The sequence below is a fragment of the Diabrotica undecimpunctata genome, chromosome 1 (assembly GCF_040954645.1).
Source record: "Diabrotica undecimpunctata isolate CICGRU chromosome 1, icDiaUnde3, whole genome shotgun sequence".
NCBI classification, from domain to species: domain Eukaryota; kingdom Metazoa; phylum Arthropoda; class Insecta; order Coleoptera; family Chrysomelidae; genus Diabrotica; species Diabrotica undecimpunctata.
In genome coordinates, this window is record NC_092803.1 from 32,016,553 (window position 1) to 32,281,357 (window position 264,805).

Consider the following 264,805-nt stretch of genomic DNA (forward strand, 5'->3'; position numbering starts at 1 on the left):
GAAAGTGTTACGAAAAAAGAACAAACCAAACTTTAAGAGACAGACTAAGAAGTGAGGAAATATGAGCGAGATGTGGTATAGAGAAAATAAACGCGTGGACCAAAAAGAAAAGTGAAATGGAATCAACACATCGAAAGAATGACAGAAAATAGAATAGTACGAATAGCAAGAGACAAATCGCCAAATTGAAGAAGATCATTGGGACGACCGAGGAAAAGATAGTCAGACAACGTCAATTGAGGCTAAAAACCGAAGTAGAACAGGCATTAAGCCTATTTATAAAGTAGGAAGAAGAAAAAGAATCTAACCATATAGTGGCCAGTACCGCACTCGGGTCCTTTTAATACTTTTACTTCTTCTACTTGCATGTATGTTTCTAATTTTGTTATATTATAATTGTTTTATATCTCATATTTTTTTGTATTTGTTATACCTATCTATAATTGATTTGTTGTTTCTCGTTGGGTGGATCTACTTACATTTGTTTATTTATTTTATATTTGTTTAGGAAATATGTCGTTTTAATAATCTATTGTAATGTACTAGACATTCGCCAGAGGTAGAATATATACATCTATTATCTGCATTTAAATGTCTAATTTTACTTTTAAAATAGAACATATCCATAGCACATGGCATAGTACAGAAATAAATACCGATAAAGTTAGTATGTATCGTAAAATGATATATATTAACCCTGAAATTAAAATCCATAAATTTTAAAACATTAAATTAGTAGTTACCATGCCTGCCAAAAATAATATATTCTGTTAAAATATGTATAAGTTATTTCATTTAAAACACAATTGTCACTTTAATAATCTATCTATTTTAGTCGTTAAAATAATTTATTACGACAACTGATTATACATTATAATCAAAGACTTAATGAATTGGTCTGAGATTTTGGAAGATCATCTTTTTGGACCACTTTTTATTGATAAAATCAATGAATCATGGAAATTTTAGAAAACGACGACAACCAATTATAGGCTCAGGTTACGTTTTACCAATATAGTGCACCACTTCAATGTGTTGTTAAGATTCGAGAGTTTAAATGAGCGTTTTCCCTTACGAAGTATTGGTCGAAAAGATGCAATGCTCAGCTAGATCTCCAGGTTTCGGCCCTCAGATTTCTTCCTCTAAATTCATCTAAAATTATCCGTCTAAATGACTTCGAATGACGCCAAATGCCAAATAATAACTTATCGATTACCCGATTTATCCATTTCTTATGTATTTGGTCATTTGCTCCAGCGGTATAAATACCGCTGAGTGGTAAAATATTACATTTATCGTGCTATTTTAAAACAATATAATGCTATAAATGCTACATATTTGATACTTTTCTTCAAATATTTATTTCACTCCAACTTCTGTTGATTTTAGTCATTTGTTAACTTTGCGTTTTGTGGTAATATTTTTATTTTAAAACTAACTGGTACTTAAATTTTCTATCTACTAAGTATTCTGTCCAATTTTTGTGCTTTGATTTAACTTTTCATGTATTTAAGTTCCATACACGTTTACTTTTGGTATATATTTTGTATCGATCACCATATCTATTCCAAGTCGATACAAAGAATATTTGTCAAAAAAGTTCATTAATAAAATAAAAGAAACTATTAAACCTTTTACAGATTTTTTCTCTGAGTATTATGCCCCATATTATAAACTCCCCAGTAACCCACTGACACCCTGACTGTACGGTGTAGCTAAGACACGTCTTCTTCTTTATGTGTCGAGCTCGATTATCGAGCGTTGGCTATCAAATTGGCTATAGTAATTTTATTGGCGGCAGGTCGAAAAAGAGATGCAGAGGATCTGTTAAACCAATCTCTCAGGTTTCTAAGCCATGACGTTCTTCTTCGACCTGACCCTCTTCTTCCGTCTACCTTGCCTTGTATTATTAAATGGAGTATATTATATCTCTCTGGGTGGCGCATAACATGGCCAAAATATTCAAGTTTCCGATTTTTAACTGTTTTGACGACTTCCGTAACTTTTCCCATCTGATTCAAAACAACTTCGTTAAGAACTCTATACAACCAACTTATTCGTAGAATTCTCCGATACACCCAGATTTTAAAGGCTTCCAGTTTCGTGAGAAGTGTATCCGTCAAAGTCCAACCTTCGACACTATACAAAAGAGTAGAGAACACATAACATCTCACTAATCTAATTTTCAGACTTAAAGTAATATTGTTTCCACATAACAGTTTCTTCATCTTAGAATGCAGCTCTGGCCTTCCCTATCCGTATTCTAATTTCTTTGCTCATGTCCCAGTTCTCATTTAGATTACAACCAAGGTAAGTGATACTGTTAGTTATTTCCAGTTGTTCACCATAAGCTGTTACCACTTCCGGTTGTATTGGCGTTTTACTGACGACTATCACCTTTGTCTTTGCGGTGTTTAGCTTAAGGCCATATTCATCACACGTTGTGGTAATCCTATTAATTAGATGTTAAAGTTTTTCGTAATTGCTTGCAATTAACACTGTGTCATCCGCATATCTCAAATTATTAGTATTGACGCCATTCATTTTTATACCACATTGAACATTATCCACGGCTTTATTGAAAACGAACTCAGAATATATGTTAAATGGTAGCGGGGACAAAATGCAGCCCTGCCTTACTCCTTTTCGTATTTGAAGCTCTTCTGAAGTGTCCCGGCCAATCCTGATATTTGCACGTTGATACCAATAAAGATTTTTAATAATGCGTAGGTCTTTATCATCAATACCTACCTACTGAAGAATGGCTATCATTCCAGTATGTTTTACTCGATAAAAGGCCTTCTCCAAGTCGACAAAATACTTATCAACTGAATGTCCGACATCTCTTCATCTCTGTACCATAACCTGAATGATAAATAGTGCTTCTCTTGTTCCAAGGTTATTGCGGAATCCAAACTGTGTGTCACCAAGTTGTTGTTCTATTTTTTGGTACATCCTAGAATGCAAAATTCGTAGAATTATCTTTAAAACATGACTTATCAAGTTGATTGTTCAATAGTCACTACATCTTTTTACATTTGCTTTTTTAGGTATCGTCACAAAAGTTGACAGCCGCCAATACGTTGGTATATAGCCAGTTTTATAAATTTTACAGATGAAGGAGAGATATTTTACCTGAACTTTCGAAGAGCTTTATTATTTCACTCGGTATTTCATCTGGTCTCGTCGTTTTTTGGGTCTTTGCTAATCGTATTGCTTGTTCAATTTCGTCCATAGTTATGTCAGGTCCTGTAACTACTTTATTGATTTCAAGCTCGGGCCTTTCATCACTAAACAGTTCCTTAATATACTCTTTCCATCTGTCTATTTTATGCAGAAAAAATGTGTCTAAGACACATAAGAAGGTTATTCTTGTTCGTCCAGGTATTAATTTTATCGACACTCCAGTTTTCATTATATCAAAATTTATACTTAATCTCATTAACAACATGACGAACTTTATCCTTCGTTTTTCGTCAACAAAAACGAAAGGTAAAACGAAATCGTTTTCAAAAACACTAGTCACCTAGTCAATAACCTACAACAGATAAATCTTTGCCCCAACACTACTATGCTCTTATTTAATGTCAGCAATTTATTCACTTCTGTCCCTAAACAAGAAACAATTTATCTGGTTTACTCTATTCTAATAGCCAATTCCTTCATCTTGCCTGCTACTAACTTCATTGTTCAACTATGACAAGCTTGCTTAGATCAAGATTTCTTTGTTTTCAACAATAAATATTAGACAACACGATGTCTTAGTTATGGGTAGCTGGGGTGTAAAGCTAGTTGGCGTCTGTAGTAGAATACTACACGTGCACCCTGGGTAACGCTAAATGAACTAGCAACAATAGAACCAGACCTGTCTCTCGTAGATATTCTGGCGTAAAAATTTCAATGAAAAACAGCACACAACAAACAAATGATGGCTCTTGTCAGAGCCAGTTGATAATCGGACCAACAATTCGAGTATACCAAATAAAAAAATATTGAAGGCATCAGCCGAAGCAAGAACAAATATCTGAGCAAGCTACTGGCAAAAAAACAAAACTGACGTGGTTACTGTTTGAGAAACACATACTGCAGACGATCTACAATTAAAAAACCGTGGCCAAATCTCTGAATACACACTAATAGCTTTAATCAACCACGCTTAGTACGGTATCGCGACTTATTGTAGAGCAGACATCAAACATTACAGATTTACTCCTATCGATACAAAAGATTTTTATACTTGCTGTGAAAGTGGGCGAAATAACTATAGTCAATATATACAAACCACCGAATGCTAAATGGCTACAAAACGTACTTTCTACATTTTCTTACCCGATAATATACACTGGAGACTTTAACAGTCACCATACGACATGGGGATATAACCAATGTAACCAACAGGGAGAACAAATCGTCGAATGGGCTGAGTGTCACTATCTCAGACTTTTATATAATGCAAAACAGAAACCTACCTTCCATTCTACAAGATGGTAAAAAGGCTACAATTCCGATCTCACGTTTATATCTTCCAGCAAAAGGGGCTCAAAAAACGACTTTAAGAACGCCACAAGGGAAATTCTCGATAACTTTCCTAGATCCCAACATACACCCATAATTACAACATTGGGCACCATCACCACTATTATAAATTTAATCCGTTTGCCAAGATGGAATTTTCGGAAGGCAAGGTGGAAAGAGTTTAAATTCCAACTTGAAAGTGATATAAGACATATTAAACCAGAGGTTCAAAATTATGAAAGATTTGCATCATTAATGATTAGCTGTGCAAAAAAGAAAATCCTACGTGGAGTTATCAAATCCTACATCTCATGCTGGAACGACTAGTGTAAAGAACTACTTGATCAGTTTGAGACATCTGGAGATCCTGAAGTTGGTGAACAACTCTTAGAAACCCTAAATTCCGCGAGAACCACAAGGTGGAGGGAAACTTTAGAAAATCTCAATTTCACACACAGTAGCCGCACCGCATGGAACCTTCTAAGGAAACTAGTCTCTGGTACAAACAACGCTACAGCAAACTCTACGGCCCCCAAAACCGAAATACATAGGCAAATGCATAGCCAACCTTTCAAAACCAGTAATAGAAAAAAATCATAAACGAGAAGTTAGATTTCAGTTGAAAGAAGCCAAAATTGCTCAACAACAAAGCCTACCAATAATGAAGCCTATCGAGCCAGAAAAACTTGCAGAAGCTCTAAAATCAATTAAATGCCGCAAAGCCGTGGGAGTTGACAACATTTATCCTGAATTTGGAAAACACATTGGTCCAAATACCAGTAAGTGGCTTCGTGAATTTTACAATCAAATATTGACTAAGCATAAGTTTCCAAAATCGTTCTAAAAAAGGAAGATCATCGCAATATCTAAACCTGGGAAAGACCCTGCACTACCTGCGAGCTACAGACCAATCGCTCTTTTAATCGTCTGCTATAACATATTTAAGAGGATAATCCAAACGAGATTATTTTACCATGCAAAGCCAAATATTCCCCAAGAACAAGCTGGATTTATGCCAGGACGAAGCTGTGGCGATCAAGTCCTCTCCTTAACAACATTTATTGAGAACGGATTCCAGAAGAAACTTAAAACAGTAGCAGCTTTCATATACTTGACGTGTGCCTACGACACAGTGTGGAAGGAGGGTTTTTTATTTAAAATATACCAGATGGTACATTGCTGTTCATTCAACAGTTTGATAAACCAAAAAAAGTGACAGACTTTTCCAAGTACACCTTAATGGGAAAAACAGTAAGTTCAGAAACCTGTAAAACGGCTTACCAAAAGGGTCAGTTATGTCTCCTTTTCCTTTTAATAGGTATACGTCAGATTTACCAACTACCACCTCGCGCCAATTTGTTTATGCCGATGACATGGCTCTGGGTGCTCAAGAAGAAGACATAAAATCGCCGAAACTGTTTGGCTAAACAGTCATCACACAAACGTCATAGATACCCAGTTAAACCAAACAATGAGGCACATAACGGGAACTATAAAGCCCACACCATCCCGATGGCTTCCAGTCTTAAGCAACATAGCTCCACCAGCAACAAAACGACTAGCCGCACTCAACACCCTAGTTCAAAAATGCCAACAAAACCCAGCACTACCGATAAATACAGACATCGCTGAGCTAGACCAAAGAGAGTTAGGACTGAAATCCAGATATCCACCTACGAGAACTGCTACAAGATTGGCTGATTTCACTACTGAGGAGCACTGGATGGGCGAATGAAATCTAGATATCAGAAATTCTAATCTCATAGAAAACCCTACAATTAGGGTTAGGGTTAGGGTAGGGATTGGCGCGAGAGTTGGCTCGAACAATTCCGACAGTCGGATTTTAATTCGAGGATGGAGGGGGCGATATTTTCTTTATGAGAGGTCTCCATGTAGAAGGTAACATATGGCGTCATCTCTTTTATTAAGACAATTTGGCCTTTTTCCTATTTCTATGTCTTCTCGGATAATTCTTGGTTTATATAAGCGGAAGGGGGCTATGGTTCTGGAGTTTTTAAAATTAATTTTGTGACTTGTATGAAGATGGTGTTGACCGAAAGCTGAAATTGAATCAGAATTGCGAACAAAAATTAAATGTTCATAAATCCTATTTTGGATTCTACGATTTGTTTGGCCTATATAGATTTGATAGACTCTGTCTATCGAAAATCCGCACATACCAATCGTTACTTGCATGCCAACTCTCACCAACCACCTTCACAAATTAATTCAGTTATTATTACCCTTGTCTCCAGATCAATACGCCTTTCCGATGATGCAAGTAGACCCGCTGAGCTCTCTTGTTTAAAACAAGCCCTCATCCAAAAGGATTGATTGGTCTCCCTTCGTCTTTGTCTAAATACGGAAAAGTATTGATAATGTAGTTTGTGTCTTTGTCAACGGCGCTCAAGGATTTTTGACCGTATTTATCGGGTTTTGAGGAAAAAGCTGAGTAATCCTACACTGAGCGTTTATGTCGTTTAGACTATACCTAGAGTTGAGTGCTGAAGTTTTACAAAGTGCACATTTATCGATTTTGTTTTATCGAATTTTTTGTATTTCATGGTGTTGCAATATAGTTTTCTAGTTGCATTCGTAAAGTTACAGCATCTGTAAAGCTACGTGCAAACCATTTTGATTCATAGATACAATAAAAGCAAGTACGTAGGTGTATAAAACTGAGTTGTTTTCTTTTGCTGGACCATTTTTAGGTTACAAATCGTAGTTTATTTACACAAAATTTAAATTTCCGATATTGTACCACGCCGAGTTGCCTATATTGTACCGGTACAATTTTAGATACCACTGGGTGGTATCTAAAACTACTTATTTGAAAAAATAAATAAATAGACAAATAACACATAACGTTATTGTGTGTTTTATATGCCCTAAGGAAAATATGGGACTTGAAATGTGGACGACGATCCGGGCTCTCTTCAATTTCGTAATTAAAACGTGGGATTAAATGAATTCTACAGGCAGTATGGAGTCCCTAAGCCTACCCTAGAAAAAAAGAGCTAGTTTATCATATTTTTAAACTGGAGATGTTATTGTTTGGCCTCATGATCAATGATGTTCGAAAGCTTGCATTTCAACTCATCGAGAGAAATTAAATATCACAGAATTTTAATAAAAAATCCCAAATGGCAGGAAAGAAGTCGGTTTATGCTTTCAAAGCTTGTTATAAGGATATAATCTTACTGAAGCAACCTCAAGCAACGTCCATAATGCGCGCAAAAGGATTCAATAAAAGGAACGTTTTTCGACCTTCTGGAAAAAATTGTTGATGAGAGTAATATTGACGCAACATGCATCATTTAAAGTTGACGAAACGGATGTCAGCGCTGTGCAGATCAAATGCCAAAAGGTTCTCGCACAAAAAGGTAAAAGACAAGTTGGGTTAGTGTCCAGTAGAGAATGTGGCCCAGTTCCACTAAAGTGGAAGTGGAAAGTGGAACTGGGCAGGTCAAGTAGCAAGATCAGTTGATGACCGGTGAACAAAAAGAATTTTGGAATGGAGACCCCAAATACAAGCTAACAGAAGGTTGACCCCCAACGAGATGGACAGATGACATAAAAAGAGTGACAACAAATTGAATTCAGATGATGATGATGAAAAAACGTGGAGTCAACACGATAGTTGTTTGCAGTGAATTTACGTTCCCTTATATTTAAGCGTATGCGAATAAACAATGATTTGGGGTTGGTGCTTCACCAGAGAGTATGGTTGAGATATCAGAACCAGGCTACATGAGTAGTGATCTTTTTTTAATAAGGCTGCAGCATTTTATTGATTCTGTGAACCCAACAGTAGAAAGAAAGTTCTTTTGGTACTGGATGGGCATACAACGCACTCCAAGAATCTTAAAGCAATTTTACGTGCTAGAGAGCACGGTCTAATAATACTAATTGTCTGGGTGTATGGTGCATTGCGTGCAGCATTTGTATAGATCATTCTTTAAACCTTTTAAAGGCTACTACACTTAATCAGTTGAAAAATAACTTTATTCTAACCCAGATTTTGTGTTACACAACTTCAAGTAGTAGGTGTGATTTCTGAAGCTAATTGGAGAGCAGCAAGCATTGAAATTGCATTCAATGGTTTTCGAACTAGTAGAGTATGGCCTGTTCATCGCATGATCTTTAAAGATCATGACTTTTGTGCGGATAAAAATTTAAATGAGCATGAAGGCAGTGAAACTCGGAATAATGGTAAAAATGAAATGAGTCTAATGGGACAAACAAGGAACCACTTAGGTCTACAACATAAGCTAATTTAGAGTTCGAAATAATTTGGCCTAAACTACCTAGTCCTAAAAAGAGTTTAGTTGCGGCTAATACACCCACTAGGACTACTAAAAAAACTCTATACAGAAGGTTCATCCAAAATCCAAGAAGGGAACAGCACAAAAGACAATGGTTTTGACGGAAAGTCCCTATAAAAATCAATTAGAATTAGCTCAACAGCTACAGTTACCGCAGGAATAGATAAAACAAATAAAAATAAAATTGGGGAAGGTTAAATCGAAATCGTCCAAGAAATTTGTAAGTTCTCCAAAAATAAAAAAAGTAAAACTAGTCTAAAACAAACATAGAAGCTGTCAAAAAAAACTAGCAAAAACAGAATGTGAAAATCCTAGAGAGTCTATTCTTTTAAATGCCGGATCAAGCTCAAATCAACCTGACGTTATTATAGAGGAGACGTATATTGATGAGTGGTTCTGTTCAATCTGTGAGGAAAAAAGAATTGAAGACATGATACAATGCACCAAATGCAGTTGATGGAGCCACGAACTTTGTGCAGGAGTCCAACCTGAAATCGAAACTTTTTCTTGCTTTGAATATAAATAAAAATATTATGTACGTTTAAACTGAATATTTTTTGATAATGGAAAATAAATTGTATTAAACAAAAAATTATTAATGGTATTCACACTAAAATTTATTTTACACTGTATCTCTATACACTGTGTAGGTTTCTACTGACACAATTAAGGAAACCCATGGTACAACAAAGGCAACTAGTTTTTTAAATTGTACCACCTGTGCAGCTTACTAGGAAAATATACTTTTTTAACAGTAAAATCAATGATATCAAGTTACAAAAATTGTCATGTATGTGTAAATGTTTAATATTTATCCTAATACATCTTTCAATTATATATGTATATATACAGGTTGAACGAATTTAAAACGAAACATACGAAATCAATGTATTTCGGCTCAACTCCGCTCTAGGTGGTTGGCCAACAAAAGGTTGTCAAATAATTATATTATAAAAATCCAATACTTCAGAGGGCTGCTGGATTCTGAACTCATTCAAGAACAAGTCAAAACTCCACCCAAACAGGTTGCCTAGAATCACTGTGAAAAATAGACTACACAAGCAGTTATTATGCTGTCAAACCACCTATCGCTTAGTTATAGTCCAAGAGATAGAGCCGAAATTTTGAACTGATCAGTAATATGACATTTCTCTATTGGAATATATTCATTGTAACTGGGTTAAGACTTTGCCTTACAGGCGGACGCCGCTCGTGGTACAGGGGGTGGCTATTCAGGGATGAAGTTGTCATTTTTTTCGGAAAAATTAACGATCGGTAATATGGCTGAAAATTTGCCCGTATAACTAAACGAAATCCCAAAGGGCGGACGCGAAAGTGGACATAAGGGGTGGCGGACAGCTGGGTTGGTACAGAGAGCCATAAAACGGGGTCAAATGTACCACTTGCCTGCTCATTTTAGTTCTCGGTAACAATTTTCAAACTGATTTTATTATGATATTTTTATACCGATTGATTTAAAATTTGTATGCTCACTTCTGTTACTATTCTGAGAAGCGTCAAGTAGAGTTTTCCAAAAAAATTTCCGTAAATGAAAATTTTCGTAATTTTTTGAGGTAAAATCTAATTTGTAGAATCCTTTCGATTTTCTGTAAGTTATACCATGAATTTTTTCCAAAAATTTTCAAACGATTTTTCCAATAAGAAAAAAAAATTTAGAAAAACTTTTCTAAAACATTTGATAAAACTCTACGTCATCGTCTGAATCTTTTATAGAATATTTTGTAGTTTTAAAATGATATTATGATGTTTTTTTTTTTCAAACTAAAGTCATATTTACTTTACAAATCACATTTTTTTCTTAAATATAAATATTTTACGAATTAATTTTTAATTGAATAAATGTTTGATATTTAATATTTTATTAAATTAAAGTAATTTTTTAATGTTAACTATTAAATATATTTGGTATAACAAATAGTAATTTTACTTATTTTTTATTACAATAAAAAGGTATTTAAATTTATATTGCATAAATAATGGTTGTTCAGATATAAGAAAAATTTGATTTATTATTACATTAATAATCAAATACAAAATATATTATTTCTATTTATCAATAGGTAAAATTCAATTTGTAGAATTTCTTTAACATTTTACAAATAATTATTAATAAAAATCAATTTAATCAATTTTTTAAGTTTTAAAATTTACTTTGTAGATATTTTCAATAAATTTTTTTTTAACTTTCAAATTGATTGAATTTTTTTTTCATTAGTTAATTATAATTTTACAAATTCTGTTTGGACATTAATTTTTCATCATTATTATTTTAAAATATTAAAATAATAATGATGCGCGTTCCATTTAGATCAGTAATTCTAGACGCATGCGCTAAATGTAATAAGTATCAAGATGCTTTTATTCAACTTGGTGAAACTGACTTCGATTGTAATGAAGTTTTTGAAACCTTAGAAACTTTCATATGTCACTTATATGGAACAGGACTGACGAGAACAATTCCAAAAAGAAAAGTAAACGATGTCAGATTTTCACTATTTAACCGGCAGTATAAGTTGCATGATGTGAACGAGCCTAAAAAAAAAACTAAAAAATTTCGATGCTTCAAGCTTACCACCATGTCAAGATGAATTACACCAACATCTACTCCGAGCTCATTATATTTCAAATATTTGGACAAATGCTCATAAAAAAGTACCAACAGAATTGATTGTTGAAGAACATGGTTGGGAGTTTGAAGATGAAACATATAAATTCAAATGGTTTAGTGGACCTCAGATGCCAGAATCAGTTCGAGAAGTAGTGATTGAAAATGAAGCAGATAATGAATGTGATATTATTGAAAGTGAAAGTGACGAAGATGATGAATGTGATGACATCAATGAGAGTAAGAAAAATGAAGAAATTTTTAAAGTTTTTCTAATTCTTAACTTCTAATAAAGTATTTTTTTTTCTTATCTGAAAAATCGTTTGAAAATTTTTGGAAAAAATCATGGTATAACTGACAGAAAATCGAAAGAATTCTACAAATTAGATTTTACCTCAAAAAATTACGAAAAGTTTCATGTACGGAAATTTTTTTGGAAAATTTTGAGGAAAACTCTACTTGACGCTTTTCAAAATAGTAACAGAAGTGAGCATACAAATTTTCAAATCAATCGGTATAAAAATATTACATATATTAAAATCAGTTTGAAAATTGTTACCGAGACCTAAAATGCGCAGGCAAGTGGTACATTTGACCCCGTTTTATGGCTCTCTGTACCAACCCAGCTGTCCGCCCTTTTGGATTTAGAGTTTTTAGGGGCTAAATAATGAGCCATGAAAATGGTCGACATATTACTTATCGTTAATTTTTTCCCAATAATTTTTTCCCAAAAAATTGCAATTTCACCCCTGTCCGCCACCCCTTATGTATCCACTCTCGCGTCCGCCCTTTGGGATTTCGTCTAGTTATACCAAGATCTTACTCTGGGCAAATTTTCAGCCATATTATCGATCGTTAATTTTTCTTTTAAAAGCCACAATCTTAATCTGGAGATAAAAATAAGGCTCCTACGATGTTATATCTTCTCAATATTGTATTACGGAGTTGAATCCTGGACACTAACTGAAGCAATGGAGAAAAAACTTGAAGCCTTCGAGATGTGGCTATACAGGCGAATTCTAAGGATATCATGGACAGACAAGATAACCAACGAGACCGTATTACGAAGAGTGGGCAAAGAAAGAGAGGTGATGTATACCATTAAAAGGAGAAAGTTGGAATATCTCGGACATATAATGAGAAACAGCACTAAATACAGATTACTGAAGGTAATCCTACAGGGTAAAGTATTCGGAAAGCGAGGAATTGGGAGAAGGAGAATATCATGGTTGAAGAACCTGAGGAAATGGTTCTCCACAACAACAACGAATCTATTTAAAGCATCAGTCAATAAAATAATTATAGCCAGAATGATTGCCAATATTCGGAACGAATAGGCACTGAGAGAAGAAGAAGAAGAATTTTTCCGAAAAAAAATGACAACTTCATCCCTGTATAGCCACCCCCTGTACCACGAGCGGCGTCCGCCTGTAAGGCAAAGTCTTAACCCAGTTACAATGAATATATTCCAGTAGAGAAATGTCATATTACTGATCAGTTCAAAATTTCGGCTCTATCTCTCCGACTATTAGGCAAGCTCATCTTTCCTTTGAAGGAGACAGATAGTTGAACGATATTTTATACAATGTCTATCACCGGGTATGGATTTATTTTTGTCCAAGTTTTATATTGGTCCACTATTTCAAATGTAGTTCAAACAGACATATATTAATTTGTATGTTTCGTTTTAAATTCGTTCAATCTGTATATATATATATATATATATATATATATATATATATATATATATATATATATATATAAGGTTCTTGAACTCCTAAGTGGAGCATAGAGCTTCAGTGAAAACGCGCCATCGGGTTCTATTCTGCGCTAAGGCCTTCACCTCATTCCAAGACTTTCCTTGGCCTCTTATCTCGTCCATGATTTATCTCTTTTTCTTTTCCCTTGCGGATTCCACTCTATTGCAGTCTTTGCCATACTGGAACTATTTTTTCGGAGTGTGTGACCGATCCAACCCCACTTTCTGGACTTAATTTCATTTTGTACCCTCTTTTGTTCGGTCAGGTGTAGCAGATCTTCGTTTCTAATGGTGTTAGGCCAGAATATACGAACAATTCTTCGTAGACATTTGTTAACAAAGACCTGCAGTTTGTCTGTGAGGGTGTTTGTCACTTTCCAGGTTTCACATCCGTAGAATATCTTTCAATTAAATATGATGTATATTATTCAAATTAAAATTCGAAATATTTTAAGTGGTACAATATTGACAACTCTGCCCTAAGTCCGGTCCGCATTCGTATATAAACTGTTGCTTGATTGATTTAAATATAATTTGCATCTTTAGATAATAATGGTTATTAAACATTTTTAGTTTTAATATTATGCACAATTATTTTCCCATAAATTGTAACATATTGAGTTTTATTATTAATTACATCACAGCATGTTAATACTGTAAATTACCCTAAAAATCAAAACATATTTTTACTTTCATATTATCACCATAATTATACATTGCGAATGTGTAATTTTTTACTTGGATTGTGTATATAATAACTAAATTTGTGTTAGCACGATTCATGTGCTTCAGAATGTTTGTATCAACGGGTTTTCTATTTTGTATACACTGTTTTTTATATTTCAACATTGTCTTTGGGGATAATCAGGAATGTGGCGTTCGAGTAACCAAATGTGATGATAATGACAAATACAGAAGTATTGACGGAACTTGCAATAACAAGAAACATCCTAGCTGGGGAACTCCAGGTTCAACGTATATTAGATTCTTACCACCAAATTATGGAGATGGTAAGTATTCTTCTTCTTAAAGTAGGGGAAGATGTTCAACAGTGAACCACTTTTTTTTTGAAAGCTCAAAAAATAGGTAAAATTAAAATTTAAAATATATTTTTTGCGTTTAAACTACAAAATAGAGTTAATTATTGTATTAAAGTGTATTTTTAATTTTAACAATTTATGTAATAGATATTAGTCTTTGTTTGTGATATTGTAATCAAATGTCATTTGATTAACTGTGGACAATGAACCAGGGGTGGCCCACAATGAACCAAGTGGAACCTTGAAAAACAAGTGGGAGAAAGTGTATGATTTTTATTTAGTTAATGTTTTATTACAGAAATGGTGCTTATTAAACAAACAAACGTAGTTCTGCTAAGATAATTTAAAATAATACAGGCATTAAAAAAATAAAAAGATCGACCATCAAAATTTAAAAAACTTATATTAGACATAAGTAGCTTATCGATACCCTAATGCTGATAGGTCGTAACCCAATTTTAGAAAATTTTACAAGAGGCACAAAAAACTGTATAGCATAATTATAAAAGATTGCTTGTGTAATGTTTTCTTAAATAAATAATTATGTAATGGCTACTAAGTGAGTTTATAGTAAAAATATAAATTTGTTTAATTTTGATCAGGGTACTAAGGGATACGACATATTGTAACCAACGTTATGGCGGCTTACGAGTATATCGAACTCTTAGAAAATGTAGTAAGTTATTATAACTCAAGGCGTTCTCATAAAAGTGTGGTTTACGTCATTTTAAATCATAATCCTTATTTTTTTATTTTTATTAATTTCAAATAAACATATACAAATGTGTGTTTACTTTAAATAAAATGTAGCAAACTAAGAGAATACCATTTAAACAACGTTACAGTTAACATTTTTAGGAATAATTAAAATAAAATAACTAAATAATAAGTTTAAATCTTGGCTTTCTTTTTTTGATTTTTGTTATTGTCTTTGATAATTAAGTCTTCGTGAGGCAGCGTATCATAAAAGTAGTGCACATCTGTAGGTAATACAGACTTTAGATCTTGAAGGTCCTTCCATTTCTTTGTGGTAATTTTTAATCTATTCGAATAAAGTTTATCCTAAACCAAATCGTGATTGACGGTGTTCTTTCTCTGAGGAAGGAGTTCATATTTTTGATCATGGGCCACTTTGTATAATATATCCCCATTTGGTAGGTATTTTAAGCCTCTAAGATCTGCTACCTTCAAATATTCTTTTGATTTACCTGGACGAATTGAGCTGTAGCGAAAGTTTGTAGAGTCATTGTAGTTTAGAAAAAAAGTGTGGGTGAGATAGGATACTTCCAAAGGTGCAGGATTCTTCCTGGCTTTTGATATTACCGAAATATAGTCTGAGGGTAGGAATATTTGCCGATTTTTTAGTCTTCGTTCAATTAGACTGTGGGTAGAGTCACACTTCATCTGAGTGTGGCCTCTTTCTAGAAATTTTTGCTCAATCTCGACTTCATACTTGGAAGCTAAAACCGATAAACCATTCGCAAGGACGACATTCCTATTCTGATAACCACAGCCGTCTGAGAATATTATAACATTTTTCTTTTCAGAGGTCAAATATTGTTCTAGATGTTTTATTAAACACGTAGTGAATACAGATGAATCAAGGTCTGCCTCAGTCTCATTCCAAACGAAATTCGTGCTGCGATGGTTTTCCAAGTTATATACTGTAAAGTTAGGTACTTGTAGCTTTGTCTTATAGTACAAAGAACTAGCCTGTAACACTGGACACAATTTGATTGCCTGCACATCAACGACAAAACAGTAAATTTCTTTATGGATGGCTCTGGTTTTATCGGTTTCTTTTTCGACTCGTGCTAGGTCTTTTGCTCTAATGTGGGATGCGTATTGTTCATCTGTAACCTGTTTTATCTTGTAAGATGAACATATATCACATTGCTCCTTGCGTGGTTTAAGCAATGCTAAATTCATTACTTCAAATTCTGTAGAGAATTTACAATTTGATAATGGTCTGTCTTTACATTGTTCTTTATAAAGATTATATACCTACTTCAGTTTTCGATTTTAAATTATGTTCCAGGTATAACTTTCCAGTAGACTTGCGGCAATAGTGGCTCTCTATTTTAGGCAGCCTGTTCAGAAACTCTCGTAAATTCTGTACTCGCAAAATGTCCTGTTTTGCTTTTGGTGTAGACTCTCTTTTTTCTTTGATCCTTGTTTGCACCATGTCACAACTTTCTAGAAATTCATCTTTTCGTGCCGCACTTACCCAGTTCTGTACCATCTTTTCTCCTACTCCTAGTGTGTTAAGAAACATCAATTTGCAGATTTGTAATTTGTTGCCTTTTACTGCCAGAAAGTATTCGTAGGTACCACTTCGCCTTGAAGGTCCATCTACATAACATTTTTTTTTCTCCTTGTATGTAACCATATGAGCGAAGAACATCCTTTTTTGTTCCCAGGACATTTCCCAAAATTTAAAAAATATTTCTTTTCTTAAGTTTCAGGCTGGCTTCGTTTTACGTGCAGGGCGTAGAATATCATGTTTCACAATGTTTTGTAGCCTTTCTAACCAGTATATTCCCTTCCTAACATGCTTGACTGTTTTGTCTTGTTTTTATCCCAGTTCTCAGTATAAAAAAATATTAACGGTATTCTATTTTACGATATGCAGACAATACACTTATTTTAACGTTTGCGTAAAGAGAATCAATGACTTACCTATATTCTAGCTGATTTATAAACTAATTTTAAAGGTTAAACGAATTACTACCAACACGCTTTGTCATTCAAGCTACACTATGGGATAAGATGAGTTGGAAGTAAACAAACAACGCGAGCGGGTTAGGACTTGTTAGAAATCGCGGGAATGGCCACCTTACTATTTTATTTAGGTTACGAGAATTTAACAGCATATAGGGATGCACGGTTGGTTGCCTTTGACACAAAAATATGAATTTTCAATTTTTTGTGGGTTACGATCTGTCAGCATTAGGCTATCGTTATATTAGACATAAAGCATGGAGAGTTAAAAACTTAACGAATGTTCAGCAAGGACAAATCATCCTTGAACAAAAATGTTTCTTGTTTACTTTTAGATCCAAAAACTTTTGGATGTTTAAAAATATTCTTAATATCTAAGAATTTTACATTTGCTAGATTGGGTTAAATGGGAAATGTTAACTTTTTTTTTTATTTAAACACAAAACCACATCAAAAATGTAAATGTAAGCTTTTGTTTTTCTATTTTCTTTTAATTTTAAAAATGATACGAAGCAGTCATCATTCTTATCAATATCTTGTAAAATTTTTGCTACGTAATAAACAGACAGTTTTTTTGTAGTAAAGTGTACTAAGACAAAATCATCTTCTTTAGAATTTCGTGAAAGAGGAGCAAAGTTTTCATCCCAAATTTCTAAGTCATCATCACTTGGTTTTTCGTACCAGTCATCATTAGAAGAGCTATCAGAAATAAATTCTTTAGATTCGTTTGTGTCTGAATCAGATTTTATGTTACGCTTATTTGGTTTTGTCAATGCAGCTTTGGTTTTTGTATTAGGAGAATCTGCAAAAACCTGTCTTTTTGCAGTTACTTTTTTAGCTTTGGATCCTTTAGATATGGCATCCTTTCCGGTGTATCTGTTGCTATAACGCTTTTTTTAACATTTCTACGTTTTCTCTTTTCATTATGAGGACCTGCTTTTAAAGGTGGTCGAAATATTTCTGGTGTTATTAATACTTTGGGGGTGGACTGGGAAGGCTGGTTTTTTCGTTACGTTGTGGCGTTTCAGTTGTTTCAGAGGTTAGCTGATCTGTTGTATTGTTGGGTTCAGGACGGTCCGTAACACTGCTTGGCTAAAAATCTTTGTCGCTAAATATGTTTCTGTTAAATGAAAAAATTCCACACTTAAAAAGTCAATTAGTTTCATAGGGGTGAAATAATTATCAGCATATAGGCAATTAGGCATAACCCTATCGCATTGTATTTAAGGAATAAGTTACGCAAACGGCAATATTATTCCACCTCCAAGACCAAATTATTTTTTGTGTTCATTGGATTTTCCTTTGGTTCTTAATAAATAATAAAATTAATTAATTATTAATTATTAAATTAATAATTAAAATTAATTAAAATTAAAATTAATATATAATTAAAATTAATAATTAAAATTCAAAACCTCTCTATTGGAGCCAAGTAAGAAAGTACTTACCACAACCACATGTAAGAAAAAAGAGTGATGACCGAGGAAATTCTAGAGTTGATGAATGAAAGGAGAAAAAACAAAACCATCAATACGAACCGCTAACCTATCCACATACCTTGAAAATTCTGTTAAAAATTATTCACGCCAAAATTCACTATAAACTGGACCTGGATATTAGTGACACACAATATGGGTTCCGCAATGGTATGGGTACCAGAGAGGCACTATTCTCCTTCAACGTGCTGACGCAGAGATGTTTGGATGTTAACCGTTCTCTTTACGTCTGTTTTATAGACTACAATAAAGCGTTTGATAAAGTAAAACATGACGGACTCATGGAAATTCTAAAAAACAAAAACCTAGATGAAAGAGGTTTAGGGCTAATAAAAACCTTTATTACAATCAGCGAGCAATAGTACGAATTAAAAAAGAGACATCTGAAGAAATGGAAATAAAGAGAGGAGTCAGGCAAGGCTGCCTACTATCACCTCCATTATTTAATGCTTATTCTGAAGAGGTAATTCGAGAAACTCTGGAAGGTGAAACAGTCGGCATAAGAGTAAATGGAGTCTAGTTAACAACATCAGATATGCAGATGATACAGTAATAATAGCCGATAGTTTAAAAGATCTGGAAAGACTCGTAAGTAAAATAGTAATGTGTAGTAGGGAGTACGGACCCTCGCTCAATATCAAAAAGACAAAGTTTATGAAAATTTGTAAAAACAACCATAATACTAACAAATCTTGATAGTGGAGGGCCAGCAGATCGAAAGAGTAAAAAAGTACACTTACCTAGGACCACTTATAACAGAAAATAATTACTACACTGCAGAAATCAAAGTCAGAATAAAAAAAGCACGTTCTAATTTTATAAAAATGAAAAAGGTCCTATGTGGCAAAAATTTAACATTAGCTCTTAAAGTACGCCTAACAGAATGTTACGTATACAGTGTACTATACTACGGAGTGGAATCATGGACGTTAAATCTAGACACAATGAGACGACTTAACGCCTTTGAAATGTGGACCTATAGTAGAATTTTGAGGGTTTCTTGGGTAGATAGAGTTACGAGCAACGAAGTACTGAGAAGGATAGGTAAAGAGAAGGAACTTTAACTTACAATTAAAGAAAGAAAGCTACAGTATCTCGGACATGTGACGCGGGGCGAGAAGTATGGCATCCTGCGACTCATAATGCAAGGAAAGATAGATGCCAGAAGAAGCATCGGAAGAAGACGAATTTCATGGCTTAAGAACCTGAGAGAATGGTATATATATATATATATATATATATACAAGGATTTCCACAGTTTTCACTGTATTCCTTCAATCAACCGTTTTATTCAATTTTTCCTGTTTAGCCAGTCCCCTTTCTGTAGGTTTCTTCCACTCATTGCTTCGTCCACTTCATCTTTGAAAGATCTTCGGGGTCTGCCTCCCTTTCTTCTTCCTTTCGGGCTCCACTCTGTTATTCTATTTATCCACCGATTTTCGTCTGCTCTTCTGACATGTCCGTACCAGGTTAATATCTTCTGTTCGATGTAGTCTATTATGTCGGAGTTCATTCCCATTCTCCTCTTAGTCTCAAGATCAATCTTAATATTATTTATTCTATTTCTTCTTGTTACTCTGCAGCTTCTCCTTAGGAATTCCATCTCTGTTGCTCTCATTTTGTTTTTGGTTTTCTTATTTATTGTCCAATTTTCACACCCATAAGTAAGGATACTTCTTGTCATGGTATTATATATTTTTTTCTTTGTTTTTATGCTGATGTTCTTATCCCATAGTACTGGGTTCAATTTTCGTATGCAGTCTCTTGTTTGTCCTAGTCTATTTTTTATATCTTCCTTCGTTGTTCCTTTGTTTGATATTATGAAGCCTAAATACTTATACTTGTCTGTTCCTTTGATTTGTTTACCTTCGTCGATTTCCAGCTGTTTTATTTCTGTATTCTCCGTTGTTAGGTATTCAGTTTTCTTTAGATTTATTTCCATCCCATTCTTTGTATATTCCTGCTCCAGTTTTCTCATCATAAAACTAAGGTCATCCTCATCTTGTGCGATCACTATTTGGTCGTCGGCAAAACTTAGCGTATATAGATATTCGTTCCTTACTGGTATACCCATTCCTTCGCACTTTCTTTTCCATGGTTTCAGGGTTTTTTCTAGGAATATTTTAAACAGGGTGGGGGATGTGGAGCAAACCTGTAGTAGTCCCTTTGTCGTCTTAAATGGACTGCATATTCCATTGCCCGTTTTGATAGCTACTTCGTTATTCTTGTAGAGTGCTTTTACCGCGTTTATTAATCTTCGTGGAACTTCGATGTCTTCCATTGCTTCCCATAGCTTGGTTCTAGGTATTGAGTCATATGCCTTCTTAAAATCAACAAAAGTCAGATGGACGGATCTATTTTTGGCCATTCTTTTTTCTATTAGTTGTTCGACCGTGTAAATGTGATCTAAGCATGCTTTCCCCGCTGTGAAACCTGCCTGGTCTTCTCCGATTTTATCTTGTATATATATTTCTAATTTTTCCTTTATGGTCTTTCCATACAGTCTGCCTATAGACAATATAATGCTGATTCTCCGATAGTTTTCGCAGTTTTTTCTATTTCCTTTCTTATATATTGATGTCATATATGCTTGGGTCCATTCTGCCGGTAAGTCTTCTCCATTCAGTGCTCTCTCAAACATTTTATGCATCATACAGAATAACTTTTCCGGTCCGTTTTTAATCAATTCATTTGGTATTCCGCCGGGACCTTCTGCTTTTTTGATCTTTAGAGTTTTGATCGTTCTTTTTACCTCAGCTAGGCTTAATTCGATTTCGTCATGTGTGTAGATTTCTATTCCGTCTATTTCTGATTCTTTGAATTCGGGGCGGTCTTCGGTTAGCAATTTTTTATAGTATTCTTGCCATTCGTTTTCTTTGATTTGACCGATCTTGATTTTCCCTGTCTTATTTCTTTGGAGCGACTTTAAGATGCGCCATAACTCTGAATTTCTCGTTCCTCCTATGTGCTGTTCTATCTCTGTGCATGTTTTTTCCCATCTTTCATTTTTTTCATTTGCCACTTTTCTTTTCACTTCTTTATTTTTTTTCCTGTATAGTTCCAAGTCCTCATAGTTTTTTGTGTTAAGGTATTTTATATGGAGTTCTTTTTTCTCTTTTATGCATGTTAGTGTGTCTTTGGTGGGTGTATTTTTGGTCCACTTTTCCAAGAGCTTCTAGGGCTGCTGTCTTCATGCAGGTTTTTATGTGTTCGTATGTTTGTTCTAATGATTCATACCGAAACTCTTCTAGCTTTTGATCCAATCTTCGCTTATATAGGTCTTTTATTGAGTCTTCTTCTAATAAATTGATTTTGAATTTCTTTTCTTGTGTTGAGCACGTATTTACAGGTGTAGCCGGAGCCGTAAGTTGGTCAGACTCTCCCTGGGTCGGTTTCTGTTGGGTCCATATGAAGGGGAATTCAATCCAAGCGATTACTAGTTTGTGATCTGTGCCGCATTCTGCGCCTCACTTTACGAGAATGGTTTGGATGCAAAACAACTAATTAGAGCTACTGCCTCAAAAATTAAAATAGCTATGATGATTGAAACTCTCCGTATTGGAGATGGCACCTGAATAAGAAGATTGGTAATTTAGGTTTGCTTTTTCTGATCCTTACTATAATGAATTTGTTTGGTTTCTGCATCAATTATTTAACCAAAGAAATAATTGACGGAAACCAATTAACAATCGTCAAATAACGATTAGTTGTTCGATTATTATCAGTTACCTGTACGACCGGTAAAACACATTGGTTAAGAACCTTTCTTTTTAAACAAACTTAAATATTGGACTTGAAAATGTTGTTCAATGTATCAAAGGAAGCCCATGTGAGGCCTATCCTTCTTTGTCTTTATTTGTTTGATTTTCTTATTCTAAGCGAATCTCATGCCCCAGATATTTGTAAATTATTACTTTCTATCGAATTGTTAAATTGTTAATGAATTATTGAATTTTATCGCTGACTATAAGTTTGGTCATAACTTTTGTCTTTAAGGTATTTTTAATACCAATTATTGCTGATGCCTCATAGAGCGTAAAAATAACAAGTGTATATTTATTACTTTGTTCTAGGCGTACATTCGTTACCTCTAACTGCTGACAAACAACCCTTACCAAATGCCAGAAATATAACAGCAACTATATACACAGATGGCCTGTTGGAGACTTGTGTAGAAATAACATTAAATGCTATGATATTTGGGCAAGCTGTCTCACATGACCTTAGTTTTATAAAACCTGGTACGTTTCTTTAATATACTAGTTTGGTTATTCATTAATGGTCTTTTACTGTCCATTTTTATAATTTATAAAAATTCCATTATAATAAGAGCTACTTATTTGGAATGTAAAGTACGTACAAATTATTGATATTTTATCGAAATGAAATCTTCATTTCAATCGTTACCACCATTATCTTGGATGATAGCTACTAAATTTTAAATTTTACGAAAATAAACTACAATTATAATTGAACTTTGAAAAATAAAGACAGATATAGAGCACATTTTTTTTAATTAAATCTTGCCCAAGTACTTTCGCTCCCTAAAGCATCTTCAGGGGTATTTCGTCAATTTTGGGGTATCCAACAGTTGCAGAATGTCATACACTTAAAATTAAACATAAAGTTAAACATAACACTACATTACACAAGGACAAACAGTTTAAAATAATTTAAAAAGTCGAGTCTACATTCTGGTCGGCATCAGGAGAGGGAAACATATATAACTGATTGATTTCTGTGCCCAGATATGTGAAAGCATTCACACGTTTAATAGTAAAGTTGTCTATTGCTATATTATTTTCATTCTCAGGTGTTTTTTTGGTGGTCATGTACTTAGTTGTTATTTCTTTTACTTTAAGCCCACTTTTTTGTGCTTCAATAACGTTTCCATTAGTCGTGTCTTGCTTCTACTACTAATGGCGACATCGTCTGCACATGCAGTAATTTGTACTGTTTTGGTGTTTATATGGCCGGTTACATTAGTTTTTTTTGATAACTGCTTTAAGAACTGGGTTGAACAACATGGTTGAAAGTGCGTCTCTCTGTAACCTAGCTTGCCTTATTTCCTCTACTGCAGTTCTGAATTTATCATCATACCATTGTTTTTAATTGACTCCATTCTTTCACTTTAGTATCTTCCTCTCTAATTCCGTTGAGTTTTATTTAAAAAGAATTTTGATACTCTTGTGTCTTTGTTGAAATTTTAAATGATTTAACATTCCATTTTTTAATTTGGCTATTTTTCCCTTTTGCCACTGTCAGCGATACTAATGTCAGCGATACGTTCTGATATTAGTGATGTCTGTTGCCCATCTTTTTGAGATGAGGATGTGGTTAATTTAATTGGCTTCGTTGGTTTCTGGTATTTTCCTTGTTCCTCTATGGATATATTTTCTTTGAAAGTTACTGCTAACAACCACTTATTTATTTGCGGTTGCAAATTGTGCAACCCTAAGTCAATTTTGACTGGTTTCATTAAAAAGTTTGTTCTTTCCCCAGCTTAGCATTAAAGTCGCCTAATGTTATAACCGCATCGTTTCTGAAACATCACATACTTTCTGAAACTCTCCATAGAATCTTTTAACCTCGTATTCGTCGGTGCATAATACATTAACCATTGTCACGTTGTGTAGTTTACGTTTGAGTCTTATGGTGCAAATTCTGTCTGATATTAGTGTAAATGCTATAATGGCTTTTCGCAGTTTTTGGTTAATATAAACCCTACTCCTCTTTCAGCTTGTCTCATTTCATTTCCGAAGTAGTATAGTGAGAACTTGCTTTAAAATATATACAATTTATTTTTTCTTTGAGAGTTTTGCAGTCAAAGGAATTTTAAAAATCAGCCTGCACAATTGATCGTGCTTTCAGAGTCCAAGCTTCTACCCCATATAACATAACTTTTAGTTTAGTTACCTAAAATCTTTATAGAGAAGCGATAGTTATTTAACTTCTTCTTCTTCCTATGCCGTCCCCATTAACGGAGGTTGGCGACCACATTTTTAAAAGCTTCTCTGTCTTTTACAACGTGGAATAATTCGTTTACAGTCATGTTTGTCCAGTCTTGAATATTTCGCAGCCACGACTTTCTCTTTTTACCTATTCCCTTCTTGCCATCGACTCTACCCTGCGTGATGACCTGCAGAAGACTATATTTATTATTTCTCAGTATGTGTCCAAGGTATGCAGTCTTGCGTACTTTTATTGTTCTCAACAATTTTTTGTCTCGACCCATCCTTCTCAGCACTTCCTCATTGGTGACCCTGGCAGTCCATGGAATTCTAAACATTCTCCGGTATATCCAAAGTTCCAAGGCTTCAATCGTCTTTTAATTATTTGCGCTTTTAGTGTCCATGTTTCTACCCCGTGCAATAGTTGCGACCAGACGTAACATTCAACAAACCTCAGTGTTAGCGCAGTATTCAGATTTTTGTTACAGAACAATTGCTTGAATTTTAAGAACGCTGCCCTTGCCATTTCTATTCGTACCCGTATCTCTTGGTCTGGATCTAATGGTCTAGTTTTTTAACTACTGATAATAATTATATTTAAGATTTTGCTGTTTTGTGAAGAAACTAATATTACCTTAGTTATGCTATTTAAAAATGTATTAATTTAACTTTAACAGAAGAAACGCGCTCTCTAGAACCCGGAAATAAAATATCGATAAATATTAAAAAAAAAAAAAAACTTTATTATAAGCATAATCAACTATATTTTAGCAATTGATTCGGAACTAGAATGTTGCACAGCTTATTATAGAGATGTAGAGGATACACCAACGAAGTGTGCGAATATCGAAGTGTCGCCAGAAGATCCAGATTATTCTGACGTGAACATCACATGTATTCCACTTGTTAGAACTGCTACTAATCGAGACGATCACTGTGAAGAAGATTTGCAATATGCCGAACAAGTGAGTATAAAACATAATCATAAATATTATCATAAAAATAATAAATGCGGTTAATATTAATAATGACAACAAAAATTGTTTTTTTATAATTAATAATTTTTTAAGGCGTTAGGTAAAACTAATAAAATATTTTATGTGCATAACCAATTAAAATTTTCGTATTGTTCTTTATCATTCCTAAAAGGCAGTAAAATAACTGTTTAATATTCGCTGGCTTCTAAATAGTCAAACTCGACTTTTTTTAGTTTGTATGTGAATGTTTAGTACTTCCTTAACCTTTCGCTACCGAAGGGTCAAGTTGTTTTGTAGTTGACGGAGGGGGTACATTATGTACCCCATGCATTTTTATAGATTAAATATTAACATAATGCAATAATTTTAGTTAAAACATAATTAAAATAAATGCAAGTATTTTTTATTGAATATAAGTAACAATAAAAAAATATATGGTGTCTTGAAAAAATTAATTATCGTTTTTTTGATTAGCTTTACATTTTGTACATATTATTGTTTGAATTGTTGTGGTTGTTTGATGTTCAGCACAAACAAAGAATTTACAAGAATTGCACGTTTTTCTGCTTTTGCGGTCCTTCTTGCGTGGAAGAGGAAACATCGCCCTGAGGATTTCAAGATGGTGGCGTCGTTTTCGAGATTCTCCCTTGGTGGCGGTGGGCATAATTCGTACATCGCGTTTATAATTCGCTTATGGAATTTTTGTGGACTTTGTAGTCGCCTATCGACATGGGGCTTTATAAGTTCTTGACCCAGGTTTAGTAAAAATTCTCTGCGTCTGTGAGAAGCTTCATACGCACGAATGGAATTCTTTGTCGTCCACAGTACGTATGCATTCAGACCTGCAATGTCTAGAAGATTTTGAAACAAAACAAATGGCCATCTCTTAGAGGCTCTTTTACAAGAATATTCATTTACCATCTTATCCATAGTATCTACGGCACCTTTTGTAGAATTGTAATGCAAGATTATGTCTGGCTTATAGTCCGTCTCTTCTCCGCTAATTTTATCGTCGTTATGTTCTGTACTCAATAAAATTACTGCCTTATTCTTTTTAGGAACGTAAGACGCCAGTGTTATTTCCTCAGTGAAGGCAAAAACTGAGGACTTTTCTTGTCTAGAAATATTGGGTAGTAGGGCTGGAGGGATATCCTGCTTGTTTTTTCGAAGTGTTCCACATAATGTTATTTGTCGATCTAGGAGTTGTTTTGCCAAGGGAACACTGGTAAAGAAATTATCAGTAGTGATGCCATAACCAGTTTTTAGAAATGAGACCAAATCAAGTACTACTCTTTTGCCCTGGTCTTTTTCTGGTTTGTTATCATCTTTTCCAGTATAAATCTGAAGGTTAGCAGCATTGGTGATTGTTGCATCAACTAGAGCCCACATTTTGATGCCATACTTGGCTGGTTTTGATTTAATGTAGACTCTAAATGGACACTTACCTCTAAAACTTACAAGTTGTTCATCAACAGTTATATGAGAGTGGCACTTAAAACTTTTAGTGTTCTACAAACTTTGTAAACACTTCCCTAAAAGCTGCTAGTTTGTCAGAACTTCTACGTTCTTCTCTAGTGTTCAAATCATCGAATCGCATAAGTGAAATTAAATCTAGAAATCGGTCGCGTGACATGGCAGCCGGAAAAATAGATCGATTGTACAAAGGGTTTCGACACCACAAAAAGTGCACTGGTTCCCTATTGGCTTTTAGCGCACCCGCCGTAATCAAGAGTCCCAAGACCGCATAAATTTCCATTGAATCAGTGGGAAACCAGGTTGCCCCTTGTTTTATTAGGATTTTTCCCATTCCAATCCTGAAAGTATTTCTCCGCTTTCTGGTTTGTACATTTGACGATGATCTCTACAATTTTCTCATCTACAAATAATTTGAAGCAATCACTAATTTTAGCGACATTTTTAGATTTTTCTGTAAGCCCTGGTTTTTCGAGCAAGTTTTTTGTGCGACATCTAGTTTGTCGTAAATGACGATTTTTCCAAACTGTACCATTCTTGGAAATAAATGTGGAATCTACTGCCCCCAAAACTGGTTTATCAGAATCATTACTGTCGCTCTCAGATAGCTAAAATATAATAAACTCAAAATAGAAATATCGTACATAAAACAAAAATAAAAATTACCTGCAGAATTTGCAGCAATATTCCGCTACTTCTAAATTATCATCTAATTCTGAATCATCCGATAAACTATCTCTTTCAGAAAGGTAATCATCATCACTTTCCTCTTACCACTGCACTGCAGTTTCACGATCCTGTTTTTTCCAAAGGTCTAACTTTATTTTTTTCGACATATCGGTAAATCGTGTAATCACAAATGGATAAACTAAAACGGTATGTTAGCAGTGTTAGCACTAAGTCATCCACAGAACTGATTTGTGTGTTATTGCAAACAACAGGTTTGGTGCCGTGCGCAAAACGTCTGGTTTATTCAGTGGCGTCGACCGCAATGAACTGTACCGCGGTTGACGGAGGGGGTACAACTTGTACCCCAAGCACAGTGCTGCACTTTTCATAGGTAAAAATATGTCAAATTGAAAACAAATGGTTGGATATGCTTTTACACATCCCAATGAAGAAGTAACTAGAACAGTTAAACAAAATTCCAACATTTTTAAAAATTATTCATGAAAAATCGAATTTGGGGTACAATCTGTACCCCCCTCCGGTAGCGGAAGGTTATTCGGTTTTTTCTATTTATGTCAGGCAATCTTTCTGCAGTGAACGATATAAAAGGTTGTATTTTAGTCAGCGTATTTTAAAGGGCGTTTGTTTACTTTAAAAATTAAAATTATAATAGACAATAGTTTTTAGATGGTTAGGTGTAAAAGGTATATTTAAGTCTCCGAAATTAAAATTCTAAACGGTTTCAGTTCTATCGCACGGAAAGCTAGTAATTCCACCTAATTTGAAATAATTAAGTTAATTTGACTGTTAGAAAAAAAAAGTGTAATGACTGCTTATTTGACCTACTAGTTAAAAACAAAAATTACAAATAAAAGAAATAAAATTACAATTTTTGGTTTAAAAGAGAAACAATATTTTAGCTATAATGTAAAACTGTCAAGTCTGTTTTTGAACGAGTTGGTAGAGGAAGCAGAGACAATGTTATCGGTTAGGTTATTCCAGCACTCAAAAACTCTATTTGGTTCTAAGTTTTGCCTTGATCTTGTAGAAAAATTTTCTTTTTTTAGTTTGAACTGATGACCTCTGAGGCGTTTATCTTGATTAACGGTAAACATTTCATCGAGATTTCCAAAATTAAATTTTAGTATTTTAAAAGTTGTAATTAAGTCTCCACGTTGTCGGCGAAGTTTAAAAGAAGTTAGTTTAGCCATACTAAGTCTTTCTGCATAAGAAGGTCTTCTCAGTCCCAAAGAACAAGCCACCCTCGGTCTTCGGGTGGCTGTTCTTTGGACGTTTTCCAACATAGTCTTGTCTCGAACCAGATCAGGATACCACGTTGGTCCAGCGTATTCAAGTATGGGTCTTACGTACAGAGTGTAGAGTTTACAGAATGATTGCATTGAAACTCTCGAAAAACACCTCCAAATAAGATACAGTCTGAAGTTCGCACGTTTACAAATAGAGGTAATATGGTCGGACCAAGTTAGGCTGCTATTTATGATAACACCAAGATCGTTATACGAAAACACAGAATCTAATGGCTGCCCCTTAACAAAGTACGGCACAAGTGGGTTATTTTTACCAATTCGAAGCACTACACATTTTTCAGCGTTTAAGGGTAGTAACCACTGGGAATACCAAGTTAAAATAGAGTCCACGTCCATTTGGAGGGTTAACTGGTTTGTGATTTAATTGGCATATATTTTTGTGTCATCAGCGTGTAACGATATTTTACTTGAGACATAATAAGGAACATCGCTGGTGTAAACCGTAAACAGCAGAGGTCCAAGGACGAAACCCTGAGGCACTCCACTTTCCACTAACCTGTCCTGTGAGAAAGAATCGCCAACTCTAACTTTGTAATATCGATCTGTCAGAAAATCATCTATCCAACGAAGTAAAGTACCGCTAACTCCGAAATGTTCTAGCTTATGTAGAAGTCTGCGCTTAGGTACACGGTCAAAGGCTTTAGAGAAATCTAGATAAACAACGTCAACCGGCTGCGAACTGTTAAGTGATGATGTTCAGTCGTTAACACAACGTAAGAGATTGGTTAGAGTAGAGCGACCAGAGACAAATCCATGTTGTTGTGTTGGAATATATAACTTTAGAACTTCTAGTTTTTAGGATAAACGTAAAAACATGTTAATTCATATTTGAAGGGGGAGACATTGTATCATATTCAAGTTTGCTGAGAAATGCACCCCCGCATCATCTCTTTATTTTTTTTTAAATTACTTTCCTCTTTTTTTATTTTATATATGGATTCTCCTTTTTGTAGTGATTTCAAAAATGTATAATACACTTGGTTTAAAGTGATAAGTTTATGAGATAGACAATTTTTCTTTTAACAAGATAGTATCTCTCTCACCTTAATTGAGTGTAACAAAATAGGATGTAGCATATTTTAAAATTTTTAAATATTTAACCGTACTATTTGTAGTACCTTCAAAAACCAAGAAACAAAAACTACTTTTTATTGAAGTTTTATCAAAGGTTTTTGATATTATTTGGATATTAATTTTAATCGGTTAATAGCTAATGACAATTTGTTATAACTTGTAACAGATAGAAATGGTTTACTCTTTGCAAAAAAGAACCTAATTTGTAGGTTTATACTACAAAAATAATAATTGTGCAAGAGCTGCTGCTAGAATTTTTAATGAAACACACTACAATGGACATGCAACTCATGTAGTGATCACATATTTTGTGATTGAAGTGATGCAAAAATTTAAAACAACAGGGTCAGTTTACAATAAAAAACATAATCGGCAGGAACTTTTAAATACCGAAGCAATCCAAGTAGCCATTTCGAGCCAGTTAACTTAGGGCTGAGCAATCACAGCCACTGTCAACAATAAGCAGAGCAATAGGTGTTTCATCTTCTATCGCCTTCCGAGTCCTACATAACTTTAAGTTTCATCCATATAAAATTAATTTAATATAAGAGTTACATGAAGAAGATTTTGAACGTTGTCTCGAATTTTGCGAATTAATAACACAATGCATCATTAACAATCCACAATTGTTAAACAATATATGCTTTTCGGATGAATGCTCATTTTCATTAAATGATTTGTTGAACAGACATAATTGATGATACTGGACTGAGAGTGATCCACATAATGTACGTGAATTTCACACACAGCATCCTTAAAGGTTAAACGTACGGTATGATATCCTAAGTGATCACATTATCTAGACCTAGACCTTTTTTTATAACTGAAAACTTAAATGGTGCATTGTATCTTGAATTACTTAGGCAAGTGGTTAATCGTATAAGAACCATACTAGAAAATGATGATAACCTTTCTGAAGATTTGGTTGTATTTAAACATGATGGAGCTCCTCCTTTGCTCTACCTGTGCGACAATTTTTAAACGAATTGTTTCCCGCTCGTTGGATAAATAGACGAGGACAGAGGATGGATTAGCCACGTAGGTCACCGGATTTAACACCCCTAGACTTCTTCTTATGGGGTATATAATAAAAATTTATGCTATTTAACCAGAATCTCTAGATGATTTACGAGAAAGAATAGAGGATGAATGTCAACATTTTGGTAGTGAAATGTTCATAATAAATGTTTGTAGGAAAACTGTAAAAAAAATCATTTTTTTTTCAATCCACTTTTCTTACTTTTGTATTTATGTTTCGCATAAACTAATCACTTCAAGCATCATGTGTTATTCATTTCTGAAATCAGTACAAATAGAAGAATCCAAATATCAAATAAAAAAAGGGGGACGTAATTTAAAAAAAAATCGGTTGCCTGTAAAGTCGGTTTTACGGGCGAAGAGTTTACGTGACAACGTCTTTTTCTCGGTAGAATATTTATTGATATGAATATTATTAAATTGCACAATAGTTGTTTGCAGTTGAAATGCGCTGTTTCTTCTCAATCGACTGAATTACGATTGATTGCAGAGTGATTTAAACTAATAATTTACTTAACACTATCAACATTTGTCAATAGTATGACATAACCTATAAACTCAGTTTCTCAACTTTTGTTTCAATCTAACAATTAATCAATCAATCATAGTTTACGATAATGAAATATTAGTGTACAATTATTTACCTTTATTGTTGTAGTTGTTGTAAATGATGAATCTAAGCACTCCACATTTTCACTACAGACACAGCTGACGATACTTTAACCACACGTGTGAACTTGTATTATGACGCTTTCTCGGTTTTCAAACGCCAAGAACGCTCGAGGAAGACAGAGACACAAGCACGCACCGATTCAACGCGCCTAATTCTCTAGTGCTGCGCGCGCAGCGGACCGATCATGTTTGAGTGGGAGAGAGACGCAAGGCATTCGCCGGTCCGGCGGGCCTCACTCTCGTTCGGTGACTCATCGTAACAGACGTGAGCAGGCGTTACACTTTTTCATGAGTGACTCCGAGCCACAACCTAATTTAAGACGTTGTCACGTCAAAAAAATTAAGGGATGATACGGGGAGTAAGAGGGTGTATTTCCCAGCAACTGGTAATATAATATATAATGTCTCCTTCTTCAAATAATAATTGACGTTTTTTGGGTTTTTTATAAAAATTCAAAGTTCAAAAGTTATTTAAGGTGGATCGTTTTATCTGAAAAGCACTGTATTTTAAAAATATAAATAACAACACAGTAATCAACAGGATAATATTCAAAAAAAAAGAAAATATTATTTTATTACAAAATAACTGAAACTACCTGCTATGTACCGCTATAGGTTTGCATGAAATATTAGGAATCGTGGAGATACAGTCCGAGACCTTCAGGAAATTGGGAGCAATAAAGTAATTGGAATCTTTCCTGACTTTACCATTAGTCCAACATACCTGACATCGCCTTTTCATTTTCACCTTTGGGGCAATATTTTGGTAGATGGTAGGTATACTTTAAATCTTGGGATGGGTTCTGCAAGTGGTGGCCCAAGTAATTTTTCAATTAATTTTCAATACAAGCCGAAAATCTTAGTAATTTAATTTGTTTGAACTATTGCCGTTATATAGCAACCATGAATTTAAGAACATGATTTGACACATGTGGATAGCAAATTTCTTACACCAAATAAGAGTTTTATGCTCCCAACTATAGTAAGAAAACAATTGATCAGTATGGTCTATCCCGACATAAAATCATTATACTTATGAGTTGTGGTTTCTGCTGCACCTGACCTATGGTTTCTTTCAAGTCTTTATTAGATTCACTGGATATGTCTTTCTAAGGCTATAGGGCCTTATCATTACCTTTCTATGGTCCTTTCACTTTGTGATACATATCCTCGAGGATTATATTGGTTGAACACTTCACCTTTTTTAAATTGTTTTGCTAAAACTTCAGGCGGATTTATTTTTCGATTAACTCTTAGTGTGCCCGTAGCATATGTTTGTTTATTCAATAACTCCTAGCAAGTTTGACACTATTATAGAAGTTGTCCGTGAAGACCGCATGGCCAGCATCAAGTTTTTCTTCTAATAAACATAGAACCACCTTTTCAGTATGTTGTGAACCTCCTAACTAGACATCAGCTAAACCAGAGTAGATACCAGCCCATTCGGCTCACATAGTAAGTACAGCTTCACACCAAACTTGTGTCGTTTTCCCTTTATGTCTTGCCGATCCACAGGATCACGGATTCATTCAATGAGAGTTTCTTATTGGGGTATTTAATTTTTGCGTGTTCGAATTTTAAAGCTCTTAAAATGAGAAGAAATCAGTCAAGCTCTTAAATCTTAAAAATGCGGCCAAATTAAACACGTTAAATCTGTTGGAGCTTAGTGAATGATCGCTCAGTCGAATTTTGAATCTCTAAGACTGGTGTAAGAAAACTAAACAACATCTGCTAAAACCAAACAAAGAAACAAAGAAGAAATCTTGGATGGCTCAAGAAATCCTTCACTTAATGGAACGCAGAAGGTTAATTAAAGGAAATAAAGAAGAAAAATAAGAGAAGCTAAAGAAAACGAAGCTGTAGAGAAATGTAAAGAAATAGAAAGACTACAAGACAAGCATGACAATTTTAATGTTCACAAAAAGGTAAAAGAAATAACGGGTACTTTTAAAAAGAGAACACAAATGAAACTTATAGACACCAATGGAAAATTAATCATTGACACCCAAGAAATGAAAGACAAATGGAGAATATATTTGGAGACACTTTTTCAAGATCAAAGAACGGATTATAGGCATCCATTTTCAGAGAGGATGACGGGCCCGGACATACTTAAATCCGAGGTAGAAGAAGCAATAAAACGGATGAAAAGCAGGAAAGCTGTAGGGCCTGGTAATATCGAAGCTGAATTTTTAAAACTCTTGGAGGAAGAAGGAATAAATTGGATTACGGCTGTCTTCAATAAAATATACAATACAGGAATCATCCCTGATAAATGGCTAGAATCAGAATTCATAGCGATACCTAAAATACAGGGGCTAAAAAGTGCGAAGAATATCGAACAATCAGCCTAATGAGCCACATGTTGAAACTGTTTTTTAGAGTCATCCATGGAAGAATTTATAAGAAGTGCGAGGAACAAATATCGGACAGACAGTTCGGCTTCATTAACGCAGTGGGTACCAGAGGGGCACTTTTCGGAGTACAGGTACTAATTCAAAGATGCAGGGACGTTAACTGCGACGTATACGCGTGCTTGATCGACTATGAAAAGGCATTTGACAGAGTTCAACATCAAAAGATGATAAACATTTTAAAAGAAGCAGACCTGGATGACAAAGACCTCAGAATAATTTCAGAACTATACTGGAATCAGACCGCATACATGAAAATTAACGGAGAAGAAACAGATCACATAAAAATACTACGCGGAGTTAGACAGGGATGTATCCTATCGCCGTTGATATGTAATATGTACTCAGAGAAAATTTTTAACGAGGCTCTTTACGGAATAGACGAAGGCATCCTTCTAAATGGTATAAGAGTAAACAATGTTAGATATGCCGACGACACCATGGTGATATCAGATAGTTTAGAGGGACTTCAGAGGCTAATGGACAGAATAAACGAGTACAGTCAACAGTACGAACTAAACATTAATACCCACAAAACGAAACAAATGATTATCAGCAAGGAGAATATAAATGGGGCTCATCTTTACATTAATGGGACGCAGATAGAGCGAGTAAAACAGTATTGCTACCTGCTAACTATTATAAACGAACAGTGGAGCAATGTACAGGTAATAAAGTGCCGCATAGGAAAGGCAAGAACGGTCTTTAACAAAATGAGCGCCATCTTCAAAAGTCACAACATATCTCTAGATACAAAAATGAGACATTTGAGATGCTATGTTTTCTCTGTGTTGTTGTACGGGGCGGAGGCATGGACGCTTACAGACACCACTATTAAAAAAATTGAAGCATTTGAGATGTGGCTTTATAGAAGAATGCTGAGAATATCATGGACAGCAAGAATCACGAACAAGGAAGTTCTAGAAAAAATGAAAAAGGAACTAGAGATTGTGTTTACGATCAAACGCATAAAATTGCAATATCTGGGACACGTTATGAGAAATCAGCACCGCTACTCCCTGCTGCAGTCTATATTGCAAGGTAAAGTCAAAGGTAAGCGAGGACCCGGTAGAAGGAGAATATCATGGCTGCGGAATTTAAGAACATGGTTTAAGAAAACCTTAACGGAGCTGTTTCGAGCCGCAGCGAGCAAGGTCATGATTGCCAATATGATTTCCAACATCCAAAACGGATAGGAACCAGAAGAAGAAGAAGACTGGTGTTGTCGACGAAGATGGAGAAGGGTTAACTCAAGAAGGCGCTGAATTTTGATAGGTATACCTACCTGAAGATTTATGACTAGAACTAGCTTCGTTAATATAGTCTGGATCATCTTCAGCATCAGACTCGGCTAAAAGTTGCAGAAGTTCTTGATCAGACAATGGCTTTCTGTGCTAAGCTTGATTACGCTTTGCAATTTTCTTTTGTTGTTAGAGAAGTGCAAATAAATAACTACTTTTATACGAAAATAAATCCTCGCTAGGAGCTAAAGAACGCACCTGCCGCGTTTATATTGCATGAAGGTTATTACTTTATGTGATTTTAGCTCAAAATACTGTTAAAAAATGCTACTATATAGGAAAATAATAAAACAAGACCATAATAGTTATGTTTTCTAAAGGTTGAATAGATTTTGCAATAACCTTCCTTTAAACGGGTCACCTGAATAACGTAACAACACAAACACACTCGGAACGTAAACTAGCGGGATTGCAAAAATATTTATATCTCTTGTTATTAGTAATTATTTGTAACTTACTCTTCCTCCTTTAATAACCTTTCAGCAAATAAATAAAAGTTTTCGTTAAATGTTCTAATGAAATAGGTTGTTCATTTTAATTATTACTATTGGACTATTTCTAATAATAATAAAATTAATAATTTTAAAACATCCTTTTTCAATACACATTGTTTTTTTTTCACACTTTTCGTATATTCATCTTGCCTTTATATGACACACAGAACACTTTAACTGTTTTTCCAGTTTTTCCAGAAAATGAAAGCCTTTAGTGACTTCAATGCTGGAACCAGCTTTTCTTTTTCTTTGTGATATTGAAGTCACACCATCTTTGAAATAACTACGTACTATATGACAACAGAACCCTAACTGATGAATCACATTTTCAGCAGATATTTAATAAAGTTTCCAAATATTAGTCAGGATCATGTCAAGAAATTAAGTAAATAAAACCCACCATCACTTTTTACAGTGTATTTTTATTCGATATAATGATATGCACCTGATCGTGCGCATCTACTCCACTTATATCAGAATTGTAGGAAACAAACAATTTTGGCTATACTACATTTTCTTTTACTCTTAGACTCCATTACTGGACACTTTTGCATGCGATCCATTACAGTTCCTATCGCCTTAATGTTTTTTGGGATTATCGAATAGAATCTAATCGATTATCAAATAAAATCGAATCGATCATTCGATTCATTATCAATTGAATTGATTATCGAATCGAATAGAATCGATTCTATCAAATCAAAGCAATTATCGAATCGAATTAATTATTAAATCAAATTGAAATACAATAAAATAAAATAAAATAAAATACAATAAAATAAAATAGAATCGAATCGATTATCAAATCAAACCTAATCAATTTCCAAATCTGAATTGATTATTAAATCGATTGTCGAATCAAATTGATTATTAAATCGAATCGATTATAGAATCAAATAGAATCAATTATCAAATCGAATTAATTGTTGAATCGAAGTACAATAAAATAGAATAAAATTAAATAAAATACAATCATATCGATTATCCAATCGAATCAAATTAAATATCGAATCGATAATTAAAAGAAGTCGATTATCGAATTAAATACAAATAGCGTAAAATAAATTAAGGTAAATTAAAACGCTCCTTGCTTAGACGATAAGAAAGATATGCTTTCTCTCCTCGGTCACTCCCGGAGTGCCAGATCCCGTTTTTTTATTTCAGGTATATCATTACGTGATATATTCTAAAATAATTATATAAGTTACCTAACAAACATTTTTGAAAGCAGTCTTTTTTGTGTTTACAAAAAATGACGGCAAATTATTTAATTGTGTAACTAGAAAACGAACTAACTATGCTTGTATTAATACACGATTATAAATAAACAATAAATTTAATAAAAAATATTGTTTTCCATTTAATCTACCGTGCAATAAAAGTACTAGTTTAATGCCATAAATTTTATACCTGCAGATAAGTACGACCGTGGCATTTTTCAGATTCGTCAATAATTAATACATGAAATAATTCTTGAAACATCCAATACATTATATGACAAAAGAAGGCTCTGAGAAGCACCATAATAAATATCGGGTAATGTGGTAAATTTATTACTTTAACCAAGTAATTTGATAATAATTCTACCGTAATTACGAATTGTTTCTAATTTCAAATTAATCACAAATCGTTAATCACAATAAAGGTTACGGTAATACCAAAACTCGTCTTTTTTAGATCTCTCAAGTAACAGCTAGTTTGGATTTGTCGATTATTTATGGTAGCAACGATGAAACTCTTAAAACTTTACGGACATTTAAGAATGGATTGCTCCTAACAGAAACAAGGAAAGATCAGGAATGGCCCACAAGCGCCCCTCGTAGTGCCTGTCCCCTATTATTAAAGAATGAGAATACCTGTTATCGTTTAGGTAAGTTAAAAAAATTTCATCTGCTCATCTGAAATTGAATATCAGTATCTTTTTCTTCAAGTGCTTCTTCGCGAGGAAAGTTGACAATCATCATAGCTATTCGGATTTTAGGGATGGCTGAGGAAGAGCAGGCACACCCTTATATTCTACATTAGAGGTCTATTGCAGCGTAGTTAAAGTTGTTTAATTTAACATCTTTCGGTCTAGCCATTTTTAAGTCTTTTATGGCCTTTGATGATACTTTTCTACCGCTGTAGATCTAAAATTAATAATGCTCAAATGTACCGAGCCTTATTCTCTCCAACACACAGTAGTTTAACATAAAATATCCAGCTGTCTCGTCTTCAGCCTGACAAAAGCTGCAATCCGTACTTTCTGTTAGTTCGAATTTATTTATGTACTTCATAAGACGACAATGTCCTGTAAGGGACTTACGATAAGTCGCAGATGATTCCCTTCTTCTTCTTATGGTGCCGTGCACCTATAGTACGTTGGCGAATTATCTTAAGGTCAGACGTCTGTCTTTTGCGGCATGCAAAAGTTCGCCAGTGTTAGTTACGCCTGTCCAGTTCTTTATATTTCGCAGCCACGACATTTGTTTGCGACCTACTCCTCTCTTGCCCTCAATCTTTCCTTGGATAATTAATTATGATGATTCCCATTCATGTATAAAAACCTTCGAATGTTTAACATTCATTTGCACCCGTGCAGTAGTTACGTTTCATCTGTTCCACCCAGTTCGATATCGTTCTTTTGGCTATGCTTCTTGCATTGAAAAGAAGGTTCTGGGCATCTGAATATTTATTTTGTCCCCTCCAGGTAAGTAGGTACGCTTTTTCGTTTTCTTGAATACCAGAATGTTCAGAACACAACCTATAGCAAAGGGTGAAAACATTGAAAACATCGCCTAAGATCTACAATATGAGAACATGCACAGTAGTTAACTTAAGTAGTAGATTCTTTAAATTTTTAACATTTGTAAATGTATATACCGTTTTTTATTTGGTATTTTAATTTATTCGGTTGTTATGGATACCCTTCTTTTATGGCAGAAGAATTTTTCTTATTTAATTGCTAATTGAGCTAGCGAATTGAGCTAAAAAGAAATGGGTACTTATAAGCAATAGCATATTTATTATAAACCAGAATATTAGGTAGTATTATTCTTTTAGGGGATCCTAGAATCAATCAAAATCCTCAACTTACTGCCACAACCATTATCTGGATGCGGGAACACAACAGACTAGCTGACGAACTCCTAAAACTGAATCCTACTTGGGATGACGAAAGAATTTTTCAGGTAAGTGTTGTAAACAGATGAAAGTAGTAGATTTTTAAAAGTTGTTTTTGGGATCTCTCAGCCAAAATTCAAAGATGTTTTTAAAAACTAAAATTAAAATTGAAAATATAAATGCTATTCTCCAAGTTTCGACTTCCTGATGACAAGTAGTTTTAAAATAACCTATAATATTATAATAAATAAAGCATCTTTTTTATTTATTTACTTAATTAAAGTAACTTTTTGAATTTAAACTCTGCGCTTAGTTGATATCTTCTTCTTCTTCTTGTGGTGCATATACGTTACGGATGTTGACTACTAGCATGGCAATTCTAACTTTATTGATCTCAGCTCGAAATAGTCCTGAAGTGTTTCACATGTTTTATCCATCCGACGTAGGACCTCAATGTTTGATATTCGGTCAACCCAGGAAATCCTCAGTATCCGTCTATAACACCACATCTCAAACGCCTCGAGTTTTCCCATGGATGCCTCGGTTAGTGTCCATAATTCAACCCCATAGAGCAGCACTGTAAATACTCAGCATCTCAGGCAAAATATCAACAAAAATAGCCAAACACATAAAAAAGAAAGGAATAACACCAGCTTTCAGAACAAATAACAACCTAGGCAAATATATTAAAAACAACAAGAGCCAACATAAAAAACACTTACACAGTGGTGTGTACAAATTTAAATTTGGCGACTGCCCAAAAACTTACATTGGTCAAACGGGTAGAAATTTTGATAAACGAATAGCAGAATATAAAAGGGCTTTCAATAATAGAAAAACAGATTCTACATACGCACTTCAACTTCTAGATCATAATGATTCTTTTAATGACGAATTTAAAATTCTCCACATTCAAAAAAAAGGCCTTAAGCTATCTTTGTTAGAATCTATGGAAATCAACAAATTAAAAAACACAGATATAATTCTGAATGACCAGCTTGAGACAAACAGTTCTCCTCTCCTTAACCTATTTCATTAGAGACTAAGTGTAAACCCATGCCAAAAACAGATCACTTGAGAAAGGCAATCAGCCGAAACAGCTGTAGTGATAAGAATTTAAAATAAATTTTGTAGAAGTTTTGAAAACAAAGTTTTCAGTGTTTTATTGTTACATAAAATGAATTTCCATCAAGTAACGGTCGAATCCATCAATTACTCAGCATCTCAATAAACGGATTTTCGTTTTTAAGGGTAGGTCGTGGCCCTTAAATATCTTGCTCATTCTGACAAATGCTTTTTCAATTCTTTGTTTTATCTCCACTGAGTGGTCCCATTGGTCGTTTATGGTGGTTCCTAAATAGTAGTAACGGGGCACTTGGAGTATTTGTTGCTGATCTACCAGTAATTGACTAGGTGGAATATGCTTCTTACTGATGACTATGCACTTTATTTTTTTGATGTTAAAATCGAGCCCGTGTTCTCGACTGATTCTCCACAATTGCATTACTAGTGTCTGTAAACCTTATGAACTCTCTGCAAAGAGGATGGTGTCGTCTGCATATCTTACGTTATTCAGGCGCTCACCATTTATGAGAATACCCTCTTCGATATGCTCTAAGGCCTGGCTCATGACGTGTTCCGAATATACGTTAAATAATAGTGGAGAGAGTATGCACTGTCGTGCTCCTTTCTTTATTGCAACTTCTTCTGTTAGTTAGTCTTTTACCCGAATGGTTGCTGATTGGTTGTAGTATATGTTCTTGATTACTCGAAGGTCTTTGTTATCCAGATCAGTTGCCTTTAGTATATCCATGAGCTTATCGTGCTTGATTATGTCGAAATATTTCTGGTAGTCGATAAAGCATACATAAACCTTTAAAATAATACCTGAACCGCGAACAAGGCTTCTCTTAAGTACCTAACGCATCCCTGAATCCAAACTGCGTTCGTGAGATCTGTGACTCGCATTTCTGATAAATTCTTTTGTGTATTATCTTTAAGAAGGTCTTAAGAATGTGGCTGATTAGACTAATAATACGATGCTCTTCGTTTTTTTTTTTAAGGTTTTTTAGGTGCAGCAATAATTGTAGATTTTAACCAGCTCTCTGGGATTTTTTCCGAATCATAGATTTTATTGAACGTTGTCGTAAGCCATTTTACTCCTTCGTCTCCCATGATTTTTAGAAATTCTGAATGAAAGTTGTCGGGCCCTGGTGCTTTGCCTGCTTTGGTTGCTTTAATTGCGGCTTTGACTTCGTCTTGAGTGATTGGTGGTCCTGTGTCGTATTCCATAATTATCTGGTTGTTATCTTTGTCGTCATCGAATGTCTTCTCAACATATCTCTTCCATATATTCTTTGTTTGTTTAATGTCTATTACCGGGTCGCCATGGTCATCAGTCATATGTCCTGATCTCTTGGGTTTGTACATTCCTGCTGCCTCTTCTACCTTGTTGTGGAGATTAAACGAGTCGTGTCTACTTTTCAATGATTCTATTTCTCTGCATTGATCTTCCAACCATTTGTTTTTGGTTTCTCTAATAGTTTTTCTTATTTCTTTGTCAATTTGTTTATACTCCCACATGTCTCTGTTTTTAGCTCTTCTTCTATTCTCCATCATATTTAGGATTTTATCAGTAATCCACTCTTTTTTTTTAACCGTGGCGAAGATATTTATCTAGGATTGTCTGGTTAATTTGTTGTAGTTTTGCCATTTCGTTATCTGGTTCATTAGCTTTGTCTGTATTTTTTTAATTCTTTTTCTATATAGGTTTGTATCTGGTGCCTGGTGTCCTTATTTTTAATGGTCCTAAATCGTATTTTCTTGCTTTTGCACTCTCTATCTTCTTTAGCTTTAGTCTGATGTTAACTACCAGTGGGTTATGGTCCTACCCGATATCAGCACTAGAATATGTTTTGGCTAATGTTATTGCGTTTCTGAACCTTTTATTCACCATAATGTAATCAATTTTGTTTCTGATGATGTGATCTGGGGTGTCTTGAGGTGATCTCCACGTATATGATCTCCTAGCTAGTAGTTTAAAGAAAGTGTTGGTGATTACCAGTTGTTTTTCCACAGCAAAGGTGATTAGGCGATCCTTGCGTTCGTTTCGTTCCCCCAGTCCAAAGGATCCTACGGTTTCTTCACATCTACCCTTTCCCACTTTGGCATGTAAGTCTCCTAAAAGCATTTTTATTTCGTTTTTGTGAAGTTTTTTCAGGACACTTATTAGTTCAGAATAGAAAGTTTCGATCTCTTCGTCTGATTTGTCTGCAGTAGGTGCATATACCTGGATTAGTTCTTATTTACTATGATACCAACTCCATTAATATGTAGGTCTTCGCTATTTCTGGAGTAATAAATCTGGTGGTCATGTACTGTGCACTGTCCAGATCCAGTCCAGCGCATTTCACTTACACCTATTATATCGATAGCAAGTCTATCCATTTCCTTAATTGCATTGTGTGTCTTGCCCTTCTCGTACATTAATTATTAGTTGATATAGTACCGATTAAAATCTGCTCATAGTAAAACTAACTTTTCAGCTTTTTTTAATCAAGAAACGTAAAATATTGTTAGCTAAATAGTATATATAAATAAAACAGTTTCATTACATATAAAAAATAAACTGTGAGTACATTCAATTTAATACAAATTAAATAATATTAAATATATCCAAAACTTAAATACAACACATTGAATAATTCTGTTTCTGGTTTATCGACAACTTCGTGAGTTGAACTAATTAGGCGATACAGGACCGGAATAAAAAAATTCTACTTAGTTTCTGCCAATGTCCTTAATGTATGGAAGAGATACATATCTAATTGTAGTTTGTTTTGTTTTTTTTTTTTCATCAATTAATAATATCAAAATTGCACATAAAACGGTACTAACAGTTAACAAAGTTTTTTCTAAACTTAAAGACCAATCCGCACTCTTGTCTTTAACGGATGTTGTTTACTGTATACCGTGCGGATCATGTGAACAAGTATACTATGGTCAAACATCAAGATGCCTTAAAGACCGCATTACATCCCACAAATCAGATAATAGACTGCATCCTGAAAAAAGTGCATTGGGTGAACATGCATTTAAAAATGGGCATCAAATAGATTATAATAACATCAAAGTAGTAGAACAGGAAAGTAACATCACCAAAAGACTTTTTCTTGAAATGGCCTACATTTGCCAAAATAACAATGCAATGAATCATAGAACTGATATTGGTCATCTAAATGAAATGTTCTCCTATTTGTTACTACTAGATAAATGCAATAATAACACAAACAATAATTTATCAATTGACATTTAAAAGAATTTTGTCAGAATAATGTCATTTATGTATTTAGAATAATTAAGTGTTTTTGGATGTACAGTAATAATTTTTTAAATTTTTAAACATAAAAATAGGTTTTGTATATTAAAAAAAGATGAGAGACTGTGATAAATTTTATCAACATTATAATACATCTTCGTTGATACAACCTCATTAAGTTTGTAAGTAGTGAATTTTTTAATTAATTATACCAACGCCAACAATTTATTCATCACATTTGTAGCTCCCTGATGAAGGACATAACCAATGTCCGAAAGCTTGGAATAAAGATTTAAAAGAGTACACGTTTCATTTTTATTGCTGCAAACCCAATATTTAACGTTTACTTCCTTTCGTTGTCAGCAAATACTTCTGGTTCATTATATTTATATATATATATATATATATATATATATATATATATATATATATATATATATATATATATATATATATATATATATATATAGTCCATTGTCCAACTTTCACAGCCATACAGTAAGACAGAAAAAACGTAACATCTGATCATTCGGATTCTTAGCTGTAGACTAAGGTCTGATCTTGTAAAAAATATTTTCATGCTCATGAATATTTTCCTTGCGTGTTCTATTCTTGATAGGATTTCTTTTTTTGGATTACACTGACTATTGATATTTGTTCCCAAATATTTTATGGAATTTACCTGTTCTATTATTTGACCCTTGGCATACACCTGTACATTTATTGGTGTCTTTAAAAATACTAAAGTTTTAGTTTTGGAAAGGTTTAGATGTAAACCGAACAATTCGCTGTGGTGAACTACCGCATTTATTATATTTTGTAGTTCTTGTGCGTTGCTTGCTATTAAGACGGTATCATCAGCATATCTGATGTTGTCTATGCTGATTCCGTTAATCTTAATTCCGCCTTGGACCTCGTCTAATGCTTCTCTGAATATAGACTCCGAATACAAATTAAAGAGTAGCGGTTATAAGACGCAACCCTGTCTCACTCCTCGTCGGATTTGTATGTCTTCGGATGTTGTGTGCTCTAAAATTTTCTTTTCTTGGGGAAAATACTCCAGCCTAATAAGCTAACGTATACCAAACATGGTTATATCAGTTAATAATACTACACTATCATCTTTTAGCGACATAATTTTAGATGCAGCCAAAGATTCTATAGGAAAAACCAAAAATATCACAAAAGCTCTACTCACTTGGTTTGCACTGAAATTGCATCTGCTTTAAAACAAACAAAACATGCTTTCACTATGTACAAGAAGTACAACAATTCTAACAACTTAAACAGTTTTAGATCTTGCTAGGTATAAATTTTTAATAAAGCAAGCAAAAAGAGAGAGCTGGATTAATTAAGTATCATGAGTTGCCTTTAGCTTTTCCATCGCTTACATATTTTTTATATTTTTGTCTGTGTTGTTAAAGAATACTTATTAATTTTTTTTAACCATCGTATTATCAAATCTGATCTCTTTTTAGTTTAACCAATTAAATATCTTATATACTTTTTTCCACGCCAAAGTTGGTACTTTTTCAATTAACGAGAATGGTAACTGGCATTATCCATTACTCTGACAAAATTTTGTAGTATGTTACTAACCGTCTGAAATAAATATCCTTCAGTTACGTTTGAAGGAATTTCCTTATGATAATCTTCGGTCGTTGTTTAGAAGGATGAATAAAACTAACTGGTAGTACCTTTTGAGACATAATGTATTTTTATTTTTTAATGATTACAGACAGCTCGAGCCATCAATATAGCAGAATGGCAACACATTACCTATTATGAGTTATTACCATTGTACGCTGGATACGAAGCTCTGGTACAGAATGGAGTTATATATAAAGCATATTACAACGCATATATAGACGACTATGATGAAGATGTGAAACCAAATATTTATAACGAGGCCGCTCAAGGAGCACTTAGACAATTTCATTCACTTATTGCTGGTAAAATGGGGTAAGCAGATTGTTATTTCATTCCTTTTATCCAAAATGTTTTACAAAGTGTACAAAAATGGGAACCAATTGCGATTGGTATTCAAATATTCAAATAAAAGTAAGATGGATATAAACGCAATACAATTTTTTGAAAAATGATTTAAGCTCTTTTGGCTTTCATATTTACATTTGGTTAAGCATTTTTCTGTTTTTCTTTGGCGTTAAAGTTTTAAAACAAAATTTAAATATATTTGGTAAAAAATTATAAATAAGATTTACACAAGTAGTACAAGGTTTTTAAAAAAGTTTCACAAAGGTACTTGTGTGAGGAGTATCGGCCAATTGAAGTGAAAGAGAATAAGGATATTACTCTTTATACCTTTGTTAAAAAAGTTTTATGTATGAGTCCGTATTCATCATCGTTTCCTATCTACAAGTAAAATTAGATTATTAGTCAGACACCTTAAAATTTTACAATTGAACTGTATGGCAAATGTTATAAAAGTTACAAAAGATCTAAATAAGATCGTAATAAGCAGTACTAAAATATTCCATATGAAAAAGCAATAAAAAAAAATCGTCTGAGCTGACAGGGATTTTGCAAATAAAGGATCAAAACTTTTGATGGCCCTTGCTGATGAGCCTATGTAGTCGCTTAGTCAATAAAAGACGTGGCAGAAGTGTTTTCACAAGTCGATGGGAAAACAGGTAGCCTGGTTTTTCGAATAAATGAAGAAAAGACAAAATGCATAATGGTAACCAAAAATCTAAGAGCAAGATTTGCGCAGAACATACCAACAAATGACCACAACTTCGAAGTAGTAACAGAGTTTAAATATCTGGTCGCGGAAATCCTAGATAACAGCCACATAAAAAAAAGGGGCTCGTCAAGAATAGCAGCCAGAAATAGAAAAATATACTCCCTATTATCATTATTAAGATTCACTATAATTCCCTCGTATATTTAATATATTGAAATCCCCTTATGTATGCATTATAATAACGAAGAATTTTTTCAATGTTTCTTAGTTTGTATCTTTCAATTTAAAACCCAAATAATCTTTCGTTCTTTTCACGTCGCCGCCGTCGATAATAAATCATTTTATTGTTTGTTTATGTCACAGGCGCAAATTCTTCGATATTTCTTTGTTCAAACCGCCCGATATTGCGTTTTCAAATTAATAATCTACTAATAATAAGTCTTAATTTTCGTTGTGTTTTGTTTATTTCAGCGCTTTGTTTATTCTAACTTATGCGATCAATTTTTAAAGATGATTTCGTCACTTTCATTGGAGCCGCGGTGATCTCCAGCGTCATGTCCAAATTCATCCGTCGAATTTGTGGTTTTCTGTTTTTGGCCCCTTTTTATGGAAATATGTAGCAGTTAATGGTTCAGTTAATGTTTTGAGTGAGGATTGGAAGAATCGTCGTTTCCATCCTCGTTTTGTTTCTCCCTGGTTGTCATCCAAGGCTTTTTGGCAGTTTGGAGATGGATTTGTTCGTGTGTTCGTTACGCAGAGAGTGAGGCCCAGGTCTGCCCCCAGTTCCAGTAATGGTTCAAGAAAATTCAAAGTGTTAGTGAAAAATTAAGGTAACTTTTGTTTCAAATTTTAAAGTAAAGACAGACATTTTTTTTAATAAAGTAATAATTGCTTTCATTAAAGTTTAAAAGGATTTGTAATAATTAATAAAGTAGTAAATTTTATGGCTTGACTTTAGCTGTCATTTTATTTGTTCAGTTTTGTTTTAAATTTAATGTTAATATATGAGAGCTAGCTTTATTTTTGATATTTATTTGTTTTGTTTGTTAAAAAAAAAGGTTAATCTCTGTGCGGTAACATTTGCAAGTTTATGTAGTATCTCCAACTCCTGGAGTTTGTAAACAGATGACACATGTAAGTTTATTCGGTATTTTTTTTTGAATTGTGACTATCAATATAGTCACAATTTTTATATTGTCTATTTTGTAACTGTTTGTGGTGACACAAAAATAAATGTTAATTTTTTTTTAACATTTTGTTTATTTTTTTAACTAACCCTTTTTTGATTTTATTTGAGAAAGATATGTTTTGCATTTCTGATAATTATTTCCCTAGATACAACTAGTTGTTGTAATAGATATAATTAGGCACCTTGAAGTGGCGATCTTTATAAATTACTAGAGGTGTTTCCTGTTTCTTTTTATTTTGTCCCAAGAGATTCATGACCATTTGTTTCATATTTTTGTAGTTGCCCCAATCCAAACCCCATGATATTTTTTACTTATCCACGACCCCAGCTCTCCTAACAAACCCTGAGTGCCGTTCGCACAAGTAACGATTGTTTTGCTTGCCCTATCTTTGCTCCCATAGTTACTATCCCCAATCCTCTACCCCTTATAATAATACTCCATATGGTAGGCAAAATATATTCGTTACAACGTACATGTCAATTCTTTGCCCAGTTGTTACCTATAATAGTAAAACATGGACTCTACATCAGCGGGAAATAAATAAGCTGCTAGTATTTAAAAAAAAAGTTCTCACAATGATATTTGGGCCTCAAAGAAATACAGTTATAGGAGAGTGGAGAAAAAGCCACTATGCTGAATTGTTGACTCTCTATGGTACTGAAGACATCGTCATACATATAAAAGCAAACCGGATAAGATGTGCAGGTCTTGCGGTAAAATCAAAGGAATATAGAGTGCTAAAGACAGTATTTTTTGAGAGATCAGACGGTAGAAGATCAGTAGGCCGTCCCAGAAAAAGATGGAAGAATCATGTTAAAGCCGAATTGTCTCTAGGATTGGGGTAGGTACAACAATGGGAAACGAAAGCACAAGATCGTAGAAGATAAGGGGCTATGGTGGATGAGGCGAAAACCCCGAGCTGTAGCGCCAGTTAAGAAGAAAAAGATTTATAAAAACAAAAGGCAGCACTATACGCCTTAGTGTTCTTAGTAGATCTAGTAGATCTACAAGATCCACGCCATCAAATGCACAATTATGATTAAAATTTAAACAACATGTGCAAAAATTACAATGATTTTACATTTAAAGTTTGAAAACATATGGTTAATCAAAAAAATTGTTTAGGGAACCACTATCTCTAAGCTCTATAATTATTTTTAAACATCCTAGGATATTAAAATATCCTAGGATGGTCAATAATATATTCTCCCATTAACCACTATAGGGAATTGGGTATGTGCAGAGGCGGTATTATTAATTTATCTGATGATTGATATGAATTATCAAATATGAATTAACCGATGCAATAGTCCGAGCCATCGAAAAATACGAGGGTAAAAATTGAATAATATTAATAGGGTAATAATAATAGAAACTATTGCAAAGGCCTGGAAAAATTATTTCCCAGATAAAATATTTGATGTACAAAGATGATAATAAGAAATGTTAAAAGATGCATTGGTCTCAGAATACAAGAGGCAATAATTATTTTTATTGTTCTGATGCTATTTTCTTGTGGCATGTTAAAGTTATTACATACTATTCAAATGGGAATAAGCCACAATTAAAGTTTAAAGTACGTTAGTTGACGTTTCAGTTTCCACTTCGGAAATCGTTCTCAAAATACAAACATTTTTCCCGATCTAAATCCAGCTTGTTCTCTAGGTTTTTTTGATAATAACCCACAATACAACTAACGTTAAATAACTATTTTACTAATTATACCAAACACGTGGCTGTAAAGCACCGATTGCACATAAATAACAAAACCTACTGAATTTAATTCAATAACTGTATTATTTTTATACCTGTATATGGGCGGGCATGTTTTCGACGCTGAAGTACCTGAGGGTCTTAAAAGTACCCTTGTTTTGGACGCTGCCGGAAGGATTATCGCAGGTACCAGATATTAGATATAATTAGGGTTTAATGATGGTCATTGAAATTTACTTAGTTACTAGTTTGTCAGAGAATAGTGAAAAGTAAACATGGAAATTTCAACGTTAGTAAGTAATCGTGGTAAAATTTTGCTCAAAGTGAACAGTTTTACTTTTTCTCAAGATAAAGTACTAAAATCGGGAGAAACGTATTGGAGGTGCGTAAAACGGTAGTGTAAAGCGAAGATATTCACGAAAGGGCCAGAAAAGTTAGTGATCCGAAGTAATCTAAAACATAATCACGAGTGTGATATCAAGACGCTTAATAGACAGATTGTGCGTAGCAGTGCCAGAAATGAAGGCTAAGGATAATTTGACCGAAAGGCCGTCCAAAATCATACATAGTGCGTTGAAAGAAAATGTAGATTGCTTGAGCTACATGTCTGTTAAAGACGTTAATTTAATACGAAATCAAATATACAGTGAACGGCGAATGGCTCAACCGAAACTGCCCAAAAGTAAAGAAGAAACTATTGCTGCGGTAAATATTATGAATATCAAAACACTTAAAGACGAGACTTTTATATTCTAACAGTTCTAACATTATCATCTTCTCGTGTAACACTAACATGCGTTTTCTGTGCGGCAGTGAAACGATTTATATGGACGGTACATTTAGTTACTGTGCTCAATATTTCAAGCAATATTTTACCATACATGTATTTATCAATGGACATTATATACCATTGTGTTATTGTTTACTTCCCGACAAATCGGAACAAACCTATATAAAACTATTTAATGTTTTGAAATGCAAATGTGAAGTAATTGGTCTAAAATTCAATCCAAAAATCATTTTCTCCGATTTTGAAATTGCTATCCACAATGCTGCACGTTTTGAATTTCCAAATGTGCACATTAAAGGGTGCCGTTTTTATCTTATGCAAGCTTGGTATCGTAATATCGGTGGTTGTGGCTTAATTCGGGAATATAAATTGGCAGACAGTGAAATATCCAAATGGCTGAAATATATTTTTGGGCTGCCATTTTTACCTCCCTCAGAAGTCGAAGAATCTTTCATATATGATTTTATGGCTATTCAACCAAAGGATTCAAAAATTGAAAAGTTTTCCGACTACTTATTGGACAACTTCATTGGCGACCACGCAACATTTCCGTCGGAGATGTGGGCTGCGATGAGTGAGAGTTTACAATTAACAACTAATGCTTGTGAATCGTTCCACTCGCGTTTTAATGATAATTTTTACCATGCTCATCCAAATATTTTCCATTTTATTGATGTTTTAAAAAATTTTCAAACTGAAACTTACATTAAAATTAATAGTGTCTGTAATAGTGAAAGTAATAGACTTAAAGATCCAAAGAGTAGAAAAATAATTATGTTCGTTAGAAATAGGATACATGAGTATCAAACTAACTGTATCGATCGATTCCATTGCGTAAAATGTATGTCGTATTTATTTCAAAGTGACAAATAAACCTTATCAAGCTTAATCTCTAGAATTTTATTACCTGACTTTCCATTTACATTTCAATTACACCCAGCGTCCAAATCATGTATGCAGAAACAGGTAATTTTATTTTTCAGTATCGAATTTTAAATTTAGCGTCAAAATCATGCACGCCCCTGTATATACCTATTGATTTTTTACCTTTCATAATTACAAGGATTAACTTCAATTTCTTAAAAATAAGTTGTCTTGTCAGGTACCTACTTTTATACAGGTACCTTGGCGTTTTTTGAATTTTATTTAATCATTACAACATGAAATAGAGTAACAAACTATTAGATGATTAAATAGATTTACTCCACCCATGTACAGATTCTATTTGGCAGTACTTTGTGGATATAGAATCTGCTCTTTAGTGTCAGTTTTATCAGTTCTCGGTATCGTGCCATTACTACACATTTGTTTTTTGAATCTCGCCATTTTGTGACTGATATATGTGACTAAAATACATGTTTAGGAAAATACTTTCTGTTTAATATCATAGTTTCAAAAGCAAATAAATAAAAATTGAGCAGTTTACTCAATACAGGTATTGAAGTAAAAATGTGTCAAAAAACAAGCAGTACTCAAATTCCGGAAGCTTTAAACTTATCTAAATTATGTATATATCTAAAATCCTAAAAGAAATCCGGTAGCAGTACAAGCTATGGCCCACACTTTAAAGTCCCTTTTAATTGGTTTGAAAGGTACATATTGTCCTTTATATACCTTTGAAACCAATCATGCTTTTGTCAATTGACAAGTTACGACTTGGACACAAAAGTTCTTCATAACGTGTATTCAAATATTCTACAAGGCGAACTTTGTACAACTTAATAAAACCTTTGCCTTTAACTAGCATCTTTGTCTTACCATTCGGATGTAAATATCCTAGTATCTGGAGGAATCTTCTAAGAAACATAATTCTTGCAATTTTGGAGACTGAAATATTTTTAGAAGACCAATATAGTCATTGTGATGGTAAATGATGGAACCTCATTATAATCCCAAGTATCCCAAGAACGTTTTGAGTTCTTCAACGCTAATATTTTAGCTAAATGTTATTCTGATGTTCGTGTAAGATGTAACAAACTAAATTTTAGACTAATAATATTTGATAAGATCTGAATTGGCAAGTGGTAATATTAGTTTTTGAAAGTTATATGAAATACTAGGCGATCAATTTAAAATTACCGATACATTTTAACTTACCCTGTATTTGACTTATAAATATCATCAAAATTAATCCTTTTTATAAATCTTAAATATTATTAAAGGAAGTTGTAGTAGGCTCTAAATATCTTATATAAATTGGGCATATAAGAAATAAAAGTCCCCTATACTAATTTTTCAAATATTATTTATTTCAAGCTTCTCCAAAACGTCTAACTGGAACTACCAAATAATGGCTTTATGAAATACTATGAATATAAAAACATAAAGAATACACAGGCATATAATCTAATTTTAACTTCTAACTTTTTACTTTAAAATGACTTTATTATTTTAGCCTATTTAATGAAAAGGGTTGCAGATATGATGATCTTGTATTAAGGGATCACTTAAATAGACCTGTTGCATTGGAAAAATCTAACGTTTTTGACGGATTAGTTAGGGGGCTGTTCTTACAACCCAGCATGCCCTCAGATACTTACTATGACTCTGATGTAGGTATTAAATAATTGTATGGACACTAGGTAACAATTATTTTATGTATTACTTTTATAGTTTACAAGGCACATGTTCCTGCGTTACCTAATATTTGGACAAGATACAAAAAGTATAGATATTCAAAGATCCAGGGACCATGGATTGCCTACGTATAATGATATGAGAGTGTTGTGTGGTTTAAAAAGGGCTACAACATTTGAAGATTTCCTTGATGTCATGACAGAAGAGGTAAGCATAGTTTCAATATATATATATATATTGTAGCGTGATTAAATAAAACGAGCGGTTCGAATTTATATAAATATATTTATTTATAAGTTTACAGTTCGGTACTCTCTTATCAACTAAACTCACTCCTAACAACGTTACATATATATAATAAAGTTACTTTTCGAGAACATTCTGGCGTTGTCCCACCTCTAATTGTCTCCCGTCCGAAGGACGGGCGCTATTGACCTGCCGATTCTTACGTTTTCTAGATTCGTCCTTCTAAGAATTATGACGTATCGGAGATGGGCTATTTCGTTACACTGCTCCCCTCTTAAATCTGATCGTCCCGATCAGCAACTCTATATGTAGGCACAGGATGGCGGAATCTACAGGACTCTCCAGCTCTGCATGAACCCTTTAGAAAGAAATAACAGTCTACTGACTTTGAAGGATACGATCTCATCGGGTTAATGCAACACACAGTAATTCGTACGCCGGTTTCTCGGAAGATCACTTCAAGCATGCTTCTGACAATCTTCCAGTCCAGATTATCTAGTGCATGGCCTATCTTGGGTAAGGCCAAATTCTTGATGTCGTAATTGCACACAATTCTCTTCAAATTAGTTAGAGCACGCCATATATCCTCGTAGCTTGCCCTGTCTTTATACGACTTCCTGGTCACCATATACAGCAAAGATCGAGAACCATCTTCTAATCTCAGTACTCTTCCAACTTTAGGTTGCTGGTTATTTTAACTCGTCCAAACGACCGAATTTCTTATAAAATACGGATGAGATTCCGTTAGTCATCTCAAGATCTTGGGCAACACAGTGGGCTAGAGAGACGTTTTGCGGAACACTAAAAAGATCCTGCTGAACTTCTTTGGTCACGCCGAATCTAGCACTCTTTCTCTCTGCGTAATTTGACATAAATTCATTAAAGCTTGGTCGCCGGTCATCTTTGCTCTCATGTTGAAGGGTTCGTGCTTCTTCTGTTTCATTTGAGCCAGCATATGGTGCAAGACGATTTATGTGAACTACTTTTGGTTTACCTTTCGGCAACTTCTTAATTCGGTATATTACGTCATTTATTTTCTTTTTAATTTCATACGAACCTTCCCATTGTCTTTGCAGTTTGGGAGACAAGCCTCGACGACGTTGTGGATTATAAAGCCAAACAAGATCACCTACTTCATAGCTTTCACTCTTGCATCGAGAATCATATTTATTTCCATCATTCGTCTCTGGAAGTGGACCTGCAATGTCGATTGCTACTCTTTCCATCGGACTACCAACATTGTACTGTCTCATAGGTGCCCTCTTTTTACCAGCTGGACCATTACTGGTTGCACACAGTTCACATTTCCGGCACCATCTTCTTACATCATCTTTACAGTTCACCCAATAGAACCGTTCTCGAACCTTTTGCAGAGTCTTCGTTATACCAAAGTGTCCACCTGATGCACCGTCATGCAACTGACGCAAAACTTCTGACACTTTACTTTTAGGTACAATCAACTGAAGCTTAGTTTCTGTACCATCATCGTTCTCAAAGGTTCTATACAGAAGATCATCTTTCAGCACTAGACAATTCCATTGGCTCCAGTAACACTTGACTTCTGGACTACATGCACTAATGTCTTGCCAAGAAGGTCTTTCACTTCGACGCATCCAATCCAATACTCTTTTTATACATGGATCATCTGCTTGGGCATCTTGTAGCTGTTCAGGCTGCCATTGATCATTAATGACGGCGGTTCGTCTCACGGGGCAAAGTCGTTCTTCTAATTCAAGACAATAATTACGATTTGCACTGTATGCCCGTCTTGACGGAGCATCAGCATTTGAATGACTCTTTCCAGCCCTGTGTTCCATTTGTTCTAGCTTTCTGACTGTTGTATTATTTTCTTGCAATTTACGGCGAATGTGACCTACGTCGCCATCATTCAAACATCTGGTTTCGTGTCTCTTCGGCATCATGTTACGAACTACTTTCCGTACGATTTCCTCCAGACGTTTCTCGTTTTGTTCGTCGCTCTCTTCGGAGGTTCGTACTCGATAGCTCCGTGAAACTTGACTAGCTGTTTCATGTTCCAAGGCAATAGCGAGCGCTTCATCTAAAACTTTCGGTCTTGCTAGTCGTAAAGCTTTCTGTAGTTCACTGTCTCTTAACCCATTGACGAAGGCATCTACAGCAATTTCTTCCAAAATGTTGTCTAGTGCCTCTGGATATGCCAACAACGCTATACGAGCAATATCTGCTTCAAATTCTTGCAAACTCTCACTTGCTCGTTGGATTCTACTTCTTATTTGTACCTTGTAGACTGGTTGTAGATGGGCATCTCCGTAACGTTTATCTAGTCGAGTGAACAAGGTCTGGTAACATTTTTCTTGACCCTTAGGAATTGATCTTAGGATATCCGCAGCATCACCTCGTAAAGCGGCAGTCAAGGAAACAGCTTTTTCTTGTTCTGTCCAATGATTGGCTGTCGCAATAGCTTCAAATTGCCTAAGGTATATGGACCAAGAGGACTTTCCATCAAATGGTGGCAATTTGAATCTCATATGATTTGTCATTTCGTCTCTCGGTGATTCTTTTTTCACTACCGGATCTAAGGCTACTGTATTAACTGGTGGTAGCACTTTCGTGTTAGTTATCATGGTCTCTAATTTTTTGATCTTCTCTTCTACTTCTCCTATCTTGTCGTTTACATTTTTCTGTATCTTATCGAATTTTCTCGAGACTTCTTCAAATTTCTCATTGTTTTGAATACATATTTCTTCAATTATTTGTGAAGTCTCGTCGAATCTTCTAAATACATTTTCGAATGTTTCATCGAATCTTTTGGGAACATTCTCTAATTTATTATCATCTCTTTTAGAAGATTCTTCTATCATTTGAGAGACGTTTTCAAATTTCTTATCATTTTTTCTGAAACTCTCTTCGATCTTCATTAAAACTGCTTCTTCTGCTGACTGAAAATGGAATGTCACTGGGTCATCTCCATTCTCGTTAAGAACATTCTTCAGTCGTTCTTGGAGGATCTTCTTGGACCCGCTGCAATCTTCATCGCGTTCTTCTAGCTGCTCACGCAACTGTTTTACTGAGAGTTGTACTAGCAGCATCTTTGGTCAGGCACGCGTACTTTTTTAAAATGTACAAAAATCTTTTTCACAAGTCACTGCTGAATTTATATTTAAATAAATCAATTATCCTCACACCGTGACACCAATTGTAGCGTGATTAAATAAAACGAGCGGTTCGAATTTATATAAATATATTTATTTATAAGTTTACAGTTCGGTACTCTCTTATCAACTAAACTCACTCCTAACAACGTTACATATATATAATAAAGTTACTTTTCGAGAACATTCTGGCGTTGTCCCACCTCTAATTGTCTCCCGTCCGAAGGACGGGCGCTATTGACCTGCCGATTCTTACGTTTTCTAGATTCGTCCTTCTAAGAATTATGACGTATCGGAGATGGGCTATTTCGTTACAATATATATATATATATATATATATATATATATATATATATATATATATATATATATATATATATATATATATATTTAACTCTACATTGGATATATTTTCCTAAAATATTTTAAAAAACAACACGATTTAAGTTTAAAAATTAAAATTACAAGGTTGTATGTTTAAATTGTTGAATAAAATTGACTGGTGCTGGTTAATCGTGGTGGTAAATAGTTGGTCGATAGGGTGAAGAAATAACTTATAAAATGAAATCTCTTCACACGTTCTTTATTTTGTGCTCTTATGGCAACATATGGAAACATACTACCCTTATAAAATTGTAATGACTTTGCCTAGGGCTGACAGGGTTGCCGGCTAGGCAAATTAAAACTTAGGACTAAGAATTTACATATAGGTACATAGAATAGAAATATTTTAAAACAATAGAATAAAAATATTTTGAAACAATTTTAAACAAACTCCCCCGTTGAAGGGTACCTTCAAGATAGATTATAAATTTAAATAAAGTCTTATATATTAATATTCTCACTAACACTCTCTTGCTGCATTGGCAACGGACACAAATGACGAACAGAGCGAATAACTGTCTTATTGTTTGTTTTTACCTCTGCCACTCTTGAAAGTTTATCTTTACCGGAATGCAAGTTAATAATACGTCCCAAAGGCCATCTACATGGTGGTTGTTGATAACTGCGAATTAACACTAAAGTTCCAATCTTCAAATGGGACGAAGATTCTTTCCATTTGTATTGCTGTTGCAGTTGCGAAACGTATTCTTTCACATAACGATTCCAAAATTGTTGATATATAATATGACGAATCGTTTTGTAGTTGGAGAGCCTGCCTATCGGGATTGTGCTTAAGTCAGTATCGGGAATGGTTGTAATAGGACGGCCAATCAGGAAATGGGAAGGAGTAAGTGGCGTTAGGTCAGTTGGGTCATTAGAGAGTGCAAACATAGGTCTAGAATTTAAGACTCCCTCGATCTGAATTAGCAGAGAATTAAAATCTTCGTAGATAAGTTTTTTGTCGAGTAACACCCTTTTTAAATGGTGTTTCATACTTTTAACTGCCGCCTCCCAAAGACCGCCAAAATTAGGCGCATACGGTGGAATGAAATGCCAATTTATATTATGATCAATAGCGTAATTGTGAATATAAGTATTATTTTTTAAAAGAAATTGACCAAATTGTTTAAGTTCATTGCGAGCTCCAACGAAAGTGGATCCATTATCTGAATAAATGTCATTGGGGATACCTCGTCGAGCTATGAAACGCTTCAAGCAGGATAGGAAACAGTCTGTTGTGAGATTTGTAATGAGTTCAAGATGAATTGCTTTGGTACAAAAGCATACAAAAACACAAACGTAACCTTTTATTTCTTTGGCTCCCCTACCCGATTTATTGTTTAGTAAAAATGGTCCTGCAAAATCTATGCCACAGTGCTGAAATGGCAGTGATGGGGTTGTGCGAGATTCGGGCAAACTGGCCATTGGACAACTGGCAAATGGAGGTTTAAATTTAAAACAAGTAAGACAATTTCTTACTGTTTTTCTTGCAAGGTCTCTCCCCCGAATTGGCCAATAATATTGTCGAATTGATGAGAGAAGGAGTTGAGGACCTGCATGTAATAGGACTTTATGTTTATGCTCAAATAGCAACTTAGTGAAAGGATGATTAGATGAAATTAATATAGGGTGTTTAGAGTTAAAGTCTAATCCAGATAATCTAAGTCGACCCCCTACTCGTAATACATGATTTTCATCTAAAAATGGAGTAAGATTTGAAAGTTTATGTTTGATTGGTAATGGTTTATTGGAATTTAAAATAGATATTTCCTCCGCAAATGAATCCAATTGTGCAAGTTTTATTAACCGCAATGATGCTTCTTCTACTTCGGAAAGAGTTAAAGGGCCTATCGTTCTTTCTGACCTTTTTTTACACGCGTTATTACGAAATCGAAGACAATAACTAACGACATGTTTTAACGTTGAAATATTAGAAAATCGAGAGAATAGAAAGAGTGGTACCGAATGGGTAGCCAATAACATCGAACGTTTAACCTTTTGTTCAGGAAGTTCGATTTCAGACATTGCAGGAGGTGCGGGTTTGTCTATAGGACCACGTAGAAAAATTGGCCCCTTCCACCATAATTCACGGTTAGCTAGATCTTCTGGTAAAACTCCTCTGGAAGCCAGGTCTGAAGGATTTTCTTTAGTATTAACATAATACCAATCATCCTTGTTGGTTAACTGTTGAATTTTGGCGACGCGATTACCTACGAATTGTTGTAACTGATTAGCATCCTTTTTTATCCAACATACTACTATCTGAGAGTCGGACCAATAGTATATCGGTACTGACGGTGAACTGGCATTGACAACTTGGGCTGTTAATTGTGCTCCCAGTAGGGCAGCACATAACTCTAATCTGGGAATGGTGAGTCGCTTTAATGGTGCAACTTTACTCTTGGAGCAAATTAAATGACTTTGATAATTGCCACTTGCATCTATGCTTCGGAAATATATACAGCTTGCATAAGCATCTTGAGATGCATCACAGAAACAATGAATGTCTAGTATGGAATGATTGGATCCAAGAACATGTCTAGGAATCTCTAATTGATTGAGTTGGGACAATTGATTGTAAAATTGTGTCCATTTAATATAAATGTCATGTGGAACCTTTTCGTCCCAATTTAATTTGAAGGTCCATAATTTCTGAATTATGAGTTTAGAAAGTACAATTACTGGAGAGAGAAGACCAAGAGGATCCCAGATCTGTGAAATGATAGACAATATCTTTCTCTTAGTAATCGAATTATCATGTGGAATTGACAATATTTTAAAATTTAGAATGTCTTTGTTACTATTAAACTGTACACCTAAAGTTTTACAGCTTTCGTGTTCACCGAAATTTAAAATTTCATTAGGAATATCGCAACATGGAATGTTCAAGAGAACACTCGGATTATTTGTAACCCATTTTCTAAGTATGAATTGTGCTGATTTTAATATGTCTGAAATATCTTTACATCGGGTTTGTAATTCTGAAAGATCATTGGAACCCGTTACTAGGTCATCAACATAGAAATCATTAAGAATTGTCTGTGAAACTGTCGGTAATGTATTACAGTTATCAATTGCTAATTGATTTATGCATTTTATTGCTAAGTATGGCGAACTAGTACAACCATACGTAACGGTGTTTAATTGATAAATTGAGAATTCATCTGCTGGGTTGTCCCTCCACAGGATCTGTTGAAGGGGCTTGTGTGCATCATGTATAAGGATCTGCCTATACATTTTACTAACGTCAGCAGACACAACATACTTGTATAGTCGGAATCTAATTAAAATGTCAAATATGTTATTTTGCACCTTTGGTCCAACATATTGTAACTCATTGAGAGACCATCCAGAACTACTTGGACTTGATCCATCGAAGACCACTCTAAGTTGAGTAGTCAGACTACTAGGCTTGTATATGCCATGGTGAGGAAAAAAATAAGTTGGTTCAGTGACCATGTCACTTTCTACCCTGGTCATGTGACCTAAATCGATATATTCATGTATAAAATTTTTGTATAATTGATAAAATTGAGGATGAGTTTTGAATCGGTTTTCGAGTGATATGAATCGTTTTTTTGCTATTTCTTTTGAATCTCCCAATAAATCGGTAGAATATTTGAAGGGCAACTTCACTACAAACTGACCGTTTTCATTTCTTTGAGTGTGTTTGGTAAATAGTTCCTCACACTGGACGTCATCTTTTGATAACATCATAGGTTCATTTATCTCATTGAGTTCCCAGAATTTACGTAACTGATTGTCTTCTGGTATAAAGCATTGTGAAAAATTACATAACGACGTTGATATCGCATTCATTACAGTACCAGATATTACCCACCCAAGTTTGGTATTTTGAAGCACTGGTGCATGTTTTCCTAATTTAATATTACCATCTAATAGCAGTTCCCAGAACAAACTGGCACCTATGATCATGTCAACTTTCTGAGGAGTATTGAAAGTAGGATCAGACAATTCGATATTTTGAGGAATGGAAATTGTAGAGATATCAAATTGTTGTAACGGAATAGTTGAAATGAATGGTGTTACATAACAAGATAATTGAAATTGGAAATTATTTTTGTTTGAGAAAATTGTAATTGAAGTTTTCTTTTTTAAAGTAGAAACCACTTGGTTAATACCAATAATAGCTAATTCGGTATTGGTTAATGGTAACCCTAACCGTTTGACAAACTCTTCGGTAATCAAATGGGATTGAGCTCCTGAATCGAGCAGAGCTCTACATTGATGCAATTGATTGTTTTGGTCTTTAACTTTGAATGTTACTGTCGACAGAATTATATTAGATTGTGTATTTCTTTCTGTAACTAAGCATTGTTGATTTATGACTAAAATTGCTTGACTATTGTGAGAAATTGCTTGTGAATTGTGTGACACCTGGTCACTATTATTTGGATGATTCTGAGCACCTACTGATTGAATTGTGTCTCGTGAATTGTATTGATTGTTGTTGTTGTATGCATTTGACTGTGTGTTTTGACCTTGATATGAACGAGAATAATCTTGATGTAATAAAGTGTTGTGTTTACGTTTACACTTACGACATGATCCGCTACTGCACCTTTCCTTGGAGTGACCAAAACGTAAACAATTCGGACAAAGTTTTAAAGATTTAATCTTTTCCCATCTGTCATTAATTGTTAATCTTAAAAATTCGGGGCAAGAATATATTAAATGATCACTCTTGCAAAAATTGCACTGAACTTGATTTATTGATAAATGAAATTGTGATCGAGATTGTAGAGGTTTCTGAAACCCAGAATGTCTTTTGACGGTCATCATTGAGGAGGAATGAGGCTCTTCTTGAGATTGTAATATGTCTTGTCTCTGTTTAAGGAATTCAAGAAATTCATTTAAATGAGGCAATTCGGCAGAAGTGTGGTATTCTTTCCACTTATTTTGAGTTACTTTGTCTAATTTATTGTACACAACATGAATAATTGTCATATCCCATAGAGTATCTTTAGTGAGCTTCATTCCTTCTAAATATGATAAATGCTTTGAAACTTCATCGATTAACCCTCTGAATTGCATGAACGTGCCTTTATGTATCGAATTTAAATTGAAAATAGATTTTAAGTGGGTGTCGACTAGAAACTTTTTTCGATCGAATTTGTCACAAAGCATATTCCATGCAGCATGGTAGTCTTGGGAATCAGTAAAACCTTCTATTGTTCGTTTGGCATAACCTTCCAACGCAGCTTTTAAAAAGTTAAACTTTTGACCTGCACTTAATGATGAATTTGAATCGATAGTGTTTATAAAATTGGTTTTGAATTCGAGCCACTGCTCATATTCACCATTAAATGTAGGAAGCTTGATTTTCGGCAAAAGAAAATTTTGAAGTGGATCGTGATTAACTACATTTTGAGGTGTGACATTTATTACCGGAGAAGAATTGTTTATGTATTCCTCTAAATATGAAATTGCTGTATAAAATTGATTTTCAAATGGATCACGTTCATTAAAATGAATTTCTAATTGATCGTCCGAACATTTCTCCTCGATAGATTGCTGAATAATTTCAAATTGACTTAACCCATTAGCGCTCCGTGGCAACTTTAGTTGCCAGTGACTTTCAACACCAGTAAAATCTCTTGTGTATTGTGTGTGACCTATTTTTAAGTGGTATATAATTTTTAGCGTGTCCACATGTATTTATAACCTACAAATTTGGTTGTAAACTTGTTAGGTACTCGTTAGTATTTATTTCAATATTAGAGTTTTGCAGCAACCAAACTTAGTCCTAAAAAATGTAAGTATTTTTTAGTTAATTTATAATATTTTGTGTTCATACTCAATTCATTTTATACCAAAGGTTTATTATATATACTGATCTAAGAAAATTAACTGTTTATTAAATTATAACATAATTATGGTACCCTAAATTCACGTGGCAACTTTAGTTGCCACTGAGCACTAGAATGATTTATTTTTTTCTTTTAGGTCTGAAGATAATACGTTTAGCGTAGATGAAATTATGAAAGCTTGTGAAGAAAATTACGGATCAAGTTTTTTTAAAAGAATCAGGTCTGTGGGAATAGTTCCTCCTATAGAATCTGCTGAAGCTGATACACACGAAGATTCAGATTTATCAGATGACGAAACTGAAGGAAATCCAAATCATTTACCAGGTAGAATCCTCAGATCAGAAGCGATTGTTGAGTTGGATGAGGAAATTGTTGAGAATCATTCAAACAGTACAGTAAATATCTGTTTGGATGAGAAAAATATTGATTTGTCACAGCCAGGTACTTTAAAACCTATTGGAAATAAAAAGCGAAAAGTAATTGCATCTTCAAACAGTGTTTGGTCCCAAAATAAAGAAAACAGTTGGAATTTACCTGCCGTTACTATACCCTCTGGACCATCGACTATGGAATTTTTGAAAAACTCAGTAAATTCTCCACTTCGAGCTTTCAAATGCTTTTTTACTGATACTCTAATTGAACATATCATTACACAAACTAATCTTTATGCCGGACAAAAGGGAGTGCATAGTTTAAATGTAAGTTATGATGAAATTTCTGTCTTCTTGGGAATAATCTTATTATCTGGTTACCACCAACTGCCGAGTAAGCGGATGTATTGGCAAAATGAACCTGACTGCAAGGTAGCTATAGTTGCAGAAGCAATGCGAAGACGTCGATTTGAGGATATATTACGGTATCTCCATCTAAATGATAACTCGCAGATAAACACTGACAGGTTTTACAAGGTCCGCCCTCTGTTTGATTATCTAAATAATTCACTCAAGCAAGTACCAGTTGGAAATTCAGTTGCTATAGATGAGAGCATAGTCCCGTATTATGGACGTCATCCTACAAAACAATTTATACAGGGCAAACCTATTCGTTTTGGGTTTAAATTGTGGGTTTTGCAAGCCCTAATGGATTTGTGTCTCATGCTGAACCATACTGCGGTGCACATACAAAGCTTCCTGATACGGGACTCGGACAAGGAGGAAATGTAGTACTAGGACTTGCTGAATATGCCAACGTTCCTAGCGGGACTAAATTATATTTTGACAATTTATTCACTTCTGTGTCCTTACTTGAAGAACTGTCTAAACGAGACGTGGGTGGAACTGAAACATTGCGAGAAAATAGAATAGCAAAGTGGATGAATTTACCTCCGAAAGAATCTTTCAAGAAATGTGATAGAGGGACGACACATTTCACATCTAATGGAAAGCTAACAGCCATTAGATGGAATGACAATGCTGTTGTAACAGTATTATCAAACTGCCACACAGAAGTGCCGTTTAAAAATGTTCAGTGGTTTAGTAAACGTGAAAAAAAGAAGATGATGATTAAAATGCCTGATGCGATTTCCCACTATAATTCTAATATGGGAGGTGTTGACCTAAATGATCAGTTTACTGCTCAATATAGATGCAAAATTCGCAATAAAAAATGGTGGTGGCCACTCTATGCTTGGTGTGTGGATGAATGTTGTGTTCAAGGTTGGCTTCTATATAGGCTTCTAGGTCACGAATTACCATACTTGCAATTTAGAAGACAAGTAGTATAACAGCTTCTTACAAAATATGGTTGTTCTCCAACTAAACCCGGGCCGCATTCATCGTTTTCCACTTCCGCTATTTTGGAAGATCTAAGAACGGACAAGAAAAATCACATTATCGCGAAAGGAGACTCAAAGTACCGCAGATGTAAAATGTGTCAAAGAAGAATAACATACTTGTGTAATAAATGTAATGTACCCCTACATGTGACTTGCTTTGAAACTTTCCATAAATAATTTCCATAATATGTATCTCTAGTTTTGTTAAATCACGATTAGTTTTTAATACATTTCTATTACATAGAAAATTTTTGGTTATTACCAAACCGTAAGCGCTCAGTGGCAACTAAAGTTGCCACTCATTTTGACAACCTTATGACAGACCTTGATTTTTTTATGTATTTTTTAGTAAATATGTAACACTATTTGTAATAAAATCTATAAAAAAATTTACAACTTTCAAACTTTTTTAGTTCTGAGCACTAATGGGTTAATAATTCAAGATTATTTTTGTATCGCATATTTACATCGCCTAATGTCGGTTTAAGTGAACCATCAATTATTTTATTTACAAAATTTGTTAATGAAGTTAATTTACGTTTAAGAGAACCTCTATTTCTTATTAATTGTGCAATATCTGAGCTCGACATTATTTATTTTTTAATTGAAATGTTCGTATATATCTCTAAATCTGACAAGTTATAATACCATGCAAATTCAAAAAGATCAAAAAAGTCTGAAATACCAGAATCTATAAATAGCACTGCGATAAGGGTTAAGGGTAGGATTTATCTTAAGATGGTATATAAGTGGAACAGACTTACAGCTTTTCAGGGATGCGCGTCTGCAATCGCTCAGCAAATTGGCCACAGGAACACCGCTTCGTGTTTGTCAACGTTCTTTTGACTCGCTGTCCCGTTCTCTGATGGGTTGAAAGGCACAGATGCACTAATAGAAACTTTTGCTTTACTTTTAACAAATTGATGATTAAAAATTGAAATTGTTACAATTTACCACCGAATTCGGCTACGAATGACCAAAAAATTGTATGTTTAAATTGTTGAATAAAATTGACTGGTGCTGGTTAATCGTGGTGGTAAATAGTTGGTCGATAGGGTGAAGAAATAACTTATAAAATGAAATCTCTTCACACGTTCTTTATTTTGTGCTCTTATGGCAACATATGGAAACATACTACCCTTATAAAATTGTAATGACTTTGCCTAGGGCTGACAGGGTTGCCGGCTAGGCAAATTAAAACTTAGGACTAAGAATTTACATATAGGTACATAGAATAGAAATATTTTAAAACAATAGAATAAAAATATTTTGAAACAATTTTAAACAAAGGTAACTGATTTAAGTTTGGTTTTTTTGTGAGTCTGTCATAACTGTCACTATAATTATGTCATCATGACATGGTGATGAAGTCATACATTTGTTTTTTGAATAAAAAGCTATATTCCTTCTGTTAAAATTAAATCGATAATAAAATTCTGTGATGAACATTTCTAATAAAAACTTAGACATGATTCCAACTCACTAAGATATACAATTTTGGTATGCTTTTAAAAATCGTTGTCTCCAATTTTCTTTATGTTTTAGAGACTTCAAGAAATACAACTATTTTACAACAATGTTGATGACGTCGAATTCATCATAGGGCTGGCAGCTGAAACTAACGTGAAGGGAACACTAGCGGGACCAACTGCTCTTTGTGTAATATACAGACAGTTCAAAGCTATCAGACAAGCGGACCGTTTCTGGTACGAAAACAAGTCTGCTGGATTTACTCCAGCACAACTACGGCAAATACGGAAGTCCAATGTGGCAAGAATTTTATGTGATAATACGAAAGACATTTTACGGATACAGCCAAAGGCATTTGTAGAGCCTTCAATTGGGTAAGAAATATTGAAAAAAATTATAGAAGATATATATGTATATATATATATATATATATATATAGTTTGAGTTTAGTTCTTGAACCTTAATATATATTTTTTTAGTGGATTTTCTTGGGCTTAGGTTCATAAAAAAATTTGATTTGATACTAAGGCATTTTCATATATTTTTTCGACGTTTCGGCAGGAAATACATGCCTTTTTCAAGAAGTAATATTGACTAAAAAACATTTTATGATAGACATAATACGATTTAAAAGTTAAACTTTTGACTTTTTTTTTTTCTCTCGATGTGGTATCTTTATACACCAATATTCCAATAGCTTTAGCGAAAGACATTATTAAAAAAAAGTGGAACGAAATCAAAGCGTTCACAGACATCCCTCTAGAAGAATTTCTGCTAGCAGTGGAAACAACATTAAAGTCAACCTATTTCCTATATAAAAACAAAATCTTCCAACAAACAGATGGATGTGCTATGGGTGCTAGCATATCCAGTGCCATCGTTCAATTAGTTTTAGAGCATCTAGAGGAAATTGTTTTAAATAAAATAGAGTTTGATATACCTTTTTTCTATCGCTATATAGATGACTGCTTGAGCGCAGCACCAGAGGATAAAATGGATATTTTACTAAATGAATTCAATAACTTTCACCAAAAACTAAAATTTACATTAGAAATTGAAAAAAATCATCAAATTAATTTTCTGGACCTGACCTTACATAGAGAAAACAGCACTATAACTACTTCATGGTACACCAAAAAAACCTGGTCATCGAGATATCTGAATTTCAACTCTCATCATCCCCTGTCTCAGTAGTTATCGGACTCGCCGATAGAGCTATTAGATTATCCGATCCTATTAATAGACCTCAGGCCATTAAAAAAGCAAAAACAGCACTAACACTTAATTCATACCCACACCACCTTATCGACAACACTTTCAAATCGCGACTGCATAAATTTTACAATAACAATAATAACAATGAAACCAACACGGTAAAGAAAAACTATATGTCTCTTCCCTATATAAAAGGATTATCAGAACAAATTGCAAATCTTCTGTCCAAACATAATATTATGGTTGCTCATAAAGGGCACAATCTTTTGAAAAAGAATTTTACAAGATTAAAAACAAAAACCCCTCTATTAAAAAGATTGCTTGTTGTATATGAAATTCCCTGCTCGAATTGTGATGGAGTTTATATTGGACAAACCAGTCAGCTACTTAACTCTAGAATACGTTCCCACAAATATGACAAAAAAAACTCAACCGCCCTCACAAAACATGAAAACGAAAACAAACATAAATTTGATTTTGAGAAAACCAAGATCCTAAAAAGTGAACCCAACAGGAAAAAGAGAGAGCTTCTAGAGTCTATACAAATAAAAAAAAATAATAATGCAATAAATGATAAAAAAGATGTCAAAAATTTGAACAAAATATATTTTAACTTAATTTAAAAACACATAAAAAGACAATCTCAGAACGCCTATGATGTTAAAATAACTGGTTGTTTAAACGATAAACTAACTTCAATAAACAACACATTAGATCTAAAATATATTTTACATGTAGTGACTTAGTGGGTATGTCCTATGTTTTTAATATTATTTTAATTGTGACGTCTACTTGTTAGTAACAAATTTTTACATGCTTGGTAAGTCAAAAGTTTAACTTTTAAATCGTATTATGTCTATCATAAAATGTTTTTTAGTCAATATTACTTCTTGAAAAAGGCATGGATTTCCTGCCGAAACGTCGAAAAAATATATGAAAATGCCTTAGTATCAAATCAAATTTTTTTATGAACCTAAGCCCAAGAAAATCCACTAAAAATATATATATATATATATATATATATATATATATATATATATATATATATATATATATATATATATATATATATTGGAAATTTGAGTACATTTAGTAAACGAGCAATTATATAACAAATAATTTAAGAACAGTATTATAAAAAACAACAAAATAGTGAAAACAAAAAAAAATTTAAGTTCTAACAGAAAGGCAATAAAAACACCATTATATTTCTAAAAAGAAGACTTTGATGATTTGCTAAGGTCCAACCAGCCAAAGCAGGGAATTGATAATTAAATGAAAAAAATTTAGAGGCTAACTTTAACTGAAATTATTAACCTTAACTATAATTTATATAAAGACAGGCCTTAGTAAATACTCACTTTTCCAAGCTGTTTACAATACAGTTGTAAATATTTGCAATAATTTTCTCTATTTACATAAGAAAATTTAGAAAAAAATGTTTTACAATTAGCACTTTCGTGTAAAGTAAACAAATCAATTCGATGGTAAAATTTCGATATATGTTTTGATCAGAGTGTCATATCGAAAATAGATAAAAATCGTTTAAAGGTTAAGAGTGCAGATTTTTTATGCAATTTTTGCATATTGCTAAAATTAAAGTAAATTTCTATAAAAGTGTTAAATAAATAGACGTTGTTTATTAGTGGTTACAATCACGAAATATTAAATTTAGTGTTTTTTAGGCATATTTGTAATGTCTCACATTTTTGGCCAAAAATCAAAACCAAAAATTTGTGCCATAGGTTTTGAAGATTTTAGAACATAGTAATAAATTTTAATTATCTCATAAGAATCGTTAAAATTTGCAAAAACTGCGGAACGTTTATTTATTTAACACTCTTATAGAAATTGACTTTAATTTCGGCAAAATGAAAAAATTGCAAAAGAAAGTTACAATCTTCTCCTTTAAGACGCTTTTTAATTTTTGTCTAAAAATTTTTTCTTCTAATAAAACACTCTGATCAAAAGATATCGGATTTTTACTTTCTACGATGCACAGGTTCTTGGCGAATCAATTTTTTCTGTTTTTTCCACACAAATGGAGGTGGTTTTAAGCCGGGGGTAGGAACAACTAACTTTTGTTCATATCTTTTGGGGTCCCAAAATTAACATTGACAGAAATATTTAGCTTGTTTGTATGAATTTTAGAGAGGACGTGGCATTTTCGTCTCTGACTACTACCTTTCTAGCTAATTGGTCAGCAATGCGGTTACTTTTATTCTTAATGTTTCATTTTACGCACTTCAGGATGTTGTTATAACTATCCGTAAGTGACTCGTGACACTCCATTAATAACCCTGATATGACACGTAGCCTAACGTGTTAAGGTCAGTAGCACTGGTCTGTTATCTGTGCAGAATATTATAGTTTTTCTCGGTATACCTTTTTGGGTGCTTTATAGTTAACCATACCCCACTTTATTCTTAGGTTTAGTAATCTGGAATATCTTGCATCCTGAGTCTTCTTTCATTTTGGAGCTATTGGTTTATATGCAATAGGCATTTTGTAGGGTTTGTCCAAAACAAACTTTGGTTTAATTGAGTCGCAGCCTACCTATAGCAGGGATAGCACATCCAGCCCTTTCCGCCAGAAACGAGTCTTAAATTGTCTCATTTCTACATTAAGGTTTGCATACTCTGAGCGCAGCTGCATCGCTATCACCAGCCTCGTCTCTTTCTCATATATGTCTATAGGGGTGATACCAATGACCAACTCCATTGCAGCAGTTTTTGTTGTTTTCGTGGCACCATATTTCATAAGCAAGCCATCTGCTAAAAATGGTTTAGTTTATTAATCGCTGTTGCCTGTAGCACTTTTGGTAGTCTAGCAATTGACATCGAGCTGTTGATTGATGGTTAAGAATATGGTTTTATCAAACGCTTCCTCAATGTCTATGAATATATTTAAGGTGGATTCTTTATTACTCATCTATGTTATAATTTTTCCCACTACTTGATGCAGCGCGATCTTTACGAAGTATATGCATGCTGATTTAATTGAAGTCGAATATGAAACAGAACTTTATCCTTTATGTACCTCTCGCATAGCCTTTTCATCGTTTTTTAGAGAAGCGATGTTAGTCTAATTCGTCGCAAAGCCTTTGGGAAGGTGTAGTACATCCTACCTGTTTCCACATATGAAGACCACACTCACCTCTCTTCACTTCCTAGGAATATATCTCGGAGTCAATAAGACTTTGAGTATACGCACAAGGTACGAGAGAAGGATATCCAGTCTTTACTGTAGGAGGGCTAAACATATGCCGTCAGGCACTGGTGACTTAAAAGGGGCGAAAAAAAATAAAAACCATCTTAACTTTTCCCTACTTATTATTGTTCTGGTAAAATGAAAGTCGTTTAGTGAGGGTGTGATTGTTTCTTCCGTCCAGTTTGGTGGTTTTGAGGCGCTGGAACAAAAGAAGTGTATTTTTATCAGGTTCTTAGCACTTTCGTAAAGCTTGGACGTTTTGCATCCATCTTCCTTCATTGATTGCTGATATGCCGATGTGGTTCCTTTAAGAGCGTTTTTTGTAGCCTGGAAGCCTGCGATTAATCTTATATTTCCTCACATTAGGCTCTCTAAGCAGCTTTTGGATTTTGTCCGCAGACGTTCTTAAACTCTCTGAGGTTTTATTGGCAAGAATGCCAATTATCTTTGAGTTTGGTGAGTTTTGCTCTATTAATGCTATTCTTGCTGTCTTCCAAAGATGTTCCAGTTAGGTGCACCACCAAAAGTTAGTTTGACGACTTTCCTGGACCATCCTATTAGGCAGGATGTTTTATAACCATAGCTTTTTGGTTTTGAATAAATACCGTAAACCTTTACAATTCTGTATTAGTTCTCTTCTATATAGAGAATCTTCTAAGAGTCGGTTGTATAGTTCAACATCCGTCTTTCTAGAGTTATAAGGCTTCTCTCCAGACTAATAGAAAAGGTTAGCCAGCGGTGATCAAATATAGAGATGTCCTCCGATACCTGCCAGTTATACCTGCCGTAAATATTTTAATATAATATAATGTATTTAAAATATAAAAAACATAGTATAAAGCTTCTATGGCGATTATACTCATAATTATACCAAATAATAAGTATATATAAACATGTGTGTTAATATATTCGTCCAAATATTTTTAAATATTCAATAGTTTTTAACAAATTTTTTAAATATTGTTTTTGAAAACGATTTCCAGAGTGGAAATATAAATGTCAAATTTTAGCTAGTCAAAAAGAGTTTCATAGACATATTTAGAAATTTTTATTACCTCTTCTGTAGCACTTTTTTTTTATTTTTTTGGGCTGTTTAATATAAGCCGATTATTTTGTGTATAAGTATAAATACTTATGATAGGAAATAAATCAAGCTTTTAAATAAACAATATATTATTACTTTATATTTGTTTTTAAATAGTCTGCACTAGATAGAATAATGTTTTCATATAATATATAATATGTTTAACCAACTTTCTTTTACATTTTAGAAATCAGCGCATTCTTTGCGCGTTCATAAACGGACCTAATCTGAATCGTTGGAAGGAATAGTGAGACATTTGCATAATGTAAATAATTATGTATATTTCTAAAAGTAATAAATATTTATTGTTTTTGATGTATGTCTTTTAATTAACTTGATAAAGATATTGAATAGTGGAAAAGTGATTCCCAAATAAATTATTTATTGATAATTTTGTCCCTGTAAAGTTAAATGTCTACTATCAGACTCGTTCTCACGTAGTGGATAGGGGAATGCCCTAAGCTACGATAGTGCCAGCGGGTAGATAAAGAATAATGTACTAAACTTGAACCAAATTGAAATACTGTATTGTAATTATTCTTAGAAAAGTATCTGTGTCCTTCCAAGTTGGGTGTTGGATAGTATATTATTACGCTACTCTTTTAAAAATATTATTACTTTTACGAAAATTCAGAAGAAATTATAGACAAGCAAAGGACATAAAAATTATCATACGAGATTTAAACGCAGTGACGATTATTCAATTAAAAATCTATCGCCCAAGTATTGGAAAGCACAGTCTGCAAAGGATCAGCAACGAAAATGGTCTACATCTGATTAAACTCGCAGCTTTATTGGAAATGATTGCACTAGCGTGTCTTCCACACAAAACTATCCATAAAGCTACATAACAGTTATCAGACCGTTAAACAAAAAACCAAATTATATGTAAGATTGCACTAATAACCGGATTGAATTAAACTGCACTGGACTAAGTACTGAACTTATATATACCTAGAGATGCTAATATTGAATCTGACCACTATTTAAACTCTGACAACAAAATAATATATAATGAAAATTGATGTAAATCTACACATATAATAACACTGAAAAATAAAAAAAACAATTCAGAGAGTAGTTAAAGGTGTTTTAATATCTAATTAGGTTGGAAGAAGTAGAAAATGGGTTGAGCTATAAAAATGTAAGGCCATAAATTATTATAAAAACGAAGAAACAAGGCAACTAAGCAATATAAAAGGTGAATATTCACGGTAAAGTACAAAAATCTTGGGCAAACAATGAAACGAATTTTCAGTATAATAGCCAATAAGCCAAAGAGTCATACTAAAACACTCTAAACGAGATCCCATATGAGGATTCCAGATAAAAGATCCACGAGAGTTCTAGCACCAAATAAATAGTCTACGAAGTACAAAATAATATTTCAAGGCCATTTCTTTTTAAAAATAAACTAAGACAGGCAAATAAGTTTTCTCGGTCAATTTTTGATAGAAAAAGTTTCTTTTTCTGTCGGTAGCTGTAAATCATTATGGCCGTTCTAAATTTATTTACAGCTGTCCTGAAGACTTGAGAGAAAATTATATTAAACTTGTCTTTTACAATACCTCATAATGTTAATTAATACTTCGGTTTAAGACTAAACGGAAAAGACTTCAATATTTCAAAAACTCTAAAAATCTGATTGGCAAATTCTTTGATATTTGCAGTGCTAACATTTGGAAGCAAATCTTAAACAGTAAGACTATCAGAAAGAAGAAAGAAGAACGTGACTTAAATGTTCTGTTAAATAAGAATGCTACTTATTTGTTATAATACTATTATTTGTTATATGGGCCGACATATAACAAATAAATTTATTTTAAGAAAACTAAAGATCAGTAAAAAACTCTCCGACAAAATCTAACTGCAACAATTAAAATATTTTGGATATATGTTATGCGGTCAGACATAGACCATATAAAGAACCCATCAATTAAGGCCAAAAACAACGAGGAAGATCTCCTATAACATGAATTGACAACATCACAAAAAGTTGCAAGAGATCTATGCACGATCTAATAGAAATAACCAGAGATAAAAGGTTATGAAGACGGACCATATACGATATCAAGACAACTACTACACTTCCTTCAGACTATAAACGTACTCTAAAGAGTGAACAGAGAGAGATATGTATTTGACCACTATACCACGTATAAAACCATTAAGTTTAAAAGCCAAGATATTCTTTTTCTCGACGTTTTGAGCATTATTCAGATGTATGTTTTTTTTTTCTGAAATGGAACAAACATTGATACAGCCATTGTTTAAGAATTGTATCCGTCTAATGTATATGGTTGTAAAAATGGACTAATATGTCTAGAGATTCATAATCGACTACTTCTATAGTTTATTAGGCTCTACAACTATTCTTTCTTTATGTGGAAAGACATGAATGGTACAATCTTTATTTCGTCTATACAAGTAGTTGATATGCAAATGATCTTGACATCATCTCTAGGTTTAAAAAGGCAAAGACCACACCACATTGAATATACCGATTCTTGTCAGATCACCGGAACCAAAGTCAATGGGTTATCCACAAAAGGCTCTGATTAAAGCATTTCGGCCACTAAAAATAAAAATGCTTCTTCTTTTGCTTCTTCCTTTTTGTATGTAGGCTTTTAAGCCTGTTTCTTCTTCAATATTATGTTCGATATTTCTTCACAAAATAATAAATTATTTAAATTATCGCACCATCTTTTTCTTGGTTTGCGAATACTTCTTCGTTCATTTGGTGACTTATCTCGTGCTATTTGTACTATCCTATCCTCTGCCACTCTACTGATTTATTCGTTCCACTCCTGTTTCCGTTTTGTCATCCATCCATTTATGTCTTCTATATTGCATGGTCTTGCGTTTCGCTTCTCTCTTTATCTAACAGACTTTTCCCTGATATTCGTCGGAGTATTTCATCTCTCTTGTTCCTAGTAGTCGTCTCGTTTTAGATGTGTTAGGTCCTGTCTCCGCCGTGTATGTTAATATAGGTCTAATTGCTGCTTTATAGATTCTTGTTTTTGTGTCTTGTCTTAGGTGTTTGTTCTTCCAGATTGTGTTATTTAGAGATTCCGCAGCTTTACTTGCTTTTAAACTTTGTTGTCGTACTTTTTCATTAACATCTCCGTAACTAGTTATATCTACTCCCAGAAATCTAAACCTTGCTTCTTGCTTTATTATTTTCCCATCAATTTGGATTTTTCATCGTAGTTGGTATTTAGATGTTGTCATACATTTGGTTTTTTCTGCTGATATTATCATATTGTATTTCTTGGCTATTGTATTGAAGATATGTGTTAATCTTAGGAACTCGTCTTCTGTCTCGGCGATTAGTGCGGCGTCGTCTGCATAACATAATATTTGGATTTCTTTGTTCCCCATTCTGTAACCTTAACCTTCACGTACTGCTTGTATTATTTTGTTTATTATTATATTAAAGATAAATGGGCTTAGCGAATCACTCTGTCTGACTCCGCTTTGTACTGGTATACACTGTGTTAGTTTTCCATTTATCTTTGCCTGTATTCGATCATGTAAGTAGATGTTTTCGATGGTTTGTATAATATTGATTGGTATGTTTCTTTTATACAGTAGGTGTAAGACGTCTTCGACGTGGATGCTATCGAAAGCCTTTGTCAGGTCTATAAAACATAGATATGCTGGTTTATTATACTCGATGACCTTTTCTGTGATTTGTCCTAGTACAAATATGGCATCTACGCAGGATCTTCTGGATCTAAATCCTTGTTGTTTATCTGATAAAGTTGTTAGTTTATTGATGTTGTTGGTTAGGACTTTTGTGGTATGCTTAAGTGCGGTGTTCATTATATTTATATCTCTATAATTGTTGGGGTCTTATTTATCTCCTTTCTTGAACATTGGTATCATTATGCAGTGTCTCCATGCGTCTGGTATCTTGCAGTGCAATATTAGCTTTTGTATAAGTTTTGTCATCTCTATGGTTATACTTTCTCCTCCGTATTTTAGAAGCTCGTTGGTTATTCCCTCTGGTCCTGGTGACTTTCTATTTTTAAGTGAATTTATGGCTCTCTTCTTCCTGAAAACTGATTTCTATTTATTGTCTTAATTTAGGTACGTTATTATTTTCCTTTCCTTTAAACAGTCCCGTCAGGTATCTTTCCTATTTGTTTGCTGGTACGTTATTGTATTCCTTCAATTCTGCTATTTCTTTCCGTTGGTTTCTTATGAATCTCCATATTTGCTTTTGTGTCCCGTAGACGTCCGTTGTCGTCCTTTTTGTAAACTGTTAAAAGTGATTATTTTTGGTTTTTCTCACCAACTGCTTTGTTTCATTTTCAATTCTTCTATAAGTGTCTCGTGATTTTAGAGTATTTGATGTTTTGACTTCGTGTAGGCCTCTCGCTTCTCTTTACATTTGTCTTTTATTTCTTTACTGAATCATGGTGTATTGTTGTTGTTTCTTTTGTTAAGTATAAAGCGTATTGTCTTGTATTCAGTATATATACTATATACTATATAATATGTTTCTTGTATTCAGTATATATTCGTTTGCGTATTTCTAAAGATTATTTTTAATTTTCTCCCACCTCGCATTTATATCTTCGATGTCGTCCATTTGTTTCAGCTGTATTTTTTGTGGTTCATATAATAAAAGATAAAATATAATGTGCTCATCCAAGTTTAATACTTTAATTTCCTATTGCTTCTATATCCTTGTTAATTCCTTGTCTACAGCTAAATCTTGGTCTGCTCTTTCGTCTTTTCTATGGTGTCTAGTTTAATACTTTTTTGAGATTCTGCTATAATTTATACTTTATTCGTACCTGCACCATCTTAGTTGTTCTAGATGTCTAGTTCTTAGATTTTCACGTCATCTGTTTTTTCATTGTTTATTTTTTTTTTCAAAATTATTTTATCCCACATTATGCTATTTAAGTGTCAAATGACTTGTCATCCCTGGTTATTTTTATGTTTAATCTCTTCGTCCAAATTGCCGTCATTGGTTATGTGGAAAACTAAATATTTATTCATTCTACAGTGATACATTTGTTGTTGTTGCTATTCCAAAATTAGATTTTATTGTTCTCCTCATATTTACATTTATTCTGCGTTTGACATCTTTCTAAGCTCCATTTATAATATTCATAAAAAGGTTTGTGTGCCATATATTTAGATCTTTCTATTCCTGAGCCAAGACTATTTGGTCGTCGGCAAAGCATAGTGTGTACGATGTGGTGTCGTTTACAGGGATTCACATACCACTATATTTTCTATAATACGTCTTCACCGCTTGTTCCAAGCAAATCTTAAGCAAAGTCGAGGACTTTGTTTAAGATCGGACAGCATCCTTGTTTGTTTTTATAGAGTTCTTGCAATGCTTTCATTAAAGTTACGTTGATGTTTGTTTTTTCTAAAGCTTCCCAAAGTTTTTGTTGTGGTATAATGTCATATACTATCCGATGTTGTACATACAGTGACTTGTTTTTTTTTTCTCGTTAGGTTATTGTCAAAAGATGGTCAATAGTCAATCAATCAGCTCTAAAGCAGCCTCTTTTCGGCCTCCATACTGTACTCTCACTCTATTCTCTTTTATATTAATTTTCTGTAAACTCACGAGATAGTGCCTAACACTGCTTTTGCGTGATAGTTGGTACGTATGTCTTTACCTCCCTTTTTATGCATGATTAATATCACCAACATGTTCCACTTTTCCGGTATATTCTCTTCATGTATACATATTTTATACATGCTGGTTAGCTGTATGTATAGCTTGCCGGTTTAGTATTTTAGTAGTTTGGGAAGACATTACTTAGACCTGATGATGTTTCGTTTTCAACATTGAAATACTTGTTTTACTTCTCTACTGTTAATCCTAACTGGTTATGCTATTGTATTTACTTGTACATAAGAGTTCAACAGATTTTTGAAATACTCGTTCCATTTACATAGGCTAATAACAGCGTTTTTCTCCCAGCATTCGTTTTTCTTATTCGTTATTGACCTTCGTAGCTCTACATAATTAACATACGTATGGTTATATGGTAACTACTTACTGGTAATAATTAAATACCTAGACTAATAAGCGGCGTGGACACCATCGTCCCTCATATAGCTAGTGTGGTTACTGAGTAAAAACAGTGTTGTCAGAGAAGAAGTTAAAATAATAATGCTTGCTAATAAGTGTTACTATGACTTGATAGGATAAATGGCCTTAAAACAACCCAGAAACATAAATCTGTATGGAACATATTAACACTAAAAAGCAAGCCCAGAATTACAAAAGCGCTTCTAGCGAAACCTTGTAAGAATAATATATATGGACGGTAAAAGACGTTACAACTTTGAGTTGTATAGAAATTATGAGCACCAGACATCGTGAAATTCAAAGCATATATTAGCCGAATATGGCACGTAGTCAGGTTAAAAGACCATGGAACAATTAGAAAATTTTTAGCTGAAGGGAAAGGTATACCAACCAACAAAATGAAAGACCAAAATATTGATACCTTAACAATTTAAGGGACGACATAAAATATAGTGGATTTAAAGTATGGAGAAAAGTTTTCAGAGCCAAGGAAGAATGACGGAGATAACTCGAAAGTGTATTTGTTTATCATTGCTTCCGTGCCTTTATAATATATTATACGTCCACTAGATTTTTAATAATGATCCTGTGAGTAAACTGTATTTGGAACTTTTTGTATTTTAATTAATCAGTATTTTAATACTGTTTAGAGTAATAAACTAAAGTTAGACTTATTAGATAAATACCAAACTATATAAAACAAGCTGTAAAAATATCTAAAACGCCCATTTAGCTACAAATTTACTTTATATCCTTAATTTAGATACCACTGATTTTAAATCATAAATATCTACTGGCAATATTAGTAAAAAACACGTACTTAAGTATAACAAATTATATATTTTTAAGAAACTATTATTTCTAAACAGCACAAAACGTGATAAAAACTACCACTAAATCACTTTTTTTTGGTTTAACTGCCGAATAAAATCTCCTACAGAAAATAATTCCTGACTCAGTTTTTTCGTGATCGCGAAAAATGCTCTTCTAATATGTATTGTCTCTATGGAATTCTGCTCATTATCTTAAATTGCGTGCAAGGGGATCGGGAATGTGGATTGGATTATGTGCACTGTGAATATCGTGATTTTACCTACAGGAGCATTGACGGTGTCTGTAATAATTTAGATCATCCTAATTGGGGAACACAGTATTCTGTATACGACAGACTAATCCCAGCTAGATATGGCAATAGTAAGTAATAGGTACTCATAAATTATAATATTGGAATACAAGTAATATTTATACGGACTTCGAGGTCTACGAGGACTGACAAAAAGATCTACGAGGTCTGGCTATTAAATAACGAGACTATTTATGAAAAAGAGTTTTATTTTAAAAATTATTCTACAATCGAATGCTCTCCTTCAATATATTCCCCTTTTCTCACCACACACCGTTCCATTCGTTTTTTCCATTGGTCAAAGCAATGCTGGAAGTCTTCTTTTGTTAGAGCTTTTAGGAGCTCCGCCGTTTATCGCTTCACCTCTTCCATCGACTCGAACCGAATTCCTTTTAAGTCGACTTAATCTTTGGAAGCAGGTAAAAGTCTTCTTCTTCTTCAGTGCCTTATCCGGTACGGATGTTGGCGATCATCAAGGCTATCATGGTTTTGTTGACTGCTCTGCCAAACCGCTCCGCTGAGGTCATCCCAAATCATTGTCGGAGATTTTTCAACCACGAGATACGACGGCATCCCGGTCCTCTTCTGCCAAATACTTTACCCTGCATAACAAAGGAAAAAGTCACAGGGTGCTAAATCAGGAGGGTACAGCGGGTGTTCGAGTACTGGAATGCCTCTAGCGGCTAAATAACGCTTCACAGACAGCGTGGTATGGGTAGGTGCGTTGTCCTGGTGCAAGATCAACGGCTTGTTTTTCCACAACTCTGGCCGTTTCACACGAACTTGATCTCGCAGCGCTGCCAAAGCTTTCAAATAGTAAGTTTGGTTTACAGTTTGACCGTCTGGGACCCAGCCGTTAATGACGAAAAAAACGATTAGCACGGATTTAAAAATTGATTTCGACATCCTTGCTTTTTTCATTCTTGGCGATGCAGGAGTTTTCCAGTGCATGGATTGTCGCTTAGTTTCAACATCGTATTTGAATATCCAGGTTTCATCGCAAGTGATGATGTTTTCCATTAATTCAGTCTCTTCATGTAACCTCTCCAGAAAATCTGAGCAGATCTGTTAACGGACGAGCTGTTGGTCAGGGGTCAAATTTTTTGGGACCAACTTCACACAGACTTTCTTCATGTTTAATTCATCATGTAAAATTTTTCTGACAATTTTTTTATCGGCGTTTACAGTCTCAGCAATCATCCAATGCTCATACGACGATCACTGTTTGGCGTTGGCCATCTTCGACGCTCTCTCGGCCTTCAGAAAACCATTTATACCATTCGAAAACACGTGCACGAGATAGAGAATTCTCACGATAAGCCTCTTCCAACCAATTATAGCACTCAGTTGGAGTTTTTTTTTTTAATTTAACTTGAAATTTCACATTAATCCGTTGCTCATGTTTTTCGTCACACATTGTTATCGGCACGAGAAAAAAATACGTTCTTTTCTAACCTCTACAGAAAAAATACTACTACAGCAACGAAAACGTGTTTTCGTACTGAAAGAGTAAACACTTCCAGCTATCCAATGCTGCATCCGTTTACCACTCTTCTCCTCTAGGACGCCTTCTGCGCACGCAGTCTCGTTATTTAATAGCCAGATCTCGTAGTACTAAAATTCGCTATAACATTAATTTTACTTCGAATTTTCAAACAAGTGAAAAAATATCGTTTTTGGGTTTATTATTTTTCTGTATTAGTAGGTTGTTATATTGTTCTATCATGTTTATTTGATTAAGGTCTTAATACCAAGGCAATTTGAAAACAACTAGTACCAGGTGGGGCAAATTATCGTCCCGGTATTTGTTTTTGTATATTTATAACAAATTATTGTTAAAATGATTTAAAAGTGGAAATATTTAAATTATAAAGACATTTTTATCAATAAATAGTAAACTAGTTAGTTTATCTAACTAATAACTAGAAATAATTTAAATATTAAGAAATATAATTTTATTCAAAACTTTTTAAATTACCAAATCAACTTTCACATTTCTAACTTTCTTGCTGTGTGATGGACACAATAATATTACATTTGGAACATTTTCTTTGCCACTGACAACCTTCATTCCTTGTGCAAATATGACACCTTTTTTCTCTTTTTGGTTGTGGTGAATTAGGTTCTTCCACGGGGTCGTCTACTTTTTAATGATCTTTTAGTTTTTTCAATCTCTGGTTAATACTTTTTTAAACATCATTGGTTAGACGAGATTAAATGGTTTTTTGGACTCTTATTTTTTTTAGTTTGTGGCTCTTAAAGTCGTTTGCCTAAGTAATAAAAATATCCTTCTTTTGTCTACATATCAACATTTCCAAGTAGGATTTTAATTAACTGACGTCAAGAAAGCATTTACTGCTGCAATTTCAATAATATTCATAAACATCGTAGCTGGCCAACTTTTGCATTGACTGTTGCAGGTCTATTTGGATATTATTTTGTCGAGCGTATCTACGAAACCCTTTGTGGCATTATAAAGTAGAAACTACGGTATATTGGTGTTCGGAAGATAAGAGTATGATATTTTGGTTTACTTTTGGGGCGTAGGACACCAATGTGATTTTCGACTTAAATCCAAAACTGAAAAATAAATGAGTTCAAGCTGGCAAAATGTCCAGAGGAATGTATATTTGATTTCTTCGTTGCGTTCCGCATATTATTCGTTTCTTGTCAATGGGATTTCTGCTAATTTTAAAACAGCAAAAAAGTTATCCGTAGTAATTCTGTGAACAGGATCCAGAATGGAATTCACATGTAAAACTACCTTTGTTCATTGGTCGCGGTCCTAAGGATTTCCTTGTTTCTCTAAATACACTTGTAAATTCTTACAACAAGCGGTACATACTATTTACAAGACACCAGATCTTAATCCCTTATTTTGCTGGTTTGCTTTTATGTGGACTCTAAACAGACATTCTTCTTTTTCTTCTTAGTCTTCTGTCGTCCATATTTGGACATAGGCCTCCCCCAACTCCTTCCATCGGTCTCTATCCTGAGCAACATATTTCCAATTTCTTCCGGCTATTCTTTTAATATCATCAACCCATCTCATCTGTGGTCTTCCTCTTGGTCGTTTACTTTCATAAGGTCTCCAATGTTGTATTTTAGTATTCCAACGTTGGTCTTTTTGTCTAGCAGTGTGGCCTGCGAAGCTCCATTTAATTTTGGCAATTTTTGTTGCTATGTCCTTGACTTTTGTTTTGAATCTTACCCAGTCGTTCCTCTTTTTATCTGACAATCGTATACCTAACATTGCTCTTTCCATTGTTCCTTCTGTTGTGGCTAGTTTATTCATGTTTGCCTTGGTTAGGGTCCAGGTTTGACATCCATATGTCATGATAAGAAGGATGCATTGGTTAAACACTTTGCTTCTCAAGTATTGGGGTATTTTGCGGTTCTTAAGTATCCAACTAAGTTTTCCAAATCCTGCCCATGCTAGTCTTGCGCTCTTCTAGTAATTTCCGCACTTTGGTTCTGTTTGTCAAGTCTCAGGATTTGGCCTAGGTAGATATATTCCTGGATTTGTTCTCTCTCACTGCCATTTATAGTTATACGTCTGGGGTCATCTGTGTTTGTCATTTTTTTTTTTTTTCATATTCATTTTTAGGCCGACGTATTGGGAGCTGGCTGCTAGTTCCCCCATCATAATTTGCAGTTCCTCGAATATGCTCGATATAATCACTATGTCGTCAGCGAATCTGAGGTGGTTTAACTTGTTGCCATTAACGTTAATACCATAGGTTGACCAATTTGTAGTTTTAAGACATAAGAAACGAGATTATAGTGATTTTGACAATTTTGACGAATATTCTAATCACACTTAGTTATGAAAAACTGGTCCGTGGCATTTTTATAAAATATAGTGGTATCTTAAAACAATGATCATCTTGCCATAGCATTCCCACTGGCTCTCGATTACTTCTGAGAGCACCAGCGCAGATTATCGGTTCAATATATGCGTAGATTTTAATTTTGTCAACCTATTTGTAAACTATCGTCTTTCTAACTTGATTGCCATTTTCTATGTCAAACCTGCCCCGTTGATTTATAAAACTCACTTTATCTGGTACAAAACCTTTAGAAGTAAATATCTTTAATAACGTCGTCATACCTATCGATGTTGGACAACAGTCATAATTACATTTTTTAACTGAATTCTGTTTTTTTCTTTGAAAGGGATTTCTTTATCCAAAAGGTTTCATTTTTGCCGAACTATACGTCTTGTAGGTCGTTAATCTTCACTATTTCCCCATCGTCGTTGGAATAGCCGGTAATCGTATTCCTTTATTATATAATAATTTTTATGATGTCCTTCATTTCCGACCTGGGCCAGAACAATTGCGTCGATTGTACCTGCTATAATCCGGTCTCGATAAAGGCTTCTTTAAATTGTGGGCCAGATTGCGCCGTCAGCAGATTTAATCCTTAGTGCACTATAATTTATTAAGTACTTATTGACAGCTTTATTCTAATTAGTTAGGTTTACATATCTGAACTAATAGCAAAAATGTTTTATACTTAGTAAATGTTAGTGTTAGCGAACATTCGTGGAAAAAATTTATTATATTTTTATTTATATAACTTTTATATACTTTCATCTATTAATGCATTACGGTGAAGCGGCACAGTCGTACCCAGCGATTAGGGATCATGTGAGTTAGTTCCGCTTAATCATGTCCTCAGCTGAACGTACCTCAGGTGAAATTGTGCAATCGTCCCATATCCTTCAAAGCTATCATCAATGGATTTCGCATCTACATTAGAGGTCGTACACAGAGATTTTATATTATTTTTCTAAAAGTGATAACATTTTTCAGGTTTGACTAATTATGAATTTTCAAACTCAGTAATAGTTCGTCCATTTTACTCACCAGAATTCTAAGCAGCTTCTGCCAATTGCAAAATTGTTCTTGATCTCGAAAAAAAATTCCACACCAATTTGTAATGATTGCTAGGAAAGCTGGTTTGGAGTAACAAAAAAAACTTCTTTTGAGTGTAACTAAATGATTATAAGAAAAGTGTGTTATTATGTTGTAACATAACTTGCCCGGAAGAGATATTAGGGATTAAAAGAGAAATGAGAATTTCAGGTGCAAGTATATTCACCTTGCAAATCGGCGCTCAGGTGTTCTGAACACAGATATAATAGGAATAGACTAGGCATCGTGAACAAAATAGTGAAACAAGGAGCTATCGATCGGTGGTCTATCTATCTCTTTTTAGCACCTAGCATAAAAAATGCACCTCTCGCCTCTAGCGTTCCATTACTCCCACCTCCAGCTTTCCATTACTCCCACCTCTATTAGTTTGTACAGACAAAGATAGCTAGACCACTCAAAGTGAATCTTGACGTTTACCTTTAGTCAAAGAGCAGCCCATACCTTGTCTATGAAGGATAAAACGGTAATTTTTGGGACATGCGTCTATGGATCTAGGATGAGATATATTTAGATTAAAAACTGGGAATTGAAACGTACCAATAGAAATGATAGAATTTGGTACAAAAATTTTCTTCTTCTTCTTCTTTTTTTATATAGACATGACTCTGTCTATTTTTCAATGTGCCTACAGTAAGTTGTCGTTCCATCGTTTTCCTATTGGCGAACCGTCTCTGCCGTATTTACTACTCTATTTGTTGTCATTCGGCTTATAGGATCGTTCCATTCTACTCTTCAATTTCTTACTCAGTTCTTGATGTTCTCCACCTTGCATATACGTCGTATATCTGTACTTCTAGCTCTGTCCCATAGTGTTTTACCATCAAAGTCTTTTTATCTGTGTTGTTTCTAACATCCTTTATGTCCTCTCTGTGTCAGGTTTTGTTTCTGCCGCGTATATCATTATTGCTCTGATGACTCTTTTGTAAATTCTGCCTTTCGTTTCTTTCCCGATATTTTTATTTCTCTATATTGTTTCATTTAGGCAGCCTGCGGCTCTATTTCCTCTATTCACTTGATCTTCCACTTCAGTTTCGAGCTTCTCGTAGCTAGATAATGTGATGCATAGATATTTAAACTCCATCCCTTGTAAATTTGCTGTTGTAACAAGGCATTTTGTCTTTTTTGGGAAAATTAACATGTTAAATTTTCTGGCGGTTATATTAAATTCGTACAGCATACGTTGTAAAACATCTTCACTCTGAGAGAGTAGTATTGGGTCGTTTGCATAGCGTCGTAGCCATGGTACAAAAGTAAAGGGGAATATGGGGAATATAAATAAATGACACCATCTTATCCTTTTTAAGGAAAGAAGAAAACTCGAAACTTTTGACACATTTGAGAAGATTGGTTTAAGAAAGATTGTAAGTACATAGTACTTGTACATAGCCAAAAAGAAAGTGAAAGAAACACACTTACCTTATATTGTCGCTCTACATTCTTTTCAGAATTATTTTGATGCTTAAATAATGATGATGATCAGAATGCTCTATGAGAGAGCAATAAATAAATAATTGCTACTAATTAATAATTTTTATTTGTTAAAAGTTCAGCCAAGTAGAATGTAATTTAGTATTACCAACATATGAACAAAATAGACATAAACAAAGCAATCTAAATGACAAAATCAAAAATCAAATTAAAACAAATTAGGTTTTAAAAAAATATTTCTAGAATTATATGGAATACCTTTTTTAACGGTAAAATTGAAGTGTGAATTTAAATAGTAAAAATAAACAAACGTATTTGACATTACCTCAGTTAATAACATATTATGGTATATAGGTATGATAGCTAATTATCTATTACAATATACCTACAAATATATAGCTGAACAAAATATATAATAATAATATTTTATTATTGAAGTACTGAACATACAAACTTTTGGATTTTACATAAAAAGCAAACGTTATTCTGAAATACCAAAAAAAAAATGTGGGACATATTCTATACAAAAAACGTAGCACTGCACTAAATACATATGGAACAAAAATTAAAAATAAAACCAGGTATATTTTCTTTTTTCGCCAATAGAAAATATTTAGCATTGTATCTCCAACTGTCATGTTTTAAATTAAGTTAAAAACTTACAAATAATTCTGCTGCTTTCATGTAATCAGCTTGGCACTTACTTTAAACACTTAATTTCATTTTTGCTAAGCTGCTAAATTGCATCTTTATAAATAAGAATACCAAGCAAGCTGTGTATTTAAATGCTTGTATTACTGAACTCTGATATTATTTTTCTCATTTTTTAAAAACCAAGTATTAAATTGTAAAATCTCTGGGTTCTGACTCCCAAATAAAGGTGACTGCTTCTCACAGCCACCCAAAGAAAAGTTACGCGATCACAAACCTCATTCTTCCACGAAGATAGACGGAAATTTCCTTAAGTGAGCTTTTATTTATTCCATGCGTAGATATCTTGTTTGAGATTTAGCATTTATTTTAAAATCTCTACAAATGAAACACAGAAAAGACGAACAGGGAGTGAGACAGTTAATATTTCTTCTCGAAAGCACACTTGACCAATTATAAACAGACTCAAAAGTTGCTGTTGTTGTGTTATTAATTTTAGAATGCAAAAAGATATGAACCATATTCGGTTCTTATGATTTAGAGGATGAAATAAAAATGCTACAAGGTTCTTACACTTTCAGATTTTTTTGTTAGCTTTATCTTTGTATTAATATTACACAAATTACATTAACCTTTAACTACAGGCTACAGTGTACACAGTACACCATGCGTGTTAAGTTGGTTGCCTTTTCTTAAAACTATTTTCTGCGTTTACGGCTCTCGACGTAACCTATCAGTATAGTATCAACTATTGTCTGTTACAGTCGATACGTGATTTTTGATCGAATAGTTGAGTTGTGATAAAAAATAACAAAGTGAGTTCCCGAACGGTGCCTTCAGTACACTACGCACATAGTTATGTAAGTAAATTTAACGAATGTTAAACTTTAAATTACTTGCAAACGAGTTATTTTCTGTGTAGTAAATGTAATATTGTACTTTTTATACAAAAATGTGAAATGGAAACTTAGGAGAAATATTTTTTATAGGGATCGAGTGCGTGTTAGAAACCCTCAAAAGTCTCACACAAGATGAGCTTAGAGCTATGGCTGAAGCATTGTTCGAAGAAGAACCTGAAGAATCAGAAAAAAAAAAAGAAATTACGAAAGACAACGATTATAACACTGAGTCGGAGATAGAACTAAATGATAAAGAGCCTTTTGATTCAGATAATGAGAGCGATGGTGAGAGTTTAGAAAGCGATGAAGATGAGTATTTTATAGCGAAAGATAAACAAACAAAGTGGTATAAATATTCAGTGGTGAGCAAATGTAGCAAAACTTTTAGCAAAAATACTTCCTGGACCAAAGCTGAGTGCTAGAGATATTACCAATAATAGAAGTGCTTTCGAAAAAATTTTTAGTGACGACATTATTGAAAATATAGTTGAGTGTACAAACTTGAAAATTGCAAATATGCGAATAAAGTATAACCGGCCGAGACGGGCTAAAGACACAACAAAAACAGAAATTATGGCATTTATCGGACTACTACTTCTTGCAGGAACTAAAAAGCAAAACCATACACATTTTCTTGAATTGTGGACTAAAGACGGAACCGGCTCAGAAATATTTAGAGCGTGCATGAGTGCTGATCGATTTTTATTTTTGCTTGCTGCTCTAAGATTTAATGACAAAAATAGTAGAGAAATACGCAAGGAAACTGATAAGCTTGCTGCTATTCGAGTTACACTTGATCGTTTTGTGGAGAACTGCAACAATAACTACTGTTTAGGAAAAGAAGTAACAATTGACTAAATGTTAATACCTTTCAGAGGTAGATGCAGTTTTATTCAATATATCCCGTCCAAGCCTGCAAATTATGGGTTAAAAGTATTTGTATTGTGTGATGCCGAGACATTTTATGTTACAAATTTAGAGGTGCATTGTGGTAATCAGCCACAAGGACCTTACAACAAATCAAATAAACCTGCTGATATTGTACATCGTTTACTTCAAGAGTGGCAAGGGAAAAACCGGAACTTGACATGTGATAATTGGTACACAAGTTACTCATTGGTCAATGATCTTTTGAAAGATAAAGTAACAATGGTTGGCACACTAAAGAAAAATAAACGGGAGCTGCCGTTGGAGTTCCTACCACATAAAGAAAGAGAAGTTGGATCGTCCCTTTTCAGATTTCAAAAAGAGGTAACTATAGTGTCATATGTCCCTGCAAAAAATAAAGCTGTGCCTTTCATATCAACCATGCATAATGATTCTGCAGTAGATCCGGAGAAAAAAAGTCAAATATAATTTTAGATTATAATTCTCAGAAAGGAGGTGTCGACACAGTAGATAAAATGTGCGGTACATACTCAGTATCAAGGAGAACGCAAAGGTGACCGATGGTTATATTTTTTCAGGTCCTAAACATGGCAGGAATTAACAGCCAAATCCTGTATAATGCTGCAAATATAAACAATCCTCAAAAATATAGAAGGATATTTTTAAAGAAATTATCTTTATCTTTGTTGAGACCACACCTTTCAGAACGAGCTGAAATACAGAGTTTGCCCTTAGATTTAAAACTATTCCTGAAGAAATATAAAGCTACTGTAGTGGAACAAGAAGAAAAAGAACCACCAGCAAAAATACGAGGAAGGTGCTATTGCTGCGAAAGGCGTAAAAATAGAGTGACAACCAGTTCGTGTCAGACATGCAGGAGAATGGTTTGCAAAGAACATTCCACTATTATTTTCCTGAGTGTATTAACTCAAATAACTAGGAAGAAGACGAAAGTGAATAAAGACTTGTATGTGTTTATTTTTCTACCTAGTTAAAAATTTAAAAATTTTCGCATATTTTTTTAGGTTGGTGTTTCAATATGTAATAAATTACTGTTTTTGTTTTTCTCATTGGTTTACCATTTTCAATTATTTTTTAGTTTTATTTTTTATTATATGATTACTAATTATTGATTAAACACCAGTTGTGCAATTTAATATAGTTCTAATCATTAAAGAAATTTTGTTTCTGTAGCTATTTGTAACTGGTGTATAGAGTACACCGCGCCCGTATTTGAGATTCATGGTTGGGCGCCCGTAGTTCAAGTCTTATCGCTTGTTAGTCTTAAAGTTCCTAGTAGAAGCAACAGACAATCAGAAATCGTTTCAGTGCCATTTCACCACACTAATTATGGTATCAATGAACCAACTACACGATTGGTCCTGAGTGCTAATAGCCTACCAAGACAAATGGATACTTTTGACTCCAAGTTTGTTGTTAGTTTGTTTAAAAAACAACTAAAAAGTATCTTACAATAAGTTTGTTGTACATCTGTATTATTCTTTTATGTTTGTATTATTCTGAGGTGCTTGGTATTTTAATAATTTATTGTTTTTAAGATGTAACTTGTAAAAATTGTAAGTAAATGGATGCCGTATATAAATAAATAATATTAAAAAATAATCGCATTTTGCAAGTAATAGTTTGAATTCAGAACTGCAGAATATCAATTCACATCCACTATTGCTGTTTTAAAAATAGGTGCAACTACTGTCGGGTTAAAAAATATAAGTTTCTAAAATACACGCTGTAAATAAAAGTAAGGTATAAGATGAAGGTAAAAATAATGAGAAATGTGTTGAAAGATGATGGGTATCATGAATGAATAAGTTAAAATCCTTCTTTAAATTATCCGGATTACATATCATCACAGCAACAATGTGGAAAGTTTATTGTTACAAATATACCTTTGTTCCATATATTTACTGATTTTAATAGATAACTACGAAATACCTGTTAACTACATTTTGATAATAGTCTTATTTTAGATAACAGTATTGCCCACTGTGGTAATGGCGACCCTCTACCAAATGCTCGATGCGTATCTACAGTTATATTTTCAGACGAAACTTATCCAGATCCAGAACTAACTGCATATGCAGCACAATATGGACAAATAGTCGCTCACGATATGGGTCAAAATTTTTTAAGTAAGTAAATAGAACGTTGAGATTTTAACAGTTTAAAACTAGAAATTACCATATTATTGTAGCTGGCGATCCCTTATCATGTTGCAATACGTGGCTTGGACATTGGGATGAACCTCCGGATGATTGTATTAGTATAACAATACCTGATGACGATTATCATTACTCAGACCTCAACGCTTCATGTATGTCGGTTCTTCGAACTGTGACAAACCGGCAACTTGGATGTTCAATGTATTTATCCGATACGGCTCAGGTAAAAATTTTTATCTGAAATTTAGAGTTTCTTATATACTGAATTACTTTCACTTATTTCATGCTATGATATTCTTCTTATCTGTCATTTTCCTCACGAATGGGAGCTCTCGAGGCACCAATACCATTAACCCGATTTTTAGTTTTTTTTTTCATAAAAGTTGATATGTTGGTATTAAATTCTTCTTCCAGCATAAGTGACTGATGGGGCTACTACGTAAGCGCAGGAGAGTCAGGCATGTAATTTGTCAAACCGAGCGAGACGTGGTGGATAGTTGTTAGTTTGAACCTAACATGCGACCGATAACCTGCACAAATCTCTTCTAAATCTAACGACGCGACCAGTTAGGTTTAAAAATTTGTTTTGCCGTGTGTTCTTATTTAAGTGACATTGATAACTTTAGCCACCTAATTTTGCGTGTTACTGTACTCAGTACATATTTAATTTCTCGAATTATAAATCATTTGAAAATGGCTAAAAACATGGGAGAAAAACTGATGCAATGATATAAAGAACTACACAGCAACACAGCAACAACCTGATGATTCTAATCAAGTTCTTAGTGATATTTCTTTCTACAAAAAAAATGAGTAAAATAATTTAAAAAAACGAGTTTCCTCTGTACTCGTTGACAGTAATAACAAAATTATTGTAAATGACCACTAAATAAAAAAATGGCAGCTGTATATATCAGAGTTGTTTCAAGATGACAGGAATAATATTGCCGAATTCTACCAAACCTGTACTAACGGCCCAGAAATTATGAAATGCGAGGTAGAACACGCTATAAATAATGCTAAAATTAGAAAAGCGTGTGGTCCAGATGATAGACCAAGTGAGTTGCTGAAACTAATAGAGGAGAATAACATAAAAGTAGTAGTAAGACTTTTTATTTCAATATATGAATCAGTTATTTATGAAATACAGTAAGTCATAAAACTTAAATTTTATAGGAGAAACAAAAAACCATTTCCAGGAGATTAGATGTTATAAATTATTTTAAATATATAAAATACTGACAATAGAATTTAAATGAAACATGACAAGGGTAAAATTACAAAATTTTTAAGCTTAGTTTAAGAATAATTTTTCAATTAAATGCTATGACTTAGTATGATTCATAAATAAACATAGTTGTTGATATATATTTTTTATCTAAAACATAAAAATAAGCTATTAAACTTAAAAAAATAACAAGAAACTATTGCCAAAAAAAATTTATGTGCTTTTTTTATAGTTTTCGATTTTTTATAGGTATGGCCTCGATTAGACTCTGTAGGTAAATATCTTGTTCATTTTTGGTCTTGAAGGAATATATTTTCTTCAAAATGTCCTGACGCTGTTCTTCAGTAATTTTATTCCAGCATTTCATCTTGCAGCTACAACTATTTCTTGCACGGTTTTCCGGTTTTTCTTGCATGTACTATATTGCCTTTGTAATTAACATACTCTGCTCCATCTGCATTTTTTTTACTAAAATACAAATGTAAAGCAACAATAATGCTTTAGCAAAGACATATGATAAACAAACAAAACTTAGGTTAGGGGTTGTATGTATTCTGTCAAATTGATAGATGAACATTTATTTGTGAAACATATTAAGTCGGCGACTTAATATGTTTCATAAATAAACTGAATGAAATACGGTCTATTAGTGAGAGATCTGTAATAGTACTTAATATGTTTCATCGCAAATGATGCGCCTATGTGTAAACATTGGTTTTCTGTCAAAATATCAATTTCTGAAAATGGGTGACTTAATATGTTTCATAAATAACTGATTCATATAACACCGGAGTGATTCCCATAGATCGGCTCAAATCCATCTTTGTCACAATACCTAAAAAAACATAATGCGAGAAAATACTCAGAATATCGATTAATTATCCTAATGAAACACACTCTTAAAATTTTCCTAAGAATACTTCACAACAGAATTAGACACAAATGCGAAGAAGATCTCGAAGATACCCAATTTGGTTTTAGAAATGCTATGGGAACCAGGGAGACACTTTTTGCGCATAACATCCTATTAAAAAAATGCCGTGACCAAAGAAAAGATGTATTTGCATGTTTCGTGGACTTCGAAAAGGCATTCGATAAAGTACAGCATGTAAAATTAATGCAAATACTGAAAAATATCGGAATAGATTACAAGGATATTCTATCGTACTGCTATCGTAAAATTTGGAGATAACTACAACGATGAAGTCTCCATACAACAAGGAGTCAGACAAGGTTGCATTTTGTCGCCAGCATTGTTCAATGTTTACTCGGACCAGTTATTTAAAAAGGCACTTGAGAGACAACCATATGGAATAAAAATCAACGAGGAACTACTTAATGTAATTATATATGCAGACGATACAGTAATTCTGTCAGATAATATTAAAAGTTTTCAAATTCTGCTTGATCGTATCAAGAGGTAAGAGAGTAAATGGGCATTTAAATAAACTTAATCAAAACCAAATTTTTAGTGTTTAGTCGTGACCCACATCCCGATGCAAAGCTTCAATTAAAAGTAGTCCAAGTTGAGAAAGTTCACAAAATGACATATTAGGGAACTGTGATAATGGAATAACTAGATCCAGAAATAGAAATAAAACGTAGAATAGCAATGACTAAAACTACTTTGATAAAAATGAAGTCACTTCTTTGCAATAATCATCTCAGTTTAGAACTAAGACAAAGAATGGCTAAGTGCTATGTTTGGTCCGTACTTTTGTATAGTGCAGAAGTGTAGACGCTAAAAGTATCAATCATGAACAAAATTAAAGCATTGGAAATGTGGGTTCATAAACGAATGCTAAAGATACCTTGGACAGCAGGCAAAACTAATGAAGAAGTTCTAGGAAGCATCAACAAAGATAGAGAACTGCTAAAGACTGTTAAACATTGAAAAATATCTTATCTCGGACATATAGTAAGGGGAAGTCGATATAAAATGTTACAACTGATCATTAAAGGTAAGAAAGAGGGCCGTGGAGATGTAGGAAGAAAACAAGTTTCTTGGTTAAAAAACATTCGTGAATGGACTCAAATATCAAATGCAGGACAATTATTATTCCATATTTCAGAAGATCGAGAAGCCTTCTCAATGGTGATCGCCAACGTCGGATAATTCCAATATGGCACGCGAAGAAGAAAAAGTGATATTCCTTTCAACCATAGCTTGCATAATACTGATACAGAACAATCTGACCTAAGTGACACTGACGTGACTTTTAGCCAACCTGTGGCTTAACAGCGATCAAAAAGGGAACCTATTGTCATAGAAAAATATTCGACAGAGTGGCTGAAGCACAAACCTAACTTCTAAACAAAAAACACGTACCCATAACCTTATTACTCAACTGCCTGGTGTAAAAGCTGTTGTCAAAACAGCTGCAATCATTTTAGATTCCTGAAAATTATTTTTTCCTGACGTAGTCGTGGAACAAAATGTTAATTTTACGAATCAAAAATTAGAGCAACTGAGAGAATCTTATTCGCAACCTAGAGAGTACCCACCGTTTGATTTTGGGACTTTTATATATCGCAAGAGTCAAAAAAAGGACAGCAATTGAACACTTCGGAATTGTGGATCATCGATGGTACGGCACCAGAATACTTTACAGATGTAATCTCAGAGCGAAGACTTCATGTTATTCTTAGGGTTTTAAGATTCAACGACATAATTAGCAGAAAATAAAGAGTCAAAAAATGATAATTTAGCTCCAATTCGCAAAATATTTTATAATTTGAAAAGGCATGCTCTTCAAATTATAACGTTGGAGAGTATGTAACGATAGATGAGACGCTTAATAGTTTTCGTGGAAGGTGCCGTTTTAGGCAATACATTGCTAATAAGCGTGCCAAATATGGCATAAAAATATATAGATTAGCTGACGCCAGGTCATTTTATATGCACAATACGGAAATTTGTGCTGGAATTCATCCAGAAGTTTCATATCAATTGCCAAATGATGTTTCCAGTGTAGTTATGCATGTGATGTTCGCGTTGATAATTCTGAAAGGAACTTGATAATGAAAAATTACTTTATCTTAATGCCACTTGTTAACGACTTGCTCATGAATCATAAACTGACTAGGGTTGGCACAATTTGCAAGAATAAGCGAGTAATACGACCTAAATTTCTTCAACTGAAAAGTCAATCTTTTTGCAGTAGCATGTTCGGTTTGAAACAACTATATAAATAAAATAAAATGTTTTAACGCTCTCAAATAGATGAGATGAACCAAGAAGCTTACAAAGCCGGTAATATAACATTTTAGAATTCCATAAATGGCAGGGTGGATATGGTAGATCGAATAAAATCCAAATAAACCTGTCTATTCCACTGACAAAAAATAACGAATATTATTGGCAAAAATACAAAAGGGACCATTATACCCAGGCTCTGGTACAAAGTGCCTCTCATATAAATCTGGGGTATATTCTACACTTCATTCAAAATCATCTCAGTTAAACCACTATTGGTCTCTAGCCTAATCTAATCACCACTATCATCTAAAATAACATCAAAATTTTAACCAATCTATCTTTCTAAATATAATAAACTGAAAAACCTTTCTTCTCAGAAATAATAAGGCCACAAGAATTTCTCTTACTAGAACCATTCAATTCTTATTTTTCTCTTTTTTTCAAAGCATCTTTGAATTTTTTCTCATGTACTTGAAAACCCACTCATAATTTTCCAATTTAAATAAACACAAATATAAAAATAAACAGATACTTTAAACAACAAACTTTTGGATACGTGTTAGTCGCGAAATCAAACCAAACTAAACTGTTTGTTATGTTAAATTATTTTCTGCATGCAACATTTCATATGCGCCTAGTAACATAAGTCACCTACGGGACGACAAGCAACAACTAGCTCTCTTCACATAAGTCGACTTAAGTTTTTATTTACAAACTCAAGTCGGTATTCTCTCAGTATGGTTATTATGCACACTTCGCAATAGCATATATATAAAATTGCATAATAGACTAAAGTGCTTAGAGAGAATAATGGTATTACAAATCCCCGACACATCAAAAAAATATTCGGACTTACGTGCTTACTCACCTCAGTTACAGAATTATTCTTTATTGTCAATTGAGTAAAAAAATTTATTTAATTATTTATTATTTGTTACATGTGAGCAAAATCTTATATTTTAATTTTTAGTTATCAGGCGTTACCGCTTATTTAGATCTATCCCTCATTTATGGAAATACCGAGGATATTTGTATGAAACTAAGGACACTCGAAGGAGGATTACTTAGACTAGAAACACGAAATCAGCGTGAATGGTTTCCAGAGTCCACAGAACGTGATATGTTTTGTCCTTTGCTCAATGAAAATGAATTATGTTATCATACAGGTAGGCTAATTTAAAATCAATAAAAAATAAGTAAGTACTTATTAGCCTTTTGTTTTACTGTTAGATTTCATTATTATCATCATCCAGCCTCCATTTATCATGTCTACTGCTGGACATAGGCCTCCCTTAAACTCCTCCATTCTTCGTTTCAGATCCTCAGATTCCTTAGATCTTCGTTTCTTTTTCGATCCCGCAACGTCACTCACAGCATAGACCGTTCCATTCGTTTCTATGCCACTTTTAATTTCAAAGCCGTAGTCTTGGTCATTGTCAATCATGGTCACGCATTGATCACATACTTTTCTTTTGAGGCTAATTGGTATGTTGTATGAATTAAGTAATTTTAATCAACACAATATACAGGGTCCTCAATAGGGAATTTAAAACTTTAGCAGTTAGTAGCGGCCATTTTATTGCCTTATCTTTTATGTTGAAGCCAGGAGCACTGTCCTAGTCCTAGTACACGTTTGCTCTTAATCTTACCTTCGGTTACGGGATGTAGAAGATCGTATCTGTTATTTCTCATCAAATATCCATAATATCCAGCTTTTTGTTTTTTTATGAATTAAATAAGCTCACTTTCCCTGCTCATTTAGTGAAGAACTTTCAAGTTGGTGGTATGAGAAATCCACGGTATTCGTGACATTCTTCTATATACTGTCTGTTCACACTGGCAACTTTTAACGTCCAGGGTTCAACTCCATATAAGAGTGTAGAATATATGTAGCACTTCATTAAATTTTATCTTAACTGTAGCTCGAATGACCTATCGCATAAGGCGACCATTTTAATCCAGGCTCGGATTTTTAGTCCGAAACTAGATCTTTACTGATCTAGATATCCCGGTATTTTAAATTAGGGACTTTGGTTATCTCTGCACTGTATATATTTATTTGCACTAGTTGATTTAGACTCTGGTTTACCACAATTTTTTTTATTTTGAAGTGTTGAATATTAGGCCGAATAGATCTCCTAACGAGGCTGTGTCCAACGTTACTCAACAAAAATTAAAATTTTTGCCATTCTTATGATTCTTTTAAGATCCGTAAACTTTATCAGTTGTATTGATCGATCGCTAAATAATTTTTATTGATAGAGATTAATCTTCAAAACCTACAACATGAAATTTGGATTTCGAATTTTGTAAAAAAATATAAAGCATTTTGAAGTATGTCTAAAAAATGCTGAATTTAAACTTTCACATCACAAACAATCTCATGACACGAGAAATGCTGCCAGGAAAATGGCATTAGGAGGAATTTGCAGCCAAAGTTTTGTAGTTTTGGAATACGTTCTTCTGCAATTAAAAAAAGGGGTTTTAAATGTTTTATGTGCATTTTAATGTGAAATTTTACATTAGGCGTTTATTAGGCATATTTTAAATGCCTCATATTTGTTACCAAAACTCGAAATCGAAATTTCACACTATACAAAAACAAAAATGGCAAAAATCGCGCACCGTTAATTAATTTAACAGCTTTATGGAAACTGACTGTATTTGCGGCAAAATACTGCACTCTTTAAAACGCATTTTAATTGTTTTCTATAGGATACTCTGATCAAAAGATATCGAATTTGTATCAAGTTGATACAAAGATATTTAAAAAATAGATTTCACGCACGTACTTGACATTCAAAATCTCCGGTCACACTTCAAGCGTTATTTCTGAGAGAACGGTTCATTCTACAAAAAAAAGTGCTACGGCGTACAGATGCTTGGTTAATAGATGATTTCGTAATTCAACATCTAGAGAACTACTTGTTTTTCTCCTGGCCTATGGCTCTATCTTCAAAGGTCAACAAACTATTATGAATGAAATATTTTATGACAATTTTTTTTTCATGTTAGGGACAGTAACTTTTATCATTTTTTGTTGAGAGATTATTTTTATTTTTTTTTTTAGTATGTTACTATAGATCGTCTCAAAGTGACTAGTCTGTACAGGGTAAATGCACAACATCGATGCCATACTTCTTTGCAAACTTGTATTAAAATAAACGTCACTTCTTACTACTTAGCCTAATCCATCTTTTGTGTTGAGGGTAGATTAAGTACTAATGCCCACTAACGACCCTGCCTGGCTTCCTTCTGTCAGTGGTTTTCAAACATAAATAATATTTGCTACAACATACTTGGGTTAAATTAAAATAAAATACAAATTAAGAAATGCTCTTTATTTATGTCACACAAGCAGTTTGTTCTTAATTCTACAGTATGTGCTAGCGACACAAACCATTTGTTTATAGATTTAAACAAAATCGAATAAAATAAAACTAAAATATAAAGAAACATTTTATTTATGTATTGTTCCGTTCAAAAGTTAAGTGGGGAAGGACTTTTAAAAACCGCATTGTATATTTTGGCAGTAACAAAACGTAGAAATATCCAAAAATAAAACTAATAAATAAGTTGAAAATAAAAGAAGTCATTGTATTTAATTTCGTGTGTAAGTAATCGTAATTGTACACCATTATATTTAGTTCCTTTTTCTGTCAATCGCTGTCACATTTAGTTTCTGCTTCACTATCATCATCATCAATATTATCGTCACTGTCATCACTTTCTCCGTTATTTATATTTATAATAATTGGTTCGATATCATCCAACAAATTGTCAATGTCCCACATTTTTTTTTCTGTTGCTATTACGTGGTTTACGTAGTTTTTCCATTTCTCTGGCGTAATGACCTGGTACGGTGCTGTAATTAAATTTCGCATTTCAACTTCTTTAAAATTCGCGTTGCGTCTAGCTATATACCGTTTCACTTCACTCCGAACCATTTCCATGGGATTGAGTTTATAGTGATAGGGTTGGAGCCTCAGAATTTTTACATTGTGCTTTTTGGTAATATCTTCTATTATGTACCTGTCATATTTTGCTTTGAAGGCCTAGACTACATCAAGTAACTCGCATTTTAGTTAGTCTTCTTAAAAAAATAGGTCCTTTGACAGAAGCCACTCTTAAATATCTTTTTTTAGTGTTGAACTGTTGGGAATTTGTTTTGACTTTCTGCTCTGATAGGATGCATTGTCCATTACCACAACAGTTTTTTCTGGCAAATTTAGAATTAAGTTATTTTCGAACCAATCTTCGAAGTTCGGTCCATCCATTTTGTGGTGGTAGTCCTGAGTATTTTTCTTTGCCAAAAACGTGAGCTCTGCTCCATCAACAAATCCACTGGTAGATCCTGCATGCAATAAAACGAACTGTGCACCACGAGCTGTTGGAGCTTTTAATCTTATTGTCAGACCACGAACAAAACAATCGCGATGAGATGTAATTGTTTTATCAACCCATTCTTTTTTCACACTGTGCCCAATATTTACCCATGATTCATCCAAATACACTATGTGGTATGTAAATAGCGCTGACGCCAGGAGATGATTTCTGGTTTTTCAATCAAAATTGAATTTCTGCCACGTTTTATAAACACAAAATCCATATCACTCATCAAGCGATGTAGCGTGGCCCGTGAAAAGTTGGGCAAAGTTTTTTCGACATTTACAACATAATATGATGTTTATTGTTAGTGGTATGTTGTCACCAAAAAATTGATGAACTATTCTACGAATTTGGCCCCTGACACCTTCATCGTACTTGTTGTCACGAAAATTATCAACCTTTCGCTTCTTGGGCCTGCTCTTTGGAGATTGTAATCCAGCAGGTGATGAATATTCCTGCCATATGCAAAACAGAATCTTTTCGCAAACACCACTAATTTCTGACACTTTCCTAATTACATTTGATACAGAATCGTTGTTATCCTGATTAAGATGATAATTAATAATATTCATTAGTATCTGGTTCTCTAAAAGTTTTAGAGCTTTTCCACGTTTCCATTGAACAATTTCCTCCATTTTGCGGTAAAAATTCGGCGTCAAATATAACAATTGGCAACAACAGAAAATAACAATAATTGCCAACAGCAAATCACAACAGCAACCACCAACAAATAATAACAATAACAAAACAGTAACAGTACATCTAAGATGGTACAAATAATCGTAACTTGAATATGTTTACGCGCTCAAAATAACAAATAAAGACTAATTAAGGCCGTGGATGTATCAAGCTTTTAAACATATTCTGTACAAAAATTACTATAATTGCTTCTTAATTACTAAATAACTTAGAAGAAAGTATTTGCAGTTGATATCAACCAATATTACAAATTCCTTACACATTATTGCATTAATTAGCACTGCATAGACATAAATAACATTTGTAATTTGGCAGTTAGTAGAAATTACCGGAATTATTTTAAACTTTGAAACAAATGTTTATTTAATGTACATTTTATTATACTACTGCTACTAATAAAAGATAAAAGTTGATAAGTTACTATTAGAAACAAATAATGTATAGTATTATGTAAAATTATTAGCAAAAGATATTTGTAAATTACATAAAATTGTACGTGAGGACTTGTTGAGAACTCGTGGTTTATTCCGTTTATTTTGAAAGATAGACAATAGAGAACGCCGTCGCTCACTGCATAAAACTGGCAACGTCTTGGCGAAATTCCCATAAGGTTAGCATTGCATATCTTACCCTGCACAGACTAGTCACTTTGGGACAAAGTATAAATGTAACATTATAATTTTGTAACGTTGATTTAAGTACAACTGAACGATGGGGAATGATTTTTGTTCAGATTGCAATTAAATATTCATTTGATTTTAATTTTTTTGTTGTGATATATAGTTTTGATAATTAATTTCCTTAATGAGTTTATTATTTAAATTATATAAAAGATTGCAATAAATTTAAAGTATAAGGTTCTTACTTAGATGACAATATGTGTCGTTATGTTTTTTATTAATACAAATTTGTTAATAAAATATTTTGAGTATGAATAAACAATGTTTATTGTTTAATTTTTTCATGCATGTTTAATTGAAAGTTTAATAAACATAATTTTATATTGTGACGTATTATTTTATTTTTTTAGTAGAGACAATATAACTTATTTAAATATTATTGTAGAAGCTAATATAATAATTCTTCTAAGAAGTAGTATCTTCTTCTAAGAAGTCTTCTAAGAGTATATAGCCTTTTTTTACAACTTATGGTTAAATATGTCAATTTTAATAGTTTTTTGTAGATAGTTCGCTGATATGTTTTCTGACGTGTGTTTTTGTGATGTTTTTGAAAGAAATGTTAGTTTAGTTTATTTATTTTTGAGTTCCTTCATTAGTTTTAGATTAAAGCTTATTGCTTCATAAATTTCCATCGTTGATCTATCTATTTTGATCTACACTTTTTACTATATATATCCTTACCCACCCCAATAAAGATCCTTGACTGGAGCAACGTGGTCTTCGTTAAGTATTGTGAACGAAAAGCTTTTTATTATCAACTTTTGTCAGCTTTTTCGCGACAACATAAAGGTTAAAATTATTTTGCTTGATAAATGTTACCCTACAGTTATCAATATTTTTGAGACATACGTTTATTACTTTTGATACTTTTATTACATTAGATAATTCGTTAGTTCCAATAAATTAATTTTATTAAACATGTACATTATAACTAAAAATTTAATTTAAAGGTGATCCAAGAGTGGACCAAAACCCGCCTCTATGCATTACGCATCTTTTATGGGCTCGAGAACATAATCGTGTAGCAAGACGTTTAAGTCACCTAAATCCCCATTGGTCTGACGAAGAAATATTTAGAATCGCGCGGACGATAGTTATAGCTGAGTATCAACACATCGCCTATTATGAACTTCTTCCATATTATATGGGAGAATACAATCTTCTGGAAAGTGGGATTTTATATTACACCGATGATTTTATTAATGATTATAATGCAAGTATGAGACCACATGTATTTAATGAGCATTCTCAAGCAGCCTTTAGACACTTCCATTCATTGGTACCAGGATTGTTGTCGTAAGTATTATTATTGACTTCTATTTTTTTTGTCTTGTTTGATTCTTTTGTTTTAAGTTTAAAAATATACATATTATTTCTACCAAATATAACTTATTTGTTTAAAAATGTAATACATAGCAAGACAATAATATGTATATTAGGTATATAATATATCAATTTAGGGAAGACAATAAAAGTCATTATATCGATATAATCTAAGGAAACGCATAAACTATAAGTTATAAAACAAGATGTTTTAAAGAGATTTGTAATTAGAGACAAACGTTGTACAGCTTTTTGAGAACTGAAGATACCTTTCGTGTAAGGAAGAACATATCCTTTAAAAAGTTAAAACATTGATGACGAAAAGTCAATTTAACGACAATAGATAACTGTAAGAAGTTCAAAAGATGAGTTTTAATATGTAACAAGGCAATATGTATTAAAATGGATCTTATATTAATAAATGCAGCTCAGACTATGATGGAAAAGACAGCTAAGACCAGTTTACTGATCGCATAAATTGTCACTGGGGATCTAACAAATAAGATGTTCTATGCGCTAGCAACAAATACACTAGAGTCCAAAAAGAAACAAAGAAATATACATTTAGAAAAATTTAATATTCTTTGAGAATAAAACAGTATCAGACTTTAAAAACCTAAATAGATATAATGACATGTTAGCAACAGTTATCAGTCTATCAAACAGACATTCTAATTTAATAGCGGCACCACACTTCGCTATGGGTTATTTGTTATGCGTCTTCGCTGTATTCGCCCAAATATTTGTTATTCGTCAGTGAATAACAAATACGCTACTCCAAACTTGTGGAGGCGGGCCAAACATGCCAAATATTTGCTTAATACTTCTTTGGCAGAACCAAAATGGACGTGGACGTATTGATGGTAGGTGCAACTTATTTTTTACTTATGTAAATGCAGTTTACCAATACTTGTATGAATACAATGCAAGGCTGCATCTGATATAAATCCAGAAATCACATTATCTTTGCATTTGCCACTCCATTTCACAGTATGTACAACTCTAAGCGTAGTAGGTAAGAGAGTTGTATATAAACACACAAATTTGTCGAATTAATGGTTCAAGAGTAACCAGCATTAAAATAAAATTACGCTAAGATAAACAGACAGACAACCAAAGGTGCGAGCGAAGTGTGAGCAGTTGACATATAAATTCGGCGTGAGAAGCCGAGAATTTGGGTTCGAAAAATAAGTTTACGGTATTTTACGGCTTAATGTATTTTACGTACACTCGGAATCTGTTGATCAGTGTGATGTGGTACAATACTTATCATTAGTACTTGCCGCTTATCTACCCATTTCAAGACACGAACCCCATTTTCGTTCTGCTCGCCGTAAATATGTCCCTTTTTCAGCTTTTTAGCGCAAACATCTTTAGGATTCCCCTTCCTATTACTCCGTAAAGTGCCACAGACATATGTTCCTTCGGTTAATAGGTCCTCGCATAGTTTGACACTTATATAGAAGTTATCTCTAAACAAAATTCTTCCCGAATATTTAAGATTTTGCATTAACTCAATGCATATACCTATTATATGTATGCCCCTGCGTGTTCGTTGCTGCATCATTTTTTCCTGCATAAATACGCAAATCGTAGGTATAACCTTTAGTCGTACATATTTTATAGAGTTTCACTCCGTATTTGTTTGTTTTTTCTGGAAAGTATTGACGGAACACCAACCTGCCTCTCCAAGGTACCATGCTCTCATCAATCACGACTTTCTGATCGGGAACAAGTGTCTCCTTAAACTATTGACAAATAAGATTTACAACATCTTTTATTTTCGAGAGTCTGCCTTGGCCAGCTAGTGGATCGTTATTATTACAAAAATGTAAGCATTTCAATAGCTGGTCGAATCTGTTGCGATTCATGATTTCTTTTATTCGCTTATTAGCGTACAATTCATCATATGACCAATAGAGGCGCATTTTTTGTACCTGATTAATCCTCATTATTAGCAATATAGCTAGAATTTTTTCATTTCTGCTCTGTTAGTATCTGTCCAAGTTTTCAACAGAGACCGTGGTCGCAGTGGCTTCGATTGAATGATCTGATATGAGTATCTGTTAGTTTCCTCTACTACGATGTCAATTATTGGATTAGTAATAAACTTTTTGTAGATAGCGTAAGGTTAAGATGTCTAAATTGTTAACTTTCAAACCGGTTTGTCCGAAGAACTCAAAATTTAAAGGTAAGTCTGTAAATGGTCTCCTTTTGACAGGATTTGCTGTTTCTTGTACGCCTGCATCGCTTGTCAAACTGTTGTCACTAGAGTAATCGTTAGAACTGATATTATCAAAAAGAGCATTTTGTATCACATCCTGATCATCTGAAGGCCTATAGGACTCTTCAGAATTCTTAAACTTGTCAGATTCTGAGGATAATAGATGTTGAAATCTTCCTTCAGAAGTAGAGGAACGTAGATTTTCCGGAGATGCTGCTGGCGGATTTAGATATTCCGGTGATGCTGCAGTTGGTCTTAAATTTGTGGATATTGCAGGTGGGCTAAGATTTCTCGAGGATGCTGGAGACAGACTTAAATTTTCCAGAGATCCAGAAGTCGGACTGTGATTTTCTTTGTATGCTGCAGGCGAACCCAGGGTTGGTGCTTCTTAAACAATTTGTCGATGTGCTTTCTTTTGGCCAAGAGCCATTATTCTATTCAGCCATTATTCATGACGTGGTGACCCACCGGTGGGTTATACATAAAAACACATAGTAAAAATTAATGAATTCCAGCGCGTGGTCATATATTATGATTAAAGAGATGTAAATCAATAAATGTCGTGTTATGGTCAAACGACCACTCCGGCCGTTCTACTGTAGAAATGATCTAATTTTCCTATTACGCGTTTACCAACAAACTTCAAAAAAATATTTACGCTTAGAAGTTTTTTAAACTTAAACTAATATATACATATAAACGACGCAGATATAACTTTTCATTATTTATTAAAACACACCCTCAGCCGTTTGTTTATCTTTCCGCAGTAGATTCTACCTATAACAATCCATCTTCTAAGGATACTTGCTGCTTCAAACCCACACTTATGTTTCAGATTAGTCGATGCTTCTGGCTGTCCTTATAGATCAATTGTGATGAGGGATCACATAAATCGCCCCGGTGTGTTGGAAAAAGGCGATTACTTGGACTCCATTATCCGCGGCATGGTCACGCAACCGGCGCTTTCACCTGACGCTTATTGCGATCCCGAGGTGAGTAACATTATCTTTATTTGTAGCTGAAGTCCAAGAAGCAAATTTGTGGCTTGTCAGTTAAATGTCTGTGTGTCACGTTTGTCTTTTGTATTTTACAAAAGAAATTACAACATTAACTATTTTATATAAGAAATAATATTGTAGGTACATGAACAGAGGTGTATGTAATATTTATAAGGTATTATAAAAGTTTTCTCAAAAATTTATACACCATTCTGCGTCGTAAGAAAGAGCCACACTTTTATGGGTATTTCAGGTATGCGGAATCGACTGGTGCATGTTAAAAAACCGCAGCTGCATCGCAAGTTTATCAAAATGCACATACGTTTTTCACAATATGACGTTATTTTTCGATTTCATATCTTAGACAACCGTATCAAGCAAATTTTGTTTATATTGCCTTATCTAGAACTTTCCAGTTTCTATCTTACAAGTCATACATTATTAGAGACGTTTGTAGCTTAGAAAGTCTTACAGCGCGTTCATCGTCATAATCATGCAACCTCTTCTGTCCACTGCTGGACATAGGTCTCTCCCATTTTTCACCACTCTTCACTCACAGCGCATTACAAGCTTAAAGAACAGTACCTGCATTCGCGCGAAGTAGTTACGGCATTTTAATCTACAATTTACAGTAACAGTACAATAATTCTTCTTCTTCTTCGGCTTTTCCCATTATGAGTTCGCCGTTTTCGTCCTCCACACCACTCTATTCTCCCAGTCACCTTCTCTGAGGTCTCTATCTATCATAGCATTTCCGACGTATGTTTTCCATCCTGTAGCAGGTCTTCCTCTCCGTCTTCTTCCCGACGGGTCCCAGTTTATTATTCTTTTCGGCCACCTATGCTCTGGCATTCTTTGTATATGCTCGTACCACTGCAGGGCTCTGTTTTCCAACTTTTTTGTAATTGAGCATTTTACTTCCATTCTGTTCCATATTTCCTCCGTTCTTATTCTATTAGCTCTTGTGATTTGTAGACATCTTCTCATAAAGTCCAGTTCAACTGTTCTCATTTTATTTCGTATTGTTGTTGTCATTGGCCATACTTCCGCTCCATATAGGGTAATATTTATCACTATGCTTTGAAAGATCCTCTTTTTGTTTTCTTTGGTTAAAGTGTTGTTCCATATCGCTCCATGAAGTGCTCTTGTGGCTTGATTTCCCCGTGCTATTTTTATTTCTATATCTTTCATACAAGTACCATCTCGGCTAATTATTGACCCTAAATACTTAAAAGCCTTACAACTCTTAATAGTCTCTTTTTCTAAACTTAAGTTCAAATCTGCAACCTCGGGTCCAATACATAAGTACTCGGTCTTGCACATATTTATCTTGAGTCCCCAAAGTTCATATTCTTCCTTTAATTTCCTTATCATATATTACATATCCTCCCTGTCTTGTGCAAAAATGACTTGATCATCTGCGAAAAGTAGTGAATGTAATATATTCTCTTGTACTGGTATGCCCATTGTTCCGCATTTTCTATACCATCTTTTCAAAGCCTGATCTACATATATGTTAAAAAGTGAAGGTGAGAGACCACATCCCTGTTTGAGGCCTTTTGTTGCGGTAATTGTTGCAATAATTCAGTAATTTAATATTTATTTGATAGCCGTCCCGTAAGGTGCGTCGCGTTGTCAGTGCCTTTAAAATCACGTTCACTTGTTTTAATCTATGTTTTTTTATGTTGTTTGTGCAACTTTTTCAGTATTTTGTTGACGCGACGTTAAACTTTTGTTATACATACTGTAAACTGGAATTTGACTTTCTTATTTTACAAAAACAAGTTATAAAAAAAAAATAGTAAGTATAAAGTTTTTTTTCAGTTACTAACTTCGTTTAAGAATGGAGTGAGCTAGAAAGATACTGTGCCTCGCAAATGAAAATCAAGTTGAAGTTGTGGGTAATGTTTATAATCAATCACAAAAGTTCAGGTTTTCAGAACATTGGAAATATTAAGGATGCATTATCTGTGACGGAGCCTTCTAAAAGTAGTGAACAAGAAAAACAAATATTTTAAAATTTAATGCCGCTATCCTACAATGAAGAAAAACCTATTACTACAATCTCGACACCTCCTGTAAACGTGCCAAATCTCGAAGAACCAGATGATAACCTAATTCCAATAATTATTGAAACAGTTATTGAAGATAAATGTGACTTAACGGATACTAGTTTACTGCGAGCCATAGAACTGTTTTCAGATTCAGAAGTAGAATCCACAGCTATGTTGTTTGGCCTTGATCCTATTTCTGACAAAAGTATCAAAGCCAAGCATAAAAACCAAGATGACCAAGCATTTACTAAACCAGCTGAAGATTTTTCTGAGCCAGGTGACGCATTGTCTGAACATGACGAAGATGAACGGAAAACAGATACGGGCAATGAAAATGAAAATAATGTAGAAAATCAAGAAAATATAGAACTTACAAAACCATAAACTTAGACCCCCGTGCAATGAGTCTTGCAAAAGAAAGTGTAGCACAAAAATAGCTGAAAATCGACGAAAGTTGATTAACGAAGAAATTCGGAGTCAGGATTGGACAGCAAGAAGGCTATTGATTCTTCATACTACAAAAAAACGAATGTAAAAATAAGGACCACAAATACATTAACTGAAGACTTTATAAGGAATAAGACGATAAACTTTTACCTTAAAGATGCAAAAGGAGAATTTTTTCAAGTATGTAAGACTATTTATTTGTAAACACTAGGTTATAATAGTTACAATAACACAATTATAAAATTAGTGTGCAATGCAACGGCCATATCAGTGGAAAAAGACAAACGAGGCTTACACTCGAAACACAAAAAAGTTGATCGAAAATCCATATATAATCATATTTAAAATTATCATCCATGCGTGTCGCACTACAGGCGAGAACACGCCCCAAACAAAACTGTATCTACCGCCTGATATAACAAGACATGCACTCTGACTTTGTGCAAAGTAATCCCACTGTTAATTGTTTATATGAACTTTATAAAAATGTTGTAGTTAAGGAAAACATCATTTCGTTTTCACATCTCGGTAACGAAGGATGTGAAACATGTGAAAGCTTTGAGCTACATAATGATGCACATTCACAAGAAAATTTGTCCAGAATGCGAAAACTGTTAGAAATGGGACAAACATAATAAACGTGCCAATACTTCCCGTCAGAGGTACAGAGATGATGTTGAAAAATCCATCCATTCCTCAACAATTTATTTTTCGGCAGACTTACAAAAAGTAATTGTGTTGCCACGCCTCGAGATGTTCAAAAATGTTCTCTTTACACAACGTATTATTGCTTTTACCGAAAGTTTTGTACCCATAGGATAAAACACTAAAGGAAAACCTTTTGCAGTTATATGGCACGAAGCTACCGCAGGACGTAAAAAGGAAGAGATAATTATTAGTACCTATTTTCAGTTTTTTCTTTGCCATCGCGATCAAAAGCACTTTGTACTTTGGCTCGACAATTTTTCTGGCCAAAACAAGAACTGGGCTTTATTTTCATTTCTTGTTTATTTAATAAATCCCGATCATGTTAGTACCCAAAAAAAAAACCTTAAAATACTTTGAACCTGGCTACACTTTCATTTCTGCTGACAATTTCCACCATCAATTTGAAAACGCTTTAAAAAAACAAAAAAAAAACCTATGACCTTCGAGACTTTGAATCTGCATTTTTAATATTGTTCTGAAGCTATTTTCTTGTGGCATTTTAAATTAATTTTTATTTAAATGGGAATAAGCCACAATTAAAGGTTAAAATACGTTTATTGACGTTTCAATTTCCACTTCGGAAATCGTTCTCAAAATACAAACACTAATATTTGTATTTTGAGAACGATTTCCGAAGTGGAAATTGAAACGTCAATAAACGTATTTTAACCTTTAATTGTGGCTTATTCCCATTTAAATATAAATTAATTTGAATCTGCAGTTTCAAAAACCAACTCCAGAAAAGTCATAAAAAAATCTATGGCATAATCAGATTTTTACAATTGGAAAGATCATTGTTCAAAGACAGTTTTAAATAGATTAGAACCTAGAGTATATATAGCAGATCTTCTGGAAGTTGTTGCAAACCTTGGCTTTCTTCATTTAGAATACAAAGATAGTTTTTTGGATGACGAAATTAGGTAGTTAAATTTTTTGAAAATGTCGTTGGCCAAAAATAAGCATCAAATGTTGGAGCCTGAAAAACAAATAGCAAATCGGGGAATACCCACTTCAAAGCGTGATAATATTTAAAAAATTTATCATCTGTCATGCCAAAAGACCGCCTGAAGTTTTGGGAAAATATTCCAGTTTCAGATACATCCAATGATTTAATTCAAATTTTTGAATAAAGCTGTTTTAGTAAAACTGTATACTGTATGTTATATTAATTTAAAAATATGTAGAAGTTAAGTGTTTTATAATTTAATATATTTTGTTGAAAACCAAATTGCCTAATACGTTTTATTTTAATGATAATATTTACATATAACCAACATTTCTAAACCAAAAATAGTTTTTTAATACATAGTTTATTTTAGCTTGAAATACTGTAAGTATTGTTTTTTGCAGTTACGTTTTTTTCTTTTAACTTATCAAATTTAAAAAGTATTCTATGGTAACTTTAAACGCATTAAGTGGAATTTAAACCATTAGGAAAAAATTTATGGTTTAAAAATTATTTGCAACAGTTTTTTATCCCAAAATTTCTAGATATAGCATATTTTAAAAGTCGTTAGAATATAAGCTAGGACAATATAGAAAAAAACACGTTTTTAATGTTGTCTCAAAACTAAGATTTTGCAGATACGGTACTCTCTATTACGACGGCATCATTATATAAGTGGTGTAGATCAGTGGTTCCCAACCTTTTTCCCATGATCGCCCCCTTAGACAGGTTTCACCAGTTATAAATACTACAATCGCCCCCCCCCCCACCCAATTAAATTGAAACAAATAATGAATCTATACAAAAGGTAAGTATCCATATTTATTTATTTTTACATTTCGTAAAATGATAAATGGTTATATGTGTGTAAAAGAATTGTTAATGACTTCCTTGGGCCTGGTGTCTCTCATATAATTTCTTTATGTCTGGCTCAATGTTGGTTAATAACAACCTCAAATCCCCTCTTTCTATTATGTCGAGCCTATTTCTTTGTCTGTTTTTCAATACACACACAGAACAAAAACCTTTCTCCACTAGATTATGTTGTGGGGAATGCCAATAATAATAATTTGATTGCATTCCACAAGATTGGAAACACTTCTTTTATCCGCGGCCAAAATCTTTCATACCCACACTCCCGAAACAAACTTTTAATTTCAACATCATGTCACAAATCAATCAAGTTTTCTTGAAGAGAAGAACATACCGTTGAAACTTCCACGCTGAAAGGATTGATAAACTAAGTTGGCACTTTCAGACTAGCCAAATCTTGGAATCGGGATGCAGATCTTCTTTCAGTGTTTGAAGGTGGAGGCAGTATGTTTGAAGATCCTCAGAATCACCCCAAGAAGATTTCAAGTTGGGGAATTTGGTGCATATTTTCTTCTCTCTCTTCTCTGCATATTTTCTTCAAAAATAGATAGTTTGTCAATGAATGCTCCGACGACTCCCTCCGCTTTGGCCATATTTATGTTCTTCCCCTGTAGTTGCAGGTTCATTTCCTTTAATTTTTGAAAAATATCTGATAAGTAAGCGATGTCATTTCGCTTCTCTTGTAGTTCTGTACTCAGTGAGGGGTCAGTAGTATTAAGAAATTCAATAACAGTATCCATGAGACTGAAGAACCGCCTTAAGCAATTGCCTTTAGAAAGCCAGCGGACTTCCGTATGTAGTAGCAATGTATTAAATATCTCATCATTTTCTTTACAAAGTGTACGAAATATTCGATCATTCTTTGGTTTTGCTTTAATTTTATTTACCGCATCTATGACAAGTCGAAGAGAATCGTGCAACCTCCCACTCAAATTCTTGTCAGCCAAATGCTCTCTGTGAATGACGCAGTGAACACACAAAATTCCAGGTACTGCTTGTTTCAGATGTGCAATAAATCCCCAATGGCGTCCTGTCATTGCTGCTGCATCGTCAGTAGCACAAGCGATCATATTTAATAAGGGAATCTCTTTTTCCTCAAAAAATCTCTTAATGACTTCAAATATGGAAGATCCTTTTGTATCAGTAATCAGACTTCTAACAAATAGCATTTCCTCGGCCATTTCTCCTATGCTGTCACTCAGGGTACTCTCGTCATGTTGCACAGTAAACTCTTTGCTTTTCAATTTGTTGCAGAGAACATCTTCGACATTCGCTCCTATTTCATCAATCCTTCTGGAGACAGTATTATTGCTGAGAGGAACTGCATCTGTTACTTGGCTGGCCTGACTAAGTACCAACATAGTATCAACTATCTCTTTGACAGCTGGGAGGATGAGTTCTTCTCCAATTGTGTGCGGCTTGCCACTTTTTGCTATTAAGAATGATACCTTGTATGAAGCAAGTAAACCCTTGTCGTTTTTCTTGGTAGCTTTTACAATCAATGACCAAACAGTAACTCGCCTTTTATACTTTGCCTTGAGCTCCTGTAAACGAAAGAAATACACATTCTTTTTAATTATTATAAGTAATGGTAATAAAGTTTAAAAAAGGTTTTCTTTCAGTCTGACTTTTGGTAATAGAAAGTAAAAATAATTATAATATGTTGATACCTAGGTACAGTTACGATCACTAAATAGTTTACACTTTAATTTTTACATTGTAATACTTTTGACGTAAAAGGTGCGTTTAAACGGGGTAAAAATTTAAAAAATAGGCTCCTAGATACGTAAGTCTGTTAACTATTCAATGATTGTAACTGTACATGGAAAAATTACATCCTACAAACAAAAGACTTTTACTCACCGCAAAATATTGGACGGGTCTGTCTGACTTCTCTGGATGAATCCTCTTCAAGTGATCCATAAGACGAGGCGGCTTCATGGATTCGTTTGACAAAGATTTTGCACAAATAAGACACAATGGTAGATTCTTATTTCCTGGCAATTCAATGAATCCATATTTCAAATACTCCGTTGAGTACTGCCGGTACTTTTTTTTAGGTGCTGACATTTTGAGAGCAAAACAAAAGAGTAATTAATTACAACTTATTGAGAAGGCAAAGAATAAAAACACTATCTTGCAATTCTCAATAAATAATTATATTGCCACGCGTCGACGTCTCTGTCCGAATTCTAACATTGTGACTAATAATGATTCTAATATTGTGACGCCTCGTGTTCGACAAGCTCTGTGACTAGACGAGATGTTTGTGTTATTATTACCTGCATTGGTATACATATATTTACTTTTTATTATCCTATGGATATCCGATCGAAAGTATTATATTTTTTTCTCTTTTCTTATTTTTCTCAATTACCCATTTCTCGTTTTCCGGATGCTAAACGCCCCCTTTTCTCTGTCGCCTCCCATATCGCTCCCCTGAATATCTCAAATCGCCCCCCAGGGGGCGATCGCCCCCAGGTTGGGAATCACTGGTGTAGATTAAGTGCAAGATTTTCATTTTAAAAAGTTCATTTAAAGTAACTGACATGCAAAATCGACAGTCGCTTTAAGCGTTGTTTTATTCAAGAAAACGGTTCATTCTACATAAAAAATGTTTATTAACATTTTTGTCTTAAATTATCTCAGCTGCATATCGTATTTGAAACATTTTTTTCTGCGGTCTACACATACTTGGTAAATTTATTTTTTTGCGTTTTTGTGGTAATTTGGAGTGATTGTGATTAATGTGAGACATTTATTTTTTCTTGCGTACAATTAATTTGCATGGACATTCATTTACTTTGCATATCTGTTTGACATAATCCATTACATTCTCTGCTTTTTTTTGTATATTTTCTACCATATTTATTAATTTTTGAAAAACATCTATTTTGTTCTTTTAGATGACGAACTATTTCTTCCCCATGTATTTAAAACCGGGACTTGATGTAAGAGCAGTTGATATCCAACGATCAAGGGAACATGGTCTTGGATCTTACAATGACATGCGAGTGTATTGTGGATTGGGAAGAATTCACAACTTTTATGACCTGTTAGATATTATGGAAATAGAGGTAAAATTTTAATTTACTTGCATTTTTATAATATTCTTTATATAATTCGTGTTATACATTTGTACAAATTTAGCATAACTATGTAGATGGCTTTTATTGGTGGAAGTGCTTAGCTAGGAACAAAATTATTTACAAACTTTTAAAGAACTTTCAATGCGTAAAAACTACTTATTTACCTTCATAAAATTATTGTTACAGGATGTAGAAAAACTTATCTCTCTATACGACCACCCCGACGATATAGATCTTATTGTGGGGGGTTCTCTGGAGCGAACAGTCCCTGGAACTTTAGCAGGTCCCACATTTTTATGCATCATGTTTGAACAATTTTATAGAACTAGGGTAGCGGATCGGTTCTTTTTTGAAAACTATTATACTGGATTTAGCCGTGCACAGCTGCGAGAAATTCGAAAATCATCTATAGCTAGGCTGATCTGCGACAATGCTAATCATATCATAGAAATTCAACGGCACGCGTTTGTGCAAGTCTCTCACAGGTAAAGTACACGGTGTTTGGCTGCAACATAGTAGAAAATTTTCATCTCTTATTAGTCTATTCCATATTTATTTATGATCGAATTTAGACTTGTTTATAGGCACGCTCTCAAGAATTACTTTAATGAACGGAAGTAGTACTAATATTGAGATATGCTGTAATTTGATTCTTGCTACTGAAAACGAAATTTTCTACTTCTAAAATATAAGCGAACCATCACCGTGCATGGAAGGGCACGTAAAGTCGTCGATCATGGCTAAGAATATGGTCGCTAAGTCATGTTAGGAGCGCTTGCATGGCCTAAATACCCTAACCCTAGACCTAAGCCGAAAGATTACATGAACTTTACTTATTTTCGTACAGTTTGTCACAAACGTAATAACAATACATAAAGCATCTTAAAGCTGAGTAATGTACACTAACATTTTAAAGTTTTTAGTATACTGATACAAAAAAATTAACACAGATAAAATAAACAATAATCATAACATATAATCACATGTCCGCGAAAAAAAAAATCCGTAAAATATCCGCAAACGAAAAATTAGGAAAAAATTATTCCAGGCCATTTAAACACTCGATTATTACAAACATTAGCCATAAAAATCACCACTGAATTTTTATATAGCAAAAATAATGGAGCTTACTTCCAGATATATTTCACAGATTGCTTTTTAGAAGATACATCTTCTTCTTCTCGTGCCACTCCTAGAGGAGATTGGAAATCATCATGGCCACCACGACTTTGTTAGCAGCGCGCCTAAAAAGTTCAATCGAACTACACCCGAACCATTCACGTAGATTACGAAGCCACGATATTTTTCTTCTTACCACACTTCTTTTGCCCTTAATTTTGCCCTGCATGATATTTCTTAAAAGTTCGTACTTTTCACCTCTCACAATGTGCCCCAAGTATTCCATCTTTCTAGTTTTTATCTCATTTAGAATTTCGCATCTTTTGTCTAAAGTTTGGAGTACTTGCGTGTTAGTGACGCGGTCCATCCATGATATTCTGAGAATGCGCCTATAGCACCACATCTCGAAAGCTTCGATGTTTTTTGTGGTCAACTGTTTTAGTGTCCAAGCCTCTACTCCATACAACAGGGTAGAAAAGACATAACACCGCAGCATTCGTATTCGTAACTTTATATTGATATCACGATTGCAAAAGAGTTTGCGCATTCTATTAAAGACTGATCTAGCGATTTCTATTCTACATCTAATCTCTTTTGTTTGATCAGTATCGTCTGTGATCCAAGCACCTAGATATTTATAACAGGACACACGCTCAATCGTTGTATTGTCTATTACAAGATTAGCTCTAATGTTCTTTGATTTCGTGATTACCATAAATTTAGTTTTTTTCAAATTAATTTTCAAGCCGTAACTGTTACAGTATATATTGAGACTTTGAACGAGATGTTGTAGTTAGAACATACATACATACTTACTTACTTACTAGCCAACGCCCACCCTTGGCATGTTAGCCATTTGGTGGCGCGCTGACCAGTATAGACGAGCCGTTTCTCGTAGGCGATCTTCATCCTCCTCGGGTGGGTCTGTTTTCAGGGCTGGGCACTCTGGAAGGTGAGCAGCATCCATCTGGGGCTGATCACATAGTGGACAGTTGTCATTTTCGCGGACGCCGATGCGATGTAGATGGGAGGCCAGGTAGTCATGCCCCGTAGTTGTTCTGAACACGGCTACACTAATGGGTCTCGGCAAGTTGCGAGGGATTGGTGACTCTATTAGGTGGGCCCAAGATTTTCCAGCACCGGCTTGTATTTGCTGCTCTTTTATCTTCGCTTTGATTCCTCTTCTAATGGTGGACTTTGCTGATGTGTACGATTGGAAGCTAGGGGGCTGTGGAAGAGTAGTGCCTTCTTTTGCAAGTTCATCCGCCGCTTCATTTCCTTCAACACCGCCATGACTAGGGATCCATTGTAGAGTAATCAGCCACCCTTTTTCCATCAAGTTCGATAGTTGGACGCGGCAAGATATTGTTTTGGCACAGTCGGTGTATCGATTTGTCGACAGGGCGAGGATTGCGGCTTGGCAGTCGATGAAAAAGGCAACTTTTTGGGGGTGTTGGAAATTCTCAAGATTTTTTGCAGCTTCGTGTATAGCAGCAATTTCGCCGTCGTAGTTGGTGAGAGGGGCACCCACAGCTATAGAGCCTTTGAAGAACGTTGAGACGTATCCTGCTCCTGTTCTTCCCGAGTCCGGCATCGAGGATCCATCGCAGTATATGTGGATCCACTCATGTGCTGGGTACTTGGTGTGTATCGTCTCTAGGGCGGCTTTCCTTAGGGCAATGTCTGACGATAAGTGCTTCGGGTCGTTATGGTTTTCAAGCAGTAATTCTGTGTTTGGTAGACAGCGGGCCAGTGTGGTTTGCGCTGGGAAGGGGGCGGCTTCCGACAGGACAATGTGGTATTTTTCCATGATTTGGTTTGCTACTGTAAGCGGAGTGGTTTGTGTTTTAAGACGTAAGGCTGCTTGTCTATATTCGTCCCATTTTTGTGGAAGTATTCGTCTTTGCCTTTCCCAGAAGGTTAACGCGTGTTGCTCTCTTCGTGTGTTCTGGGCGACTTCAAGCTTGGAGGTGGTGTTTGTACTCGCAGTTATTGTAGCTTCACTCCCATATTCTAATATCGGCCGGACATAGGTTTTGTATGTTGCTACCAGGACATCTTGCGTGGCGCCCCACTTTGTTGCTGTGAGACGTTTGAGCAGTCGACATCTCTTTGTGGCTTTCTTTGCAATGTTGTCGATTTGAGGTTTCCACGTCATTTTCTTATCTATGTACACCCCCAAGTATTTTGTTACGTCCTGTCTTTCCAGATCAACTCCTTTATACGTCAGCTTGACAGCAGTCTGTTTTGTTGAAAGGCTAAGTACTTGATATACGGTTTTGGTTGTACTGACTGTTAGGCAGTTTTTATCCGCCCATTTTTCTAGATTTTTCAGAGCCTGGTTCATTACTCCCTCGAGCGCTCTCAGACTGCTACTTGATGCCCATATTAGGAGGTCATCAGCATACAGGAGGGCTTCCACACCAGGTGTCTTTCTAATCATTTCGAGCACATCGTTTATCATTAAATTGAACAATTGACAGCTGATGACAGCTCCTTGTGGCAGCCCTTATCTTTGCAGTCTGAATTTGGAACAGTGGTTGTGAAATTTGACTCTCTGATACCTTTCCTTAAGAAAGGATTTTATCCAATTGAATAGTTTGCCGTCAACTCCGGACTTCGCTATCTTGTGTAACAGCAAACCTCTCCATACTGTGTCGTATGCAGCTTTGAGGTCTACTAGCACTGCTACTGTTGACATCTTACGGTGGAAAGCATCCTTGACATTTTGGGCAAAATGGACTACATGGTCCATGGTGTTCCTGTGTTTCCTGAAGCCAGCTTGAGCGTCGTCAATCAGTTCAAGATGGGTTAAGGCTCGGTTTAGTCTGCCCAGAACCATTTTTTCGGCTACTTTGCATAAGGAGCTTGTGAGGGATATTGGCCGGTAGCTATCAGTCAGGCTCGGGTCTTTTCCTTTCTTTAAGGTGGGTATGACCTCACTCTTCCTCCACTGACTTGGGACTCTTGAATTCCATGTTAGGTTAATCAAATTCAGAATGGTGCCTTTGGCTGCGGCTTCCAGATATTTAAGCATTTCTGGGTACAACTCGTCAATCCCTGCTGCCTTTTTCGTTTTTGTGTCAGAGAGAGCCGCTTCCAGCTCCAACATCGAGAAATCTTCTGAACAGATGTCGTTTATACTTTTGCTTATCCGCCGGGAAAGGGGATAACGCAATAGTCTTGCTCTCTCCCTCTTATTTATTTTAATATTACTCACTATAGTGTAGTGCTTACAGAGTTCGTTTGCTATATCGGCATGTGTAGTGAGTTCTCTAGCCATGCCTCTCATTGGCATTTGCAGTTGCTTGTTTCCATCATTGTTTAGCGTAGTAACGAACCTGTGCGCTTTGACGCCGTCTTTTCGGAAATCGAGCTTAGCAAGAAAGGATTTGAAAGCTTCTCTTTTACCTGACTTAATGGCTTGAGTTAGGACCGCTTGCCTCTTTCGAAGCTCTATACAATCGTTCATTTGCCTGGATTTTTCAGCTTTTCCTCTGGCTTTATTTCTGGCAGCTTTCAATTTGGATAGCGTTGGGGACCAGAAAGTCTTATACCCTTTAATTTGACCTCGCGGTATGCACTCTTTTGCACATTTAAGTATGGCCTCACTTACTTTCTTTGTTGCTTCTTCTGATTCTTGTAGTGTTAGTTGAGTTAGGACTTCATTTGTGCATTCCCTGTACTTTTTCCAATCCGTCTTTTTAAAATTCCAGCGCGGGGCGCGATTTTGGGCTTTCTTGTCCTTTGCCAGTTTGCATGTCACTAGCAGAGCACGGTGACCACAGCTTGCTGCGTCGTCCAGGAGGGTTACACTGATCTTCCCTGTAATGTGTGGGTGCGTTACGACAAGATCGGGCCTTGTTTGACTTCCTGTAAACGATAAGAACGTAGGTGGGGTGTTCACTATATCGAGATAGTTGGTATCCAGGAAGTCCTCGAGGTGTTTCCCAACGTTGGTGGTTCTAGAGTAGCCCCATCTCGTGGATGGACTATTAAAATCTCCAATTATGATGGTACTTGGCTGGATTTGTTGCTCTACCAATTTCAATGCAGGTATATTATCTGGCGTATTGTATAGTAAGAAAAGGGTGATATGTTTTGAGTAGATACATACATAACTATAACGCATTAAGTCGTAAGAAAATTGGATACTAAGGAACTAAGGAGCTTAGAATTTTCCAAAATTTTGATTAGAGAACATAAAATTAAAATATTTGTTTATTTTATCAAAATCATTATTATTACAAACACTGTATTTGAATTAGTCTCTAGCGCCCCCTATCTAAGAAAATTCCTGATTTCTTTATACACTTCCTGTTTTTTGTAACAATCAATAAAACTATTTTTTGTTCCTTCCACATCATAGAAACAGCAAATTTAGAAGATTTTTTTGCATTTTAGACCATTTTCTTTGATCTTCAATACATAAATAACAAACCTTATGCCCTGTCCTAGATTTTTTCTTACTGACCAAGTTTAATTCGATACATAAACCTTTTTTACAAAGGCAGTAACGTTTCTTTAGTGTTTTTAATGACAAAGGCACCACATATCGAGCAAAAAAAGTATTAGACAATCAATATTTAATTTATCTGAACCGCATTTCACTCTTTTTAAGCTTTTTTTTTTATAGATTTTGTCAGTAAGCGGTAAGTTTAAATCCCAAATTTTACTTAATCCTTAATAAGGGTTTTACCCTTAAAAATTAAAAAGCGCTTGTCATTGCAATATAGATTTTGAAGTAGAGGTTAAGTTGAATTTTTATCAAATCGACCTTTCCGAAAATTTAGCGGGGTTTTGTCTTATTTTAATCTTCGTTTACTGGACTACTAAATAAATTAAACTATAAAATGTGAGGAAATAGTACGTGTTAGAGCTTGGTAAGTAATGCATTTTGATACTGCGCCCGAAACGACATAAAAATAAGCTATTTTTAATAATAAAATTTTCTTTGAGCTGTGTAAATAATTATTAGTTTTGAAACTGCTTCATTCACAAGGGTTATTAGCAATGGTCGATTTTACAGATAACATAAATATAAAAAAAACCAAGAATACAATTAGATTTTGTTAATTAGTCCTGAGGAAACCAAAAAAGTATGGTTCGATTGTGGTCACTATGTTCACTTAGAATATCTTTTATTGTTGTAGGTAACTGTTCATATTGTCTTTCAAATGCGTACAACGGACACTCCACTAATAAGTGATATACTGTCGAATCACTATCATACGCGTAACACAAAGATTTGGGTTGCTTACTACAAATAGAATTGAAAATAGTTTAATTAATAAGTCTCCAGGGAGAAATTGCTAGGACCATCGCTAGGTAGAAATATTACTTAAAATTTGTTCTGTAATTTTGTTTATAATTCTAGAACAACGAGATTTAAGATATCTTGGACTTAACATAGGATGTATTTTCTTTAGAAAGTGTATCAATCCTTCGATATCCTCCGAGTAAGTTCTGGCGACACTGAGAGGATGTGAAGAACCATGCGAACCAAGTCGATAAGTTCTTCCTGTGATAATTATCCATTGTTGGAGTTTTCTTTGAAGAATGGACTGGTGAATTTAATAAAATTTTCTACCAGGATTCTGTTGTTTTCTTGTTGAGTTTTTGGTCTTTGCTTCGTGGCTTCGCTTCAGCGAAGCTATTTTCGTTATCTCTTATTGGGGGGATATTATTTCAGATACGTTTAGGGTGCTGGGATGAGGATTTATCTTGATCTGAGGTATCGATTTAAGTCTCACTGAATAGGTCGCAGTCTATCGGAGTATGCTTATTTGATTGAGAGGTAATGATTTTTCTAGGCGTTTCAGCCTCAGTAAGAGAGAATTGTGTAGAGGAATTTATCGACAAAGGTGCTGATTGTTGTATTGTAGTTTTAGTCTTAGTAGCAGAGGATTGTGTAGTTGTTAAAAGTGGAGATGATTGGTGTACTAGATAAACAGTATTTTGGGTGTTGTTTGAAGGAGTCTAATTATTTTTATTGGGACACTGAGATGCAACAAGAAAATTAGATAGTTGTGATTCTCATGGTTAATTAACATAGAATCAGGTAATTTGTCAAAGTTAGTTGGCGCTATAAAAGTCTATGGTCGGAAACTGAAGATATGTTTGAATGCTAGATTTAAAGGCCCTATCCTGAGAAAGTCAATTGGAGTTATTAGATGTATACCTAAGTTTTTCAGTTGTTCTTTTATATTGATGTGCGGAATACTTGAACATACGTTGAAAATAATTAATCGTTCATTTGGAGCTATTAGTCTTCGCACTTGAATACGTTCTTGTTTAATTACTACAATCCCATTTTCAATCCCATTTTCGTTTGCTAGAAACTCATTGAGTGTCTATTCACTTGTAAATAAGATACAAATACGATCGTTTATAATTTTAGAAATGGAATGTATTTTTCAGGGATCCGCTTTACCAGTTACTGCATTAAGGTAAACTTTAATATTAGAGTTTGAGAGTAAAGTAGAATTGCTTGTTTTTTGTTTGGAAATTTATTTGTAGATTGATTAAGAGCTGTAGAATATAATTTTGATGGTTGGTTTACAAGTAGATTGCCAGAACTTTCCATGGTGGAAGTTTATGCTGCTGAATCCATTTCTATGCTTGGTCGAAGTAGTCGAAATACGGCCTTGGTGCTTATAATGGATCATTACCGGAAGGACTAGTAATTAACGTCATGCCAAATCGGCAAAATAGTTGTTTTCTATGCAAAATTCCCTATTTTGTAATTTTGTCCAAACTAACAAGCTAATATTAAATATCAATTAACGCTAATTGCTGATATGTTTACTGTTCGGAGTTTCGAACTAGAATCCATAATTATTTAAGTTAATGAAGCAAAGATACGCAGTTTTCTAGTTTAGAGTTTAACATAGAACCATGAAGACTGAAATCCTAAATGGAACTCTTAGTTTATATAATAAAAAAAAATAGATCATCATAGCTCTTAAAAATGGTGACGTTCAAGAAGATAATTTATGGATTTTGGTGAAAGCGTTAGATGCAAGACAGGAGGACAAATTGTGCAATAGTTTCAGATTTTTATAACTATAAGTTTTTAATTTTTCGTAGAATTATCAAGAATACGAATCTTTTTAAAATAACAAAAATAACTAGCATATCTACTACATATAAAATACTGACGAATTCCATTTTTCCATGTTTTATGATACACCTAAATGGATAGTGTAACATATTATATACACACTTTAAATCGGGTTTCGCTTTGCTGGCAATAGGTGGCGCAGCAAGTATAGAATTTTTATTCTAAATGTCAGCTTTGTTGTCTTGGTGGTTGGTGTGTGTGTCTGACGTAGTAAATTTGTGTTTTTTTGAACATTTGGAGCGGTTTTGGCAGACAAACTCGATAAATTTGGTAAATTAGATAACTATTCAAACTATTTGTTATATCAGTGCGTATCCAGAGTTCATAAAAATAAATTACCGGGTATTCTAATAAAATGTAGCAAATATGCTACAACATGAATTTTATGCTCTTTTTCAATCTCAGGGCGATGGACAAAAAAAGGGATTTTCGAAAACCTTTGACAAACCAGGAGTTGAAAAAGTTGGCAGAACGTTTTCTTGAAAATGACGATGATCTGAAAGAATTTGACGAAGATGATTTAAGTGAAAACGTTGATAATTGCTTAGAATGGGCTGCTCAAAAGTTTTAAGATCCTGTGGATTACGCCAATTTGGACATTAAAAATACAATTATTTTTCAGCATGAACTAGATGATGTAGAGCTAACCAATTCAAAAGTTGAAAATAATAATGAGGCAGATCTTGTCGACGAAATAATACCTGAGAATAAAGACGCGAACGGCACAGAAGAAAATATATTTACACTGGATAAAGACGCATTAAAATCTATTTGCTGAAAGCAAGCATCTTTTGAACAAAATGTTCAGGGTACAACATTTAGAGGTGATGAAAATCTCCCAACAAATATAATGGACTTATCAACACCCTATCAGTTTTTCAGGTAAAACCTAATAAGTCAATTATTCCTTTTGCAGTTTAGTATGTAATTTGTTGTTTTTTTTTTCCAGATACTTTTTTACCGATGAGCTATTTGAGAAAATCACTAAAGAAACGAACCTCTACAGCAATCAAAACAATATTTCAAAACCGGCCAATATAACGACTGGAAAAATAAAGAAGTACATTTATATCTGCATTTATATGTCGGTAGTAAATGTGTCAAATATCAGAAAATAATGGTCCAAGGAATATGGATTTGAAAAAATAGAAAACGCAATGAGTATCAATTGATTTGAAAAAAATCGTGAAATGCTACACTTCAATGATAACACGAAAATGCTTCCTAAAGATCATGCGGATCATAATCGTCTGCATAAATTGCGGTCAGTTATTGACTCTTTGAACAAAACATTCCAAACTGCTCCATTTGAGAAGTGTCTATCTGTAGATGAGCAAATGTGTGCAACAAAGGCCCGACAGTACATGAAACAGTACATGCCACTAAAGCCTCACAAATTGGGCTATAAATTATTTGTTTTATCTGGTGTTACGGGATATGCGTACCAATTTGAAACATACTCGGGCCAAGAAAATTCTGAGAAGTACCGTTTTTCAAATGAGCCTGACCTTGGGGCTTCAGCAAACGTTATTATACGCTTGTGCCGGTCAATTTCCAAAAACTGCAATTACATTGTCTATTTTGATAATTATTATACAGGAATTTCTTTGATTTTATTCTCAAATGGCATTTTTTCGTTAGGAACAGTGAGAAGGAATCGTTTGCCCAACTGCAAATTTTCTAGTGATACCGTTTGAAAAAAACCGCGAGGTTGTTTCGAAGAATATGTAACTTCTTTTCCAAATGCTTCGTTTGTCTCAGTTTTATGGCTGGATAATAAAGCAGTCACATTACTTTCTACATACACGGGTTCTTCTTCAGTTCAAGAAGTGAAAAGGTTTGATAAAAAAAGAGAAAAAACAATTGGAAGTACCATGTCCAAACTTAGTGTTAGAATATAACAAACATATGGGCGGAGTGGATCTTTTAGATAGTATTTTAGGGCGTTACAAAATCTGAATGAGAACGAGAAAATAGTACTGCAGAATTTTTTATCATTTAGTTGACATTACCATCATTAACGCATGGCTACTGTATCGGAGGGTAGAGAGGCAAATAGGAAACACAGCCACAATGTCAATGAAAAAATTTCTTGCTGAAATCGGCAATTATTCTGTGCAACGTTGGGCAACATGGTTTAAAAAAGAGGGGAAGGCCATCTTCTTCACTTGACCGAAATTTAGAACAGAAAAAGAAAAAAATCACCTTCAACCGCAATTCTTCCAAAAGATGTAAGAACTGACAACTTTGGTCACATTCCAAACTGGAGTAATACCGATGTAAAATACCCGGCTGCAAAGGATTTTCTTTTATTTTTTGTGAAAAATGCAAAGTCCACCTATGTGTGAATAAAAATAAAAATTGTTTTGGTAACTTCCATCACTAAACTGTTAATGAAAATGGAACTCTTCAATATTTTATTTATAGCAGATATGCTACATGATGCATTGTAGGGTTAAGATCATTTTTCCTTTTTTTTGTACCACAAGTGCATGTTATAGCATAATATGTGATACATTAAAAAAAATAAAAAAATATATAATAAAAAACAAAAGAATTTTTAAATATTTTTTACCCATTCACAGCACTAATACCTACCAAAAATATTTTTTTTAAATAAATTCAAAAAATCATGCATTGTAGGGTTAAGAATTACGTCTACTTAATAAAAAGTAAGTAGTGGTAAAAATAGACCTTAACTCATGCACGTTTTATTTTTAGCAACCCTAGGATAGCCTGCAATAAAATACCTGGAATCGATTTAACACTCTGGGAAGAAAGACACATAAATCATCATTAACGCTCATATAAAGATATGTATAAAAAACTTCTATGTACATAATAAACATTTTTATAATTTGTTTTTTATTGCTCATATTAAATTCTCGTAACTCACGTAGCACTCTTTTCTAAATTATAATAATTTTAGTAACATATTTTTAATAGTATTCAGACTGCAAATCTCAGAGTTGAAGGTGAACACAATAACTATGTGAAAATCATTCGTAGAGTGAGGCAATGCTGTATTTTGTCTCCTCTAATCTTCAATCTGTACTCTGAAAGAATATGTATCAAAGCTTTGCACGAAACTGAAAAAGGTATTTTAGTAAATGGTTATCGGCTAAACAACATCAGATATGCAGATGACACCATAGTAATTTGCGGAAAACTTAAAAGACCTACAAGTTCTTATGAACAAAATCACGTATTACAGTCAACAATGTGGACTCAATATAAACGTTAAGAAGACAAAGCTTATGATAATTTGCAAGAAAAGAATAACAGAAGGTCAACTCTACGTCAGCCAATCCCCTGTAGAAAGAGTGATGCACTACAACTACCTCGGCACCATAATAAATGAAAAATGGACCAACAACCAGGAGATTAGAGCACGCATCGGAAAAGCTAGATCCACCTTCAATCGGATGGGGGCCTTCTTCAAGAGTCGCAAGTATACGCTCCAACAACAGACCATACAGATGAAGAAATCAAAATATTTTATGACGATATATCTACTACGCTTATTGACTTTCGTACTCAGTCTACAATTTTATGTGGCGATATCAACGCAAAAATAGATGTAAAAGAAGCAGAGCTAGAAACATCTTTGGGAAAATTCGGTTCCCCTGGAAGAAATGACCTAGGATAAACGCTACTAGGATTACTACTCCAGAATTATTTATTCAATATGAACAGATTCTATTAAAAAAAAGATGCACAGAAGATGGACCTGGGAAAGTCCAAACGGTAGAACAAGGAACGAAATCGACTACATCATAAGCGTCAAAAAACAAAGAATTAAAGATGTAACAGTATTCAACAAGTTCACCATAAGCAGTGATTATAGAATGATACGAGCAAAAGTCCAAATCAACACAAAAAGAGAAAGAAACATAATATTTAAAAATAAATCTCATGGTATCTGAACACCCCCATTAGATATCAACCAATATGTAGCTACTACTGCATGAAACCTCCGAGAACGATCTTAATGACTTGAATAATTGCATCATAAACGCCTTACAAGACAGTCACGAGTGCAATGTCCTAAAAGAAAATCAGAGAGTTAAATAATTCCATATACTGAAACGCTGCTAGATCAAAGAAGACAAATGAGAAGCGATAAGAATGCAGGCAGTCGCACTTTAAGAGAAATGAATCAAACTGTTTTGAATGCAATCAGAATAGATTTAAGGAAATTTAAAACCGATAATATTAAACATATTAAACAGGGCCTGCGTAGCGCAAGCGGTAGGATGCTTGACTCGCAAGCCGGTGGTCCGGGGTTCGAATCCCACCGCCGGCAAGAACATCTAGACATTTTAAAAATGTCTATAGGCCCCAGGTCGACTCAGCCTGAATAAAAATGAGTACCTTGGGTAAAACCAGGGGTAATAATAGACGATTGAAGCGTAGCACTGGCCATGTTACCTTCCTTGTATACCGTAGGCCCTAGATATAGCAGACTACCCTGCTATACTCCCAAAGCCGCGACAGCGGTATAAAACGGGAGACTATTATACTATTATTATAATATTAAACATACTGTACAAGAAAATAACAGCCTAAAAGTTCTACGTAGAAAGCTAACGAATGGGAAATGCGAAATTCATAAATTAAGAAACAAGCAAAATGAAATAATATCACATAGAGACGAGTTAATACAGGTCGTCGAAAAGCTTTACGAGAAATTATATGGAAGTAGACAAGAAGATCAAACAGGAATACAAACAGCCATTTCAAAGAAGATCACGAATCAAGGTTCCGTACTAATGCCAGAAATAAAGGTAGATGAGGTTCGACAAGCGTTAAGAAAAATGAAAAATATCAAAGTCCCAGGAGATGATGGAATTGAAGCTATCGTAAATGGAGGAGATATGCTATTAAAATAGTTAAGGAACTATTTAATTTACGTTTGCAGCAAAAGAGAGATGCCCAAAGAATGAAACAATGCTATAACCATCCTTTTGCAAAAAAAGAGATAGAGTGGACATTGAAAATAAAAGACCTATTAGCCTGTTAAACCACATATACAAGCTCTTCACTAGGTTGGTGATATCAAGATTGGAAAAAAAATTAGATTTCTACCAACCGAGAGAGATTTCTACCAATGATCACCTCCATACAGTATAGACGTGTATTGATGAATCTATAGAATACAACAAACCTCTTGTCCTCACTTTCATAGAATTTCATAAAGCGTTCGACACGATCGAGATAGACAGCTTTATAGAAGCAATAAATGATAGCAGGATTGACCACAGGTATGATGAAATTATTTACAATATTTACAAAAATTCCACTATATCAAAATATACGATAAAACCCGACCAATAAAAGTAAAACATGGGATAAGGCAAGGAGATACATTGTCACCGAAATTATCCATAACTGCATTAGAGTATACCTTTAAGATGGTCAATTGAGATTACAGAGGAGTAACAATAGACGGCGAAAAACTTACCTATCTCCGTTTCGCAGATGACATTGTCTTTATCACAGATAATTTAGGTGAAGTCACAGTTATGTTAAATGAATTGGACTTTGCATGTTCGAAGGTTGGCTTCAGAATGAAGTTGACCAAAACTAAGTTTATGACAAATATGATCCCCAATAACCATTTATCTATTCAGAACAAAGTGATAGAACTGGTAGAGAAATATACGTATTTGGGTCATGAAATAAGAATCAACAGGAATAACCAAACATGCGAATATGGGCAGCTTTTGGAAAACTGCGAGACACACTTAGGGCCAACATACCAATTAGCCTCAAAGGAAAAGTATTTGACCAATGCGTAGTACCGGTCATGATCTATGGGGCGGAAACTATGACTCTAACCAAGACTACGGCTTCGAAATTGAAAGTGGCACAGAGACGAATGGAGCGGTCTATGGTGGGAATGATGTTGCGGGACCGAGTAAGAAACGAACATCTGCAAAAAAGGACGAGTATTGCTGATGTTGTGGAACGCATAGTGGAACTAAATTGATCGGGGCAGGCCATGTATCGATAATGCAGGATGTACGATGGTCGAGCAAAGTTACACATTGGAGGCCAAAAGCGGACAAACGTAGTAGAGGAAGACCACCTACACGTTGGGTTGACGACATCAGGCGTTTCACGAAAAATTGGAAAGAAAGAGCACAAAATCGCAAAGAATGGAAAAGTTTAAGGGAGGCCTATGTCTAGCAGTGGACGTGATAAATGAAGGTTGGATGATGATGATGATAAATGGGTTATAATAATATTGTTAAACTGTATAGTAATTGAACACAAAAAGTTGTACAGTTGAGGTACTGTAGACTAGCGCGAAGCTTCATATTATGTTTTCTGTATTTTTAATTTTAAATAATATTTCTAAAATTGAATTAAGTATGAATATTATTATTTTTTTTTTATTTTACGATTTTTATTACAATTATCGATTTACACAATTAATTTATTTATTTAAAAAAAAATTACATTTGAAAGTACATAACACCGCTATTAGTTATAGTATTTAGTATAGTTATAGTATAATATCCTAAATATAGATTTTAATAAAATTTAAAAAATTTACGTGTTGTATACAAGAATTCTCCTCGTCGCGTAAATGGACTCTTCCAAATATTTAGTGGCTCTAATTCCGTGACGCTCGCCTAAGCACTTTATCAGAGAGAAAAAAAAGTAATACATCGCTAGTATAGAAGTTTCAAAATAAATATGACTAAAACTTGGTTGTAACATATAAAAGTGGTTAAGAGTGTAAAGAAAGTAAAAAGAAGTTAACTATTTAATACTAATAATTATTTATTTAATATACAATTAGTATATGTATATGTGTAGTTGTAATTTATATTACAGCCAAACAGCCAATATTAAAGTGGACGACCAATTGACAGAGGCAGTCTCCATAGATACAGGAGTGAGGCAAGGATGCATTCTGTCCGCGGTGTTATTTAATATATTCTCTGAATATATCTTCGAGCAAGCGCTAGGCGAACTACAAGAAGGCGTATTAGTCAACGGAATACGTCTAAATAACACTAGATATGCCGACGACGCAGTAGTTTTTGCAGATAGTCTGGACGGTTTGCAAAAAATAATGTCGCGTATATGAAATATAAGTAGAGAACACGGACTTGATCTTAATACGAAGAAAACAAAGTACATGGTAGTCAGTAAGCGCGAAATATTAAATACACAGCTTTTGGTTAACCAACATTTAATTGACAGAGTGGACAGCTACACATACCTTGGTACCAACATTAACAGCCAATGGGATCACTCCAGTGAAATAAAACAACGCATAGGAAAAGCGAGATCGGCGTTCATAATGATGAAGTCTTTTTTCAGAAGTCACGATTTACCACTTGCTACCAAAATCTCTCTCATTAGATGTTATGTATTTTCTACGTTATTATACGAAGTAGAGGCCTGGGCACTTTCCGAAGCTTCTTTAAGAAAACTCGAGGCATTCGAGATGTGGTGTTACAGACGTATTTTAAGAATTTCATGGGTGGATCGTGTGACTAATGTTGAGGTCCTACGTAGAATAGGCAAGGAATGCGAGATTATTAACACCATCAAAGAGCGCAAACTTGAATATCTTGGCCATGTTATGAGGAATGAACAGAGATACGGCTTGTTGCAACTCATTCTTCAGGGCAAGGTATTTGGAAAGAGAGGACCAGGGAGAAGAAGAATATCTTGGCTTCAAAACCTGAGAAAGTGGTTTAATACATCGACAACCGGACTATTCAGAATAGCAGCAAGCAAAGTTAGGATAGCCATGTTGATCGCCAACATCTGGAACGGATAGTCATCGTAAGAAGAAGAAGAAGAAGAATTATTTATTTAAACCTTTAACATGTTGCCTGTGTGAGTCCATTTCAAATAGGCTAAAAGAAATAAGAATAAAACTTACTCATAATCAATTTATTCTACCACCAACGACCGGTTTCGTATACTTTAATTTGCTATGCATCGCTAGGTCTTAAGCTAAGCACCCTAATAGGGGTTTTATAATTTCAGCATTTAGTTTACCATATACATACCTTAACACCTGAAGATGCTGACGGTTGACTGACGGTTCTTTACATTTTTTTGTACGCTGTTATATGTGGCATAAGGACACAAAGGATTTTAATTTAATTCATTGCGAATACGTGATATTGGAAAAAGATTTAAATAAACACGAAAATGTAATTGATATTGTAATATAGTATAATAGGACATTTATTAATGAGCGACTTTGTACAAACTATGTCGCATATTTAAAGCGAAAAGTTATATTAGACAGAAATGAATATTAGTCAGTATCGCTGACACAGTTTATAATGTAGTAGCAACACGACTTGGGTCAACTTTATAAGTGTTAAGTTATACATTAACTTAAAAAGTACAACACCCTTTGTTTTTAACGTGAACATAAAAATTAAGTTAAACAAATGTAGCGAGAGTCCGACACTACAGTATTTTCATATACTACTGTTTCGGATTTTACTGTCATCGGGATAATTTAAGGGGGCAATAATACAAAAATTAGTATAAGTTTCTATTCTTTATTAGTACTTATATACATATATATATATATATATATATATATATATATATATATATATATATATATATATATTTAATATTTATCAGGTTCACAAAGGTCATCTTTCCATAAATCATAGTTAATATCGGGAATGAGGCTACAATGCATGATTGGGTTACTAAAAATAAAGAACCAAATTAAACCAATGTAAGTATTGTTAGTATAATTATTAAAACACAGAACTTTTTAATTAAGTTATTTTGTTGTCGAATGATGAAAGGAATACTTGCATATCAGAACAATTCTTATCTATATATCCAAAAGTAAAATTATGATGTTATAGTTGTTATAAGTATTTGTAAATTATTTTAGCATAACCTCTGCCCACAGCCACTACTCACGGGATAAATATAAACACAAACATTCTCTTATAAATGTGCCTATCTTCTAGAGATGTTGGTGACCACATTGAATCATCTTACTCTATTCACAGCAGTTCGAAATAGATCAGTTAACGTTAGACCAGTCCACTTCCTAAGATTGGCCAGCCAGAATATACGTCTACTTCCAGGGCCTCCCATACCCTCAATCTTGCCTTGTAGAATCAACTGTATAAGTTGGTATTTATTATTACGCATGATGTAGTCGAAGTAAGCCAATTTTCTGTTCTTTACAATGTTAATAATTTCTTTGTCTTTTCTTAGCCGCTGGAAAATAGTTATGGTACTTGTGTGGTGTATATATGAGACCCTCAACATACGTCCGTAGCATCACAAAGCCTGTTGTCAAAGCCTGGACTGTAAATGTTGACTTAATGAGAAAACCGGAAGCTTTTGAGATGTGGCTTTTTAGAAGAATTTTAAAGATACCATAGACCGATCATATTACAAACGAAATGGTGTTGCACAGAATAGAAAGAAGCCGAGAACTTTGAAAGACCACAATTAAAAGACAAAAGTCAGCACATTTGGGGCACATATTTAGATATATTAAGTACGAGTGGTTGCAGCTGATTATAAAGGGTAAAATCAAAGGAAAAAGGGGGTCCTGGTAAATGACAAATATCCTTGCTGAAAAACATTCGCGACTGGACCGGGTTAAATACACAGACGCTCTTAAGAAAAGCAGAAGATAGAAACGAATTTGCAATGGTTGTAGAAAACCTTCATTAGTGGAGACGGCACTAGAAGAAGAAGAAGAAGAACTATTTTTCTACTACTACTAAGGATTTCCACAGTTTTCACTGTCTTCCTTCACTCAACCGTTTTCTCCAATTTTCCCTGTCATTCCAGTCTCCATCTCGCAGGGTTCTTTTCTCCATAGCCTCGTCGATTTCATCTCTGAATGACCTTCGGGGTCTTCCTCTCTTTCTTCTTCCAATCGGGCTCCATTCTGTGATTTTGTTTATCCAGCGTCCTCTGTCCGCTCTTCTGACGTGGCCGTACCAGGATAGTCTCTTCTCCTCTATATAGTCGATTATGTCTGATTGCACTCCCATTCTCCGCTTAATCTCTGCGTTTTCAATTCTGTCTCTTTTTGTAAGTCTACAGCTTCTCCTCATGAACTCCATTTCTACTGCTCTTATTTTACCTCTATTTCTCTTGTTTATTGTCCAGTTTTCGGACCCATATGTCAGGATACTTCTTGTCAGGGTGTTATATATTCTCTTTTTTGTCTTTATCGTAATGTTCTTATCCCACAACACTGAGTTTAGTTGTCTTATACAGTTTCTTGTTTGTCTCAGTCTGTTGTTTATATCTTCTTCTGTTGTTCCCTGGTTCGATATTATGGTTCCTAAATACTTGAATTTATCTGTTCCATTTATTTGTCTTCCCTCGTCTATCTCTAGGTTTCTCATATCCTTGTTTTCTGTTGTTAGGTATTCGGTTTTCTCTAAGTTTATTTCCATTCCGTTGTTTTTATATTCTTCTTCTAGTTTTCTGAGCATAAAGCTGAGATCTTCTTCATCTTGTGCGATGACTACTTGATCGTCGGCAAAACTTAAGGTGTATAGGTATTCGTCTCTTACTGGTATGCCCATTCCTTCGCACTTTCTCCTCCATGGTTTGAGTGTCTTTTCCAAGAATATTTTAAACAGAGTAGGGGACGTAGCACAGCCTTGTAGAAGTCCTTTTGTCGTCTTAAATGGATTGTAGGCTTTATTTCCACATTTAATAGCTACTCGTAACGCTATTTTGTCATTTGTACGTAAATAAACTTTGTCCAGCATCTTATCAGTGAAAAAGAAATTAACAGTGTCTATAGGCTCTATGTAACTAGAAGGATAGGAAATGAAGCGGAAATAATATTAACTATCAAAAGACAATAACTTGAGTACTTAGGACATGTGATGAGTGGGCAAAAATACGCATTATTATAACTTATTATGCAAGGCAAAATCCGAGGAAAGCGAAATGTGGAAAGACGAAGAATATCCTGGCTTAGGTTTTAGAGCGGCAGTCAACAGAGTCCGCATAGCCGTGATGATTTCTAACCTTCGATAGAAGATGGAACTTAAAGAAGAAGATAGGCTCTGTGGCATCTTTGGCTAAATTGATCGAACCTGGTCCGATAAAATCAGTATTTCTAAATGCAAATTGACTCATTTATAGGCAAAGTACTTCATTTATAATTGTTTTTTTCTACTAAAGAAAGTTTATCCATTATTACAGCAGGCGTTTGTAGTTTAATAGGAATGTAAATAGATTGTAATGATGGTGGCTGCATAATTTTATTATTAATTGTAAAAGAGCACGAATATCTTGCTTCTTTGTGAGTGTCTGTAGTTGTAGTTTTCCAGGATATTGTCTTCGTCTTGTGCAGTATCGTTTGTCTATAGGTTATGCTCTGTTTCACCGAAACGACTGAAATCACTGTTAGTTATAATATTCTTCAGTTATTTTTTAGCGAAAGGACGTGTTAGATAAACATTTAATTTGCCCGTACTGTAATGTATACGTTAATACAAAAAACGCGTTAAAATTACGTACGAAACGTAACCCAAAATAAAATCAAAGCGGGTATGCGAAGAACGTCAAAAAACTGTCAAAGTGTTTAGACGCATTTCAAAGTTTCTCTTAAAAATTTAAATATTTAAACGATTATTTCTTCAGTTCTAAACATGTAAATAGTGAATTATATTAAAATCAAAATCATGTTCGAGTCTAATCTAAAATAGCTCGCAAAGAAGTTAATTTTATAGTGGTTTAATAACTTAAGAAAAGTAATTAAGTATAAAAGTGAAAGTGATTTGTATACTGAATATCGGAATCGTGAGTAGATAAAATATACTTTTTCCATCTATTTGGATTTATATATTTAAGTAAACAACTGCAATCAGTTATAAGTATTATCCAATTTACATGAACTGGTATCACAACGAAAGCTGTAAAACAGCACCGGTTTTAGTCGGATTTTAAAATCCATTTAAAAGATGTCATCTTCCAATCAGCTACCACAAAATGCATCATACTCAAAAGCAGTTAGTCAATCACGTAGTATATTAATCCCAAGCAGAGATCAAGCTATTTTGTTTAACACTCTAGAGAATTGTACAATTAATGACTATCTTGAAGGACTGAGTCAGCATATAGAACCGAAAAATATAATTTTCGCATCCCGTATATCAAACGGTAGAATATGCATATATCTATCATCCAAAAACCTAGTAGATAAATTCATAGCAGAAACAAAGAAAATAATAGTAAATGGAAATATACTAGAAGCGAGAAGATTAATAACTCCATCAGTCCGCTTAATTCTGTCCAATGTATGTCCAAGCATACCTTCTAACATAATAATGGATGAATTAATAAAACAAGGTTTAAATCCTCTCTCAGACATATCATATCTACGGATAGGAGCAACCAATCCTGCCTTTAGTCCGAAGACAAATTTTTGTTTCACCTTTTCCAGACAACTTTGTACTACCTGAATCTTTTATTATCGAGTTGGAACAAACATCATACCGCATATTTATAGCCCAAAACGAAAATTGTTTCAAATGCAAATTAACTGGACACCAGGCAGCTAATTGTCCAAATATTTTACCTTCTAACCATCCTCACAATGATAGTGCAATGCAAACAGAAATAAGACAAAATTTATCAATAAATCATACTCAACAAGATAATCTACAAAATACTCCCGCAATCTCAAATACCACTCCCTCCACACTTACTGCGTCTTCTCAAACCACATTACAAAGAGTAGCAATTCCAAATTTATCAATAAACCAAATCCAACAGTGCTCACTACAAAATACATCCATACATTTGACCACTTCTTCTGTTAACACTACAATCGCAACACCTACATCGTCTGAGTCATCCTCTAATACCCAAAAACATAAATCAATCTTACCCGAAACAAGTCAACACTTACCTCCAAATAAAAATACACATTTGAACTCTTACGAACCCCAAGTAACTTCGAACAAAGCAACCGGAAAAAGAACCCTAGAAGATGCAATCACGCCACCCTCTGAAGAAAACTTTGAAAAACCTAAGCTTCAATTAAAGAAAAAAACCAAAACTGATGACAAAAACTTTAGAAATGATATACCAAATCTCCAAACATTATTGGAACCAGTTAGAGAATATGTAGAAAGGGAAAAGCAATTGTTAAGCTTCGATTAAGTAGTGGATCTATTCGAAAATATACAAGGATCAAAAGACATAATCAGCGTAACAAAATTGTACTCAGAAGACTCTTATGTACTTATAAAGTTTCTAATGGAATTACATTCATACTACATTGACAAAAGAATGAAAACCATAAGCACCAAATTAATACGAAAACTTGGCAAACACATAGGTTTACTCTCTACAGTGAAAACTTCATTATCGGAAGAAGATTTCGACTCATCGGTAAATAATTCCTCTAAAGAATAATAATATCACTGTTGACTTCATGTCTGTTCCATCACAAGTCTTAGGAAAAAACATGAATATTAAAAAACACAATAAGTTATCTTAAAGACTCAGAACTGTATCAATTATTGTAATTTTTTCTACCTTTACCTGTATTATATTTTTTAGGTCGCTAATAACCCTTGTGGTTGCAGCGTAAATAAATAAAAAAAAAAGCGGGTATGCATTATTTGTTTTTACTTACCAAAAAGTTAAATACATACTTTCTCATTTTAGTAGCGATCAAATTAAAATCGCTACGTAAAATTTACGTACGTCAGTATTCTAGATATCAGATTCTAATAACAATATCATTAGAATTTACTTACGTTGTTGAATCAGTAGGTTGCATAACATCTTTCTGCATATTTTGTATATCGTTACCGGAATTGCAATAAATTCTCGCCAAAGTCATTTTCTTTATTTCCTTTATTTGATCATCACTAAATCCGGAAGATGGAAACTCATACCAAAATCTATCACCATTTCTTGTACGCAGTAACTGTTCTAGTACCATTTTGTGAAAGGTTGGTCCGAACTTGCTTCCAGGGACAGGTATTTCCAAAATTGCTGCATGTAGTTCTATATCGTCTGGACAGGAATAAATTGAAGAAAGTTTGTTTACGTTCTAAAATTAAATTAAAAGAAAATTAAAGAAAATATACATATAAGGTTGAATGCTCGAATAAATGGACTTTGATCAAATAAAAGGCAGATATCGAGCACAGTTTATTAATTAAATCTTGCCCAAGTACTTTCGCTTCACAGGGCATCTTTAGGGGCATATCGTCAAATTTGGCCTATTCAACAATCTGTTGAGAATGTCATAAACATAAAATTGTACATTACACTACACGACACAAGGACAAACAGTTAAAAATTTTTAAAAAACGATGAAGCAACATATTGGTTGGCATCAGGAGAGGAATTCTCCCTGATTACAGATTGAAGATTAGATGAGACAAAATACTGCCTTGCCTGATTCCACGCATGATTTTCACATAGTCAGTGTGTTCACCTTCTACTATAAGATTTGCTGTCTAATTTCAGTCAAGATTTGTAATTATTTTTAGATCTTGGTTGTTACTTCCTGCTTCTTTTAGTATTTGCATCATCTTGGCGTGCTGTACCCGATCAAACGCTTTCTCGTAATCAACCAGACATGAGTATACGTCATTGTTGACGTCTCTGTATCTCTGGAATAAGACTTGTACTGAGAACAAAGCCTCTCTAGTACCAACAGCATTTGTGAACCCGAACTAGTTGGGAGAAATTTGACTTTCACACAATGATTCCCTTATGAATTATCTTTAGGAACAATTTTAGGAGATGACTTATAAGGCTTATAGTACGGTAGTCTTTGCATTTTTTGGCTTCTGGTTTTTTTGGAATAGCAATAAACTCAGATTTCCGCCATTCTGTTGGTATTTCTCTAGAGTTAAATATGTTGTTGAATATCTTTGTGATTATTGCTATTGATTCGTTGTCTATTAGTTTAAGTAGTTCTGCTTGTATATTATCAGGACCTACCGTTTTGCCATCCTTTAACTGTGTTATTGCGGAATAAACTTCCTGCTGTAATATTCTTGGTGCACCATTTACCTCTTCTTCTAGATCAAAGGTGTTATCTCTTTTGTCTTCAAATAGTATTTCTAGATTTCCTTTCCACGTTCTTATTTGACTCTTTGTTTGTTCAAGATGATGTTTCCGTCAGAATCAATTATATTTTCTTTCTGCCTTCGTCTTAGTCCTCTTGTAAGTTCTTTAACTTTTCTATGTACATTGTGACTATCGTACTTTGACTGCAGAGTCTCAATTTCTTTGCATCTTTCCCTTGCTTCTTTTTCTTTCGCTTCTCTGATTTTCATTCTTATTATTATATTTATAAATTTATATTTGTCTGGGTCATTTTTGACTTCTCTTCTCTCGTTCATTAGTTTCCGGATCTCATCTGTCATTCATGATTTTTTCTTCATTAATCTATCTGTCTTTAAGTGTTTAGCCTTTACATTTTGCACTATTTCTGTAATATGTTTGATCGTTTGTTCCTCGTTCGATTCGTCTCTAATCGCAGTCACTTGCTCATTTAACGTGGCTTGGACTCTCTTTCTCTTATCAAGGTCTTTCCGCATACGTAAGCTGTATGATTGTGCTTTCCTTTTCTGCACTGTTTGGAGTTTGACTCGAAATACTCCCACCAGTGGAAGGTGGTCTGTCTTCAACTCTGCTCCAGGGGATTGGATGATCTGTTAAATAACCTCATTGGAAATAAAATACCAAAAGATTGGAGAACTATAGAACTAATTCCGCTATTCAAAAAAAGAGATAAGAAAACTATAGAGCTATAAACTTATTAAAAAATACCCTAAAACATACAACTAAAAGTTTACAAGAACTAATGAATCAAAGTTTAGCAGATAAACAACAGTGTTTGTACTAGAAGATCGTGTACAGATGCAACAGCGGTCGAAAAGCAAATTAATGAGAAATCACTAAAGTATAAGAGACCAGTATTCCTGTGTCTGATAGACTTGAAGAAAGCATTTGACACAGTAAGACTTAAAGAATTAATACATCTTTTGTATAATAGAGAAGTTTACCTAGATGTTATAGAAACTATCGAAAACATCTATCAAAGCAACAAAATAAAAGTCAGAATTAATGGACAACTTATAAAAAACTATAGACAATATATGTAGACAAAAAATGTCAATAAAGGAAAAAAAGAATAAATAATGAAAAATAAAGAACTAAAAATAACTACTCTGTAACTCAAATTGTGCAAGATTAATAACCCAAGATGAACATAGCCTGCAGATTCTCTACAAATTAAACATAAGAGTAAAAGATCGTAAAATGACAATCTCAATACAGAAAAACTAAAATAATAGTAATCAGCAAAAAACCAATCAAATATACAATAGAAATCGGTGGCATCAGTATTCAACAAGTATTGGAAACAAAATATCTTGGAATTACACTATCTAGCTATGGATACCCGGACAAATAAGTTAAAGATCAAATACCTACACAAAGCAAATAGATTGACAGGATGCCTTAATAACACTAAATTGTGAATACGACATATTAACACTGGGATGAAATCTAGAATTAACAAGACCAGTGTAAGATACATATGCGTCAGAAGAATACCCGAAACAGCCATAAAACAAAAACTACTGGAAAAAACAGAAATGAGCGTACTAAGAAGAAGTACAGGGAATACGCTGAGAGATCGAAAAATTCCTCTACTGCATTAGCAGAAAATGCATCGTACAGTGTATAAAGGAATGGACACTAAACATAAAAAAGAGTGGAATAAACAAATAAGTAGAATGCTCGTCTAAAGCAGCCATACCTGTCGAGGACATGGTATAGGGCAGCAGTTACTTCATTATTATTTTTTTAAAGGCTACAAAATAATGATATTTTAAGGTTTGGAATCAGATACTTCTTCTTTTTCATGTACTATGTTCTTTCAGAACGTTGGTTACCATCATAGCTATCTTAATTTAATTCACTGCCATCCTAAATAGCATGCTTGTATCAACACCATGCCAATCTCGCAAGTTCTTCAACCATGAGGTTCTTCTTCGTCCTGGAAAGGGGAAACGTACAAATTTAATTATCTTAATATATGTAATATACTTATGGCAAAGGATCCTAGTTCGTGGCAGACATTGCATGGCCAAGGGAAGCTACGACTTCCCACGGTAATTTCTAGGAATTACTCGAAAGTGGAATAAAACAAGAATGAAAAATAAAAAATTGAACCTAGTAAACAAAAACTTTGTATGACGAAGAATCTCATAATATCCTGAGAGAAATCAAAATAATGGGATTGTAAAAAATTTTATACCTATATGTAATAAAGTAGCTATGTTGCAGATCAATATTAACCCCATCAATATTAACTGTATTAAAGTATATAGAGATTAAACGAAGAATAATTCTGGCAAATAAGTGATATTTTGGGTTACGCAAACACATTAAAAGTAGAAACTTATGCAAGAAAAACAAAAATAATAATATACAAATCACTTATACTGCCATTGCTGACATAAGTTGCAGATATATGGACTATTATCAAGACAGATGAAAACCTTGTACTTATATTTGAACAAAGAAACCTGAAAGGAATATTCGGTGGCATTTGTGAAAACAATTTTTGGAGAAGGAGGTACAACTATGAAGTATACCACAAAGACAAACAAATATATTCAGGTAAGAATGTAACATCTCTCGTAAAAATAGGAAAAATAAAAAGGATAGGACATCCACCTAGATCACATCAGAGCAACCTTCTTAGACGAATCCTTATGTCACAGCCAGTGAAAAGTAGGAGAAGAGGTATACTAAAACTTAGATGGAAGGATGGTAAAGATGATGATGCTAGAAAAATAGGGGCAGCAAACTGGCAACGTTTGGCAATAGGTAGAGCTGAATGGCGAAATAGACTTGGAAAGGTCGAGACCTCTATATGGATGTAACACAAATAACACTGAAAGTATATCAAGAAAAACCAAAAAGAAAAACACGAAGATTCTACCAAGATATTAAACAGGTAATGAAGATAACAATGAAAAATAGTGTAAACATTGTTTTGGTGAATTTAAATTCTAAAGCAGGTAAAGGGTAAACTAAAGATATAGTCAGAAACTTTGGTTTGGACAAAGGAAATGATAGAGGGGTCTGAATTTTGCCAAGAACAAAATCTAATATTTGCAAACCCTTGGTTTCAACTACCAAAAAGAAGAATATAAACACTGCCAGTACCTGAAAATAATCAAAACAACTTAATAAGAAACCAAATTAATTATATACTAATTGTAAAGCGTTAATGCAATAAAGTCAATGGAGTTAAAACAAATGGGACTGATATTGGTTCTGACCACAATGCTGTTTTCCATAAAATCTCAATTAAACTGAAGAAAATCAAACATAAAGAGAAGAAATACTTTAACTTTAGAAACGTAAACATCCAGAAGTACAAGCAGAGGTAAATAATGATGCTCTAAAAGATAAAATCAGTGAAATTTGCACAGAATCAGAAAAAAAGTTAAAAATATTTGCTTTACTTTTAAGACCAATCACAAACATACAAATAGAAAAACATAACCAATACAAAGAACACATGGATGATAAAGACATGGATGATAAGAAACTCAGAGAATCATCAGAAAAAAATCAGTGAAAGTAGCATGGCTAAAAAGCAAATTTGAGAAACTACAGGATTAACTAAGAAGACTTGACCACTTTAAAGCATAACAAAAGATAAAAGAGTCGAAGATAAATATGTTTTGATGTGTTTCGTTTGAGTGTGGTTTGAGTGAGTGTGGTAAGGGTAGATAAAGAATGTATCTGTACATAACGTGTTTTGGTTGAATTATGTAGTTTTCATGTGCGTAGTTTTATAAAGGTTTGGTTTATGGTATTATTATAGGAGGAGGTTGATCTGGCATACCCATATAACAAGTCGGGCATTTGATTGAGGTATCCAGCAGTGTCGTCCCTCTTTTCCAGAAAGACATTAAAAAGTATGGGGGATGTGAACTTAACGAGTGATTTTATGTCCGAGGATAAGCCGTAGAATGTGACTTGTTTTGGCATATTTAATGGTTGTGTTTGTTTTACGTTGGTGAAATATGAATTATAGAGCATATATCCTTCTACGGCATCCATGCCACTTTTACCCTAACAAAGAAACACAATCAAAGATATTTATTTTTAAACAAGTCTGTGTCAGACACATCATCATCATCTAGCCTCAAGAGTCCACTGCTGAACATAGGCCTCTTCCTCATGTTTCCAACCCCATCTATCTTGCGCCGCTTTTATCCAGTTTTTATTGAGTCTTCTTAAATCGTCAGACCATCTTGTAGGTGGTCGACTGACGCTTCTCTTGTCTTCCCTTGGCCTTCATTCCAATAACCTCTTTGTCCATCGCCCATCTGTCATTCTGGCTATGTGTCCTGCCCATCTCCATTTTAGTCTGTCAGTAGTGTCAGACACGGATTTTACCAATTACCATACCGGCTGAAGGTTAAAAGTAATAACTGAAATGACAATTTTTTACATTTACGGATACGCTTACGGTAGTAATATGTAACAATTATTTTATAATACTTTACCGATGATGTCATCACACTTAATAGATCTGAAAACTTAATGGCTCTAGGTCTTCCTTGGAATTCTATGATGTCGTTATATGATGGGACACCAAGTAATCTATTTCTCTGAATATCCATGGCAAGCCAATCCGATGCAACTTTTAAACACTGCATATCAAAGTGGTTAAGTAGCTAAAATAACAGTAGTGATAAAAACCTCTATTATTTTAAATTTAAATTAACAAGTAAATTAATAGTAACGAAACATCGAAAAAATCTTAAGTATAGAAGTCAAAGCTTTTATTAGTTGTAAGATTTGTCACTCGCAGAAAAAATACATACCACAACCTGATTTGTTATTTGTATTTTTATGCTTTCTTTACATTGCAAATTAAAATTTTAAAACATGTCTTTGAGTTTAAAATGGGAAAGTTCCAAGTGGTTGACTGTACCCATTATAGTTAAAAAACTTTAAAGTGAAGTAAGTAAAAACTTTTAATGTAATTGGTATATTTGTTATGAATATAAAATTTATATTAGAAGTTTTTACTTCACTGTGAAATTTTTTAATCTCTATCTGTTATCGGTTATTTCTAAAACATAAAGACTCAAGAGATTTCTTAGCAACATGATCGAACGTATAAACAGGATCATCCATATGTGGGTAATGAACAAGTGTACCATGCAAATAGTATTGTGTAACATTTACAATATTTTAGATTTACTTTTTTTTTTTTATTTTTTCTACTAAAGACACAGAAGTGTATTTACATTAAAATCTGGTCAGTAAGACCAATTATCAATTTGTTTCTAACTTAAATTACTAATGAAATCTTAAAATTAGGTGTCTACTCACTAGTATCTTTCCTATTATTTCTAATAACTAGCATTAAATTTAGCATGCATACTCGCACAATACTTTACTCTGCTTTTCACTCACTCATTATACCAGTTCAAAAGGCTTTGTTCTTTTGAGCCTTCTTTCTAGGTTCGTATTGTCGAGGAGCTGGATAGCCTCGACGTTTACATGATGATGGAGTCGTTGTTCATGGCTCCCTGCAAATTTCTTGATTATCTGATTGACGTCTTCCATCTTGAGGTCCCGGTGAAGGTCGTTGTTCCTAACGTACCAAGGCGCATCTACGATGTTCCTCAGTACTTTATTCTAGAATATCTGGATTACTTTGATGTTACTAGGCTTGGCACAGCTCCAGAGTTGGCAGCCATAGGTCCATACTGGTCTCAGTATTTGTATTGGATATTGATTAGGAGTTTATTATTTATGGATAGAGAGGAATGTCTTCCCATTAACCAATACATTTTCTTGTAGCGGATGCCTAGTTCTTCTCTTTTCTTCTTCACGTGAGCTTTCCAGCGAAGTTTCGCATTAAGAGTGATCCTCAAGTACTTTGCTGATGTTGCAATAGGCACTTGGACATCATTTATTCTAATGGGAATATTATTAATTCTCTTATTGGTAAAATTTATATGGACTGATTTATTCTCATTCAGTTTAATTTTCCATTTTTTGGTCCATTCATAGATTTTATTTATTGAATTTTGTAGTTTTTCTGTAGCTTCTTCGACGGTGTCACTTACCGCTAAGTTAGCAGTGTCATCTGCGAAGGTAGCTATGGTGTCGTCTTCTAGTTCAGGTATATCACACGTGTATATTAGATATAGGACTGGACCCAATACACTCCCTTGTGGAACACCTAATTCAATATCCTTGAGATCAGTGTATACATCTTCTTGTTTAACTCTAAAATGTCTGTTCGCTAGATATGATTGTAATATATTTAAATATTGTTTAGGCATGAATGATTTAAGTTTATGTATCAAACCCTTATGCCAGACTTTATCAAACGCCTGTGCCACATCTAGGAAGGTTGCAGAACAGACTTTTTTTTTCTCTAATGATCTTTCAATTAGATTTACTTGAATTACATTAAGTACTTAAGTTATTTTATGTTTATTAAGTACTAAGTAAATGGAACTTAGAATAAATTTGTAGCACTAAAATCGAACAGAAGAATAACATTCGTAGTAATTGTATTAACTTCATCTTTATTTCAGTCTTATAACTCCTGTAGAAAAAAAAACTAGATATGTAAGGTCTGGAGATTTTGGGGGCCACACTTCTGGTACTCTTCTACCAATCCATCTACTAGACAAAAACTGGTTTAAACTCCCGCGAACATTACGTGCATAAGGCAGGGATATACCACATTGTTGTAACCAGATACTAACAACTGGTAAGTTGGGATTGTTGGCGTTTGGATACATTGTTCAGGACTATTACAACTTCTGTTCGCATAAATTGACAATACCGTTCCTCTATAAGACTTTCTTGCATAAAATAAGCACAAATTATGTTATTAATTATTAACCTCCAGTCATCCAGTGAGGATTATCCTTACTCCAGTATCTGCAAGATTGAAAATTGACCAACCATTTAGCAAAATTTGGTCTCATCAGAAAATATAATTTATTTAATAGATTGTGGATTGCGGTTGCATCTCTCTCTCTTGTCGTTTCCTCATTGCTGAGGATCGTGATTTTCTACAATGCTCTCCATCTCTTGCGATTTTGGGCTGCTCTTATGGACTCGGAAAACGTCTCTTTAGTGGCTTTCTGTACTTGATCTGACCATCGGATAGGTGAGCGTCCTCTGCCTCTACGTCCTTCTACGTTTCCGCATACAATTAGTCTTTCTAAGTTGTCATTGTCTCTTCTCGCAATGTGGCCAAAAAACTTTAAAACATTTGCAAGACACTGAGAGGAGAGTCTGGTCTGAATGTTTAGCTCTTCGAGAATCAACTGATTGGATCTGTGCTATAGCCACTGCAATTTGGCATTAATTATTATGAGGATTACCTTTAACACTTAATACAATATCAAGTTTCACGTTTTCTGATAGCTTAGGACTTTCAGAATTTTTAACACGACCATTTTTCCTAATTTTTTTCAATTTTACTGACTGGTACAGTCGTCAGAGATTTGATCTCAATTTTGGGACCCCAAAAATCACGCAAAAGGTTTGCCACTCCTACCGGGCTATCCCTAAAACTCCACTATCCACATTCGATTTGAATATAAAGTCTGGTGTCTCTATTCCAAAAACGGTTACCTTATCAATTTTGAGTTGTATCTGGGAAATTTGGGTAGCAGGTAGGAACTCTTTAAATTCTTGAAGATAGTCCTATCAAGAAAAATGAATCAATCCCTGCCCTCCACAGATTCCGGGGGTTTCCTGACCCGGGAAACTAGTACCCGTTTATTGTCCCTTGTCCAGGGTTACGGATGAAGTCCACAACGGCAGCCACAGCGGAGAAGCAAAACTTCGGTACGGTGCGGATGGTGTAAGTGGCAACTCTCGATTTTAGGGTTGATATAGAATCAAGTCAAATACTGGCCAACTGTTTCGGGTGGAGGAGCTTTAAAGACTCGTAGAGTACCCCTAGAAATCATGGTAGTTAGTGACAATTAACATTATACTAATCATGATTCTCGGATGCCAAGATTCGACAGGGGGAGAAATAACAATGATGACAGGGCTCCCCAGGTCGTTAATCAACGAAATCCCTGCGTACTAAAAATACAAAATTCAACTTTTAAAATAGCAATATCGAATGTTAGAAGCATGTATGAGACTGGTAAACTAAGGAACATAGAACAAGAAATGATGCGACTTAAGATCAATATATTGGGAATGAGTGACACAAGATGACTCGACTCCGACGAACCAAATACAACCAATCTTCGACTTTTCTACTCTAGTTGTACCGACAGCCAACATGGGTATGGAGTAGCAATTAATGTCAGTAAAAAAGTTGCTAAATCAGTTGTAGGCTTTATACCAATATCGGAAAGAATAATGCTACTACAAATGATGCCAACACATAGGAAATTTAACCTTATTCAGATTTATGCGCCAACCTCTGATAAAACAGACCAAGAAATTGAAAAATTTTACGATGACCTTCAAAACACCCTAAAAAATACAACATCTAGAAATATAACAGTAGTAATGGGTAATTTTAACGCCAAAGTTGGAGAAGTAAGATGTGAGTCTACTGTAGGACCATATGGACTCGGTGTTCGAAATGAGAGAGGAGAATGCCTTATATAATTCTGACTAGAACATAATCTTGCGGTAATGAATACTTTTTGTCAAACTGTCTAAACGACGCCTTTACACTTGAAAATCGCCAGCTGACAAGGTCAATAAAATCGTTAGAAACCAAATTAACTATATTTTAATAAACCAGATACCAAAACGCAATACAAATGGTGAAAGCGTACCCAGGTGCAGACGTAGCATCGGACCACAATCCTCTTGTAGCAAAATTCCAACTTCACTTAAAAAAGATACAAAAAAGCTACAAAAGTGATAAACTAAACATACAAAAATTAGAATCAGAAGACGTCAAAGAAAAACTGAAACAAGAAATTAATGCAAACCTAGAATCCACACCGAAATCAATTGATAGTGATAGTAGAACAACAGTGGCAATTCTTTAAAAATGCAATTATTGAACCAAGTCGCAGAAAACTCACAACAACCAGATGCAAGAAAGGAGATTGGATGACAGAAGAAATCTTGGAAATGATGGATGACAGAAGAACGCAAAAGAATATCAACATAACTCAGTATCAACAGCTGCATAATCAAATAATAAGGAAAATAAGAGAAGCTAAAGAAACTTATTTCGCTGGAAAATGCTAAGAAATAGAAGACTTACAAAACAAATATGATAACTTCAATCTACATAAGAAAGTTAAAGAATTAGCTGAAGTAGCAAAAAAAAACCTCAGGCGTACTAATGGACAAACAAGGGAATATTTTAGTAAAGACTGAACAAAAATTAGAAAGATGGAAAGATTATATAGAGGAATTATTCCATGACCAGAGACAGGAAAAGTCATATAAAGATAATCAGACTAAAGACGAGGGACCCGATATAATCAAGTCAGAAGTTATGCATGCAGTAAAGTCCATGAAAAATAATAAAGCTGCAGAACTAATATTCGCCGAGAAACTAACAAGATCACAAAATCACCCTTCCAACAATAGAAATTTGTTAACTTAGTTTAGTTTTAACTTTAGGTAACATTATTAAAAAGATTGCAAAAGTTTCTTGTAAAAAAAAGAGTTTAATAATTTTTTTTAAATTAATTTGATTCATGTAATCATTCAGTTCTAAAATATCATGAACCTTGGACTGTTGGAAGTTGAATTTAATCTGTACCTGTGGCTGGTTAACCAGCTACAACTTAGTCACTTGTATTATGATATGGAAGGATCGACCTCCCTTGTTTGTTTTTCTTCGAGCCATTCCTTGAAAGTGAAATGGTGTTTCCAAGCATCTGTTGCTTTCTTTTTAATGGTTAGTACAGACAGGGATTTCTCCTTTCTATATCATATCTTTAATACCGTCATTATGTAATATCTTTGAATTTACTGCTCCAATGCATTACCGGTTGGTAATTCGCCTTGTTGTTGTCATGTTTGGACTTCAAGGACACTGCCTCTCACGGGATGGTTCGTTTACTATAAAATGGTTCCATAGAAGCTCTTTGTGGTAACTTTCATTACATTTTTTACAAGAAACTTTTGCAATCTTTTTAATAATGTTACCTAAAGTTAAAATTAAACTAAATTAATAATTTTCTATTGTTGGAAGGGTGATCTTGTGATCTTGTTAGTTTCTCGGCGAATACTAGTTCTTTACATAAGCTTTTTACATAATTTTTTTTTACATTACATTTATAATAACCACATGTTTCTTTTGCTGTTCCAAGTTTGTGTTAAATTGTAACTATACTTAGTTTCAATTGATTGTTTATACAACTTAACTATTCACTGGTCTTATGGCTCAAGCTTTTTTACAATTTATACCTTTGACTGCTACATATCTTTTTGAGGTAACACGTTTGTATTAATCTCTCTATGGATGTTTGGTTTTTTCATATTATTCTTTTTAGATGAACTGATGATGCTTTCTGATTAGAAAGCGAAACGTCTTTGAATAAATAGATGAAGTAGCCACCTTCTTTGTCTTTTTTTCTCCACCTTTTGACCGAAAAACCCACCATTCTTCGAGTGATCCTTGATTATATATAGATATATATGTATTTATATATTATTGAATACAAATAAATAAACTTACGACAGAATCCACTGTACCGCCTACAGCATTAACTTTTGCACCACAGAAACCATAAATAGCTTTATCAAAATTATTGTTATCTTCCAGAAATGAAGGACGATTCAGATAATCCGACAGGCTTAATATACCAGTGACTTCCATTTTATCTGTCATCAACCTAAATTTAAAATACACTTATACTATTTTAAGTCATAAATTTAATAGTAAAATCAGTATTTACGAACTATCGACTAAAATTTTTCTGGTAGACAGTCTCTAGTTCAGTGATAGTGTAGTATCATTTTAATATTAGACTAGCGGACCAACTCGACATCGAGTTTTTTAAATGAAATTTTTATTTTTCGAGAAAAATATACAATATATACAATGACCGGAAGTAAAAATATTTTTATCAATAACTCAAAAACTATAAATGATAATTTCGTGAACTTACATTTTTGAACTCTACGTTAAATTCTCTATTGATTTGACTAATAAAAACGAAACCGGAAGTCGACCTCAAAAGCGGAATGCAATTTTTAGTTCATCAAATGTCGACATGGATATCATTTAGCAGTTAATTTTGCATGCTGATCACGAATCCGGTGTCAGATTTGCTCTATCTTGACGTTTTATGCGCGTTTCGGGTCACTTCCGGTGTCGGATCGCAACCGGAAGTACATATTTAGATTCGTCTCGACGGGACCTTTCGATCCATATATACATTGTGGGGTCTAAAACTTAAAGTAAATTTTAACTTCCGGTCATCTCAAAACCGGAAGTGAATTTTTGTACCAAAAGTATATCTCGACAATCTCATACGTAATACTAATAATATTCCGAAAAAATATTTTAATTATCTAATATGGTTTTTGAGTAAAGTGGTGGACAAGAAAAGGGCTAAGCGTTTTAGTATATAAGATTTTGGTACCACATTATTTAATCCTTGTCTGTATCTGGCTGTGACAGTTTACCTATTGGCTATATTGTGCCTAGTGTCTCATGTTTCTTTCTCAAGTCAATTGTCTTCTACCTACACTTATAAAACATAATATTGTATTTACAGAATAGAAAAATACCATTTCAGTAAACTAGGAACTTATCACAAGTTTCCATTGGTCAAACTCAATACATCACCAAAATCAATACCAAAAAAAGACTTCTTTTTCTTCTTATGGTGACTACCCATTCCGGATGTTGGCGCTGAGTCTGGCTATCCTAACTTCACTTGCAGCTATTCGGAATAGTTCGGTTATAACGTATTGAAGCACTTTCTTAGGTTTTGAATCCAAGAAGTTTTTCTTCTCGCTTATGCATTTTTTATAGAATCCTTGCCCTAAAGAAAAAGTTGCAACAAGCCATATCTCTGTTCATTTTCCATAATATGACCAAAAATTCTAATTTGAGCTTTTTGATTGTGTTAATATTCTTTTTTTCCTCATTGAGTCTACGTAAGACCTCAACATTAATCGCATGATCCACCAATAAAACTCTTTAGATGCATATGTGAATAAATTCTCCATTTTTAATATAAGATTGATGTTCACTTATTCTAACACTTAATAGTCTTGATGTTTTATCTTAATAAAACAGATCGCATTCACAAGGTATTCTGTAAATACAATTCTTTATTATTTACTGTTCATTTATAAGTTTAGTTTTGGATAAAATAGATCATTCTATGTTTGTTGTTTTGAATATTGTTGAAATGTTGAACTTATTTCCTATGTTTCTCATTTTTTCTGATAATCCTTTTATGTATGTATGTATGTCTGTATGTATGTATGTGTGTATGTATTTTCTTTAATTACAAGGGTGATAGTGCATAAAATTCGATGTGAAAACAAGATTTAATCTAATAAAAAACGGATGTTATACGACCATTGCAAAGGATCTAACAAAGCCTTTGAAAAACAGGATATATGGAACTTTATTCAAGTTTAAAAGTTCTTTAAAAAATTATCAGAAACGATTCATTTAACCTCATTACATTAAGTTCCAACGTTGTTGGAAAAGTGGGTTGGGCAACATCCGTATATAAATCAAAATAAATATGTGGATCCACTACCTTTCAGATATAATGCATCGCGGCTGTGTTAGCTCTGATATATACCAAAGAAGTCCGGCTTGAAAAGGCAATAGCTATCCCTACCATAATTTTAACACGTCTTTCTTAAATACAATAGTGTTTAATTCGAGGTGCCCAGTGCAGCTATTCTCTGCATTAAACCATTCGATTACTTCAGTGCCTATAAGTCCAAAGTTCACTTTTGAGAACTTGACAACGTAAAGGATTGGGGATTCTCTCTGAGATTTTATTTTATGTTGACATTACAATTGTCAGTTGGATAGAAGTTAAAATAAAAAGGGTACTACCAGAACAAAATAATGATTGATTTCTATGCAATTTATTTCCAATCCGAAACTGAATAGAGAACAAGGAAAGAAATATTTAGTATGCACACTTTGATGCATCCAAGCCAGGGCATAAATTCAGACATATTTGTATGCTTACTTAATATTATTAACAAACCATTTGTCGCAATTAGAGAAAATCATTGAGTAATAAGATAAAGAAACTACTGCTGCTAACCTATACATAAATATGTAAAAATTTTGAAATATTGTTATACTTACACTACTCTTCCTCTTGCCATCGTATGCAAACCTTTCATAGCACCATGAGAGAATTCGATAGCTAAATCAGGGTTAGAATTTGGATCATAGTCACTGGAACATACACTATATGGATTTATTAATCCAGCATCTATCATATTCTGTTTTCCCAAAACAAAAGGCAATACCTGATCAAATATAATGTGCTGGTACACAGCAATATGAATGCGTCTGGATTCTTGATAGATTTTTTCATCATCCCAACATTTATTTATATTTCTAAGAATACGTGCAATTCTATTGTGCTCTCTTGCAGCTACTGTCAAATATGCTGTAAAATCTGGCAACCTGTTACCATTGGGATCCGCTAAAAACCAAAATAATATAAACAAATGGCTAAATATTTCTTAACCCTCCATCAATCGCACCTCAAAAAATTATGCCATCACTCGCGAGTTAGATTTTATCTAACATATGGGTATAGGTCAAATAAATGAGTCATTAGTACCTGTTGATTAAGTTTATTGGCTATTAACTCACAAGAAACAATAAACTTATATATTTTTTTAATAAAACTGCAAAAAAACTACTAGGTAAGTGTTATTGTTGTAAATTATTTGGCTGCTTAGAGTTGAAACATTTAGAAGGCTGCAAAAACCAGTAAATGGCCAGCGATTGCTAAATCGAGTGACCGAGTATTCTGCCTTTATTTTATCAACAACATCCACTCCGCCTTTTGTGAGGTTGTAATCAGTAATAATCTCTGGCTTCTGGTATGCTCTTTGGTGTTTTCATCAATGAAACCATCGCTGTGTAGTGTTCAAAGTAGAAGTACATTCTTTTTTTTTTGACACATATAATACAAGTACACACTTGTTTCCATTGTCACCATATGCAAACATGCAACTACATAAAGGTCTTCCGTTTACGTTTGTCAACTCAGGGGGAATTTGTTGTTTGTTTTTACGCAAAGTACCTATCGTTGTCAAGCAATGATCGTTCAATAAAGAGTTGACTAAGAGTAAAGAGGAAAAGTAATTATCCGTAGTTACATTTCGACCGGTTCCACTTATGGGTTGTATGAGTTTTTTTACTACACTATATGCATCGTTAGGTAGTTGATATGGTTCTTCAGGTTGTTTGCCGGGGGTAGATTTTGTGTGAAAAATGTTCTAGCGTCCACCAAGGCATAAATCTTGATTGGCTATATACTGCCTAAATTTGCATCGATCACGGAACGCTTCCAACATTTCATCTATGGTCACATAGAATCCAGGAGTGTGTGCAGATAAACAGTTAGTGAAAAACATTTCATATATTTCTCGAATGGGTGCAAGATTATCACTGCCGAATTTTCTTGTCTCTTAGTGGCGTCGTCAAATCTTACAGCTTGAATTATTTGGTGAAATCTTCTCTTGGACATAGTAGCTGCAAAAATATTTGGAGCTGTGCCATCTATTTTCCAGAGTTCATTAGTATCTAAATGTTGCGCTCTTTTTACTCCAGAAAGGAACAAAAGTCCGATAAATGCTTGCATCTCCTTGTAGTCAATAGCAGGACAATCCCTAGGGCGAGTATAAAAAACTCTCGTCATATCCAGTTTTTGATTTGTATATTTTACAATATTATTGATCATAGCATCCGAGAAAAACAACTTCCAGCATTCTAATATGGTTTTGGCGCTTTTGCTTTTGCTTCTACCCCAGGTAAGTTCGTAACAATATTACAAGCTTTGGTCTTTCCTTTGGGAGTGTGTTTCTTACATTTCAACCATGGTGTTTTATAAAAATAAATAAATTTACCATCAAATCTTGGATAACCATCATCTTGGCCGCTTTCTTTCATGGCATCTTCAGGATCACTGGGTAGATCTTATGTGGACTGCTCAGAATCTGTATTGTGGATACTGTGTTGAGAACGAACATCAATTAAGTCCTTATCAGAATCTAGTGGTTCCATATCGCTGTCTATCTCTTCATATCATTTTAGTAACTGGTTCTTAATTTTTTTGTCCATATTTACTTGCAATAAACCAAAATAGCACTTATAATAACGGATGTTCAACAGTCTATAGGTATTTCACTAAAAATCTTACCTTTTATGATAATATTATAACTTTTCTCAAGTGATCTCTCTAAAACTCAACACACGCCAACACTCGCGTAGTTAGATTTTTTCTAACGCTCCGAGGAACGCGATTGCTCACGTGTTAGATTTGAACTAACAACAACTGCTGTCGGCTATAAGGTAATAGGTTCTTCCACCATTATTTAATATTACATAGTCTTCATAGGAGTATTCCTGGTTGCAGAACCCAAAACAAGCAATATTTCGAAAATTATGGCGAAATATTTAAAAATGTTGGATTTTTTCTAACGGTGCGAGTAATGGAGGGTTAAATGTAATACGTTATTAAGTTTTTACTAACTTGTCTATATATTTGGATATACTATTGTTGTATCAGATACCAATAATGCTAAGCGCTTTGAAAGTCCAAATAACATGAAGCATTTATTCTCGAAAGCATAAAAAAACGCTAAAAATTATTGTGAAAAACTGAAAAGCAAAGTTGCAAGAGAAATCTGACACTCTAAAATATTCAAAGGGTAGGTTTTAACTATAAGTCATAAACTTTTGGGTATAAGAAAGCTCTTTTCGAAATAGGTGCCGCATTTTCTCATACCAGAGAAAAAACAACAACGAATTCATAAGTTTTAACGCTATTTGTACGTGCTTAATTGAAATAGTCGGAGAACGTAGTGCAGAACACCCGTTGACTACGAAAATGATGCTAGTTCGAATAAAGAAGATCGCATAAAAATATGTTTAAGGAGTTGCATGAAACGTCGGTACTGGATTATTTTACGAAAACGTTTAATGAAGATGTTATGTAATCTATTATTTCAAATTCATAAAAAATATTTGAGCGCTCAGTACCGTCCCAATTTTGACTTCGATCGGATCGAAATGATCTAGAAATATTTTTGGGATTGTTGATTTTGAGTAAAACTCACTCTAGCACGAGTAAAACTTTACTAATCTTTCGATAAGGATAAGGGGGTTTAGTTTATAAAGAATACATTGTCTCGAAATAGATCTTTTGAAAAAAAGCTGAACATACATCATACAGATATTGATCAGCTAGATAAACAAGAAAGTTCATTCAATGATCGACCGTTTGAACAGAAGGTTTTTAAAATATGGCGTTTTTAGTCAAAACTTATCAATAAATAAACAAATGGTCACATACTTTGGCCGCCATTCAGAAAAAATGTTTATAAAAGAGAAGCCTATTCGTTTCTGAAACAAAATGTGGTGCCTTGCATCCAGCAATAGATATTTATAAAACTATGTCTCATGCTATAAAATCCTACCAGAATAATTTAAAAGAGTTCAGTATGAGTGACGGAGTTCTTATCAATATTTTAAAAGTTGTGAAAGACAAGTCGGTACAAAAGATAATAATTTCTCTACTAGCTGCAAGTTGTTAGTTGATTTGAAACGAGAAGGATACTTTGCCACTGGTACAATACGTGAAAACAGGCTGCTAAAGTCCGTTAAAGAAAACAAAATCCATTGTGAAAAAATATCGCGGTACTATGGATTGTCGCTATGATCAAACTAATAAAATAAGTGTTGTATGTTGGAACGATAATTCTGTGGTAACGATGGCAACCAGTTAGGGGCCACCTGATTGAATGTAATACTGAAAACTGGAGAATAAGTTGTAGGCTACGTAAAGTACAACTGTTTTTATGTGTAAAAAATGTAATATACCATTGGATTCACATTGTTTCAAAGATTAACACTGGTAACAATACAATATATGTTTCTTTTATACGTATACTTCCAATGTTGCGTAAAGGCAACGTTAAAAAAATTTAGCTGTTCTTTATGTGGCTTTTCAAATAATTATATTTAAATATGTAAATATATTTAATAAACACCATTAGCTTTATTATGTTTTCTACAAAAGTGCCTAAATGGGTTAAGAGACATTATTTTATATTTTTAGACCCGTTTATAAACATTAATTTAGATTTACTTAATTTAAACAATTCTTATATTTACCAGTCGCATAGCAAACTTCATCAGTCCCAGGGGGAATGGCACATTGCGATCTGCTTGTAGAATTCCTATAATAGTAATTACCACCTCTGTTCTCTAAATTCAGTTCTCCCAGTTCAAATTTTCTCACGGCACTATTTTCAGCCTCACATGAACCATATAACTGTGACATATCCATCCAGAAAGTTGCAGTTGATATCTGTAAGAATAGTACTAATGACATACCCGTTTACTAATTTTGTGATTTCAATTGCCTAAAGAATTTTTTAACCTTTCGTTACTCGCGCACGGTGTATGAGACCGGCCTGTAAATAATTTCCAGTAGGTAACTCTGATTGTAGTGGGGATTTGGAATTGCTGCTTCATATACCTCTTCAGTCGTCGGTCACTTATCGTTGAAGCCTGTGTGTAGTTAAAAAAGAGCATTTTAATTTTATTATTAGGCAACACGGTCCGGTAGACTGGGTGCTAGTATTGTGGATACATTTTTGTGCTTTGAATTAGACGTTGAAAGTTTTACGCTGCAAGGTGATTTAAGTTCTTGTGATTATTTTCAATGTTTACATATTTGTATATTTATAGGTACATGGATATGGATTACGAGATGGAGAAAAAGAGATTATTAAAATTATTTGAGGAAGTATCGACTGATGAGGAAACGTATGAAGATGATGATTAACAAAATGAAATTGACCATGTAGAAGAACGATCTGAATGTAGTGGTAGATACTGAACAGGAATTTGAAGTTGATCAGAGGAAGAAAATTTTAGTTTCAGAAGGGAGCCGTACTTTATGGGTAAAGATAAATTAACTAAGTGGAAAAAACATTGTCCACCGAAGAATGTAAGAACACGCAGTACCAATATATTTGTACGATTGCAGCTATAAAAGAATTTGTTAAAACTCACTCAACAACACTATTGACATCTGAAATTGCATCTTTAATGAAGAAATGCAAAATCTAGTTGTTGACTGTACAAATATAAAAATTCAGAATGTTATAAATGACTACAGAAGACAAAGAGATGCGAAACCTACCGGCATTGCCGAAATCAAAGCTCTAATTGGTCTCCTTTATCTTGCTGGTATTAGAAAAGCAAATCACATAAATTTAGAAGATCTTTGAAAAACAGATGGCACTGGCATTGAAACTTTTCGACTTGTAGGCTTGTAATGAGTAAGCCTCGATTTAAATTTCTTTTGCAATATCTGCGATTTGATAACATTCACACGAGACATTAAAGAATACAAGTAGATAAACTAGCTCCAATATGAACATTGTTAGAAAAATTTAACAGCAACATTAAAAAATGCTATTCTCATTCTGGTTATGTTACCATATATGAGAAACTAGAAGCTTTTAGAGGAAATTGTAGTTTCAGACAATATATTCCTAGCAAGCCAAATAAATATGGTATAAAAATTTTTACCATTTCTGATGCAAAAGAATTCTATACCAGCCACTTAGAAGTTTACATCGGAAAACAACCAAATGGCCCTTTTCTAGTTAGTACAGCGACGCAAGACGTAGTAGAAAGACTTTGTGCACACATTTATGGGAGTAATATTAATGTTACTGTAGATAATTGGTTGTGTAGTGTGCCTCTAGCTGATAGCCTTAAATCAAAAAAATTAACTTTAGTGGGTACTATTCGAAAAAATAAAAAACAGTTGCCATTAGTATTTATACAAAATAACGGCAAGTGCATCTGCTCTTTAATGTAATGCACCATGGAGATAATATTGATCCTATCACAAATAAACCTGAGATGATAATTACGTATAATGAGACGAAGAGCATAGTAGATGTGGTAGCTAAATTATACGCGCAATATAATTGCGCCCGTGCCACAAGACGATGGCCCATCGTTCCTTTTTTTAGTTTGTTGAATGTAGCAGGAATAAACTCTTTTGTAGTTTATACTAGTGTAAATGAAGAATCTAAAACACCACGTAAAGAATTGTTACTGCAACTCTCGATGTTCTAACCAGTGACTACAAAACAGTACGGGTATGTCTACCAGTTTACCCAGAACCATCAGAATGAGGTTTAGGGAGATATGTGGCTTACCAGCGGAACAAGTACCAGTCATAACACCTGGAACTCAAGGTCGCTGTGTTGTTTGTCATTGGCGGAAAAATAGGAAAAAAAATATTACTGCCAAATATGTACAAAATATCTGTGTTTGAAACTTGTTACATTATTTTGTAATTCATGTTACGAAAGTTATAATTAATATTTTTTTTTTTGTTACAATTACTCTTTATTTTTGATTTTTTTGTGTATTGAATTAATTTCTTGAAGTTCCTAGTAAACAAATTTAACAATATTCAATGTATTTTGTTAATTTTTAAAGTTTTTTGGATATATAAATGGATAACAATAAACATTAGTTAACTTTTCATTAAAGTAATATAAAGCTAAAACAAACGTATATTTACAAAAGTATATGATCATACATATATTCATTAAATAATATACATATTTGTACACATTTGTATTGTACATTGTCATGTACATTGTAATTAAAGAAAAAATAAAAAATATTACTGACCAATTTTTTGGGACCTGGTCTTCTGCACCGTGCGCGATTATTCGATCACAGAAAACTGTCGCGAGCAACGGAAGGTTAATGGTCAAATTTTTAATGTATTATTTAAAAGTGTTTAAAAAAAAAGGGTGATTTATTTAAAGGTACTTTTTTTGGTGCGATTTTGATTAAAGATCGTGCGTGAAGTGAATACTATTTACGTTTATTATTTGCTACTAAGGGATTGTGGTCGGATCCTATGTCTTCTACAATCTTCCAAAGGAACAAAAAAATATTACAGTCCGTCATCACTAATCAAACTTCTAATTTGGTACACAAATCTCAAACTCAATGGCAAGAAGGGTAAAGAAGAAGAATATATATACACAAGGCGAAAACTGATGCACAACTCGTTATGCAGAGTAAAGTATTTGGCAGAAGAGGACCGGGACGCCGTCGTATCTCGTGGTTGAAAAATTGAAAAATCTCCGACAATGGTTTGGGATGACCTCAGCGGAGCTGTTTCGCAGAGGAGTCAACAAAACCATGATAGCCTTGATGATAGCCAACATTTGGACCGGATAAGGAACTAAAGAAGAAGAAGAATAAAATTAATGCTTATCTTCCTTAAAAGCTCAACAGGTCACCTGGCGGACGAATCCAAAATTCATCGCCCTAGCCATTCCTCTCGTGACAACTAATAAGGTCAAAGACACAGTTTGGGAAGGGAACAACAGTGCACAATTAAGAAATAAAAAGTGAATCCAACATATTCGTCATACAAATCACAAAGAACGTTCACTATTCTTTAACAAAACTCGAACAGGGTCACAATATAAGACTGGGGAATTCTTAGTGGGTCATTTAATAACAGTACTAAAACTACTTCAGATGTTTCGCGAACGTGGTCTCACACTCGACATACAAAATATTCTTACGATAAGCGGCGGACAGGTACTTTCACCTCATCATATAAAAGCGTCACAATGGACAATGCAAGTGTTTGTACCTCCACTTCTGCTAAATCATGAACACTACATCACAAACACCACATCACATACACCACAACACAAAGGAATGGCTATTGAGACTTAGCCAATAGTCTTAAATCAACACATAGACAGGCTTAACCCTTCCATTTGGTCTAATAAACTTTATTAGAAGATCACAACAATATCAACTCATAAAAAGAAATGCGGCTACGCAGTTTCACATCGACAGAAATATTCAAGGATACACAAATCCAGGTCAAGTGCCTATACGTTCTATATGATATTTCAAAACAAACACAATAAAATACATTTTAGTACCATTAACATACCTCCACTACAACATCAGACCACACAAAGACACAGAACTAACAGACAGAAGAAACATAACAATACTTCCGCGCTATGTCATTAAAAATCGGCCTTAGCCACGGAAAATACAAAGTCGTATCATTATTTCCTCCTATTTGTACACAAAAAAAGAACTAGGGAGAAAGACGGGGACACACGGAACTACCAGACTAAAGAAACATAACAATACTTTCGCTTTGTCACTAACAAATCGGCATACGCCATGGATAAAACGAAGTCGCATCATCATTTCATCCTACTTATACACAAAAAAGAACCAAAGAGTAACTCGGGGAGACACGGAACTAACAGACAGAAGAAACATAACAATACATCCGCACTATGTCACTAACAAATCGACCTTAGCCATGGACAAACGAAGTCATTGACATTTCGTTTTATTCAGTATTTTTTGACATTTCATAATGAAAATATTTAACCCGGCACAGCGTCTAGAAATTATTTAGTTTTATTTTAAATATGGAAGTTCTGTGAGCTGTGAGCTGTGAACGTGTCGTGTACTTAGAGCAATTTATGGTCCTCATAATCGGCCTACCGAACGTACAATTCGCTTTACGATTAGTAAGTTTGAAATCCAGTTTTCATTATTGGATAACCCGCTACCAAATAGAACACATTCAATACGTACTGAAGAAAATATAGCGGCAAGAAAATATATATGCACGGTAACGGATAGTGTACTCGAAAATAATGAAGAATCGATTCGTCACCGTTCTCAACAGCTTGACTTATAATATGCAACAACTTGACGTATTTTACGTAAGGATCTTGGTTTAGAATCACAAAATTCAATTAGTGCAAGAGCTGAAGCCGAAAGACCTTCCGCGTCGTCACCGTTTCAGTGGATGAGCTTTTGATAAGCATTCAAAAGATCCACTGTTTTCGAGAAAAATTTCGTTTTCAGATGAGGCCCATTTTTGGCTTAATGGGTACGTTAAGTAAAAAAATACCCGAATTTGGGGTGATGAACAACCCAAACAGGTTCAAGAGTTGCCATTACACCCTGAAAAAACCCACTGTTTGGTCTTGTTTATGGGCTGACGTAAAAATGAGACTCCAAATACACAACAATAAAAAAATTAAATAAAATATATCCACCAGTCAATCCAAAAAAACCTAAGAGAAAACAATACAAGATGTAACCGCCCCTACATTTTCTTTAGTGCGTACTGAATGTGGTCTATTTGGTCGCGTATTATCCAATAATGAAAACTGGGTTTCAAACTTACCAATTGTAAAGCGAATTTTACGTTTGGTAGACCGATTATGTAGATCATAAATTACTTTCAGCGCACGAAACACATTCCTCACAGAACTCCCATTTTTAAAATACAACTTAATAATTTCTAGACGCTGTGCCGGGCTAAGTCTTTTCATTATGAAATGTCAAACAATACTGAACAAAAGCGAAATGTCAGTTTGACAGTATTTATGCACGATCTCTTTGTTCATGTTTAATATCACCCCTTCTCATTCTGCCTTATCTTGTTTGCTCCTGGGCACACTGCCTCCCTTAGGGTCGCCTTTCTTCTTGCCTCTTTCTCTTCAACGTTCTCTTTACATATCCCTGAACTGCTCTTTACCGATCTGTCGACCTAAGCATCTCCTCCACCAGTTGCAAGACTGATTGCACCTTAGTTTCTAGCTCTCTTTCAAGCAGGCTCCTCTCTCCTATCTATCTATCGCATACCAGTAGAATGTGTGAGAGATTGTCCGATATTTCACAATACAGGCATTTGTCATTTTCTACCTTTCCAAATCTGTAAAGGTATGCCCTAAAACAACCATGCTCTGTGAGCATCTGCGTCAGGGAGTGATCCAAACGCCGGTGCCCGCAATCTATCCATTATGTCAGATTAGGAATCAGCGACTTCGTCCTCTACGCCATCCTTCTCATCTCGTCCCATTCCTTTTGCCATACCATTATAAACTACTCCTTTTTTCTTTTTTTTAAGTTTTGTTGCTATGTCTTCATTTCTTCTCTCGTATATTCTTCCTCTTTCCTTCACTAGCACGTGCATCGGAATACACCCGGTGATAACTCCCAACACCTCGACAGAGACTGTTCTGTATCCACACGATTAAATGTAAAAGACGACATTTAAGATGCTGTAGAGAATAATGATAATGAAAGTACACAAGAGGTGGCTTTAATGGTTGACATGTGGAAAAATGTTGTTCATAGAAGATTTCAGGAACAACTTCAGGATCATAGATCATAAGATTTATACCAATTTAATCTTCCTCGAAAATTAACATTTTACAGATGATTTCAAGGTAAATTTGTCAGAGAACTTGAATTTTCATTTTAAAATGTTATGTGCGGATGAAGCATGTTTCATGAGAAATGTTTATGGTTTTAATAATTACCATATATGGGATGAAGAGAACCCTTAGCTAATACTAAGGAGAAATTTTCAACAAAAATTTACAATAAATTTATGGGCTGGAATAATGATTAAGAGTCGTTTGATAGGACCATATGAATTACGCAGAACACTAAATGAAGATGCCTACTATAATTTCTTGCAAAATGTTTTGCTGTTACTTCTTCATTACGTTGCTTTTTACAATATTTACAATAATTATTGTAAAGTAAGTACAAGTATCAAATTTAATTTGAGTTAACAAAACAAGTAAACAAGTTAACAACACAAAAAAGTAAACCAAAGACATAGCGTGAAAAATAAATTAGAAGTATTAAACGTTGTCTGTTGTATTTAATTTCCACTAAAAACTACGTAATTCAGTTAAAGCCTTTCACATTCAATACCTTTAGAGGTGTATATAAATATTAAGTCAGTTAAAAGGTAAAGTGATTTTATTGTAAATAATTGACATTTGGTTTAAAATTATGTCATATTTAAATATATGTTAGAAAAACATTACACTAAAGACCTTCCTGGTGAGTAGGCCCGTTGTCAAGAAGTGAAACTGTTTTGATGGGCTGTTTTAATTTTGTCAAATGTTTTTTCACTTTCGGAACAAATTCGCACACAAACCGTTCCCTGAACAAATATGTGTCTATCCATGCTAATTTCTGTGAACAAGAATATGTTGGTAGAGTTTCCATGTTTAATTTCTTGAACGCTTTTGGTTTTGCTGCCGTGCCAATGACAAATATGGGTATCTTGTGAGTACCAGAGGCATTTGAACACAAAGCAACCGGTATCCTTTCTTTGCTGACTTAAACCACTTCAGCAGATGTTTCTTTTAGAGTGGCAAAGGTTTTTTCTGGACAGAAGTTTAAAATTGAACCCAGTTTTGTCGATATTGTATATTTGCTTAAGGCTCAAGATTTGGTCAACAATGATTTTTAAAAACTTTGAAATTTTTAGCAGAAAAATATCTTCTCACTACGAACTCCAATAAAATGAACTCTGTGTCTCTTTTTCTCGCTTATCGCTTACTCCGGTGTATCATTCAGGGCAAAATCGAAGGAAAACGTTGGATCGGAAGAAAACAACGGTCCTGGCTGTGTAACATTAGACAATGGACAGGTCGAACGGTTTCATCTAGCTGCCGACCGAGAATTATTTCATCAGCTTGTAAATATGACGATAGCCAACGCTTGAATACAAGCACGGCACACAAAGTAGAAGAAAGAAGTCCCTTTTTCCATCGGGAGAACCATCTCTCACTAGCCAAGAACGCCTCTTCTGGTTAAAGATTTGAGTACAAGATCATAGCCTTTTTATTTAGGATTGGTCCACTTAACATAGTTCCCCTCCTTCGTTCTTGAACAAACCACGACAACAAAGCATCTTCGACCAATTCGTGTATTGCTTTTTTCAGTGTGCAACGCTTTTGTAGAACTTTTTCCGTTACAATTTGTGTACAAAAGCCTTCGATAGTTTTTGTATTGCGCCGTTTGACTGTACTTTTGCCCAAGTTTAAATCCCTGCAAACACTTTTCAAGGATTCTCCTTTGTTCAATCTTTTCAGAGCTTGTAGTCTCTGTTCCATTAATTTCAAGAGTTTCATTAAAAACAGTTTAATGCACAACGCGAAACAGATATTGTCGAAGAATACAATACTGTAATACGTTAACTGTAATAATATATAATGTCAATCATGAACAATTGATAGATATTCTGCGAAAGACAGGTATTGACGACAAGGACATTCGAATTGTGGCAAACCTATACTGGGGTCAAACAGCAAGAGCAAAAATTGGCAACGAACTCACTAAAAGTGTGCAGATCAAAAGAGGTGTCCGTCAGGGTTGTATATTATCCCCACTCCTATTCAATATTTATTCCGAAGAAATATTTAATAAATGTATGGAAAATGCAAATGAGGGCATAAAAATAAACGGCGAGTTAACAAACAATATAAGATATGCCGACGACACGGTGATCCTTGCCAGTACCATAGACGAATTACAGCAGGTAATGGAAAGAGTTTATTTAGTTAGTGAGGAATACGGCCTGAGCCTCAACTTCAAGAAGACAAAGTGGATGCTGATAAGCAGGAAGCAACAGCCTGCTCGACAGTTACGGATAAGTAACATACTAATTGACCATGTAGAATCTTATGTGTACCTTGGCACCAACGTAAATGCAAAATGGGAACAGGCCACAGAAATTAAGGCGAGAATAGAACGAGCTAGAGCAGCATTTAGCAATATGAAAAAGCTCCTCATAAGCAGGGATTTGTCTCTTCCCCTAAAACTACGACTAGTTAAATGCTACGTTTTTCCGATCTTACTGTATGGTGTGGAGGCCTGGACGTTGACGGAGACGCTCACGAGAAAACTAGAAGCATTCGAAATGTGGGTGTACCGACGCATTCTTCGTATATCCTGGACCGAACATGTCACCAACATAGAGGTAATCCAAAGAATCGGAAAGGAGAAAGAAATCGTGAATACAATTAAACAAAGAAAGCTTGAATATCTAGGCCACATATTGAGACACGATAAGTACCGTCTACTGCAATTGATTGTCCAGGGAAAAATAGACAGTAAGCGAGGGCCAGGCAGGAGAAGACACTCGTGGCTCCAAAATCTGAGGAAGTGGTTCGGGCTCACATCGGTCGAACTATTCAGAAGCGCCGCAAATAAGATCAGGATTGCCATGTTAATAGCCAACGTTCGCAACGGACAGGGCACTTGAAGAAGAAGAATACGTTAACTATTGCTGCCTGCTTGCGTCTGGCTGACGTTTGCCAAGTGCGTGACTCATGCTTAGAGATCATGACGGACTAACCTAACCTAAGCCGAACTTACGGGAGTCTAGTGTAGCAAGCCTTCAATTATCTTGGCTTTGAAAATCGGATCAAAACCGGTATATTTAGTGTGTTTTGCTGATTATAAATAAAAAAAGTTTATACCAAAATGAATTAAATGACCTAATCAAGTGATTTTACAAACGGTTATTGACAAGCTTTTTACGTCTTGTTTGCCATTTTTTTAGGTTAAACTAAACTTATGCGTTCTCTTCATAATATCAATATCAGTCAAAGTAAACATCAGCCATTTAATATATTATTAAATCTTTCAATTTTGATTATTATGTCTTGATTATAAACTAAGTTGTCTATCTGTATTACGTATTTTTAATAAAAAAAAGTCGTTACTAATACTTACATAACCTGGTCCAGATCCATATGCATAAGAACAATTTAGGTCTAGATTTGATATTCCTTTTATAACTGCCATACACTTAGCACCAACTTCTGTATATACAGGATCATTGACCGGTATTTGTATGTAACTGCAGTATGGCGGAGGATCTGGTAACTGTTGGAAGTTACATGAGCAACATGGAGCAGGAGCCGCAACTAAAAATAGAAGTTAATTACAATGAAAAGTTAGGTTAAAAATGATATTCTTATTAAAAACTGTGCAAAAAATCGCCCTTCTTAAAATATTATTTGTATATTTTAGTAAATTCTTACATTGTTTTAGATTCCCTATGTCTGCAATGAAAAATTTTAGACTGCTCAGTATATTTCTGGTATGGCTAAAATCTGTAGCTATCTCGTCATCCGTATAAACATTTAATCTCACTGATCTTGCACTGGGTAGATCTTGATTTGTGGCACAAGTAGATTTTGCTATTGAGATACCATCTAAAATAAAAAAAAAATTGTAGAGGTGGTAGAGGTAGAAATATTGACAAATCTAGAGCTGAAAATATTATATACATAAAATGTAAATAGACTGTTTGTATCTGAAAACTTGACATGGCACTATAGAGATGAAATAAAGCAAATTAAAATAGATCTATTCTAATCGAATCACTGAATTAAGTTAGCGAGAGTCTCAAAGGATAGAGTAATATAAAACTAGATTAACCCGTCAACCCTTCAAAATCACTGTACTTTGTTTATATGCCTATGCAACAAGCAATACGACTATAAAGAAAATGTTTTTACAAAACATGAACTTACGTTAATTAAGCTAGAGAATTCAATAAAGATAAATTGAAATACATAAAACTAAGCTTTAAAAGTAAAGAAATTAGAAACTTACATCAAGGGGTGAAAATGAGAAAAAGGACTGTCAAAGAAAACCTGTCCCCTACCAAAGCAAAAATGAAAAGAACATAGTAAGTGGTGAGGAAATACTGAATAAATGAAAAGACTACTTCGAAGAGCTTCTAAATAAAATACCCGCAAAAGAATATGAAGAATAAGAACTAAAGCAAAGTACTGATCAAGGACAAACACAGGAAAGACCCTCTAATCAAAAAGAAATAAAAGAAATATTGGAAAAAGTATAGCAAAAGAGGAGCCCAGGAAATGATGAAATAACAGCTCAAATTTTCAAATATAGAGAACCAGTACTAATTAAGCACAAACGAAGCTACACTGTGTCTAATTCAAGAAAAAGCCATAATTACAGAGGAATAGTGCTACTAAAGTTCGCATAGAAAATGCTTGCAGTATATGTAAAAAAAAAAGATATAACAAACAATAGATAATGACACAGGAGAATATCAATGTGGATTCAGAAAAGGGCGCAACACAGTAGATCTAGAAAGTTACGAATACCAGAAATCTGCAACTACTATTTAAATATGAGTAAGCCACAAAAAGGTTAAAGTATGTTTATTGATGTTTAAATTTTCACTTCCGAAATCGTTTGTACTAATGTTTGCATTTTGAGAACGAGTTCCGAAGTGGAAATTGAAACGTCAATAAACGTACTCTAACCATTAATTATGGCTTATTCCCATTTAAATAGTGATAACTTTACCATGCCACAAGAAAATAGCTTTAGAACAATATTCAGAAATCTGCAGTTGGTCCTATTCTTCGACTTTAAACGAGCCTTTGACAAAATAAAACAGAAAGATAGATACAAGGTACTACGTAAAATGGAAGTTAGTAAAAAATTTGTAAGATTGATAAAAGCGACACTTAGAAAAACCGAGAATAGTATTAAAATAAATGAAAAAGAAACAGATAAGTTAAATATAAAGATATATATATATATATATATATATATATATATATATATATATATATATATATATATATATATATAATATATAAATTAAATAAAAACATAATAAACAATAAAAAGTCAGCGAGGAAGTGCGACAAAGAGAGCTACTGTTATCATTTTTGTTCAGTATCCTTCCTAAAATTGTCGTTACAGAAGCCGGAATTAAAAATACAGGACTTGTATATAAAAGGAAAGACCAGTACCTATGATGCGCTAAAGACATAGTTCTGATAGCCAGAGGTAAAAAAAGAAATGCTTAAAAGGTCAGGAATGAAAGCGAGAAAGAAACAGATATACACAAATGAAGAAAAGTCCAAATATATGAAATATTGTTTACGCCTCCAATTTTACAGCAAAAGTGAAACCGAGTGAAACTGACCGTCAAAATAAAAATTTTTACCTAGAGACATAAACTGGCAAACACAAACCCCTAATTCCAGGACAAAACGTGAGAAAACTATACGTTACTATACCAAGAATTTAAATACCAAGTGATTATAAAACAAAATTAAATATTGGCATTTTCATGCTATCTTTAAGTTTGAATATAAAAATATATAGTTAACACCAAATTTTCAAATTAAATGCACTTTATGCTCACTTTTATAAAAATATGCAAAATTTGACGTTTTTGCATTTTTTATGGATTATATGCAAAATATGCAATTTGCATATTTGCCTAAATCTAGTAATGATGAACTTGAACCTTCGAAAGAAAACGGCCCATTAAAAAAAGGAATTAAATTTATTATTATAACAATATTTTTAATTTCTGTAGAAGATAACCAAGTTAAATTATTGTTTAAAATTATAAGTCTTCTGATGCAAGTGGTGTTTTAACTAAACATTTTAAGATGATTATATTTTGCGAAAATCCATAACAATGTATTGTTTAATGTTATAATATTTAACAAGAATTTCCACTGCACAAGTTTTAGTTGCATAAACAGTAATTAACGTTTTTAAAATATAGTTTATTAACGCAAATATATATAAATAGATATCGTAAAACACATTAAGGTAGGACGTCTGAGGTGGATGGATCATGTAATACGGTTGGAACAAAATGATCCAGCTAGAAAAACGCTCCTTCATAGACCTATTGGTCAAAGAAGACGAGGAAGACCCAGAACAAGATTCCTAGATAAAATAGATCAAGATATAAGAAATATGGAAATACGTGCTTGGCGGAGGAAGGCGATGGATAGGAACGACTGGAAAAAAAATCTTGCGGAGGCTAGGACCCACATAGGGTTGTAAAACCAAAATGATGATGATGATTATTAACGCAATATCGAGTCAAAAGAAACAAATAATAATTGCAACCAATAAATCACAGTGAATACACTTTGTATACCTGACCTGTGTCAAACCATCCGGAGGTAAGTCTATCATATGGTCTTCCTGCGGCACCCCATGTGATATGATTAAGATTGTTGCAGGTTCCATCAATGGTTCTGTAGGCTAGAGTTTCAGGACTACAGTTACATAGTGTTGGTCCACATTCTTCAGCTTTAGACGATTTCAATATTACAGTCAAAACTATTAGAGAAACTTTAATCACGAATAGCCACATATTATACGTATTTTTTAACCAAATGAATTCTTTATTGTTATGATTTATCGACAGATTTTTATAAATACCATGGAACAACAAACAATATAAATAAAACGCATTAAATATTTACATAGTGTATATATAAATTTATTTACGGAAGCTACGAATAATGTGTTTTTGGAAATTAAGAGTAACAACAAAGAGATACCGGATAAAAATATGAAGAGAATTAATTTTTTTTCCTTATTTACGACTGTAGTTTTAGAGGTTACGACCTTTATTTACGACCGTAGAGGTAATTAGCGACATATAAAATATACATACATAGCAATTCAAGATTTAATTATCATCATCATCATTCTCAGCGTATTTTACCGATTATGATGCTGCCTCACTTACATAGTCGTTCTTTATTTCTGCCCACAATTGTTTAATATCCGCTTTTCTGTGTCATGTTGCACTGCCTTATTTCATAGTCCCATCTTAAATTTGGACGTCTTCTTCGTTTCTTGATGCCTCTTGGATACCAGCGTGTAATTCTGTTTTGTTCTAATCTATTGTCAGTTCTTCTCGATAAATATCTTGCCCACGGCCATTTTAAAGATTTAATTCCGTGGATTACATCAGTAACCTTGGTTTTCTGATGGATCCATTATTCAATCTCTTTTAATTATGCCGCTATTATCTATTTCTTTAGTGTCTAAGTTTCGCAGCCATATGTCACGATTGGTAGTATGCACTGATCGTATACTTTTTTCTTCATGTGGATTGGCATCCACATGAAGTACTCAAATGCATATCCATTGATGCAGAATACCTCAGCCATCTAAAATTTAAGCAGACGATATCGTTCTGATTGCTAATAATCCTGCAGAATTACAAGAACTTTTAAGCGATCTCAGTGCAGGTAGCAATAAATTTGACACAAAAATGAACTTGACAAAAAAACCAAATACAATTAGCTAGTCGATGTCAAAGATGTAATAGTAAACAACATGTTAGTATATCGAGTTTTATTAGCTGTCAAAGCGCAGTGCGAGTCATTATTTGTCAAAGAGGTATTAAGTTTTTTAAAAACCACTTAAGATAAAGGTAAAATGCCAGATCATAGTAAATTTTCTAATGTAGAAAAGCGCGATATGATCTGTTTGTATGCCCAGGAAAATTTTTGTTCGCATAAAGCAGCCCAAGGCTATTTCGAACTTTATCCCAATAGAAGGCAACCAAACCATAAAACTATTAGATCATTGTTCGACATATTGGGCGAAACAGGGTCATTTGATCTCAAAAACTGGAGTGCTGGAAGATCGAGAGTAATCGATACCTTTTTGCCATAACATCGTAAGTCTCGTTTATTAAATTTTACAGTACGGCAGTTTTTTCAATATACGGGTTTAGAAATGTCCAATTGTTGGACATATTATGATAAGTGTTTGAAGTAAAGTAATGATTTTTCTTTAAAATAGTTTCAGTTTTTTTGTAGTTGGACTTACGTTACTTTGGAAGCATCAAAAATAATTTTGCTACTGTAGTTTTATACAAGTCCAACACTTACCATAATTTTGGTAAATTCAGAAATAATTTCAAATTGTGATTGTTATCGTAAGCTCAGCACTTACGATAAAAAGTATGTTTAGACATAGCCCCTTAAAGTAACATAATTATTATATAAAAAATATCAAAAATCGTTTATTTAAGGTAATTTATTTGTGAAAAGTAAAAAGTACAATAGGCATTTAACCGAACAACAAATCGCTTTAGTCATAATATCTAATGTTATTGCATGTGGTATAATAAATGTGAATCAAAGCTAGTCAGCAAAAATCTAATTATGGGGCCCTTCATCGCTTTCGTCTTCCTCATCTGATTCTGCTAGCTTATCTGGCATAGCTGACGTTTTCATTAGCTAATATTCATTTTGAAACCTGAGAAAAAATATATTGTTTTCACAGAGATCAATTAAGTCTTTTTTCTTTGCAACGAAAACAGACAATTTTTGAGAATAAAGCCGTTTTGGTTTTTTTTCCTTTTAATTCTATCGTAAAATTGATGCAGTTCTGGCCATTATTTAAATAGTCAACCTCTATAATAATATCTGGGTTACCTTTCTCAAATTTTACATTTTTAATTTCACTGATTTTTATAGGTTTTCCGTTCTTACGTTTGAATTTACTCGGTTTTAGTACATCATCAGATATTTTTTTCCATTCTAAGTAGTCGCTGAAATCCATTTTTATTGTCTCAAATGGTTTACTTCATTATAATCTCCTACTTACTTTCTGTCAATCATCTTTCGTAGTGGGGATATTCTTTTTTTGTGAGTAATTGAAATTTATAAAAGAATGTAAAAATTATTATAGGGTTTATTTTATCGTCTGCAGAATTTTCTTGGGGTGAGTACTCTCATTGTAATCTACATTCTATAATTCTGACAGCATTTTCAATATTCTAAACATTACTTCTTTTAAAGCCACGTTTTCAATCCTATGCATTTAGGAATATAACGGAATTTAACTAATTTTAATAGTAATTCTATTTCATTTTATGCTTGCCATTTCATGCTATTTAATTGAAATTTTGGTAAAATAATTGGCAAGGAAATTAAACCCTCTTTGATGTTTCTCTGACACATGCTATTTAATATTCTAGTTTATGAAATATTTCTGAAACATTTTATTGGAAATACTTTATGTGAGTGATGTGGGCCTAAACAGCTATCTTCTAGACTTACCAACGTGCTTTGAAGCCATCAATAGGACCTGCCCAGATAATCTGCACACATATTTCAAAGCAAGCAGCCCATCGATGCCACAAGTATCATTTAAATTTATTTAATGTAAAGCATTAAGAAGGATTGGTTTTGCTATTTAAATATTATGTTTAATGTATTAAATAAACGTGATTAGTTAAATAATTGTTTTATTTGCTACCAGCTAAGGGTTTATTATTTAATGCATAGTTTAAAACAAGACGAATTCACACTTGAGAGACTGAGCTAGGCGAAGCATAGACGATAAGCTCCCATGGTTGATTGAGGTATTATTTTAAGTATAGTAGTATTTTAGGTATAGTACTTTAATAGTATTTAAATTCTTTTTGGTAGTCTCATCGTTACAATGTTTTATAGTTTGCTATATTTTTGTTTATATTTTTTACTCAGTGCTTCTTTCGCTGCCTTATAAATATTTTTGATTATCTTACTATTCATCTCCTGAAACGATTCATTTCGATCCGTTTTATGCTTTTTATCTAGTGTTTTCTGATAAAAAAGCGCATTTTATATTGCGTAAGACCAACTTAATTATTATTTGGATCTACTGTTCTTTTATGCTTATTATCTTATGTATATATATATTTATATATATATATATATATATATATATATATATATATATGTAAAAGATATAATCTTTTAGCGAAAGCCGCTATCGCTTTATTAAATTAAATGGCCAAATATATGGCCTAGGAGGACAAATTCGTTAAACTTCCCGTGCTCGAATCGGTATCAATAAAGTGTTATGATCATTTCGGCCTAGCCCAGCCTCATCAGACACTTTGGGCTGATACAAATTCAAACTCGGAAAGTCCAACGAATGTCTCCCAAAACTTCACTACAACAGTAGTTAGCTACAAAGGCGCCACCTGCTTTGGCGGCCGTGAACGAAAACGATATGATAATATCGTTTTCTGTCCTCTGCGCTATGCGAAATGTGTAAAAGATATAATCTTTTAGCGAAAGCCGCTATCGCATTATTAAATTAAATGGCCAAATATATGGCCTAGGAGGACAAATTCGTTAAACTTCCCGTGCTCGAATCGGTATCAATAAAGTGTTATGATCATTTCGGCCTAGCCCAGCCTCATCAGACACTTGAGAAAAGATTATATCTTTTACACATTTCGCATAGCGCAGAGGACAGAAAACGATATTATCATATCGTTTTCGTTCACGGCCGCCAAAGCAGGTGGCGCCTTTGTAGCTAACTACTGTTGTAGTGAAGTTTTGGGAGACATTCGTTGGACTTTCCGAGTTTGAATTTGTATCAGCCCAAAGTGTCTGATGAGGCTGGGCTAGGCCGAAATGATCATAACACTTTATTGATACCGATTCGAGCACGGGAAGTTTAACGAATTTGTCCTCCTAGGCCATATATTTGGCCATTTAATATATATATATATATATATATATATATATATATATATATATATATATATATATATATATATATATATATATATATATATATATATCCTCTCCTCTCTTTTTTTATTGATCATTTATTCGTAATAATAGTTTATCAATAATTTTAATTTAAGTTGAAATATCTTCTTTACTTTTTGATAAACCCACCATTCCGGCGCTGACTTACGGATATCCTTTGGCAAACACTAGGTTAGTCACCTTAAGAGATAAAAATCTCTCAAATAATATTAACTTTAAAAATATTTTGGTTTTTAGATAATACCAGTATAAATAAGAATTAAAATATTATGAGTAGTAATACTTTAAATTTTTATTATTCAAATAATAACATGTCATAAACATAAAGGATCAACGGTTACAGTTGAGGAGGAATTTTATCTAAATAAATAAAATAAAATAAAGCGTTAATCTGACACAGTTTTTTGGGGTTGCTCTGTAGTTATATCCGTTAAAATTGTGGACACAAGTACATGTATATGGTCTAACTATACAAATACCTACATACAAACACATACACATACAGCGAATATTTAATAGTCCAAGCCATTTTGACCCAAGTTCCTTCTTGTCCTCACTTCTTGGACTTTGGCATTCCATATCCTCTTTGGCCATCCTCGTGTCTTTCTTTCAACGGAAAACCACTACCCCACTATTTTCGGTCATCTACTCTCTTCTATTTCCTGGAGGTGTCCAAGTGTCCATACTACATAAGTTGCGTCCTATTAATATGATCGAGAATATTGTCTTCTACTTGCATCCTCCGCCTGATCTTACCTCTTACCTTAAACTGTTTCATTATTAATGTCTATATCAGAGGTTCCTCAGAGAATTTGATGTATTTAAAATTCTTAAAGTTTATAGCGTCACCATTCTTGAGATTTTTGAAGGAATGTCCGATTACCATATTTTTTGTACTTTTTCTAGAATACTTTCTTAGCCTTTTTCAGCCAACTTTTCTTGAAACTTCCGCATCATTTTGCATCCGCATCGTTCAGATCAGCTGCTATAATAACCTGATCATCAGCAAATAAAAGAGTATACAGTGTCGCATTTTGCACACACCATTTCTAAAAAGGTATATTTGAATTAATTACTTTCATTACACTTTAGTTTTTGTACCAATAATTTTCGATTACAACCAAACTATGTTTTAGTTAGTTTTGATATAACATCTCTATTTACCAATTTACCTTTAGATTTAATTATAAGCATTACTGAAAAGCATTGGAAGGAGATTTCACAACATACTACTATTGGCGTATTACATTTTTCAAAGTGCTTATCAACGTTGTATCTGATTTCGATATGATTATATTTATTCGTGTCTGACCCATTCGAATTAGTTATGTAATGGATGATGTTATTAATGATTGTATCATTGTATCAACAATTTTACTTTTTTTTTATTTATTTTATTAAAAGGTATGTGGATGATTTTGTTTTTACACTTCTTACAGACAAAATTCATGAAACTGTTAACATTTTCAACAATCATAATCAGCATATAGTATATTACATTTAGTATATATTTATATATTTTATGTATTTAGCATATAGTATATTACATTTCATAGTTGACGAGGAGGTGAAACATTTTTTACTATTCTTTGACATGATAATTTTAAGAACTACAGATGTTTTGAAATTCAGATGGTTCAAAAAACCCATGTGTAGCAGAAGATTTATGAGTTATTACTTACTCCATCCAAACATGATAAAAATTATCCTTAAAACAGGGTTAAAAGAACGTGTTTTAAAACTTTCTCATCCATATTACCTAAAGGAAGATCTCCAATTGTTAAAAACTGTTTTAATTGAGACTCATATCCTTTATATATATGTTACATATGATAATTTTTTCTAATACTGTTAAATAGTAAAGATTATTATTGCCAATATAAAAATAGCAACTTAAAACATTAAAACTATTTTATCTTTGTATTCAAAACCTAAATATCCTATAGATAATTAAAAAAAAAAAAATGTAGTATACAGCATTATGTAGTTGTACTCAGTGTGAAACTGAATATGTTGGTGAAAATGGGAGAAGTCTATCAAACCCACAAGAGTGATTTTAGAAGAAAGAAACCATTATGTGCATTGGCAGAGCATGTAATTGACAAAGACCTATATATGCCAAACAAATCGTAGAATCTAAAATAGGATTAATGAACATTTCATTTCTGTTCGCAATTTCGATTCCATTTCAGTTCTAGGTCAACACCATCTTCATACAGGTCATAAAATTTATTTTGAAACCTCAAGAACCATAGCTCCTATCCGCTTCTATGAACCAAAAATTATCCAAGAAGCCATATAAATTTAAAAAAGGCCAAATTGTCTTCATTAAAGAGATGACCGCATACGGTTACCTTCGACATGAAGACATCTCATAAAGAAAATATTGTCCGGTCCACACGCCAATCAAAATCCTACAGTCAGAAATGTTCTCGTTAACACCCGCGCCAATCCCCCAGCCAATTTACACGCTAATCCCCACGTCAACCTCCACTCAAACCACATCACCATCGACGATACAAATATACCGTTCTCTGGTCCCAGTTGCAGTAATGCATTGGTTAGTGATCAGTGTAGTAGTGTCTGCGAGCTTGGGAGACTGAGAACTCGGAAGCTCCGAAGAAGACATCAAAGATGATGTCGAAAGCTCGGCGCAATGATAATCGACGCGGTTTAAACTGGAAGACTGTTGAATTTAATATTAATTCTTGTAATCGTATTAATCTTAGCTCTAGGTTTAACATATAATATATATATATATATATATATATATATATATATATATATATATATATATATATATATATATATATATATATATATATATATATATATATATATAATAAAATGCTATTATGGTTTTGTTTATTTTATTTAAAGTTAGTTCATTACATATTATTAATTTTAGTATGTGTTAAAGGGCTCCCGTATATATGGATCAATAATTCTTTCAAGGTCATAATATCTTCGAGGGTTTTCTTTTACTTCAAATGTCGAATCAATATTCAAATACTTCACAGATCCAGGTTTAACTTCTGGCCAAATGACATTTTGTAAATCTTCATCCTCTATAGGAGTAGGGTTTCTAAAAAATTGAATCAGTTAGTATATAAATAGATGTCAAACGAAGAAACTTAAATTTTATACACGCGAAGAAGAATTTTTCACTGCATAAAATCCTGAATTTCTAGCTTAATATTAAAAATTATTACCTTTATCCAACTCTGAATATTAATTCCTACCCAATTTTAACCACACCTCTTTAGACGAACATACAGTTTTAAAATAGCACACAAAATGACTCTCTTATCTTGGTGTAGCCGAAGATGGACGTTTTACACACCTCTCTCTGAACCATTTGTTTAATTTGTACTACATTTGTATATTCTTCTACGAAAGGGCGCGAAATTTTGATTTGGCCAGGGCCCTCAAAACCCTAGAACCGGCCCTGCCTTCTGGATAACCCTATATAATGTTTGTATTTCCCGGTTTTAGATCCAGGTGGAGATCCAACCCTTCTGCCAGTGATCTTCGTCGGTAAATTTACAAAAATGTGATTACAGCAAATGAAGGATTAACTCTTGTCGCGAAATTATACTTTTATGAGGATAATTCTTCTGGTAAAACTGAAATCTAACTGAAATTGGTCTTTTACTCGTCTAATATGAGTTCTCTTTGTAGTGGTAGTACCGCGTAATATAAGGAAGGATTAAAATTTCATTATTAATGTACTTCATATAACTAAAACAATAAAGTGAAACAAAAAGCTCAAATAAAAACGCAATGGTTTACCAAAAAAAAAAAATATAGAAAGAAAAAACATTTAAAAAAAAACACAGTCTTTTATAGTCAATCAAAATGAGTATTAACGTTCATAAGTTGGGAGCAGTAAGGGCAATAATTTTTTATCAAATTTGTCACACTAAGTTAAGATGTAAAATTAAATTGTATAATTTTATTAACGCCTAGATATTTTATAGATCTCAGGCAATTTTTATAAAACATCCATCCAACAATTATATAAATATATATTTTTTGGAGTAATCTACATTCATTTAACTGCTACACCCACTTTTAAAATACTATGGTGTTAATTGGTAAATTATAAAAAGGAGGTTTATTTCGGTGGCCAATACTGGTTTATAAATCTTTCCATTCGTTGCTGTCATCGGTATGGACACTGTGATTCAGTAACATCAATCGTTATGAGTAATTTAGTGGATATGTTGGGTGCGTTACCAGTTTTTCAGAAATAAAAGCAGAATTTTACGTGTTTTTGTAAGAATATATAAATAAAACTAAAACAAATACACCGCTCGGCAATAAAAAGAGGCCACCTAGAATTTTATAAGAATTTTTTAATAATTTTAAGTTTATGCAGTTTATTCTATCGTAACTAAACTCCCACAATGCAGAAAAATTTTTAGGCACCACCACTGGATGCCGACAGGTCAAATAAGGGTACTAAGTTCGCAGAAATGATATCAGTTTTATGATTTCAGAGAATGCACATGTTGTTTGTACGCTTTTTTCTTGGAATATGGCTGTTCTGTTTTTTTTTTTTAATCGTTCATTAGTGCACAGTTGCTTAAAGAGTGAGCTTTTTAAATTTAAAACTATAATTGAGGGATTTGCTAGATCTGTTCAAATTGTTACTTTGATTGATAATGGAACGAATCAAAGAGAAGTGACCAAACAGCTTGAAGTTAGCCGTTGTATGGTCCAAAAACCTACCAACTATTCGTAGAGACTGGATCTCACGAAGAAAGAGCAGGATCAGGTGCGAGAAGAACCAAGACGGCCAGAGAAGACCGTTCTCTAAAAGGCCTCTTTGTAAAATTGGTTCTATATGGCAGGAGTCATTCAAAACTGTTTTAAAAATACTCACTAGTGAACATTAAACACTTCTCTAGTAAGAAAAAGGTTAAAGTTTTGATTCGGCATTTCATACAAATGCCGTACTAATCTTGTGTTTATTGATAGAGGAACGTTGAGTCCTCACGGATACATTACCGAAATTCTAGACGAGCATACAATTCCTTTCCTAAGTTTGTAAGCGAAAACTTTAATTTCATGCAAAAAAACGCGCAATCACACGCAGTCAGGATGGTAATGGACCAATGTGCAAAAAATAAATTGGCGAGCTCAAAGCTCAGAACCGAAAACACATAAAATTACCACAAATAAAGAACTTAATATAAATGTACAGGAAGTTCAGAAAATACTTAAAAACCTGAAGAACAGAAAAGCAGCAGGTAAAGACGGGATACCAAACAAATTACTGAAATATTGTGGAGCAGCAATCACAGAACAATTACCAACATTAATTAATAAAATTATAAAACACAATACAATACCAGAAGAATGGAGAACGAGCGAACTAATTCTACTGTTTAAAAAATGAGATAAAAACAGCCTGACAACTATGGAGGTATAAACTTGTTAAATACTACGCTAAAACTTGCAACTAATTTTACAAGTGCTACTAAATCAGATGATAAGTTTAACAGATAACAGAGACATCCTATCCGAAGAAATAAGAGTAAGACTGAGAAGTCTCACCGAAAACCAGTGGCACAACAACATCAGAAGAGCGGAAGAAAACCATGGAAATGTTTGGAAAATGCTGAAGGCAAGAAGAAGAGGAAAACAAAAGATGCCACAAATCATAGACAACGAGAGAACACACTACGACACCCAAGGAAAAGTAGATGCAATATCAAGGAAGATGGCAGCCACACACAGACAAAACCAGGATATGTCGGATGCAAGAACAAGGAGGCAAGTCGAACAAGAATACAACAGGATCAGAAGAAGGAACGAGTTCCAAATAGACGAGGAAGACCATACCAGCCCAAGCGAAGTTGCGAAAATCATCAGGAAACTGAAAGGAAGCAGAGCACCAGGACAAGAAGGAATCCACAACATCACCCTCAAGGAACTTCCGAAGAAGATCATAGTACAGCTGTACTATATCTTCAAATACTGCCTGGAAAAAGGACATTTTCCAAACAACTGGAAACACGCCAAGATTATACCTCTTCTGAAACCAAGGAAAGATGGAAGAAGACCGGAAAGCTACAGGCCCATATCACTCCTGGAAACGATGGGAAAAATCTTAGAAAAAATCATCTACAAGAGACTGGTGAAGCATACAGAAAGAAGAGGAGTCATCCAAGAAGACCAGTTTGGTTTCAGAAAAGGAAGAAACTGCGAACTTCAACTAGCAAGGATCCTCAGCGACACGAAGATAAAATTCAACAGGAAACAGAAGACAGGATTAGCCATACTGGACATAGAGAAAGCATACGACACGGTTTGGAAGAAGGCACTAATCTACAAGAGGGACAAGGCTAGACTTCCACACTACCTCATCAACATCTGCGACATGTATCTATCCCATAGAACATTCCAAGTTTCAGCTGACCAAAAGATGTCGACGATCCAAGAAATCCAGGAAGGAATGCCTCAGGGCAGCATTTTATCACCCATTTTATATAACATTTTTGTTTCAGACCTCCCAACAGATCCAAGGACTTCTACAGCCCTGTATGCAGACGACACAGCAGTGTATGCATCCGGAAAAGACGAAGGAAGAATCATAGATGACATGGAGTACCACCTGGAAAAAATCACGGACTACACCGAAAAATGGAAAATCAAGATCAACGCCGAAAAGACGCAGTTCATCATATTCGGCCAGGACAAACGACCACTACGGAACCAGATCACAGTAGGAGACAACAGAATTCAGGAAACAGAGACGGTCAAATACCTAGGAGTCCACCTCGACAGAAGACTCAACATCCAGTCCAACATACAAAAAAAACTAAGGTAAAAGCTAATGCAGCTAAAAAACTAATACTTCCTTTCATTCTTAGGTCCAGTCCACTCTCGAAGGCGAAGAAAATTCAACTCTACCAACCATATATTAGGTCGGTGATTCTGTATGCTATACCAGTGTGGAGCTCCATTGCGGAATCACACTGGAAAAAGTTGGAAGCAACTTAGAATTCATGCTACCGAATCATCGACGGAGCAGCATGGGAGGATAGAGTTACAAACGCGACGATCAAGAACAGGTTAGGATACACGCCACTAAGGGAAGTGGCCGAGAACAGAACCAGGTGGTTCTTCAACCAGGCCACACGAAGACTACGAAAGATCGGGATATCCTCGAGAAGAACAGGATCCAGAGGATATTTAGATCCACCCACCGACTGATCGACCACCTGATCAGGGTCTAACCAGGCGTGCAGAGAAGTAGGTACGTTTGCCGATTCAAGTACCTACAGAAGCAGACGAGGACACCACCCAGGAAAATCCAGAAGCCGAAAGGAAAAATCTACAGGCGCTGGCGGTGCAAGAGCGGGACGCCGAAGAAGAAAGAAGGCAAAATTTTTTTAAGTTTTTGACATGTATATATTTTTAGTATGGCAATAAACGTTTTTATTTTTATTTTTATAACAGATGAACAACAGGGTTTTCGTAGAAAAAAAATTGGAGCATTAATGATGATGATGACTTGATGATAGCAACTGAATTCATGTAGAGCCATACGTTGCCATGTTACCATATCCACTGGTAACTCTAACATCATAATACCAAATAATGTAAACCAAATTGTAATAGATAAATTTTAAAGGGTTTTTACCCTAATATTTAGTGGCTCAAAACATGTACACCTAGACACTGATGATGGAACATGGTTTCCGAAAACGTTTTGTCTTCATGATATAGCCCGTTTGGGTTTTTAATTTATATATCCCTGTTATAAAGGATTTTTACTTAAATTGTTTGTGATACATGGTATACAGCCAGCTACAGGAACAGAACAGGAATAATGAGAACTTTCTGTTGAAAAGTTTTTTGCTGAATGATTTGCTTCTCTTTCCTGTCTGTCTGCAATAAAGGCATAAATTTGGATAATTATATTGATTGAGTTGGCTTGTGATTTTGGTAAAATCACGTTCTCTAATATTGGTGAGAATATTGCTCACATGATTACTCAGACTCAATATTCATGCCATCCACTACTTATTCCTGAGTAGTACATCTTTATATATGTGATCTTTCCTTGTGTTTCTTCAGAATCTGGCCATCTTATTTCTGCTATTGTGGTGATTTTAATATGCATCCTATTTATCTCCTGTATTGAATTTTGGATTTTTTGTGATTTGTATAAGTGACATTTAATGTATAGATCTTAATATTCTGCATTTCAATTTATCATATTCTGGTGAACTTAAAACTATTCTCCCCGGAAATATGATCTGAGAACTTACTGATTGATTTTAGCATTATTCATTGCAATGTTTAATTGACTAGAACGTATCGCTGTGAATCTTAAATTAGGTGGTTGGTCTTGGACTTGTTGCTAAACGGCCCTACGTGCCGAAGTTTTTTGTTTTTTTTTTTAATTTTTTTGATAACTTGCGCCAGTTTTTCTTATGATTTACTTATGATTTCCCATCCTTATGCCGTTGACCAAATACTTTTGCTTCATGCTCATTCGGAGTCAATTTCTGAATCCAGGATAAAGGGACACTCTACCACTTACGAACTCCTCCGTTACAAGCCGGAAAGTAATCAACACAGTTCCCTAATCGAATCAAATGCAGGCTAGCGTTAGGTGCTTTACTCCTTCTATTCTCTTGTGACTTATTCGCGAATCTGAAGTTGCTTCTTTGGGCCTAGAATTAGCGGAGATTTGCTGCAGGCTACACCCTGTTGAGAGACTTGGTGCTAAACGGCCCTACGTGCCGAAGTTTTTTGTTTTTTTTTAAATTTTTTTGATAACTTGCGCCAGTTTTTCTCAGTAGTGTTTTAATTTTTATGGTGACCGAAGCCGTTTTTATGTTTCTTGTATATTTTTCTTTCTAGGATGGTCTAAAAGAGAAATCATATTAGTGGGCCTACACAGTGTTTGTGGGAATTTACGTTGATAGAGCTACAAACAATCCTTTGATTTTAAAAATTTGACTATGTCTATTGAATGCCATATTCTGTGGACTAGTACGCATTTCGATGCGCATCGCCCCGCCTCGAATTTTCCCATTGGCTCTTGAGCTGGAAATCCCTATTTATCGCTCGAACAGCGCATATAAATATTGGCGATTTTCAGGTCAGCCAGGTCAGTCCCTCACGGGCTCTCCGAGAGCTTAGTGCTCTCGGGGCTCTGCTTTCTGCATTTATTTACCATACTCTGTGCCTGAGAATTGTTTCAACTTAACTTGGTGTTATTTCGACGAAGAAATTGTCATGTAAGAAATATCTTGCCTTTTTCAAGGCAAGACACCGAAGATAAATATTTTCCAAGTCCATAACTCGAATATGGACTTAAGTAGGGGAGCTCTCGACATTATATTCGAAGCCCTCTACAGAGCATCCGGAGACAACAGAAGGTGGTTAGACCTTTAAGTGTTCCCCCGAGGTGACATGGCGCCCGACAACGTGGTTAAAATCCGAACCCACGACCCAGCTCGAATTCACAGAAAGCAACACACCATTGACTTCAACATAGGTTGAAGTCAAGAGAAGAATGGAGAGAACCACGTAGTGTTAGAAAACAATACTCTAACACTCCGACATCGAGGCCTTCTGCAGACCTGACGCCTTCGACGTGCAGACACCTTTGACGAGCCAGGCTTATTCGAAGTTAGAAGCCCCAGATGCCGATGGAAGTCCCGGAGTAGACCCAGTCATCGCCCCCTACCGAAAGTGGTTGGACGACCACGTAGGCTTCGGCACACTGGTACTCTACGAAACCCCGTTGGATATGGCAGATGGGATCCGGACGACCGAGAAGAAGACGAGTCCGTTGGAGAAGTTGGCACACCGACCGAGGATGGACCTGTATGAGCTTGAGATGCCGTTATCACCACCGATCTCCCAGCAGTGTTGTGTGAATTTCTTTTTGAACATTTTATGAACATTTTACTTGTATTTTATGCATATTTTCTTGTGTATTTTCACATTTGTATTTTTAATCAATAAATATTTTTTCCCAGCCGCAGAGTCTCCAGAGGAGGGGGGATGTCATCGAATGCCATAGTCTGTGGACTGGTACGCATTTCGATGCGCATCGCCCCGCCTCGAATTTTCCCATTGGCTCTTGACCTGGAATGGAAATCCCTATTTATCGCTCGAACAGCACATATAAATATTGGCGATTTTCAGGTCAGTCCCTCACGGGCTTTCCGAGAGCTTAGTGCTCTCGGGGCTCTGCTTCCTGCATTTATTTACCATACTCTGTGGCTGAGAATTGTTTCAACTTAACTTGGTGTTTTATTTCGACGAAGAAATTGTCATGTAAGAAATATCTTGCCTTTTTCAAGGCAAGACACCGAAGATAAATATTTTCCAAGTCCATAACCCGAAAATGGATTTAAGTAGGGGAGCTCTCGACATTATATTCGAAGCCCTCTAAAGAGCACCCGGAGACAACAGAAGGTGGTTAGACCTTTAATTGTTCCCCCGAGGTGACATTTACGCCAGTATCTCTTGTTTGGGAAGTTTGTGCTTCCAGGCAACAAGCGTTCTAGGCGCTTAAATAATGCAGGCTAGACTATAGGTATACAAAATTAATATAAAACCACTGTCAAATTACATACTAATAGTAATCGCATAAAATTGCAAGAAAAATATTTGCAAAACGAAGTCCAGGAAGAAAAAGAAAAACATCTTGGTTAAAGAACCTCAGAATCTGGTTTAATACAACATCTGTGCAACTTTTCCGCACTGCTGCAGATAAGATAACGATTACCATGATGATCGCCAACATTTGTAACGGATAGGCACATCAAGAAGAAGAAGAATTAAAGATCGCGATTGAAACCGAGAAATTTAGTATCACTGATCATTCCTTGATCTCTACTAGAAGATGTAGGAATTACTAAACCGGTATATTCTACAGTCGTACGTTTAGTAGAACGATATTAGAGATGCAAGTTAAATGTCAGTTAAATCCTCTGTAAAAATAAATAAATCCATAGAAAATCAATATACAAAAAATACATTGGATACACTTGAAGTCATTCATAAACTTAATATCAAATAACGTAAGAAACCAGTCATATCAGAAGCTATAAGACAACATATTAGGTAGGGTTAATCTTCCTCTGTCTGCTGACCCTCCAAAGGGTATAGTAATATCACATAATATCATATAATACGCTTGGATCATGGTTCTTTATCCTTCTATTCCTTAGTCTGTTATGCAAGCTTCGTGCAGACCATGGCTAGTGATGAGGTTAGATTAAGTTAAAGTGCTATTACCCCTTTTTTAAGTCTAAGTTATTTAAAGAACTTACCCATATTTTATAAAATTAGTCCACCACTTAAATAGAGGTTTTCGGAGAGTATCGTTGTGTGAAGCTTCTTGTGGAGTAAAATCCCAGAAGTAATGCAAATCTGCTGTATGTTCAACACCTGAAATATTATTATCAATATTAAAAACATGAAGTTTTTTATATTTTTTTGTGTTCTTAGTTGATATTAGAGTTCAGTAAATGATATGAAATAATTTTTAACATAAGTCTTTTTTAGACACATAAAAATGTTTGTTCGAAAAAATTACGAAATCAGAACGTTTGTTAAAATAAAACTTTAATAAAACTTAACTTTTAAAAAAACGATAATTAATGTCAAACTATGTTAGACAGAAATAACCCACTACAAATTTTAGATCGAGTCCTTTATGGCAATCATTTAGTCTGGCATACTTTCATACTTGCCTTATTAAAGTACACTACTCCAAAAAAATATATATCAAGGAATAAAATCGTAATTTTTGCTGTTTGATGGGACCCAGCTCAAAGTGTCTATTTATTCTAAGAACTTGTTTCAGTTCGTTTTTATTAGATTTCTCCTAGGTCGTAGATGTGATCTTATTATTTGGATTGATATATCATTGGTAATAAGCATAGGATGATGTTGTGTATATGGGAACACTTCTCGGCCGTCGTTAGTGCTCTATCATTGGTATGTTTTGAAAACAAAATATTAGAATAAAACAAATAAGTCGATATCGTCCCATACAGAGGAGAGATCGTTTGCCTAAACAGATACTAGATTGGATTACAATATGGGATTAATAATCCACAAAATTTCTACTCTACCAAACCCACGAAGGGGGATGACAAACTTTGTTTTGCAATTAACCGAAGTCAATGCTGTCTATCGTCGGTTTACTGCCAAAACCAGATAAGTGCATTTTTTACCATGTTTGAGTTAAGTGCATTTTCGTAATAAAAATCCGTATATAAATGTACTGCGTAAAACAGATAAGTGTCGGACAATGGAAAAAAGGTGAATTATGTAGGCTTGTTTTGGCAATTATTCATTTTGGTCAAAACTGTACAACTGAAACAAATTAAGTGCACATTTAACGAAAAGTACAAATTTCATATGCAAAAAGAAAATTAATTCTTCTAGAAAAACCCATTAGATGCCATTTAACTTATTTTTGCTGTTGAAGTATAGTAGATTTATAGAATGACTATGCGTATAAAACAGATAAGTGCAATTATCTTGTTTTTGCAGTTTATTTTATCGTTACTTTAGCATGCCCAAGTGTGCAAAACCAGATAAGGGTCATTTAACTTTTTTACGTGAATTATCTGATGAAAACTTGCACCGCCAAACTAAATTAAAACGAGACTTATCTTGTTTTTGCTGCAATGTTAATTCATTGCAGAGGGCTCTGTAAACATAACCTTAAATATTAGTGTACTTTGTATGCATATCGGTGCCTGAAAAGAATTGTATTATACTTGAAGAAAGTGCTTTTTAAGTTGTAAAATAACATTAAAGTGGTCATAACGGTATTATAAGTAAGAAATTAGTGAGAACCATGTCCTTGCGCAGTGCACTGATGCTTAAGATGGCACTGAATCAACAACAAGATTAGTATATTTATTTTTATAAGCAAAGACGATCGTAAATCTTCTTTTTTTATTAGCTTCACTTGAATGTTGGTATGTATGTATGTATGTGTGTAATAAAATTTAATGTAAGAAGTCGTTTTTTAACTATTTATCGCGTCTGGCTAAAATTTTGCAATTTTGCACACGTGTACATCCGATACAATTACAATACATCCGATACAATTACAATATATACGATACAATACAAAGAGATAAACGTTTTTGAGAGAAGTCGAAAAATACCTAATTTAAAAGAAATAACGCTAAAGGACGCGTATACGAAGATGCGAAGTTGCGAAGTTCCAAAAAAAAAACAAGATTTATTGAAGTGGTGCAAATCGGGTGTGAGTCCAGATGAATTTCATTAATATAATTATAATTTACCATCCTCCGACGATATTCAAGACAATATTCCTGAACCAGCACTTAAAGATAGTGATCCTGAAGTTGACATTTAAGTTAAAGATACTTTAAGACAAGTTTCAAATTACGCCAATCAGTTCAGGCAAAATAGGTTAAGTACAGATTTTTTTTGCATTTTTTAAAATTTTTTAACATTTCCTAATTTTTCTCCTAATTATCTTAGCAGTACCACAATCTATGTTATTTTATCGGTTATTAAATGTTTCCTTTCATGTAGTTGTTTTACTGTAGGCTTAAACTTTTAAACTTGATTTTCACAAAACTAACAAAATGTAACTTATCTGGTTTTGGCAGTAAACCGACGTAATATTCTATTTTACAATGTAGATTTTTATTGTATGAGAGAAGCAGAAGTATGTAGTTGCAAATTTGCTTAATCTCGACTTTATTCAACTTCTTTAATGCGTAAGGTTTATCTATGTTTGAATAAATAAAAAATTTACTGATTTAATGTAAAGCCTGATAATGACTATTAATATAATTTGTGAATAGATTATTTCCCAAAAATATGTTTTCATTAGGTCTTTTTCTTTTTCTTTTTTTTATGTAGACATGACTTTGTCTATTTTATAATGTGCCTCCAGTAGTTTGTCGTTCCATCGTTTTCGTGACTGATCGTCTTCCTATTGGGACACCGTCTCTTGCCGTCTTTACTACTCTATTTGTTGTCATTTGGTCTATATGATCGTTTTATTTTATTATATTTATTCTCTTCTTCAAGTGCCATCTCCGCGGCGCAGGTCGGCAATCATCATAGCTATTCGGACTTTTGGGACGGCTGCTCTGAAAAGTTCAATTGATGTATATCAGGTTGCGCAGCCATGACATTCTACGCCTCCCTATGCTTCTCTTTCCTTGGATCTTTCCCTGCATAATCAGTTTGAGTCAGGTGTGTTTCTCTCTACGTGTAGTATGTCCTAGATATTCCAATTTTCTTGTTTTAATTGTATTTAAAATTACTATTTCTTTACTCATTTTTCTGAGAACCTCTTTGTTTGTAACGTGTTTTGTCCACGATATTTTCAAAATTTTTCTATACACAAACAGCTCGAATGATTCCAGTTTTTTCATTGATGTCACATTCAAGGTCCAAGATTCCATTTCATTAAAAAAAGTCGAAAAAACTCGCAAACTCGCAACTCGCTAACCTAACTCTTAGTTCTAATTTTAAATCCCTTGTACATAGCACTCTTCTTATTTTGTTGAAATTTGCTCTAGCCTTTTCTATTCTGATTTTAATCTCCCAAATGTATTCATTTCTGGAGATAATCATTGGTCCCAGATATGCGTATTTGTCCATATGTTCGGCGTTGGTTCCGTTTATTAGAAGTTTCTCGTTATTTCTTTGAGTTTTCGATATTCTCATAAATTTCGTCTTCTTGACATTCATTGTTAAACCGTACTATTTTCCATACTCCGCTATTCTAGTCACCAGTCTCTGAAGATCTTCAATATTTTCGGCTAAGATCGCAGTGTCGTCCGCATATCTAATGTTGTTAATGAGAACTCCATTAAGCTTTATTCCAGCTGTTTCACCGTCAAGAGCGTTTTTCAGGATCTCTTTGGAGTAGGAATTAAAATGAGTTGGCGACAATACCCATCCCTGTCTCACTCTATGTCTAATTTCAATTTTTTCTGACAGCTGTTCGTTAACACGTACTATTGCTTTCTGTTTATAGTATAAATTTGATATGATCCTGAGGTCGTTGTAGTCAATCTTCTTTGATTTAAGGACATTCATTAATTGTTTATATCGTATTTTCTCAAATGCTTTTAATTATAGTCAATAAAACATGCCTATATATCTTGGGTTGACGTCCATCTTTGTATCAGTATTTTATGTAAAAAAAGAGCTTCACGCGTTCCTAGGTCTTTGCGAAATCCAAATTGTGTATCATTAACATATATATGTCCAATTTGTAACATATACGGTTATGATTGACTTTTAGTAGTAACTTTAGCACATGAAACATCAAGCTAATGGTGCGGTAATCGCTACATTTTCTTGCGTTTTTCTTTTTAGGAGAAAAATAAAAATGAACGTTAACCACTCTTTGGGTAATACGTCTAAACTATAAATTTGGTTCAAGAGTGTCACTAAAACATCAATGTGTTTCTCATCTAGAAGTTTTAGAATATCTATAGGAAACATATCAGTTCCAGGGATTTTCTCACTCTTTATTGTTTTTAATGCATGTAATATTTCTTCTTTTATAATATATAGACCTATTTACGAACAATTCGTCGATATATTCTGCCTATCTTTGTACTTTCTCGTCCGTATGTCTTATAGTAGTCCCGTGTCTATCCAGAACTGCACGACTGTGATTTTGTTTTCTTAGTCCTGCCAGTTCTTTAACTTTCTTGTGTAGGTTAAACAGATTATATTTATTTTGAACATCTTTGATGTCTTTGGATTTCTCTTCAAAGTATTTTTCTTTTGCCTGGTTTGTGATCTTCCTCATCTCGTGGTTTATCTCTCTGTATTTATTGTTGTCTTTGTTATTAAATTTTCTCCGTTGTTTCATCATATTGAGTATCTCGTCATTTATCCATTCTTCTTTTCTCCTTAAGGAAGTCTTTAGTATTTCTTTACAGGGTTCCAGTAGACAATGTTTTGGTCGATCCCAGTACTCGTCAATATTATTGGTGTTTGTGTTAAATTTGCTGCAGTTCACATGCAGTTCATGTTGGAGTCATTCTTTTACTTTAGGTTCTTTAAATTTTCTTCTGTCTATTGTAGGGATTCTATGATATCTTTTAGTATCTTATTTTTAAGGATAAGAGTAATCTTGGCGATAAGTGGATTGTGATCTGAGGCCACGTCTGATTCAGGAGATGCTTTCATGGCTTTAACAGCATTACGGTATCTTTCATTAATCATAATGTAGTTCATCTGGTTCCTGACTACTTTCTCCGATATATCTGGGGGCGATCGCATGTATACAGTCGTCTGTTTGGTAATTTAAAATATTTGTTTGTATTAGTCAAGGTCTGCTCTCGACAGAACTGTAACAGACGGTCTCTTCTCTCGTTTAGATTTCCCAGGCCATAGTTTTCTATTTTTGTTAGTTTTCCATTTTCCGCTTTGTCCTTTTCCAGTCTTTGCATTAGGATTACCTAGGACTATTGTGATTTCTCTTGTTGTTATTATTTTAAGTGCCTCTTTGATATCTTGGTAAAATAACTCCACTTTTTCGTCGTCGGCATTTGCCGTAGAAGGATGAACTTGTATAAAGTTCAGTTTGACTTGAGATGTCACAAACTTCAGTACCATTACTCTTTCTAAGATAAGGAAATAGCATTCCTCTGCTTTATTAGATTTTTTATTAACTAGTACTGCCACGCCCTGTCTGTGTTGGTTATTCTTGCAACCGGAATAATATATTGTGGCTTTTTCTGTTGAAAAACAACCTGAGTTAGGCCACCTGGCTTCCAATGACCAATTCAGTTGTCCCGGGTGTGGCACTTGGAGCCATAAGTGAGAGTTAGGTGTCGTATGAGGACCAGTTATCAAGAACTATCTGCCGTCTATGACGCTCAATGTGGTCGTTCCGATGAAAGGTGATACCTCTATACCTAACACAACCCTACAACCCATTATTCTATTTAATTATATTTCATTCTATTCTTTTTCATTGGGTACCTATTCAAAATATCAAATTTTACACTCATGGACAAAAATATCGAATATTTTGGAATTTTCTAATTTTTGTTTTTTCAAAATAAATTCTGGTCAATCAAGTCGTTTATTGTAAAATAGAGTTTATTTTAACAATGTTTAATGAACAATTTTAAGTTTTTATGCGGAGAAAATTGAGAAAAAAATAAATGTTTAATATTAGGTAAATAAGGTTATTTTACTCTTAACTTAAATGATAATTTAAATTGCTTAAACAACTGGTTTAAATTAAAAGTAGTGCATAATCAGTAACGAGTCTTCCTTCTCTAGCTCTTATTACTGCTTGGATCTTTCTCAGCATGCTTGCAAGTAAATTTTGGAGATATCCTTGGGAAATTGCATTCCACAGCAAGCCGAAGCTGCTTTTTTTGTATTTGGAACGGGATTTCTTTGTCGTATGCTGCGTTTTAGGTGATCCCACATGTGATCTATTGGATTTAAATCCGGGCTAAACGGTGGCCAAGCAAATCATCGAATTTGAAACTCATCAAGATAATTACTCACTATGGCAGCAGCATGTGGTCGAGCATTATCGTGCATTAACGTGAATCTTTCATATCCAATGTAACCAGCATATGACAAAACATGATCTTATAGGATGTTTTAAACGTAAGAATCACCAGTCATCCGTCCAATCACTTTCACAAGTGCAGTACGTACCTCCCAACTAATACCTTCCCAAAGAACTATGCCATCAACTCCAAAACTAACATTCTGGGCGAGACTGCAGCGGGCGAATCGTTCTCCAACTCTTCTGTAGAGGTAGATTTGACCATCCGGCTTCCATAATAGGATTCTGGTCTTATCAGTGAAAAGAACGTTTTTCCAGTTGTCGATATTCCACTAAATATGTGTTTTTGCAAATTTCAAACGACGAGCTTTATGATTTTGGAGGAGACGTGGAACTTTGACGGGGCGTCTGGGTTTTAAGTTTTCTTCTTTTGATCTTCGTCCAACTGTTTGTGAACTCACATTAACTTGTCTAACATTTAATAGCTCATTTTTGAGGTGAATCGATGTCAATGAACGATTTCGTGTAGAATTAAGAACCAAAAAACGGTCATCAATTGCGGTTGTGCACCTTGGGCGTCCTTGACCAGGCCTTCGTACAAAATTTCCTGTTTCGCGGTACCTTTTTAGAGTATTCGAAACTATAGATTCAGTTCTGGTGAGACGTCGTGCGATACCTTTTTGTGCATGTCCTTCCTCGTACAAAATTAAAATATGTATGTGCTACTTAGGCTTCATCGCAGTGTCGAATTGATAGGATACTTGTTTTAAACTTAGTTAAATCAAGACAAGATTTAATTAAACAATAAATTAAACTAATAATAACCGAATTAGTATAATTTTTCCTTTACGTGAAGAAGTTTTTTTGCGATGAAATGTACGAATGACACTAACCACTGAATAAACGTCAAAATAAACATCAAAATATCTCAAACCAATTGAGTATATCAGCCTACCATATGAGTATTATCAGTAATATAAAATAATTTTGAAATTAGTGACTATAAAAAAGAATTGGAAAATTACAAAATATTCGATATTTTTGTCCATGAGTGTATATCCATCATAGTCCTTTTTGGAGCTGGACGGTGTTTTAGAGTAGGTACCATACTTTTTGTGTTTTTTTATTTTTTTTTTAATATAATTTTATTAAAGATAATTTCACAAAGATTTTATAAAAACAATTAAATCTATATGGAATGAAAAACAGCAAAGTATTATTTAAAAAATTGCATTCGTTTCTACTCTATTGAAATACGACTATCAATGTTTCTCTATTCCCATAAAAGCAGTTATTAACTTAATAAATACCTATCTGGAAATCCACACTTTAAATATAAATTTACTTTAGATTTTTTTTTCGAAAACGAAAATAAAATAATAAATTATTATACCTGGAAATTGGTTGCTTTTATTGTACCAAGATAATTGATACATATATACAGGAACATATCGAGATGCAGCATCAGCTTGACGTCCTATCGACCGTCCAAAAACTTCATCACTAGTATACTAGAAGCAGAGATATTTATATTTTGATAGTTTTTATGTAGGAAATATAAAGAAATGTATTTTGTTGTACAGTAATAAATAATTTATGTTTCGCATAGTGTCAATCTTTCATTTTACGAGAACCAAATCAATCAGTGACTAACTCCGAATACGATCAAATCATTTCAATCGTTCGTTCGTTTCAATACTTTTTTATTGCCAGTTACAAGAAATAACGAGTAACCGATTGACTGAGCTGAATTGACTGAAAACCAGAGCCCTTCACCTAAATTATTGGAATATCACGAGTTTATTTTTATTACCAAATATATATTTTTTAACATTTAAGTTCGTACAGATTTTTAATAAATTATCCGAGAAGATAGAATTTATTATGTTTTTGTTTTTACGTTCTGTAGTGTAACTCAAAAATAACTACAAATTTATATGGAAATATGTCCTGCATCCAAATATAAATATTTGTAGTCATTTAAACATTTGGTCTCGCTCTAGGTTTGTTTAAAATGCGTGCAAATAAAGTGAAAGCAATCGCTGGGGACCGATATAATATTTTCCAATATTGAAATACTCCGATCTGTAGGTAAGTTCCTGCCTTGCACCATTGATTATAAACCACCCATAGATATCTCACTCTTAGGTAAAAACGAATTCAGTGTTAAACTCCGCCCACTTACACCTCTTGGCCCCTCACGCCTAAGTACTACCTGACTGTATGGTGGCGACATTATTGAAATATTTGCCAAGATTAAAAAATAAATTTGAGTTGCCTGTTCCGGCCATTGTCTAGTGCAATAGACGACAATATAAGGATGGCATTCAGCATTTTCACAAATAATTTTAACGTGCTTGTAATTTATATTATTGAATTTCGATTTTACTTCAGAAAAAACGCTAAAAATTGATTAATGAAAACAGTAGAGGTTTTATAAAAATTATTTATTTATCAATACAATACAAAAAATAACAAAATATAAAATACATAAAAAAATTAGCAGTGATAAATTACATCTCATTTAAATTACTTTTTTGTAACTTTTCAAACAAATTAATTTCCAGAATTGATGAAAACTAAAATATTTTAAGCTAATGTACAGAATTTCTTTGAAGATTTAGTTTATTCACTCACGGTAAAATATTGCAAAACCTCCTAATTTTAAAGAATCGCTTGGATTTAATTACATGAAATTTGGCTTACGCCTAGGCAAGATGTCAAAGAAAAAAAGATGATGCTTTTGCACTATGGTTCAGTATCACACCTTCTCAGGAGTGAAAAAATATATGTTCAAGATAAGTTCGGAAGTGCCTAAAATCAGTAATTCTAAGCAACTTTTGTTCTATAGAGTTTTTTCACTAAGTCAATACTTTTCGGGTTATTGAAAAATAGGTTCTGATTCGTCAAATTCCATGTTGAATATTTCAACGTGAAATAATAAAAAAATGAAGCACTTTTCGACGAAAACTCATTATAATTTGTTTTAAAGTGTTTAATAAAGGTTTATTTTTGTTAAGTTTCTAGCATCAAAAGTAAGCAAGTTTCAGAAAAGCAAAACCTACATTTTTTTACTCTTTGTGATTTTTGGTGTCACTAATAAATTAAGTTATTTTGAAAATAAGCATTTTTTTATAATTGAAAAAAAATTGTTAAAAAAATATGCCCTTTGAACAAATAAAACTTACACATCATTATAAATAATACATTAGTAAAGTAATTTGTGAAGCGGTAACGATTAATTTGATTTAAATGCTAATTGGGGCTGATTTTCCAGAGTTTTTTGACCAAAAACAGGGACCAACTGTATTTTGAGCGTAACGCTTACTTTTGATGCTAGAAACTCATTAAAAAACAAAAATGAATATTTTTTTGAAAACTTATAAAAAGTTGTACTGAGGTTTCCCCAAAAAGTGTACCATTTTTTGGTTATTTCACGTTGAAATATTCACTTTGAAATTTAACAGATATGAACCTATTTTTCGTTGGTTACAACTTTGTTTCTACTGGGTCTAGAGAGTTCATACATATACCATTTTTTTCTCTTTTTTAGAAGCTATATTTTTGCTAAAAACGCTTTTTTTTCGATAAAATACATACTTACTTTTTGAATTATTTGCACAGAACTACAGTTAATACAAAAGTATTAACTTAGTGAAAAAATTCTATATGACAAAAGTTGCTTAGAATTACTTTTCTTCTTTCGTATGTTTTCTATATGTATGCCTTCGATAGGAGAAGGAACTTCGCCAAGAAGAAGAGGATATAAATTTTTTTCTGATAGTAACATTGTACTACAAAAAATTGACAATTTATCTATAAATGGCAATATAGAAGTCAATTATATTCTGTGCAAAATAAAAAATTGTATAGAGGTAAACTAAAATCAATATGATCTACTATTCGATCGCATACTTTTTATATTTTAAAATTTTCTGAGGACTTACTGGAATTACGTCATCGAGGTTTTAAAAGCAAGTGTTGGTGAGTACCAAATGCAATCGATTTTGACTTTGACAAAATACCACAAATTACAAACGTTAAAAATGAATCATGTAAGTACATATCTTGATAAAATGACAGGGAATTTCCAACATATAAATAGTTGAGGGCCATCTGCCTAGGAACAATAGGTAAAAGCTGATAAACGGACAGGATTAGAAAGTTTAAAATATTACTAATTAGATCATATTTCAAAACAAAGTAAATAAGTATATTTGAATGTTACTTCTTTTCAAACTAAGATTGTAAAATTAAAATTTTGGGAAAAAAATATTTATTATTTCTTGTTCTCAAGAAGAACTTTCATTATTGACAATATCGAAACATTTTATTATTAAAAGTCGAGAACAATTAAAAACCACGTTCATATTTATATGAAAGTGCTATAAAAATGCACGGCCACGTCAGAAGAGCGGACAGAGGACGCTGAATAAACAAAATCACAGAATGAAGCCCGATTGGAAGAAGAAAGAGAGGAAGACCCCGAAGGTCATTCAGAGATGAAATCGACGAGGCTATGGAGAAAAGAACCCTGCGAGATGGAGACTGGAATGACAGGGAAAATTGGAGAAAACGGTTGAGTGAAGGAAGACAGTGAAAACTGTGGAAATCCTTAGTAGTAGTAGCTATAAAAATGAAGGTATAGTACTCTTTTTTAGCAAACTTGGTATACGACTTGTCCACTGAAAGCCGTGTAGACAGTGAATATTATTTCTCTCTTTCAGTCAGAGAGAGAATGAGAAATCTCGATACGTTTTTCGAGTAACGCCATCTAGTTGTTGATACGTCTTTCGGTTACCACGAGGTGAGCTATCTAGTGGGTGGGTTATAATCAATGCTTGCACGCAGACGATCAGTCACTGTCGCCGCAAGAGAAACGACCGAGGACCAAAAGTAATGAGGGTATTGGCTATGAGATTTTGTTTTGGTTGATTGGCGCCGGCGCCGTCGACGATCGATTCACCGATTTTTGTCACCGCACAATCGGATCGTTTTGAACTACCGGGTTTCGGTTGTTCAATACTTTGAAGTGATTGAATCAAAACAATAGAAATAGCGATGAACACTATTCGCATTTAGTGTACTAAAACTGACTGAATTTGGAAAAGTTTATCGGAAAAGTTACTTACTTGTATAAGTGCTAATGAATCTTCCTCAAATGATGAGTTAGTATAGTGTTTCCTTAATGCTGCACCAACGTGTTCTTTATTCTCTTCAGCTATATTTAACGCTTCGTCGGGGATCACCTTTGGGTTTTCGTCGTAGAATTTTGCCCTTTGTTTAAACAAATCACTGTCGACATCAACTAAAAATATATTCATTTCAAGAATGATTCTCAATACCGAATCATTCAGAAATTGCTAACTAGGAATGAATTAGGCTGTAACTTTTAAATCTAAATATTCGTTTTATTTTCTACTTATATCGTCAAGGTTTTATTTATTTACTACGTAATTTAGATGGTTTTTTGAAGAATTAGAAGAAACCATAATTCTAAATTAATTAACGTCGTTTTAATTTATAAATAAATCTGTATTTACAGTTATTAATCCAGTCGTTAGAGACTAAAATGCCACCGAACCTCTAAAAATCATACGAACAAGCTGAATTTTAAGACGCCATAAAAGATGCAAGAAATTTGACCACTTTTAACTTCAGGCTTTCCCCTAAAACCTCGTAGAGGGGTAAAAACGAAAAAAAAAAAAAATCGATGTATAAAGTATCTGTACGCCAAACAAAAAATGTAGCTAAAATAATTTTGATAAAAAATGTTTATTAGCATTTTTTTGTGTAGAATGACCGTTAGAAACAACGTTTAAAGCGATCGGCAATTTTTAATGTCTTTTACGAGCTCGAAATCAATGTTTAATAAAATTTGTATCAGCTCTATGGTAAAAATTCTATATCTTTTGATCCCAGTGTCCTATCGACAAAAAATAAGATCAATACATTTTATTCCTTTTATTAACCTTCATCGGACGGGCCTTAAAATATTACACAAAAGACGGGCCCCGGGGTCTGAACCGACTCCATTCTTAAATGGGTGAACGAAAAAAAAAAGCTGTGTCAATAACACATTATTTTTATGGTATTAAACATTTATTAGACTAAAGCATACACATTACTATAAAATACATTCTACTGCGGACGCTAACAGATTAAATAACAACTATTTACTATTTGTACAATGTACACAAACTATCATATTTAATCATAACTTACACATATTTTACTTTGCCTGTCTATAGTGAAAAAATTAGACTTTATTATCTCAAGCAAAAACGCATGGTCTTTACTTAGAAAACTTGGTAGTAGGAGACTCTATTCTAGAGACAAAGTATCTATGGATCCTAACAGAGTAGCCTCCCACATTGTAGGTACCTCAAGAACACCACACGAACACCTAGAGATCATGACCACACCACCAAAGTAAGTAAGTGACCACACACCAAAATTTGCCTTTGTAGTGGAGTAAAAATCCATCCAGAATTTTTACTCCACTGCGGCAAATATGCTAGGGAGTGGCTGACTGATTTCTATACAGCCTCAAAGCTCCGGACCGATTGCACTGCTGAACTGTGTCTATATATATATATATATATATATATATATATATATATATATATATATATTGTAGATTTATTGTAGATTAAACAAACCTACTTGTGCTTTGGCAGAGCATACTATCGATCTAGACCATAAGATAGATTTCAACAATGTAAAAATATTAGCCAGAGAGAAAAATAAATTTAAGAGAACTTTCTTAGAGATGGTACATATCAGCAAGAGTGATAATAACAAGTTCTCTTTGTTCTTTTCTTAAAAAAAAAATTTCAGTATTAATTGAATACTTGTGATCAAATTTCAGTTACTAATTTAGTTTTGTTTTGTTTGAGTTATTATTTTTTCTAAACCTATTTACTAAATACTATTTTCTTTCGATTGCTTATGTCATAAATAACATTTTTAACTTCCCGCTTATTTTTAAGTTGGTAATACAGTTGGTAGTACTCAAAATTCATAAACAGTATTTTGTGAGACGTTAATTTCAAAGTTGTTTTTTGTATTTTCTCCCAACTATTTAAACAATAATTGTCCACCCACGTTCTCTTTCTGCTCGTGAAATGTGACTGAAATCAAGCCTGCAGCGACGACTGTTTTAACATGTCGTCCTTCATTTTGTTTTTAACTTTTAACGTATTTAGTAATTTTAAAGTGTTTTTTTAACAGTAATTTTTAAAGTTTAATTGCAACTTCAGTATATCATGTTATTTAACGTTGTTGTTTCTGCCACGAATATTAGATTCGGGTAAGTTTTTTATATTTTTTTATAGCCTTTTTTGGCACCATTCAAACTGTTACAACATAGTAATTTTTCTTTGTAGACCTTGATAAAGGTGGCAAAAAACCACCGAAAGCTTGGATTCAGAATAAATAGTACGCCTTAGCAAAGCTCTGTTTTTATTGACTACCACACCCAAAAAGAAAAAAGTATTTACATATATTTTTTCCAAACTAGTCAAAAAATTTTGGACTACTTTTTCTTACTATATATATATATATATATATATATATATATATATATATATATATATATATATATATATATATATATATATATATATATATTATATAGATATATATAGGATATATATATATATATATATATATATATATATATATATATATATATATATATCCGCCTGCGATAGGAATTTTTAATAAAAAGCAGTATCTTTTTTCTTGTATCCGTACACACCAGAAATACCACAGTGATTTATATACAAGAATTGCTTGGTTGTTAAGAAAATGAAGCTGACTTTATTAGTAACAAGTGAGTTTAATTAAAACGCACTTTAAATTAACCTAATATATCTCAGATCATTGACTGTATGATTTATGGTTAAACCCATAAAATAATAAAGAAAAATATTGTGCCAAAAAATATCACTTGACAATAAGTTACATTAAATAAAAAGAAAACTTTAGAAAAAAAATTATAAAACATTATATATAATCATCAACTTACTCATTTGGAACAAAGATTCTTCAGAATTTAGGCCCATAAGAATAGGAACGAAGTTAAATTCGCCATTGAGAACGGCACTGTGCATATGTCCTGTAACTGCAGCGTTATCGCTAAAGTCCCCCTCAATAATTGGCTGCCAGACAATAGTCGTATAATGTCCTTGTGGTTTAGTTCCAACTGCAAACTATTGGAATTTATAGTAATATTATGTATTTTTTAATAATGTATCTCACAAAATAACCAACTTAAAACTAACAAACACACTGGATAGTTATCAGCTGCTGGGAGCAAGCAGGATTTAGAAGAGGTTATAGCACCATAGATCATATACAAGTAATAAGAACATCAATTGAAAAATCAAACGAATACAATATAACGTTCTAGATAGCTATGAATTACAGGAAGGCATTTGAAAAATTATTAGGTATTAATGAGAAATAAGTAAAAACAGAAGAAGAAACAGAAAAAATAAAACTACAGAGAGGGGTAGTCAAAGAGATCCTTTCTCATTCAAGCTATTTAGTTTAGCTCAAGAAGATATATTCCGAACTTTGGAATCGGCAAATAAAAGAGTGACGATAGACGACGTAAACCTGAATCACATAAAATTTGCGATGATATTGCGTTAGTAGCAAAAGACAGAGAAGAATTGCAGAAAATGCTGTTAGACCTAAATACAAAATCAAAAGAAAAAGGTCTAAAAATAAATCTAGCAAAAACTAAATATCTATTAAACGAATCTCTAGATATAACTGAGGATATAACTCTGGACAATAATAAAACAGAAAAGGTTAAGTCCTGTATATACTTGGGACAAAAACTCGAATTATTAACAAAGCTTAACTTAAAGGCTGCCTTATAGAGATGTTCTTGCCCTATAGAGATGTATTTAAATCAAACTTACCAAATACTTTAAAGGCAAAAACTTTAAACAACAAAGATGGATAGAATAGCTGTTGATGATAATGATAAATAATGCATCAGTTCTACTTTTTGATCAATGATACATATAATAAAATCTGTATAAATTGGAATTGCATGAAATAAAATTTTTAACACAGATAGATTTTCATCATAAATTTTTTACACTGCAATAGTCATATATAGTCGGTTCGCTATATTTACGCGGGTTTCGGATTAACAAAATTATGCTAATGACTCATTGATAACCAGTTGCAGTAAACGACTTCCCAGAAAATTAGGTAAAAACTGCATTAATGATCATATTTTAAAATACATTAAAATAACATTAGGGTAGGTATAAATTTGTTACAATATTGCAGTTGAATTGATTCTTTGCCAGTGTTGACATTGTATGTTTGGTGGAAATATTTAAAAATGCATAGACGTGTGTTAGATGTAGATAGTCTAATTTGTAGTGTACATAAGTATTTTACGGATGAAAAAGAAAATGGCGGTCCTTTAAAATCGGTTATGTCTGTTCAACAACGCGTATGTGATGCTCTAGGAATTAGTGAAACCAAACTAAGAGAAGTGTTACAAAATCGCAATAATGAACGGCCGAAAGAAGATCACCGAAAAACTCGCCTATCATTGAAAACGAAAGATATTTCAGATGGAAAAAAATTTGAAATTCGTGATACCATTTATCGAATGCGAGCCAACAAGGAACATATGACCTTAAATACAATTCTCTCGGAATTAAAAGAAAGAAAATTTGACGAAATTGGAAGAACAAGTCTATGGCAAGTGATACATAATTTGGGTTTCAAATTTCAAACGGAGGATAACAGAAAAGCCCTTTGTGAAAGAAGTTCTGTTGTGCATAAAAGAATTAACTTTCTAAAAAAATATTCTAAATTAAAAGAAGAAAGGGCTAATTTTATATATTTAAACGAAACATGGATATTTTCTATTGGTGCAACCAAGAGAATATGGCAAGATGATAACATACAGTCTATCAAACATACTGATGGAGAAGGGAAGCGACACATAATTTTACATGCAGGAGGGAAATCGGGTTTTATGGAAGGTGCTGATTTAATATTTTCATCTAAATCAAAATCAAGTAACTATCACGATAATATAAACACAGAAATGTTTGTAAAATGGTTACATGAAAAACTTCTCCCAGGTTTAAGAGAGCCCAGCGTAATTATTTTAGACAATGCACCTTACCATTCTGAAGTATTAAACAAAAGTCCAACGAATTCTTGGTCTGTTAATAAAATTAAAGAACGGTTGACAAAGGAACATATACCATTTACACAACATATTTTAAAATCAGGATTATTACGCTTGGCAAATATCCACGCAAAACCAAAAACCTTTGTTGTGGATCAGATTATTGAAAGTTACGGTCATCAAGTTTTACGTCTGCCACCGTAATCCATCCCATCGAATATATATGGGGAATAGCAAAACAATATTATGACAACCATATTGGGCCTAACGGTTATAGCGACGAAGCAGTTCGGGAAACTTGGCGAAAGGCACTTTCAATTGTAACTCCAGAAGTGTGGTGCAACTGTATATTCAAGTGCGAGAAACTAATAGAAGATTGGTGGACTCGTGAAAATAAAACAAACGAAATAATAACAACTAATGGTGATGACAGTGATGATAATGACTGATTTTCATTTTTATTGGCCAGTTAAATTTTTTTATTTTTCATTAGAAATTCTCTCCATGAAACAAATATACAGACCATATTTTCTGTGTGAAGTGTAATATAAAATTATTATTAGGTTTATATTAGCCACATTACACTCCATTAATGAAGTAATTCTCCTTATTATACTGTCAATTATATAAAAGATTTTCCATTATTATTTAATTAAAAAAAGTTATGGATTATTTTTCATTTCATTTGACCAGTTGATATTTCCCCAAAGAGCAGGTAATTAAAACTGGGTACTTACAATAAAATTTTTAATCCGAAACCCGCGTAAATATAGCGAACCGACTATACAAAATTACATGCTATATAAAGTCCAAATTATTCAGATTTCACTGTATATGGTTATTAAAATATGAGATTATTACTTTGCCGGCATTTGATTGTAGGATTAGATGTTTTCGATGATTTGTATAATGTAAAGAACATTAAGCCGACTTTACTTAGTAACAAGGCATTTACTAAATCAACAAATAATCAGAACAAAACTCATTATTTCGCAATCAAGATTGCATGGTTAAAGATAATTGAATAAAAAAATCGAATCAATATTTACCGTTTTTTGCAGTTTCATGATATCTGACAACGACGCTTCTTGTAATGTTACTAATAGATCACTGGATTTAGTGGAGTTAAAGGAGTTGTTCAGTTGTCTTCCATATTCTAATGCCACTTCCCGACTACCTTGTTTGGATAAGAAAGAGGATAATGGCGAGCCACTTTGTTGTATAATTCCACTGAATAAACCTAGAAACAAAAATAAATACTCTATAAGTTGTCATTTTGATGCGTCTTACAGAGTAAGGCGAACAAATTAACTATCAGTCTGAATAAAATATAAAAAACGCGAATGTAAAGAAATACTAAGATCAAACTTGTACCAACCAGTGATATCGTAACATTCTAGCATATTTCAAACACCTTATACATGCCAATTGTTATTTTTTAGTTAGATATTTTGCATTAAATTTTTTTCATACAAGGTGCGTCATGTAACAGCGGCCAATGACAACTTTATTATATTAACACCCTGCATAATATTTAATTTTGGATTCATCAGAATATTCTAGACCTATCTTATTTACAATATTCTATACCTATCTTTAAGTTTTTGCGAAATATTAAGTATTTTCAGATTTATTGGAAAAAGCAACAAAAAAAATTAGCTTAGTACAAAAATTTGCTACAACATACTGAAAAACTAATAAGTCATACTGTTTATTTCTTGATACCGTAAAAAATAACAAAATATATTAATGTGAATATAAAGGATGTTCAGAATGCTAGCCGTAAACGTCTTGGTAACATATTTCCCTTAAATAAAAGTTTCGCAACATATTAGGGGTTATTAATATAACCATAAGCGTTATTTGTCTTCTTAAGTCAGTTAAGTTGAGAGATTTATTTGTGTATAAAATATTGTTGACATATCTAAATAAGAAAAAGTCTAATATAGTAAGATCAGGAGATCGTGCTGACCATTCTATCGATTCGCGCCTTCCTGTTCACCGATTTGGAAATATTCGGTTGAGATACTGTCGAACATTGATTTGCTGAAACTTGCTGAAAGTATATTATATATTGTCTGGAGCTTGCTGGGTTTGGTAAATCAGAATATAAGTTTGTTTAAGATAATATGACATTACTTTAAAAAGTAATGATCGCCATTCCACTTGCCATCAATGAAAAATATGATCTGATCTCTAACAAACAATGTTTGCCCATAAATTAACCTTTTTAGTATACTGTTTATGTTCTTTCATCCAGTGAGGATTTTCCCTAGACCAATAGCTGCAATTCTGACGATTGGCATGTTTGTGAAACGTAAAGGTATATTCATTAAAAACAAAACATGTTCTAATTGTTTACATTGTTATCTTACATTGCCATCATTTGATCATAAAATTACGATCTCCTATCAAACTCGTCTTCCATGAGTTCCTGCTTTAATAATATTTTATAGAGATGCATATTATTTTATTTTAATGTTCAAATAATCGAGATAAATGACAAACATCAAACATTAGGGCTGTTATTTTGAAATATGTGGGTATACCACAAGCTCAGTTATAATTTCTCATTTGAAATCATAACTCATTACATTGACAGCTGCTTTTTTTTGTCTGCCTCACATGTCCAAGATTGCTAAACTAATTTTTGTTATATTACAGATATCGGAAAAAAAATTCCGTTCTTATTTAGGTCTTATTATATAAGATCTACAGAAGCATTGAGAGTAAATTGGCAAATATTTTTTAACTGAAACAATTGCTTAACTAAAAATGCCTATCGTCGTTTCAAAGCGTTTTTTTGTTGACGTTTTGAACACGTCCCCATTTATTATCGAATTTATTATATCTGGCTGTTCCACTCTGTATAATCAAAACAACAGATTTGATTTGTTTGAAATATAGTATTAGATAAGAATACTTTAATATCTTTTATGGTAAATTTACCTTTAAATAACAAAGAGAAACCTATCAGTTTTTAAGAAAGCTAGCCACTCACGGCGAGTCTCTAGCTCATATCTATTAATTTACTCATCATATTCATCAATATACCATATTCATGAAGAATTTTATTTCATGCATCGTATAATACGCTTCATTTATAATTTAAACTGAAAAAAAATGTGTAAGAAAATATATACCTCGAGCTTGTTTGTTGAGCCAATGAAATCCAACGGATATACTTCCAGCACTTTCCCCACCTATTGTAACTTGATTGGGATCCCCTCCAAAGGCAATAATATTGTCGTGTACCCATTGAAGAGCAAGCAATTGATCCTTTAGTCCCAAGTTGGCCGGAATATTATCATCGTTCGTTGTTAAGAACCCTGTCATGAAAAATATGAGATTTAACATTTTGCAAAATATAATCGTGTGAATATTTTTAACTGGTATGCTATTCGGTCTAGTTAATTAAAATTAAAACGACATCTTGTATTATTTATTTGCTGCCTTTATTATTAGAAGTAATCTATTGTAGAATTCCACTGTTTATACGAGTATAAGCTCTTTCTTAAATATGAAGCAAATAGGACAAGAGGAGGGCCCTAAAAAAGGTGGATAGACGATGTAAAGGAAGATCGTAAAACCATGAACATTAGGCAGTGGCGAAGGAAAATATCAGACAGAGCAGAATGGAAGGACATTGTTAATCAGGTTCAGACCCACAAAGGGTTTTAGTACCATTAGAAGAAGAAGAAAAATAACAAGAATCTATATGTTCTTCAAATTCTACTCCTATCGAGTTTCTTATAGGTTAGATGTGACGCGACCAGGATAATTTTTTCTTATGATACTAAATTTTTACCCTGTATCCTTGGTTATCAATTGCGGAATATCACTTGTTTTAAGGTCATACCAAGTGACCCAAACATTAGGTCTTTATTGTTAGATCATTTGCAATATTCGTTTCTCTGCTTATAATCTGTTTATCACTTTTTCATTAAAAAAAAAATAACAGAGTAATAATAAAATAAAAATATCAAAATATATGGGTCTAAAATCTTTTGCATTAGCTGATAAGTTCGTGACTATAGTCCAAGTTGTAAGGAAAAAAAGTGCATTAATTAGTGAATTTTTGAAAACAGCGCAGTTTTATAAAGGGCAACACCTGCAGTAACCTCTATATGTTTGCTACTCTAAACTATTGGTTATAATTTTTAAGGTGCAAAAAACGGTATTTTTCGGTTATTTTTATTTTTATTGGATTAAATCAATATCTTGGTATGAAATGAGCAGAATATTGAATAAAAGTACATAAAAAGGCATAAATTTAAGCTTAAATTAAATGCTACATTCAATTTGACCCGGTAGTTTATTCAAACCTACGATTTGAAAGTCCAAAAAAGTGACTTTTTCAATATTTTTAATTTTTGAATTAACTTTAGGAAAAATTCTTCTTTTTTGTGCAAGAAGCATTATATTGTAGCTCTTTTAATTACAGCTCAAATTACACTTTCTAAAACGTATCTCAAAAGAGCACTGACCGATCGGATATTAGGAAGGGTCGTTCGATTTGTAATTAAAAAAAAAATACAAGGTAATGCTCTTTGCCCACAAAATGAATTTTTACAAAATTTTTACAAAAAGATTTTTTTGAAAAAATTAAAATTGGCGAGTAAATTAACATTTTTGGACTTTGAATCGTTAATTTTGTATAAACTATTGTGTCAAATGTAATGTATTATAGCTCAAATTAAAGCTTTTTAATGTAATTTCATTAAGTAGTCTACTAATTTTACCCTGAGATATTGATTTGATACAATAAAAATATAAATTATCAAAAAACACTGCTTTTTACCTTAAAAGTGACATAAAAAATTAAAACTAACAGTTTGGAGTTGCAAACACTTAGAAGTTACTTGGAGATCAACCGGAGAATATCATCACCGATAAAAATCAAGAAATATGTATATGGGCCAAATGCATATCAGAGCTCTTTGATCATAATAGGTCAAAAAAACCTCCATCCTACATATTTAATGACCACTTACCAATCACATGAGATGAAGTGGAAAAAGCAATATCACAACTAAAAGATGGCAAAGCTTCTGGACCTGATAGTGCGTAGACTGAACTCATAAAGCTGTTTAATACCGACGGTTCTCAACGATTAACAAAAATATTGAATGACAAATATTTAAACGGAGTAATACCAAGATTATGGCTGAAGTCAAAGTTTATTGCTCTACTAAAGAAAACAAAATTCGTATTCTGCTATGAATTCCAAGCCATCCAAGCATCCAAGTTATTTCTAAAAATCATATATCATAGGATATTGTATAGTCTATGTAAAGAAAAAATTAGCACAGTTTGGTTTTCGTAACGCAGTGGGTACGATGGAGGCTCTCTTTAGCATATAAGTGCTATTTTAATAATCTAGAGATGTGAATCGCGATATTTATGCATGTTTCATTGATTACCATAAAGCATTTGATACAGTCAAACACTACTAGCAGATGGATATATTAATAAATATTGAAATAAACACCTGTGTTCTAAAAATTATTAGTAATCTTTACTGAAATTAAACATCGTCTATCCATACAGAGGCAGAAGAATCGGATGATATTAAAATGAAACGTGAGGTCCGACAGGGATGTATACTATCACCCTTTGCTGTTTAACATATACTCTGAGGAAATCTTTCAAGAAGTAGTAGAAGATGTTAAAGCCGGAATTCGAATTAACGGAGAATTATCAATATCATCAGATACGCGGATGATACGTTGGTATTCGCTGACAGTTATGAAGCCCTCCAGAAGTTAATAAATAGAATCACAGAAGTAAGTTAGAGAAATGAACTTTCACTAAACATTAAGAAAACAAAATGTATGATGATCTCTAAGAAGGAACAGCAAATTGAAAGAATCAGTGTAAATGGTCAACTAATAGAAAGAGTAAAAATATACACCTACCTTAGTACGAACGTCAATGAAAATTGGGACCATTCTCTAGAAATAAAATCTAGGATGGAGAAAGCAAGATCTGCATTTTAAAAAATGGCTAATGCCACCGGTGTTATAGACTCTCACAGACGTTCCTCCTCCTCTGTGCCTTCTCTGTTGAGGTTGGCAATCAATATGGCAAATTTCTCTGTGTTTTGGGCTTGATGAATTAATTCGTTGCCTCTTGTGGGGGTCCAATCTCTGATGTTTCGCAGCCAAGATATTTTATTTCGTCCTATGCCCCTTTTACCTTCAATCTTGCCTTCTAATATTACCTGAAGCTGCTTAAATTCCCTATGCCGCATTATGTGTCCTAGATATGGCGTCTTTCTGGTTTTGATAGTATTGACCAGATGAGGACGTGTGTTCATTACTCTCAGTACTTCTTCATTCGTAGTTCTGCTGGTGAAGCTTATTCTTAACATTCGGCGGTACATCCACATTTCAAATGAATTTGATTTGTTGACGTCATATTGTTTTAATGTCCAGGTCTCTAGCCATATAATAATAGAGACCACACATAACACTTTAGTGTTCTTAATCTTATTGAGACTGATAGCTTTAGGTTACAGAGCATTTTACGCGTATTCATGAAACCAGATCTTGCTATTTCAATGCGTCTTCTAATTTTTTTTTAGTGGTCTAGTTGACTATTTAGTTCTCTGCCCATATGATGCTTTGGGAACTCTGAAGGGTGATACCATTTATTTGTATGTTAGGTGTAACTTGTTCATGGGTGTTTTTGTGGAATACCAGAATTTTGGTTTTTGAAAAGTTAATGTCCAAGCCCAGCCTGTGACTTTCTTCTGATAATATGTTCATCAATATTTTTAGTTGGTCTTGTTTCTGCTAATACTACGGTGTCATCGGCATATCTTATATTGTTAATGATGATTCTATTGACTCTGGCACCTTCACACGCTGCCTGTAAGAAAATTGAGGCTTTCGAGATGTAGCTTTATCGGAGTATCCTAAAGATATCCTATACTGACCACGTTACTAACCAGAACGTTTTAGTAAGAATACAAAAAGAAAAGGAGGTATTAACCACAATAAAAACAGCCAAATTTAAAAACCTCAGTAACATCATAAGAAACAGCGAAAGATATGGGTTGCTGCAGTTGATTCTAGAAGTAAAAATAAGAAGGAAAACGGGGACAAGGAAGGCAAAGAATTTACTGGCTGAAAAATCTACGTAAGTGGTTCAACACAACAACCACAAATCTTTTCAGAGCCGCAGTTTGCAAAATTTTATAATTTTATTTCCAAACTAAAATATGCTTTTTATCTAAATCTAAACTAACTAATATTCATTATTTCTAAATAAAGGCTTACCTAAAACTCCGAGTCTATAGTTAATTGTAACAATAATAATATCATAATCAATCAGGAATTTGGGATTATACAAAGTACCATATCCAACCAGAAAAGAACCCCCATAAATCCATAAATATACAGGTAGTGCCTCTTGATTATCAGCTTTCTAAAAAGTTACTGGATTAACTAAAGCAAATAAACAAGAAATAATATTAAATTAAAACTATTATACCGTATACCATATGTACCATACCATATCTCTATACAGTGATGAGTGCCTTAAGAACCGGCAAAATAACGCAAAAGATAGAAAACATAAAACGTTGTGAAATAAAAAGAGATGAAAGTAGTAGAGGTGGGAAATTATCGATAGAAACCTCTAATTTACATTAAATTACATTAGGACTATCCATAGTTTCTCACCTTTAGACGTTAGCTTATGAGCTAGGCTAGTTGACTTCAGTCATAATATTACAAGTATGACGTCGAATATTTACATTTTTTAAATTTCGCATAAAGTAAAAACTGATTGAAGGCAATAAAGCAAATGTAAGTAAACAGTTTAATTAGTAGTATTTTGATAATTTAATTCTGTTTTGACGAATACAGAATAACAAGCTATAATAATTCTGTATTGAGAAGAGTGTATGCCACGTCTCAAATCATAGTTTATTATTGATCAATAGTTTAATTTTGGTTAAAAAAATACTACTACTTAAACTGTTTTTACTTACATTACGTGATACGCATTACTATGACTGAAGTCAACAAGCTCATAAGCTAACGTCTAAAGGTGGGAAATTTTCGATAATTCTAATACAATGTTAAGTAAATTATAGGTTAATATCGATAATTTCTCACCTCTACTACTTTCATCTCTGTTTCACAACGTATTATGTTTTCTATCTTTTGCGTTTTTTTGCCGGTTCTTAAGGCACTCATTCCTGTATATTTTGGGGCTGCACATCATTTACTTGAGTGGTACGATAGATACCTAGTCAAAAGAGCTTTAGTATTTGATTATATTTTTTGGACTAACTATTGACATTATGTATACATATATATATATATATATATATATATATATATATATATATATATATATATATATATATATATATATATATATATATATATATATATATATAAGGATATATAAAAGCGTTTATTAAATCTGTTTTAATATAAAATCGTGCACAAATCTGGCTAAGAATAAGCTAAGATGCTTGAAACGAATTTAGAAATAGCTTTGGAATTTATGACAAAAGGGCAAATTTATGAATAAAAAAATTATCATCATATCGAGCAACTTTTGTAATTATCTACCTTTGATACATGTTCTTTTCTGTCAGTTTCGTACCATCGTAATAAATACTTTGTTTTTAGAAACCTTTAAATAAAATTTTGTTTTGAGTTTGAATTTTTTCTTCTTTTCCCAAACTTTTTTCAACAACTCGTGTGCTGGATTTTTTGAAACAAAGATAATTTATAAAATTTATTCAAATACCTATTAATTTAACTTTTACGATGAAAAAACGAAAATTTTTCTAAAAATCTATTTTTTTAGAAAACGGTATATCCTACAGACTTAAAGTAAAAGTACCTTTTTGTACTAGAATACCTGAAAATTTAATAATGTAGTATCACGAATGCTTAGTTAAAGATAAAAAAGCTATGCGTTAAAATAATCGTTGACCTACCCAAAACAGCCTATGATCGGTGCTAGACATCCGCAATTAATGTAATCGATTCATCTCTGGAGGATAAATAATTGTGCAAGGTTCTGTTTTTTTTTTAAATATAAGTATTTAAAAAAACTATTTACAAGGCGCCATCTTCAAAGAGTTTTAGCTCCTTTCGGAAGTATTTTCGGACTAGGTAAATTGGGTTAAATTGTCTTAAGGCTCAGGAGTCTGAGACCCCGAAAGCTATGGAAAAGACGTCAGAGATTATGCCTGGTGAGATCATTAATAATTTTTATAATATTATTGATCCTATATATTAATTCTCCTAAACATTATCATGACAAAATTGGTGGTTCTTCTTAACTAGCGGATGCTATATTTTCCATGTTTAACATCATTCGATTAGATATTAGTGTTATTTTAGATTTTCAACATTTTTATCGTTACAGAATTTATTAATTTAATTTAAACAAAAGACACTGACATCTTCACTTCTAATATGGTATTATCTATTATAGAAATAACTAACTTACCGATGGCCTATATACGTTTAAAACAAGACAATCTTCTTCCCCAATAACATTGTCATCAAGAAATTGTGAACATGCTTTCGTACTACTAGTTGCATTGAAAACTCCTTCCCATGGTTCTTTCGGGCTGGATACCTAACGATGTTAAACATACAATTTGTATTATATTTTGTGCAATTATTAATACTTTGCTCAATAATAATGATCGTTTGTAGATTAATTTAAAAAAAATTGTAGTATGGTATATCAATTAAAGAGTGTTTGAAATTTGTTATGGAACTTGGTAAATACTACATCAAATACGCCTATTTCGCTAACTAATGACATTGATTCAATTATATTGCTGTTTAGCCACCAGAGAGGAAAACAGAACCACTAATGATTCTTAAAGGTAAAGATGGATTTAAAAAATTAGGCAAAAACAAATCAGTTGGAATAGATAATCTCCCGGCTGAACTATATAAAGGTCACCGATGCCACAATGGCACTAGAGCAAATAATAAAAAAAATATGGACGCAAAAATTTTTACCCAGCGATTGGAATCTTGAAATACTTTGCAGTATACACAAAAAAAGAGATATCTTTAAATGTAGTAACCACAAAATAATTACGCTTCTAAATGCAGCGTATAAAATATTCTACACTATACTATTTCATTGTATGGCACCATATGCAGAATAAATATTAGGAAAATACTAGGCTGGTTTCAGAGGTGGTAAATCGACAATTCATCAGATTGCAACCCTGTGACAAATTTTAGAAAAATCACTGGCATATGGCACATACAAGACAGCCTCATCATCATCAGCTAATAGTCGTCCACTGCTGAACATAGGCCTCCTCGAAAAACCTCCATTTAGATCTATATTGCGCTGCTGAAATCCAGTTGGTACAAATCCTCTTTATGTCGTCAGTTCATCTTGTGGGTGGTCTTCTCGGGTTTCGTCTATCCGCTCTCGGTCTCCACTCCAAGATTTTTTTGGTCCACCTATTATCCTTCATTCTAGCGACGTGTCCTGCCCACCGCCATTTAATTTTGGCTATGTGTTTTATAATGTCTTCTACACCACTTTTTCTACGGATTTCTTCGTTTCTTACCCTATCTCGCAACGTTATGCCTAACAATGATCTTTCCATTCTACGTTGCGTCACTTTTCCTACTTGCGTAGTTTTCGTGTATATGTCCTTGTTAGGGTAAGTGTCTCTGCGCCATATGTAAGGACAGGCAGGACACACTGATTAAAGGCTCTTCTTTTTAAGCTGATAGGTATATCACCTTTAAAAATATTACGCAGTCTTCCATATACTGCCCATCGCAGTGTTATTCTTCTTAGCAGCTCAGCAGTTTGATTGTCTCTGCTAATTTTTATCCAGGGTGTATGTAGCTGTCAACAATTTCAATTTTGACGTCTTCTACCCTTAAAGGATGGCTCGGAACTAAATAAGTCATCATTTTTGTCTTTTGGTAGTTAATATTTAGACCTACTTTACGTGCTGCATCGCTGAGTTTATTCAACATATCACTGGCAGCCTTTAGATCATCTAAAATCAGAACAATATCATCTGCGAATCGTAGATGACTAAGCATATCATCATCAATATGTATTCCTTTACTTTCCCATTCCAGTGACTTTAAACCATGTTCAAGTACAGTAATGAACAACTTAGGCGACATAGTATCTCCCTGTCGAATACCTCTTCTGATATGTATCTTATTGGTAGGATCGTGCAGATTTATAGTTGTTGTAGCATTTCTGTATATATTTTCTATAATATTGGTGTACCTACCTGTGATCAATTCGACACTCTTCCAATGCCTTTAGAAGTGCGGGTAGTTCGATAGTATCAAATGCTTTATGGAAGTCTATAAATGTTAGAACTAGATGTATATTGTATTCAATTGATTTTTCAATCAAGACTTTTATTCACTATAAGTGGTCATTTGTACCGTAGTTGGGGCTAAAACCAGCCTGATATAGCTCAAATTTTGTTTCCAATCGATTGGTTATTATTCTGGTGTACAGTTTGTATAAATGGTTGAGTTGAGAAATTGGCCTGTAATTCTATAGGTTCTTGTTGTCACCCTTTTTAAGTAGAAGAATTGGAATGGAGTTATTCCAAGCTATAGGAACTTTTTGACTATCCAAGCAGAGATTAAAGAGGTCTCGTATTTTTTTCAGAAGAGAAGTTCTGCAAGTTTTATAGCTTCTGTAACTATTTCATCATCTCCGGGCGCCTTGTTGTTTTTAATTTTTTTGAGTGCATATTGTATCTCATCTTGAGTAATTTCTGGAATGTCCTCAGATCCTGGCTTTGAACCTTTTGTCTACCATCTTCATTTACGTTATTGTTAATTTGGTTTGTGTATAATATAGTGAAGAATTCTTTGAGTATTTCAAGTATTTTCTATCTGCCTGTTGTTACTTCACCCTCTTTATTCCTAAGCTGGAAAATTTCTTTTCTACTTGTCCCCATTTTTCGTCTCATTACCTTCATGCTCCTGTTTTGCTCTGCTCTATAGTCTGTACGATTTTTTCATGATTAAATTTCCTAATATCTCTTCTCACAGCTTTCGATATGTCCTTATTAAGTGCCCGAATGGTTTGTGGGTCAATGTCCCTTTCACTTTGTAACTGTCTTCTTTCTGTTATTTTAAGTTGTGTTTCTAAAGTAATAGAAACATGCAGAAAATATGAACAATAAAGTTAATTTTATATGGGTACCATCACTGGAATCAAAGGCAACCAGGTTGTAGACAAAATAGCAAAAAATGTACCTACGAACCCAAACGCAGAAGAGACTACGAAATCTCTTCACACCGACCTGAAAATATTCTTTAAGGAAAAGATTAATTCAATATGGCGTGATACATGGAAGAACTCCCCAACCAAGCTGTACGAAGTTGATATTAATCATAAAAAATTCCCAAAATTTAATAATAGAAGAAAACAAGTTACCTTCACTCGCCTCCGGATTGGTTATACTCGGTTAATACACAACTACTCACTAAAATGTGCTGATAAACCTGTGTGTGACATGTGTAAAAGTGCCATAACGGAAAAACATTGTTTATTGCAGTGCCCTAAGTACGATGTGCAACGCAAAATTTATAACATACCATCAACATTAAAAAGTGCTCTTGGAAAAGACAGTGATACTAAAAATATTTTCGCCTTTCTCAAAGACTGCAAGTTGTTATCAAAAATTTAATATTTTACTTTGTATAGAATTAGGTTTATTTCTATTTATGTACTGCTATGGTTAATATTCTATTGTTAAGTTCTAACTCTGGATCACAATCCATACACGCTAATAACCCTGCTTGGTTGATGCGTCATGTAAGGAAAAAAAAGTGAAAAATGATGTGGAAAATAATATACAAGCAGGAATATTTACATCCCGTTAAACTAGCCATTCTATGACACGTGTTTTGCTCTTTTTGGCTTGTTAATAGACTTGCTAGGCAAGACTGAATGAAAAATATTTGCTTTCGTATATAGATTGTTAATACAAAACCTTTTTGGCATTCTCTGGTTGGTATAATCTAGTTGACATCGTATTGACATAAAATATATCAATGTGGAAAATAGTAGATATAGATGAAAGTTATCCTCCTAAGATATTCATGCTAAATAGGCCGGTCGGAAGAAGAAGCAAAGGGCGACCTAACCCCACATATCTGGACGATGTGCAGGAAAATTTAAGGTAGATTGGAGTAAGGGCATGAGAAGACAGACACTCGACAGAATGGAATAGAAAAATCTTTTGAGGCAGGTTAGGGCGCATGAAGGCGGCAACTAATGATGATATTATTTTATTCTCAGGTAAGTCTAACAATACATGTTAAGCGAATATGTCTTAAGATGACTAACAAAAAGCCACAATAATACAAAGTCTTTAATTAGCTTTCCTGCATTCCATTGTTATACTTTATTATATTGTACCTTTAACCTGTTCTTTCCAACCGGAGCTTCTGCATATGGTATATTTTCAAAAGCTTGGAAATCATTCCCTTCAAAGCTTTTAAGGATATGCCCTTGAACTTTACTCCCTGTGGGTAATGTTATTATTAAATCATCAACAGCATCTCCAGCAACAGGTGACGTTACCTAAAAATATTATTAAGATACTGAAAAGATTTACTTCCTTTTATTATTATTTTATAAACATTTAAAGACTTAAAATAAAATCTAATAGAAAAATACTGAAAATAATACAAATTGTAAATAATCAAAATTAGAAATAAAAGAAATAATTTATTATTTAATAAATATGAGAATAAGTAATTATAAAAAATCATTTAATATAATTGTAGAAAAGCTTATTTTGATGCTTTTTACAAGCTAGACAAATTAGGATCGTGTCTATGTAACGAAGTTGATACCATCACTAATAAAGAAATAAAGAAGAACGTAGTTGTTACTACAAGGTTATTAGAACGGGCGGTAGTCTAATTAGTAAAATTTGTAATTAATAAAGGCATGTTAAATTTGTGTGTATGCTAAAAGGAGTTAAAAAGAGTCATAATAGGATTTTAAGGCACACAAGATACAATTTAAGATAAAATAGAAAGAGATGCTTGGAGGACTAGGCTTTAAAATAAGAAATTGTCCTTGTTGATATTTTGAAATCAGCAAAAAACTGTCATTTCACTATAGCATAAATAAGGCTCTAGCCTCCTTAGCCATTTATGATTTCAGCTGCAGTCCTAAATATTGACCCTTAATATTTGTCTAGCATCGATGGTTACTTAGTTTACCCACCTCTTTTTTGATCTTGTTACTGGTCGTGTCACCAAGATGGTACCACTAATCGTTTTGCTAGGTATTAGAAAAAAGGTATCTTCTTCTTTGTCAACCATTTTCCATCCACTCCTAAAAGTAGGTCTCCCCCAATTACTTCCATCTTTTTCTATCTTGCGCCAATTAATCCACTGTTTGCCTGCCACTGTTCTTATGTCATCTACCCATCGTTTTTGAGGTCTTCCCATGCTTCTTGTTGTCGTCCTTGGCCTCCATTCTAGAATTCTCCGTGTCCACCTGTTGTCATTATATCGGGCTACGTGACCTGCCCAGCGCCATTTCATTTTTGCAATTTCTTTCACAATATCCCTAATATTCATTCTACGTGTTATCTCGATGTTTCTAATATTGTCTCTTAGGGATATTCCAAGCATGATTCGTTCCATTGCACTTTGCTTCGAAAAAAGGTATAATATCATCCAACCAGCGCAGCCTTTATATTTTTGCATAGTGTGTGATAGTGGGTTCTTTGAAATATTGACGTTACTTATGGGTAAACCATATTTTTCACATTTTAGTGTGTTTAATGATTCTAATATTCTTACAAATGTCTTTGTTTTACAAGTGTTAATGGTTAGGATTTATTTTTTTTTTTTTTTCTATTACAATCGATGATTCTGAGCCTTATGTTGCTATTAGTCGTATGATGGTTTTATAAACTTTGAACTTTACTTCCCTATAGTTTTCTTTAGATCCAAATATCGTCGATAAAGTAAAGTAATATGCTCTCTTAGCTAGCATAGTTCTTTTCAATACGTCTCCTTCCTTTTTCTCGCTATCGTGCTTATTTAACTGTACGTCCAGGTTTGTGAACTGTTTTATCACTTCAATGCTTGCACCGTTTTTTTTTTTTTAATTAACTTGGTTTGTTGTTTCCTATTTACGCTAGGTTTTTGGCTTTTTCATATAGCCCATCATATAAAAAAGTGGACACAATTGTTTGAGAACTCGTCAAAAATTTGTCCTCTAAAAATCATACGAACAAGCTGAATTTATATGAAAATACCAATATTGTGATCTTAAAAAAGATACAAAAAAGTTTACAACGTAAATATCGGCTGTACGCTAAAACCCTCGCTGCAGGGGGAAAACGGAAAAAATCGATTTACAAAGAATATGTACGCTGTCGAAAAAAATGTTTCCAATAAAATTTTTTAGCTAAAATCATTTTTGACAAAAATATTAATTAGAACTTTTTCTATAGAATGAACCGATTTCTTAGAAACAACGCTTGAAACGATTAATGATTTTCAATGTCAGTTACGCGCTCGAAATCAATTTTAAATAAAATTTTTGTCAACTCTGCGGTAAAAATTTAAAATCCTTTGATCAGAATATCTTATCAACAAAAATCAAAACGCGTTGTAAAGGCGAAGAGTGCAGCTTTCGTATGCAATTTGAGTATTTTGTTAAGTCACTTTCTATAAATCTATTAAATAAATAAACGTTGTGCGATTTTTGCAATTTTTTACGATTCTCATGAGATCAGTAAAATTTATCACATCCATTGACAGGTCGCTATAAAATTTTCATTATTGGAGTCTAATCTTCAAAACATACAACACAAAATTTCGAATTTCGATTTTGTGTTTTGGCAACAAATAAGAGGCATTTAATATGCCTATATGCCTAAAAACGATGGATTTAAGCTTTACATCACAAAATGATCGCACGTCACGGGAAATTCTTCAACGAAGACTGTTTTAAATATAATTTGTAGCTGAAGCTGTTTAGTTTTAAAAAACTTACGAAAAAAGCATTTTTGATGTTCAAAATTAGAGGATATGGTTACAGCGGGGCGATGACAAGACTAATCTCCTCTTACTTAAGTTAGAGTTCGAATATGACCTCCCGCGGAGACTGGAGGGCAATGGGGAGCGGTCCTGTCACCTTGCTATATTTAATATTTACCGCAGGCGTTCTTCGAACACCAGGAACCCTATTAAGCCTTTATGCTGATGACACTGCAATAGCGGTTAAACATCAAAATGTAGACATAGCAGTTAACAACCTGCAAATTGCGTTTGACGAAATCGAGGAATGGAGTATTAGATAGAAAATCGCCCTAATCTCCAACAAAACGCAAGCAGTGCTATTGAAAAAAAGATTTCCGCAGTCAGAGGAACCACTTTTTGTACAAAATAATCCCATCTAGTGAAAAAGTGAGGCAAAATACCTGGGAGTCATCAATGATAAAGGAATAACTTTCAAAAAGCACATAGACGCCACAGTGCAAAAAACCAACACGGCTAAAGCATCCATCAGAGAACTCACAGGCAGAAAAATCAAACTGAGGACTAAAACTAAAATCAGACTAATAAACAATATCATTTCACCGATACTTCTCTACTACATATGCATTTCTCGCATAGAGACACATCTGTAACACCACAAAGAAGAGGATGTATGTAGTTCACAACAGTTACAAGGAACTGCAACAAGTTAGAGTGACGGAAATCATGAAGGATAGAGCCACGACAAAATTTGCAGAACTGGAAAACAATCCTAGTCCCATACTGTGAGAGATTATAAAATACGAGACTATTTACCAATGGAAACACAAAAGGCCTAAACAACAAATAGTGGAATAAATAAAGAAACCAAATAAAGGTCAAGTCAAATAAAATAAAAAGTAGACAAAAGTAAAACAAGAATAAATAATGGAGAGAAAACTAAACAAGGCAATAAATTAACAAAACACTAACAAAAACCGACGAAAGCTAACAAGCAAAATAAACAAAAACAAAAATTTGGGCACGTAGGGTCCAAACTCTTGAGCACCAAGTCTCAGAACCGAATGTAGTCTATGTAGATATGTAACCGGAGCAGAGGCTTATGGCCCAAACAAGTAATTTTATTTTCGCGGACAACTCACTAGAGGAGTACAGGAATAAAGCGCGTCACACTGTCCTGAATTTAAATCGGTTTGGGAACCATGTTGGAGTTCTGTTTAGGGATGGGAAAAACCTACCGGTTTTAACCAAAAACCGGTGTTTTTACTTTGCAATAACCGGTTTTATCGGTTGTTTTTTTGTCCCGGTTATAACCGGTTTTTTATTTTTAAAGTAAAAACCGGTTATTAGGTTTTTACGGTGATTAGGATTAGGTTAGGTATTATTTTGGATCCCAATCAAAATTATTATTTTCAAGTAATTATTCCAAACAAAACCATAATTCAAATTTTATTTTATTTTATAAATGCAGAAGCAAACTGAAAGTGCAAACTCTCATCATCCAGAAACAATTAAGTTTTATTATATATAATATTTCGTTGAAAAGGTATTTGTAATCATAATATTTACATAAGAAGTGATCTGGTTCATCATCTATTTTTCACACTTGACTCTTGACACTTGACATTGAAAGTGGATGAATGGGTGTTTCTGATTACCAAAAATAATGTTCTGACTATAAATATCGAATTACCGATTACGAATACGAATCTCCAAGGATTTCCCTACGTTTTCAAAACGATACACCCATACAGGAAGTATTAAATGAGTTCAAATGTACCTATTATACAAATATACAAACGTGTTAAACGTAATACATGATAATTTTTTTTTGATGGTAGTAAAAATAAAAGATGAATTGCATTATTCAATTTATTTTAAGTAAAATATTTATGTTGATATTATTTTTTTTAAATCCCATTTGAAAGAGTCTGGGAAATTTTTTATAAGTTGAAATGGTTGGGGTTGGGAATTTTTTGGGTTTGGAAGGAGAGGAAAATTGGTGGGTATTTTAGAGGATTATATTTTTAAATGGTAAATTAAATTCGCATTATTAATCGAATACAATAATTGCATATTATATTCCACTCTCATTATATTCATTGGCAATAGAACCTGAATTATTTTAGCGCTCTCTGTTGAGCAGTAGTATAATAATTTTGGTTTACTGCTCTCTGCATCTGACTACAACCAGATGGAATTCTGTATACCATATGCTTAAAAGATTCACACTATTGTCCCCATATATAGTTGCAATATTGGCAAATCACTCGATTAAAAAAGCACCAAGGATGATTTCTGGTTCAGATATAAAACTAATCACTAAAATTGTAAGCATTTTATCGCCTTTCGATGAGGCCACAAAGGAGATCTCAGGTTCCCAGTACATTTCTGCTAGCCTTGTTATCCCCCTTGTGTCTATTATCGAAATTTTTTAAAAAACCTCAAGCCAAACCTTTGTACAGCTCAAAAGTTATGCCAAAAGCTTATAACTAGCCTTCAAGAGAGTGGCACTAAGCTTTTACGAAATCCCCTGCTTTGCCATGCTACAATCACGGACCCGAGGTTCAAAAAACTATATCTGAATCCGTATATAGCGGAGACAGTCACATCCAATTTAGGCTCCTTCCAGAATGAAGAAGCCAAAGTGAGTTTAAAATCAAACCCTCTTTGGTCTTCACACAATCTGGAGTTGGTGAACAGTGGTTTCAGTTCAAGTTCTCATGACACACAGATTCAAAGTTCTTTTTCAAATGAACTGACTCTATATCTGCAGCGGCCTTTGCTGCCAAGTGATCCGTTTTCATTCTGGGATCAGAACAGAGCCTGTATGCCAGGCTTGGCTTTTATAGCTAAAAAAATACATGTCGTTGGTCGGAAGTTCGGTGGCATCAGAGAGACTGGTGTCATCATTGAATGATATTGTGTCAGATGAGAGAAGCCGCTTAACCGACCAACATAGATATGAACGAGTTTTTCTCAATAGGCTTCATGAAAAATACTGGCTAACATAATGTCAAATCCATTTCATATAATATAACCTATTTGTAACCTTCTAATCTATACTTTTTTACTTAAAATATACTTGCATATTATTACTAAGTGCATTGTAAATGTAACTTTGTAACTATTGGATTAAAAAAACCGAAAACCGGTTTTTGGAAAAACCGGTTTTTTTTTGGCAGGTTATAACCGCCAGGTTAAACCGTAAGCAAAAAAAACCGGTATAACCGAAAACCGGTGTTTTGTCAAAAACCGCCATCCCTAGCTGTTACCCAGGACTTCCATGTGAAGAGCATTTTCTTGATAGTTGCGCCCCTATCAGAGTGCTATAGGAGGGAAAGGGATGGTCTGGTGCATTGGAGCAGGGTGGAGTGACTCCTGTTTTACTCGAGTTAATACATCTCTCTCCAATGAATTGTTACACCCGAACGTAATTATTAGGGGTGAACATGTCTTACAGGCCCTCACAGTCTCAAGTTTAATTAAATTGCTTGCTTGCTTACATTTTTGAATGCTTTAAATAATTTCTCATATGAAAGTTTAAATTCCGAGTTTTTTTACGCATAATTCAAATCCATAATTCAAATTTGGCAACAAATCCTCAAATTTATTGCCAAAACTTAAAACTGAAATGCCAAGGTATATGTTCTAAAGACTACGCTCTATCGATGAAAACTTCATAGTAACCGGTTAAGAAGTGATAAATTTTATTGATCTCATGAAAATGTAAAAAAAGGTTAACATCGCGAAACGTTTATTTATTTAACACCTTTTTAGAAACTGACTTCATTTGCGACAAAATAAAGAAAATTTATATGAAAGCTTTAGATTTCACCTTTAAAACTCATTTTAATTTTTCTCCATAGGACACTCTAATCAAAAGATGTCAAATTTTTACCGTCGACTTGGTAAAAATTTTATTTAACATTTATTTTGAGCGCGTAACTGACATTCAAAATCACTGGTAGCTAAAAAGTGCTAATAAAGAATTTTCTTCAAAATCGTCTCAGATATACTTTTTATTTAAAACATTTTTTTCTACGGCGTAAACATTGTTGGTAAATCGATATTTTCCGTTTTCTTGTTTTAGAGGGAATCGGGGGGTAGGGGGTTAAAAGTGGTAAGCTTGTTTGCACCTTTTCAGGTGGGTCCTAAAATTATTATTATGTTTATTGTGTTGCTAACAACATAATCAGTTTGTACTTGTGAACTACGCGAAACAAAACCAGAATATCCGAAAGGATTACCTAATACCTGCCCAGATCTGAAAAAAACTCTCTTCTTAATAATTTTTTAAATTAGAAAATTGATAGCTACTCTATATTTTTTTAATGCATCAAATTATTTTTCTGCTTTATTTGTGATGTTCCTGACTGACATATTTTATAAAATTTAACTAAAATGTACAAACATTATACTCACCCGTGTATCGGAGAAATATATAATCGCACAAAAAATAAACAATTTGAGACGTGCCATTGCAAGGTTTTGTAAATAGAAAAGACAAATAATATACAGATCAAATCCTATTTTATATGTCCTTTACGCGTGTTATCAGCTAAAAATAAGATCTTGATAAGTCACCATGACTTGAAATTATTGATAATATTAGTAGGTTACTGTAGTTTGTAGTCAATTGATTGTACAAATCATGCAAACCTCTTATCATTTAGAGAATCAACAACAACGAATTATCTATGAAATACACTGTCACTATGCTTTGTAGTTGGACCAGTAAAAAAACAGAAAATGATGAATGTTTCAAAAATAATCATAACTACGATGACATATGATTTCTTAATTATATTATAGTCCTACAACTTCGCAGTAAGTATCAACGATCTCTTTATACATATCTAAACTAACAAATAAATGTCTGTAATTCTTTTATGCCGCCCTCTAAAATTAATAGCACACAGATTATAATAGTTTTTGTTTTTATTTTTAATAATAAATAAAATCAAAAGTCTTTTTTTATTAAATTATTTAATTCAACCAAAGTTGTAACTATTTATTACTCTATATTATTTTAAGGTATACTTTTTAAAACAGAATTCTTACTTGCAAAAGCATTTGTAACATAATGAACTTAAGTAAATAAATTAAATATAATCTGTTAGATACAGTGTGTAAACCACTTATGGAATAAAATTGTTTGTGTCCTTATTTAAGAAAATAATAAAACACGTTGAGATATCTTAACTTTTAAATTTAAATGTGCGCTTTTTAAACATAAATTTGAATGTACACGGTGATCCACGCAAGTCTGGCATAGTCCATCATCTGTATTTTAAATGAAACACCCTGTATATTTTTATGTTTTTAAAAGCTTCTTAACAACTTGATCTTAACGAACTATATCATGTAGGGTCTATTATGAATAATACAAGCTGAAATTTTTAAATTAAGTATAATTTTCTTCAAGACAATTAATTCATGGAATACCCGAGGTAATTGAATGAATTACAATAAAATAAATGCTTAAAATGTTCTCTACCTTGTTATTAGCAATAACACAGTCTCCTATAAAACTCGTGCCGAACTTTTTTCGGCTTGTTAAAGCTTGAGGTGAAATATTTCGTATTTCTCTAGTTATCCTTTCTTTGAGGTCTTCAATGCTAGTTGGTTGTCTTGCATATACTTTGTTCTTGAGATAACCATACAAAAAAAATCTAGAGGCGTAAGATCTGGCGACCAAGCTGGCTACTCAATAGTACCCCTTCGTCCAATCCGTTTATTAAAGGAGATTTCATTCAAACATTTAACTTTTGAGGATACTGAGTCCCACGCATCCAATGAGGATTCTCCGCTGGCCAATATCTACAGTTTTATTGGTTTACCTCTTCCTTTAATGTAAATGTTGATTCATCAGAAAGAAGAATTGTACCGAGCTATTTCACTTGTGTTAATTTTATCCATCATTCTTTCGCAGAAATCCATTCTAGGATCTCAATCGTCTTCTGTTAGCTCCTGCACAAAAGTCAATTTATATGGATGAAGTTTTTCTTAATGGAGACACCGTAGGACAGTTGTATGACTCACATTATTTTGACGTGCAATTTGACGTAAACTTGACGTTGGATTCCCTGCGACACTTAACAAAATATTTACTTTCACCTCATCTTCAATGAAGTTCGGTTTTCTTTTTAATGGTTTGACATGTCCAAGTTCTCTGAATTGTGCATACATTTTAGACACAGTACGTTGTGCAATATTAGGCGACTGAGAATACATCTGATTAAATAAGTTTGCTATTTCAACTTGACTTCTACAATTCTCCCCGTAACCGATCATCGTTAAAATCTTAATTCGGTGGCTCTCAGTTAAATATTTCATTTTTATTTCTGTAAAAAATTAGCTTTTAATTAGGAATTTATTATTTTAATCTAAAATGTCAACACACCAAAAACTGATTGATAACAATCCGCATTATTTACCGATTTAGTTTAATTAGCAGACTATCTAGACAGTTTTTACCTATTCATAACAAAAAATGTTATCGCGGTTACTAAACAGAAATTTTTCCCAATATACTATGTCCTTATACTATACTATTTAGCTACTTTAAAATAATATTATACCACGTGAGAAATTATTAATTTCAAAATTTCACCTTTTATTATTCATTATAGACCCTACATAAAATAGTTCGTTGAAATCTGGTTGTTAAGAATCTTTTAAAAACATAAAAATATACAGGGTGTTTTATAAAAAATAAGGATTATCGACTATGCCAGACTTATCTGGATTACGCTGTACATTTAAATTTATGTTCAAAAAGCGCACATTTAAATTTAAAAGTTAACGTGTCCCCGAGTTTTTTTATTATTTTCTATAATAAGGACACAACCAATTTTATTCCATAAGTGGTTTCCACACTGTATAATATATATATATATATATATATATATATATATATATATAATATAAATATATATATATATATATTTATATATATATATATATATATATATATATATATATATATATATACACTCGCGATCATAAAATCCGGGTCACCTTGAAAATCATCATTATTTCATTTTTAACGAGCTTTATCGTAAATAATAAGAACACAAATACAAACTAATGCATGTTTCTGAGAATTGTTGTCGGCTTAGCGGTTTCCTTTGTAACAAAGAATTCCAAATATACCGATTTCGCGGAAAACTATACACTTCCCAAAATGAACGGTACCTGTAACTGCCGCTTCTTTTAAATGTCTCATTTGTGCTTCGACTTTCTGTTTAAACGCAACAAACAAACGTTTATTATTGCCACCATTAGTGTTTATTAGTGCCATTATTAGTGTTTATTATTGTTTATTTTTTGCCAAAAATGCCTTTGACTGTTATTGAAACGGCACGCATTGTTACTCTTGTGGAAGACGGTCACACTCAACGGCAAGTCGCAAGAACTGTTGGCGTAAGCTTTTCTACGGTTCAACGAGTGCTTCAACAATTTCAGGAGACGAGTTTGATAACCAGACGACCTGGCTCTGGACAAAGAAGAACGACCATGGCACGAGATGACCGTTTCCTTGTGTTTCAGGCTTTACGAAACCGGACCTCAACTGCGGTTATGCATCGAAATCGTCTACAGGAAGTACGAAATTGCAATGTTAGCATTGCAACAGTCAGGAGAAGACTTCGTTCTTCTGGACTATCTTCTCAGGTAATGGCTACAAGACCGCCACTTCGCCGGGCGCATCGAGTTGCACGACTAACTTTTGCTCGACAATACGCGCATTGGGGAATCAATGATTGGAGCAAAGTGTTATTCTCAGATGAATCCCGTTTCTGCCTAACTGGATCCGATGGACGTGTATGAATTTGGAGGAGAACCGGTGAACGATTTTCACAAGCTTGCATTGCTCCAAGAATGACATTTAGTGGAGGCTCGGTCATGGCTTTAGGAGGTGTATTTTCCGACTTCCGCACAGAATTACTCTTCATCAAAAATGGATCTTTAATTGCACGAAAGTACATTACGGAGATTCTGGAAGAACATGTTATGCCCACCATGGCAGGGCTTGGAGAAGACGCCGTTTTTATGCAGGACAACGCGCGACCGCACGTTGCCAGATCAGTATGCAATACTTGGACGAGGTTGGAATTACGAGGTTACTCTGGCCAGCTAGGTCTCCGGACCTGAATCCAATCAAACATCTCTGGGACGATTTAAAAAAACGTATTCAAACCCATACACCTCCTCCTAACAACGCACAGGAGCTTAAGGATCTGTTAGTGAGGGAGTGGAATAACATACCACAAAATGTAATCCGGAGAAAAATTGAGAGTATGCCCTGTCGTCTGCAAGAGGTTATTAGAGCAAGGGGAGACAATACACGATATTAGTCATTAAAATTCCACTGATGTTTTACCACGTTCTGTATTTTTCATTTTTTTTTTTCGTATGTCTGTTTCAACAATTTAGTTTGTTTTCTGCTTTTTCAATAAAAACAATAAAAAAACCGTTTTTTTTTTTCTTTCAAAACAAACATTGATGACAAATAAAAAATACATTAGCCTAAAAAAGGTTATTACTGCACCAGATGCAAAAATATTCAAGAAATTTGAAATTTTCAAGGTGACCCGGATTTTATGATCGCGAGTGTATATATATATATATATATATATATATATATATATATATATATATATATATATATATATATATATATATATATATATATAATGATTTGCAAATTTGGACCTTTTATAATTGAATTAATATGCCTTGGGTTTAATTTTGCAAAAAGAAATAAATTAATTTTAATCAAAATTTAATCTCAGAGCTCGTATTATCGTTAATTATAATAAGTGACTTTAAAGTATTCTTAAAGCAGCTGCCTTTAAGGAAAGGATTAACAATAACAAAATAAATTAAAGCAAATAATTTTGTGATACTAAACTATTAAATAATTTATTAAAAATTAATCAAAAATAAATATTAATAGTTATTTAACCAACAAGTGTATTAATAAGGGCGATTAACAATTGAGATATAGTAACGCGCGAGAGAAGCGAGTGCGTTAATGTTCGAGATTGTTAATCGCCATTTTAATTCTCGAGTTAGTTACAAAACTTTTCCGTGGACCGTACTTTTCAGAAATAAAGATATCTTAGTTTAAATATTTATTTACTTAACGATAAACAACAATTTTTTCAGCTTTCATTGACTTTATTCAAAGTTTCCTTAGTGGTAGTTTTATTATAGTAAACATTAATATTCGAAATGGTACAATAACTGAAATTAAAGGAAGATATTGATAAATAATTATCTGGTGTATAGCATTTTGACAAATTTATATTTAAGTCTTCTTGGACCTTTGTAAATTCTGTGAGAGAAGAAGTTAAATTCTGGTGGAGTTAAATTAAACTCTTCGTCAATATCCATCCTTTGATTTTTCAAATACACAGAATTTTAAACAATAAAGTAAATAATGACATACAATGACAGATAGTACTAACATCGGCTACTTCATTTTAAATTAATTTTTTAGTGGGTTTACAAATAGGATATGTTTGGTTGCCTACACCACAGGTCACTGCCAATCACAGAGCGTTTAATTAATTTATGCAAGCAATGTATGTTGTGTTGCCTATAATAAAATCGTACATTAAAAGAAAATCATTCATTAATAGGAGTCATTAATCAATGATTTTGAGGGTGTTAAAATTGATCATAAATAGACGGTCAACGGAAAAGTTAATTTTACAACAAATCATATGTTATATGTGCTAATCCGCAAAATTATAAATTTAAAATTTATTAAAATTCCTATATAAATTATGAATAATTGTTTTGTAATTTTGTAAATAAAAAATCCCTTCTTTGTGTCTTTTTTTAAATTAAATCAAGGGAAAAAAATTTCTTTCAAGAAATATTACATCTTTTAATTTTTATATTACTGAATTAAAGGTTATGCCTATTGTGAAATAAAATCATTAAATAAAATATTAAAAAAAAAAACAAAATTAATTATGATCCAGTTATGATCGTGGATGAAAGTCTTTGTTGATTATATGGTAAACTAACCTTTTACCTTTAAGAATTCTCTACTGGCTCCTTTTCTTCTTACGACTGTGATCTGCCCATCTTTTGGTAATAGTTCGTTTAGTTTGCTCTTAGTGGACTAGTACCAAATATACTATACACCTGTTTGTTTATTATAGGATGTACTTTCGTTGTCCACTGCTACTAATCAATGGGGATCGTTCCACAGACATAAAACACCTTTTAAAATATTTATTTGACAAGAATTCTGCTAACTTTCACTGCAGGATACGGAACAAAAATAACTTGCTTCTTCCGACGTCCAAATCACAGTAATCTTCCTTTTCCCGGGCAAAACCTTACTTTCTTTACTTTAATCTCTCCTTCTCCTTATTACCAATTAGACACACACATCTTACATCCCACGCCATCCTTTTTGACCAATCAAATTCTGTGATTTGTCAAACACAAGCTCAATACCATTATGATACCACATAATCTTGGTATTTCCAAATTTTACATACTTAAATAAAATATTTTCTTTGACTCCAAGTTTGTAGAGGCAATACAGTTAATACTCTTATTTTATACTCATTCCAGCCAACAAAACTTTCTTCTTCTTTGTTCAATTTCTTTGTAAATCACATATTCTAAAGTTGCTATCTTTAGGCCATTAACATTAATAATTTATAAGAATTCCTCTATTATTTTTATATAGTAAAGTACAAATATGTATTTTCTCATCTGCCTACTTTCTACTAAATTAGAAAAACTATTACCCATTCAAATATTTGAATCTTACAAATCTAATATTCCTATTTATGCGATAAAATGACTTTCGCGGTGGTATAGATATCAGAGGGATTGTTATCTTGCTGGTAAGAGCAAACCGGTAAAATCTCCGGTAAAATATTCTAGTTATTATTAGTTATATCTAACTGATATTGATGAATGGGTCAAAATTTATCTAAAAAGTCTGCCAGCTCTGCCAAGAAATCCTACCTCCTTCGACAAAGAAGAAATAAGTCGCATAATCTTCCAGAAATATTATGATATACTATGAAAAAGCAAAAGTAGGCAGATAGAAGGTAGCTTTCAGGTTAAAGGGAATAACTATGGAGTAGGCGAGAAGGATGTAGGCGACTGGTTTATCTGCATACTACCAAAACATACCTATTGCAAACACATTTTTTAAGACTAAATCAAACAGAAAATGGACTCGGGTAGCACCAAATGGAAACACTAAGAACGAGATTGACTTAATTCTCACCAACAAGATTGCTACAATAAATAATGTCAGTGATAAATTTCAAACAGGCAACGATCATAGAAAAATCAGAGCTCAAATTATCCTAGATCTAAAACGAGAAAGAATAAAATAAATTAATCATAAAACTAATAACCGGTATACATATTAACAGTCTAAAATAAAATCCAGATCACTACCAAAGGACAATTGATAAAATATTACATTACAAATTACAGATATTACAGCTCTGAATTAATAAAAATCCTTCTTGATAGTGCCAAATAAATCGGAGGCCCCAAACAACAAAACGAATATCGATACCCTAATGCTGATAGGTCGTAACCCAATTTTAGAAAAGAGGCACAAAAAACTGTATAGCATAATTATAAAAGATTGCTTGTGTAATGTTTTCTTAAATAAATAATTATGTAATGGCTACCAAGTGAGTTTATTGTAAAAATATAAATTTGTTTAATTTTTATCAGGGTACTAAGGGATACGACATATTGTAACCAACGTCATGGCGGCTTACGAGTATATCGAACTATTAGAAAATATAGTAAGTTATTATAACTCAAGGTGTTCTCATAAAAGTGTGGTTTACGTCATTTTAAATCATAATCCTTATTTTTTTATTTTTATTAATTTCAAATAAAAATAGATACAAATGTGTCTTTACTTTAAATAAAATGTAGCAAACTAAGCGAATACCATTTAAACAACGTTACAGTTAACATTTTTAGGAATAATTAAAATAAAATAACTAAATAATAAGTTTAAATCTTGGCTTTCTTTTTTTGATTTTTGTTATTGTCTTTGGTGATTACGTCTTCGTGAGGCAGCGTATCATAGAAGTAGTGCACATCTGCAGGTAATACAGACTTTAGATCTTGAAGGTCCTTCCATTTCTTTGTGGTTATTTTTAATCTATTCAAATAAAGTTGATCGTAAACCAAATCGTGATTGACGGTGTTCTTTCTCTGAGAAAGGAGTTCATATTTTTGATCATGGGCCACTTTGTATAATATATCCCCATTTGGTAGGTATTTTAAGCCTCTAAGATCTGTTACCTTCAAATCTCCTTTTGATTTACCTGGACGAATTGAGCTGTAGCGAAAGTTTTTAGAGTCATTGTAGTTTAGAAAAAAAGTGTGGGTGAGATAGGATACTTCCAAAGGTGCAGGATTCTTCCTGGCTTCTGATATTACCAAAATATAGTCTGAGGGTAGGAATATTTGCCGATTTTTTAGTCTTCGTTCAATTAGACTGTGGGTAGAGTCACACTCCATCTGAGTGTGGCCTCTTTCTAGAAATTTTTGCCCAATCTCGACTTCATACTTGGAAGCTAAAACCGATAAACCATTCGCAAGGACGACATTCCTATTCTGATAACCACATCCGTCCGAGAATATTATCAACATTTTTCTTTTCAAAGGTCAAATATTGTTCTAGATGTTTTATTAAACACGTAGTGAATACAGATGAATCAAGGTCTGCCTCAGTCTCATTCCAAACGAAATTCATGCTGCGATGGTTTTCCAAGTTATATACTGTAAAGTTGTGTACTTGTAGCTTTGTTTTATAGTACAAAGAACTAGCCTGTAACACTGGACACAATTTGACTGCCTACACATCAACGACAAAACAGTAAATTTCTTTATGGATGGCTCTGGTTTTATCGGTTTCTTTTTCGACGCGTGCTAGGTCTTTTGCTCTAATGTGGGATGCGTATTGTTCATCTGTAACCTGTTTCATCTTGTAAGATGAACATATATCACATTGGTCCTTGCGTGGTTTAAACAATGCTAAATTCATTTCGTCAAATTCTGTAGAGAATTTACAATTTGATAATGGTACCTGTCTTTACATTGTTCTTTATAAAGATTTACTTCAGTTTTCGATTTAAAATTATGTTCCAGGTAGAACTTTCCAGTAGACTTGCGGCAATAGTGGCTCTCCATTTTAGGCAGCCTGTTCAGAAACTCTCGTAAATTCTGTACTCGCAAAATGTCCTGTTTTGCTTTTGGTGTAGACTCTCTTTTTTCTTTGATCCTTGTTTGCATCATGTCACAACTTTCTAGAAATCCATCTTTTCGTGCCGCACTTACCCAGTTCTGTACCATCTTTTCTCCTACTCCTAGTGTGTTAAGAAACATCAATTTGCAGACTTGTAATTTATCGCCTTTTACTGTCAGAAAGTATTCGTAGGTACCACTTCGCCTGGAAGGTCCATCTACATAACATCTTTTTTTCTCCTTGTATGTAACCATATGAGCGAAGAAGATCCTTTTTTGTTCCCAGGACATTTCCCAAAATTTTAAAAATATTTATTTTCTTAAGTTTTCTGATATTGATATTTTTGATTCTGATATTTTAACGTTTGCGTAAAGAAAATCAATGACTTACCTATTTTATAGCTGATTTATAAACTAATTTTAAAGGTCAAACGAATTACTACCAACACGCTTTGTCATTCAAGCTACACTGTGGGATAAGATGAGTAGGAAGTAAACAAACAACGCGAGCGGGTTAGGAGTTGTTAGAAATCGCGGGAATGACCACCTTACTATTTTATTTAGGTTACGAGAATTTAACAGCATATAGGGATGCACGGTTGGTTGCCTTTGACACAAAAATATGAATTTTCATTTTTTTGTGGGTTACGATCTGTCAGCATTAGGCTATCGATATGGTAAACTGTTCAATAAAGCCAAAATAATACTAAAACAAATAAGAAAAATAAAAAAGTAGCAACATGCATAGAATACAATGCATAGAACTTTTTAAGACAATAAAGAAAAGTATTAAGGAAGACATAAGCCAATACGGTGAGAAGACTAGACCAAAATGCAATCAAAAACAGAAAAAACTATATCTAAGAAAACAGGAGAAGCGCTAATCATTGGAAGCAAGCAGATTGTTATACTCACGGACCAAAACATTAGAATTAAAGACAGAAATAAAATAATACATTTAGTGATTAAATTCTACAGATAATCATACAAAGCTCTTAAAATACTAAAATAAACTATCAGTAACCAATAGTTTGTACAAGAATTTCGTTCGGAAGAACTAAAGTCGACAGTTAAAAAAATTAAAAGCGCTAAAGCATCTAGGCGTTGAAATATGCCTAAAAAAACTTTTAATTTAAACTTTCACATTACAAACAATCTTACCTCACGGGTAACGCTTCCATGAAGAAGGCATTGAATGGAATTTGTAGTTAAAGTCGTGTAATTTTAAAACAACTACTTGGGCAATTGAAACAAAGCAAATTTAAACGTTATATTAGAAGTATATGACAGCTTCAAGAATTGTAACAATGTTCTGAAGCTATTTTCTTACGGCATTTTAAATTAATTACTATTTAAATGGGAATAAGCCACAATTAAAGGTTAAAATACGTTTATTGACGTTTCAATTTCCACTTCGGAAATCGTTCTCAAAATACAAACATTAGTAAATTAAACAAATTTTGTTTTTTGTTACTTAGTGAAAAATTCTTCTAATAATTTAATTTTATCTGACTTATCTATATTGACAATTCAGACATACCTTATACATTTTAAAGTAGACGACTTTAAAATGATATTGCCAATATTGTTAAGTTGCGTTCCTGGGACGACTTTACTTATAAGATAGTTCATTCGATTACACGAAATCAACTTTAACTTGAGAATATCCGTCAGAAAAGATCATAACATGTAATTCGTCTTAAAAAAGACAAATACATGCCATGGTGACAGTAAAATTCTCCGGTATGTCATGGTAAGTATTTGATCGTGCATTTAGTTTACCTTCAATAAACACCAAATTCCGATTTTATATGTTTGTTATTTAAAAGACAAATGATGTATTCTCTGTATGTTACTGACTTACCAATACTGGTATTTTCCTTTTAATAACTTCCTCTTTAAATATGGGTAACCAGATCCTACTACATTCTGCCGAGGAATTCGCGACACAATTGGTCTCATTTAGCATAATTAGAGCCGCTTCTTTGATTTTTTTCTTTTTACCATCCGTTTCTTTTAGGACTATATTTGAATCATTCCAATGAACCCTATGTTCATTATCCCATGAATATTTTAGTGTTCATTATCCCATGAGTATTATTTTAAATATAGGATTGATGTTCACTTATTCTAACATTTAATGGTCTTGATGTTTCACCTAAATAAAAATTAATTACACCTCATTACAGCAAGACCCCTCATTTTTATGGAGTACCGAAAATTCATAAAACGAATATACCACTTAGACCCATTTGTAGTACCATGAATTCTCCTTGTAGTGAACTATCAAAATTTTTATTAAATATTTTATAACCAATTGCAAATAAAAATGACACATTTATAAAAAATACACAACATTTTTTAAATAAATTATCAAATACTGAATTTAATTCAAATAATACTTTAGTAAGTTTTGACATAAATAGTTTATTTACGAATGTGCCATTAGATAAGACTTTAAATATAGTCAAGACAAAGAATAGAAAGTGATGATAAATTGGCAACTAGAACAACACTAAATATATCAGCGATAATGGAGTTAATAACATTATGTACTGATAATACATACTTTCAACTAAATAATGAATTCTATAAACAAAATTTTGGTCTAACAATGGACTCTAGTTTATCTCCATTATTAGCCGATATATTTATGGAAGATTTTGAAACAAATATTATTTCTAAACAAAATTTAAAACCCTCAGTATGGTGGAGATATGTAGATGATGTATTCTCAATATGGCCTCATGGATCAGAGTTGTTGGACACATTCCTAAATGATGTAAACGATAAAGAAGAGACAATAACATTTACCATGGAAAAGGAATATAATAACACATTACCTTTTCTGGATGTTTTAATCTCTAAGAACGATACTGGATACGAAACTCAGGTGTATAGAAAACCAACACACACCAACAGATATTTAAATTTCAAATCAAATCACAATAATAATATTAAAAAGGGAATTATTAAATCCTTATACGATAGAGCCAAAATTACTTGTTCTAACGAAAATTCGTTCTTGGAGGAAAAACATTTGATAACATCTGTTTTATTAAAAAATAATTATCCTTTATCGTTTAAAATAAGGAATTTTCAACAATCGATCGAATATAACAAAACAACTTAGAACGAGATCCTACAACATATGCAAGGAATAATACGAGAAAAATAACAATACCATACATAAAAGGATTATCGGAAAATCTTAAAAGGATAGGAAATAAATTCAACATTTCAACAACATTCAAAACAACAAACACGTTGAGATCTATTTTGTCCAAAACCAAACTTAACAATGAACAGGAAAGGACAAAAAATTGCATTTATAAAATACCTTGTGAATGCGATCAGTTTTATTTAGGTGAAACATCAAGACCATTAAATGTTAGAATAAGTGAACATCAATCCTATATTAAAAATAGAGAATTTGATAGATCTCAAATCTGTAAACACGCATGGGATAATGAACATAGGGTTCAATGGAATGATTTAAATATAGTCCTAAAAGAAACGGATGGTAAAAAGAGAAAAATCAAAGAAGCGGCTCTAATTATGCTAAATGAGACCAATTGTGTCGCGAATTCCTCGGCAGAATGTAGTAGGATCTGGTTACCCATATTGAAAGTGGAAGTTATTAAAAGGAAAATACCAGTATTGGTAAGTCAGTAACATACAGAGAATACATCATTTGTTTTTTAAATAACAAACATATAAAATCGGAATTTGGTGTTTATTGAAGGTAAACTAAATGCACGATCAAATACTTACCATGTCGGGATAGTATTATGAGGTTTTTTCCTGGTTTTTCCCTCATAATTTACTATGGAATCACTTACAGGAGAATTTTACTATCACCATGGCATGTATTTGTCTTTTTAAAGACGAATTACATGTTATGATCTTTTCTAACGGATATTCTCAAGTTAAAGTTGATTTCATGTAATCGAATGAACTATCTTATAAGTAAAGTCGTCCCAGGAACGCAACTCAACAATATTGGCAATATCATTTTAAAGTCGTCTACTTTAAAATGTATAAGGTATGTCTAAATTGTCAATATAGATGAGTCAGATAAAATTAAATTATTAGAAGAATTTTTCACTAAGTAACAAAAAACAAAATTTGTTTAATTTACTAATGTTTGTATTTTGAGAACGATTTCCGAATTGGAAATTGAAACGTCAATAAACGTATTTTAACCTTTAATTGTGGCTTATTCCCATTTAAATAGTAATTAAGAATTGTAACCTTTCGTATTTTCACCTACCTTGCCACTCAATTAGTTTTAGGTTAATGTAAACCGTTTGAAGGATCGAACTAGAATATTAAAACCAACAATTGGTTCACTTCATTGGAGTTGGTAGAAGACCTTCGAAAATGACCTCTAACATATGTTGTCACTAAAGATGAAAACAACTATTATACCACCAGAGTTCAAAGCAAATAAATCTAGAACGATGGGATCAGCACTTTATTGATTTGCTACTAATATACCCGTAACTCTATTGTCAATTGCTCCGAAAATCAACAGATCAGCTGTGCTCACATCGTCCATGCATGATAGGGTTTAAATAGATCCTAGTAAAAATAAACCGAAAATTGTCTGTTATTAGAACAAAACAATAAGTGGTGTACATTCTGAATTTTAAAAACTGCTTTATATTCATCTAATATAAGAACCAGGAGATAACCGTTAGTAATATTTTACACTTAAATCAATTTAAAATTAAATATTAAAATCCAATATAAATTTCTCACAAGATGAATTAGAACTCTTGAATCATGGCCTCCAATTTTCTATTCCCACAGACATCTCTGAAATAGACCTACAAGAACTTTCCATAGAAATAGACATAATCATAGAAAAACTTTCAACTTCTTTACAACAAAAAAATGTCATTAGAAATAATTGTTTCAAAAAACTTCATGCTGCATACAAAAACTTAACTTCCAATTCACATTTTCATCATCCACATCATAATAGCTTAAAAATTCTAAATTCAATAAAAAAGAAAATAAAAAACCATAATCTAATAATATCCAAATCAGACAAAGAAAATTGCTTAGTAATTCTGGATCACACTGAATACATCAACAAAGTTTCCACCTTTTTGAATAATAATGGCTTCATAGTACTTCCACATGACCCACTGAACAGATTCATTAATAAACAAAAAGCCTTTTTAAAGAAATATTCTATACAAAATCACTAGTAACCCAATAATTCCTAGACTGTATGGTCTTTCAAAAATCCACAAAGAGGGCATTCCAATCCGTCCAGTAGTCAGTTTCATTAACACCCCTGTCTCCATAATTTCTAAACTCATACTCAGGGTAATCAGGGACATAACAGGTTTTTCTCCCACTTTCTTCATCAAAAATTCATCCTAACTAATTTCCAAACTCAATCACATAAATCTCCTACCAGATATGACTATGCTTTCATTTGACGTTAGCAATCTCTTTACTTCTGTACCTAAACTTGAAACTATTCAGTTAGTCCACGACCTTCCCACATCCAAATCAACTAATCCCTCAGTCATCACACCAATAATAGAGATACTTTCCTTTTGTTTATCACAAGATTATTTTTCTTTTAATAATATTTTTATAAACAACCTGATGGCTTGGCCATGGGAAGTTGTCTTTCCCCCTTTTTAGCTGACCTTTTCATGAATCATCTAGAATCCACTCAAATCATGACTAACAATACAATTCTACACTGGTTCCGTTACGTTGATGATTGCTTAGTGTTCATTAGAGGTAACTCAAATACAGCTTCTTCCTTACTAAATACTATCAGTAATATTCACCCCAATACTAAATTCACTGTGGAACTAGAATCCAACTTCTCCATCAATTTCTTGGATCTCTCCATTAATAGAATTAATAACGTCTTTGATTATAGCATCTACAGAAAACCCACACAAACAGATCATGTCATACATTTCAATTCTAACCATCCCATTTCACACAAATTATCTGCATTCAACAGTTTCATTCATCGCTTAGAAACCATCCCATTATCCAACAATAACTACAACCAAGAACTAAACATTATCAAACAGATTGCTTTCAATAATGGCTACAACCCTGATATCATCCATAAACTCATTTGTAAAAAGAAATGTAAATTGCTTCAACAATCAGCTTACCCTAACATTACTTCAGATTCCTCATCTTACTTCTCATTACCATTTCACTGTCCAACACTCTCCGAATCAATCAAAAACACTATCCTGAATTCTGTTGAAAATATTAAGATTTCCTTTAAAGTTAACAATAAATTGAGTAGATCATTATGCAATAGTAAGGACTCTATTGACTTCAGCAAACGAAGTGGAGTTTATAAACTTCAATGTTCTGACTGTGATGCCACTTATATTGGTAGAACTTGTAGATCTCTAGTAACTAGGGCCATGGAACATTCTAAGTTAGCGAACACTTCTTCTTTTTCCCATCATCTTAAATATCACAATCGCACAATCAAGGCACCAGATGATATTTCTCTTCTTCATAACATCCCAGGCAGAGATTATCTCAAACTTGACCTTTTTGAGGATTTGGAAATAGTCAAGGAAAAGAAAAACAGTCCCAATTGTGTTAATCGTCACACCAGCATCAACAGAGACTTTGTCCCACTTCATCGACAATTATTCTTCTGATCTAACTTTCTGTCTTTTAACTACACATCCACTTTACTTACTTCTACATGTCTTTCTATTTTCCCATAGCTTAATATCACCTTATATAATCCGCCATACTTAACTCTATTCTTGTCACCATTAATACACTAACATCCCCCTTTTCCAATATCCAATTTCCCATCCTCTCCAATAACTACTATCTAACTAATCACACAGGTTTTCTTATAAATACTCACTTTACATCTACCAATCTCTTATCACAATCAGTTTCAGTATCCCCAGCTTACATCTTTACATTCATCTCCTATTTCCTTTTCTTTCTTTTTCTTTTATTTCTTTTTCCTCGATTCATCTTCCATAAATTTCAAACCAACTTCTATCTATACTTACTTCATACAAGGAAACAATTAGGAAATAACATTCTTTTCATCGCCTCTAAAATGATTTATTAATTTCAACTACCTAACTAAAATTTTGCCTTACCTTGGTAAACCAAATTTATTTTACATCACAGTCACTCATTGTTTTACATTCTCCCAATTTTTTAAAATACCAAAAATTGCTATTGATCCTACTACACACAAAACACAATTCTCCACTAAAAACTGCCTATTCACAAACTTAAGCACAATGACTTTTGCTCCTACTACATCATTCCACTTGACATTGACGGGTACTAACTGATTTTTCATACCATCTTTCTATCAGTTAGCCCAAGACTCCAGCACAGATCAGAGGTAATGTAAGTCGATAAAACCTCATCAACTAAAGGGGGTCATGTAAGATGCCCCCATTTTCAGTTTTTAATAATCAAGTTGACAGTCTATTGCATTTACCTTGATAAATACCATAAGGATTTTTTAATACGGATGTCCGTCCAATGTTTTTATGTGGCCATACAATGTTTTTAACAACTTTTTATGTAAGTAGTAAAAAACCAACGTGTTCTTTCTATATATTTAAATTTTAACTTACTTGTTTTTTAATATTGGTATTTTTACTCTCTCTTTTAGTAAACTGATGATGGAATGATTTAATTCCGAAAAGATCTTTTTTAAAATAAAAATTTTAAGCTTTTAATAAGCATTTTTTATACCTTAATACACACGAACACCACGTGCTTTGCAATTTAAAATTCACTTTATTGAAAGTTTGGCTATGACTCCCATAGAATCGCGTATAAGGAGACGTCTAATAATTCTATATCCTTCTATAAGGTCACTTATACGTGAAGTCATTTTTAAAGAGTTAGAAAACCTCACCGAAAAACTTCTATCTGATAAAGTTCAGAAGTGTAAAACATGTTCTACCTGCCCACTTCAGAAAGAGAGAATCACATCATAGAAATGCATAAAATGTAGCGATCCCATTTGCTTGCAGTTCAGTAAAAAAGTATGCAATAATTGTGTTGTAATTGGGGTCCAACTTTATAATTAAGAGTAATTATTTAAAATCGGTGTGTTTACCTTGAATATATTTTTTAAAACTTTAAAAAAGCGTTTTTAATATTTTTGTAAGTATGCCCGTGTTAAGAAATAAATTTTTAGAAAAGTAGTATCAGTATTTTGTTTTATAAATAAAAATATAAAATTATGCATCCAAAATCAAAATAATTGTTTCTAAAAAGATATTTTTGCTCCGGGTGCCTGAGACCGGATGTTTACCATTATGTAGGTACTATAGACACACGTTTCCAAGCCAAAATGGACGAACCATTTAAATTTTAACTGGCAAGATTCGTACATAAAATTAAGTGTCCAAAAATTGTTTTTAAAAATTAACACTTTATCGTTCAGGTAATAATAAAAAAATATTTTATTTGAAAGTCGTTTTCGGATATTAAAGGCAATCAATTGGTAAAATGGATAAAACGTCCTTTATTCTACTAGAATATACATTTTGTGTTAACATTTAAGATGAGTCTGGCCTTTAAATATTTAATAAAATGTTTCATTTGTATAAAATACATGTATAGTCTTTCCAGTAGCTTAGGTCCAATTTGTAGATAAGGTCGCATGGGATTGGAGAGTTTCTAAAAAAGAAAAAGAATAAGTGGATTATACTTAAGTGGATATAAGAAGAATAAGTAAACAAGAATAAATAATTATTGTAGAAAAATTATTTAAATACTGTTTATTACTTAATGTTTTAATGTGTAATAATAGTCGTTTAGTAGCAAAGTGGCTTAACACAAAATTATATAATATCGTTAAGAATGTATTGGTTTATTATGACAGGTAAGTTTTTTTTTAGACATATTGCCCTCTAGCAAATTTATGCGTAGACATATGTGGCACAGGACTCGATTCTTGGACCGCCAATGTGGAACATCTTGCAAAACGACATTCTAGAAGAAGATCTGAGAGAAAGGATACAGGTTTTTGCGTAACCAGACGTCTTGGTACTTGTAGAGTACCGTGATAATTTGCTGATCATAAACTCGGTAAATACTGTATTCAAAAAAGTTAAAAAGTTTGGTTGGATAGCAGAGTTCTAAAATTAGCCTCACAAAAGACAGAGGCAATCATACTTGAAGGTCCAAGAGACAGACATCATATCTCCTTCATGCTGGAAGAATAATGAATATATTCAGCTAAAAAGGTGAAATATTTGAACGTTATGGTCAATTGTAAGCAAATATTTGGATATGTCAAATATATCTCCAATAAGGCTGATCATAGAACTGCGGTACTAACAAGAGTTATGCTAGGAGAACCTACTGCAGAAAAAAGACAAATCCTCATGGAATTTGCCGAATCGACTATTTTATATGCTTTACCAATATGGCATCAAGTACTAAACAAACAAAAGTATGAACTTATATTAAAAAAACACCAAAGAAAATCTTTGTTAAGGGTCGTCTGTCCATACTGGATGGCCCCGACTGTAGCTCTACAAGTTGTACCGGAAGTACCACCAACTCACCTCCAGGCAAAAGAAAGATCAAGAACATACAGCAAGAAAAGCTAGGAAAAAAAAGAAGAAAGAAGGAAAACAATAAAAATGTATCAAGAAAATGGGAAAATAAACGCAGGGCTTCGTGGACAAGAGTGATAATCCCGGATGTGGACGAGTGGGTCAACTGCAATTATTACAAAAACTACTTCTTTACATACTTTCTAAGGAGCCATGGATCGTTCGAAGCCTATATCGAAAGAATAGGCAAAATAAAAAATGTTAACCGTTCGGACTGTGGAGGCTCAATGAATATAGAGCGAAAATGTATGCTATAGTAGGCATATTTAGACAGCAAGGGTAAGAGAAAGACAGCAAGGACAAAAATATAAATTAAATATGAGGTATAAAAATACAGGTAATTAAAACGGGAATACAAAAAAAAGGCACATTTTCTGACTACAGTCGGTCAGATGGTCAAGAAGTTCAGGCGGTTGACTTTCCTTCCTTGTCTTCTACTTTTTCTTCTTCTTTATTCTTTTTCTTCTTCTTTGTAGGGTTCTATCTTCCTATTTTAGACATAGGCCTCTTATAAATTCTTCCATCAATCTCTATCCTGAGCATCACACTTCCAATTTTTAATTTATTCTTGTATTTGACTGGAATTTCGCTAGAGCGAAATGCTCCAGTGAAGGTGCGTTCGAATCCTGGCCTCATGTTCAGAAAAATAAGAAGGCTAACATAGTAATTTAACATTCTAATTAATCTGCTGTGTAGACTAGCATATGCGGGTTAGTATTATATTTATGTTGGTTAAACTGATGACACATATCACCGCGTCAACATGGCATGTCTGCTTTACTTCTATTGACAATAAAAATTAGGAAAATAGACATTTGACTTTCCGTTTTAAATCAACATTTTGTCGGATGTAAGTCTTTAACATTTTTTCACCAATATTCATTGTCGTTTTTGGAAAATACCTTCACGTGTTAAAAAAGTTTGGATATTTGACTTACTAATACTAATAGTAACTATCTTACTTTTATTCATGTGGTATAAAATCTTTTTCGATTAAAAATTTTTTGAACTATCTAATTAAAAGTTTTAATTATATACATATATTTTTGTAAATTTTCCGTTTTATTCGCAAGGTACTTCTTCTTAAAGTGCCTATCCGTTCCGGACGTTGGCGATCATCACGGCTATCTTCACTTTGCTTATTGCAGCGCGGAACAGTTCAGTGGTAGTCGTGTTATACCACTTTCGCAAATTTTGAAGCCAGGAAATGCGTCTTCTTCCCGGTCCTCTCTTACCATTTACTTTCCCTTGGAGAATCAGCTGGAGAAGGCCGTAACGTTCTTGATTTCTCATTACATGACCTAAATATTCCAACTTTTTAGTTTTGACGGTCATGAGAATTTCGCAAGGTACAGATCAAGAAAATGTTCACATATTGGTCGAAGCATATTGGATAGTCTTGCTTGATAGTTTTTCCCCAAACTTACGCTTATATTTGAAACTTCACCATATTAATCCTATATGTGAGAAATCACCCTTTTACCTTTTAATCGAGCAAAGTAACTACCACCAGGAGGTGTTTTTAAAGATGGAAAGAAAAGAAAGAAGAAAAGAATACCCTAGTCCCTAACATTCAAGAAAAGGATCGTTTAAAAAATCTTGTAGTTTTAGTAAACAAAATAAAAACTTACAACAACTCATAATAACAGTTAAGAAGTAAGCACAATAAAAAAATCATTTTGATCAGCAAATGAACATTTTCAATACCTTTTAAATCCTCTCTATTTATACATCAAAACTCAACAGTTTCACGAACAATGAAAGTTATCGGCGGAGTTTTACTTTCAATGTGTTGTCATCCTGGTGCCTTAGTCGTAGACTAATACGCACCCTGATGTGCATCGCTCCGCCTTTAAACATCTTTATATTTTTGTATTGGCAGAGAGATCTAAAAAGGCCATATAAATACTATAATGCTTATAAATATGCGACATATGCGAGGTGGCTGAGAAAAGGACAAGATACTTATTCCACCAGGCCACAAGAAGACTCCAAAAGACCAAGGACAGCCTCGAGAAAAACAGGATCCAGAAGATCTATAGACACACCCATAAGCTGATCGACCACCTGATCAGGGTCTAGCCGGATGGTTGCCGAAGAACAGCCAACCAGGGAAGTAGGTACGATGACACAAAAAGTACCTACAGAAGAAGACGCCAGGATGACACCAGCGGAAGTCCGGGAATCCGAGAGATAAAATGTCTAACATCAGGCGGTGCAAGAGCGGGACGTCGTAACGAAGAAAATAAAATATTATAACAATTTGAAATGTAGACTAATTATGGCAATAAACGTTTTTATTTTTAATTTTTATTTTTATTTTTTATTTTATAATATGTGACATTTTCTGCTCTTAGCCTCAGTCTGGTCTTGGCTCCCAAATAGGCTCTCTGCACCCTGGGATTCCGATGTCGGGGCGCTGCTCCGGTTCTCCGAACATTTAGATTTCTTTTCATTTCTCTGTGGCTGGACCTTGTCCACCTTATAAACTGTGTTTTATTTATTCTACCATGTGGGAAATGTTGATTATCCACCAAGAATGGAAGATACGCAGTGTGGACTTCGAATAGCTGGTCCCTCTGTAAGGCACCGTGCGAGTGTTAAGAGCGTAGGCGCAAAATTTCGGGCCAATGTTTTTTAAATGCATTCATTTTTTTCGAATCCCGAGAAAACTAATAAATACTTTTGAAAAATTTAAACGCAGAATGAAAGAATACATTATTACCGAGGGCCGAAAGTCCGTGAAAGCTTCTGTAATGTTTATTTTAATAAGTTACAGGGGTGAAAAGAAAGAGAAAATTTAGTATGATTTTTAATTTCAAATATCTCATTCAAAAAAACTTTTTGTTTATTCTAAGGGACATTCGGTCCTCGGTAATAATGTAATCTTTCATTCTGCGTTTAAATTTTTTAAAAATATTTGTTAGTTTTCTCACGAATCAAAAAACATGAATGCATTTAAAAAGCATTGGCCCGAAATTTTGCGCCTACGCTCTTAAGTGGCACTGATCTATCAAGCCCTTACGTCCCATATGGTGATAGTGTTTAACGACGAAAGCAAGAGATAAAAAAATGGACACACTAACCAAAATAGATAGTCATTAAAAACAGATAAATGAGTCCACAAACTAAGGGACTGGACTTTAAAATTGATTCGGTAATACAATTTGGTTTTATATTTATTTATAAAGCAACTAACATTTAATGAAATTTTGAATCTTACCATATAAAATACAAAAACAAAAGTAGCAGAACAAAACATTCTAGGTTCTTTCTTGAATGTAGAAATATTCTTCACGAGATAAGAGCGCGCATCAAAAAAGCTAGAAGCTAAATCTAGATCCACCTTCAACCGGATGGGGGCTTTCTTCAAGAGCCACCTTTCTCTTAGTAGCATATAAAGAGAAGAGAAAAAGATATGGACAAAAAAAGTAGGTTAGACAAAAAAGCTTGTAAAGTAACGCACACATCATTTCGAGAAAGCTATTCAAAGAATATATAATATTAAACTGGAAAAAACTCTTATTCCCAATTTAGCCAAGCTACCACAACTTTATTAACAAATGTTACAAACTAAGGTTAAGTATTTATTTGTTAATGTAATTTTATTGTGTAACTACCAATTATATATTAAGTAATACTTACAGATCCACGGGTGTCTTAAAAGCATATGCTTGCATCGTATTAACACCATTACCGTTTTCACAGATTAATCCAGCAAGAGTAGTTTTTCTAATTTCCGCCAGCTGTGCATTGGTGAATCCTGCCTCCTGATGTTCGAAAAAAAATCTGTCGCATCTGCGAACTCGCAGGAACTGTTTTACTATGATACAAAAGAATGTTGGACCCACCTTTGCCCCAGGCTTAGGTTTTTCAAGGTGACCTCCCACTATTCCCTCTATATCGTCCACCGTTTCGTATATTGATTCCAATCTTGCAATATTCTACAAAATATGTCGACATTTTAATTTATTGTTTATTGAGCAAGAAATTACATTAAATTATAAAACCGACTTTTTACGATGTTTTTTTTTGTATGTTCAAAAACTTAAAAAGGAAAGTTTTCCACCTGTAGTATTTACCGACATCTAAAGCTACTATGAACTAACGATACAGAAAGTTATAAAAAAGAAGATCATATATTTTTAAATACAGGTGAAGTTTGTTTAGCCAGAAATGGTTGACTTTAATTAGTGCGGTCGTAAATATTATTAAATTTATATGACTTGGCCCATTGTTAAGACCGGTCCAGAGAGATAAACAAACGAGGTATACAGAGTTGGTCTTTTAACAATTAACACTGACTAGACGGTACTCATATAATAAAGCAAAGGATCCATAAAATTTACAGTTTTTACGACGACAAAAACAAAAAACGGGTGTAAAATATATTGCTTTGCCTTATATACCCGAAATTAATTTTTTTTCCGTCGACCATCCATTTATGATTAATTTTTGACACCCTCAAAATCATTGATTAATGACCCCTATTAATGAATGATTTTCTATTAATAAACGATTTCATTATAGGCAATACAACATACATTGCTTGTATAAATTATTTTAACTACATTTAACGCTCTGTGATTTTCAGTTACCTGTGGTGTAGGCAACCAAACATACCTATTTATATTCCCACTAAAAATTATTTAAAATGAAGTAGCCGCTGTCAGTACTGTATGTCATTGTATGTCATTATTTATCGTTAAGTAAATAAAAATTTAAACTAAGATATTTTTATTTCTGAAAAGTACGGTCGACGGAAAAGTTTTGTAACGAACTCGTGAATTAAAATGGCGATTAACAATCTCGAACATTAACGCACTCGCTTCGCTCGCGCGTTAATATATCTCAATTGATAATCGCCCTTATTAATACACTTGTTGGTTAAATAAATATAAATGAGTTTTAAAATAAATTAAATATATTTTAACCGCTAAGAATAAAGAAAACTATCATTAATAATCATTTGTGGTTGTGAAAAGAATCGTTTTTTTTAATCGTAACATTTGTAGATTTGATGACAGTATCACTCCACACATAGCTCTGTTTCGCTATCGCTATCCTCATCTAAATTAATTATAAACGGTTCAATTATATTATGATCTACGTAAACATATAATTTTTCTTTACCTATTACGTGTCGGACTGAATTTCTCAATCTACTTGGAAGAATATCATTGACACTATGTTGATCAATATAGTTGGCAACTGTGATAGCTTGCATTGTCCATTACTATCACGCTATTCTGAGGAATGTTTGGCATAATGTTATTTTTTAACCATTCTTCAAAAAGTTCTGCCTTTGTATCTTAATGGTAGGCGACGCAGAAGTTTTTAATATTCCAGCATGTAAAATCGTTATTCTTTTCCCTTAATTTGACGGAGTTTTGATATTACATTTACTGGAGGAATTGGCAAATCCTTTAGGTCGTGCTGAATGTGTGTGAAATGTGTGTGAAAATGAAATTATACTGAGTTTGAATTGTACGCAATTAAATTATATATAATATATAATAACGGATTTATTACGGCTGTCGCCGCTTCTCCGCCCCCAATTTCCATCTTTTTCTGTCATATGCAGTTGCCTCTTCTAAGTCTCTTGCCGCCATTGCTTCATCAATCTCGTTGCGCCAACTTCTCCGTGGTCGTCCTCTCTTTCTTCTTTCAGGAGGGATCCATTCCAGTACTCTCCTAGGCCATCTGTACTCTGGCATTCTTTTAACATGTCCGAACCAGATTAATTGTTTTCTTTCTATGTCATCATTGATATTTCTCTCCATTTTCATTTCGTTTCTTATTTGTTCGTTTCTAACTCTCTCCAGTTTCGATCTACCGCAGCTTCGTCTCAGATAATCCATTTCTGTCGTCAAAAGTTTGTTTCTATTAGCTTTGGTGACGTCCCATACTTCCGAACCGTACAGTGTAATACTTTGGACTATACTACCGTAAATGTGTTTTTTGGTTTCTCGTCGAATTGTTTTTTGCCAGAGAAGAGAGTTTAAGGCACGGGTCGCTGCTCTGCCCTTGTTTATTCTTTCCCTGATTTCATCTGCGCTATTTCCCTTCTTGTTGAAAATGACCCCCAAATATTTGCAGGATTGCACGCCTTTGATTTTGTCGTCTTCCAAGACTAGGTCACATATTTCATCTGTTCCCACTGAGAGATATTCACATTTTGTCATATTCATGTTTAGACCTGCCACCTCATATTCTTCTTGCAGTTTTCTTACCATATAGCTAAGATCGTAGCTGTCTTCGGCAATTACTACCTGGTCATCCGCAAAGAAAAGTGTATATAGCTTGTTTTCTTCCACCGTTATTCCCATGTTTCTACATTTTTTTACCCATTTCACTAAGGATCTGTCCAAATAGATTTTAAATAAGGTGGGTGACAGACAGCAGCCTTGTCTTAGTCCTTTTGTTGTTTGAAAAGGAGAGGTGATTTCTTGTCCCATTTTAATTCTTGCAAAGTTTTGTTCGTAATATTTTTGAGTGGCGTTAATAAGAATTGGGTTTATTTTCAAGTTACCCATTTCTATCCATAGTTGGGAGATCGGTACACTGTCATATGCTTTTTCCAAATCTATTAAAGCTATATGAGTTTCTCTATTTCTCTGCACTCGTTTTTCCATTGCAATTTTTAATGTGAAGATATTATCCATAGTGGAGCGTCCGGCCCTAAATCCCGCTTGTTCTTCGGGTTGTTTGTCTTTGATATCATTTTCTATCAGGTTTCGTAGTACTTTTGAGTATAGTCGGCCTATAGTAGCAATCACTGCGATCCCTCTATAGTTTATTTAAATAAATTAAATATTAAGCAATTAAATTAACATTAAGAAATGAAGATTGACAAATTTTACCAGGAAACCAGGATACCAGGATGTTTATAGTCGGTAAACAAACTTTATCTTAGATTTCTTTGATCTTATTCGTAGAAAGCCAAATTTATTTTTGATCTGATGATTTACTTAATCAAGAAATATTAGCATGAAAAATTAAAATAAACTTCTTTTGTAACACGAATTAGGCAATCTGAAGATATATACCGGAAATCACTCTAGCACTTACCTCTTCGCTCATACAGTCTGAGAGATCGCTAAATTTCGTAGCTCTAGGAAAACCGCAGTAAACCCTTAAATCATTGTAAAATGGTACACCATGATCTCTGCTTCTCTGTATATCAATTGCAGGTAAATCTATGCCATATTTTTGTATTAATAGAAATAGCCGATTGGTAACCTAATAAAAAAAATAAACATCATTACTAAGCATGCCTTAAAAGTGTTCTAAGGAAAACAGTTAAAGCATTACCTCAGAGTCATATTCGGGGCCCAACTTGTGTGCTGTTTGTGAAAGTGATCCTGTGAGCAAAGGTTGAAATTGGTCTCTACTAATTTGAGGTCTCAACAAGCAGTCTCTAAGTGCTATGGCAGTTAATGCTTGGCGGTGTTCGTTATACAGGCTGTAAAATAGATTTAACATATAATAATTAAAAAAAAATTAAAACTGTCTGGATTTTTATCTAGCATATTATGAGAATTCTCTTAATATAAGATTATGCTAACTTACACTGGGTGTATTAAGACACATTTTTAATTTTAAAATGAAACAGTGTTCAATTTAATACCCTGTATCTTAATTAATTATAACATTGCAAACATTTTGTTTAGAATATTTTTTTAGTATGATATATTTTGATAAAACTTAAATTTGGCGAATACACTAATAAATAATACACTTTTTAATAAACCAGTCCAACTGGCAGCATATGCAGATGACATAAATATCATGAACGGAATCAAAACTACAGATGAGAATACTTATATATATATATATATATATATATATATATATATATATATATATATATATATATATATATATATATATATATATATATACCCAGTATTTAGGCGGCACACGCCCTTCCGGTAGGGATCTATGGAGGAGTATCACCGAGCCGCAAGCCCTTATCTCTTGCCGTACTGCTCCGCCATAGGCCGATCAGATACCAGCATATTCTAGACTAAGCCGCAGATTCATTTAGAATTTTAAACTGCTGCGTTAGCCTTTTTGTTTTCTGTACACCGAGCTGGGGATTGAACTGACATCTCTCGTATTGAAGCGAAGGAGAAGCCAGCCGCCCAGCCCGCTTGGCTATCCGATCGACCTATGAGAATACTTATACGGAGCTTAAATCATATGTTAAACAAATAGGTCTGATAAAAGAAAAAAAAAAGACTAAAATCCTAGTAGAAAGTCGATTGGAGATGGCAACCCTACCTGACAGCTGACAATTTAGAAACAGTAGATAGCTGTATCTAGTTAGGAGTCAACATCACAAAGTACAACATTGACGATGTACCGATGTAGAGCTTAGCAGAAAAATCATCCTGGCCAATACGGTTTACTTTGCTATGAGCCCGATATCTTAATCACGAAACTACAACAAAGAACTAAAATACGTACCTACAAGACATTATTCAACCGATAGTTAGCTATAGATGTAAAACTGGGATGTTATCTTAAAAATTTGTAGATGCCATAGACATCTTTGAAAGAAAAAAACTAAAACAAATACTAGGTCCTATAAATGAGAACGACAGGTGACGAGTTAGATACAATTATGAAATATATAATATATAATAAAGAATATACTGAGAATATAATATATATATATAAAATTATAAAAATTGGTTTATGGCAATTAAAAGTTATGACAAACTTAAGCAAAATATTTTGACAGATATACAACTTCCGGTTATACCAGATTCCGGGGGTTTCCTGACCCGGGAAACTAGTACCTGTTTAGGGTCCCTTGTCCAGGGTTACGGATGAAGCCCACAACGGCAGCCACGGCGGAGAAGCAAAACTTCGGTACGGTGCGGATGGCGTAAGTGGCAAACCTCGATTTTAGGGTTGATATAGAATCAAGTCAAATACTGGCCAACGGTTTCGGGCGGAGGAGCTGGTAGATGTAAGGGCACTCTTTTGTCCTGAGATAGAGATCTATCTCGAAGGCGGATGAACCAAGGAATGGTCAACGGCATAAGGATGCAGAAGGCAACGGGGAACCACTGCATTAAAGACTCGTAGAGTACCCCTAGAAATCGTCATGGCAGTTAGTGACAAGCATCACCGTACTAATCATGGTTCTCGGATGCCAAGATTCGGCAGGGGGAGAAATAACAATGATCACAGGTCTCCTTAGGTCGTTAACCAACGAAATCCCTGCGTACTAAAAATACAAAATTCAACTTTTAGAATAGCGACATGGAATGTTAGAAGCATGTATGAGCCTGGTAAACTAAGGAACATAGAACAAGAAATGATGCGACTTAAGATCAACATATTGGGAAGAAGTGACACAAGATGGCTCGACTCCGGCGAACTAAGTACAACCAATGGTCGACTTTTCTACTCTAGTAGTACCGATAGCCAACATCGGTATGGAGTAGCAATTAATGTCAGTAAAAAAGTTGCAAAACCAGTTGTAGGCTTTATACCAATATCGGAAAGAATAATGCTAATACAAATTATGACAACACATGGGAAATTTAACCTTTTTCAGATTTATGAGCCAACCTCTGATAAAACAGACGAAAAAATTGAAAAATTTAACGATGAACTTCTAAACACCCTACAAAATACAACATCTAGAGATATAACAGTAGTAATGGGTGATTTTAACGCCAAAGTTGGAGAAGGAAGATGTGAGTCTACTGTAGGACCATATGGACTCGGTGTTCGAAATGAGAGAGGAGAACGCCTTATAGAATTCTACCTAGAACATAATCTTGCGGTAATGAATACTTTCTTCAAACTGCCTAAACGACGCCTTTATACTAGGAAATCGCCAGCTGAGAAGGTCGATAAAATAGTTAGAAACCAAATTGACTATATTTTAATAAACTACAGATACCGAAACGCAATACAATCGGTGAAAGCGTACCCAGGTGCAGACGTGGCGTCGGACTACAATCCTCTTGTAGCAAAATTCCAACTTAACTTAAAAAAATACAAAAAAGCTACAAAAGTAATAAACTGAACATACAAAAATTAGAATCAAAAGACGTCAAAGAAAAACTGAAACAAGAAATTAATGCAAACCTAGAATCCATACCGGAATCAATCGATGGTGATGTAGAACAACAGTGGCAATTCTTTAAAAATGCAATTATCGAACCAAGTCGCAGAGAACTCACAACAACCAGATGCAAGAAAGAAGATGGGATGACAGAAGAAATCTCGAAAATGATGGAGGACAGAAGAAGGCAAAAGAATATCAACATATCTCAGTATCAACAGCTGCATAATCAAATAAGAAGGAAAATAAGAGAAGCTAAAGTGACTTATTTCGCTGGAAATGTCAAGAAATAGAAGACTTACAAAACAAATATGATACCTTCAATCTCCATAAGAAAGATAACGAACTAGCTGGGGTAGCAAAACAAAAAACCTCAAGCATACTATTGGACAAACAAGGAAACATTTTAGTAAAGACAGAACAAAAATTAGGAAGATGGAAAGAATATATAGAGGAATTATTCCATGACCAGAGACAGGAAAATATATATGAAGATAATCAGAGTAAAGACAAGAGACCTGAAATAACAAAGTCAGAAGTTATGCATGCAGTAAAGTCCATGAAAAATAATAAAGCTGCTGGTCCAGATGAAATACCAAGTGAATTGCTAAAACTGGTCAATGAAAAAAACATAGATCTTTTAGTCCAACTACTGAACACAATCTATTCCACAGGAATCATTTCACGTGAAATGCTGACATCAACATTTATTTGTCTACCAAAGAAAGTAAATGCCAAAGAATGTAGTGATTATCGAACGATCAGTCTATTGTCACATACCTTAAAAACCTTGCTAAAAATTCTCCACAATAGAATACACGCTAAGCTGGAGATGGCTATTAGTGATTCCCAATTTGGATTTCGGAATGGAATGGGCACAAGAGAGGCACTATTTTCTTTTAACGTGCTGACCCAAAGATGTTTGGATGTTAATCGAGATCTTTATGTATGCTTTATAGACTACAACAAGGCATTCGATAAGGTAAAACATGACCGACTTATAGAAGTACTCAAAAACAAGAATCTGGATGTGAGGGATGTAACATTGATATCAAATTTATACTACAGCCAACGATCAAATGTGAAAATTGAAAGAGAAGTGTCAGAGGAAGTGGAGATAAGGAGAGGGGTCAGGCAAGGTTGCATACTGTCGCCGTTATTGTTAAATGCTTATTCTGAAGTAATCATACAAGAAGCTTTGGTAAACGAGACAGTCGGCATAAAAGTGAAGGGAAATTTACTTAACAACATTAGGTATGCCGACGATACAGTCATAATAGCCGACAACTTGGAAGACTTAGAAAGAATAATGAACAAAATATTAAGATATAGTGGAGAATACGGACTCTCTCTTAACATTAAAAAAACCAAATACATGAAAATTAGCAAAAACAACAATACTAGCGAAATATTAACGGTAAGCGGCCAGCAGATTGAGAGAGTAAAAAGATATACTTACTTAGGGAACGATAATCACAGAAAATAATGATTATACTGCAGAAATAAGAGTCAGAATTGAAAAAGCACGTGCCAACTTCGTGAAAATGAAAAAGATTGTATGCAGCAAAAATCTGACATTGACCCTCAGAATAAGGCTAGTTAAATGCTATGTACACAGTGTACTCTACTATGGAGCTAAATCATGGACATTAAACCGGAATACAATAAATCTAATTAACGCGTTTGAAATGTGGACATTTAGAAGATTGTTAAGGATTCCATGAGTAGATAGAATCACGAATACAGAAGTGTTAAGGAGAATAGGAAGAGAGAGTGAAATGGAAAATACAATAAAAGAAAGGAAATTGCAATATCTCGGACATGTGATGAGAGGCGAAAGATACAACATCTTGAGACTCATAATTCAAAGAAAAGTAGAGGGTAGGAGAAGCGTAGGAAGAAGACGCGTTTCCTGGTTGAAGAACCTGAGAGAGTGGTTTGGTTGCAGCTCAAGGCAATTGTTCAGAGCAGCTGCCTCGAAGGTCAGAATAGCCATGATGATTGCCAACCTTCGTCGCGGAGATGGCACTTAAAGAAGAAGAAGGTTATACCAGAAGTGTGCGACTTTGTTATTTTAAATTTAACACCCGATATATTATTGCATTTTTAGATTTTACTTAAAATTCTGAATAAAATTATTTATAAAAGGCACCATAGCTCAAAACTTCATATTTTTTGAGTTATTTATCTTTAAAAAAAATAAGAGAATACACTCGCCTTCCACCAGTGATAGAGAAAAAACTGACGAAAAGTAGTTCCTGCAGCGCTTTTTAATGGAAAGGGTTTATTAACCACGTAACCTTTTCATGGGTCATTTAGGTAACGTGGTCGAAAAACCTGGCAAATTAGAAAGAGATGCAGGTAGTGTTTTGCGGTAGTTTTCTCTGTCGCACTGTGGGAACGGTTTGGTATTGCAACGATCACTGTATCTTGTATTATATGTCTATTGCGAAAAAATTTCTACCTATACCATAAAAATTTCGACCTATAACCTAACAAGTGTTCAGGCAAGCCCAAACTAATTAATCTCTCATATATACATTTTATGTACCTATGTACTTGCCACAGTTAATAGTAAAAGCATATTACGTGTGTCCAGATATGATCACATAGACTGTGTGTCCATATTTGGTGCACATAGTCGTTGCAAGTGATAAATAATATTTAATTCATAAAAGTTCAAAAAAACAAAGAAAAAATCAGAATTGCTTGGCTTAAGATTAAAAAAAAAGAATTTGTTGTCTTCATGTACATCTATTTACAAAGAGGGGTACAGAGATCAACAGTTTGTTCAGTTTTTTAAGCAGAAAGGCGATTTGGTCTACTGTCATAATATTTCTGGTCTAATGAATGAGTGTAATAAGAACAATTAGAGGTTTTTTATAGACTCTTCAAAAACAAGTTTTAAAGCTGTACTCTTACATAATAGGAACACTTCGCACTAATAATACAATAGTGTCGCAACTCAAAATGTTTCGAAATTGACATAACACTATATCCACATATAAGATTCAATTCCCTATAAGTCAATAAAACTGTGGCTTTAATCGAGTAGTAAATGAGTAAATGAGGGCGGCGTAAAACGTTATTCATCACTGACCGACTGTCGTCACCCCCCTCACAATATCGCGTCACACATTGCGACCAACATTGATCGGGAACGCCCGTATTGCTTTGCTCATCATTTCGAGTTTTCACGTTATTGCTGAATAAGTTATGTAATTGTCATAGCTATATTTTGAGTTATTACATTTTTGTTGATTTGAACCTAATCATAATATTGTTGTTTTTCTAGTTATTACACTGTTACTGATTTACACGAGCACTTATTAAATTAATATTTTTATCTACGACACAATTATTGATTCAGTTCATTATTTTTGTCATGTTACATTATTGTCGAGTCATTACTTTAAGTCATTGTTGTTTTTGTTTTTAAAACATTTATTAATCACTATTTATTTTTAGATCACCGGATAGTAATAACTCATTTAAAATGTGTAGCAGTGTTATTAAGAAAGCTTACCAACTACTTCATTTTATAAATTTAGAGCTACTACACTCTTTGTGACATTCTTGCGTCAAGTGCCTATATACTTAATCTAATAATATTACTTGATTCATTTTTAGGTTCCATACTTATGAGTCCTGGACGATTACTTGTTGCTTTGGCAACAAATGCTGAGCATTGCGAGCAGGAAATCTCTTCACAGTAGTTATTGTCACTGGAGAGTATAAATATTAAACCTGGTGCCCAAATAAAAAACAGTGACGTGAGTTACGATTTACAAGTCATTAAGTACACTAAAGTTATGTAAACAGTTTCTTTAGTAAGGATAGTTATGTTAAACCTATTACAGAATCCAACCAAAGACAATATTACATTTTACTGATGCACTCAGACCAGGGCGACTTTGATTCCGTTGATTCCGACCGAAATCCGCATTAAGTTTCTGGTGTGCAAAGTAAAACCTATAGTTTGCTTCGAGGTCTAAGAATAAAACCATCAAGTAGCTCTTCTTCAAGAAGCTCTTTATCGAGTAGGTCTTCGTCAAGTAGCTCGGATGATAGAGTTGTGGATAATTTAAATACTTTTTATAAAATTGGTGGGTTAATTAATGAATTAAATGTTTCTTCAGAAGAGCAAAACAACAATACTAAGGACAAAAAGAGGATACGGTTTACTGAAACCTGCGTAATGAATCATATGAATGAAAAGCTTGTGAATCTGTGAACAAAAAACAAGTACCTGCAAGGAAAATGGGTTCAACTTGAGGCCAAAAATGAAAGGTTAAACTGTCGTTTACAAATAAACGAGACAAGATAGACAAGATATTTTTAATAAGTATTAGAGTTTGGGAGATTTACATAAACAAAAAAAAATCATTATTAGACATACTATAGAAATTAAACCAAATACAAATATTCTTATTATTAATATGATCACATTAGAGTTTGCAAAACATTTTTAAAAAATGCTCTTGCTATAAACGATCGACCCATTGCTACAGCCCTATCCAAAAAAACAGAGTGTGGTTTAATACAAGATGAATTACGCAGAAAACATGGCAAACAACGTAAATATATAGATTAAGTACAATAATACTGTATTTTGTTATTTGTATCTGAATTTGTTTGTTTATAATATAAACGTAATTATTACAGTCTTGATTTATTTGTTAATATCAAAAACAACAATTCTCGGTAATTGTTAACGTGTAATACAATCTTTTTGGATTCAATATTAACAAATACCAAGAATTAGTTCCCAAAATTGTTGTATGCCCAAAAACTAACTTAAACCGCAGAAAAAATAGTAAATCAAATGGTAGTAACACAAAATATTTCGTAAATAATGTCATAACTAAAAATATAATTCATTCCTAACGTTTTGCTTGGAGCAATACAGTATTAACTCAAAATTTTTAAATAACTTTACTGTTAGTATTTTTATTTAACTAAGAGTACAAAAAACCTTCTTTTAATATTAAATAGAGACATATTATGCATTGATTTTTTTTTTGATTGATTGTTTTGTTACGTTATGCGTTAAGAAACACCTAGTGAGAAGAACATTTTGTACAAAAGTTTAAAGAAGCCAAAAAACCCTTCTTCGACCTCTACAGATCAAGTTACGCTTAATAAAGAGTTTTTAAGGCCCTGCCTAAAGATCGAAAATGTTTCAAGCACTTGAGTGGAAAGTTTGACCATGTATTAAAAGCAAATTGAAAGAAGGTATTTTGTTGGACCAAATATTCTTAAAATGATGTTTGACTCTTTGACTCTTTTGACAAAAACCACTTTTTTCATAACGATCTTGAATTTTCCCTGAAAATCGGGGTGATTATCAGTGAAGAATAAGGCAACGAATCCACCAGGATATCAAAGTGATAGAAAATGATACCAGGACGTTGGAGCACCACATGATGGGTGATTACTCTATGTCATTATATCCGGAACAACAGAGTGCCCCGTATAGGACAAAAGAGTACTTAAGAGTTTTACAAAAAAAAGAAAGAAAATACAAGAGCATTGACTCCTGAAATAATTGTACAGACCTATATTATTACATTATTAAGCGGATTCAAGATGGGAACTCACCAGGACCTGATGAGATGCATGGTGAAATTTTAAAGCTATTAGAGGCACACCAAATCACAGCTCTTACATAACTATTCAACAACATCTACGAGACTGGTTACTTATCAAAAGATTGGCTACTATCAATATTCATTCCCACTTCCTAAAAAACCAAATGCTAGAAAATGTGAAGAACATATGATTAATTAGTTTGATGAGCCATGTCCTTAAAGTACTCGCTATTAAAATTCACTCGCGCATATACACCAAATTATAAGAACACCTGAGTGAAGTTCAATTTGGATTCAGAACAGGACTCGAAACGAGGGGAGCACATTTTAGTTTACAAGTTCTAATACAAAAAGCCAGGGATGTCAATTGCGATGTGTATGCATGTTTCATTGATTTCGAGAAGGCATTTGATAAAGTCCACATGGAAAACTAATCGATATCTTAAAAATATCTCGATGGTAAGGATATAAGACTGATCTAAAACTTATTTCACCAACAAAAAGCAACAGTACGATTAGAAAATGAACTATCCGAGATCTTTACAGTCAAAACTGGAGTTAGACAGGTTTGCATATTGTCACTGGAATTATTTAACATAGACTCTGAAAACATCTTTAGAGAAGCCCTGGACGAATCAGAAGATGGGATTGCTGTAAATGGCCAACTTATAAACAATATTAGATATGCAGATGATACAGTGTTGCTGCAGATAGTGCGCAGGAGCTTCAAAGGATGATTGATAACATTGTAAAAGCATGTAACAAATACGGCCTAAAACTAAATTGCAAGAAGACATAAATAATGATCATTAGTAAAAACACCAACATAAACGACCAAATTACAATAAGCGATACACCGTTAGAAAGAGTGGAAAAAATATGCTATTTGGGCTGCAATATTAACCCATTAGAGCCTAACGGTACCATATAGGCTCGTTAGAAGGAGGTTTTTAAACGTGAAGAATTTTTTGTAGTGGGGACTCCGAAGCGGTTTAAGTGGTCAGACAAGTTTAGTACATGTCGATACATACCTAGGAGAGTTTGTGCGAACCAGTGGTAAAAGGTTTCGTTTGTTTTGGATATTTGAATACATGTGATAGTAATATTCGTGAAAAATATGGCATCAAATTTGTGTAAGTATTATTTAACTCTGAAAATATTATCTAGCTAATTGCATTTATACGTATATTATCAATAACATGTGAAGGAATGTTAGTATGTAAAAACTGTTTTTGTCTAAATTATTATGGCTATAAAATTTGCCTCTAAACATAGGTGTGCCCATATGGGCTCGTTAGGCGTTAATGCCATTTATGAATAATGTGTTTTATCTTAAGGGAATTACGCTTCAAGAAGCTCTAGATATAGCTTATGATGAAGGAAATGCCGTAGATATATATATATATATATATATATATATATATATATATATATATATATATATATATATATATATATATATTGAGCCTCCTGATAGTAACATCTTAACTGATGAAGACTCTGCAGATGAAGATGACAGTGGTTTAGCAGACAATTTGTCAGCAGGACAACTGAGTGCTCCAGCTGAGATTGTATTTGCGAACAAAGACAGACTGGAACTCAACCTTGATAATATTGATATTTTATCTGCAAATAAGGACAGTTATTCACTGAATATAGCATCAAACCAGCAGTCACCAATTTTGTTGAAGGAGATTTGCAAACCGGTAGTCGTAGTCCATGAGGGGACTACTCTAAATACCAATCGTTGAGCTGTTCAGAGATATTTGAATGTTTTTTCTCCGACGATTTGCTTCAAATAATTTTACATGAAACGGTAAACTATGCTTTATTTCAAAATGTCCTAATCCTAATCTGACCATAGAAGAATTAAAAGTTTTTATTGGTATTCTGATCCTCAGTGGAATTAATGTTTTGCTATCGAAAAGAAGTTATTGGGAAAACTCAGATGATATGAAAAATATTATGATATCAGAAGCCATGCGCCGTGATAGATTCTTGCAAATATGCAGATTTATTCATTTTGCTGATAATAACAATCTCCTCTGATAAAATGTACAAGCTTCGGTTAATTACAGATCACTTAAAATCAAGTTTCTTAAACACTTTATACCTGAACCAAATCTTTCCTACGATGAATCGATGATTCGGTATTTTGGTCGCCATGGATGTAAACAATTCATCCGTGGCAAACCAGTAAGATTTGGATACAAAGTTTGGTCGTTGAATACTCCGAATGGTTACTTGGTGAATTTTGAAGTATACCAAGGAAAAAATCATAGATCAAATTCTAATTATGAATCAATTTTGGAAAACCAACGGCTCCTCTACTGCAAATGATTGAGGAACTAAGGAAAAAGGAAACTTTCCGTACATTTTTTTTTTCGATAACTTGTTTACAAATCCAAATTTATTATGTACTCTAAAGGCTAATGGTTATACTGGAACCGGCACTATAAGGGAAAACCGCTTGCCAAAGGACTGCCTCTTTCTTCAAAAAAGGAGGTTGAAAAACAAAGAAGAGGATACTTTTCATACATTTTAGACAGGGAAACGGAATAGTGTATGTTAGATAGATGGACAATAATGTTATCACCCTTGCTAGTACGAGTTATGGTATTGAGCCAGTGAAGGCAGTAGACAGGTTTAATAGAAAAGAAAAGAAAATACTTCCCATGCCAAGGCCTAATCTTATAGCGGAATACAATAAAAATATGGGTGGAACTGACCAAATGGACAACAACATATCTTGGTAAGTTTGTCTCTTTGTCTGCCTTTAGAATATAATTTTTTATCTGATTGTAGTTATCGCATTGGTATTAGATCAAAGAAATGATACTGGCCCAATTTATTTATCTAATTGATGCTGCATTACAGAATGCATGGATTTTGTACAGAAAAAGTGGCCGAAAAATTAGTCAACTAGATTTTAGACGAAGTATTTACCAGGTAAATAAACAGGTAGAAGGAAGCTATTCAGTAGTACTCTTGTGTTTCTTTTCTTTATTTCAGACGTATTTAACAAGATACAGGGTACAACCGAAAGCTACTGGACGAGCACCGAAAGCAGCAGCGAGTGATTTTCGAGTTAGCAATGATATTAGATATGATGGAATGCATCATTACATTATTACAGTCCCCGAAGGTAAAAGGTGAAGATGTCGGGTGACAATTGCAATAGTAGGGGACGAACAATGTGCTGCAAATGCAATATTGGACTTTGTATAGATTGTTTTCGAATGTTTCATAATCAATAGTTAATTTTTATAAAATAATTTTTTTTGTGTATAATATAGGTTGCGCCTAACGAGCCCATATGGGAACAGCTATTTTAAAGCATCTTGTTGTTCCTAATAAAAAATATGGTCAAAAGTATGTTGTAGGGGTCTTATTTTAGTCATTATTATTGTAAATTTCTAAAATTTTAAGAAATTTTTTTATGAGTTAAGAATATTTGGGATCAACAGCTACGAAATAAAAACTCTTATTAAAAAAGCCAGAAGCTCTTTCAACAGCCTTAGGAAGATTCTTTGCAACTTATCTTTAAGTATCAATATACGCATAAGAATACTTAGATGTTACGTCTTTAGTGTCCTCTATGGAGTAAAAAGCTGGAGTCTTACAGAACATGTCATAAAACGATTAGAGGCATTTGAAACGTGGTGCTATCGACGTATGTTGAGGGTCTTATATATACACCACACAAGTAACATAACTATTCTCCAGAGGCCAAGAAAAGACAAAGAATTTATCAACACCGTAAAGAACAGAAAATTGACTTACTTCGGCCATTTCATGCATACCGACTTCTACAGTTGATTCTACAGGGCTAAATTAAGGGTAAGAGAGGCCCTGGACGTATACATATATTCTGGCTGGCCAATCTTATTAAGTGGACTTTGTCTAACGTCAACTGATCTATTTTGAGGTGCTGTGAATACAATAAGATTGTTAATGTGGTCGCCAACATCTCTAGAAGATAGGCACATTTAGAAGAAAATATTATTACAAGGTAAGAATTAGATCAAATGTATTATTCTAGTAATGTATTATTTTATTGTATTTCGGTATTTTGTCCTTTTCAAATTATTATAATGCAGGATAAACCAGTGTCATATCGTGGGAAAACTGTAATATTTTCCAAATTTTTTAATCCGGAAAACGATTTCTTAAAATTGTAAATAAATTAGTTAATTTAAATTTTAAATTAAGTTAATAGTTACAGTGTGATTAAAAATTTTTAAACCAAATGAAAAGTTAATAAATAGATAAAACACCCGGTATCTTTGATTGTTATTGATGAAGTAACATCCATTAAGTATGAGGTTTTTGAGATCGCTTAGTGTTAGCCTCAGTTAATGTACATATATTACTCTCCCAAGAAACAGGCTGTATATAAGTGAGTGTAGTTACAGAATGAAATTTAAATGTAGGATTAAACATAACCTATACAGAATGTTTCAAAAAAGGTAACCGCGTCTCTAGGATAGGTAAAAAACTGAAAAATAATTGGGGTTTGTTTAGTAAAAAATTTTTGTAACGCCAACCGTTTTCAAGATACAGGGCGTTGAAGAAAAATAAATTTACGCATTTTTTACGATTTTGCCGAAACTGGCAACATTGTAATGAAATTTTATACACATATGTTTTGGAAGCCCATGAATTTATTTTATATATGATTCTCATAAAGGGCGCTAGTTACACGGATCGTACTAAGTATTAGTCAATATAACTTTTTTAAGAGTATAATTATTAATCAAAATTTCAAGTAAACTTAAAGATCATTAAATTTTACACGAAAAAGAAACTTTTGGTAAAACTTGATACTGTGTACCGTTTTCGGAATATTGTGATTTGAAAATTATGAAGTTATAATTATTGATGCTATTATAAAATAGTAAGTAATTAAACAAACTCACAAGAAGAAAATTAAATTAATGACTAAGAACATAAAATAAAATTCAATTACAGTAAGTGTTCAAAATGCCCTCCGTTTTTGCGAATACACAAGTCTATTTTTTTTCTAAAGATTCCATTAACCTTCTAAAGGGTAGGGGATCAGCTATGATGTCATTAAATTGACGTTGAATTCTTTCTTCTAATTCTTGACGTAAATTTACCTCTGTAACCTAGACTTTTTCCTTAATATACAACCAAACTGCGTAGTCCAAAGGGTTAAAATCGCATGACTGAGGAGGCCAATTAATAGGAGCTTCTGCACCTCTACCAATCCATCGATTCGGAAAATGAATATTCAACCTATTACGACACCTTCTATCAAAGTGTGGTGGAGCTCCATCGTGCATAAAAAAATAAAAATCTTCCCTCGTTTAGCGTTAAATCTTCTAATATCTCGAATAAAGAATTGTTTAAAAAATCAAGATACATTTCACCATTTAAATTTCCAGGTAGAATATGATAACCTATTAATTTGTTACCTAAAGTTGCTGCCCAAATATTAACTTTAAATGAGTGTTGGTAATGTGATACCCTTTTGACTCGTGGATTCTCATCACACCAGTTGTGTGCATTATGGGAGTTAAACATACCTTGTCGCGTAAAGGTGGCCTCGTGCGTAAAAAGAATGCATTTAAAAAATTTGGATTGTGGTCTGTCCTTTGTTGCAATGTTTCACAAAAATCCACTCTAACCGGTAGATCATCTGGCAAGAGCTCTTGGACTTGTCTGTAATGATAAGGATGCAATTACTGTTCTCTCAGTATCCGCCAAGTACTTGAAGAAGAAGTATTTGTTTGTCTTGCTATATTCCTTACGCTAACTGTTGGATCTTGATCAAGTAAATTTAAAATATTATTTTCTTTATTAATTGTTCTTGTTGTTCTTGGTCTACCAGAATTTATTTTATTTGCTCTCACATTCTCAGTTTCTCGGCAACGTCGTTCAACGGCTGTAAATGTTTTTTTACTTGGTAAGTTTCTTCTAGGAAACTTTTCTGCATAACGTGTCACAGCTGCACTAGAACATCCTAAACATTCGCCTAAGGTAATAACATGTCAGTGTATTTAACATTTGAGTACATTTTGATTTGATTTTACAATAACAAGGTTTCAAATCTCTAATTATTGTTGATTTATCGTCATAACAATCAATACATGCCAGATTTCCATAGCACACTTTAAGAAAATAGAGGTATACCTATTAGAACTTTATCATTACTACCAGCATCAATTACTACTTCATAATTTTCAAATCAAAATATTCGGAAACGGTACACAGTATCGAGTTTTACCAAGATTACCTTTTCGTGTAAAATTGAATGATGCTTAAGTTTACTTGAAATTTTAATTAATAATTATACTCTTAAAAAGTTATATTGACTTATACTTAGTACGATCCGTGTAACTAGCGCCCTCTATGAGAATCAGATATAAAAACAAATTCATGTAGTATCAGCTTCAAAACATATTCGTATAAAATTTCATTACAATGTTGCCAGTAGTTCGGCAAAATCGTAAAAAATGCGTAATTTTTTTTCTTCAACGCCCTGTATCTTGAAAATGGATGGCGTTACTAAAATTTTTTACTATGCAAACCACAATTATTTTTCAGTTTTACCTACCCTAGAGACGGGGTCCTTTTTTTGAAACACCCTGTATAAATCTAAAATTACGAAATTTAACAAAATAAGACATTTATAGAACGATTATATTACTACAAATCTAAATCTGGTAAGTAAAGTAATGTACCTTTAGATAATATTGACTGGAGGTTCATTTGAGATCAACAGATAAAACAAGCAACCAAGAGAGCGGTCTAAAGAGAAAAAAGATGTAGTAAAAATATACCATCCTCAAATTAACTCTAAAATCACAGAGGCTGTAAAAAGCACACAAATAGCAGGTATGGAGGCACTATTAGTAATAATTTCTTGTATGATAAGGGTAACAACAATAATAATATCGTTGGTATTTTTGCCGAAGAGATCCATTCGGAGAAGTTCCGTCGCCAATTACATGTTTAACAATGTTTCAGGTAACCTTTGTCCATTCACACTAGCCCCGAGTACCGACGGCTTTGCTTGTCCTTTGGAACACACGAAGGGCTCGTTATTATTTTTAGAACTAAAAATACCATTGTTGGCGTCGAGAATCGAAAACGTGCACTCTGCCTTAGAAAGCCAGTATCTTGGCCGCTGAGCTGCTGCCGCTCCAAAGGTAAAAAGGTTCTTCGTCCATGGTGTGATTGGAAAATGACTTAATGACTCAATAACTTTCTGATTTATTTATTAGATTGTGGTGTTATTTTTTTAAGTAAAAGTCAATTTTAATGACAGTCTTTTGCTTGTAAAATTAGTATTAGATTAGAAATATATTGGGTATAAGTCAATCAGTTTTACCCACTCTTATCCCATAACTTAAAATTAAAATTATACGCGTATGTTCTATGTTACTTACGCAAGTTGTCCATTGATGTACGGAATGTAGTACTCTAAACGCTGCTGCTGCAAACTCGTTAAAACATTCGGACTACAATATGGATCGTAATCGTTTACATATAAATAATAAAATGTTTCAAATATCAACTGATATTGATACATGTTATATCTGCCAAAATTTCGGGCAACATTTCGTTATATGTAAACCATTGGTGCTGAGCAATAAGAATTTTTCTGGCTTCTTGGAAAATTTTTTCATCATCCCAACAAGGGTTCAATTTTTTAGTCGTTTAGCTATATTGTTGTGTGCCCTTAGCCATAAAATATGTTGAATGGTCAAATCGGGGTTTTGATTAATTCTTCCATCACCTAAAAATAACAGTTATATAGACAATTTCTAATTGCTGAATAAAATAGGTACCATCATAACAAAATGATGGTACCTATTTTTATTTATTATCAATAAATTATCAAAAAAGCAAAAGAGCTTAAAATTTATAATTCTATTGCTCCACGGTTCTATGCTCTGCCAAAAATACATAACCAACTTTATCTATGAGACCAATTGTTTCATCTTTATGCCCTCCTAATGGACCAATAGCACAGCTCCTCACTGACATCTTAACTAATGCTTATAATTTAAACAACAATTTTTACATTAAAGATTCATTTGATTTTAGTTCTTTCATTAATAATTTCCAATTACCACAAAATTATGTTTTAGTTAGTTTTGATGTAACATCTCTTTTTACTAATTTGCCTTTAGATTTAATCATAAGTAGTGTTGAAAAACATTGGAATGAGATTTCACAACACACTCTATTGACTTATTACATTTCAAAACACTTATTTTGATTCTAATATTTTTATATTAATGGTGTATTTTATAAACAAATTTTTGGTAGTCCTATGGGATCTAGTCTTTCACCCATTCTAAGTAGCTATGTCATGGATGATGTTATCAGTGATTGTATCAGTAATTGCACTTTTTTCATTCCTTTTATTAAGAGATATGTAGATGATTTAGTTTTGGCACTTCCTAAACACAAAATTCATGAAACAGTCAACATTTTCAACAGTCATAATCAACATATACAATTCACAGTTGAGGAAGAGGTAGATAATTCTCTACCATTCCTTGACATGAGAATTGTAAGAAATACAGACAATATGTTGAAAACCAGATGGTTCAGAAAACCCATATGTAGTAATAGATTTATAAGCTATTACTCTCACCATCCAAATAAGATGAAAATGAACCTTATAACAGGATTAAAAGAACGTGTTTAAAACTTTCTCATCCAGATTAATCTACAGGAAGATCTTCAGTTATTAAAAAATATTCTAATTGAAACTCTTATCCTCAGATATGCTACATAGGATGCTTTTTTCTAATATTGGTAATATAAATAATTTAACACCATTTTTTGCTCAATCTCAAAACATTGTATCTAACAATCAGAACATCTATTATCATTCACTACCTTTTATACCATCATTAACACCTAAATTAATACAAACACTAAAGGTTATTGACAATATAAAAATAGCAACAAAGAACATCAAAACTATTTCATCTTTATATTCTAAAACTAAATATCCTATAGACAAATTTGAAAAAACGAATTTAGTATACAGCATTAGTTGTACTCAGTGTGAGGCTGAATATGTTGGTGAGACCGGAAGAAATCTTTCAAATCGCATTTTTTTCTCACAAAAGTGATTGCAGAATTAAAAAACCATCTTGTGCTTTGGCAGAACATATAATCGATAAAGACCATATTATGGATTTTGATAACATTAAAATTTTATGTAGTGAAAGTAATAAATTTAAAAGACTTTTTTGGAATGGTTTGTATTAGCAAAAATGATAAGAGTTTAAACAAAAGATCTGAAATTCAAATTTAAGCAAAATTTATAATTATATTCTTTCTTTATGATTTATATATAAAACTTGTAAAATGTCATATTTAATTCTTCATATATCTGTCACATTCTTTCAGACATCTGTCAACGGTGAATAAATCTTCTTCTTTTTGTTACTAAACAAAAAAGAATGTATAAACGAAGTTTTACTTTTGGCAATATAATTGTCAAATATAAAAATTTTATGTTGGCATTTATGACATTGAGGCTATTTGTAATTGGTTGCTATTTGAACTTATTTATAAATTCAATTATTCTTATATTAAAAAATGTTTTCAAAATTATAAAAATTTTTCAGAGAAACATTTATTAGATAAAAACATTTTTGTATTAAATATTTTGAAGATGTAAGCAGTGATTTTTACTTACCAAACTAATTTTTATTTGGTAAGTTAACAAAAATTGTTTTTTCTTTTTAGTTCAACCTTGTAAGTATTTTGTCTTTTTTAGCTCTTGATAATAATTGTAAACACAATTGAAAGCTCGAGAATAAAAAAATAGTTAACCAATAGCCCTATTATTGACTCCAACCCATCCAAAACAGTTATATTATATATATATATATATATATATATATATATATATATATATATATATATATATATATTTATATATATATATATATATATATATGGTGGATCTACTTCTCGTCGTTACTCGATTAGTACTGGATCTACTATTCTACTATTCTACAGCATATATATATATATATATATATATATATATATATATATATATATATATATATATATATATATATATATATATATATATATATATAAACTAATCCCTCTTTTTCTTATTAAACATTGCATGTCCAACACTTCTTTCATCTTTCAAAACCAATTCTACAGAAAAATAAATGGTGCCGAAATGGATTTTCTAGTATCTCCAGTAATTGATACTATCTTTATGAAAGACCTCGAGACCCGAGTACTATCTGCATCAATGCTGATCAAAACCCAAATCTTCAAAACGATGTATTGACGATATATTTGTCATTTGGCCCCACTGCGGGATACTTGATGCATTTTCAAACCCATTTTTGTAGAATTTTTACTTATTTAAACATTCTTTAAAAGTTTTTACTTATTTTCGAAGTACGACGATACTATTTTGTCAATAAGATTTTTTGTCTTAACTTTAGTTTTTGTTTAGTTTTGTTTAGTGATTTAAAGCAAAACGATCTTTGCATAATTTCAAATTATTAAAAAAAAAACCACATGTGGGTTTTGAACTCTAATCGTCTGCGATGTCTGTATCGCAATGTCGAATCTTACCACTAATCCACGAAGGATTTATAATTATTCCGTGACAAGAGTGTATGAAACTGCTCAAATCATAGTAGAAATTATTCTTGGTTAATAATTTAAAACTTTAGATTAAATAATCACTACACATTTTTGCTTTATTGTGGTCAATCAGTTTTACTTTATGCGAAATTAAAAAATGGAAATACGTCACACATTCGACGTTACTCATAATAATATGACCGAGGTGATTTAGCTCGAATCTAACGTCTAAAGGTGTGAGACTATCGTTAGTGGTAATGTAATGTAATATAAATTATAGGTTTTTCCGATTATTTCTCACCTCTACTAGTTTCATCTCTTTTTATTTTACAAGGTAACTGTGTTTTCTATCTCTTACGTTAAAAAGCCGGTGGTAAGACACCCATCACTGTATATTACACTATATGTCACGGCATTAACATAAACACTTATTTAACTTACCTCCACGGAAACAAACTTCCTGAACTTTGCTAGGGATTAATGGACAGGTGCTTCTGGTTATATCATTGGGCGGAAAAGGTTGTCCATTATATGTTTCGGTTATCAATAAAGCACTATTAGGCACTCTTAAAGATGTACTTATTGCTAAGGTATTTCCATACACAATGTCTAGGTCTAAGAAAGCGGTTACTCTCGTTATCTGTAATATGAATTTTAATAATTAATGAGTTTACAGCCTTTTGATATTTATCTAATCTATCTTATTTTATAATATTTCTTTTGTTTTCAAATCTAATTTTTTAAAATATGTCCCAGGCCAGAAGTGTGTGAGACATCGGATAGCTTGTCTGAATTTTCCATTAAATATATATTTTGTTGGGTTAGCTCAGGTTAATGTATAAACCATAAACATATAATACAAATAAACTGATTGTTGCAGTACAGTCGCGTTCCCCTAGTGCGACATAAAAAACTGACGCAAGGAAGTCTCTGCATCTCTTTCTAATTTGCTAGGTTTATCGACCGCGTGACCTAAGTGGCCAAAAAACCTGGCCCCAAAGACATGCAGGGACAGCTTTGCGTCAATTCTAGCTGTCGCACTGGGGGAACGCGCTGATATTGCAACGATTAGTCGTAGCTTGTACTTTATGTCTATGCTATAAACATATACATGTAATACAAATAGACTGACAGTTGCAATACAGGCGGTTCCTTCAGTGCGACAGAGAAAACTGACGCAAATCAATTCCTGTGTGTCTCTTTCTAATAGGCCGGGTTTATCGACCACGTGACCGAAATGACCAATGGGAAGGAATGCCCGATCACCCTATATCGAGGACTTATTTGAGGCAGCTTCTTTGGAAGTGTGAAGAAACAGGTAGTATTCAAGATGCCAAACTATATGGTCGACAACAATTGGACAAAAAAATCACATAACTGCAGAAATGCTAGTAAATCGTACTTTTTCTACTGCCCAAGTTGCGCCTCTCTGTGAAATTAGCATCGAATTAGAATTTATGGAGAAGCTATGAGCATATTAACGTGTGTATTAAAACGGCGTCAGTAGATCTAATGATCATACAAATATGGCGGTGGGTTCAGGCCGGACTCAATAATATTAAAACTACCATACAAATACAATACAAATATGACTAGTTATTCAGAAGATTTAATCATAATCTAAAAAAGTGCAATATATTTTTAATAAACTATGATTTATTTATCCCGCGGTAAACACTAAAACACTACATATTATACATAAAGATAAATTAATACAGTCAAATAACAAGTTGTATCTGAAAAAGATAATAATATAAATAACATTTTAAAGGGTGAAATAAATATACGGTATGAAATAAAAGAAATTTTACAACTTATATATTTGATAACTACAAATTAATTGACACTTAAAAAATTATTTCTCTTGTTCAAAAATACTGTGTAGAAATAAAAATAATTATGTTGCAGTAGTTAATAACAAATTTTAAGATATTTAGGATGAGATATTTGAGTATTCTCAAGAATAGCACGATCTACCTTACTTATAAGATTGTTTATAAATACTATTAACTTATACTCTGAAGTACGGGCCATTACTTTGTTTACATATTTGTATACTAACCTGTGGAACGTTATTCCTGAAGATTTTTTATTAACATTGCTTCAGCTACTGCAACTAGGTTGAGAACAAGAAACCATTAATATGCACTATCACAATATAATATTACAGTTTTTATAAACGTATTATAAAACTAAAAATATTCGAAAAACAACAACGTAAACAATCATACACGATCTGTCAAAACGATCATAACAATATGGCCGAAGTGAGGTAGTTTTTAGTCACGTGATGCCCTCTCCATAGAGGTCATCACGTGACTCGAATGGAACTTTAACTCGATGGAAATTAGTTAAAGGAGAGTACACCGAATCTTCGCAAAAAACCAAATTTTATCCATATAAATTAAAGTTGTGCGCCAACTTTCAGATGATGACCCCGACCTAAGACTAGAATTCTGCAAAAATATGTCCAATCAGATT

At 33.5% G+C, this 264,805-nt stretch overlaps 5 protein-coding genes across 5 annotated transcripts in view; 2 read left to right on the forward strand and 3 right to left on the reverse strand.

The window, feature by feature from the left end:
* Positions 1-13,861: 13,861 nt before the first annotated feature.
* LOC140447565 (peroxidase-like) lies at positions 13,862-70,927 on the forward strand. The gene is made up of 10 exons (XM_072540284.1): positions 13,862-14,235; positions 22,556-22,723; positions 25,205-25,398; positions 37,551-37,743; positions 38,916-39,043; positions 45,032-45,255; positions 52,086-52,242; positions 52,304-52,474; positions 65,179-65,477; positions 70,800-70,927. Exons 1-10 carry the CDS (start codon positions 14,007-14,009, stop codon positions 70,858-70,860), a joined length of 1,824 nt encoding a protein of 607 aa, XP_072396385.1. The 5' UTR covers positions 13,862-14,006; the 3' UTR covers positions 70,861-70,927.
* Positions 70,928-77,625: 6,698 nt separating this feature from the next.
* On the forward strand, positions 77,626-122,746 carry LOC140438445 (peroxidase-like). Its single transcript, XM_072528127.1, has 9 exons — positions 77,626-77,873; positions 88,597-88,758; positions 88,821-89,011; positions 94,186-94,381; positions 99,934-100,279; positions 103,366-103,522; positions 111,463-111,633; positions 111,832-112,130; positions 122,609-122,746. The coding sequence occupies exons 1-9, from the start codon at positions 77,672-77,674 to the stop codon at positions 122,685-122,687; spliced, it is 1,803 nt and encodes a 600-aa protein (XP_072384228.1). The 5' UTR covers positions 77,626-77,671; the 3' UTR covers positions 122,688-122,746.
* A 5,761-nt stretch (positions 122,747-128,507) lies between these two features.
* On the reverse strand, positions 128,508-165,195 carry LOC140436434 (peroxidase-like). The gene is made up of 9 exons (XM_072525296.1): positions 164,982-165,195; positions 162,065-162,238; positions 161,754-161,947; positions 152,274-152,469; positions 148,224-148,569; positions 145,608-145,764; positions 139,456-139,626; positions 133,654-133,952; positions 128,508-128,592 (listed from the first exon to the last, which is right to left on the reverse strand). Exons 1-9 carry the CDS (start codon positions 165,193-165,195, stop codon positions 128,508-128,510), a joined length of 1,836 nt encoding a protein of 611 aa, XP_072381397.1.
* A 7,063-nt stretch (positions 165,196-172,258) lies between these two features.
* On the reverse strand, positions 172,259-217,698 carry LOC140447571 (carboxylic ester hydrolase-like). The gene is made up of 11 exons (XM_072540297.1): positions 217,560-217,698; positions 210,544-210,708; positions 206,602-206,733; positions 204,402-204,549; positions 200,262-200,447; positions 198,168-198,358; positions 194,974-195,157; positions 192,074-192,249; positions 188,335-188,452; positions 180,712-180,829; positions 172,259-172,484 (listed from the first exon to the last, which is right to left on the reverse strand). Exons 1-11 carry the CDS (start codon positions 217,614-217,616, stop codon positions 172,304-172,306), a joined length of 1,656 nt encoding a protein of 551 aa, XP_072396398.1. The 5' UTR covers positions 217,617-217,698; the 3' UTR covers positions 172,259-172,303.
* Positions 217,699-234,951: 17,253 nt separating this feature from the next.
* LOC140447578 (peroxidase-like) overlaps positions 234,952-264,805 on the reverse strand; it is a 36,535-nt gene continuing 6,681 nt past the window's right edge. Inside the window, exons 2-7 of the mRNA XM_072540309.1 lie at positions 262,766-262,964; positions 259,126-259,475; positions 243,344-243,494; positions 243,101-243,271; positions 239,675-239,973; positions 234,952-235,085 (exon numbers count right to left, since the gene is read on the reverse strand). Of these exons, the coding sequence (XP_072396410.1) occupies positions 235,004-235,085; positions 239,675-239,973; positions 243,101-243,271; positions 243,344-243,494; positions 259,126-259,268 (846 nt within the window). The 5' untranslated portion in view covers positions 259,269-259,475; positions 262,766-262,964 and the 3' untranslated portion in view covers positions 234,952-235,003. The remainder of the gene's footprint in view (positions 235,086-239,674; positions 239,974-243,100; positions 243,272-243,343; positions 243,495-259,125; positions 259,476-262,765; positions 262,965-264,805) is intronic.

Coding starts and splice junctions, on each gene's coding strand:
- LOC140447565 (XM_072540284.1), top strand. CDS start 14,007: ATGTGCTTCAGAATGTTTGTATCAACGGGTTTTCTATTTTGTATACAC. Junction 22,724..25,204: donor CCTTAGTTTTATAAAACCTG/GTACGTTTCTTT, acceptor ACTATATTTTAG/CAATTGATTCGGAACTAGAA. Junction 52,243..52,303: donor ATACTTACTATGACTCTGAT/GTAGGTATTAAA, acceptor TTACTTTTATAG/TTTACAAGGCACATGTTCCT.
- LOC140438445 (XM_072528127.1), top strand. CDS start 77,672: ATGTATTGTCTCTATGGAATTCTGCTCATTATCTTAAATTGCGTGCAA. Junction 88,759..88,820: donor TATGGGTCAAAATTTTTTAA/GTAAGTAAATAG, acceptor ATATTATTGTAG/CTGGCGATCCCTTATCATGT. Junction 100,280..103,365: donor TTGGTACCAGGATTGTTGTC/GTAAGTATTATT, acceptor CTTATGTTTCAG/ATTAGTCGATGCTTCTGGCT.
- LOC140436434 (XM_072525296.1), bottom strand. CDS start 165,195: ATGTGGCTATTCGTGATTAAAGTTTCTCTAATAGTTTTGACTGTAATA. Junction 133,953..139,455: donor TAAGTGTGATGACATCATCG/GTAAAGTATTAT, acceptor ATTTAATTTTAG/AACGTAAACAAACTTTCTTC. Junction 128,593..133,653: donor CAACCTACTGATTCAACAAC/GTAAGTAAATTC, acceptor CTTTATTTTTAG/TAACCCAATCATGCATTGTA.
- LOC140447571 (XM_072540297.1), bottom strand. CDS start 217,616: ATGGCACGTCTCAAATTGTTTATTTTTTGTGCGATTATATATTTCTCC. Junction 198,359..200,261: donor GCTCAACAAACAAGCTCGAG/GTATATATTTTC, acceptor TTTTGTTTCTAG/GTTTATTCAGTGGAATTATA. Junction 180,830..188,334: donor TAAAAGCAACCAATTTCCAG/GTATAATAATTT, acceptor ATAATATTTCAG/GTGTTGAACATACAGCAGAT.